At 43.9% G+C, this 252,070-nt stretch overlaps 2 protein-coding genes and 1 long non-coding RNA gene across 5 annotated transcripts; 2 read left to right on the top strand and 1 right to left on the bottom strand.

Moving 5' to 3' along the window:
• Positions 1-11,975: 11,975 nt before the first annotated feature.
• Positions 11,976-171,023, bottom strand: ETV6 (ETS variant transcription factor 6). Of its 2 annotated transcripts, none has more exons than XM_081191044.1 (8): positions 170,452-171,023; positions 113,286-113,415; positions 45,382-45,546; positions 44,138-44,272; positions 34,785-35,330; positions 26,652-26,794; positions 23,897-23,997; positions 11,976-15,337 (listed from the first exon to the last, which is right to left on the bottom strand). In XM_081191044.1, the coding sequence occupies exons 1-8, from the start codon at positions 170,482-170,484 to the stop codon at positions 15,232-15,234; spliced, it is 1,359 nt and encodes a 452-aa protein (XP_081047170.1). In that variant the 5' UTR covers positions 170,485-171,023; the 3' UTR covers positions 11,976-15,231. The 2 variants fall into 2 exon arrangements, with proteins under 2 accessions (XP_081047170.1, XP_081047169.1); XM_081191043.1 differs by having other exon boundaries at positions 113,286-113,418; positions 170,452-171,021.
• Positions 83,848-102,790, top strand: LOC308585422. Its single transcript, XR_014007387.1, has 3 exons — positions 83,848-84,949; positions 99,679-99,849; positions 102,039-102,790. It is a non-coding gene; the product is annotated as an uncharacterized lncRNA (long non-coding RNA).
• Positions 171,024-213,404: 42,381 nt separating the features above from the next.
• Positions 213,405-251,790, top strand: LOC308585395 (protein mono-ADP-ribosyltransferase PARP12-like). Of its 2 annotated transcripts, none has more exons than XM_081191018.1 (13): positions 213,405-213,710; positions 218,331-218,463; positions 222,401-222,653; positions 222,767-222,889; positions 225,093-225,194; positions 228,245-228,368; positions 233,271-233,442; positions 238,242-238,362; positions 238,701-238,794; positions 240,641-240,728; positions 244,387-244,517; positions 245,668-245,819; positions 250,348-251,790. In XM_081191018.1, exons 1-13 carry the CDS (start codon positions 213,430-213,432, stop codon positions 250,863-250,865), a joined length of 2,292 nt encoding a protein of 763 aa, XP_081047144.1. In that variant the 5' UTR covers positions 213,405-213,429; the 3' UTR covers positions 250,866-251,790. The 2 variants fall into 2 exon arrangements, with proteins under 2 accessions (XP_081047144.1, XP_081047143.1); XM_081191017.1 differs by lacking the exon at positions 213,405-213,710 and adding an exon at positions 215,239-215,688.
• The last annotated feature ends 280 nt before the right edge of the window (positions 251,791-252,070 follow it).

Here is a 252,070-nt window from a genome sequence, read left to right as displayed (position 1 = left end):
TGAGCTCCTTTAGTACCATTGGATGCAGCTCATCAGACTCTGCAGATTCGAATTCATTTAAAGCAGCTAGGTGTTCCCTTACTGCCTCTTTTCCCATCTTGGGGTGCAGCTCCCTCCTTATGTCACTTATTCTGTTATCACCAGGTTGGGCATCGCTTTCCTTTTGGGTGAAGACAGAGGCCACGTAGCACCACCTCAGTTTCCTGGGCATCAATGAAGCTCTTATCCCCAGTGCCACCTGCCCGTTTGTCATTCTTTTGTTTTCTGCCTCCCCCTCAAGACCTTGTTTGAAGCTCTCCTGATCAAATTCTCAAGACTCTTGGCAAACACGTTCTTGCCAACCGCTGTGAGGTTGCAGCCCATCTTTCGCCAGAAGTCCTTCCTCAAGGAAGCGGAGACCATGATCCAAGAAGCCAAATCCTTCCTGACAACACCACCTGCGCAGCCAGTGGTTTACTTCCAGTATTTTCCCCATTGTAATACCTTTTAAATTGTTATACCTTTTAAAGCAACAACATCGCCTCTCTCTTTTTGCTCCCAAACAATGAACACAGTGCCTTTGAATCAAACAAGGGTTGGCAGGCTATAGTAATGCAGTCTACCTCCATTCTACTGATACATCGTCAGTGGCCTATGCCGTCCAAAGCCTTTGGAATAGAGATTGTATCAACATTTTGATATATGTTGGATATACAGAATGTCTGGATATTAGGACATCTCTGACACTCCCTTATAAGCTTCACTCTTTAATATTTGAAGAAAAATGCCATTATGATCAACCTGCTAATATCATCACTACCCAGGAATTCCTCAATTGAACCATTATGGGAGATCATGGGAAGGATTGAAAATAGACCCATTTTGAGTGAATTCATACTTCTGTTGATGACTTGGCTGGTGCAAAGAGAGCCCACAGCCACAAATTGTTGCAAGCAATAGATGTCTTTCAGCAGGAGACAGAGGGCTCGTTTAGACAATCTGGACATACAAGCTGTCACCTAGTATGCAGATATCTGTGACCCTTCCTGCACACATTGTTGTGTGGTTCTGGCCAAGCACACCCCTGAGGTGAGTTCTGATTATTACCATGTGAAGGATATTATCAGCAAGGCCAAAAGAAACTAAAGCACAATCCTAACAGTGCAATAGGAAAAGTAAGACATATTGAATTAAATGCTGCTTGCTTCCAGGGAACTTGAGTTAGGATTGTAGTCTAAGAAATGCAATCAACAAATAAAATTTTAATATTTATTTTTAACATTTAGCTATTAACAATGTCTTCTGGGAGGGGCACAATTTTTAAGTAAACGAACAAATAAAAGCAATTTAAAAAATAAACAGTAAGATCAATGCAACTATTTCCATAAAACACACACAAGCTGTAGAAAACCATTCTAAAGCAGTATTAAAGCTCACCTAAAAATAATTTGTTCTCAATACTAGAACGGTTTGGTTTGTATAACCAAAGTGCTAATGACTTTTTAAATAGAAGGCTGGTCAACTTTGTGTTAAGAAACACAACAAATAAAACAGAATAACACAGTGAACCCTCCACATTAATTTGTTCAGGACTTCTGCTAAATCAAAGTCGGCATATCAATCCAAGATAAGCAAGAAGCACTGAATTGTCCTTCACTTTGCCAACAGTTGGTGGCACCTTGTGCTGATTTACTTCTCTTTGCTTTGGCAAGGATGACGGCAGAAAAACAGAATATGAGAGAAGACTTTGCTCCCGGCTATTTTAGCAACAGGCAAGCTGAGCAGCTTTGCTATGAAGAGGGTTAGCCAGCTTGGTCCTTGGTTGTTGGAGGGAGTTGGTTTGGTGGCAGGGGAGGATTTCGCCTTAGAGCACGGATTGTGAGGTGCTGTGGGGAGACGGGATGGAAGGATCTGACTATCTTGGTTCTCTCTCAGCCCCCACCCCCACCTTGCAATCTGAAATTCCGTTCCGCACAACACTTACTTACTTACTTACTATAATCTTTAAGAAAGTTCTTCAGCATTTCACAGTCAGAGACAGTAGTGCTTCTGAATACTCAAAGGGACGAGGGTCTTGTGCTCAGCTGCTGCTTGTCAGCTTTCCACAGCCACCTGATTGGCCAGCATGAGAACAGGATGCTGGAACAAATGGAACATTTGCCTGGTCCAGCAGGATCTGGTGTTATTGGACACTGTGAAGATATGGATGGGAATATACAGCCCTAGAAATGGCACAACTTTTGTGCAAGACTAATTTTGGATCTTGACCCATATGGCTTGACCTTTTATTAATGTTAAAAATAGGTTAAAATTGCCAAAAAGTTCCATAACTGGACCATCTAGGTAAATGATTAGTTTACATTTCCTTAGAACACTGATCTTGATCAAGAAAAGTTGGACAATTCAGCAGAAAATCCTCTCCTTTTTTCAGTTCCAAACAGTGTATGACTTAAGGCTAACATTAAACCCTGAAATTCCTTCTACTCTTGTCATCTGGAATTTTTGTTCTTTGCTTCACAGTAAATTTGAATTCTTCATCAAGATACCTCTTTCCCCCCCCCCTTCCTCAACCCTTGCTCCTGAAAACCATGAAGCTGCAGCTCAAAATCTTGTCAAATGAAGTACTTGATGCAGCAATTATAGTTCCCCGCCTCCAAATGCTCTTGGGTTGTCATAAGGCCATGAAATGCATATTTCCTTGGAGAACCATGGAACTTCTCTTCAAATTTCTGGGTTTCTTAAGCATTGTTCATTGTTTCTTCAAATAACACTTAGTTAATCGTGGCCACAATTCATAAGCTGACTAGGGTTGCAAGCTTGCATTTCTTAAACTGTTAGATTGATCAAGAGGATTGCAACAGGGAACATTTGGTTCTTACCTCAGGGTTCCTATCCAGGGTTTACTTCTCCTTCTGATGAAGAGATCTTCCCAGTCATGGGAACCAACTCCAGGGGGCCCTGGGGCCCTGGGCACCCACAATAATATAATTGTAGGGACTGAGCACCCACAAAGTCAATGAGAAAAGTTGGCAGACAGCAGTGGTGGGGCTTCTGAGAGAGAAGCAGTTCAGCTCTGCCCTCCGTAGCCAGCGGGCAAGGCGCCCTTTTCTGGAGAGGCGCAGGTGCAGCAGCAGAACCTCTCTGCCTCCGAGTCTGAGCCCCTTCCCGTGGAAAAGGGTGCCTCACTGGCTGTGGAGAGAAAGAGGAGCTGTGGCTGCTGGCCGCCACACACATTGTGTGTGTGTGATGTCACATGTCCACGTTGCAGCAGAGGACACCCACAATCCTGAGGGCGAGATGGCCCCCCTGTCCCCGGCCAGGCTGCTTCTAGACCAGCCTGAAATACCTCACAGGGTTGTTTTGGGATTGAATGAGGAAGTGGAGAATTGTGTGTGCCACCTTTAGCTCATTGGTGAAAAATATGGGATATAAATGTAGAAATAATAAATAAATGCCCACTTGCTGTTTCCTCCCCAGGTTGCCTGTAATTGCCATCAATGTAATTGCCATCAGGGAATGTGGCAGAATTCTGAAAAGCTGCTGGTGCAGCGCTTATAGGATGTGAAGTGTGGCTAGAGATCATTCAGCTCCCCCCCCCGCCTGTGCTTTTAATTGTCCCCCCCTCCTCACGCTGTAGGATTCTTATGCCTGCTCTGGTTTTAATATATAGTTATTACATGGAGTCTGAAACCAAGCTGCCATTTGATGACACATGCCTGAGTGCAGGAGTACAGAAGAATCAAATGGATTTTCATACTTTTTTGTACATCAGATGCAGAGCAGAGAAATCCAACAGAACAAGAGAACAACATAATTTAACTTGAATGTTAGCCAATGCAGCTTTTATGTTTTTACCCTGCTTGACTGCTGTAGTTGTGAATCTTGAAGTGCTTGCTTGGCTGGCCTGCTTGCTCTCTACCAGCTCACCTGTATGTTTGTAAGCAGACAGATATGACAAAGTCAGCCCCTGTCTTTGGCAATTTCCCTTTCATTCAAAAGGAAACTGGACCTGCCCTGGAACTATCCTACCATTTGGGGGAAGTAGGAGCAGTAAAACAATGCTCACTTTGTTAGACTCACCTGTCATTCAGCCTCTTCCCTGCCAAACACTGAAAAGGGATTGTTAAAAAACAATGCATACTGAACAGCTTTGGCTGCTAATCAATCACCTCAGGCTAGCAAACTGTCTTTATAAGCCAACTGAAGATCTGCTGGTCTCCTGAACATCTGCCGTTGACCCTGGTAACTGCCATTCTTCCAACGTTTTGAGACACTGGGAGATTCTTATGCACTGGGGTCTGCGGGGTTTTCCCTCACTGCATGTCTTGCAACTAAGTATGGCAGTTATAAAGGCCTGTATTGTGCTTTGTTTTTCTTTGTTAAAAAAGAGATTGTGCTTTGTAAAATAAAAAAGGAAGTATGACCTCCAGCTGCCTCCCCCTTACTGCACATACATTCGGCAGTTCTCTGGACCACAATTTAAGAATGGAAGAGGACACTAAATGGTTTATTCCTTTTGACCCTGCTGTGCATATTTATGTCCAGAGTTGCTGGAATATAGCTCCTAAGGACTGAAGTATGCCTGCCAAGGGCACCCACATTTTTGTGCTCAAGCCTTTCCCATTGAGCATGAGCAGCAGTCTGTGGTGAGCCAGGAGGTCAGGACTGATAGCCTTGACTGAGCTAAAATACTGGGGAGTCAGAACACATGGTTTGTGACTTCATTAAATGTCCCTTACCTTTCCTCTCTCCAGTTTTTAATATTGAAAGCTGTGCATAGGTGATTTTTGCCCTTCCTAATCTTCCTTCTTGAAGCACTGTCAGGGTCAGGAGGGTGAGATGCAGAAGGAGGAATGGTGGAAATCACTCCCGAGGCTGCAGGAGGAGGAGGAGGCAGCAGCAGGGCTTTGAGGGGTCTGAGGAAAGTCACAGCTCAGAGATAGACAGAAGAGTTGGGAAGTGTTAGAAGAAGTGGGGGAAGGGGACTGCGGCAGGGCAGCCAGATGACACATTGTCACTGGAGAGTATTTCTGATCCCCCGTCTCCCAGAATTCGGCATTTGTTAAGAGTGCAGGAACAATGAAATCAGACATATGACCTCGAGCGGACACCGTAAGGGAAGGTGCTATAGCGAGCAAGGAGGGAGGAGGAGCCCAGTTAGGAGCAACACCGTTGTTAAGGCTTGTTGCGTTCTTTTGCCTCTCGCTATTATGACTGAATAAACCGATTAAAAAAGACTATACCTTGTTTATCTACTCTTGCTGCAACTGGGGGAGGAATAGCTTTCCCGAAGCCTCGACAGAAGCTGTGACAGGTACCATGAAACATTTTAAAGAACTGAGTGTGCAGATCCCGCTTAACTTTAGACAGGCCCAGAATCCTTCTGAATAATAGGATTTGTTCATATCTGCCTCCATCGTACTTGCCACCGACAGAGTATATCTGTGAAAAACTATTGCAGCTTCCCATGTCAGGTATGGGTGACTCCCCACTTACATGGGGGTTACATTCTGGGCCCCTGTGCACATAAATAAAATTGCATAAGGTGGTTTGTCTGGTTCTTAATTTTTCCTGTCATCTTTGCCAATTCTACATAGACATACAGACAAACCAAAAGTTTAACAAAGAATGGGATATACAAATAGCAATATCTAATGTTGCTGTTCAAGTTATTGTTCAAACTTCTTCCAGGAAACATCCAAATAGGGAATTTCCCCACTGCAAAGTTTCTGTAATGACTGTCAAATGCATTCATGCCAAGAACTTATTTAATAAGATAAATCACATAATCAGAGTGTCAAGAGATTGAAGTAATGTCATATTAAAAATCAGGGCTTCCATATGTCCCGGTGCTTTGTCCTGGATCTTAGGCAATTCTATCAAAAAATCAGTTTACTTTTTGCAATATGGCAACCCTATAAAAATAGCACTTAGCAGTCAATTGTTTCAGCCAAATCTATTAATTATGGAACAACTTTGAAAGTTAGTCAAAACTATGTTGTCTCCAAAGACAAAAACTTATGAAACACACCAAAGGAAGTTGTTATTGGAACAGCTTTTATTGGATTACTTTACTTCTGTAGTAAAATAGTGGCATTGGAACTGAGGCTTACCCCCTGACAGCTGGGCTAAAAAGCAAGTTTCTTGCTTTGCAAATTTTAATTTATGAAGGCAGACCATCAATGTACCTGGCTTATATTTTCCTCTCACTTCCCCCTGTACTCTGTGACGGTGGGCAACCAAATAAACACTGAAGATCTTAAGTCCATTATTATCACAGTAATGCAAGAAACACTTTTATGAAATCCACCCAAGTCTGCGCTGTTTGGAAATCTCTGGAAATCTGCCAGTGTAAACTCTTTCCTAAAGCAAAATTTAAGTATATACTTCTGTCCCATATTAAAATGAGCAAGCAAGCCTAGATTTGATCATGGTTACCAATATAATTTTGAGCAAAAACTTGTTGAAATATAATATTCAATTCCATTTTCACATCCTGCTGGTTACATTGAAGGAAACAGGACATTATTACCTTTGCTATCACATATTGCTGTCCTCACCAGTAAATTCATCAGGCAGTGTAAAAGGTGAAGACTTGGACAAATGTTTATGTCAAAGGGGGAGGGAATGCAGACTTTTGCTCCCTATGACAAAATTAGTATATCTGTCCATGCAGACAGGGCATGGGCATTATGTTTATGATGTTTGGGAAGGGGTGTTCCTTGAACATGTCTACAGCTGTCTAAATGGTGATGTGGGCGAGAACCTGTCACCGAAATTTTTGTTTAAAGATGAACAAGGAAGAATCCTGGCAATTGAAATACAAACTCAAGAAGAGAAAGTTTTGATATTAGGAATTTATGCACCAAATGAGGGGAAATCGGAATTCTACAAGAAGCTGCATGAGACATTACTGGACTATCTGGACTATTCTAACATCATTATGATGGGAGATATGAATGGGGTGGTCTCTACTTATATGGATAAGTCACAGAATCAAAATCTAACCAAGGATGGCAGACTACCAAAAACTTTTTTTGAACTAACTGACAATATGGACATGATTGATATATGGAGGACAAGAAACCCCTTAGGTAAAGAAGGAACTTTCTTCTCTGAGGCTCACCTGTCATGGACAAGAATCGACCAAATTTGGACAACTAGAGGGCTGGCACCTAAGACTACAAGAGTGGAAATCTGCCCAAAGACCTGCTCCGACCATAACGCTTTGAAAATGGAAGTGAGATTTGTTCCGGCTGGTTCCTTCAGATGGAAAATGAATGACAACCTGTTAAGAGATCAAGAGATTGTAAAGAAGGCCCAAAAAGCCTTAAAGGATTATTTTGAAATTAATTTGAATACTTCGGTGGAAAAAAGAACAATCTGGGACGCAAGTAAAGCTGTAATGAGAGGGTTTCTGATACAACAGAACACGATTAAGAAAAAACTCTGGAATGGAAAAAAGGATAAGATATTAGAGAAGATAAGAGATGGAGAGAAAAAGTTAAGATCTAAACCAAAATCAAAAGAGATTTTAAGAGAAATTAAATTCCACCAGTCACAATATACGAAATTGATAAACCAAGAAGTGGAATGGAAAATTAAGCAAATGAAACAAAGATCCTTTGAATCTGCGAACAAATGTGGAAAGCTGCTAGCATGGCAGTTGAAAAAAAGACAAAAATTGAATTATGTTACCAACCTAGAGGTTGAAGGGAAAAACATTCAGAAACCGGGAGAAATTAGAAAGTGTTTCCAGAAGTATTTCAAAAAATTGTATACCCAAGGACCCGAGGAAGTGCCTGAGATGGATCAGTTTTTGAAAGACAATGGCCTACAGAACTGTCTCAGGAGAAGAGATCAATCTTGAATTACAAAATAACACAACAGGAAATCAAGGATGCCATTCAGAACATGCAGTTAGGCAAATCTCCAGGCCCTGATGGACTTACCTCCAAGTACTATAAGACGCTAAAAGATTATTTGATACAACCACTATTGGAGGTTTGTAACCAGATCATGGAGGGAGGGAGGGCACCAGAAACGTGGAAAGAAGCATTCATCACATTGATACCTAAAGTGGAAACTGAAAAGGCTCAACTTAAGAACTACCGTCCCATCTCACTCCTAAATGTGAATTATAAAATATTTGCAGACATTTTGGCAAGTAGACTTAAAAAGGTACTAAATGAAGTAATTCATAAGGACCAAGCAGGCTTTCTCCCAGGCAGGCATTTGTTTGACAACACTAGGAATATTATCGATATTCTGGAACTTTTACAAACAAATATTAACACTAAAGCAGTGTTAATCTTTATTGATGCAGAGAAGGCCTTTGACAACATTTCTTGGAAATTTATGAAGAAAAACTTGGAAGGGATGGGAGTGGGACGGGGGTTTGAAAATGGAATAGAAGCAATTTATTCAGAACAAAAAGCTAAGTTGATAGTGAACAATGTGGTGACAGAAGAGTTTCATATTGAAAAAGGAACACGGCAGGGGTGCCCCCTTTCCCCTTTATTATTTATCTCAGTCCTGGAGGTGTTGCTGAACATGATTAGGAGGGACCAGCGGGTACAAGGAATACGGGTCGGAGCGAAACAATACAAACTGAAAGCTTTCGCAGATGACCTGGTTTTAACATTACAGGAGCCAGAATCTAGTACAAAAAGAGTTTTAGAACTGATTCAAGAATTTGGTCGGGTGGCGGGATTTAAGCTGAATAAACAAAAAACTAAGGTACTGGGAAAGAATTTAACATCTTTAGAAACAGATGGGTTTCAGAGGGAAACAGAATTGAATGTGGTTAAAAAAGTGAAATACCTGGGGGTCAACTTGTCTTCCAAAAATTTGAATTTATTTAAAGACAACTATGAAAAATGTTGGTCGGAAGTGAAAAAAGACCTAGAAATTTGGTCAAGACTGAAACTTTCCTTGTTAGGCCGAATCGCAGCTATAAAGATGAACGTTTTGCCAAAAATTCTGTTTTTGTTTCAAACCTTACAGATCGTGGACAGAGTGGAATGTTTTGGAAAGTGGCAGAAGGATATTTCAAAGTTTGTTTGGCAGGGCAAAAAGCCCCGAATAAAGTTTAAAATACTAACTGATGCAAAAGAAAGAGGGGGGTTTGCCCTGCCAGACTTAAGGTTATACTACGAAGCTGCAGCCTTCTGCTGGATGAAAGATTGGATTTTGTTAGAGAACACTGATGTCCTAGATCTGGAAGGTTTCAATAATTCGTTAGGATGGCATGCGTTTTTGTGGTATGACAAGGTTAAAACACACAAAATGTTTAAAAACCATATTGTCAGGAAAGCAATATTTATGGTCTGGACAAAATACAAGGACTTACTTGAAAGTAAGACTCCGAGGTGGTTATCACCAGTTGAGGCCAAGGCCCGGAAAAAACCCAATATGGAGGCCGGTTGGCCGAAATATTGGGAAATAATAGAAAATATAGGAGGTAATTGGAGATTGCAGAGCTATGAAAAATTAAAGGATAAGGTGCAAGATTGGTTTCATTATGCCCAAATTAATGAGGTTTTTAAGTTGGATAAAAAAACAGGATTCCAGGTGGAAAAATCGAAACTTGAAACAGAGCTGTTAGAACCAAAGACCAAGGTATTATCGAGAATGTATAACTTGCTGCTTAAATGGAATACCCAGGATGAAACAGTTAAATCAGCCATGATAAAATGGGCTCAAGACATTGGTTACAACATTATGTTTGAAGACTGGGAAAGGTTATGGACCACCGGTATGAAATTTACGGCATGTAATGCCCTGAAAGAAAACATTATGAAAATGATATACAGGTGGTACATGACCCCAGTCAAGCTTGCTAAGATATATCATCTGTCCGATAACAAATGTTGGAAATGTAAGGAGGCTGAAGGGACATTCTTTCACCTTTGGTGGACCTGTCCAAGAGTGAAGGCCTTCTGGGAAATGATCTACAATGAGTTAAAAAAGGTGTTTAAGTACACCTTTCCTAAGAAACCGGAGGCCTTCCTCTTGGGCATTGTCGGCCAAAGGGTGTTAAAGAAGGATAGAACGTTTTTTATGTATGCAACTACAGCAGCAAGAATCCTTATCGCCAAATATTGGAAGACTCAAGATTTGCCCACACTGGAAGAGTGGCAAACGCAATTGATGGACTATATGGAATTGGCCGAGATGACTGCCAGAATCCGAGACTTGGGAGAAGAAACAATTGAGGAGGACTGGGAAAAATTTAAGGACTATTTGCAAAAATTTTATAAGTTATATGAACTATAAAAATTCGCATGATTTGGAAAGGTTAGCTCCAGCAATGAGAGTTGATGACATTGAAATTAGACAACATTAATGAAAGAACCAATGTTTAAATGTTTAAATAAGGATAATATATGTGTTTATAGAGTAATTGGTTAATAAGTAATTTAAACTTAAAAGGCAACTGAAAGTATAAAAGAAACACACGAAACAAGGTTATAATTTGCTGACAAATTTATTGTAAAGATTGCATTGTGCGGGAGATGTGGGGAAGTCCGTTGGAGGATTGAAACAAGCTTTGGAAAAATCAGTTTTTCTTTTTTCTTTCTTTTTCTTTTCTTGTTTTTCTTGTTTTTCTGTACTGATATCTATCTGGAAAAAAGTAATAAAAAATATTATAAAAAAATAAATAAATGGTGATGTGGGAGCCCCTGTTCAGACCTCGGCAGAACACAGCTGTAAGGGGGATTATGTGGGAGTGGGTCCAGCCCCAAACTTCCTCTTATGTGAAGGGTAAACCTCTACAGTATAGACCTACTGAAAGCCCAGATGCAGCAGGAACCAGAGCATATGGGAGAGAGGTTGGTGAAGAGGGAAGCTCCTTTCACGTTCCAAAGATCATCGGTGTGCAAACAGTAAATCCACAGTCACACAATATACCCTCAGAGGTAAAGGACTGGTGCTCCTGTTACATGCTCAGTGGGAGATTTGTGCTATTCTCATGCACTATTTTGAAAATAAAATGCAGGGCCACACTGTGAAGTCAGTTGTGTGCAAGTGTTCAGATAAGAGGGTATGATGGACATGTGCATACCAGTTGCTGATGTAGGAACAGTGAAGGAATGTCCATATCCAGAAGAGCACTATAGAGGTTCATGACAGTGAACCTGCAAACATGCATTGACTGTGGATGAGGCAAGGAATTACCAACATTCAGTGCCAACAAAGACACTAAACAGCATCAATGAATCCATGCTGGTATTAGCAGACAGTGGGGAACTGATGCGCTCTGAATAACATGGGGGAGGGGGAAGGAGGGAAACATTTACTGTGCTCTGGGTGGCGCTGTGGTCTAAACCACAGAGCCTAGGACTTGCCGATCAGAAGGTCTGTGGTTCGAATCCCTGCGACGGGGTGAGCTCCCGTTGCTCAGTCCCAGCTCCTGCCAACCTAGCAGTTCGAAAGCACATCAAAGTGCAACTAGATAAATAGGTACCGCTCTGGCAGGAAGTTAAACGGCGTTTCCGTGCGCTGCTCTGGTTCGACAGAAGCGGCTTAGTCATGCTGGCCACATGACCCGGAAGCTGTATGCCGGCTCCCTCAGCCAATAAAGCGAGATGAGCGCCGCAACCCCAGAGTTGGCCACGACTGGACCTAACGGTCAGGGGTCCCTTTACCTTTAAGGTGCAAATGTGAACATAGTCCACATTAGACCTCTAGAGGGCAACTAGAAATCCTCTAAGTTCTCAAAACAGACAAGACTTTTTCATGGATGTTACAAGTTTATACCATTATACCAGAAGAAATGAGTTTGGAGCACAGAACAGAGCTTCAGACTCAATTACCTTCATCTGCTGTGCATTACAACTTCAGTGTTCAGTGTTCTCTCACATGATTAGTGCGCTGCTAAAGGTGGCTATTAAAAAAGGTGGGTGTGGTGGAGAGAAGGAAGGTAAAGCCTCAAAAACCTTGAGTTCTTACCTGCAGCATATACTTGCTTAAGAAAAAACAACAGAACAACGTTATATATTAAAATTTTTATTGAGATGATGTAATTACAAGCATTTAAAAATTATTTGCAACTCACTGGCCCTGAGAAGAGGCATTCTTGTTTTCTTTGTTACATTCATTCAGTTCAATCACCTTAACCCCCACACCTTGAAGAAACAAAAAGAAGAGCCATCATCAACAGGCTACAATTTACTTAAGATTTTTTAATAAAAAAAACCAAGCAAACCGACAACAGCATTTCATTCTTAATTTGCACGTGGCTGCAGCCATTTAAAGAGAATGTCAAAGAAATCTCTGTCCTTATGTGAACCCAGGCGTCCCTGCAATGTTCATTTTGTATACAGTGGTACTTCGGGTTAAGTACTTAATTCGTTCCGGAGGTCCGTACTTAACCTGAAACTATTCTTAACCTGAAGCACCACTTCAGCTAATGGGGCCTCCCACTGCCACTGCGCCACCGGAGCACGATTTCTGTTCTCATCCTGAGGTAAAGTTCTTAACCCAAAGTACTATTTCTCAGTTAGTGGAGTCTGTAACCTGAAGCATCTGTAACCCGAGGTACCACTGTATAGGTGAGTTTTATGGTAGGGTTCTCCATTCCCCAATAACTTTTAGGCATTCCCCTATTCCTATTTGTTCTACCCATCACTGACTACTGCTGGGGAGACAGGGAAGTGCAGGACATCTTGTGAACAGTTGCAAACCCGGCCCTACAGCTGCCATTTTCAGAAGCAGCCCCTTATTAATTGGTAACGGTTATAGTTTGGCCCCAGAGAAACAAGAAGTGAATATGAAAAGCACACCGTTGCAGCCGCAGTTTTATTTAACAGCCATCCAATGAAATGTCCCGTCCCCCCGCCCACCTAGCTGTTGCTTCTGTGACTGTCTGGGCTGCTTACATGGATGCAAGAACAATGGGACCATAGTGTGAGTGTGGATTCATAAGCTTTTAGAATTGCAGCCTTTGTTGTGACTGAAGGGAAAGTAGGGTTCCCCCTTGTAAGAGTCTGCCATGCATAAAAACATGTTAAGAATCTGCAACAACAAAAATGAACTGCCAAATTCAAACACAATAAATGTAATTTGAGGCCCTTTTCATATAAAACAGACAATGTGAAGCTTCTTAAGTCAACAGTGAGCAGGGTTTGAAGCTCAATAGAAACAATTCCATAAAACATGTTGATCCACCTGCAGCTCTAAATCTGGGATGCAGCTGTTCTGCTGAGACTCCTTTCCATTAACACAGAGTGGATAGTATCTCTTGGCCAAAGTATGCTGCGCTGGCTACGTAACTGGTATGAAAATTAAGGGGCCGGAGGAGCTACCTGTGGGAAACGAAGAGTGATGGACAAATGTGTGAAAATGAATGCTTTAAATGTATGTGCAAGGTTCTTTTATTTTCACATGTTGCATCTTAGATTTAACAATTTTATCCCTTATCAGTAGTATGTTTCATTTCACTATTTAACATTTTCTCGGGGTGGGGGGAAGAGTCCCAGACCAGTTTTTAGTGAATACTGCTGTGAAATTTTTATAGTGAATGACTTTTACTGGAAACTGGTAAGAAACCAGCCAATGACCAGGGCTGTGTGTTTTATATAACCTTACCATGCAAATGCAGAAACATATTGAGTATTTCACTTTAATTTTTCTTTTTAAAGAGCAAGTTTTTAAAGATTCAGAATAAATTTTAGAAGCCAGAAGGTTGGCGGAGCACAATTACCAGTGATGGAGAGGTGGAGAGACATGAGCATAGCCATTCCTTTCCACCTTACCCCACTTATAGACGCAGAACTCATTATGCAAATTAAATCACAGCAAATATGCTTAATTTGAATATCAGGTCCAATTGATACAATTTCAAATTCTGCATTCCTGATACAGAATTGCAAGTCATTATGGCACAGAATACTGATTCCATTAGCATTTAAGATACATACAGCCCTGTGAACAGCTTTCATTGACTGTGGATGCTGCAGCACAGACAGAATTATGTCATTATGTGTACAGATGAACATATGAACTTTATGAAGAGTAAGATATTTTGTTGGTAGAGAACCACAGGGTAGCATACTGCTAACTTCAGAATAATTTAACAACCTTCTTGATGTTTAAAGGGCTAAGACCTCCTACCAACAGAGGTGCATACAAAACTCCCCTCAGCAAAAAAGCTACAGACCAGTCTGGAGCTGCAAGAACCTAAAACATTTAAAATTAACAGGGCATGAATGCTCATCCTTTAAAATGAAATTCCGTATTTATGGGTAAGATAGCCAGAAAACTTCACTTACAACAGAGTGAAACATAACCAATGCAAAGATCAGCCCAGAAATGCAATCTGTGTTTCCCCGCCAGCACATATAGTTGTGATGACAACCCTAGAAATGCAATTTTGCAATTTTAAGGGCCTTAAACCCCTTCCTTCTCTTTTTATGACAAACCTTTCTTCTGTCCTAGAGACTGTTGGCTGGCACAAAAAACAAAAACCCTCTTCAAACTGAAAATACCCTGGTGGTGGCTCAACAAACTCAGTCAAGCAAAAATCCCGTCCTATTAGTATGGTTTTCATTTAAAGCTTCCTTGAGTTGGAAAATTGTGGAGATGCCTACTGACTTTGGCAGAGCTCTTCCATTTATCTCTCCTTGTGGGACTGAGGTGCTTTGCAGACACTTTCAAGTCACAATGCTCACTCAAGATAGGCCACTCGCGGCTCTCAATTTCTTATACCTTTCACCATGGATCACCATCCGGAATCTTTAACCTTTGTGACAAGCGTGAATAAAAATAACTCCAGCCATTTTCTCACTTCTTTTATGGCATTTGTCACCATTTGTTCCTATCTTAGAATCATCTTATGAGACTTTGCACAGAAAACAGTTGTACTACATTTCCATAGGAAAGCCTTCAGAATAAGCAAAAACTTGATGTTTTGCTCTACAAACGTTGCTTTAAAAAGGCCAAGTGGCATATTAATTAGAAAAGAAAATCCTCAACAAACCAACCAACCCAAAAACAAAACTAAACAAAAATATCCCCGGGTGAGGGAGACTCTAAAAGGAGCAGTGCAGTAGTGCTATATTTCCCCTCTCTCTTCCAAGTCTTGCTGCCAACACCTTGCCAATAGATTTGTTTTTTTCTAAGGTCCTCTGGGTTCTTGCACTGTCTCCAAAGTAAATGCTAAGTCCTGGGGTCTCATTTCCCATCTGACTGTGCCTCCACGTAGACTGCTCTTCCACAGACCAAAGTGAAGAAGGGGACTTGGTTTCTTCAGCACTCATCTTCCTGGTATATTTGCTCATCCAGTTCCTGAGATTCAAGATGCTCCAGGCGGTCGGTGCGACCACTCATAATCTCATCTGGAGTCTTCATGAACCTGAAAACACAAGCAACATAGAAATGAATGGGTAAGGTATTTTGTTCTTACTGTACTGGCATCTGAAAAAGTGTGCCCGTTTTATCATAACCTCTTTCATCTGCTCATCCTGTGCATACCATTATAATAAAAAAATTGTACATTTTAGATAGCAATTTACTTCTGCATTCCAACAGTTCAATTTGCAATCTATATTTTTTATCTTCGAATCCTACTTTCTTATCACACAAAAGAACATCATTTACTTGATGATATTGCAAGCAACCTGTAAAAGCACCCTCAATTTGGTCATATGGCTTTAATTTCCAACCTCGGTCAGTTTTCATTAATATCTCTTCATAGGTGGCCCACCTCCTCTCTGGATTCAATTTCTTTACAGTTAATACCTCGACAGGTGATATCCACCATGGTGTTTTCCTTTCCAACAAGTTTTTGTTCCTTTCTCAGAACTCGTATATACCGTATTTTTCGCACCATAGGACGCACTTTTTCCCTCCTAAAAAGCAAGGGAAAATGTGTGTGCGTCCTATGGAGCGAATGCAGGGGGAGGCAGGCGGGAAAAGCCCCCAAGAGCCACACACAAGCTTCATGCGCTCTTGCGGGCTTTTCCCCAGGAGGGAGAAGGGACTGACTGCCTGCATCAGTCCCTTCTCCCACCTCCCAGAAAACCCAGGAGAAGCCGTGCAGCCCCTTTAAAGAACTGGCAGCTTCTGCTGGTTTTGCGGGAGATGGGGAATCCCCCCCACGTCCCAGAAAAGCTAGGAGAAGCCGTGCAGCCCCTTTAAAGAGCTCATGGCTTCTGCGGGCTCTCCGGGAGGTGGGGGAAGCTGCAGCGGATTCCCTCCTCCCCGGCTCCCTTTGAAGTAGCAAAGTGCGAGGGGAGCAGCTTACACTCGTGTAAGCAGCTCCTCTCCCACCTTCGTGCTTCAAAGCAACCACGGAGGAGGGAAAGAAGGGGACCATGGATCCTCCGCTGCTTGTGGCTGCAGCGGATTCCCTCCTCCCTGGCTCCCTTTGAAGCAGCAAAGTGGGAGGGGAGCAGCTTACACTCGTGTAAGCAGCTCCTCTCCCACTTTCCTGCTTCAAAGTGGAGGGAATCCACTGCAGTTAGAATCATAGAATCATAGAATCATAGAGTTGGAAGAGACCACAAGGGCCATCGAGTCCAACCCCCTGCCAAGCAGAGTTGCGAGCAGAGGATCCATGGCTTGGCTTCCTTCCCTTGAAGCAGGGTGCGGGGGTACAGGGGGGGAAAGAGGGCAGGAAATAGATGCCGGGCTGGAAGACACAACCACACTTTGACAACTGGAAAGTCCACCTCAGCCTCCCCAGATTTCCACTGAGACGGCCAGGCTAATCTCGATGGCCATAAGTCAGGCTCAGCAATATTAACTGGACTTAGATAAGCCATGGTTCCCCTTCCTACCCTCCTCTGAGGCTCGATTTAAAGCAGCAAAGTGCAAAGCGGACAGGAGCCGCCCGCTTTGTGCTTTAAATAGTTTAGTGCAACATTTGATTCAGAATATTTTTTTGTGTGTTTTCCTCCTCTAAAAACTAGGTGCACCCTATGGTCAGGTGCGCCCTATGGTGCAAAAAATACGGTAGATCTTCTAGCACATGATTTGTAAAACCTCTATGCACTTTAACTTTATCATACCAAAGATAAGAATGCCAACCAAATCTGTTGTCGTATCCTTCCAAATCTAATAAGTCTTTATTTTCCAGTGTAATCCATTCCTTCAACCAGCAGAGACAGGACGCCTCATAATAAAGTCTGGCACAGAGAATCCACCTTTTTCTTTCTTATCTATTAGTAATTTAAATTTTATCCTTGGTTTTTTCCCTTGCCAGATGAATATTGAAAGTACTTTTTGCCATTCTTTAAATTGTCCAGTCCCCTTGATTATTGGAATTGTTTGAAATAAAAATAACATCTTAGATAATACATTCATTTTTACTGCAGATATTCTACCACAAAATGACAACTTTAATCTATTCCATATCTCTAAGTCTCTCTTAATCTCCTTCCACACCAGTTGGTAATTATCATTAAATAAATTGATATTTTTTGCAGTCAGCCAAATTCCCAGATATTTTACTTCCTTTGCCACCAAGATTCCAGACCTTTGTTGCAATTCATCTATTTTTTCTTTAACCATATTTTTAACCAACATTTTAGTCTTAGTTTTATTCAACCTAAACTCTGCTAGTTGTCGAAATTCTTCAATTTCCTCCAATGCTTCTGGTACACTAGAATGAGGTTCTTCTAACGTTAAAACCAAATCATCTGCAAAGACTTTAAACTTAAATTCCTTTACACCAATTTTTATACCTTTCACTTCTGAGGCTTCTCTTAACCTGTTTGTCAATACCTCCAAGACCGCAATAAATAATAATGGGGACAATTAGTACCTTTTATTATATCAAAGTATTCTGTCAGTATATTATTCACAATCATTTTTGCCTTCTGTTCAGAGTGTATTGCATCTATTCCTCTCAGAAAAGATCCCCCTACTCCCATCATTTCCAAACTTTTTTTCATAAAATGCCAAAAAATATTATCAAAAGCTTTTTTCAAATCTATAAACATTAATGCTGCTTGTTTATCATTCCTGATCTCCAAATATTCTATTATATCCAATATGTCTTACATTCTCTTTTAATTGTCGACCAGGAAGAAAACCTGCTTGATCTTTGTGAATCAACTCGTTAAGAGTTTCTTTTAATCTATTTGCCAAAATATCTGCGAAACGCTTATAGTCATTATTTAATAACAATATTGGTCTATAATTCTTGGCATTCAAACAATCTGTATCTTGCTTAGGGATTAGCGTTATATATGCCTCTTTCCACATGTTCTTGATCTTCCCTTCTTTCAGAATATTATTCATCACCTCCCACAGAACAGGTGTCAATTGTCCATTAAGAGTCTTATAATATTTTGCTGTGAAGCCATCCAGTCCTGGAGCTTGCTTCATACGTTTTATCGTCATTTGAATCTCCTGCATTGTTATTTGTGTATTCAATTGTTTCCTTTTTTCTAATGGGATTTGTTTTACTTTATAAATTTCCAAATATCTCTCTATTCTCTTCATATCTTCCTTCTCCTTCCTGTACAAATCTTTATAAATTTATTTCTTTTGGATCTTTTGTCACCTTATCTCCTATTCTGATCTTATTAATTGTATTTTGACTTTGATGTTTTCTTAACTGCCAAGTTAATAGCTTTCCAGTCTTATTCGCTGATTCAAAATTCTTTTGTCTCATTAATTTTATCTTCCATTCAACCTCCTGATTCACCAGCATGGAGAACTGAGTTTGCAACATTTTAATAGTTTGTTTTATTTGTTCGTCTTTAGGTTTCAATGTTAGCTTTTTCTCATTCTTCATGAGGTGATTCAGGACTTCTTTCTTTTTCTCTTTCTGTCTTTTGGTGGCAAATTTTCTGTATCAAGAAGCCTCTCATTACAGCTTTACTCGCATCCCAAACCACTTCAAGTCCAGTTTCTTTATGTAGATTCCACTAAAAGTAGTCTTTTATTACCTCCTTAGCATTTTCCACTATTGTTCGGTCATCAAATAAACTTTCATTCATCCTCCATCTGAAGGAGGACTGTTCTTTCCCTTTCAATTCCATAAGTGTTGAATTATGGTCTGATAGTATTCCCGGTGTGATCTCATTTTTAATTACTCTTGGTACTAGTTCTTTGGATATCCATATATAAACTATTCTTCCCAAACTGTGGTTCGGTTCGGGGGAAAATGTGAACTGTTTTGTAGCTGGATATTTTAGTGTCCATATATCAACTAGTCCAAGGTTTTCAATCAAGTCAAAGAATGTCTTTGGTAACTTGCCTTCTTTCGTTGCTTTCCTTTTTACTGATCTATCTAGTTCTGGCCGTACCACTCCATTGAGATCCTCCATTAAAATTATCTTCTGATCCATGAATTACAACAGCCTCTCCTCCAATTTTTTTCAGCCTTATTTTCATTTGGTGCATAAACTCCAACAATGATAATTTCCTCCCCCTTGCAGCATCATTTGGGCTACAATCACTCTCCCTTCTTCATCCTTGGAAATCAACTTAGGATCATACTTCTCCTTTATGTACAAGACTACTCCTCTTTTCTTATTTACATCTGAAGTTATAAAGTCTCCCCCCAACCTTTTGTTAATCAAAACATGTCTATGTTTCTTTGCCACATGTGTTTCTTGTAAACAAATTAAATCCAAATTCCGTCTTTTTAAAATATGCTCAATTTTATTTCTTTTAGATTTATTATTAAGACCGTTCACATTCCAAGTTATAAGTTTCAACGTCATTTCTCTGGTCACTACAGTCAATAAAATTTAACTTAAGGTTGGGTAGCTTTATCCTTATCAATATCTTCTTCTTCTCCCTTTTCTTCTTCTTCTCCCTCTTCTTCTTCTTCCTCCTCCTCCTTATTTTCCTCCTTTTTCTTCTTCTTCTTTCCCTCCTTTGAATCCAGAGTGGGTCCAGCAGGTCCAGCGAGACCAGCGTCCACCTTTCCTAATTCTTTCTCATATCTTCTGATGAATTTCTTAACTTCCTGAACATCAGTTAATTAATCTTTTATCTTTGTAATAAAATGAGACCCCTTCTGGAAATTCCCATCTGTGTTGTATTCCATTTTTCTTCAACAATCCCATTAGTTGTTTATATCTATCTCTCTTTTGCAAAAATCTGGTAGGGATCTCCTTAAAAATTATGATTGGTTTCCCATCAATAAATAATTTATTATTATAACAGAACGTATTTCTTTCCAAAGGGTGGAGCTCAGCACGTTAGAGTTCTCCCAACCAAACGACAGAGTCTTCACCAGGGCAAAAAAAAAAATCTCCTCTTTAACTCCCACAAAAAACAAAATTCACTACAACGATAATCCCTGCCTTAGCACTTTATACAAAGTATCTGAGGACTTTCAGTTTAACACTCACACAGCAGGGTTGTTCACTTCTGTCTTTACTCCTGCAACTTTCTTTCCTACACCATCTTCCTCACCACTGTCAGGATGGAGTCCCTTTTTTCACCCCTCAGCTGTCCGGATCTTTCCAAATTTTCTCCAATATTTCAATGGATAGAAACATCCAATTACAGTGGTACCTCGGGTTACATACGCTTCAAGTTACAGACTCCGCTAACCCAGAAATAGTACCTCTGATTAAGAACTTTGTTTCAGGGTGAGAACAGAAATAGTGCTCCGGCGGCACAGCGGCAGCAGGAGGCCCCCATTAGCGCCCCCCGACCCGCGAAAGAGCCTTTTTAAAGGCTCCGGAACGGGGACGGGGTGAGCGGCGCGGTGCTGTGAGTCGACTGCTTCTCCTGTGGAGTGAAGCCGCGGTGCCATGGCCAGAGAGCGCTGACTTCTTCTTTTGATCAATCGGACTTTAGAATAACAACCCGTGAGTAGCATGGAAATTTGGGCTCTAAAGGAAAAAATTGTATGAATCAGGAACGAGCGGGGAAGGGTGTAAAAAGGAAGTCCACCCCCCCTCACTGTAGACAATTTAAAGCAAAGGACCTGCTAGCTAAGGTCGAAATTTTCCTGTTTGTATTTGTAAAAGACTTTAATTTCACGGCTTGATATTACAAGAATTCTTACTGGAGGATAAAAGTTAAATTGGAAAGCTGAAATTATACACCCCCCCGGGGCCCGGGAACGTGAGAGAGCCTGTTGAGGAAATATTGAAGAGCTTGACAGCTGTCAAGTTAGCTGTCAAGTTGGAAAAAGAGAACTTTGTTTCTGTGGTTTCTGCCGGTTATATTTACAATTTGCTGAAAATAAGGAAGGGCTGATACAAAATAACTGGACTTTTGGTCTCCAGAACATTAATGAACTAAAATACCCCTAGAGGGACTTAGTGACATTACAGGAATGGCTGGAGGAGGGAAAATCCAGGCTGAACTGGACAGAGCATTTGTTCTCTTGGGAAAGTTACAAGGCCAATTTGATGTTTTGGCTACAATTGTTTCAACTCGGCGCTCAACAGCAAATAATTTTCCGGAATCGGATTAGGACTTGAAACAAGGAGCCTATTCAATTGGGCAAATAGAAGAATTTGAGAGTTTTGAAAATAAGGAGAGGGAGACATTTGTCGCCCCTGAAGAAAAGGAAGGAGGAGCTGGAATTTTTCAGATGATAAAGGAGAGTTCTACTTTGAGGCCTGACATGATGGCAATAAAGGAAAATAAAAATTTGATGTGGAAAGCTTGGCCTGAATTGGAGATTGAGAAATGGAGAGATCTTCTTTTGTGGAGATCAGAAGACCTAAGGATTACAAATGCGATTAAGGTGGAGGTTAGAGCTTTGGGGACTTTTGGATTTGAAAGGAGCAAGAAACAAGAAATGGAACACCCCATAAGCTTTATCCTTAAGTATGGAGGCCTAGCTGGAAAAAACATGGATTATGTTGGGCTGGAACCTTTTCAAGATTTGGTGGTTAATATCAAGGACTATCAAAAAGACTGGCAGAAAGGAATTGAGAGACGTGAGATCTCCAGGCTGATAATAGATTAAGACTGATGGATACTATTGGGGCTGAAACCGGGAAAGGGGGGTGGAATTTGGGAATCCAAAGGGTTTATAATTACAATATATTTCATTTCGATTTTGTTTGTTATTGGTATGTAAATTGGGAAATCCGTGGAAGGGAATTTTGGTCGACCTTAGAAAAAAATGCTTCAAGAACAGGAACCGATGTATAAGATTGATGTTTAAGTTTGGATAATGTAAAGTTGGTTTATATATATATATATATATATATATATATATATATATATATATATAAAGGAATTATACTAAATGAAAATAAGGTCATCAAAATACAAATTTAGAAGTTTAAAAGTCAAATGGTTTTCAGCAGTAATGTTTAAGTTAAAAGAAAGGGCAAAAACTAAATGAAATTAAGGGAGAGGACTTGCTGAATAAATAATTGGAAACTGGAATACAGAAAGGGGAGGTAGGAGGAGGTCAGCGAACTAAGGTATAAGAAAATAAGGGATTGAAATTATACTTGTTTTTTGTCTGTGTTTTGTTTGTGTGCATATAAAATCTTTGAAAATCTCAATAAATATCTATTAAAAAAAAAAAAAAAAGAACGGACCTCCGGAACGAATTAAGTACGTAACTAGAGGTTATCACTGTATAATCCAAAATCCATTTTTTCTCTTTGGAAGCTTGCTGCTTTCATCAGAAGCCAGAGACTGCACAACACAGGATTAGTGGTGCTTTCCCTTTGCGCCTGCAGCTCAATCCCGTCTCCAGTTCTATTAATAAAACCTGAAGAGCAGGAGAGCATGCAAGGGCGCCACTGGGTGCCACATCCCTTGAGTTTCCGAGGTCTGCAGAGCCTTTGCAGAACGTCTTAAAATCCCCACGTTGCTCGGAATTCCCCGGAGGGGTATTCCACGCTTCTTTCCGATGGCCGCGGCTTGCTGGAAGTCCACCCCACATTTCGGTTTTTAAAAGGGTTTCCCTCTCTACAATCAAGTGGTATATAAATTTTATGAAATAAATAAATAGTTTGGTGAGCCCCAGCCTAGATGGTGCAGTGGTTTGATTCAGTATAAGGCTGATTCATGTGCTCCTTTTTAAATGGAAAAAAAATGGTCCTCTTGTACCTGCAAATGTACTGTTTCAGAATGTTTATTTCAGTGGAGGTGTTTACCATTTCTTCATTTCTTTTATTCCACACTCCTTTTATTCCCTCACCACAGCCCCCTCCCCTTGCCCTTCTCCTTATTCCTTTCTCATTGCCCAAGCCCCACTCCCCAACTCCTCATCAAACCTCTTCAACTCATCTGCACTTTGCTCCGCCTGTGCATCGCCTCCCTTCCTGGACTTCCTTGCCACTGCAAGCTCACCTGCCCACTCCACCTCTGCTCACTCATCCACAGGGCCACATCACCCCTTTTGCTCAAACTACCCACTTCCACACCCTTGAGAGATGCTCAACTCTCACTGGCTGCCCCTCTTGCTTCCCCTTCTGCCACAAGCCGTGCTCACTTGCTGTGCCTACCTGTCATTGATGCTTCCTTCACTCTGGAGCATGTGCCACCTGTCACCAGTGTGACAATGGCCTAGTACAAATATTATAAAGAGCTATATGCAGTCCTGAAAAAGAAAACCCAGTCCCCTGTTTTGGTCTTAATAGCTCTGAATTTTTTGAAAATGCAATTTTTGGCTTCATGCTTACATTAATGCAATATCGCAAATTCACCACTTGCTGAACATAAGTCACAGTTTGATTTGATTAATCCTTCAGGTGCCAAACTGTAAGAGCTGCACATACAGTCTGCACAGTGGCCTCATGGAATACTTCAACACTGATAGATATTGAGATATTGGTTTTAATGCTGTGAACTGGTGAACCCATCCCCAGCCTTCAGATATTCAGAAGTTTGGTTTTTAGTCAGGTTAGCTACATTTCTGGAGGGCGATAACCATTCTATTTTATAGCTTCCTCTAACATTATCCATAAGGAAATTTAGAAAAAGAATTTGCAAACAACAAGGATGAAAAATAAGGAAGTATCACCTGAACAAAAGTCGTTGTCCTGGCTCCTTTCTGATAATATTTAGTTTATAATAGTGGCGCAGAGCTCTAGACATTTTCTCATATGTCATATTTGTTCTGTTCTGTAAAGAAAGAAGAAACGCATGAAGCAATAATTAAATCATAATAATACAAAGAAAAAGGTGGTTGATGTTTCTGTCTTTCCTTTTCTTTTGTTTCCCACATATATTAGTAGACTACAGAATTGGGGAGGGAATCACTTTATCTCACAATATAATAAAAATCTAACAATGTCATCGCACAGCCCCCAATTGCCTCATCCCAGTCCTTGTTATGCAGGATAGAGGAGAGAAAAGGAAGGCAAAGTGCACAACAGCAGTGGTCATGGCTTGGGAGCAAGAAGGGAAGAACGGTGAGAGGGTTTAAAATAATGACAGAAGTTTGAATAAAGCAGCAATGGAGTAAACTAAGAGGAAAACGGTGGTGGTTTGAGTAAAGTATGGACTATTTGTGAACTTCTTGTCCTTTAGCTCTCACACATGAGGCAGCTGAGAACCATAGAATTGGAAGGGACCCCCAGGGTCATCTAGTCCAGCCCCTCCAATGCTGGAATCACAACTCAAGCAGCCCTGACAGATGGCCATCCAACCTCTGCTTAAAAACCTCCAAAGAAGGAAAGTCCACCACCACCTGGAAGAGGCACAAGTACAGCGAGAAGGGAAGAGCACTGAAAAGGAAAGAATGGTTGTTTTAAACAACAGCAAAGTTTGAAGTGGGGATGGAGAAACATTGAGAGGAAAACTGCTGTTTTAAACAACAGCAACAATTTGTGTAAAGCTAGGTGGGAGAAAAACAGAGGAAAACAGTGGTTTTAAACAACAGCAGAGATTTGAGTAAAGCAGGGATGAGTAGAAAACAGTGGCAATCTTAAACACTGCAGAGGTCTGAGTAGAGCTTGCACGGGATAACACTGGGGGGGGGGAGAGAAGTGGTAGTTGAGTACAGTGACAAGGGAGTTTGGAAAGGCTTGGTTATCTTAGCTTTTTGCTGTTCATTTCAAAGTACCCATCTCTGCTATTTCTCCTTGTTAAAACTGTTTTTTGGGGGGGGCAAGGGGAAAGCAACCCTCGATGTATCTCCATGCCTGCTTTACTAAACCCTGGGCTGCTATTTAAAACAGCCACTTTTTCCTGTTCTGTCCCGCTCTCTTCTTGCTGTACTCAAACCTCCCCCGCATCAGGGCTGGAGTCAGGCGTAGGTCAGCACAACACAATGAATCACTTGAGGCCAGTAAAATGAATTATTCAAGGAAACAATCCACAGCTCCGGCATAGTGGTCTCAGAAACTCTTTCTAGGTCTTGCCCTGATGAAGCAGTTGCAAGGACTGAAGGTCCCCAGTGCCCACTAGGACTCATACTCTCCAGGGTCTTTCCTGCGCAGTCTTAGGCTATGTCTGCACACAACCCCCCTCTGCTCTGCCCCTTTCATTTCTCTGTGTGTCCCAGGAGACCGGGGGGGGGGGGGGAGCTAGTCACAGCAGCAGCAGCAGCAGGAGGAGGAGGAGGAGATTCCTGGGCCTCTTCAGCAGCTTGCCTCTCTGTCTTCTGGTCCCCCTTCCCTCCAGCCCTCACTTCCACCTCAGAGTCTGAACGGTGCTCTGCCACAGCCTCTTCCTGTTCACTAAACCCTGCCACCTCTTCTGCTGCTGACACCTCCTCCTCCCAGTCTTCTCCTTCAGACCACTCACTGTTGTCCCACCCCCAGACCCCTGGCTCTGAGCCGTCTTCCCCTGAGGGTTCCCCAGCTGGATCCCCCCCCACACTCCCCTGCTTCTAGCCCGTCCATGACAGCGCTCCTCCATTCCTCAGCTGCCTCATGTGACAGATAAAGGATGTGGAGCCCTCATTCCTGGTACCATTCAACAAGAAGTTCTAGAATCAGTGTAATAACTTAGAATAGATATCTTACTGACAAGCAAATACCCACATATGTACAACATTCATTACTTAACTTAACCTTCTCTAACCGAACAGGATAACTGACAGACTTGCTCTTAAGATTCTACTCATCTTAGAGATACAGTGATATATATCAGCAAGGCATGTGTGCCTAAAGGGGCTGCAGAATAGGAGAGGAGGAGGCCTGCAAATGTGGGTGGTCTGTGTGCAAGGGGCAGTTGAGAAAATTAGGGAGGAGGTATGCAATGGGCTTGAAGATGAAAGCGGGGGAATGAAAATGTATGCAGAAGAGGAGTGGTGGCAGAAGGTGAAAAGGGTGTGGCTGCAAGGTGTGGTAGGAGGAAGGTGCAGGAATTACTATTGTGTGCAAAGGGAATTACTATTGTGTGCACAAAAGGAGGATGCATAGACACAGGAGTGAAGATGAAAACGGATGTAAAGCGGGGCTGCAGAACAGAAGAGTTGTGGCTTCAAAAATGGGGCTTGAAAGGTGAAAAGCTCTATTTGTAGTTGCATGGGTTGACAAGGGAAAGCTCTAGGGATGTGGGGGGCTGGGAGGGAGGTTGGCAAGCAGAGTGAGTAAGGATGCAGCCCCTAGTCTACATAAAAATAAATAAATCCCAGTTATCACAATTCTGTTACACCCAAGCCATGGACAAGAAACAGCAACATGCATGGAGCCAGATTGTGTAGATTCTTAGTAGCCCCTATCTCAGGGACACTGTTGCCTTGAGATCAACACCTCTCCCTTTCTCTGCCCAACATTGCTAGGTTAGGTCAGCAATACTTGGTGTACTAAAGCTAAGCTGCTCTTTACCTTATGGTTTCCCCACAGCCTGGCCAGTCCGTTAGGATCCACTATCCGGAATATTTTGGATTCTCTGTCCTCCCATCGGATGAAGTTTTCGTACCGGCTGTCTGACAGCAGCTGATAGACATAATCCCAAAGGAGCCTGCAGTCTGTGAAGAGGACACAAAGGTTTTGAAAAGACCCATGCCTGGAATGAACTGGGCACCAGGAACGATGCTGACAATTCAGATTTCCACTTAAGAACACCAGGGTTGTCTTGGGAGATCAGATGAGAGGTCTATTCCATCTCCCACCGCCAGAAGCCAGTCAGATGCCTCAGGGAAATTATAAGCAAGATCAGGAAACAGACGGCAGTTCCCTGTTGATTGTCCTCAGAATCTGGTATTCAAAGATATAGTGTTTCTATATATGGCGGCTTTAGCTATCATGCACATTAGCCTTTGATCAACCATGTATTTGTCTAATTGTCTCTATTAAAAAATGATTGCACATTTGAAATAATTTGTTTCCAGAAATTTTGTGTTTTTGTCATGATCCTTGTTTGCTAATGTAACAGAAAATTCCATATGTATGTCCCTTAACACTTTTCTCCAACTCAGCATTTGCATAATTCTGTAAAAGCACTGCAATTACTTCAGAGCTATTAAGTAGTTAAATGCCTTCACTTTTGATAATTGGATTGAAATTTCACCCTGACTAGATCTCTAATTAAAGGTCTAACAGATTATTTAAATTTTGATTACTTCTCCCCTCCTTCTTTCATGCCAGTATTTTTAGACTGGTTAAGCAAAAAGGTTAGTTCTCCCCACTCCCTTCAGCTTCATGCCAGTAAATTTGACACCACAGGCATATTCAGTGAGAAATTTAGACTTCAAAAACTGGTTGCAGACCAAAGCTAAGAAATTGTCACACTTCGAAGACAGCTTTTTTTTCTCTGAAAGGGGAAGGTTGAATTTCACACCCCATGGGATGGCATTCAGCATAGAATGCATTTATTTATTTGAATTTGTTTGTTGTCTCATCACACTAGTTTTCTAGGTGCCCTATAAGTACACTGGTGGACTTACAGCCCTAATTTATTTAAACATTTCTGTACTGCTTTTCTGCTGAACATGGTCTTTAAATAGCTCATGCCAATATGAAAAGATACAGACAACATATCATTTAAAATATTCAAATCTACTTTAAAACAAGCCAGCAAACCATAAACATTAATTGAGAAAGAATATGCACAAATAACAGTCTCAAACCAGCTTACAAAAGTATGGCAGAAAAACACTATCATTTATTTTCTACTGATGGAGCAGATCTGGTAAATTTCCTGCAGGAATGAATTCCAGCAGTGACAATGCTTGATTTATAGCACCAGGAAATTTTACCTCAGACAGAAATGGGAATCAAATTATATATATTTCATTTATTATTATAGGGGAAGAATAGATAATTTGTATTATAAAGAAGAGCATATTGTATATACTCTTGAATGTCTTCCTATATATCATGGAATTCTACTCAATTCTTGTTAGCAGAGTAAAAACTTAAACATGTTGCAGGATTCCCTCCCAAATAGACCAGAGGCAATCAATTGTATTTCATCCAGCAGAGCTTTACTGCTACTGAAGACAAATGAACCTAATGGTCACAAATCCAATACATTCAGGATTGGCACTGTCCATAAGAAATCCAGTTGCAGAAGACTTAACTTACAATAACTTATAATAAGTCTAAACCTTAATGCTAAGCATACTATGTACAGAACATCACACCAGAAGAAAAGAGAGATAAAGTGAAACCCAGGCTCCTTCTGGCCTTACTTTTAGAGTCAGCATGCCCTTGACAGAGAACCAGTTTAAACCAGCTGTACTCAGCTTCTCTGAAGGAATAGCCCAAACATCAGGAACCTTCTGCTTGTTTCTTTCACACAGAGAAACTTCCAGAACCCTACACATCAGATCAATACTTTTTGTACTAAGAAATGCAAACTGACACTGCATGCATAAAAAATGCGAGGCCGTTGTCATGCTGCCGTTCACATGGCATAACTGGCCACATCAACTCCAGGATGGCAAATGGCAGGCAAGCAAGCAGCACTCGGGGCAACCTGCCCAGGAAAGCTATTTTACAGAGGAGGGAGAGGTGATTCACAGAGCGGTTTAGCAAGCCACTTTATGAAGCCCCCACTCCATTATTAGGTGCAAGGGGAATGGGAGGGCCTTGGAGCAAAGGGGTGGGGGAGGTATGGGGGAAGGGAAGATGGCAAAGAAGCTGGAGGGTAGTTGGAGAAGTTGGAGGGTTGGTGAGCAGAGTGAGCAGGGGTGGCAGCCCTAGTACTGCACAAAGTCGCTCAATTAGGATTTGATTAATTCTGATTTATCAAATATTAGATTTAGGTACTGACAAAGTGATACTGACATTAACCCTATCAAGACAAAAGGCTAGAAGAAATTAAACACATGTTGTCTCCCTTAGTAAGGACATTTTCTGGGGTACTTCCATATGGGGGCTGCATTTGCAAACTGGTCACTGAAAGATTGCAAACTGGTAGTTGGCAACAGGTTACTTATTCCATTTCCCTCAGTTAAATGGTGAGGAGTCCAAAGCTGTGTGGATGCTACACAATGTATGCAGGAATAACACCTTTAATAATAAACTAAACCTCAGGAAGAACTTTCTGATGGTGAGAGCTGTTTTGTGTGGTGTAGTGGTTAAGAAGGACAGATGTCCTAGTGCTCACTGGAAGGACAGATCCTGAAGCTGAGGCTCCAATACTTTGGCCAGAGAAGACTCCCTGGAAAAGACCCTGATGTTGGGAAAGATGGAGGGCACAAGGAGAAGGGGACAGCAGAGGACAAGATGGTTGGACAGTGTTTCTCGAAGCTACAAACATGAGTCTGATCAAACTGCGGGAGGCAGTGGAGGACAGGAGTGCCTGGAGTGCTCTGGTCCAGGGGGTCACGAAGAGTCGGACACGACTAAATGACAACAACAACAGTGGTTAAGAGTGGTGGACTCGTAATCTGGGGAACTGGGTTCGCGTCTCCGCTTCTCCACATGCAGCTGCTGGGTGCCCTTGGGCTAGCCACACTTCTCTGAAGTCTCTCAGCCCCACTCACCTCACAGAGTGTTTGTTGTGGGGGAGGAAGAGAAAGGAGATTGTTAGCCACCTTGAGACTCCTTAGGGTAGTGATAACTTCTGAGTGTGTTGAGAATTTCAGCTTGCATCTGCTCAGGGATCATGTCTTAGGTTCAGTCTCTGACTCGTGGTCTGTTGGAAGTCTTTTCAAAGTTTTGGAATGAAGCAAAGGGCTGTATGGTTTACATGATACCTCCTAAATGTTTGCTAATGCATTGTATATCTTGGCCATCTCCAAAGTTTTCTGGGGAACTTGGAGGAATGAAATAGCTGGGGTGAAAGTGAAGGAAACACCAGATCACATGTTAGGGCTTATTCCACAGCAGTGGTGTCAGAAGAGGGCTTCTCTGCTTCTATTGTGTCTATGCAATGTTGGCTGCAGGGTGCTTTTAGGGGCTGGGAAGCATTCTGAATGTTATAATTCATTAATATAATTACCATTCTTGTTAGGGAATGTGAATTATGGGAATACGATGCACCGAACTAATTGCCTAAGTGCATGGCAGAATATAAAAAAGTAGTTTCATAGCTAGGTTGGTTGCATAAGGCTACAGGAATCAGGGAGCCTGGGAACTGAAATTCACGGCCAGGAGGCACCAAAGATGAAAGAGCAAGGCAGATGGAACTAAGTGCTGCCTTGTTCTTTATTTCTTGGCTATGACTAGCACCAAGCAAATATTCATGACTTGCTTGGAACCCTGAAGCCAAAAACAGCAAAGAAGGAGCAGCTTCCCACAGCAAACAGGTATTTCCAGTACAGATGCAAGACTGTTTCTTCTACAAATCCAGGACTGGTCAAAACAGAATTCATAAACGCGGGACACTGAGTCATATCTGATCTTCATATGAAGGGTGGTATATAATAATAATAATAATAATAATAATAATAATAATAATAATAATAGTTCTATATAGTTAGCATTTGAATTTGTTCTAGTAGGGAAAGTAGCCATTGTGTGTGTGTGTAGGGGGTGGAAGTTAATCCCTCCACCTCAGTGCTGTGGCCCAGACCTAATTTCACCCCACCCATGTTTGCTTTTCAAGTAAATTAAAAGAGAGATAAGCAATCGTAAATCTCTCCTGTCTCATCTAGTTGATGAGTTTTTGCGGGATTAATTGTTAAAATAAATGGAGAGGGGGAAACTTGCATGGAAGTTTCTTATGCGTGAAAGGGTGTTTTGCTTTATTATACAGTGATATAGGTTGGTTGTGCTTCTACATTCTTATTTTACACATCAGATAGACCTTTCATTGATATACCTTGGCTGTTTGTCCAGCTAAGCAGACTTCCTAGCAGATTGCATTTCAATCAGACTAACCAGATTAGCCGGAGGAAACCTAAGCAATCCTGCCATTTCCTTCTTGGTTTATCACTTTGCGCGAAGTATTAGAATCCCCTTTTAGTTTCTTTTGAGTGTTGCTTTTTAATTAAAAGTCAGCAAAAAGTGCTTCAGTGTTCAACAATGGAAAAATGTTTCATAGATTTCGTATAAAAATATTTGATGTATGCAAATGAGCAGCAGTCTCTTAAAATGAGACATGGCTTCAGCAAGCGCTGCAAAACTGGTTAGACGATGAAAGCCCTGCCTTTGAGGAATAGTTACGGTTTCTCTGGGCTGCAGGTAGTAAAATGCCACCTGATTAATTCTGTTGATTGGTGGCAGGGAAGAGCAGTGTTAAACAGTAAGCCCTGTCATCAATTTATCAGTTTAATGACCTGCTCCAGGTTTCTGTGGGCTCCTTTCAACCTCCCCCCCCCATGGCTTCAGTAGTGGTCACTGCTTTCAGTCCTCCCTCTTGAGCATGCCAGCACAACAGGTCAGCATTGATAGAAAAAGTCACACTACAATCTCTCCAATGCCTCAGTGATCTCCAATATGCAGTGGGAGATCTCCTCAGCGGTCCTTGCGCTCTGGGGCAAGTTCCCATTTCCCCATTCGAAACAAGGATTGTTCCATGATCCCTTGTCCGTAGTGGCACCTTTGCTGCTCTGGGAATGTTGGAAGGAGCCCTGTGATCCCAGTCACTGACTCACAGTTCAGACTAATGGGACTGTTCTCCTGAGTTCTTACACTTGTGTCAATGGGCGCTATGCAAGTACAAGTAGACACAATAAGGGCCTGCATAAATCATAAATCCTCATCTGCTAGTACAGACCCTGTGCACATCCAGTCACACTGGGCCAGTTCTCGCCTTCCACTGAAGACATGGCAGTCAAGCGATGGCAACAGCCGCTATAAACACTCCCCACTTCCATGCATTTATTCAATATATGGAATGGAAAGTGAGAAGAAGGCTAATGTTCCAAGCTGAAACATTTAGTATTTAGGCGAATTACAATATTTTTCTGTGAAGAAGAAGAAGAAGAAGAAGAAGAAGAAGAAGAAGAAGAAGAAGAAGAAGAGTTTGAATTTGATATCCCGCCTTTCACTCCCCTTCAGGAGTCTCAAAGCGGCTAACATTCTCCTTTCCCTTCCTGCCCCACAACAAACACTCTGTGAGGTGAGTGGGGCTGAGAGACTTCAGAGAAGTGTGACTGGCCCAAGGTCACCCAGCAGCTGCAGGTGGAGGAGCGGAGACGCGAACCCGGTTCCCCAGATTACGAGACTACCGCTCTTAACCACTACAACACACTGGCTCTCAGACTATATATTTTTTGCTTTAAAAATTTTGGCAAAAATTGGGGGTTGTCTTATACATGGATAGTAAATGCAGAGGGAGGCGTGCATGTGATCTGTGGCGGCAAGTGGGCAGGCGATTGCTGTTGGCAAGCAGATGTGTGACTGGTGGCTGTGGCAAGCGTGCATGCGATTGGCAGCGAGCGGGTGGGTGGGTGGGTGATCGGTGGCAAGTGATTGGCAGTGGCAACCTCCCCCACAAAAACTCAACAACTGAAGGGCAATCTCCCCCCCCCCCAATAAATATTGATTTCTTAATTTGGGGTTCAAAAATTAGGGGTAGTCTTATACATGGAAAAATATGGTGATACACACAAATGAGCAACAGTCTTTCCCCCTCTTTTAAAACTGCTTCAAGCCAACAAATGTGCTGAAGAATCTCTCTCTGGCTCAAGGATTTTAAAAGGCCTAGTAAACTTCACTCATCTGGAAGTCAGCCTTGAAAGGAAAGTATCACAGACCTCATTTCTGGTAAAAACTGGTTTGGAGATCTACAGTCGTACCTTGGTTCTTGAACGGAATCCATTCCGGAAGTCTGTTTGACTTCCAAAAATGTTCAAAAACCAAGGTGCAGCTTCCGATTGGCTGCAGGAGCTTCCTGCACTCCAGCGGAAGCCGTGTCGGACATACGGCTTCCAAAAAACGTTCGCAAATTGGAACACTTACTTCCGGGTTTGTGGCGTTTGGGAGCCAAAACATTTTAGTCACAAGGTGTTTTAAACCAAGGTACAACTGTAGCAGTATTGACAGCTTAGTCCCAAAACAGCCACCATTTAATTCTCAATGTTGAGTTCAAGAGAGAAACAAGGAAGCAAGCAAGGAAGCAAGGAAGGAAGCAAACCCGAAACAGCCAGTAAAGCTGTTTTTGCCATAGCTGCAAGCATTGCAACCCCTTGGAGATATAAGACTCTGGATTTCTCTACTCTGGAGGCTCTTTCTAGTGAATAGGTGCACTGCCCTCTCATGCTGCCTTTGAGGAGGGAGGGAGTTTCAAGGAATAGCAGATTATTCGACAGCCTGTCACATTTTTCTTGTTGCTGCTGTAATGCTGCAAGGAAGGAATAGCAATTCAGTAGGCAAGGACCCAACATTATTAAATGCCAATTGGGAAGGCCTGTTTGTTTGATTTGTTTTTGAGTTACTGCTAAGAGCTGCTTGCTTCCATAAAAAACTTTTCACACAAACTGTGCAACGTGGTAACTACCAACTCAGGAGACGTTGCTGCTGCTTCCAAGAACCCAAAAATACAGAATGTTGTTGTTTCTTCAGTTCAGAGATGGAAATGGGCAATTACCTACCAGTTGTTGAATTTCTGCTAGGGTCGCCATATTTCAATAAAGTTCAGTAAGTGACAACAGGGGTTCTCATACATCCAGATTTTCCCAGACATTTTCCCGATTTCTGCCGGGACGCTGCTTCCGATAGCAGTATTCCGTGTATGTTCAGGAAACTCCAGATGTATGGCAACCCTAATTTCTACCTTACATGCACTGCTCACCCAAGTAGACTGCTGATGTGAGCAGGCATCTGTGGAAGTGAGCAACTGCTTGATTAAACTGAGTCTGACTCTCAGATTCATGAAGCAGGTGGTCACAACCCTACGGACTGAGCTTCACATTATAATAAATGCAGAATGGCCCATTTAAAACAGCAGGCTTGCATTGTACAATGTATAACTGTCACAGACCGGGAAGGAAAACCTGTGGGCAGGCCATTTTTTATTGTTTCACAGTGCTTACTAATGTTTAGGTAAATAGTAAAGAAGATTACTAATAACTTATTAGAACCCCTTTATGTTTGCACTGGCAGAAGAGAAATTCAGATCCCTCCTTCCTAGAGCCAATCCAAGCAAATAAGGAATGTGAATCTCTGTTAAATTTAATACAATAGAATTAAGCATTCTCTCACTGGAATCCTTCAAACTTAACAGCAGTTAGATTTACCTGGGCCATGCTCATTCATTTAACCTGTTGCAGTATTAAATTTGTTTGCTGGGAAACCATGACATGTAATAATACATAAAATGAATGTATTTTGAGGAATGATGTTCATGGGAAAACGCAAGGAAGATTAATCAGGAGCTGGTGGTCGTTACTTTGTCAGAAAGACCATCCATAACTTTGGGGATTTGGGTTCTAAGAATAAGATGATGGCAGATCACCATAAAGTAAATGCCTTTATTTACCCATTTGCTTCTATAGTACCTTCAACCTATGGACTTCTGTTTGTCTTCAAATGAAATTAACGAATTTCCCAAGCACCAGCCCTTGGGAAAATGTATGGTAGATACCAAAGAAACATACATGACCTGGAATATATCATACTAACCTGCTATTCTTCCAATTGGCATTGCATGCTCTTCCGGTGGAGAGACGGAGACCATGATGTGATTCATGTATGCTAATTCTTCCCGATGGGACAGGTTGATGGGTTTCACCTCTCTGTGCATCCCATCTTCAGACAACCTGGAGGCTTTGAAATCCACAGAGTGCCTGGGGTTCAGTATCAAGGGGTGCATGATGGGGCTGGGCATCAGCTGAATCACCCTTGTGTTTTCCTGGCGGGGACTGGAAGGCTTCTGAAGCACTTCGGAAGGGGTTGGGCAGTGGTTATTCTCAATAGGGGACACTGAGAGAGGGTAAGACTCTTGGCTATTGTTCTCCTGGTGGTGCCTCATTCCCGAGAGCCGATCAGCTGGTGAGAGGCGACGGATAGTGTTCTCCAAGGGGGATTTCAATGACCGCTGCTCAGGTTCTGGTGAAGGCCTGTGGTTGGCACTAATGGGGGATCTAGAGCGATGCAATAATTCAATGGTAGGTGGGTTGTGATGCATTGTGTCAGCTGATTGTCTTGAAGGTCTCTGGACAAAGTTGTCTGTATAGAAAAAGAAAAAGAAAGAAAAAAGTTGTGTATTCTGCGCACGAATGGCAGGAATGGCCAACTGGGAGTTCATAGGTAACACACAGGGCTTTTTTTCAGCCTGAGCTCACTGGAACTCAGTTCTGGCCCCTCTCAGGTGGGCGCCCATTGCCATTATAAGCGAACAAGGGAGCATTCATGGTGAGTCCTGGCACCTCTTTTTCCTGAAAAATAGCACTGGTGACACATAACTTAAGAGGCAATTTTAACTGGATCCTTTGGTTCCAGCCAAATACTAACTAAGGTGGAGCAAACACCTGCCCATATTTGTTCTCTCAAGGACAAAAACATTGTTTTGAAAAGATGAGACAAATATATTCATACCACGACAGGCTTTAAGATAGAGCATATGGACGGTGTTGACTCCCCATAAAAATGTTAAAATTTTACGCAAAGAAAAGCTGTCTTTTATGACTTGCAACCATGATGCAAATTGTATCACATTTTGCATTAACTATTCTGCAAAATTTACCCTGGTTTTGCTAGACCTGTGGAGACAAGAACACTGGTGTCCTTTCTCCAAACCCTGAAAGCACTGTTCTCTCAGGCTTCTGAGATGTCAGCAGTGTAGCTGTAAGATCTGGAAACTTGCTTTAAAAAAAAAGAAAATGAAAGAAGGTGAAGACTCTCAGAAAGGAGAGCCCACTGTTCCATACTTTTTGTGGTCCTCTGCAATTATGGCATACGCAGAGTCCTATACCACTATACACTTAAGATAAAGTTATGTTGTTCAGTAAAAAAATTCTGTTATACACCCCCAGAACATTGTGGCTCTCATCCAATTAATTTCGATTAAAAACAGATCCATTTATTTCAATTAATGAAATAGTGGAAATTGCATGATGTCTTGATGTGGAAAGTACACTGTTAAAACCATTTATTTAAGCCTTGCTCCACGTTCATCACTTAATAGAAATAATTAAAAATGTACAAAGCAAACATATGGCCACATAAAAAAACCATCCTTAATGGAGCTAAAACAATTTTCAGCCTTTCATGGCACTCCAAATCTGCCACACCTTGAGGTAGGCATCTAGATTAGGTTGTTGTATTTGCTCCTTCTCTTCCTCAGTCTGTGGCTGCCACTGTTGTCTTAAAGGGACTATTCAAAAAGAACAGAGTGGTGCCTTGCTTCTAAAATACAATTGCCATGAGGTGCAAGCAAAAGGCCTCTTTGAAGCCCTGTGAACTCGGCTTCCAAAGTTCTGCTTCCCCCGCACAAGCTCTGTGACCTTAGGCTGACTCCAGGCCCACTCATCAGGCTGCCCACCTCCCAATGGATCTTGCCAGCAACCACCAGTTTCCTTGTTACTGCTCAGGAGGAAGCAACATTGGTGTGGATTTGATGATTCACATGCCCCAAATCATAAACAAGAAAGGTCTGTCTTTGTCTGACTACTCAGGTCAGTAATAACGAAATGGGCACAAGGAAGTGAAACTTCAGAGCCAGGCCATGCCCTGTCTGCGGTGACTGAACAACAATGTCTTAAAACTGGACTTGCAAAGAAATAACCCTTTAAGCATATTTCAGAGCCATGTGTGCCACCAGATTACCTAGTTGATGTGAACACAGCAAGTCGTGATTTTTGTCCATGGAGGAGTCGGGTGCAGCCGACAGAGTGGGGGCTTGAACTGCAAAGTTCCACCCTGAAGCCCATTGGGTGGCTTTGGGTACTGCTTCTCTGCCTAGACTACCAGACAGGGTGGCTGTGAGGGTGAAATGGGAAGCTGCTTTCAGTCCTTAGGGAAATAGTAGGCATATAAATGAGTTAAAAAAACAAAAACAAACAAACCCCAAAATGATGTTGTAATGTGTAGAGCACAGCTGGGCATATAGTTCGCTGGATCTCATTAAGATTTCCAGAAATCTCAATTTTTAAAAAAGTTTCTAGTTCACATGGCAACACAGATACGCTCAGAAAAGCAGCAGAAATTAGGATGAAAGAAACTGACTGTACAGTGGTACCCTGGGTTACAGACACTTCAGGTTACGTGATTTTGGGTTGCGCACCATGCTGAACCCGGAAGTACCAGAACGGGTTACTTCCAGGTTTCGGTGCTCGCACATGCGCAGAAGCACTACATCACGCTTTGCGCATGTGCAGAAGTGCCTAATTGCAACCCACGTGTGTACAGACACGGCGTTGCGGGTTGCAAATGTGCATCCCACACGGATCAGGTTTGCAACCCGAGATTCCACTGTAGTTGTATGAACATACAGAACTCAATGTGAATTACTTTTGAGAATTATTTCTGGGTGGGGTTATAGACTTGCATTGTGTTTCTCTTTCTCTTTATGTATCTGGGTTAAGTTTTTGCATGTCAAGGTCACAATAACCAAGTAAGAAACATTTCACCATATGCAGTATACACGTGCACCCACTACACGTTATTTGCCATATGCATGGAAATAAATGCAAAATACTGATTGATAGGACATCACTTCAATTGATCTCACATCTCCTTAAAACTCTGCCCTTCTGTCAGGAAATGATAGTAAAGTGATGGCAAGATATGGTTCTCTGATGTGCTCTCATAAGGAAGGTATGAGCAGCATCAGAAGAAAAGGTGGTTCACACATCAACCTCTGGAAGCCACTCAAATTTTGCCAAATAAATGTTTCTGGCATGAATGATCAGGCCCTGCAATGAAATTGGTGCCATCTAGAAGGCTTCCTGATCTAGAAGGCTTCCTGGGAGTGCCTGATCACCTCATCTGTCTCCTGAGAAATCTCTATGTGGGACAAGAAGCTACAGTTAGAACTGGATATGGAACAACTGACTGGTTCAAAATTGGGAAAGGAGTATGACAAATCTGTATATTGTCTCCCTGCTTATTTAACTTGTATGCAGAATTCATCATGCGAAAGGCTGGGCTGGATGAATCCCAAGCCGGAATTAAGATCGCCGGAAGAAAAATCAACAACCTCAGATATGCAGATGACACAACCTTGATGGCAGAAAGTGAGGAGGAATTAAAGAACCTTTTATTGGGGGTGAAAGAGGAGAGCGCAAAATATGGTCTGAAGCTCAACATCAAAAAAACAAGATCATGGCCACTGGGCCCATCACCTCCTGGCAAATAGAAAGGGAAGAAATGGAGGCAGTGAGAGATTTTACTTTCTTGGGCTCCATGATCACTGCAGATGGTGACAGCAGTCACGAAATTAAAAGACGCCTGCTCCTTGGGAGAAAGGCAATGGCAAACCTAGACCAATGGAAGCGAAGGCACAGAAAAAACTCAATATGGAGGCTAAATGGCCGAAATATTGGGAAATTCTGGAACAAGATGGAGACAGAATAAAACTGCAGAGCTTTGAAAAATTGAAAAACAAAGTGCGAGATTGGCTCCATTATTACCAAATAATGGAGGCATACAATTTGGACAAAAAAATTGGTTTCCGGGTGGAAAAATCAAAATTGGAAACAGAATTGCTAGATCCAAAAATCAAGAATTTGTCAAGAATGTATAACTTGCTGTTGAAATGGAACACTCAGGATGAAATGGTGAAATCAGCTATGATTAAATGGGCACAAGATGTTGGACATAACATAATGATGGCTGACTGGGAACAGTTATGGACCACAGGTATGAAATTCACGGCATGTAATGCCTTAAGAGAAAATTTAATGAAAATGATTTATAGGTGGTACATGACACCAGTCAAGCTTGCAAAAATTTACCATTTGCCCAACAATAAATGTTGAAAATGTAATGAGACTGAAGGTACATTCTTTCACCTTTGGTGGACATGCCCAAGGATTAAGACATTCTGGGAGATGATTTATAACGAAATGAAAAAGATATTTAAATATACCTTCCTGAAGAAACCAGAGGCCTTTCTCCTGGGTATGGTCGACCAAATGGTGCCAAAGAAGGATAGAACTTTTTTTATGTATGCAACAACAGCAGCAAGAATACTTATTGCAAAGTATTGGAAGACACAAGATTTACCCACCCGGGAAGAATGGCAGATGAAGTTGATGGACTATATGGAACTGGCAGAAATGACTGGCAGAATCCGAGACCAGGGAGAAGAGTCGGTGGAAGAAGACGGGAAAAAGTTTAAAGACTATTTACAGAAAGACTGTAAAATTAATGAATGTTAGAAAAATGTTGGAATTAACTTATATGGCTTTAGTAGAAATGTTATAAGGAACTAAGTATAAATAGATTAATAGAGTATTAAAGGAAAAAATAAGGTTAGAATGTGTCAAGATAATTATAGGATAGAAAACAGAGGAAGATGGAAAGGAATTGCTGAAACAATTAACAGAAGTGGAATACAAAAAGGAAGGTGTGAGGAGGTCGTTGAAATAAGTGAATGAAAGATAAGATATTGAAATTGTTTGATGTGTTTTAAACGGTTTTTGTTTTGTTTTGTTAGTTTAATGTGTTAGTGTTATGTAGTGTCTTTGTATTGTATTGTATTGTATTGTCTTTCTTTTTGTTTGTTTGTTGTGTTTAAATTGTTGGAAAAGTAATAAATTTTTTTTTTTTTTTAAAAAGGTCTGTATAGTTAAAGCCATGGTTTTCCCAGTAGTGATGTATGGAAGTGAGAGCTGGACCATAAAGAAGGCTGATCGCCGAAGAATTGATGCTTTTGAATTATGGTGCTGGAGGAGACTCTTGAGAGTCCCATGGACTGCAAGAAGATCAAACGTATCCATTCTGAAGGAAATAAGCCCTGAGTGCTCACTGGAAGGACAGACCGTGAAGATGAGGCTCCAAGACTTTGGCCACCTCATGAGAAGAGACGACTCCCTGGAAAAGACCCTGATGTTGGGAAAGACTGAGGGCAGAAGGAGAAGGGGACGACAGAGGACGAGATGGCTGGACAGTGTTCTTGAAGCGGCCAGCATGAGTTTGACCAAACTGCAGGAGGCAGTGGAAGACAGGAGTGCCTGGCGTGCTCTGGTCCATGGGGTCACGAAGAGTCGGACACCAATAAACAACAAAAAGAAGGCTTCCCAGGGCTCATGGAGCCCATTCGCTTAGACACTGCACATTGCATGATAAGCCATGGTCATTTGACACAATTCCTGCATGCAGTCCAACAGAGAGACATAACATTAAACATTGTTACACCATTAAGCCAATGCAAGGATTACATTTCAAAAGAATGTGTTTCTTTTTCTGCATTAAAAAAGATCTGAATTAGAGAACACACAGCCTGTGTGTTGCCATCTTCAGTGACACTTGGCAGGAGTGCCAGGGAGGGCCCTGTGGACTGCCAAAGTGCTCACTGAAAACATGGCTGTGCGCCACAGAAATGGAATAGCCTGTGGTCTGTAGGTTCTGCGTAACAGCCTAGGAACTATTTTATCCTCAGTTAAAACTGGATACACTCTTCCATCATAAGCCCAAAATGTATTTTTAAACGCACATGAAAGAGCTATCATTATTATTTATTAAATTTTTCTACTGCCCTTTATCCAAGGATCACAAGGCGGTTTATTACATAAAAACACAAAAAGACACACATAACATAGCAACCGACCAAAACAATACCCCTCCCAGTTAACCCTTCATCTGCAGAAGAGCCCACTTTCTGTATTTCTGCATTGAATCCCTAATCAGAAGTGCCCCTTCTGAGTGGAAAAATTGCAACAGGACATCTCCTTTAAGGGCAAGTAATTTGTCTTCATATTAGGTGTGGCTGGCTCACTGGATCTTTCCAGATACAGAAATTATTCCCCCATCCTCACTGAGGCTGATTGGAAGGAGGCAAGACCAGAACAGTAAATTGTGCAGAGATGCAGCCAGCAGTCTCCTTTGTAGGTGGGCTTTTGGGGCTGTTTGGACATAATGGCAAACCATGCCTAGGAATTAGAAGCACAAAACCCTTGTGGTTTTTCAGCAATTTAGTTCTTCCAGTGCACCAACAGTTCTTTTCTCCTACACACAACACTCAGGAGAGAAACAGAAACCATACTCAAGACTGAATTGTAAAGATCGCCTGGAGAATGCTTGCCAGGCCCTTTCCCTCATATGGCCATTCAAAGTGAGCTGGTTGGAGCAGATACATACCACAGAACCCAATGAAGAATTAAACACAACAACAAACCCAACAGGCAGTGCGGGGCTATATTTAGCTGTGTGAGTTCTTCCACCAACAGGAAAGAGGCAGCACAAGTGACTCAAAGTACACAAGAAGCCCTCATTACCTGCCTGTGAAGTCTTGGCACAAAGGGCTTCCCTCACTGCCCAGAGTCTGTGGCTGGAAGTAATCCATAATTAAAACAAAATGCTCCTCCTCGGCTTTTAATTTCTACCAAGAGGTGCCTTTTTTAAAAAAATATGCATATGCGAAAGCTTTATTTTAGTGGTTGGAAGCAAAGCTGAGGGGAAAGGAGCAAAGAGCAAAAGTATTCATCAAGCACTTGGAGAATACAATAAAACAAGGGTAGAGTGTGGCTATAAGGGACTGGAGGTGAAAAAGACCCCGGACTCCATTGAAGCGGGAGGTGCCATGGCACACCTGATGCTGCAGAACTAGCCAGCACCTCTTGGTCTTGGCATTCCTATCTGACATCACACACTTAGAACAAAAACCAGTCTTCCTTCTTATGGGTTGTGTCCATAGAAGAAGCTGAACAACGTGCAGTTCTTGAAATCCAGCCACCAAATGTTTAGTCAGAGCAGTGGTGGGGAACCTGTGGCTTATGGGAACCACATTTGGCCTGTGAGACTGTGTTGGCTAAGCTGTGCCTATATATGACATCAGGTATGAGAAGGTAAAGACACAACTGGGCTGAGCTTGTGGGGTGCCTACAAGTCTTCTGCAAAGTGTTCTGCATTTGGCATTGCAAACTCCAATGACAGGTGCCTATGATCAGGTGTCCATCAAAGGTGGCAGGCTTCTGTCCACATGTTAAAATCAGGCACTGTGCACCTGGTCTTGCAAGCTCAGGTGATCATCAGGTCTTATGAAGTGTTGTGCATGGAGATACGCAATCTCAAAGATCAGCTTCTTGTGAAGTTGCCTGCACAGTACTTTGCAAAACCAGACAATCTGTTGATCGTTGGTGCTTTTTGTCTTTGCCTGCATGGTTTAATCACAAACTGCATGAGCAAACAGTTACCAATGTCACTGTGATGCCATGTAATTGACTGCCAGTTCCAGTCCTGCATGCTCCAATGTAGCCCATACCCTGAAAGAACAGGGAAGGGGATCAAGATACCAGCTGGTAAGAGAGCCCAAGGGGCATAATAGCTGAAGTACTGAACTTAAACAAGGATGACCTGGCATCACAGTGACATCCTTCCTCAGAAATAGAGCTCTCTTGGGGAGCTTGATCCAGCCTAACGCATCTCACAGAGTTATTGTGAGGATACAATTCAGAAAGGGGGAACCGTGTATGTCCATAGCTCTGTAGGATAAAAAGTAATAAATAAGATGAGGCAGGGAGTTCCCTAATGAATACATCTTGGGATCAGCTGATCATCTCTTCTTTGAACAACTACAGGATGTTCTGTACAGGGCAGCAGTAGAGTGTCCAACCTTTGTGGCACAGAAAGGAGCTCCAAGTTTTCAAGAACTAAGATGGCACAACTTAAAATACAATTTTGAACAACAGAACTTTGGAATAGTTAGTTAGAGAATCAAGCCTTATGGTTCCAATGCAATGTGGCTGTTTGTCATGAGAATGCACCCAAGGAGCCTTGGGTTTGTGTCCTCCTCCTCCCACAGAGATTTGCAACTTCTGTTCCTGGTTTCCTGCAAATCATAGTGGTTTACAATCTTGGCATAAAGGGAAATGTGAAACATGCACTTTGGATGAAACAGCACAACTACATTTTGCTGAAAACCAGGAACAGGAGTTGGTCATTGTAATGCATGAGGGAAACAGGAAGCATGTGAGACGTACGTTTGTGCTTCCAATTCCAAAGTATGATTTGGCATTACGCCCCCAAAGCCCCCATGTTTCCAATTCAATTTTTAGACCGTATATCTAGTTCACAAGATGCACTAGCCAGGCCTGTTGGGGGACTCAGCATCTTAGTACATGAACTAAAAGGTGCTTTGAAATACACCTGAGGTGGTGCATTGCAGAGAAGGATGGATTGTGGTGGGCAAAATCTCTTCTGAATACAGTTGGTATCTTTGGGAAAAAATTTCCACCCTTAATGCTCATCTTATTGCAGTTCTTTCCCAGTCCTGTTACCCCAGGTCCATTTTAACTGGAACTGATTCTACAGAGTTCTGCATGCAGACCATGTGCTTTCCCATGGAGCAATGGGCCACTACCAAAATGATGTTTTGCTTTCTTTAAATAGAAACTTCATGTGAAAGGAAACTGAAGCACAGCGGACACCCAGGATAAAAGGCCAGTTCACACATTATGTAGTGGTTGCCACATACACACTTGTGTTTGATGCAGGTGTACCAGCCTGCCATTTCACATTGTGTAAGTGAAGCAAATAGGTCTACTCTGTAGAGCTAAACACTCTTTTGACAACAAAGTTAGACTCTGGATCTGGCTGTAAGCCTTCTTTGCATATTATGACAAAAATAAAACAAAGTTTACCGTTGTTACTTCAAACTCTGGCCTTCTTTGGTTTCCTTAGTAACATATTTTCTAATTGTATGGAGCAATTCTGAGTTCATTTTTAGAGGAGTGCTCTAAATTTGTAGCCACAACCATGGTCATAATGTAAGGGTTCGCCAAGTATCCCCCCAAGTATCCTATTTCATTCCACACAAAGCCCACAGCTAACACTGGTTGTAAACAAACAAACAAAGAGATATTTGTTGCTACCTTCATCATGGTTTTGATGTAACATGATATCTGGCTGAGCATGGATAGAGTTCCCAGGATGGAAGAAAGGTGAAAACAGCACATGAGAATTCCTTTGCTTCAAGATATGCTGAAGAAGCTCATATAGCACATCACCTAAAAGACAAACAGACCATGCAAGTGAATGAAAGATATATGGCTACCCTATGTTTGGGCCACTTTGGACTGCAACTACACAGGATGAAATGTTTCCCCATACAAAAAAAATTCTGCACCATAGAAAACTATTACATTAGAGCAAGGATGCCATCTCCTTTTGACCTCCCCTGATTATTTTGGGAGGGGCTGCCCCCCCAACATTCAAAGGGAGTGGAGTGTGGAGCTGAGCACAGCACCACTTCAGGGGCCAACTCCTTCTCCTCCTCCCCCACCATGGAAGGAAGGAGATGGTCAAAGCAGCCCCCTGCCAGTGACAGCGGAGGCAGCAGGAGTCACCAGCCACTGAAGCCACACTGCTGCCACATTCGGCTCTGCCCCCTGGCTCCTCCCAATGGCCTGACGTCACGCTCAATGGCCCCCCTCCCCATTGCCACCTCTGCATTAGACAGAAGAACATATTTCCATGACATCTAGCTTTTGAAATGCAGCTCTCATCTGTGAGAAGGCTAAAGCCCTTCAACAGCCTGGGACCAGGGTACTTGAAGGACCACCTTCACCTGCACAAACCTGCCCAGGACTTCAAGACTGATTGCAGGCCCCATGGCTTCCTGCTGCTCTCAGAATTTACTTCAGCCCCCTTGCCCTTATTCCCAGTGGTGTGGTTGCTATGTCCCAAGAAACACAAAACAAATACCCAAAGAGGGCTTTTGTGTACCAGTCCTACGCAATTTGGTAGGCCAAATCCTGGCTAAGCGTGAATGACCTAGTGTGCGGGTACTCACAGCAAAATGCACAGAGGCTTCACTCCTGCCATGCTGCTGTTGTGCTATCCATACCTAAGTCCTGTTTTGGTTTACCAGTAAGTTCAAATCTCACTCTAGACAAACCACAAGCACTAAACCAAGGCTTGGCTATAGCAAAGTCAAAACCATGGCTTAGTTCTGGGTGCCACAACATTAGCAAGTCCAGAGCAGGAACAAAGCAGCTGTGATTTGTGTTAAGAATACCCACATGCTTTCTCGTTCATGCTTACCCATACTTTCGCTTAGCACTACATATGAATGAGGCCACATTATGCATTTCCTTCCTTTTTTCTTAGTACTCACCCGAATGTGGAGACCTGTATCGAAAATCCTCTTTGGTTAAAAGCAAGAGCGCTTTGCCATTCATCTCAAAAGTGTTGCTGTCAATGGGTCTTAATGAGAACTCCTTTTCAGCCCATTTCAGCCAATGGGCTACATCATCTCTGCTCCAGTAAATGGGCTGCAAGCCTACAGAAATGATTGAATAATCATACACTGAAAAACTGAAACCAAAATAAAAATATTCCACAAAATACCAGGGAGAATCTGACACAGGGGTTTCACTATTTGCTGAGCATCATGTTATGGGGGTTATACATATCCCCATACTCCCCCCATTTTTCCGGGGGGACGAATACCCCTAAACCTTTTGTAAATCTTTGTACTTTTGTCCATTTACTGTATTTATTTTTCCCAATTTGAACTATAAAATGGTGATTTTCTTGAGTCAAAATGAGAGCATCCCTAAACCTTTTTTTTTTTAAAGAAAAAAAGCATAGAATCATAGAATTGGAATAGACCACAAGGGCCATCGAGTCCAACCCCCTGCCAAGCAGGAAACACCATCAGAGCACTCCTGACATATGGTTGTCAAGCCTCTGCTTAAAGACCTCCAAAGTAGGAGACTCCACCACACTCCTTGGCAGCAAATTCCACTGTCAAACAGCTCTTACTGTCAGGAAGTTCTTCCTAATGTTTAGGTGGAATCTTCTTTCTTGTAGTTTGGATCCATTGCTCCGTGTCCGCTTCTCTGGAGCAGGAGAAAACAACCTTTCTCCCTCCTCTATGTGACATCCTTTTATATATTTGAACATGGCTATCATATCACCCCTTAACCTCCTCTTCTCCAGGCTAAACATGCCCAGCTCCCTTAGCCGTTCCTCATAAGGCATCGTTTCCAGGCCTTTGACCATTTTGGTTGCCCTCTTCTGGACACATTCCAGTTTGTCAGTTTGTTGTATTACATTTTGTGCCTTCTATGATGGTACAGAAAATATCTTTTCACGAAAAGAAGAAAGCTTCCCCTCCACCAACAACGGCCCAGGAGAAAATAAGACAAGACCTGCAGCATCAGATTGAAGGCCTCCCTAGTCCAGCATTCGGTTTCCCCCAGTGGGGAGCCCCACAAGCAAGACACCAGTGCAATAACACTCCCTCCCCCAGGAATCCATGGGGACTCCTAAAGCTTTTACATCATGATTGAAAAATCAAAACACTATGGAAAACAGTAGTAAATATTGGAATTACAGTATGGGATCAACATAGAGTATATCCAGTGCTTTTTTCTGGGGGTACGCAGGGGTATGCATACCCCTAAACAGTTTGTAAATCTAAGTTTGGCCTCATTGTGGGGCAACATTTCAATATGAGTAGGAAAATGAGAGTACCCCTAAACATTCTTTTTAGAAAAAAGCACTGAGTATATCAGATATGTTGGACGTGAGATATGCTCTGTGTTTATCCCATGTTTTAAGTCCAATATTTACTATATAACTCCATCCCCTATATTATTTCATTCTGATTCTTTTGACCATCCATAATGCATTTAAAATATCTGCTTCAAAATAAAATTCAAAATCAGGACTCCACAGTCCTCCCTTCCAGTGATTCCCTCTCACTATAGCTTTTGATACGCTTACCTTTTTCCCTAGCCACATAAAAGTTGATATTATTTTCTATGCCATTCTTTTACCATTTGTGATGTAAAAACATGGGAATGTTATGCAGAAAACACGTTATTCTTGTTAAAACATTTATCTTAATTAGGCTTATTGCCTCCCCCCCCCCATTTCCCCAGAATTCTACATCTTGTTGGATCTGTTATGCCGGATCTAGCTGGGAGCTACGGTAATTATCTTTGAATAGTTCTGTTAGGTAATCTGTGATTTTGAGACCCGGATATTTTACTACACCAGCTAAATTCTTTTATGCGACTCTCATATTCAATCTCATCATAATATACATTTGCTGGTAATAATTCATGTTTTGTTATAATGATTTTTAATCCAGCCACTTATGATCCTGATTCATTTCCCCAATTTATTTTGGCTGATTCTGTGTAGTGAAATAAGAAAACTCCCATATCATGACAGTGAAAGCTGATTTTATGTTCTATTTCTGCTATTCTTATGCCTTTTATTGTCTTACTTTGTCTTATCAATTGCACTAGAGATGCCTCTGACAGCAGGCACCCTCGTCTTACCACTCTAATAGGATATCACATTGGGAAACCTAAGTCATTAAATCTCACCCCAAACATATTTCTTTATCTATCAGCTTACAGATACATATATATATATATAAACATCTTCATTGAAAGCTAAAAAAAAACATAATTATATGTGCACTAAATACGGTGAGATGTAAATAAAAGAAAGAAAAAGAAAAAGAGAAACAGAACCGGTGTAGAAGGGAAAACAAAGGGGGGAGAGGGAAAACCCCAAAACTGTATACAGTGGTACCTCGGGTTAAGAACTTAATTCGTTCTGGAGGTCCATTCTTAACCTGAAACTGTTCTTAACCTGAAGCACCACTTTAGCTAATGGGGCCTCCTGCTGCCGCTGCACGATTTCTGTTCTCGTCCTGAAGCAAAGTCCTTAACCTGAAGCGCTATTTCTGGGTTAGAGGGGTCTGTAACCTGAAGCGTCTGTAACCCGAGGTACCAATGTATTTTACAAGGTTGTTATTGTGCCTCACCAGATCTTAAGCTATTACAGTATTTGTAAGAATGGATTCCAAATATCATTGAATTTGTCCATGGCAAGTCTGTGTTTATATGCAAGTTGTTCAAACGTTGTGAGTTTGTACAAGTCCCCAATCCAATCGTAGAAGGGAGCCGCATTTTTATTTTCCCCATTCATCAGTATCCGTCTTTTTGCTTTAGTTAAGGGCAGGGAGAGTCCACTCGCATTGTCCTTTTGTAAGGTTCCATGTGCTGGGTATATAATTCAAGAGGATATTTTGCTCTGTAAATGTAAGGTTGTTCCATACAGTTCTGTTGATAGTTTCAGTTACCTTCTGCCAAAAATATTTCATTCTTTCGGCTTACAGAAATTTGTTGGAAATACAATCCTTTCCAAAAAAATAAATAATAATAATTCCTTCATAACCCCCCACTTGAACCTGTCATAAGCTTATTATTCATCCAGAAACCAAGAGATTGCATAATATTTAATACGCTTCTTAAACTCATTATTATAGCTCGTCACTTAATAAAACCTGTTTGATCTTTATGCACACATTTTTCTGTTACCCTATGGAGGTTAAAATTTTACAATCAAAATTCAATAGGGCAGACGGTCTGTACAACATTGAATCTTCATTATTCTCCCCTTTTAATATAATACAGATATGATTTTTATTTTCCATTTCTGGGGCAGATTTCCAGTTTAAATTTAGTTTAAAGCCTCCACTAATGGTGTTTCTATATTGTCAGTATTTTTTAAATATATATTCTGCTATGAATCTATCTGGACCTGGAGATTTTCCACTCTTAGAGTGTTTTATGGCTTTTCTTACCTGTTCTATATTTATGTCCTATTTCTTGTTAATGTTTACTTCTGGTAAATGAACCCATGGCATAAAATCTTTAATGCCTTCTCTTGATAGTTTCTGTGACTTACCAAAAAAAATTGTGAATTTCTCTGTGCTTATTCAGGGCAGTGATCTCCAACCCCCCCCCCCATGGACCATTGGACCAGTGCCAAGGCTCTTGTGGACTACCTAGTCCTACACATCTGTAGGAGGTGTTCCAGAAGGGGCCACATCGCTAAGGTCTGCCGATCGGCTCCGTCTGACACCCCCCCTTCATCGACTCGCAAGTTCAAGTCTTCACTCCAGTCTGCCAAGGGAAGTTGTTTCGCTCTCACCAACTGCCGCTGCCCGTCTGGAACCACGATTGGCCAAACCGACTCGTCTACGCGACGCAAGCTGAACGTCACGGTGCTCATTGAAGGAGCTCCATGTGACATGGAGATCGACACCGGGTCTGCCCTGTCCGTCGTGTCATGGAGCACCATCAAAAGACTGGTACCCAGAGTATCCAAAAGGCAACTCGACTCTCACCGCGTACACCTGAGAGACTACCAGGGAAACGACATTCCCGTGGTAGGCGTTGGCCGGTTCCGGATCGCCTTCAAGGATTTTTTGGGCCTGCTCCAGTTGGTGGTGGTCGAAGGTCAGCGGCCAAGCCTCCTAGGGCTAGACTGGTTTGATGCCCTCGGCCTGGAAGTCACCGGCATCAACTGCATCTCTAACGCAGAGACTGAGGGTCTGGTCAAAGACTTTGCCGAGGTTTTTGACGGCACCTTGGGACAATATACTGGTACGCCCATCTCCTTTAGCCTTGATCCACAAGTCGCCCCCATCAAGCTCAAGCCACGCCGGGTTCCCTTTGCTCTCAAGGCTAAGGTGGACGAACAACTGGACAAACTGATCGCCCAAGGAGTTTTGGAGCCCGTTGACCACGCAAAGTGGGAAACCCCCATCGTCACGCCTGTCAAGCCAGATGGGTCGGTGAGGATCTGCGCTGACTACAAGTGCACAATCAACAAGGCACTTCAGCAGCACGCTTATCCGGTTCCTGTTGTCCAACACCTGCTGCATTCCCTGGGTGAGGGTAAGGTCTTCGCTAAGCTGGACCTTGCCCAAGCCTATCAACAACTGCCAGTCGATGATGCCACTGCTGAAGCCCAGACGATCGTCACCCACCGGGGGGCATTCCGTTGCCGCCGGTTGCAGTTCGGGGTGAGTGTGGCTCCTGGCATCTTCCAAAGCCTTATGGAGCGTCTCCTGCAAGGGCTTCCGGGCGTGGTACCATATTTTGATGACGTCTTGGTGTCTGCAGAATCACACCAGCAGCTGTTCGAGCGCCTCCGTGCCGTGCTGACCAGGTTCCAGGAGGCCGGGCTCAAGGTAAAGAGGGAGAAGTGCCTGATTGCCGTTCCACAGGTAGAGTTCCTGGGCTATCTTATCGATGCCTCCGGCCTTCATCCAACCACATCCAAGATCCGCGCTATCCAGCAGGCCCCCACCCCAAAGGACAAAACGGAGTTGCAGGCATTCCTGGGGCTGCTGAACTTTTATAACATGTTCCTGCCCCACAAAGCCACGGTGGCTGAGCCTCTTCACCGACTCCTTAGCACTAAGACGCCTTGGGCCTGGGGTCATCGAGAGACGGCGGCCTTCAATGCGGTCAAGGCTCTCCTTTCTTCAGACAGTGTGCTGGTACAGTACAGTGAATCCAGGCCGCTGGTCCTTGCCTGCGACGCCTCACCTTTTGGCATCGGTGCTGTCCTTAGTCACCGTTTCCCAGATGGAAGAGAAGCACCGCTCGCCTACTTTTCCAGGACACTATCTCCGACGGAACGGAATTACAGCCAGCTCGACAAGGAGGCATTGGCACTTGTGGCTGGAGTGAAGAGGTTCCATGAATACCTCTATGGCAGGACTTTTGACCTCATCACTGACCACAAGCCACTCCTGGGCCTCCTCGCCGGTGATCGTCCGACTCCACCGGTCCTCTCACCGCGCATGCTGCGATGGACTGTCTTCCTGGCTGCCTACCACTACCGGCTCATCCATCGCCCGGGAAAATCGATGGGCCATGCCGACGCCCTCAGCCGTTGCCCTCTTCCAGCATTTGTGGAAGACCCGGCTCCAGCTTCATCGCTCCTTCTGATTGAGGATCTTCCGGCAGCGCCTGTATCGGCTGCCACTGTGGCCTCCGCGTCTGCCCAGGATCGCACCATCAGCCGGGTGCTCAACTGGGTGTGGAGGGGGTGGCCACAAGGGCCTTTTGCATCGGAGTTCCAGCCCTTCGCAACCAGACAACATGAACTCTCAGCTCATCGCGGCTGTCTGCTGTGGGGAGACCGCGTCGTGATTCCCCAGGGACTCCGTCAGCGCGTCCTGGAGGCTCTGCACGTTGGCCACCAGGGAATTGTCAAAATGAAGGCGTTGGCTCGGTGTTACGTCTGGTGGCCTAATATGGACGATGCCATCACTGCCTGGGTATCCGCCTGTCAAGCGTGCCAAGAGTCGAGGCCTGCACCACCGGCAGCTAAGGGACACACCTGGGAGACGCCAAAGACACCCTGGTCGAGGGTACACATCGATCTGGCTGGCCCTTTTCACGGCCGGACCTTTATGGTAGTGGTGGACGCCTATTCCAAATGGCTGGAGGTCGCCCTGATGCCCTCCACCACTACCGAAGCTGTCATCCGGGTGCTGCGAGGCCTGTTTGCAACGCATGGGTGTCCTGATGTCCTTGTCTCTGACAACGGACCGCAGTTCACGTCAGGCACGTTTGAGCGGTATCTTTTGGGACTGGGCATCCGCCATGCCCTAACGGCACCTTTTCATCCATCCAGCAACGGGCAAGCGGAAAGAATGGTGCGCTCGACAAAAGAGGCACTGGCGCGCCTGGACCGGGGAGACTGGCATGAGCGGGTCGCCGAATACTTGTTCGTGCAGCACATCACTCCTCATGCGGCCACAGGGAGGAGTCCTGCTGAACTGCTTATGGGCCGCCGCCTCAGGTCACCGCTCGACCGGCTACACCCAGACTTTGCCGTGGCTGAACCCCCAGGCTGTGCCAACGCACCACGGTCATTTGTCCCAGGAAACCAGGTCTTTGCCCGGAACTATGTGGGGGACATCCCTTGGGTGCCAGCCACAGTAGTGGGAGTCACTGGACCTCGCTCGTACCAGGTGGCACTCGAAGACGGACGTTTGTGGCGACGGCACATAGACCAGCTTAGGCGCAGGGTTGGCGACTTAGACACTACCGAGGTGCCCCCAACTGCGCTTGCGGCTCCAGAAGAGACACGTACAGATGGCGAGGCCCCACCTACACCTCCCTCGCAAACTGCCAGCGTGGAGCCGAACCAAGCCGTCTCAGAACAGACTCAGACCACTCCACTTGCGGAGGCTCCACCCACAGCAGCGAATACAGGGGAGTTGGTTCCAACGCCACATAGGGTCGCACCACAGCCTCAGCGAGAACTGTGTGGCCCTCCGGACTTGGCTACCAGTCCCCGGCGGTCTGGCAGAGTTTCCAAGCGCCCAACTCATTTAAAGGACTACGTGGTTGGACAGGTATCACTGTTGGTCTAAGTATGGGAAATGTAACCGATATGCTTTTGTGCCTAATTGAACCATTACGCGTAGTGCTGTATATAAGGAAACCATTACGATTGTAACTAACGCCTTATCTCGGTGGGGAGGGGTGTTATGTAGTGTAGTTTCACCCTGGGCCAACAGGGGGATACTGTATATAGTTTTCACTCAGGTCTGTAGATAGTTTTCACTCAGGTCCGCGGCAGTTAGTTTAGGCGGGAACTCTGAGCTGTTGTGTTACAATGTTGACAGCCGGCTGCCTATAAATACAGGCCGGCTGAGCTGTTCGCAGTCAGTTCTATTCCAGCTTATCTTAATAAAGAGCTACTTGAAGAAATCGCTGTGCCGGCTGCTATGTCAACCCACTATCTAACAGAACCTTCTTTTATATATATTATTAACTGATGAGTTAACAATTAAAAATTTTATCCAGCTCTTAAAAATATCTGTCTGACACTTCCCTTTACACTTTCAATATATTGTTAATGCCATTGGGGTTAGTCCATCAAAACCTATTAACATTAGCCCATCTGGAGACACACAATCAAAGCATGGTGATAACAACAACAACAACAACAACAACAACTATTTATACCCTGCCCATCTGGCTGGGTTTACCCAGCCACTCTGAACAGATGGATTTTGTGTACCCAAACACCTGGTATCCAGAGGCATATGGCCTCCTGATCATCTCTAGCATCTCCTCCTGCACCAATTCAGAAGGCTCCAGGGCTTTCTTTCAGTCGGAACTCAGTTCTGGCACCTCTCAGGTGAGTGGCATTGCCATTATAAGAGAACAGGCACTGGCAGGCTCCATTTTATGCTCCTCTTGCATGTTCACACACACCTCCAATTCCTCCTGCTCATGAGCATACATCTCTTACACCTTGACTTCCACAGCAGACTCCCAAGAAGTGGAGAAATCAACCAGCAGCAGCTCCCCAGCTCCAGACAGCTCCCCCTTCTACAAAGCCTTGTCTTCTCCCTTGCCTTCAGCTACCAGCTGCTTCTCTTCGCAGTCCCGGCCCCTCAGCTGCCCATCCACACCCTGGATCTCTTTGGCCACTCTTTCCATCTGGGTGCCTTGCAGCGGGGTTTCTGGGTCACTTTCAACCCCCGTTGAAAGTTTTTCTGTCCACAGAGGCTTCTCAGTCACTCTGCTAGCAGCTGTTCCATTTTATGCAACTGCCGGCGCTGCTGCCGGCTTTCTTGCTGCTTCGTTTTCTTAAATCCCTCAAGGAGTGTTGCTATTCTTCCCTCCATCTTGACTCAGGCACATCTCACTCACAGGCCCTCCTCCAGGAAACACAAATCCCACTTCTAATACCAGTGTTGCTCCCCCACCAATCTCTGAGCAATACAAGATGCCAGCGGTTCCAGGCACTTTACCCAGGGTTCTTCTTTCCTTTGGGGAATGAGGCATAGCGGAGACTGTGTTATCTTTATGATATATGGTTTATTTACACATATATACAACCTGAATTGGGATGTGGGTGGCGCTATGGTCGGCGGTTTGAATCCCCGCGGTGGGGTGAGCTCCCGTCGTTCGGTCCCAGCTCCTGCCCACCTAGCAGTTCGAAAACACCCTTAAGTGCAAGTAGATAAATAGGGACTGCTTTATAGTGGGAAGGTAAACAGCGTTTCCATGTGCTGTGGTGGTGCAGGCTCGCCAGATGCAGCTTGTCACACTGGCCACGTGACCCGGAAGTGTCTTCGGACGGCGCCAGCTCACGGCCTCTTAAGCAAGATGAGCGTGCAACCCTAGAGTCGGACATGACTGGCCCGTACGGGCAGGGGTACCTTTACCTTTACCTTACAACCTGAATCTACAATGGAGGGCTTTGCAGCATTAACACCTCGAAAGGGTCTTGCTTCTCCCATAGCCACAGACTTGGATTCAAACAGAAATCAAACATTGCTCTCAAATGTTTTTCTGACTCTCTTCAGCTTGCTGCTTTACTTCTAGATCACATCAGTGCTAAACTCCGCACTCAACTCTGGCTTTTTCTGTTGATTTTAGATGATAATTTTGTTTTGTTTTTAAATTGGGCTGTGTGCTGAGGATGCTGCCAGTGTCTTCCTTGGAATGAGGGTGGAGGTCACTCTGTACATGCTCTGTACTTTTCCTTGTCACTTCATATCTTATTATTTTTAAAGTAGGGCATGGCCACAGGTGGAATGGGAGAAGGCTAAACGTTCATGGCTACAAGGTGAAGCTTGTGGTTACAATATAAGGAATTCCAATAGTACCTCCAAGAGGATTCCTTCCCCACCACACCACACCCTATACAATTGCTTTGTGGTCTCTTCCAACTCTATGATTCTATGATTCTGTGGTGCAGCAGGACGTCTCCACAGGCTGGAGGAAAAAAGTGATTTAACCGGAACGCTTCTGTGTGAGGGGGTGGCTAGAATGCATTTCTAGTGGGCAGGGGAATGGAAAGCAGCTAAGAAACTAGAATACCCAAAGGCAAGTCCTGCACATCATAAAAAGGGGGTGGGGGTGGGGAGCAACCATCTCTAATTACAGCATCAAGACTCTGTCCAACCACGCAATCCTGGCAAAAACATACCAGCCTTGAAATTAAAGCCGGGAAGAAAGGGCAGGGGGCATTTCAGAACAGAAGATCAGGATAAAGGAAAGTGGGCTGTTTTGCCAGCCACAGATGCTCAAAATTATGAGTCAACCCCCATCCCCAATCAAGAGAAGACATCTTACAGTAAGGGCTTGCTAACAAAATACTGTAAAATGTAAGCTTTGCTATTGTTCTGTGAACTTTCAGGTCTTGCACATCAAAGCTGCATCTCAAAAATTTTACCAGTCATCATGACGACTAGGAAACTTAAAAAATAAATAAATTAAAAAGTAGTAGTTTCATTGGAAGGGATTCCGAAAAATTATGGTTTCAGGCACACAGAATGTATCACACAATCACACAGATTGTTGGTGTATTTCTGAATGTTTATATGTAACTACAAGGAGTTCATTAACTGGTTATATAAGATACTGAGATCTGAAAAACTGATAAAATCCATATTTTTTAGGCTCCACTCTTCGACCACTAGTCTCTAGCAATAAGCTACCAGGTTTCTACATTAGCTCCACTCCAAGTTTCTCCAAGTGTTTCCCATCCCCTCCAGATGCCATTAGATTTTTACAGGCTCCGCCTCTCACTCATCAGGTTCTGCTTTTGTTGTGCTTATCATTCCCAAAACACTACTAAATCTTATGCCAGTCTTTATTATAATTAATTTTTTTTAATCTATGAAATCTCTGAGGCTGACCACCCTCCCTCTACAGTTTTTATTTTCTCCAATTTCTAGGAATAAAGTGGCTTAACTTCCTGATTAGGACCAATTTCCCTTTTCCCACTGGACATTTCACTTCTTTTGATGTCTTAAAAATTTAGCCATGTTGCTTCTCATAGTCACAATGTTGGATAATGTCACAATCAATAAAACTAGCAATAAATAAATCCCCCCCCCCGTTTAAATGGACTCCACTTATAAGATGCGAGAAAAGCGTATTGATTAAAACACTTGAGAAGAATGTTCAGACTCAGAGTCCTTGCTATGAGGAAATAAATCTTCCAACTCTCCAGAAGCAGAGCCAAGTGCTGCTTCCTGGAAGCAGTGACAGCCCCTTTCTGGAACCAGAGTGAAAACCCCATGTTCCATCAGCCCTTCTGACCTGCTGACATAACACACGGCTTGCAGGACTCTAAATTAGCTCACTGGGCAGTGATCGCCTGCAGATTCATGAAAGTTGACTATGTCACCAATTTAAGGAAAAGGAGAGTGGGGTGGCCTGGAAGACAGAAGCTAAATTCCTATCCCTCCTAAACCCCTCCTCACATTAAAGTTGCTCAACAAAGGGAAGGCAGCCCTGTTTAGGGAAGCTTTTAATGTTTGATGTATCATAGTATTTTGGTGTTCTTTTGGAAGCCGCCCAGAGTGGCTGGGGAGACCCGGCCAGATGGGCGGGGTATAAATAAATTATTATTATTATTATTATTATTATTATTATTATTATTATTATTATTATTATTAGTTCTGAAATTAAGCAATTTTTTAAAGGGCCAGGGTCTACAGCTAAGGAACCTACCTGTTCCCAATACTGTAATATATGATCCTATGGGGGAAATACTACAATAGCAAGGACAAAATAGTTACAAATTCCATTAGGCTACTGCAGCAAAGCCAACAGTCTTGTAGTGTATGCTTTTCATGAACTACAGCCCACAATGTTTACACTAAATTATTATTAGACCTAAACAGACCAGAAAAAATCTAGGGATGCATGGAATCCCATCCCCGCAGCTCTCTACCATGAAAGCCCAACATGAAAATGTACTTTCCTCCAAGTGCCTTCACTCCAATTAGCAATGGCAGTTTTTTATTCATTGGAAGCTTCAGGAGCTAAGAGCTAAGAACTTGGATGGTTGTGCATCTAGATGCACTCTCTATTCGCCATGGGCGAGAGGGAAGGAGGCCACAGGTGCATTTTGCCACACAAACTGACTACCCCTTGAAAACAATGGTGCTGTCTAACAGCTGGGGAAGTTATGTACTATGTGCAATATGTCCGGATATTCCTGGATATGTCCTCTTTTTCATTGTTAAAAGTTCATTCCGGCGGATTTTTAAGATTTGGTGACTGAGGGGATGGCAGCCAGCCAGGAGGGCTGAGAGGACATGCAGGCGGGAGTGCGAAGAGGTCCTTGCCTAGTGGTGCGGGGAGATGCACGAGGGCTGCCTGCAGAGGCTTGGAACAATCGGTGCTGCAAAAGGGAAGAGCGTACAGGATGCTGGGTGCTAAGAGCAAGGGGTTGTGCGCAGAGAGGGTCCCTCAGGGCTGGCTAGGAGCATGCCGGGGAGGGTGGCTGGAGGCTGGGGGACTGGAAATGGGGCTGTGGGCCTTCGAGGGCAATGCATGTGGAGCTGGAGGAAATGACTTCTGCTAAGGGATAGAGAATGCGAGAGGACCAGGGGATCTGGAGCAGCAGCGCCAGGTGAGACGGCAGAGAGAAGCTTCTGCACCTTTAGCAGGACGTGCATGCATGGAAAGGGGAATTTCAGCAGGTGTGGTAGAAGTCAGGAATTTTTTCCTCTTTTTTGCTCTTCAAAATACGGCAACCCTAACTAAGGCATAGGGTCAGCATACAAGCCCATATGTTAACAGATTGCACATGTTGCATACGAAGTACAAAAAAGGAACAGCAGCATTAAACTACAGAATATCCGTATTTCTTAGAACCTGAAAATGTCTTTCCTTTTCTTAGGAGTGCAAAGGTGAGTAACATTTTCCCCAGACCTTGATTCAATGTTTTAAGGACTAGTCAAAGTAAAGCAGAGTCATCTTGTGGTCTGCAGGCAGCATTCAGCCTGCAAAGCAATTTTATGGCCCCAATAACTCTAATAAATTTTAATGAAGGTATGGCGAAAAGCTTCCATTTTTGGAAGAAGCGTAGCTTGCCATTTTGTCCATACCTGAAATGCCTACTTCAAACCATGGGTTATATTTTATTAGGCACAGTTTAGGGTTCAGACATAGGGACGCGGGTGGCACTGTGGTCTAAACCACTGAGCCTCTTGGGCTTACTGATCAGAAGGTCAGCGGTTCAAATACCCACAACGGGGTGAGCTCCCGTTGCTCGGTCCCAGCTCCTGCCAACCTAGCAGTTTGAAAGCACGTCAAAGTGCAAGTAGATAATAATAATATAATAATAATAATTTATTATTTATACCCCGCCCATCTGGCTGGGCCTCCCCAGCCACTCTGGGCGGCTTCCATAAAAACCAAAAATACAGTAAAATGTCACACGTTAAAAACTTCCCTGAACAGGGCTGCCTTAAGATGTCTCCTGAATGTCAGATAGTTGTTTATCGCTTTGACATCTGCTGGAAGGGTGTTCCACAGGGCGGGCGCCACTACCGAGAAGGCCCTCTGCCTGGTTCCCTGTAGCTTTGCTTCTCGCAGTGAGGGAACCGCCAGAAGGCCCTCGGCGCTGGACCTCAGCGTCCGGGCAGACTGATGGGGGTGGAGACGCTCCTTCAGGTATACTGGACCGAGGCCGTTTAGGGCTTTAAAGGTCAGCACCAACACTTTGAATTGTGCTCGGAAACGTACTGGGAGCCAATGCAGGTCTTTCAAGACCGGTGTTATATGGTCTCGGCGGCCGCTCCCAGTCACCAGTCTAGCTGCCGCATTCTGGATTAGTTGTAGTTTCCGCGTCACCTTCAAAGGTAGCCCCACGTAGAGCGCATTGCAGTAGTCCAAGCGGGAGATAACCAGAGCATGCACCACTCTGGCGAGACAGTCCGCAGGCAGATAGGGTCTCAGCCTACGTACCAGATGGAGCTGGTAAACAGCTGCCCTGGACACAGATTTGACCTGTGCCTCCATGGACAGCTGTGAGTCCAAAATGACTCCCAGGCTGCGCACCTGGTCCTTCAGGGGCACAGTTACCCCATTCAGGACCAGGGAATCCTCCACACCTGCCCGCCTCCTGTCCCCCAAAAACAGTACTTCTGTCTTCTCAGGATTCAACCTCAATCTGTTAGCCGCCATCCATCCTCCAACCGCCTCCAGACACTCACACAGGACCTTCACCGCCTTCACTGGTTCTGATTTAAAAGAGAGGTAGAGCTGGGTGTCATCCGCATACTGATGAACACCCAGCCCAAACCTCCTGATGATCTCTCCCAGCGGTTTCATATAGATGTTAAAAAGCATGGGGGAGAGGACAGAACCCTGAGGCACCCCACAAGTGAGAGCCCAGGGGTCTGAACACTCATCCCCCACCACCACTTTCTGAACACGGCCCAGGAGGAAGGAGCGGAACCACTGTATAACAGTGCCCCCAGCTCCCAGCCCCTCAAGACGGTCCAGAAGGATGCTATGGTCGATGGTATCAAACGCCGCTGAGAGATCCAGCAGAACTAGGAAACAGCTCTCACCTTTGTCCCTAGCCCGCCGGAGATCATCAACCAGTGCGACCAAGGCAGTTTCAGTCCCATGATGAGGCCTGAATCCCGACTGGAAGGGATCCAAATGGTCCGCTTCTTCCAGGCGTGCCTGGAGTTGTTCAGCAACCACTCGCTCAATCACCTTGCCCAGGAATGGAAGATTTGAGACTGGGCGATAGTTGGCCATCGTGGCCGCATCTAAAGATGGTTTTTTAAGAAGCGGTTTAATAACCGCCTCTTTCAGCGGGTCTGGGAAGGCTCCCTCACGGAGGGAAGCATTCACCACCCCACGAAGCCCATCGCCCAGTCCTTCCCGGCTAGCTTTTATAAGCCAGGATGGGCAAGGATCCAGGAGACAGGTGGTTGGTTTCACTCGTCCAAGCAGCCTGTCCACATCCTCGGAGGTAACAGATTGAAATTGATCCCACTCAACTTGACTAGACAGAACTCTAGCACTCTCCCGCCCCGGCCCTGCTCCCACGGTGGAGTCTACTTCTTCCCGAATCTGGGCGATTTTATCTGCAAAAAACTTTGCAAAATCATTGCAGGAGAACATGTGGCCCGTACTGGGCCCCGATGTTGCAGGTGGTTCCGCTAAATTGTGAACCACCTGAAAAAGTCTCCTGCTGCTGTTTTCTGCAGATGCAATAGAGGCGGTGAAGAAATTCTTCTTCGCCGTCGCTATCGCCACTTGGTAGGCTCGACGTTGAGCTCTAACCTGTGTCCGGTCAGATTCGGAATGAGTTATCCGCCACCGGCGCTCTAGCCGTCTCAACGATTGTTTCATTGCCCTCAGATCCATGGAAAACCACGGGGCTGTCCGGGCTCCATGCAATCGGAGAGGGCGCTTCGGAGCCAAACAGTCAATAGCCCTGGTTAACTCCACATTCCAGCGGGCCACCAGGGAATCGGCTGAAAGGCCATCAACATGGGATAAAGCATCCCCTACCACTCTCTGGAAACCATTTGGATCCATTAAGTGGCGGGGGCGGACCATCCGAGTTGGTCCCACCTCCCTGCAGAGGGGATGGGTCGCAGAGAAGTCCAGTTGCACCAGGAAGTGATCTGACCATGGCACTTCTTTCATTTCTCTTTTACTTAGTGTCAGATCACCAACATCCATAGAGGTAAACACCAGGTCCAAGGCATGTCCACGGCTATGGGTTGGGCCAGACTTATTCAGGGACAGCCCCATGGAGGCCATGCTTTCCACGAAGTCCCGAGCGGCCCCTTGTAAGGTCGTGTCGGCATGGATGTTAAAATCCCCTAGGACGACCAGGCTAGGTGTCTCCAGGAGAACATCCGCCACGACCTGAAGCAGCTCGGGCAGGGAATCCTTGGTGCAGCGGGGAGGTCGGTACACCAAAAGGAATCCTGTACTGCCCCTATTGCCCAACTTCCAGAACATGCACTCAGAAAACTGGGTCTTCCCAATAGGACGCCCGGTGCAAACTAATGACTTCCTAAAAATCACTGCAACCCCCCCTCCCCGCCCACGTGACCTGGGTTGCTGTGCGTAAGAGAAACCTGGTGGACAAGCAGCGGCAAGGACAGGCCCATCTGCTTCATCCAACCAAGTCTCTGTTACACATGCCAGGTCAAATCCTCCATCCATGATCAAGTCATGGATGGCAGTGGTCTTACGAATCATTGACCTGGCATTGCACAGCAGCACCTTCAGGTCACGTGGGTATCCCTTGCTGATTCTAGTATCCATCCGGACAGGACCAGACCCGGAGGCAGGGATAGTCCTCAGACAACGACTAAACCTGCCTCCTCTGTAATGACATGGTCTGGTCTTAGCGTAACTCCTCCTCCTACCCGTGATCACTGAGATCGGTTGTCCCAGTGCATCCCCCCCTGTGGAACATGCCCCAGCCATTTTATGGGCTGGGGCCCACTCCCCGGCAGCCCTGAACCCTCCCCCTAAAAACAAAATAACACCTTAAACAAACAAACAAAACCAATAAAACAATACAAACAAAAAAATGTAAAAATTACAAAAACATCAAAATAAAAAAAATAAAAATTCCCCAAGCCCAACCAAACATCCATCCCACCCCCACCCCCCACATACAAAAAATCCAAAGAAAATTTTTAAAAAACATTTTAAAAACACTCTGTGCCTCTCCGGCAGTAACAACTGTCCTAGTGAGGCCTGTCAGGCCCCGCCCCGGGCCAGGTGGTAAGTGGCAGGGAGGAGCAGGGCCCTCAGGCACTCACTCAGGGGAGTCTTCCTGGGCAGCAGGCCGCAAGCAGCACACAGTCCTTATGAGGCTTCAGGCCCCACCCCAGGCCAGGTGGTAAGTGGCAGGGAGGAGCAGGGCCCTCAAGCACTCACTCAGGGGAGTCCTCCTGGGCAGCAGGCCGCAAGCAGGACACAGTCCTTATGAGGCCCCAGGCCCCGCCCCAAGCCAGATGGTAAGTGGCAAGAGCAGGACCCTCAGGCACTCACTCAGGGAGTCTTCCTGGGCAGCAGGCCGCAAGCAGCAGGCAGTCCTAGTGAGGCCCCAGGCCCCGCCCCAGGCCAGATGGTAAGTGGCAAAAGCAGGGCCCTCAAGCACTCACTCAGGGAGTCTTCCTGGGCAGCAAGCAGCAAGCAGCACGCAGTCCTTATGAGGCCCCAGGCCCCGCCCCAGGCCAGATGGTAAGTGGCAAAAGCAGGGCCCTCAGACACTCACTCAGGGAGTCCTCCTGGGCAGCAGGCCGCAAGCAGCACGCAGTCCTTGTGAGGCCCCAGGCCCCGCCCCAAGCCAGATGGTAAGTGGCAAGAGCAGGGCCCACAAGCACTCACTCAGGGAGTCTTCCTGGGCAGCAGGCAGCAAGCAGCACGCAGTCCTTGTGAGGCCCCAGGCCCCGCCCCAAGCCAGATGGTAAGTGGCAAAAGCAGGGCCCACAAGCACTCACTCAGGGAGTCTTCCTGGGCAGCAGGCCGCAAGCAGCACGCAGTCCTTGTGAGGCTTCAGGCCCCGCCCCAAGCCAGATGGTAAGTGGCAAAAGCAGGGCCCACAAGCACTCACTCAGGGAGTCTTCCTGGGCAGCAGGCCGCAAGCAGCACGCAGTCCTTATGAGGCCCCAGGCCCCGCCCCAGGCCAGATGGTAAGTGGCAAAAGCAGGGCCCACAAGCACTCACTCAGGGGAGTCCTCCTGGGCAGCAGGCCGCAAGCAGCACGCAGTCCTTATGAGGCCCCAGGCCCCGCCCCAAGCCAGATGGTAAGTGGCAAGAGCAGGGCCCACAAGCACTCACTCAGGGAGTCTTCCTGGGATAGATAGGTACCGCTCCGGTGGGAAGGTAAACTGTGTTTCTGTGCGCTGCTCTGGTTTCAGTGTTCCATTGCACCAGAAGAGGCTTAGTCCTGCTGGCCACGTGACCCAGAAAAACTGCCTGCGGACAAACACCGGCTCCCTCGGCCTCTAAAGCGAGATGAGCGCCACAACCCCAGAGTCATCTGCAAATGGATTAAACTGTCAGGGGTCCTTTACCTTTAACTTTTTAGGGTTCAGAGAAAATCACAATGTGCAGCATGTTGGAAGTGAAATTGGAAGTGAAAACTTCCAACTGCCTCCTTATGGCTGTACCAGAGAAGGGGAAGGGCAGGGACAGCCCATGAGCCTAAGGCCTGCTGCAGTTGCCCACAGCGAGAATTGATGCTACATACTTGTTTCTCTTCATAGACTCACTTGCCCAGGATGAGAACCATGTGACCTAATTGAGAATAAAGAAAGCAGGAGGCCTCCTAAACGTGTATGCATGTGTGACTATGCTTCTTGCAGGCTGGGAGAGCAAGGGCCCTGTATTTCCTGCCACTGCTATAAGATGACACCAAGATGCAATGAAAAAGTCAGACACTTCTTGTGCGAGGGTGCTCTTCACAGAAATCTGACATGATCAAGTAATTGGTGGTCAATTGACAGTATCTAACCAGCGGAAGTATAGTGGGTGGGTGGGGGCCTGTTGCCCTGGGTGCAGTTTTTTTTGGGGGGGGTGTTGCACTCCTCACGATGCCCTGTCGCATCATGAGCTGTCGTGTCCTTCTAAGCTCCATTTGGCGGGGGTTGCTCTGGTGGTGAGCCCTGCCACCACAGCACACCCCGTCCTGGGTGCCAGCGGGGAATGCTCCGCCACTGCTGACCAGTCAACTGATGGGCATTTTAAGTCATGTACAGTAATGTGTTTAAGTAGTGAATTTGATAGTGTAGGGTTTTCATCATCATCATCATCATCAACATCATCATCTTATTATTATAGAATAGAATCATAGAATCATAGAATCATAGAGTTGGAAGAGACCACAAGGGCCATCAAGTCCAACCCCCTGCCAAGCAGGAAACACCATCAGAGCACTCCTGACATATGGTTGTCAAGCCTCTGCTTAAAGACCTCCAAAGTAGGAGACTCCACCACACTCCTTGGCAGCAAATTCCACTGTCAAACAGCACTTACTGTCAGGAAGTTCTTCCTAATGTTTAGGTGGAATCTTCTTTCTTGTAGTTTGGATCCATTGCTCCGTGTCCGCTTCTCTGGAACAGCAGAAAACAACCTTTCTCCCTCCTCTATGTGACATCCTTTTATATATTTGAACATGGCTATCATATCACCCCTTAACCTCCTCTTCTCCAGGCTAAACATGCCCAGCTCCCTTAGCCGTTCCTCATAAGGCATCGTTTCCAGGCCTTTGACCATTTTGGTTGCCCTCTTCTGGACACGTTCCAGTTTGTCAGTGTCCTTCTTGAATTGTGGTGCCCAGAACTGGACACAGTACTCCAGGTGAGGTCTGACCAGAGCAGAATACAGTGGCACTATTACTTCCCTTGATCTAGATGCTATACTCCTATTGATGAGGCCCCTAATACTCCTATTATTGGTGGAGGAGGGAAATCAGTTGAAACTGAAGAACTATGAGAATACAGTGGTACCTCTTGTTACGAACGCTTCAGGTTACGAGCTCCGCTAACCTGGAAATAGTTGCTCCTGGTTGCAAACTTTGCCCCAGGATGCGAATGGAAATCGTGTGCTGGAGGTGCACGTGCAGCGGGAGGCCCCATTAGCAAAAGTGTGCCTCAGGATAAGAATGGTTTCAGCTTAAGAACGGACCTCTGGAATGAATTAAGTTCATAACCAGAGGTACCACTGTATAAGGCATTTGTTAACTGGCTCCAATATCATCAGCTAAATGACATTTTTAAAATGGATAAAGGAAAGAACTCTCAAGATTACAAAAAGACTTGTTGGAAAATAACAAAAAGGTTCTGTCAAAATATATAAAATGTTGCTAGAATGAGAGACAAAAGATGAAGAAGTAAAATCTTTAATGACACATTGAGCAAAATATGTGGGTCATAATAGCCAACTTGATTCATGGGGAAAGTTGTGGAATGTGGATTTAAGATTTGCTACTTGCTGTTCATTAAAAGAGAATTATATGAAAATGATGTACCAATGGTATTTAGCAAAAGCCTTCTGGGAAATGATTTATAATGAATTTAAAAAATGTTTAAAATAACTTTTGTTGAAAAACCAGAGGCTTTTCTATTAGGTATAATAGGAGAAGAATTACCAAAGGAGAAAGAGGTTCTATTTATGTATGTGACAACAGCAGCAAGAATGTTGTATGCCCAGGGATGGAAGGAAGAAAGAACCCCATCGAAAGAAGAATGGATATCGAAACTGATGGACTATGCCGAAATGGCGAAATTGTCTGGGAAGACAATTTTCCGGACAATAAATTTAAAAAAGCATGGATTAACTTTATAGAATATATGAAGGAGCACTGCAAATATCTAAACATGTTAGCAGGATTGGACTAGCACAATATAATTTGACAAGGGATATTAAAAAAGAGATTTAATAGTTTGGATAAAGGTATTTAGATGCAGAAAATAGAAGAGATAATTAGTGGAACTAGGCAGAGGGGTGGAGGGAAGTCCGGGGGCTGGAAGAACCCCCCCATAAAGATACTGAGATTGTTTGTGGACTAATGCAAATAATAATGTATGTTAAAACTTTTAAAATATAACAACAACAAACAACAACAATTTATACCCCGCCCATCTGGCTGGGTTTCCCCAGCCACTCTGGGCGGCTTCCAACAAAATATTAAAAATACAATAAAACACCAGACATTAAAAACTTCCCTAAACAGGGCTGCCTTCAGACGTCATCTAAAAGTCAGATAGTTGTTTCTCTCCTTGACATCTGATGGGAGGGTGTTTCACAGAGCAGGTGCCACTGCCGAGAAGGCCCTCTGCCTGGCTCCCTGCAACCTCACTTCTCACAGGGAGGGAACCACCAGAAGGCCCTCGGAGGTGGACTTCAGAACTTTTGGTAATATTATCAGTTTGTGAAAAACCACTCATCCCCATAGTCACTTTTTGGTTCATTAGAGAAAAGTGAATTCATTCCCCCTGCACCAGACTCTGGATTCTTCAAGAGATCATCTGCTTGGAAGGTTCAGAAAAATCTTTTCAAAAGTTCAAAGCACTCAAATCCTAGGAATTAAATGTGTGGTTACTGCCAGTGCAACTCTCCTTAGTATCACAGACACATTTAGCTGTTTAGCACATCCCTAGTTAATAAACATAAAAAGAGAAAAGAAACATGGGAAGTGTGAATACATAATATCAGGATATATGTGTAAGAGAAGTGGGATTTTATGGGAGCCATGAGGCTGGGAAAGGAGGGAGATTTTTAAAAGCTTCGCCCTCCATGTTTACCTGACTACCATGCCCCTGAGGGTGATGGTACTTGCCGTGTGGGACAAATGGTACCTTTAGGGGGAAATTAAACCTGGGAAATGGTGTGCGGCCAGGGCTAACCTTCTCCCCGTAGTTATCTAATCCAGGGTCACTCATGGCTGCTTTTAAGAAGAAAAATAAAAGGAAGACCAGAAGTTCACAGAGTATTGTTTCCATTTGCTAAATCACACTATAGGCATCTTTTACTATCTTTCTTTCCTAATTCTATTTTTCTATGCAAACAATGACTGCAATTAGATTTACTATCTTGTTTAGTGGAATTGAGGCTCAATATTTCCCCATAATAATGTGGCCTAAAGCAGGAGCAAAACTAGGCATTATTTCACCCAGGTCAAAGACCCAGTTTGGCACCTCCCATGCGCATCTGCGTACGTACACACACACACACTGGGAGCCTCAATGGGGCCGCTCTGGAGACTTCACCCGGGGCCAAAAACCTGGCTCGCACCCCTGTAGCTATGGTTCTGCCTAAAGTAGAAAATGTGTGCTCTTTCTCAGTCAAGTGATCAAAGGTTAATGCCAACTGCTACAGTCTCCAGCAGAGAATCCCCTTCCAGATCACTCTCATTATATTTACAGCTCATGTCTCTTTTGCAAAAGTAAAGACCAACAAGGAAGGTGGACTGAGTGCAGAGCAATCCTTTAATAAGGCTGGACGGGGTCCTCTGTGGAAACCAACAGCTGCTACAACCACCCAGAGGCTTCTGACCATGTGGAATCTTGTTTAGGGCTCCTGTGTCAACCAACCCATAGCAAGCCTCAGGAGGCTGTTCACATTTGGAACTACATTGGCTGAATTAAGATGGACTCAACACAGCTTCTTCCACTGGGTGTAATACGATGTTGTGCTCTGGCCTTAGGCTGCAAATGCCTGGATGTCTGAAAAACCATGCAGCAATGGAATCAGTTTTCCAAAGAGAGAAGGCACGTCTGGAAGAGAAGTCAGAACATCTAGCTTCCAACATAACAACTCTTGTTATATGCTCATCTAGATTAGCTAGTTTTTGTTCTTTCCTCCCACAAGTAATTCTGACCCCACCCCCTCCTTAGTTGCTGTGGTCTGAGGTTTAGAATGCTTCTATTATCTGCCCCCTCCAGCATCCTCTCTGACAGGAAGTTTCCCCAGCATTTTCCGTCAAAGGAAATTTCCTGTGGGGAAGTGCTTATCGGGCAAACAAGTTCCACAGTGCAACAAAAACAGCAAGTGAAAAGCTGAAACAGCATTTAAGTTCTTTTGGTAAGGAGGCTGAGGCAGCATTAAATTGTTTTGGAAATGAAGAATTATTGTTTTAATTTATTGGATCAGACCCTGGTCACATGAACGTTTGCTATTCCAGGGACAGCACAGGTAAGGCAGGCATGAAGGGAAGCATCAGTTGTCTTGATAGCTTAGGAAACATAGACTCAATTTATAGCTGTATCTGTATCGCACCAGACTGAACTGGAATTGGAATTATTAACAGATAGCTACTTATTTTTTGTGCTGCAGTGATATTCAGTGGCAGCTGGGCAGGTGCAGTTTGTCCTACGCAGTGCAAAGAAACATTCCCAAAGCAGCTCACGGCACTGGTAAAAAATAAGAAATAAATATTTTACCTTCTGGTAGAAATAACACAATCATATATAAATGTCTACTCAAAAGTAAGTCCCATTGAGCTTAATGGGTCTTACATCCAAGTAAGTGGGTATAGGTTTTCACACTTATTTGGAAGTAAGTCACATTGAACTCAGTAGCTCTCTTCTCCAAGCAGGGTCGTAGCTGGGGGGGGGGCGAAGTGGGGCGCAAAATCAGCAAAAAAATATGTCCATACATATGTCTATAAATAAGAATATTGATTATTGCCTCATAAAAAGGTTTTAAATAGAGGGTGAATTGAAATGGGGGGGTTTGGAGGACAGGCGGAAAGAAGAGCTAATTTGTCCGTGGCTAGGGGGTGCAATCTGGATGGTTCAGGGGCGCAAGATCACCCAGCTACAGCTCTGTCTCCAAGTACAAATGTGCAGGATTGCAGAGTAAATCTATAAAAGGCATAACCAGTTCAGAGAATGCCCACTCTATCCCTGGAAGTTCAAAGGCAGTAATGAAGGTGTACATGTGCAAACTTGCAGGGTTGCCTTATTCTACTTATGCTCACTGGACTGCTTCAATCTGTGGTACCGACACTGTCACAGGTGCTTGTAAGAAATGGATCTGTTAGTTGTGGCAGCACCTGCACACGGGAACTCTGTGTGTACTGAAATCAGGCAAGTGCCTTCATTGTACTATTTTCAGAGCTACTTACATTTGGGGGGGGGGGCAAACTTATCCAGACATGCCGAGTGTTGATATGTGTTTTAATCCCTTTTTGATACTACAGCATTGATCTTAATAACCTTTTGAACATTTCTAAAATACCCATCTTTTACTAATAATTTAATTATTTTAATCATTTTGTAAGCCACTGATAGGTTTTATTACGATCAAGCATGATATAAATGTTGTAGAATAAAAATTTAAAATCCGTGGACCACATGCAGCCCTTTCCCACATCCCGCCATAGGTGTCCTGCTGCTCCATTTTGCTGCCTGGGGGCAGAGAGCATGATTGCAATGTTTGTTTGTAAGGCTCAAACAAAGTCACTGCTGTGTACCCGCCTCTCTGCGTAAATCACATGTGCCTATTCTGCCAACAGTAAGATAGGGGAAGTAGACTATAGTAAAGGTAAAGAGACCCCTGACCATTAGGTCCAGTCGTGACCGAGTCTGGGGTTGTGGTGCCCATCTCGCTTTAGTAGCCTGTAGGAATTAAAGCTTCTGCCGAAGTGCACAACAGACGCAGAATGGTTTGGTTACAGAACAGAGTTTCCTGAGAACCTCATAGAATCATAGAGTTGGAAGAGACCACAAGGGCCATCGAGTCCAACCCCCTGCCAAGCAGGAAACACCATCAGAGCACTCCTGACATATGGTTGTCAAGCCTCTGAATCATAGAATCATAGAATCATAGAATCATAGAGTTGGAAGAGACCACAAGGGCCATCGAGTCCAACCCCCTGCCAAGCAGGAAACACCATCAGAGCACTCCTGACATATGGTTGTCAAGCCTCTGCTTAAAGACCTCCAAAGTAGGAGACTCCACCACACTCCTTGGCAGCAAATTCCACTGTCGAACAGCTCTTACTGTCAGGAAGTTCTTCCTAATGTTTAGGTGGAATCTTCTTTCTTGTAGTTTGGATCCATTGCTCCGTGTCCGCTTCTCTGGAGCAGCAGAAAACAACCTTTCTCCCTCCTCTATGTGACATCCTTTTATATATTTGAACATGGCTATCATATCACCCCTTAACCTCCTCTTCTCCAGGCTAAACATGCCCAGCTCCCTTAGCCGTTCCTCATAAGGCATCGTTTCCAGGCCTTTGACCATTTTGGTTGCCCTCCTCTGGACACGTTCCAGTTTGTCAGTGTCCTTCTTGAACTGTGGTGCCCAGAACTGGACACAGTACTCCAGGTGAGGTCTGACCAGAGCAGAATACAGTGGCACTATTACTTCCCTTGATCTAGATGCTATACTCCTATTGATGCAGCCCAGAATTGCATTGGCTTTTTTAGCTGCCGCGTCACACTGTTGGCTCATGTCAAGTTTGTGGTCAACCAAGACTCCTAGATCCTTTTCACATGTACTGCTCTCAAGCCAGGTGTCACCCATCTTGTATTTGCGCCTCTCATTTTTTTTGCCCAAGTGCAATACTTTACATTTCTCCCTGTTAAAATTCATCTTGTTTGTTTTGCCCAGTTCTCTAATCTGTCAAGGTCGTTTTGAAGTGTGATCCTGTCCTCTGGGGTGTTAGCCACCCCTCCCAACTTGGTGTCATCTGCAAATTTGATCAGGATGCCCTTGAGTCCATTATCCAAGTCGTTGATAAAGATGTTGAATAAGACCGGGCCCAAGACAGAACCCTGTGGCACCCCACTAGTCACTCTTCTCCAGGATGAAGAGGAACCATTGATGAGCACCCTTTGGGTTCGGTCAGTCAGCCAGTTACAAATCCACTGAGTGGTAGCATAGTCAAGTCTGCATTTTACCAGCTTCTTTACAAGAATATCATGGGGCACCTTGTCATTCAAATGGCATTCAAATGGCAACACCAACTCTAGCCGTTATGCATGAAAAATCTCTGAGAAATTACTAAATAAAAGATGCAGGGGCCAAGGCTGCATTCTCCTATTTGCTCCTCCCCTGAGTTTGGATTTGAAGAGTTTGGATTTGATATCCCACCTTTCACTCCCTTTAAGGAGTCTCAAAGCGGCTAACATTCTCCTTTCCCTTCCTCCCCCACAACAAACACTCTGTGAGGTGAGTAAGGTTGAGAGACTCCAGAGAAGTGTGACTGGCCGAAGGGCACCCAGCAACTGCATGTGGAGGGGCAGGGAATCAAACCCAGTTCACCAGATTACGAGTCCACTGCTCTTAACCACTACACCACACCTGAGTAGCAAAACCATTTGTATAATTTATATAGGTTGCAAAATATTATTTCCTTAGCACATAATTTAGATACCATACGCACAGATATATATATTATAAGTGCCTTGCCTTGCTGTGCAAAGGGGACGACAGCACAACCACTGAGGAATGGATAAAGTAGGAATACCCCAGTTCATTTCTTGAGGGCCAGAAGTATGAGGCTGCCTGAAAAGCAGTCTTTGGCAGAAGCCAAACCTTTCCAGCCTTTGGATCTTTCACACGTAGAGAAGAATCCAGCTACAGCTAGGAGCCAGTTTTTCACTTCCTGCATATGAGCAACTTTCACCACAAATCCACAACTTTGATTGAATGCTTGTCCCTGCAACACTGAGAAGGGAAATATATAAAAAAAACACAACCACATAGTTCAAATTCTATTTCTGGATTGTATCATAGCAGACATCTGATAATGATCCTTCCCTCCCGCTTTCTCCTCCAGCCAGTTAACTGCAGCTGTGGTAAAGAGGCTCCTGCCAACAGACCCACAATGCACTCCTCCTCCACAGGAAGTTCCAAAGATCTCTTCCTGCACAGGAAATTTCCTGTGGTCCAACAGACATTCCTCTTAGCTTTTATCACCACCTTACATTTGTTTCGGCGCATATCTACTTAAGTAAGAATAAACAGAGAGCTTGCAAGTGGGTTGCATAACTGGTCTGTCTTTCTTCTCCCATGATGGGCAAACGTTTACTGCAGAGGGAGATTCCAATTGTCCCCTCCATGTCTTTTTAGTTGTTACATGTGAGCACTGTGTTAAGGAAAATTCTGGACTGAGAGGCTACTCAACAGCTCAGCTCGTCGGGGCACAAGTCCCCCGCGGGTCTATGCGGTCAGTAAAAGAAGGAAATTCCAGCCAAGCAATTTGGAGCAAAACAGCAGACAGGAGACTGAGATCCTTTACTGTTGCACAACAGGTTCAACAGCAGCGAGTGAACCCCGAGGATGGGGCGACATTGACTTTTAAAACTTCCCACCGCATCCCAGAATACAGTTCGCACAGCATCATCAATACATCATCTTTACATCACTGACATGTCACAAAAGGGGAGGGGTAGACAGGGATTACACTAGCTTAACCTTGGCAAACATGTCCAGACAAGTCCTTGGTACAAGATTAGCATAAGCAGACATGTCAGGGCAAGACCCAGGTATAAGATGAGCCTAGGCAAACACCTCTGAAGTCCCACCACCCAAAGTACAATAGAACTTCCTTTGCATGTCTGGATCCTGAGGCAAGTCTGGTAATGGGGTTAGGCTTTCCTTGGCCAACAATCAGCTCAGCAATTGTCACCTCTGGGCACTTTCTGGTGTTGTTTTTTCAAGAGCCAAATAGCTTTGGAATGGAGGAAACTGGCAGAGGAGTTGATTTTATATTACAGTAGACGCTTGGGTTGCGAACGTGATGTTCGCAACCCGCAGCATTTGCAACCCGCGTCTGTGCGGGTTTGATTCGGTGCTTCTGCACATGCGCAAAGCGTGATTTAGCACATCTGCGCATGTGTGACTGCTGAATGTGTTCCAGTACTTCCGGGTTTCGGCAGTCTGCAACCCAAAAAAATGCAACCTGAAGCGGCTGTAACCCAAGGTATGACTGTATTTTAAAGCTAGGTAACTTCCCTGAGCTGTCAAGTTGAAAGGATACATTCAGGCACGATATTTGTAACATTTAACAACTTTAAAGATGTGCCCCCCCCCCTGTAATTTCTGTGACAACTGTTTCATGGAATTTACTACATGTTAAAATGGGTGCTAAGCTTTTATTGAACTGAATGAAGGCTAATAAACGGAGGCTTAGTCACTCTTTTGGATGGGGTTTCACTCCCCCTCAAATGTTTGCAGCTAAGACGTGTTCAAATTCAGCCGACTCTTGATGCCAAGGTGGCATGTGTGGTGTGACAAATCTTTCATCACTGTAGTTCACTGCACTATCTGCAGTCCTTCCCAGACAGAGACAGGCTTGCTACAATTATCTATCCATACCATGTACCTTCAGAAGCTTCAACCAGTCGGAACACAGCAGCCAGCCTCTTTACAAGCACTTGCTGGTCTGAACACATTTCAATGGTGTTAAATAAGATCTTAAATGTCTCCTAGTTTCTTTTCATAAACAACCATTCAAGACTGGCTAAAAAGTTTGGGAAGGGAAGCCTTCTGTTCCCCTAACCCCAATATGACCCTGTCCCTCCTAAAGATCGCCTTCAGAGCAGGGCACATGTTTGGGGGCCTGCTGTGCCACCCTTCCCAGCTGTCCCTGGCCTTTCTGTTCCGTTGCGCCAGAAGTGGTTTAGTCCTGCTGGCCACATGACCTGGAAAGGTGTCTGCAGACAAATGCCGGCTGCCTTGGCCTGAAGCGAGATGAGGCCTGCACCCCATTGTCAAATTTGACTGGTCCAGGGGTCCTTTACCTTTACCTTAAAGACACATATTTTGGTGGATGACTTCATTAACATTGATATGTCTGCTAGTGCTTTACGCTGCAGTCATGAAGCCACTTACTCGGGGACAAGTTTATTGTTGTGTTTATTAAAGTTTGCTAATGTTCTTCATCATTCTCTGAATGAAATGTGGTATGCAAATCAGGACTGCATGATTTGATATTGCACTGGAGTCTCCTGTGTTTGTTTTAATAGTTTGACAGCTTCCTTGGAAGTTATTGCTACTGAACGTCAGGATATAACTGTCTTAATGAAGTAAGTACAAATATGGCTGCCACTTTTTGATTGCAAAATTTCTGGTGCAGGGCTACAGCCAGATGGTGGAATCAGGAAGGGGAAGAGCCACAATGCACAGACAGCATTAGCAGCAAACACTTTCTGCTTCTTCCCATGATTGGCGCTTGAAATTAAAAGTGTCTGGACCTGAGCTTGGATTTTAGGGCTCTGGAAGATGGAGCTGTACAGAGGCACGAGTCCATCCAGTTGCTATATTGCTCTGCCACCACCCCATCCTACTGCTTTGGCTTAAGCCAGGGGCGAGTAGGGGGAACTGCTGTGCATTCTATTTTCCCATGAAGCACCACGTGAAACAGTGAGCTAGAACTGAAGTGAATATCCTTAATGGGTTACTCACCACAAGCATATATACTAAATGGAAGTTGTGGGGTAAGGCAGAAAATGTTGTATGCATTATAAAACTTTTAAATGAAAACTTTCAAAAATGATAGGGAATACCTGGCTGCATTACACATAATGATAACCCAGAGTTTCTTTTAACAAGCCACGAGTTGTCTCACAGATTAGTCATGATTTGTTTCTGAAACGTTTGGGTTGTCTTCCAGCTGCTCTTGCCTTGTGCCTTTGTGGTAATAATTACAATTGGAATGCAGAGGACAAAGTCAGGCTTCAGGCTTAAGCAAGTAGTCTGGTATGGAAATTGAGGAAATAATATCCAGGGAGTAGAATGAATGAATGAAGTAGTTGAAGAGGCCAGTTAAGTTTGAAGTGGTATCAATGAGAATATGAAATATCAGGCAAAGAACTAAACTCAGTGCTTACTGATATATGGTACAATTGTGACCTGACCTCATTGAAAAGTGTAACTTCAGATGAAGTGCAAATCAATATAAAATTATTATTATTATTATTATTATTATTATTATTATTATTATTATTATTTCAGATTGCTTTACACTGCCTCAAAAGTTACACTTTTCAATGAGGTCAGGTCACAACATAGACATAGTTCTGCCAGTACCTTGTGCTCTGTTTTGTTCTTCAAAGCTAGCATTAGATCCAGGTGAGTAGGGTTGCAAACTGACCAGGAAAACAACAGCCTGGATTATTTTTTGTCTTTACCTTAGTTGCTTAAAAACCAGAATTTGACTTAGTCAAGTGGGATTTTAACACAAAGCCATGATTTGTGTAGCCTAAGCACAGCCCAGATTGTAATTATTACTGTACCTTCCTTATTAAGTCAAAAGGCAGAATATCAACAACACTCAAGGTAATAGACTTGGAACAGGCCAGGGGACTAATTTGTACACTAGGGTGAGTCCCACACTTGCTTCCAAAAACCTTAGGGCTGTTTTATTTTCCAGCAGGACTTTGTTTACCCCAGTGGCCTCTCTTGGTTCTTAATTCTTTCCATTCTTTTGAGATTTCAGACATTATTTCCTTGCTGGCAATTTGCTATATCTTTCTCTCCCATTCTCAGACAGTGAAGCACAAAGGCACTGAAAATTAAAACACTTATTTGCATCAACCTCACTCTCATGCACCACTTGTCCATTTTACAATGGACACACTTTTGCTTCTCTTAAGACTGCCTGGCTGTGAGGAACATACCTTGTTTTGCTTAATATTTGTCTCCTCAGGCCATGCATACCTGAGGAGACTGGCCAAACACATTTTGGCACCTCAGGAGAGCAACAACATGCCTATAATGACAAGGTCCCCTGGCTAGAACCCCTCTGACATGATTTTATATCTCCTCACAGACACAGATGTGACCTGGCGTGTAGCATTCTTTGCAACTGCCACTAGGAAAATTAGAGCAAATTATATAGCCAACGTAGCCACCAAGTGTAAAGGAGATGAATTTATTTGACCCTATCTACATCAGGCTATAGAGGGACGCGGGTGGCGCTGTGGGTTAAACCACAGAGCCTAGGACTTGCAGATCAGAAGGTCGGTGGTTCGAATCCCCGCAATGGGGTGAGCTCCCATTGTTCGGTCCCAGCTCCTGCCAACCTAGCAGTTTGAAAGCACATCAAAGTGCAAGTAGATAAATAGTAAATAAAGAGGTACTGCTCCGGCGGGAAGGTAAACGGCGTTTCCGTGCGCTGCTCTGGTTCACCAGAAGCGGCTTAGTCATGCTGGCCACATGACCTGGAAGCTGTACGCCGGCTCCCTCGGCCAATAAAGCGAGTTGAGCGGCACAACCCCAGAGTCAGTCACGATTGGACCTAATGGTCAGGGGTCCCTTTACCTTTACCTTACATCAGGCTATGCTCTATCTTTGTCACCAAACTCCAAGTATAATTGCACACTGTATTAATTGACATTGTTTTTTGATATATTAGTGGCCATGTGACGATTTTAGCTTATGAATTTTATTGTTTAATGTCTTGATTTGTATATTGGGTTACTTTTAAAGCTCTGTTTGAGAGTACGTAATGTTTTGATAATATAAATGTTTTAAGTCTTTTGTATCAATCTAGTATATTTTCTTTTAATTGTTGAATGATTCTGTGTACATTGCAGCAGCCTTTGGCTATGTGCAATAAAACTGACTGACTGACTGCCCCCTGCAATTGTGCCTACCTCCACCTGGGCTCCCACATGGGCTGGGCTCTCCCTTTCCTTTCATATCAGCGATTTGTATATAGAGACGAGATCCAACATTATTGATTGAAAAAGAGATTGGGGCAGGCATGGGGGGGAGAGAGAGAGAAATTAGGTCTGGGACTTCTTTCTTGCTAATAAAATAAAACAGCCTTGAGACATCCTAAACGGGGCAGCCTCCCATCGCATTCATATGCCTGCTACTTCGTGGGGCGAAGCAGTTGTTAAAAATGCACAAACTATCCCATATTCCTTCTACTCTTGATTCCATTTACAAGGAAATTCTGCCCCTTAAGGCTGCAGCCCTGGGATACTTTCTTGGGAATAACTCCCCCTGAACTGGTGCAAGGGACTTCTGTCCTCTTCTGTGTGCCCTCAAAGTCCTTTCTGGAGGCTTGGGAACCCTCTGGAGCAGATTTTTTGGGCAGGTGGAAGAAGGGAAGGAAATGGAGATCCCATTGCACCAATGACAGATACAACTCACAGATACAACTTTTGAAATTTGGATTTTCGAACTGTGCGATTAAACATGCTTAACTTTGGGGAACCTGGCTACTGCAGAATAAATTACAGTGGTACCTTGGGTTACATACGCTTCAGGTTACAGAATCCGCTAACCCAGAAATAGTACATTGGGTTAAGAACTTTGCTTCAGGATGAGAACAGAAATCATGCAGCGGCGCGGTGGCAGCAGGAAGCCCCATTAACTAAAGTGGTGTTTCAGGATAAGAACGGTTTCAGGTTAAGAACGGACCTCCAGAGCGAATTAAGTTCTTAACCCGAGGTACCACTGTACAACAGGCAAAAAGGGACTTTCAAAGTGTGTAATTGTAAAGGAAGATACTTGAGCAGCTGTTCTTGGTGAGGATACGGGGTGCCATAAATCCAGAGGATTGTATCTATTTTCATCAGTGAAATGTTGGGTTGTGAAGCTGACTTTGCAACACACTTGCAAGGCAAAGTCTACTGATGCACTAGAAGCATTTTGCAAGTCACTTCAGGTCACATATCATGAAAAAGTGTCTAATAAATGCAGTTTATATAAGAGTAACAACCACCACCACCACCAGCATTCCTTTAGCTTCCAGGAATTACGATTCCCGTATCTGGTGCTAATGTCAACTGTTTCAACATTCAGCAACAACTTTGGCAAAAAAAACAGTTTACATTTTTGTAAAATATGCAAAGCCATACAGGTGATTGATTACCTAGGGCTGCCATAAGTCCAGAATTTCCCGGACATAGCTGGGGTTCGTCCCTCGTAACCAGCATCTGGGTGGAAATCGCTTAAATGTCTGTGAAAATCCGGATGTATGGCAACACATGTTGAAAGTGTAGATTTTGGCAGATTTCTTTCTTTTTGCTCACCAAGTTTTGCGTCCGGATTTTCACTTTTTGATATATGGCACCCCTAGATTACCTAGTTAATATGCAAAGCTCAGAGGCTAAGCAAGTTATTGATTAAAATATTAAATATGCTATAAACTCACACGATGGGGTTAGGCAAACCACTATTCACTTGGACTTTATCCCCTCTCTCCTATGATATGAGATTAATTATGTTTATTTTCCACATTGTAAAGATGGTTTAATAAGAGACATGGTTTAATAAGATGGTTTAATAAGATACATGAAGTGCTTAGAACACTTGAAATGTGCTATATGAATATTTGTGTCATCACCATCATATTAATATTATCAATTCTTAATTTATCAGTGTGAGCAGTTGGTGGGGGCTGTGAAAGAAAGAGTGTCACCTTATGATGGCTTCTGAGCAGGGAAGCAGGAACATCTTCCAGGGAGTGATTCAGTAATGTCAGAATTCTATCCCTCCCTAACACTCTGCTAATGCACATCATTCTTTCTTGATTAAAAAAACAGGGTCCCACCTAAAATCCTACTTAAGCAGAGGTTTAGGTGTTTGATTCCAAAAAGATTCCTAATTCAAAGTATATATTTCCAGCTACAGAGGGAAGCCTTAATTCAATGCTACCCTTCACACAGAAAGAATCTGGTGGTGGTGGTGGAACTAAACGTATATTATTTATTTCTACTGATCTCCAAACCTGAAACATATTCAGCTGGGCAACTAATGTCTTTTAAGAATTAAAATTTATGCTGCCTCCAACACACACAAATCTGATGTGCAGATGAGAAAGATGAATACAACCCCATTATCTTGCAGAGTTCCATTAAATTATTGTATATTATCTGCTCTGAATAATTATGGTTGTTTTTGCTGTTAATTCTACATAGTTGCAAGTAAATAAACTCTTACAGCTATCATTTATATTTCTGTATTATATTATGTTATTACATGAATGGAGTGTTCAGTACTTGCATGGAGTTAAGTTGCTTGAAAGGAATAAAAGGTATTTATACTTCTGCCTTGATACTGATCCCACATGCTATGTTCTCCTTTCTTCACCATCAGAACTTCAGTTTAGAAGATAATTTCTCCTTCCTGAAAGTATGACGTGTTATGGAACAATACTATATCAGTTCTCATAAAAGCAGCGGGGCTTTCACTACCTCCCTCCCTCTCTCGCTTAACAAAAATTGCTTTACTCTGAAAAGAGTTGGAACCAAGATCATCATAATGAAAGTTAAAACAAATCTGACTCAAAAAATAGACCTCCAACTCCAAAGACATCTCCATACCTTGCTGCAAGACAGTTGTAAATTTTATAACACATTATCCAGCATTTCTTCCAAAAAGCTAAAGGTGGTCACATGGTTCTCTCCCAACACCTGCCTATTTTATCTTCACAACAACACTGAATGGGTCCTGAGCCTTCAGTCACCCTGGCTTCCTTCCGCTCGGTCTCATCAGCAAGGCAGGATAAGTAGAAATAAAACGGGACCCTGGAAACAGCAGCTTTCTGTCTGAGTAGCATAATCACAGAAAGCCAAGTATCTATACAAATTCCACACTTTTATGTGTAAGTGTGTTTAGGGAATACGTCTTAAGGTGGCTTGGAAAGGCTGGGAACAAGAGCAGGAACTATTGTCAATAAAACGTTGACACCCATAGGAGCCAACTCCTGGGGGCTGGGGGGGGGCTATTTGAGGGGGTTGGGCCATTCAAATACAGTGGTACCTCGGGTTACAGACGCTTCAGGTTACAGACTCCGCTAACCCAGAAATAGTGCTTCAGGTTAAGAACTGTGCTTCAGGATGAGAACAGAAATCGTGCTCCGGCGGCGCGGCAGCAGCAGGAGGCCCCATTAGCTAAAGTGGTGCTTCAGGTTAAGAACAGTTTCAGGTTAAGACCTCCGGAACGAATTAAGTACTTAACCCAAGGTACCACTGTAGTTAACAGGTGTTGCCATTCAAACTGTGTGTGTGCACCACGTCATGTGATTAAGTGGGGTGGGGCTTACCTGAGCCCCCTCAATGTTTTTGCTAGTTGGCACCTCTGTTAGCACCTCAAAGTGAGTATACAAATTGCCTTCCCATCACAGTACATATGCCTCTGAAAACGAAGGTGGCAAAGGACAAAGTCCTTTTAAACACAGAGAAGGTGTCTTGTTTTGTGAAAGGAACCAGAAGAATGAAACTAGGGACAGGCCATTTCTGAACATGCCCAGAATGCCCAGTGCTCTTTTCTCTGCACAGGCTGTCCTCATCTTTTAGCTCCATTTCATTCTCAGATCTAACTACTTGCACATGTGAGCCAAATGGAAGCTGAAACAAGTTTAGGTTAAGTGTTTGCTAGCATACTAATAAGATTTCTGTCTCGCCTCTGCATCAGAAACGGAACTAGTGTATGATAAAAATAATTATACCATATATCAGCTAAGCAAAAGCCTAGAACATTTTTTTAAATGCCCTTTTGTCACTGAAGTGCTAACACATTTTGATTTTTTTATTGCCACTGTGCCAGGTGAAGACAATTAAGATGTCATCGGGATCCTTAATGCTTGTGGAAAATAAATGTCAGACAAGTTCCCTTTGGCATACCAAACAATTTGTTCACAGAAGATGCTTAATCTCCTAATGGTTATTTACTGAAGTGGCATTTGCTATGCTAGAGAGAGAGGTATGTCAGAGGGTGGTTGGACTCCCTGAAAATGTTTTTGTATTAATATTTTTTACCGACAATCTCAGCTTTTTAACATACATATGGGGGAAACTCTTGAGGTTTCCCACAATACCCAAATATATGAATTGGGCCATTCTCTATGCAACAAGGAACATTGCCCTGCATAAGACGGCAACCTTCAGCCATCTTGCCTCTATAGTAAGCCGCTGCCCCCCATTAATTCTTTTGTTAAACCCAAAAATTTGGGGGGCATTTCTGCCTTCCCCAAAGAGACTTTTCAGCAGAAGAATGATGGTCAAGGGAAGCAGCTGTCACCCTCTGCTTGCCAGCCCCTTTCTTGCAGCAGACTGAACTGTAATAACTGCAATTATGTGGCAGGGACCTTGGTTGCCAGACCCAGTTGTCTGCACAATGTGTGGTTTCTACATATTCCCTGAAAAAGAACTGAATACAGCTTAAAATTGGGGTGGGGGGCTGGACATTTTGCTTTAAACAAACAAAAATGGGAGTAACAAATAGCCACATCCCACACAGGAAATATTGTGTCAGAACACCTCGTCCATGTGTTTCTTGTACCCGCTCTTTGTCATCATCATTCAAAAAAACCTAAATTTACAGTAATCATTCAAATCCAAACATCTGCAAGTTTTTTAAAACATATACACACCTCTTATGCCATCTGTTCAAATGGAACAAGTTACAATTAACCTTTTGCAGAAAGGGTGTTGAAAAGAATTCAACAAACAATGAAGGAAGATGGTAAAATGTGGGTTGAATGAGGTTACTGTTAGGTGGCTTTGTAGCTGGTTGACTGACTGAACCCAAAGAGTACTCCTTAATGGTTCCTCATTGTCCTGGAAAAAAGTGACAAGGGGGGTGCCGCAGGGTTCTGTCCTGGGCCCGTTGTTGTTCAATGTCTTTATAAATGACTTGGATGAAGGAATTGAGGGGATGCTCATCAAATTTGCAGATGACACGAAACTGCAGCTAATGCCGCAGAAGACAGAATCAGAATACAAAATGACCTTAACAGATTGGAGAACTGGGCACAAGCTAACAAAATGAATTTCAATAGGGACCAATGTAAGGTTCTGCGCTTAGGAAAGAAGAACCAGATATACAAATATAGAATGGGGACACCTGGCTTACTAGCAGTACATGTGAAAAGGATCTAGGGGTCTTGGTAAAACACAAGCTTAACATGAGTCAACAGCAGCAGCAAAAAAAGCTAACACTATTCTAGGCTGCATCAACAAAAGTCTAGTGTTCAGATCAAGGGAAGTAATAGTACTATTCTATTTTGCCTTGGTCAGACTACATCTGGAGTACCTTGTCCAATTCTGGGCATCACAATTTAAGGAGGACGTTGAAAAGCTGGAACATGTGCAGAGGAGGGTGACCAGCATGAGACAGGGTCTGGAAACCAAGTGCTAGGAGGAACGGTTAAGGGAGCTGGGTATGTTTAGCCTGGAAAAGAGGAGACTGAGAGGAGATATGACAGCCATCCACAAATATCTGAAGGGCTATCACATGGAGGAGGGAGCATGCTTGTTTTCTCCTGCTCTGGAGGGTAGGACTTGAACCAATGGCTTCAAGTTGCAGAAAGCAGATTCCGACTAAACATTCGAAAAAACTTTCTGACAGTAAGAGCTGTTCAGCAGTGAACAGACTCCCACGAGAGGTGGTGGCCTCTCCTTCCTTGGAGGTTTTTAAAAAGAGGTTGGATGGCCATCTGTCATGGATGCTTTAGCTGAGATTCCTATTTTGCAGGGGGTTGGACAAGATGACCTTTGGGTCCTCTCCAACTCTATGTTTCTATGAATGAAGGCTGAGACACCCAATGCCAGGGGCAGGGATCCTGCCCTTACTGCAACATAGTTTTGCAATTTTCCACAGAGAAATGAACATTAGCTGCCATAGGCAAAAGTCAAGGGATGCACTGAGTGATATCACTGGTGGTAATGGGAAAGTAGAGAATCCCAACCTTTAAAAAACCAACCCTGGAGCTATCAGCATAGCTGTCTCCTGCTTCTTGAACACTGCTCAAGAATGTTGGGGAAAGCCTCTTAGAGTCCCTGATCTAGGCACACAAATGCAATGACGCTGCCCAACCAAGTGCAAGCCTGGTCTCACCTAGAAGCATCTTCTGGATGCTTCTTACTCTTTCCTCTTAGGGAACAATGAAGGTGATAAGGGAAATGGACCACTCCCCTTAAAAATAAAAGCTCAACCGAAGTGTTGCTAATGAGCATGGTCTTTAGACAATTCCATCAGCATGAGCTTTGAACTGTTTAATCTGCCAATCAACAAAACAAGGCCCACAGCACTCCTGCAGAATGCCCACGTAAGAGTTGGGCTCTTTTCTCTCTCTCTCTTGTAAAGTGCTCTGAAATCCATTTACAAAAATCTGAGGTTAAATAAATAAATAACCCGCCCAACTTGCTGGGTTTCCTCTGCCACTCTGGGTAGCTTACAGCATATATCAAACATTAAATATATATCGCATATCAAACATTAAAAAACAAAATATCCTATATGAGAAACAAACAAAGCAATAAATCAATAGAAACCAACAACAACAACAGTTTACAGTTATACCCAAATTAAAATAACCACCAACCCCAACTAAACATTTAACCAATATAGCAGAAATAATGTAAAATTAATGAATGTTAAAATGATGTTGGACTGAAAATAAGTGGTTTTGGCATTAAGGCTAATAAGAATATGTAAATATAGATAGTTAAATGGATTAAAATATATAGTTATAATAGGTTAAGATTATAGAGTAAAGATAAATGAAAGAGGGTAAGGATTTGCTGAAAGGACTTTCTAACCGGGAATACAAAAAGGGGAGGTGTGAGGAGGTCAAGGAAATAAGCAAATGAACTTGAAGATATTGAAAAATGGATTATTTCTTTTTTAGGATATTTTTTCTCTCTCTCCTTTTTTATTTTTTCAACTACCTGTTTTTTTGTATTTTGTATCACACTGTTTTTCTTTTTCTTTCTTTTTTCTTTTTAGGTCTCTTTTTTGGTAACTTCCTTGTTAGCTTTCGGGCTTTTTTTCTTTCTTTCTTTTTGTATGTGTAATTGTTGGTTTAATTATTTTTAATTTTTTAAAAACCTATGTTTAGTGTAAAATATCAATAAATATTTATTTAAAAAAAACATTTAACCAATATAAACCTGACAAAAACAAAACAGAGAAACCAAAACTAGAACCGTTTAAAACATTTTAAAACATTTTAGGCATTTGCCCCAACCCAAGAGTTGTTCCAGTAACGTCCCTCTGGCCTCGAGGACCCTCTTTTAGGAAGGACACTAATCAGTGTGAAGGTAAGTACAAATATGTATCCATGAATACAAGGGAATAATACAAAAATGAAATTAAAACAACAGCGGCAATGTATTATTTTTTTAATGTACTGTGTATTTTGGGACTATGGACCACAATAAAGTTGTGTGTGTGTGTGAAAATAAAAAAACAATACAGTGCCATGCATTCCAAATTCCAGCATAATAGGATTTTTACTCTGGCCCTTGTTGCTAACATAAAAAAGTGAGTGCCAAGTCAAAAAATTATTTGGGTTTTTTAATAGCATGAAGAAATATCATTTTGAGGCTAAATATCACACCTGTGGTCCAATGGCACACATTATAAGTCTCTCCAGTGTTTGGGCAATGTCAATCTGTCTGCAATGAACACATAGTCAATTAATTGTTTAGCTTTTATTTTTTATTTCAATATCCAAGTGTTTTTAGCTTCCTTGCATATGCTTCAGTAAATGGAAAGCCAGATGATGATTCCAGAGAACAAACTTTGTTGAAAAACTTTGAAATGTGATAAATTTAAAGATAGAAAACAAATCTTATATGTATGGGTAACCCTGGAAGATGTTGGGAGAAGGAAAGGCATTGCTTTGCTCCCAACTTTGGTAATCTTCAGGCAACATTTGAAGCTTGATAATCCCCACTGGCAGTCTGGCTCCTTTGTTCTGAAACTAGATCTAAAGAGAAGAACTGAGAGCCTGAACCACTTCCATCATCATCCAGCATTTTACAGGATTTGCAGCTGGATAATTCCCCATTGCACACCAGGGAGTATTACTGCTTGATGCAATGCACCAGCCAATGGTGGAGGCTGCCTCACCATCTCTCCACCCTAATATGGAACTGGGCACTTGCTTGCCTGGGAAGTCCCACAAAAGCCCAGTTCTACCAACAACAGCTTGCTGGTAATGAACTGGATTCAATTCCTGGGAGTTCTGGTACTGCAAGGCATAGAGGTGCTCTGCTGGTTAAGTGTTGCTGAGAGGGGGCTGCCAGAACCCTCCTCCATAGCTTTCGGGATAATGGAAGTTGTGCGGCTGGTAATATTGCTGTGTGTAGATACTTGGGCTGTTTCCCAGCTTGCTGCTTGGACTTCTTCTTCTGTCACAGAGGCTATAAGGAGCTGTAGCTCAGTTCCTAGTCATTATTTTGGAACCAGTCCTCTTTGTTCTGGCTGTTCTGTGCACGCAATCTTCCTCGACTCTGATGCACCTTGCCAATGCCTCCCTGGTCTCATATCTGGGGTACACATTATCTTAAAATGTCTTTTTCAGAAACTCGATGTGGACTTCCTTATAAACGGTCCTTTGCCTCCTTTCTCCTCTAACTTTGGAGTGGCTTCCTTCTTGATTGGTGGTTTTCATCCTGCAAAAACTCTGTTTCTCTCTCTTCTAAGTTGGTTTTCCCTTGAAAATGGAAACTTGTTCGCCCAGGATCACTCTGATGCCTCGATCATTTAGTATACCACTAAATTTGTGACCTGAGCAGTAAGACCATCCAGAGAGAAGCAGCAAAGAGGAAAAAGGATCAAGTAGGGTTAATGGATTACAGCTTCAATGTATGAAGAGCCCTCCACAAGTGTTCCCTGGTGAGTAAGAGAGCTGAAAGTTAACAACAAAACAGTAGTAGATACTGCCCGCCAGAGACATCTTTGGAATGTCTGTCAGGTTAGTGAGAAACAGTGCTGGACCTGAGCGAAGACTTCAGTTCAGAAACCAACCATTCAGTTCTGTTGAGAGCTGACTGGGATGGAAAGAGGAATTTGGCCCTTGATATAAACAGAGAGTTAACTAGACAAAGGGGACATCTTTATTCCTTAGTAACTATACCAAGTTTAAAGTGTGTGGGTGGGGGAGTTATGCATTAATCTGTTCTTGACCTTTTGGGATGAGACAGTCTGCAAATGGAACTATATCAATAACTGGTCATTATCAAATGAACTGTACCAATAAGAGCAGCATACTAATTTAATAAATAATGATGATGAAAACGGAAGGCCATTTTCAAAATATGGCAACCCTATCACATCTCTCGCCAAAACAGTAAAGACGGAAGATGTGGATTCTCCTATCTACCAGTTCTCCAGCCCTGCTGTCCATCCTTGGTCTTTTCTGCCATGGGAAGCAGATCTCCAGGTGCAACACCCAGCAGGTGAGGGAGGGTTGGCTAAAAGGCCTGGGAAGCAAACAGACGGGAGGAGCAGGGGTTGCCTTCTGCTGTGTTGCTCTGGCACATGTCCAGAGTAAGAGATGCCAATCCAGTATTCAAACGTGTTGCTACTTGTATTCATGAACAGAAAGTAATGTGTGTGGATTATGAAATCTTCAACGTGCTGGAGAGGAAGTGTGCCCCTTTCCCCTGCTTAAAGCCCCTTGTATTGATTGAAGTCATAGAAGTCATAGAATCATAGAATCATAGAGTTGGAAGAGACCACAAGGGCCATCGAGTCCAACCCCCTGCCAAGCAGGAAACACCATCAGAGCACTCCTGACATATGGTTGTCAAGCCTCTGCTTAAAGACCTCCAAAGTAGGAGACTCCACCACACTCCTTGGCAGCAAATTCCACTGTCGAACAGCTCTTACTGTCAGGAAGTTCTTCCTAATGTTTAGGTGGAATCTTCTTTCTTGTAGTTTGGATCCATTGCTCCGTGTCCGCTTCTCTGGAGCAGCAGAAAACAACCTTTCTCCCTCCTCTATGTGACATCCTTTTATATATTTGAACATGGCTATCATATCACCCCTTAACCTCCTCTTCTCCAGGCTAAACATGCCCAGCTCCCTTAGCCGTTCCTCATAAGGCATCGTTTCCAGGCCTTTGACCATTTTGGTTGCCCTCCTCTGGACACGTTCCAGTTTGTCACTGTCCTTCTTGAATTGTGGTGCCCAGAACTGGACACAGTACTCCAGGTGTGGTCTGACCAGAGCAGAATACAGTGGCACTATTACTTCCCTTGATCTAGATGCTATACTCCTATTGATGCAGCCCAGAATTGCATTGGCTTTTTTAGCTGCCGCGTCACACTGTTGGCTCATGTCAAGTTTGTGGTCAACCAAGACTCCTAGATCCTTTTCACATGTACTGCTCTCAAGCCAGGTGTCACCCATCTTGTATTTGTGCCTCTCATTTTTTTTTGCCCAAGTGCAATACTTTACATTTCTCCCTGTTAAAATTCATTTTGTTTGTTTTTGCCCAGGTCTCTAATCTGTCAAGGTCGTTTTGAAGTGTGATCCTGTCCTCTGGGGTGTTAGCCACCCCTCCCAGTTTGGTGTCATCTGCAAATTTGATCAGGATGCCCTTGAGTCCATCATCCAAGTCGTTGATAAAGATGTTAAATAAGACCGGGCCCAAGACAGAACCCTGTGGCACCCCACTAGTCACTCTTCTCCAGGATGAAGAGGAACCATTGATGAGCACCCTTTGGGTTCGGTCAGTCAGCCAGTTACAAATCCACTGAGTGGTAGCAGAGTCAAGACCGCATTTTACCAGCTTCTTTACAAGAATATCATGGGGCACCTTGTCAAATGCCTTACTGAAATCAAGGTAGGCTATATCCACTGAGTTCCCTTCATCTACCAGGCTTGTAATTCTGTCAAAAAATGAGATCAGGTTAGTCTGACATGACTTATTTTTCAGAAATCCATGCTGACTATTGGTGATCACAGCATTCCTTTCTAGGTGCTCACAGACTGTTTGCTTAATGATCTGCTCCAGAATCTTCCCTGCTATTGATGTCACACTGACTGGGCGGTAATTATTTGGGTCCTCTCTTTTCCCCTTTTTGAAAATAGGGACAACATTTGCCCTCCTCCAGTCTGCCGGGACTTCGCCTGTTCTCCAGGATTTCTCGAAGATGACTGCCAGTGGTTCTGAGATCACATCTGCCAGTTCTTTTAATACTCTTGGATGCAGTTCATCTGGCCCTGGAGACTTGAATACATCTAAACTAGCCAAATATTCTTGTACTGTCTCCTTAGTTATTCTGGGCTGTGTTTCCTTTGCTGAATCATTTGCTCCAAATTCTTCAGGTCGGGCATTGTTTTCTTTATCGGAGAAGACTGAGGCAAAGAAGGCATTGAGGAGTTCAGCCCTTTCTGTGTCCCCTGTTTGCATTTCACCATCTTCTCCTCTGAGTGACCCCACTGTTTCTTTGTTCTTCCTTTTGCTACGAACATACCCATAAAAGCCTTTTTTGTTGCTTTTAACCTCTCTAGCGAGCCTGAGTTCATTCTGTGCTTTAGCTTTTCTGACTTTGTGTCTACACGTGCTGGCTATTTGTTTGAATTCCTCTTTGGTGGTTTCCCCCCTTTTCCATTTTTTGTACACATCCTTTTTTAATCTTAATTCAGTTAAAAGTTCTTTAGATAGCCACCCTGGCTTCTTTAGGCACCTTCCATGTTTCCGTCTCATTGGTATTGCCTGACGTTGTGCTTTTACTATCTCCCTCTTAACAAACTCCCAGCCATCATGAACTCCCTTTCCTTTTAGTATTACTGTCCATGGGATCTCACCCAGCACTTCCCTAAGTTTTATGAAGTCGGCTTTCTTAAAGTCAAGAAATTGAGTCCTAGTATGCTTGGCTGCTCCTTTCCGCTGTATAGTAAACTTCAGAAGAGCATGATCACTCGCGCCTAATGATCCTTCCACTTCTACCCCACTAACCAGGTCATCAACATTGGTTAGGACCAGATCTAAAATGGCTGTTCCTCTTGTTGCTTCTCCCACTTTCTGGACAATGAAGTTGTCTGCAAGGCCAGTGAGGAATCTGTTTGACCTTATGCTCTTGGCTGAGTTTGACATCCAACAAATATCCGGGTAATTGAAGTCCCCCATTACTACTATCTCCCTTCCTTTTGCATGCTTGGCCATCTGTTCCAGGAAGGCATCATCTATGTCCTCCGTTTGGCTTGGGGATCTATAGTAAACTCCCACAATGAGGTCTCTGTTATTCTTCTCTCCCTTAATTTTGACCCAAATGCTCTCACATTGGCTTTGAGGTTCTAAATCTTGGATCTCTTCACAGGTATACACATCCCTGACATATAACGCCACTCCTCCTCCTTTCTTGTCTGGTCTGTTTCTCTGAAATAGATTGTATCCCCCCATTATTACATTCCAATCGTGGGACTTATCCCACCAGGTTTCAGTGATGCCTATTATGTCATATTTAGTTTGCTGTACCAAGAGCTCAAGCTCATCTTGTTTATTTCCCATGCTTTGCGCATTAGTGTACAGACATTGAAGTCCATTAATCATTCCCCCGTGTCTCTTATTTAAGGATTTTTTCCTCCCACCACTAGGTCCGCGTGCTGTTTGCTCCATTTGGTCTATGACATTTGGATGATCATCTTCATTAATTGATAGACTCCTACCTTCAGGAGCACTGTCTCCCTCCCCCACATTAGTCAGTTTAAAGCCCTCCTGATGAGGTTTCTGAGATTTTTGGCAAAAACATTCCTCCCAACCGTTGTGAGGTGCAGCCCATCACTTGCCAGAAGTCCATCTTCAAGAAACTGCAGTCCGTGATCTAAGAATCCAAACCGTTCCTGTTTACACCATTTGCGAAGCCAGCTGTTCACTTCCACTATTTTCCCCTCTCTCCCTGGGCCACGTCGTTCAACTGGGAGGACAGACGAGATGACAATTGAGGAGGAAGAGAGTTATTTGCTTAGCTTTCTCAACACCTGAAGAAATATGCAGCTATTCAAATGTGTAGCAAAGGATTCAGTTCCTCCATTTGCTCAGATCATTTCTCAGAATTGTGTAATTTAGCCTAGGGAAAGTTCCCAGTTTGCACAACTCTGGTCAGTTGTTATGTATAAAATATGTAGATGGATGGTTTGCAATGGAAAAGAAAGAATCATCTGGTGGATACAGGCAGAAAAATCTAGCATTTTTCTTTTTGCCGATTACAAATGAGACCTTGAAGGTCATGCTTAATTCTAGGAGAGTCTGTTGGGGTCATATTTACACCATGCATTTAAAGCACATTTATACCACTTTAATATATTGAGATCAATATATTGAGATATACAGTCACTTTGACTGTATTCTTTTCTCTGCCTGCTAAAAATGTTCTTGTTTAGATAAGCCTAAACAGATGCTTGAAAGTTGAGGTAATTCTAATCTGATTAGTAGTTTATTAGTAGTTTAAGGTATGGTTGTGAATTTTTCCTGATATTGCTGTTGTTGTTATTAATTTATATACCGTCCTTCATCAAAGGAAATCAGAGCAGCTCACAAGATAAAAATACAAGATAAAAGCACAAATAGTTAAAAAAGAAACATATAACACTGGTCCTGAAAGACCTACATTGGTTTCCAGTACGTTCCTGAGCACAATTCAAAGTGTTGGTGCTGACCTTGAAAGCCCTAAACAGGTTCAGCCCAGTATACCGAAGGAGCGTCTCCACCCCCATCGTCCAGTCTGGACACTGAGGTCCAGCGCCGAGGGCCTCCTGGCAGTTCCCTCCCTGCGAGAAGTGAGGTTACAGGGAACCAGGCAGAGGACCTTCTTGGTAGTGGCACCCACCCTGTGAAACACCCTCCCATCAGATGTCAAGGAAATAAACAACTACAGTGGTACCTCGGGTTACAGATGCTTCAGGTTACAGACTCTGCTAACCCAGAAATAGTACCTTGGGTTAAGAACTTTGCTTCAGGGTGAGAACAGAAATTGCGCAGCAGTGGCGTGGCAGCAGCAGGAGGCCCCATTAGCTAAAGTGGTGCTTCAGGTTAAGAACAGGCCTCCGGAATGAATTAAGTTCTTAACCCGAGGTACCACTGTATCTGACTTTTAGAAGACATCTGAAAACAGCCCTGTTTAGGGAAGTTTTTATTGTTTGAAGTTTTATCACTTGATGATGATGATGATGATGAGAGCTGCCCAGAGTGGCTGGGAAAACCTAGTCTGATGGCTGGGATATAAAGAATAAGGTATTATTATTATTATAACCCTCTCTCCTGTAAACATATTTGGCAGCAGAAGTGGCAGCGGCCTGCGAGTCCTCACAGCGGCAGCGGGAGGTGGTGGCAGTGGCGGTGGCGGCCTGCGAGGACTTGCAGTGGCCACGACACAATCAGTGGGGCTTGCAAGGCCTTAGCCAGGCAGCGAGAAACGGCAGTGACCTGCAAGTCCTCTTGGTGGTGGAAGAAGTTGCAGCAGCCTGTCTCAGCGAGGCCTTGCAGGCCGCCTCCACTTCAGCTGCCACTACCGCAAGGCCTTGCAGGCCACCACTACTGCAGGCGCCATGACAGGGCCTCGAAGGCTGCTGATTATTGTGCCACTTATGGCTGCCACTGCTTCTGCCCCCCCGGCTGTTGTTGATTCTGCCACCGCAAGGCTGCTGCCGCTTCTGCCGCTTGCAGTCTGGCAGTCCCTGATTATTTATATTCACTATAACTCAACACCGTACTTTGGATTGTCCTGAATACCACCATTTGGCAGCCAATCCCAAAACCAAAAATCCTGTTTGGATGCATTTTGGCTTGCCTGCTAACGAAAGTGACCATGAGGTGATTGGTAATATCATCATTTATCAGTTTTAGACCCTTAAGTATTAACAGTTTCCAAGACACTATCCTGTTCACCTCTGTGTAGTTCCTATCCATATATGACAATGTTTAGCTGATATTGAAAACCAGATATCGCCCAGCCCTAGGAGGTACACATAGAGGATGAGCGCAAAGTCTGGTCAGTTTATTATATAGGGAGAGGTGATCCATGAGATGCTGCAATACTGAACCTTTTAAGGCTTTATAAGTCAAAATTGGGCTTGGAAGGTAATTGTCAGCCAGTGCAGCCAGACCAGGATTGGTGTAACATGCACAAACTGTATTGTCCCAGTGAGCAACCTGGCCACTGAATTCGGCACTAATTGAAATTTCTGTCTTCAGAGCCAGCCCTATGTATAATATGGTGCATTAATCCAGCCTTGAGTTTGTGTGTTTGTTTGTTTGTTTGTTTGTTTGTTTACAATCAAGCAGTGTATAAATTTTATGAAATAAATAGCTAAAATAAATAGTAATTGCTTCCTCGAAGAATACAGGGGACTGCAGTTTAGCCCTCACAGAACTACAATTCCCAGCACCCTGAACAAACTAAGGTTCCCAGAGTTCTTTGGGGAATGCCATGTACTGTAAATTTATTGTATGGATGTAACAACCCAGATCCTATGTACAGTGGACCCTCTGGATATGAATGTAATTCGTTCCAGGAGTTCGTATGTACCCCGAAAAATCCGCAAGTAGAGGCATTGCTTCTGCACATGTGTGTGGCGCACAGAGTGCTTCTGTGCATGCATGCGCAGTGAAACCCAGAAGAATACACTTCCGGGTTTTCTGGGTTCACAACCTGAAAGTTACGTTACCCGAAGGTAACATAACCCGGGGGTCCACTGTATTTAACACACCCCTCTTTAGCCATCTCTATAGTATGCTACAAGTTTCATGCCAGATATATTAAAGCAAAGAACATATTATGAAATAAATACCTATGAATAAATACTCTTAATTGAACTGCATTCTGCAATGTTGATACATTACAGACTACAGAAACTATTAATAAACCAGCATCTGAAGCCATGGTTGGCTTGTTTGAAGGCCATTAGGGACAGTTCTCGGTTCTAATATAATGGGAAGCTATGCTTAACTGTAGCATCTTGGATCCTCTTCCTACTTGTGCGACAGGAAGGGCAAAGCAGGAACATGAAGCTTGTTCACATCTGTTTATGAAGCTGAGATATGATCATGTGACCATGGCTAATGTAAAAAAAAAAAAAGACTGTTCACATTTACTGGATTTACTGGAGACATGCAGCCCTAAACCAGCATGCATAATATTGCAATCTCAAAATCTTAGCATGAGCATTCTGCAAAATATATTGGACATATGGATATCTGTCCTGAATTATTAGGCATCTAGAATTTCCAGTCTACTGAAGAGAGGTGGGTTCAGAAGTTTAATCACAGATTACTGTGCTTTTTGTTTTGGTTTCTTCTTCTTCAAAGTATTTCCTGATTTTGACAGTAGCATTTTCCTACTAAACAGGGGGTTTCCTCTGTTTGCATCTTTCTTCACCTCAATGTCATGAAATAATGAAAAGCAAACTTTGTGGAAGTTCTGATACTTTTAGATACAACTGGAACTCAGAATAGAATACCGAGAATGCCAACCTTCTTTTTTGTGTTTTTATATGAAAACATTTCTAGCCCCCAAACCAGCAAAAAATAACTTGGGAGAGACAAGCAAAAGGTTAAAAGAAGCAGAAGGAAAGTAATCAGCTACCTCTCTATTCAGTTTTTCTTTGCTCATATTTTCAGAGTCTACATTTCTGAGATTTTTGAAGGTCTGGCTCACTTTTTCCATAATGGTGGGAACAATACTGGCAGGGTCCTGGCCAGCTTCCTAGCAAGGGCTGGTTCAAGAGACCGCAGCTACACCTCTCCATCAAGAGATGCAATGTCACCTGCTAGTTTCCAGATACAATTCACAGTGCTGGCTTTGACATTTACGGATCTCCATGAACAGGATACCTGTCATAAGTAAAAGTTGTTTTTGCTGGTTAACATGCCTACTCCTCTAGGGTTACCTGTTAAGGCAATTTAGGGGGTCAACTGAGCAGATAAAATTGCTTTATACCGAGTAGGTCTTTCACAGGCCTCATGCCTAAGCTTTTTTAAACTGAGGAGTTCTAGTGGTTGAACCAAAAAAACACCATGCAATGTCCGCTCCATGCCCTTTGGAATGAGAATCGAGAAAGGAGCTGTCTTCAAACAGACAGACTTTGCATTAGTCAATAGTATGTCAACAGCTGCCTTTTCCAGGAAATGTGCAACCAGGGCACTCCCTCTACACACATTAGAGTCTTCTTTCACATTTTTGCATGACTAACTTCCTCAGAAAGGAAATTTCCCTCAAGCAAAACACCAGTTGTTCCTTTGAATAGTTCATCTGGTCGTAACAAGGCAATATGTGTTAAAAGAGAGAGAGAAAAGACCCCATTTCTCATCAGGCCTTTCAGAAATACCTGCAGAAAGCTTTACTAGATGCATTTGAGGCAGACACTAATTTTCAGACATCTAGGGATAGCTTTGCACATTATAGTTTTCATTGAATCATAGAATCATAGAGTTGGAATAGACCACAAGGGCCATCGAGTCCAACCCCCTGCCAAGCAGGAAACCGTGTATTTTCAGAATACACTTTAAGTGTATTTTAAGTGTACACTTCACATATAGTGCAGAATGTGAATACAACACAAATGTATCACAAAGAGAAACTTATCATATAGTTGTTATTGACTGCACTTCCCTGATGAGTTCACACTTGGTGGCAAATGTGGGTTTGCCACTGGGGCATGTGAAATAACATTCAATGCTGTAACAACATTATTCAACTCTAAACCTAATTGCATAATTACAAAATTCAAATTCTAAAGACCAGATAAATTTCCTTACATTTATCTGTCATACATAACTATTTTTGCATTTGAAATGTCCTGTTCTAAATTCTGTATGTGTGCGCTTGTAGACTTCTCTTATGAATCAGTGATTGGTTAAAGAACAGGAAGCAGAGAGTAGGGACTTTTCTCACAATGGAAGGGTGTAAGATGTCCACACCACACCACACATCTAAAGCTTCCCTCAAAGAATCCTGGGAACAGTAGTTTACCCCTCACAGAACTGCAATTCCCAGCACCCTTAACAAACTAGAAAGTAAGGAGCTTTGCATTTACTTCCCCAAAGCCCACTGCTCACAGAACGATAACCAGTAAATATCCTTAGAACACAAGAGCAGTCTGGCTTAACACCTGCGCAGTCTGGCTCATGGGTAGGATTCTAGTGAGAAATTTCTTTTTAATTCAGTGAAATCAAATATTCCAGTATAAAACATTTATTTGGGACTGTAGGACAAGGAGAGAGAGGAGAAAGAAAGGAAGACACAAAATCTCAGGCACAGACTTTAAATGAAAGCTGATGACAGAGTCTTCTATTTCAAAGCAGGTGCAGAATCCCTTGCAGAGAAGATGGCCTGCGACAACATATATAGATTCTTCATCTGATGGTTCTAGGAAGCTAAACATATTTTTATGGGAATTTGGGACGGACTACTGCATCAATAGGAGTATAGCATCTAGATCAAGGGAAGTAATAGTGCCACTGTATTCTGCTCTGGTCAGACCTCACCTGGAGTACTGTGTCCAGTTCTGGGCACCACAGTTCAAGAAGGACACTGACAAACTGGAACGTGTCCAGAGGAGGGCAACCAAAATGGTCAAAGGCCTGGAAACGATGCCTTATGAGGAACGGCTAAGGGAGCTGGGCATGTTTAGCCTGGAGAAGAGGAGGTTAAGGGGTGATATGATAGCCACGTTCAAATATATAAAAGGATGTCACATAGAGGAGGGAGAAAGGTTGTTTTCTGCTGCTCCAGAGAAGCGGACACGGAGCAATGGATCCAAACTACAAGAAAGAAGATTCCACCTAAACATTAGGAAGAACTTCCTGACAGTAAGTGCTGTTTGACAGTGGAATTTGCTGCCAAGGAGTGTGGTGGAGTCTCCTACTTTGGAGGTCTTTAAGCAGAGGCTTGACAACCATATGTCAGGAGTGCTCTGATGGTGTTTCCTGCTTGGCAGGGGGTTGGACTCGATGGCCCTTGTGGTCTCTTCCAACTCTATGATTCTATGATCTTCTATGATCTTATCAAAAGTTGAGATATGAGATTGGGTATCCCTGTAACCAATCAGAAATTGGTCTATAAACAAGGTCTACCTCCTTAATGATCCTGGATTACTTTTTTAAAGGACTAGCCATTTCTGACTAGCAGCATCAGAAAACTTTAACCTCAAAGTTTTCTGGGGAAGAAAAGGTCAGGATAGGTGTATGTTGCTGACTTAAAGTGACCTGGTCTGATTAGAGACAATCTAGGAGGCATGGTTGATCTGTACTGTATCAGAATATAGGGCTAGTCCCAGCTCCTCACAAGTCTTTGCAATGCACAGGAGCCAGGTAGCAAACATACGTGGAAAGGGTTCTAGGGGTATACCACAGCTGTAGTCACTGGTCTTCAATTGGCTGGTCAAGATTTAACCGGTTGGAACATTTTAGAACAACATAAAAGTGTGATTCAGGTAGGTAGCTGTGTTGGTCTGACGCAGTCGAAAAATACATATCTATAAATTAAAAATTGTCTAGTAGCACCTTAGAGACCAACTAAGTTTGTTCTTGGTACAGTGGTACCTTGGGTTACAGTTGCTTCAGGTTACAGACGCTTCAGGTTACAGACTCCGCTAACCCAGAAATACAGTAGTATGTCGGGTTAAGAACGTCAGAGTGAGAACAGAAATCGTGCGACAGCAGCACAGCGGCAGTGGGAGATCCCATTAGCTAAAGTGGGACCTCAGGTTAAGAACAGTTTCAGGTTAAGAACAGACCTCCAGAACGAATTAAGTTCTTAACCTGAGGTACCACTGTATAAGCTTTCGTGTGCATGCACCTTCAGAGGGTGCTACTAGACAATTAAAAAAAATAGAATTATATATATTTCATAAAAGTACGATGACAACAAAAACCTTATACTAGCCTTGGGGACTGACAAACATAGAGATCCATCCCTCCTCCAGGGCTGACAACATTTTTATGCTGGTTGCCCAGGCTGGACTGTGCTCAGTTCCTCCTCTGCCAGCCTGCTCACTTGCCTGCCTGCAGTTCCTTATCACCAATGGTCAACAGATTAGTCCATAAAAAGCAAGTCCTTTTACAGTCAAAAGGGTATATGTGAGGAGAGTGGGGTGTGGAAGTCAGGTATGTCTGGCAATGAACTAGACATGTGCCTCAGGCAGAGCTGGCCATCAATGAGGCAGGGTGAAGCAACTGCCTCAGGTGGTGGAAGTACTAGACGCAGCGCCCCGTTTGCCCACTGCTTCTCTTGGCAAAACGGGAAGGACTGCGCCTGCCTCAGGGTGAAGTTTGGTGTAAGAAGTTTATAAATGCTGGAGTCAAACTGCTGCCCTAGGACTTCTGAGTCACATGGTGCAAATATCCAAACAAATTAAGAACAGTTCTTAAAGGAAACCAGTATTTCTTTGGTAGGGAAAAAGCGAAAGGTTTACCTTGTGCAGATTTGCTTTTATAGAGAAGGTTCTTTCACAAAAGACATTTGCTCTTGATTGAAAATGAGTCAGACAAAGAAGCCATCTTTAACTAGAACCATCAGCAGGTAATTGCTAACAAGGGAGAAAGTGAGATGACAGTCCAGGGGAGTCTGTGGGAAGGATGTGCTTGAAGCCTCAGAGTGAATCCTGTCAGGAGAGAAGCATTTTATTTCCATCCTGCGCGGGAGTGGAATGGCGCATGGGCTGAGCTCATCTGATAGCTGTTTTGAAGGGAATTGGACTGCTATGTCTTTAATTTGTCATTCCATTCTGAACTCTTTCCCCATCCAATAAGCCTTCAAGTCAGGAAGCTATGTCTGCCCACACAGGAAATTCCTTTGCAGCAACTTCCCCAAAAAGGAAATTTCCCTCAGAAGTGTGGCCTTTGAGCGGAGGCTGTTTGAAGAGATTTCTTTTTTCTTTTTCTTTTTTGCAAGCTCAACCTACGCTGCTGCTGGTTCTGCAGCCAGAATTTGGGGATGAACAGGTCCTCTTTCAGGCAGAGCAAGCAGCCCCCCCCCCGTTACCCATGATTGCTTGCCCAGAAACCTCTCCCTTCCTCCACAGACAGCAATTTTTTTAAGTAAGTCCACCTCAAACTCTCTCTCTCTGGAAAAGTCTTTGCACAAGCAGTGTTGGCTGGGATTTTAGGAAAGTGAAAAAGGAGAAATAATAGCAATGACGAAGCAGGGATACGGGGAGAATATCCTACATGCTAATCCCTTGCTTTGAAATCAGGAACAAAGAACCCTTAGCACACTGACAAATTGATTGTAAAACAATTTACGGACAGGCAAATGTGTTTAGGATTGGAGCCAAATTGTTCCATTATATTTCCTAAGATCTGGCAGGACAGCATTTTGGAGTCAGCTTTCGGGGTTTTTGTTTTTTTAATGTGTGTGTGTGTGTGTGTGTGTGTGTCTGTCTGTCTGTCTGTCTGTCTGTAAAGTGCAGTGTGGTTTTATTTTAAATAAACTTTCACATTGAGGAACTTTATTTAAAAAATGGGATTCTTTTGAAAGGGGAGCTAAAAGAGGGGAGCAAACCTATACGAACTGTTCTCACAGACCTCTTGTGAATCTTGTTGAGAGCCAACACTTAATGAATAACAGAAAACATTTTATGAAGCACCTTAGCACAAGGGATATAACCAGCTGCACTGCCAGATTTACAGTAAGTTGCAATTTTCCCATTTCAGGTCAGAAAACAAGTGTCTCTCCCAGCATTCAGTAAATAATACAAAGATAAGGAAACTATTCATAATCTATAGGTTTTTAAATATATATATATACAGTAACTAATTTGCAGTTTTTTGGGGTTTCATTGAAGATTGCAAAACCAGGGGTAGGAGTTATCCTGTATCTTTCACACAATCTACACTGCCCCTTCAGAATTTTCATAGTTTCTATCAATTTCTTCTGCCTTCATTTGCAACATTTCATACAATACACACCGCAGCCATTGTTACGCATTTCATTCACATACACAAACACTTCATCCATTTGTGGAAACATGCCAGTTTTAGAACCCCTTGCGCCTACGGAAATACGATACACTGGCGGCACATGCGCTGAGAATTCTACACTCACAGCTCACAATGCACGCGCGAGAAATGCGTATCCACAATGCCACCTTGTTGCTCTGTTTAAGTGGCGGGGAGAAACACAATTATATCATGCAACAATTACATAATGAAAGGTAATTAACCAATTTTTTGGGAGTGTGGCAATTATGCAGTGAAATATGGTATTCTGTTGATAAAAAAATCTTCTCCCCTTTCATGATCTCATTGCCTCACACTCTTGGCACATTTTTTCTTTGACTAAACCATGGTTTTCTCCTTCCAGTTCTCCAACTCCTTCCACCCACTATATCCCACTCTCACAACCATGGGGACTTCTTCTTTCTTGCACAGCACTCTTGCTAATATGCACTCCATTTGTCATGTTCTCTCTCTCCTTCTAAGATGCTTCTGAACACCTTGTCCCTAATCTCGTCAACTATGGAAAACCAAAAACTAACTCTTTTAATATTTTTGCAGGCTTTCTTTTTTCAAAATGTGCACACCATACCTGATTTTCAGCACATCATACTCATGCATTACAGTGAATACTGGATTGATACCAGGCTTCTTTTTAGCATATACAGTGGTACCTCAGTTTAAGTACTTAATTCGTTCTGGAGGTCCGTTCTTAACCTGAAACTCTTCTTAACCTGAAGCACCACTTTAGCCAATGGGGCCTCCCGCTGTCACTGCATGATTTCTGTTCTCATCCTGAAGCAAAGTTCTTAACCGAAGGTACTATTTCTGGGTTAGCGGAGTCTGTAACCTGAAGTTTATGCAACCTGAAGCATATGTAACCCGAGGTACCACTGTATTTGTATCCATGAAGGCTTTAAACTTGCTTTAAGTAAAATTAAAGCAGAGGCCCTTAGGACTCTGAATTCTGCCTGCAATGCTGTAATCTGGGATATTCTGCACTTGTATGGTAGCACAGCATATATATGGCTTGGATTGCCTTCTCCTCATGAAATGGAATCATAATTACTGTAGTAGAGTCAGTGAGAATAAAACGAAAAGCCTGGGCCCAAACCACAAAAAGGTCGCAGAGATGTTTTTAAAGAAGCTGGATATTAACTCCAGTGCCTTACACAGGAAAAAAGAGGGAACAAGAAGTAACGGCATGAGTGGGGAATTTTGAAAAGATGTCTCTGCCAAGTCATTAGAGGGAAGTGAAAACCAGCAAAAAGTGCAAATACTGAAAGGGGTAGTTGGCTTCGAGGAAATGAAAGAGAGAGAATAAGCTTGGTATTCTTGCAAATCAAAAAATTCATTTACCATCATCAGCAACTGCACCAAGACACATCCAACATGCATTGCCTTTCAGACTTCTCCCTATTCCCATTTTATTTCTGTTGTTGAAGAACCAATGAAGTACTAGGTAGTTGTATTACAAGTAAGGGAAATTATATCCAGAATGATCCGCCAAGCCACTTAATTGTTTAGCTTTTTGTGGCTTAAAAAACAAATTCTCTTAAGGCAAACTTTATATCAAAGTTGGGGTTGAACTTTTAAAATGTATTATTGCAGCAGCTTTCATATTGTTGGATTACAATCATTTTGTGGAATGATTGGAGCTCTAGATCTTCCTTGCTTCCAGAGAGGATCAGAAGGTAGCAAGGACAGAGAAATATACAAGTGACCTTGTGATGGGGAAGTTTATGCTCTAAATGGCTTCTGGCCTTCCTTTCCTGCACCTTGCTCGCATGCAAGGCTGAAACATGCTTTACCCCTATCTGCGTGAGCAGGAAGGAGCCACCATGAGACTGGGGTTCGTATGTTGCCTCTCTTCCCTCCTTCACCAGCATTTGTTTTAATTTTAGTTTATCCTGAAACTTTGTCTAGTCATAAGTTCCAGCAATCATGATTTAAAATTCTGGTCACTCTCAAAGCAAGCCAACTTCAAACCACAGTAATTGAGGACTCAACTGCATTCCTTATAAGGGAGGATGTTATAATAAGGGCTTTTTTCTGCCGGAACTCACAGGAACTCAGCACCTCTCAGGTGGGCACTATTGCCATTACTGTATAAGACAGGGGTCTGCAACCTTTAAGACGAAAAGAGCCACTTGGACCGAAGAAAAAAAAACCGGGAGCCGCAAAACCATTGCGACATTTAAAACAGTGGGGAGTGTCAGGGCACACAATGCGCCTCCTCCCCTCGCTAGTATCCGCCCCGGAGCCGCGGCAAAGGTGTAAAAGAGCCACATGCGGCTCCGGAGCCGCGGGTTGCTGACCCCTGGTATAAGAGAACAAGGGAGATGTTCATGGTGAGTTCCGGCACCTCTTGTGCTAGAAAAATAGCACTGAATAAATATTAATAATATTAATTGTACCATAAGCGTTGAGAAAGCATCTTGACACTCATGGTAGAATTAATATTAAAGAAAAGTGAAATGGGATTTGAAGACAAAGCATCTTTTGGGAAATGTGTGCATTTTTTAAATAACAAGGTAACTGAGTCAAGTTGCTGAACTGCATGTGTTGTTGTAGTGTGTGTGTGTGTGTGTGTTATATTAAATATATATGAACTAAATATCTTCAGTGAATGTACAGTGGTACCTCGGGTTACATACCATTCAGGTTACAGACTCCGCTAACCCAGAAATAGTACCTCGGGTTAAGAACTTTGCTTCAACATGAGAACAGAATTCGTGCTCCAGCAGCACGGCAGCAGCGGGAGGCCCCATTAACTAAAGTGGTGCTTCAGGTTAAGAACAGTTTCAGGTTAAGCACAGACCTCCAGAACAAATTAAGTACTTAACCCAAGGTTTAAGTACTTAAGTTAAGTACCACAGTATATATATAAAAAAAGAAATTAAATTCTGTGGGGGAAGTTGCTCTCCAAGGATTAAAAGAAAGAATATATACTGCTCATATTCTCTTAACAGCATTTATAACCATGGGGAAGAATTGCCCCTTCAGCCTCCTTCCTATTTATATTATTATTATTATTATTATTATTATTATTATTATTATTAGTCGTAATAGTATATTAGTATACTGCCCTATACTCACAGGTCTCAGGGCTGTTCACAACATAATTGCCTGAACAAAATAGTCATTCAGGGGTACACTAGACCCTTTCAAAAGTCATCTATTTGTTTTACAAATGGAAGCTTATGGAAATTGTCCTACTGAGACTCTTGTACATGGGTAGGCAAGCTAAGGCCCGGGGGCCAGATCCAGCCCAATCACCTTCTACATCTGGCCCGCATGTTTTTACATGAGTAGAATGTGTCCTTTTATTTAAAATGCATCTCTGGGTTATTTGTGGGGCACAGGAATTCGCTCATCCCCCCAAAAAAAATATAGTCCTGCCCCCCACAAGGTCTGAGGGACAGTGGACCAGCCCCCTGCTGAAAAAGTTTGCTGACCTCTGCTCTTGTCTCAGGTGTGGGGCACCTGTGGCGCTGCAGGTGCTGTGGAACCCTTTCTCACTTCAGCCCCAGCCAGTACTGGCCAAAGGTCAGGGATGACAGAAGCGTCAGTCCAGTGGCCTCTAGGCAGCCACCAGCTCCCCATCTCTCCTCTGTTTGAAGACTTCAGCAGTTCTTCTATTCTCCAATCCTTTGTTCTGTTGTGCTTTGGAAATTCTCTTCAGGACAGAGTGGTTCTTACTTTCTAAACTTGGTAAGGAGAGGCTGGTTTAAATATCATTCCGCTGCTCTGCTGGCTGGAGCTGACGGAAATGGTCTTTAAAGCTCAGCATCAAAGCATTTGCTTCATAAGCTGGAAAGCCTCACGTCTTGTGCCAGCAACAACCTCTCCCCATAATTAATTAATACTGTATTAATTGTGCATGTTCTGTGGAAATGAAGGAGTAGGGTGGGAAAAGCCCTCTACACAGGTTTGGGGGAGGAAGGCGGACAAAACAAAAAAGGGTTCTCTCAAAAAGGATTGTAGAGGAAGACCTGTCAAGAAGTCCACACAAAGATAGTTAAACTATGCCTTTCTTAGGACCAACCAAAAAGAAAAAAGGAGTGAGCAATTTTACCAGAGCTCTACTTCAGACTGCATGTTTCCTTTAAAAAGGGTGCAGTGAGGAGAAGAAAAATATGGAGATTATGCTGGAACCTGCTCTGTAATGAGCAGAAACACTCCCAGCACATCAGATTTCGAGTTACTCATTCATCCACTTAGCAGGATAAACAACAGAGTAAACAGCTCTACAACAAGGATAACCTGTAAAAGGAAAACCTGTGCTTCTAATCCAAAGCCATTCTCTCTTTAGAGGAACATCAGTAAATAAATCTCCCTTCGTTTTCAAAATTAACACACACACAGAGTTATTTATAGCTGCCTTTACTGGAGCTACTTCCTTATCAGGAAGCATGTAGCTGGGAACTGGTGTCTGCCTTCCTTGAAAATTCTTTCCAGAGACACAGAAACCCAAAAAGGGAAATTTCCCTTCAAATACAGTGGGGGTTTTGTTGCTGTTGGCTTTAAGCAGAGAGGGGTTGGGAGGGGGAGTTTTATACCAGGCTGTATATAATGACCCAAAGCTCAGAGAAAACATTAAAATGTTCTTTTTAAAACTGAGACTGATCCAACTCTCTTGTTTTGAAATTAATTTGGACTTAAAATGCTTCATGTTGGCTCGATTACACCAGCAACAGGCTCCACATCAAGTTTAATTGTACACTACATTTTCAGTGTTTTAAGAACTATTCATGAGAAATCAAATTATCAGCTTAACAGTGGGTGTTTTTGGAATACAGTGGTACCCCGCAAGACGAACGCCTCGCAAGACGGAAAACCCGCTAGACGAAAGGGTTTTCCGTTTTGGAGGCGCTTCGCAAAACGAATTTCCCTATGGGCTTGCTTCGCAAGACGAAAGCCCATAGGGAAATCTCCGGGGACCTCTTTTAAATGCTAGCGGTGGGGAGCAAAGCCTTTCCCTCCCCCCCTCCGGCCTTCAGAAGAGGTCCAGGAAGGCTGGCGGGGCCCGAAAGGCTTTGCTCCCCAGCGCCAGCATTTTAAAAGCAGTCCGGGATAGCAGGGAAGCGCTTCCCGCTATCCCGGACGGCTTTTGAAGGCAGGAAAGATCCGCGAAGCCTGGGCGCGCTGCGTGCAGGCTTCGGCATGCCGGCAAGTCTCCGCCAGCAGCGGCGGCGCTGCCGCTGCTGGCGAAGAGGTCCGCGAAGCCTGGGCGCACTGCGCGCAGGCTTCGGCATGCCGGCAAGTCTCCGCCAGCAGCGGCAGCGCTGCCGCTGCTGGCGGAGAGGTCCACGAAGCCTGGGCGCGCTACGCGCAGGCTTCGGCATGCCGGCAAGTCTCCGCCAGCAGCGGCAGCGCTGCCGCTGCTGGCGGAGAGGTCCGCGAAGCCTGGGCGCACTGATGTCAGCGTGCGCAGGCTTCGGCATGCCGGCAAGTCTCCGCCAGCAGCGGCAGCGCTGCCGCTGCTGGCGGAGAGGTCCGCGAAGCCTGGGCGCGCTGCGCGCAGGCTTCGACATGCCGGCAAGTCTCCGCCAGCAGCGGCAGCGCTGCCGCTGCTGGCGGAGAGGTCCGCGAAGCCTGGGCGCGCTACGCGCAGGCTTCGGCATGCCGGCAAGTCTCCGCCAGCAGCGGCAGCGCTGCCGCTGCTGGCGGAGAGGTCCGCGAAGCCTGGGCGCACTGATGTCAGCGTGCGCAGGCTTCGGCATGCCGGCAAGTCTCCGCCAGCAGCGGCAGCGCTGCCGCTGCTGGCGGAGAGGTCCGCGAAGCCTGGGCGCGCTGCGCGCAGGCTTCGGCATGCCGGCAAGTCTCCGCCAGCAGCGGCAGCGCTGCCGCTGCTGGCGGAGAGGTCCGCGAAGCCTTGGCCGGACAGCTTTTGAAGGCAGGCGGGGGGAGCAAAGACTTTCGCCCCCGCCAGCCTTCAGAAGAGGTCCAGGACCTCTTCTGAAGGCTGGCGGGGGGCAAAAGTCTTTGTCCCCCCTGCCTGCCTTCCCAGGGGCTTTTAAATCGCCCCGACAGCGGAGAAGTCCTCCGCTGTCCCAGGGCGATTTTAAAATGCTGGGGGTGGGAAGAAAAGCCCTTGTCCCCCCCCCAGCCTTCAGAAGAGGTCGGGGGACAGACTGTCCCCGGACCTGGTCTGAAGTTGGTTTCCCTAGGAACGCATTAATTGATTTTCAATGCATTCCTATGGGAAACCGTGCATCGCAAGACGAAAAACTCGCAAGAAGAAAAAACTTGCGGAACGAATTAATTTCGTCTTGCGAGGCACCACTGTAATTCTTTTTTCACTCTTTACAGCATTACTTAACACACACACGTAGGTGCCACCCATCGTGGATATAATCAGCATGCCCTGCAGCCGGGGGCGGAGCAAGCCGCCCATGGGGATGGACCGAGCTGCGCATGGCGGACATTCAGCCGCTGCCCGCCCGTGATTCCCAAGCCCCTCCCAAGCTGTCAAAACAAAGGGGGAAGGGAGGAATGCTGCCAGCAAAGTGGCGCAGTTCCCCCACTTACCCCAACAGCTCTGGGGCAGGCTTGGGAGTCACGGGCATGCCAAATGTCACCCCCCTCAGTGAGGGCAACTGGGGTGGTCCACCCCCCTCCTACGCCCCTGCATGCCAGAAGGACTTCAATCCAGTAGTTAGTACAGAATGTAGAAAAGCAATTCAAATGACACCCAGTGGCAATCCAGAGCATGAAGGTTTCCTCACTGAAAAGTAGATTCAGAAAGGCCTGCAGCATATAAATCTAATAAAACTGAAACAACACAGTGCAGACTCCAGAAAAAAGCCTGAAACAGTATCCAGTTAAGGCATGGAAGCAGGCTTTTGAAATAACCTCTCAGTTAGGTTTGATGGCTACCAAGAGGTCACTGCTCCAGTAAGAATTGTATGATGTACTGCAGACAGGCACTTCTTAAAAATTCCTGCTCATGAATTTTAAAATGGGTGTAGGGGAACAGTTTGGGAAGGGAGTGAACTCTCTCCTTCCCCCTCAGCTTCCAAAATGTTCAACAACTGAGGCGCAGCTTCCTATTGGTTGTAGGAGCTTCCTGCACTCAAGTGGAAGCCACGTCAGACATTCGGCTTCTGAAAAACGTTCGGAAACCGGAGCATTTACTTTTGGGTTTTTGACGTTCGGGAGTTGAAATGTTCCAAAACAGAGGCGTTCAGGAGCCGAGGTTTGACTGTACATGCAACTACCACTGTGTAAGGGAAAGAGCTGGACTGCACTTGCTGATTGTGCAGGAACCTACAATGGGGGGCTAGCAAGAGGAAGCCTCTCTCTTTTCCCCTCATGCAATGGTAACAGGCAATACTGCTTGCCTGGGGTTCTGATCTGCTCCCAGCTGGGCTGGGAGAAAAGTGCCTGAAACATCCCCTTTAGACGCTTTGCTTTAGGCACAGAGAGGGCAGGCAGATGAACAACTGTAGGTGCCTCTGCCACGCCTAGGTTGGCCTTCAGGAGTGCAGCCTCTGGAGACCACAGCAGAGCCCATTCGCTCACAGGGACTTGAGCGGTTTGGCTGCCCCTGCTCCTCAAACACTGCACACACTCTGCTTGGAACAGTTCCTCAACAACCGCACATTTCAGTATGCAGGCAGTAAACTAACACACATGTCAACAAGAAGCAAATCTGCTCTAAGTGCCAACTGAAGTAGGTCTTTGACTTTGGGTCAGCATATCAGTTCATTTCAGATCCAGGAACTCCTCATCACCCATATATGGGGAAACTGAAGCACACTGCACTGGACCAGAACAGCAAGAATTCTTTCCTAGCCACTTTCCACTTCACCAGAATGTTTTGGTTGCTTCTTACTTCCCGAGGGCTTGAGAGTGTGACAGAGGCAGGTCAGCAAGTACAAATTGATACAGCCTACCTCAGAGATATTGGGAATTTGGTTCCAGGCCACTGCAATAAAACAAGTTACACTTTGTTGGTTTTGTTTCTCAGGGCATATAAAAGTTATGTTTATACTGTAGTCTATTTAGCCAGGCCCCACCTGGCTGCAGGGTCGGGAGGAGGAAAACCTAGCTCTAGCCCTAGCCAGCTCCACTCCCATGGCCTGAAGAGGGGCGGGGGGGGGGCTTCCTTCCCCTGGAAGTGGCCAGGCTGCCTGCAGCTGTAAGGAGCAATATCTGTGAAGTGCAATAAAGCAAAGTATAATAAAATGAGGTGTGCCTGCATGTGGTCACATAGAGTCTACTGTTGACTTTTGCTGTGAGAGGTGCATATACGGTAAATGATCTGATGAATGAGTAACTGGATTGGCCACAAGCCTGTCTACTTTATTGCCCCACCTATTTTTATAAAGCACTGGAGCGCCTCAGCTAAAAATATTCAGCCAGAAAACCAATGGAATATTTTTGGCCCAAAAATGGCACCCCATCAAAACTAGACAGGGACACTTCTGGGTTTGGGAGGGATGATCTTCCTGCTGTGAACTCCACTTGCTCAGTGGCTCCCTCCCTTTGGGCAGTGGCAATTGGGCTCCGAAAGCAAATTCATCACTATCACCTAGAAGAAGGAGGTAGCAAGCAAGCAAGCAAGCAAGCGGAGGTAAGTAAGGAAGCAATCTGCAGTGGCAGAAGCTTTGGCAGGGAGGCATGTGAACAAGCCACAGCAGAGCTGTACGGAGCAGCAGTGGCTCTGACCCCCCCCCCCTGCATCTGGGCAGGCACACATGCAGAGGAGGAGGGCCCACCAATCCAAGGGTGCCCAAATCTCCCAGGCAGTCCAGTTGTAATTGATGGTGGCTGGTCCTCAGCAGTGGTTGCCCCAACGGTGTCAACTCTAAGGCCAGGTCCTAAGCACCAATGAATCCCATCCTACTCCCACATTTTATACGTACACACTGCCTGTGACTGCCCTCTTAGCTCTGCCCCACCTCCAATAACAGCTGTAGCTTGAAAGGGCTGCATCTGGCACATGAAGTCCTGGGCTTGTTCACGCTTAGCAGGGTCCCACCAGATTATAGTCAGCAAACACAAAGTGGGGGAGAAGGTGTGTGCCTTTAACTGCTCAAGGGAAAACACCTGGAGCCATGATATGCCACAGTTCCCTGGATGTATGTATGTATGAATCCAGGCTCTATAGAAATAAATGATTATAGGCTATTCCCCATTTGTGCATTCCGAGTCATTGTGTGGGTCGACAGAGTGAACGTAAACCCAGCCCAGCCCCCTTCTGGTGGGGCTGCCCCCTGTATAGACAAATGACCATATGCAGAGTCTTGCAAAACAGCAATAAGAATAAAATATTGGTGCAGCCTCTCAAATAAACCCACAGAGTTACTAGCTAGCAACAGCAAAATAATTACTAGCCCATCTGTCACAGCCCCACAGCCCCAAAAAAGGGTTAGCCATTTTTGCCACAGCTGCAGCCTGGAAGGAAAATTGTCTGCCTTGTCTTCTGGAAGCATTTGCCAACCACAACATGTGATGGGTTGTATGCAAATTGGTACTAGCAGTCATGTCGAGCTCTAATTAATGGTCCTGAAAATTACAACACAAATAGGAAAACCCGTTTTTAATTATACTAATTTTCTTTTTATAAGTGGTGGGAAACAATAGATCAAAACAACTACAACTTTGCAATTAGAAAATTATCAGTGACAGTTAAAATGTATTCCTCTCAATATGCCTGACTTAAGAAGGACTTTAGGCACATCTTTTTACACTTCAGAGAAGTCCAAACCAGGCCTACCTAAACCACTCCTACTACTACCCGAGATCAGTGTTTCCCAAACTGTGGCTTGCGACCCACAAACAAACACCAAATAATAACTACTTTTAATCCTTAACTGAAATGATGAATACCTCTTCCAACTTCTTGTTTTCTTGGCATATTCTTAATGTTGTGTTGATACTTATAACTGAATGTCAGAATGCCACTCCCACTCCAAGTGGCCTTGAGTGGTTTATCCTCAGGGAGGATAAGGAAAGGCAAGTGAGGTTTTCTAGCCCTGTACCGAAAGGCCAGGTGATATGGGCTTTATAATCCAGGCACTGCCCTCAGACCACTCTTCTTCTTCTTCTTCACCGCACCTTCCGCCACAGTGGGCTTTGCTAGTTGCCCTTTGGAGGCCCAGTAGGAATTCCCTGATTGGCCTTTGGAGATCTTACTTTTTGTGTACTTCATGCTGCTGGAAAATACTAATTGGGTTTGCAGCAGCATATACATTAATCTAGGCAGATGAGAGAAAATTTTAAAAACTGGTTGTTAAAAAATAGAAAAACACCTGAGGCATTACTAGGTTAAGGGCACTCTTCAGTCACTTTCTGCTACCTTTGGCTTTGTGGTCCTCCGGGGTGCCCTTTAGGGTTGGCATCATGCACACTTTGGCAAACGTTGGACAGCAGGGAGGGAGCATTTACTTCCAATTCTTTGCCGTGTTTGCAGGTGTAAATCCGCCAAGGAGAAAGAAAGGACCTGGCGCTACCTGATTCTTCATTGCTATACGGACCACTTGTCCTGATGATTTGGTTTAACTGGTTTTTGCAGATCTTCTCATTTTATTATATTACATTGAATAAAATAGAACCATTTTGACACTTAACTTGGCTCTCAAGCTCTTTCAGAGTCTGATGGCAAAGGCTTGAGTCTCACAATTTAACACTGGGGAGTTGCTCTCTGGCGGAAGAACTGTTGACCGTTTACTGCAAGGTGTGTGGACAGAGAGTTGTTTCAAGCAGCTATTACAATTTGTGTCTGATGCATGTAGGATTAGTTAATAGATAAGCTAAGAGTGATTTGAAATTTGCTTAGTCAAAATAATAAATACTATCTTTATCAATAATGATCTGAGCCTATGCCTGACAATCACCAACCCCTGCATAAATGTACTAGTTGCAAAACAGAAGCTCAGTGATCCCACTGACACCTGCCTATACACACACACACAGAGTTTGTATAACCATATGTTTTTAGAGTAGTTTTTGTAGCTTATGAAGCAATATACTGCAATCAAAAGTCTGGTTTTCTTACATTCCCATAAACAAAACTGTGAATAACTTTGTAAGTGCTACAATTGTGTAAACTTTTGCTTGGATGTCTCAAGCAATGGTTGCAAAACAGGCAGTACTGAAATTAAACTGTACAAAACTTTTGGCTACCGGAAGTCTAAAGTCCAAAATTCATGTGCCAGTAAGGCAAGAAGTCACCACACCAAAAAGTCTGGTAACCACTGCCCTAGACAGCTCTTATAGTCTAGGGCTGGTTTCTCCTCCACTCTCACCCAAAAAGCTTGTCCTGCTTTTCTCTCCTCCAAAACCCACAGCCCTCTCCCGCTTGCTCTCACGTTCAGAATCTCTTAGATGTCTTTAACTCCACCATTCACTAGTGGAGAACGGTGTTAGAAAACAAACCCCAGCCTGTAAGCATGTGCCTATGCAATGCCTTAACCCATTAACACAGTTAAGTAATTGATCTTCAGTACATACATTGTTTATGCTATATGGGAACAAAAGAAATAAAAACTCCAATGCTGGGTTACATTTACTGCGAAGGCCATGGAAAAAGAGAGCAAAACAGAATTCTACCCCATCCTTTCCGTCCTCCATGTACTTGTTAAAAATCAATGATTCAAACACACTTGCGATTTGGCACTACATCCAGTGCTTCTAAGGGAAGGATTTTTGCTTACCTGTTTCTGGCAAACACTACAAAGTGCCCTCATATACTCATATACTTTTTGGCCATTTCAAAGAAGAAATTGCCCCAGGGTATTCCACACACCACGTGAGAAAGCACTTAATGATACATGGTAAGACCATCTTGTGCAATAGCACAAAGAAACCAAAATTCTGGCAGCATTTCCCCCCTTGGGCTGATTGAGTGGGGAGAGGAGGCAGTTTCAGGGCATCATTACAGATAATGAGCTCAGATTAAACAAGTTAAAATGGGACGTTGAAAAGGGACAAGAGGAAGTCTGGAAATCCAAATAACCCAACAGATTAAAGCACAGTCCTAAGGGGGCATATTAATATAGCTTCTTCAGTGCAAGTTTTCACTCCTGCAATCTGACCCAAACACATGGTGCCCAACAGATAATGAGGGACTCCCATCAGCCATAAGGAGCAGGGCTAATTTTCAGGAATGATAAGAGTTGTAATCTAAAACATAAGGAGGATACTGGGTTGGGAGTGGCTGCCCTATACTGATTTTAACATGCAAAATTGTCCCCATCGAGTTTCTGAAGCACGTCTGGGGAAAATACTGGGCTAGATGAAGGTAAACAACCAGAATCTTAATCGAGGCAAGACAGAGATTCTGTGCAGAGGGAAACCAATTGCTCTATTCAACTTCTTTTAGGTGGGGTTGTGCTCCCCCCGAAGGACCAAGTTTGAGCTTGTATGACCTCTTGGATCTGGTGCAAACAGAGAAGTCCAAGTGGCAGCAGTAGCAGGAGATAATTTTAATCTGCATGGCTGGTATGGCTGCTGGAATCCCTATCTAGGGAGAAGAAACCTTGCGACAGTCGGCAATGTACTGTGGTACCTTGGTTCTCAAACTTAATCTGTTCTGGAAGTCCGTTCCAAAACCAAAGCGTTCTAAAACCAAGACGTGCTTTCCTATAGAAAGTAATGCAAAATGGACCGATATCCGTTCCAGACTTTTAAAAACAACCCCTAAAATAGCAATTTAACATGAATTTTACTATCTAATGAGACCATTGATCCATAAAATGAAAGCAATAAACAATGTACTGCAGTCACACAATCAATCAATCAAGCTCAACTGGGTTCCACAGAGTCACATAAACAAAACAAAAAAGCCGCAGAAACAAAAACGCAATACAATAGCAAAAACAGATAGACCTCAGCATAACACTCAAAACAGAAGTGTGGCACTCAAAACGGAGCACATTCAGCTTCTGAAAAAAGTTCCCAAACCAGAACAGTTACTTCTGGGTTTGCAGTGTTTGGGTTCCAAGTTGTTTGAGTACCAAGGCGTTTGAGAACCGAGGTACCACTGTATTAGTGAATTCTTGGTGCTGCTTCTGAAGACAGTTCAAAAACCAACTGGTTTAAAATGTGCCCACCCAGCTATTGGTTGGGGGCAGGCAATTAGAACACATTAGACATATTATTGTGTCAGGTACACTGGTTGCCAGTGTGTTCTGGGCCCAATTCAAAGTGTTGGGGCTGACTTTTAAAGCTCTAAATTGTTTGGGATGAGTTTACCTCAAGGGTCACATGCACCTGTATCAACCTGCCATCCCATACTTTAATATCCGTTCTGGGGGAACCTGTGGAAATGCCAGATGTAGCACCAATGAGTTTGGTGAACACATGGAACGCGGCCTTTCCAGGAAGTGTCTGCTCAATTATGGAATTCGTTTCCGAATGGGATCAGGGAAGCCCCATCCCTTGTTAATGTTAAATGGGCCTTACAGGTTTTATCATTATGGCCTTCGGGTACTACTCTAGAATACTGGATGACTTTAGGTGAATTACTTCTTTATCTGGAATGATGCCTATATACTTCTTTTGGATAAAACTGGGCATTTTAAGTGTTTTGAATGGTTTTATTGTTGGATTTTAAGCATATGTATTTGTATATTACTGTAAACAGCTTTGGTAGGCAATTTTGCCTAAAAAGAGGTCTAAAAGCCTATAAAATAGTTAAATAAAATAATCTGAAATACTACCAAACAGTTAAACACAGACCTTACTGGTTGTAGCATGAGCAAAGCAGTACACTACATGGTGCTTTAGTCTTCACACACATCATTTAAATGCATGTGCACTTGAGTCAAGTGCCAGACATGCACACAATGGTAGGAACTCACACTAATCATTTTAAAGTGATCTCCTAAAAAGCAAAATAGAGTAAACATTGGACACTGATTTACCAAGTGCTGGAAAAGTTGAGGTTGTTCATATTAGTAATAATAATAATAATTTATTATTTGTACCCCACCCATCTGGCTGGGTTTCCCTAGCCACTCTGGGCGGCTTCCAACAAAGATGAAAAATACACTAAAATGTCACATATTAAAAACTTCCCTGAACAGGGCTGCCTTCAGATGTCTTCTGAATGTCAGGTAGTTGTTTATCGCTTTGACATCTGATGGGAGGGCGTTCCACAGGGCGGGCGCCACTACCGAGAAGGCCCTCTGCCTGGTTCCCTGTAACTTGGCCTCTCGCAGTGAGGGAACCGCCAGAAGGCCCTCGGAGCTGGACCTCAGTGTCCAGGCAGAACGATGGGGGTGGAGACGCTCCTTCAGATATACTGGACCGAGGCCGTTTAGGGCTTTAAAGGTCAGCACCAACACTTTGAATTGTGCTCGGAAACGTACTGGGAGCCAATGTAGGTCTTTCAAGACCGGTGTTATATGGTCTTGGCGGCCGCTCCCAGTCACCAGTCTAGCTGCCGCATTCTGGATTAGTTGTAGTTTCCAGGTCACCTTCAAAGGTAGCCCCACGTAGAGCGCATTGTAGTAGTCCAAGCGGGAGATAACCAGAGCATGCACCACTCTGGCGAGACAGTCTGCAGGCAGATAGGGTCTCAGCCTACGTACCAAATGGAGCTGGTAAACAGCTGCCCTGGATACAGAATTGACCTGTGCCTCCATGGACAGCTGTGAGTCCAAAATGACTCCCAGGCTGCGCACCTGGTCCTTCAGGGGCACAGTTACCCCATTCAGGACCAGGGAATCCTCCACACCTGCCCGCCTCCTGTCCCCCAAAAACAGTACTTCTGTCTTGTCAGGATTCAACCTCAATCTGTTAGCTGCCATCCATCCTCCAACCGCCTCCAGACACTCACACAGGACCTTCACCGCCTTCACTGCTTCTGATTTAAGAGAGAGGTAGAGCTGGGTATCATCCGCATACTGATGAACACCCAGCCCAAACCTCCTGATGATCTCTCCCAGTGGCTACATGTAAATGTTGAAAAGCATGGGGGAGAGGACAGAACCCTGAGGCACCCCACAGGTGTGCTCTGCCTATGCAGAATAACCTCCAGAGCTCATTGCTAGCAAATGCACCTGAAAACACCATGCGACCAGTTCGGAGCACCCTGTGTCCTGCCAGTAAAGTATTTGGGAAACACAAAGCCCAACATGCACCTTTCTGTCGATGGTGAAATATGTATCACATGACAGTCAAAGAACCAATCCGTGGAAGGAGGAAGGAAGAACAAGTGTCCATGGCATTTGTGAGGAAAGTCCATTGTTCTAAATAAAAGCTACAAATACAACAACAACAAAAGAAAGGCGCCTCCCACCCCAATGATACCAGTATTGGAGGAACACTCACGCAGGTGGGCTGGGAGCCTGATGGCATCTTCCTCCATCCTGATCGCTCGAGGCACTGGGACATGTAATGGTGATGACGAGGAAGTATAAGTTGGTACAGGACTCACTGGAGGGGTGTATGAAATCCTTTCCTGCTGTGATGGATAGGAAAGAACAAATAGAATAATATGAAATTGGGGGCAAAAGATGATGAATTAAAATAAGACATCTTTGAAGAAAGGAACTCTATGGCAGAGAACTGCAGTCAGATAATAAAATTTTAAGTCTACGAATATTGTTGTTTGTATGTATGTATGTATGTATTTATTATTTCTATGCCATCCTTCCTCCAAGGATCACAGAGCAGTTTACAATATAGAAACATAACATAGTAACAAACAATAATAATAACCCCCCTCTCCACACATGCACAGTTTAAAAGGCCACTGTTCATTTATTTAGCCAAAGGCCTCAGAGCAGAGGAATGTTTCTGCCTGGCATCTAAAGATATACAGTATAATCTTGGGGTACAGTGGGGATTCGTTCCAGAGGCCCCACCGCAACCCAAAAATGACACACGTTGAAGCGTGTGTCTGCGCACGCACGGCACGATTTAGCGCTTCTGCGCATGCGTGAGCCGCGAACCCAGAAGTAACCTGTTCTGGTAGTTCCGGGTTTGCCGCAGACGTTTTCTAAAAAATTGTTGCCCCACAAAATAATAACCTGGTAATGTTGTAAATGGATGCCTTCGTGTAAGTGCAATTTATTCAGAACAAAAGGCTAAATTAATTGTAAATAACGTGGTGACGGAGGAATTTAAGATAGAAAAAGGGACACGACAAGGTTGCCCAATCTCCCCATTGCTTTTTATATCGATCCTGGAGGTCTTGCTGAATATGATTAGAAGGGACCAATTGGTTAAAGGTATACAAGTCGGAGCTAAACAGTACAAATTGAGAGCATTTGCAGATGATTTAGTATTGACATTACAGGAGCCAGAATCTAGTACTAAAAGGGTTTTGGAACTGATTCAAGAATTTGGTCAGGTTGCAGGATTTAAACTGAATAAGTTAAAAACAAAGGTCTTAGAGAAAAACTTAACAGTGACTGAGAGAGAGAGGTTTCAGAATGAGACAGGTTTAACAGTGGTTAAGAAAGTGAAATACCTGGGGATTAACATGACAGCTAAAAATGGGAATCTATTTAAAGACAATTATGAAAAATGCTGGGCTGAAGTGAAAAAAGATCTAGAAACCTGGTCAAATTTGAAGCTTTCACTGCTAGGCCATATTGCTGCGATAAAAATGAATATATTGCCTAGAATGTTGTTTCTGTTTCAAACATTGCAAATTTTGGACAAAATGGATTGCTTCAAGAAGTGGCAGAGAGATATCTCTAGATTTGTCTGGCAGGGCAAGAAGCCTAGAATAAAATTTAAAATACTAACGGATGTAAAGGAAAGAGGTGGATTTGCCCTGCCAGACCTTAAACTTTATTATGAATCAGCAGCTTTTTGCTGGCTGAAAGAATGGCTGCTTCTTGAAAACACAGACATTTTGGACTTAGAAGGTTTTAATAATGTATTTGGATGGCATGCATATTTGTGGTATGATAAGGTCAAAGCACATAAAGCATTTAAAAATCATATTGTCAGGAAAGCATTGTTTAATGTCTGGATAAGATATAAGGACCTATTGGAAAACAAAACCCCAAGGTGGCTGTCACCGATGGAAGCGAAAGCTCAGAAAAAGCTCAATATGGAGGCCAAATGGCCGAAATATTGGGAAATTCTGGAACAAGAGGGAGATAGATTGAAACTGCAGAGTTTTGAGAAACTAAAAAACAAAGTGTGAGATTGGCTTCATTATTATCAGATAATGGAGGCAAACAATTTGGACAAGAAAATTGGCTTCCAGGTGGAAAAATCAAAATTAGAAACAGAACTGTTAGAACCCAAAACTAAGACTTTGTCAAAGATGTATAACTTGCTGTTGAAATGGAATACTCAGGATGAAACGGTGAAATCTGCTATGATTAAATGGGCACAAGATGTTGGACATAACATAATGATGGCTGACTGGGAACAGTTATGGACCACAGGTATGAAGTTTACGGCATGTAATGCCTTAAGAGAGAATATTATGAAAATGATATACAGGTGGTACATGACACCAGTCAAGCTTGCAAAAATCTATCATTTGCCCGATAATAAATGTTGGAAATGTAAAGAGACTGAAGGTACATTCTTTCACCTTTGGTAGACATGCCCAAGGATTAAGGCTTTCTGGGAGATGATCTACAGTGGTGCCCCGCAAGACGAATGCCTCGCAAGACGGAAAACTCGCTAGACGAAAGAGTTTTCCGTTTTGGAGGTGCTTCGCAAAACAAATTTCCTATGTGCTTGCTTCGCAAGACAACAATGTCTTGCGAGTTCCTGCTGTTTTTTTCCCTCCCCCCTTTTTCTAAGCCGCTAAGCCGCTTATCAGCTGATCAGATCAGCAGATACACTGACCAGATGTCTGGAAGCTGTGGCTGGATGGTTACGTGGGAGCCGGTTGAAGCTAAATCCTTCGAAGACAGAGGTCCTGTGGCTAGGACGGGGCGATATGGGATTGGGGGGGGGGCAACTCCCATCTCTTGCGAGGGTGCAATTAGTGCCAGCACCGTCCGTTAAGAGTTTGGGTGTAATCTTCGATACCTCCCTCTCTATGGAGGTGCAGATTACAGCTATAACAAAGGCGGCATTTTTCCATCTCCGCCAAGCTAAGCAGTTGGCCCCTTATCTCTCTCGCCCTGACCTAGCCACTGTGATCCACGTGACGGTCACCTCCAGACTGGATTATTGTAACTCGCTCTATGTGGGGCTGCCCTTGAGACTGACCCAGAAACTCCAGCGGGTGCAGAATGCCGCGGCGAGACTCCTTACGGGGTCTTCGCTGCGAGATCACCTTCACCTGGTGCTATACCAGCTGCACTGGCTCCCGGTGGAGTACAGGGTCAGGTTTAAGGTGCTGGTTTTAACCTTCAAAGCCCTATATGGCCTAGGACCCTCGTACCTACAGGACCGCCTCTTCTGGTATGTCCCACAGAGACAGTTACGGTCTTCAAATAAAAACATCTTGAAGGTCCCAGGCCACAGAGAAGTTAGGCTGGCCTCAACTAGAGTCAGGGCTTTTTCGGCTGTGGCTCCGATCTGGTGGAACACTCTGTCACAAGAGACTAGGGCCCTGCGGGACTTGACATCTTTCCGCAGGGCCTGCAAGACAGAGCTGTTCCACCAGGCCTTTGGCCAGGGCACGGCCTGACTCCCTCCCTCGGCAATCTTCGCAGAGCTCTGGCCCAATGGTCGCCAGTGGCTTGATTTGAATTAATTTTATAATGAATGATTTTAGAGTGTTGTTTATGCTGTACTTTTGTACTGTTTTATTGTTGTTAGCCGCCCTGAGCCCGGCTTCGGCTGGGGAGGGCAGGATATAAATAAATTATTATTATTATTATTATTATTATTATTATTATTATTATTATTATTATACAAATAATTCCACACCAGTTGGATATCTTGAGGCAATCATGTGATTTTGAGACAATTCTTGCTGCTTTTACTTAACTCTTCAATCCCAGGGCACAAAGTCTTGAGGTCAAAAAGAGAGAAAATGTATTTACAATTCAACCTGCCCCTTTTGTCAGCCCCCACTCCCCGTCAAGTCTATATCCTTTGGAAAGAAATTGCTGTGTCCACTCTTTTGTTGTTGTTGCAGGTAATAAGTAGTCTTGTGGTCGCAAGGAATTGGGCTGGGGTTTTTTTCTTCATTGGGTCTGCAGTAACACATCTGTAGAAGGGTTATCCTGTAAGGAGGCAGGGTTTTGGGGACTTACAAACATATTTAGAAAGTGTATCTGAAGAAGTGTGCATGCACACGAAAGCTCATACCAAGAACTAACTTAGTTGGTCTTTAAGGTGCTACTGGAAGGAATTTTTTTTATTTTGACTATGGCAGACCAACACGGCTACCTATCTGTATATTTAGAAAGGTAAGGGGTAAAAACCCCAAAAGGGTAGAGAATATCATAAGGGAAGCTGTAAACAATAAGAAAATCTTAGAGTTAAGCATTTTTATCCGTTTGAATATTATTATCACCTTTCCAAATAATTTTTTACGCAAGGGGTACTTCTCACTGCAGTGCCCTCAATGGTTCCAAGTTTTACATTAAGAAATTTGAATAAAGTTTCATGTGCAGAGCGTAGCTTTGTCACCTCTTGGTTTAAACCTCTTTTTTCTTTTCTCTCTCTCTCTCTAAAGCTGACATAGCCTCTGTACATGTACAGAGGTAATGATTCAGCAAATCTATTATACCATTTAACAAGGGTGAAAGAGGAGAGTGCAAAATATGATCTGAAGCTCAACATCAAAAAAACTAAGATCATGGCCACTGGTCCCATCACCTCCTGGCAAATAGAAGGGGAAGAAATGGAGGCAGTGAGAGATTTTACTTTCTTTAGCAAATATTGCCCCCCTTTTGCCCCCCTGTAGCTCAAGACCACCCCTCAGATACATCATACCTACATCACAGAAGAGGCGGTCTACAGCAGAAAACATTTCTGGCAAGTTACCTGAGAATAATAATAATAATAATAAATTTTATTTATATCCCGCCCTCCCCAGCCGAAGCTGATAGCATTATTTGGGCAGTCTGGCGATTCCTTTGTAATGGTAAATACTCAGTTCCTGAGTCCAGCTCACAGGCTCATCCTATTCATATCTTAAATGTGCCCTTAAGACAGGATTTGTGAAAGAGACAATGCGGAGATTTCCCATTTCCTTTGACCTTGTAGGAAGTACCTACGATTTCGGAGTGGTAGGCAAAGATGATGGACTTTGCAGAACAGGCAGGACTGACCTGCAGGATTCGAGACCAGGACAATCAAAAATTTCAAAGGGACTGGAGTAAATTTATTGTATATTTGAATCATAATTGCAAAAATCTGAAGACACTAACAGGACTGAAATAAATCCTACAATGTAGACAATAGATGAAAGAACTAAAATGCAAGACAGGATGTGAAAGCGGAAAACCTATTCAAGGGAAGGAGGGAAGTCGCAAGCTCGGCAGAGCAGAAAGTTTTATGTTTGTTATTGTATTGTTGAAAATATTGTTTAAGGAAGAAAATAATAAAAATATATTTTTAAAAAATTAATAAGTTGAAAATATATTAAATATATTGTATGGAAGTTTATTTAATCTTTTTATTAAATCTACTACTTCCTTACATTTTAAAGTCCTCAACCGCCATGGGGAGGCGCGCCAAGGCCCTCCACCACCGCAGGGAGCTGCGGCAAAGCTCTCCGCCACCCCAGGAAAGTGCAGTGCACCCTACCCCACCGTGGAAAGGCGCGACAGGGCCCTCCGCTGCTGCGGATAGGTGTGGTGGGGCCCTCCTCCATCGCAGGGGTGCCCGGTGAGGCCCTCTACCCTGCAGATAGGTGCAATGAGGCCCTCCTCCGCCACAGGGATGCCCGCGAAGTCCTCTGCTGCTGCGGGGAGGTACAGCAGGGCAGTCCTCTGCCACGGGGATTCCCAGTGAAGCCCATGGCCACCACGGATATGTATCATGATATACTGAGATACAGTGATGTTTAGCTGGTGATATATTGTGATACTGGAAAAAAAATATCGCCCAGCCCTACTAATTGGCAGCCAGTGCAGTTGGATCTGGATTAGTGCTATATCCTCAAACCACCTTGCCCTGGTGAGCAAGGTGGTTGTACCGTCTTCAGAGGTAGTCCCACATATAATGTGTTGCAGTAATCCAACCTAGAGGTTACAGAACCATAGATGACACATTATGCTATCCTCGGGCAGATGGGCCACCAGCTGAAGTTGACGGAAACCAAGGCCACCTCAGAATAGAGTAAAAATTTTTACAATGTGCCTCCACAGTTTTAAGCAAAGCAAAAATCAATAGCACTGAAAGTTATAAATTCATCTAATTGGCTAAGGCCACAAATATTATAGACAGTAACTTGAGCAGACATGCATAGGATTGCATTTTAAGTGATTAATTGGTGGGGTGAATGTCTGCCCCGCACAAGGGGCGCTCTGCTAAAGAGCGCCCCTCGTGCGGGGCAGCAGGCTGCTATCCGCAGCTTGGAGAGCCCTGCGGGGAAGTCCTGCAGGGCTCCCCAAGCTGCAGATGTCTGCCCCGCGCGAGGGGCGCTCTGCTAAAGCGCGCCCCTCGTGCGGGGCAGCAGGCTGCTATCCGCAGCTTGGAGAGCCCTGCGGGGAACTCCTGCAGGGCTCCCCAAGCTGCGAATGTCTGCCCCGCGCGAGGGGTGCTCTGCTTAAGAGCGCCCCTCATGCGGGGCAGCAGGCTGCTATCCGCAGCTTGGAGAGCCCTGCGGGGAAGTCCTGCAGGGCACCCCAAGCTGCAGATGTCTGCCTCGCACCGGGCAGCAGGCTGCTATCCGCAGCCTAGGCAGCCCTCCGGGAACTCTTCTGAAGGCTGGCGGCGGGACAAGGGCTTTTCTTCCCACCGCCAGCCTTCAGAAGGCTGTTCTGAAGGCTGGCGGTGGGGAGAAAAGTCCTTCTTCCCCCGCCAGCCTTCAGAAGAGGTCTGGGGACAGACTGTCCCTGGACCTGGTCTGAAGGCGGTCTCCATAGGAACGCATTAATTGATTTTCAATGCATTCCTATGGGAAACCGTGCTTCGCAAGACGAAAAACTTGAAAGAAGAAAAAACTTGCGGAACGAATTAATTTCGTCTTGCGAGGCACCACTGTACACACTACCTTGAGCTCTCTGGAGGAAAACATCGGATATAAATGCAGTATCAATGAATGAATGAATGAATGAATGCCCATCTACTCCTGGGCAAAGTAGCCAAAATCTAGTAACATTTGCAATACATGATCCTGTAACTGGTTTAGGACAGTGAAAAATACATTGCAGAAGGAACATTCTGGGGGGTGGAGTAAGATTCCAGATTGAACCCTTGTGGATTGTGCAAGCAAATCTCTCTAGAAGGAGAAAGTGCAGAAATACTTGTCTTTGGTCTTCTATCCCCTTGCTGTTTTCTTTAATAGACCTTTGGTCATTCTGGATACTGTTTCTATAGCAATTCACTTCAGGATGTATAGCAGATCCAATTAAAATACTTTTAGCAAATAACGAAAATTAAAAACAACAGCAAAGAATGCAGAATTTTGGAAAGGACCCATATGCAAAGCAGCATTTGGAAAAAGATTAACATCTCATTTCCTGAACACAGGGAGCCAAGATTGTTCTATTGACCAGAGTGATTCCATGGAGTTCATTTCCTCTGCAATCTCCCTTTGAACAGAATTTGAATCTGCAAACACCAGGACAGGAGAGAGACTCTCATATTTCATTCCCTACTTGACCAAATTTACTCAAACAATCTTAAACTATGGAGGTGCTGCAGTTGATCACAAGGAAAGGAAAGAATATGACACCTCAGCTCTCTTATTTCAGTTAAATTAAAATGTTACCAATAGCTATATTAGTGTTGCAAATGTTTAGCTGACTAAGAATACTTTGGTTGAATTCAAAAGTGCCCAAGATTAATCTTACAGCAAACTTATTTCACAGAATCATAGAGTTGGAAGGGACCCCAAGGGCCATCTAGTCCAACCCCCTGCAATGAAGGAGTCTCATCTAAAGCATCCAGGACAGACGGCCATCCAACCTCTGCTTCAAAACCTCCAAGGAAGGAGAGTCCACAACCTGTCAAACAGTTGTTACTGCCAGAAAGTTTTTCTGTATGTTTAGTTGGAATCTCCTTTATTGTAACTTGAAGCCATTGGTTCAAGTCCTACCCTCCAGAGCAGGAGAAAACAAGCTTGTTCGCTCTTCCATGTGAGAGCCCTTCAGATTAAGGGAAGTAATAGTACCGCTCTCTTCTGCCTTGGTCAGACCACACATGGAATACTGTGTCCAGTTCTGGGCACCACAATTCAAGAAGGCTGTTGACAAACTGGAGGGCAACCAAGATGATCAAGGGTCTGGAAACCAAGCCTTACGAGGAGCGCTTGAAGGAGCTGGGTATGTATAGCCTGGAAAAGAGGAGACTGAGAGGAGATAGGATAGCCATCTTCAAATATCTTAAAGGCTGTCACATGGAAGAGGGAGCATGCTTGTTTTCTCCTGCTCTCTAGGGTAGGATTTGAACCAATGGCTTCAAGTTGCAAGAAAGGAGATTCTGACTCAACATCAGGAAGAACTTCCTGACAGTAAGAGCTGTTTGCTAGTGGAATGGTCTCCCCCGGGAGGTTGTGGACTCTCCATTGCAAGGCATTGGGAAGATGACCCTCAATGTCCCTTTCAACTCTACCATTCCATGATTCTATGAACTCAGCTGAGTTCACACTGCAATAGGGAGTTACAAAAATCTCTAGCAGCAGAACTCTGCTGTCGCGATGAAAATGCTGCACCACAAACTTAGGGACAGGCTGGCAGTGGTAGAGGACGTGCTTTGAATGCAGAAGGACAATGATTCAACCCCTGGCACCTCAAGGTAGGGCTGGAAATGTCTCTCTTATGAAACCTTGGGGCGCTACTGCCAGACCATCTCAGGCACAAGATACCGGAGGAGATACCTCCTGAGCCTCCTGGTCATTTCCTTCCATGGCTTGCCATAAAGCCCCTAAATTAGCCTGCTCCCCTCAGGTGCACTGGAGGGCACTATCCCATTTCCAGTGTTGAAGGAAGATTCAACTGCAAGGCTGCTCGGCTTCTGGTACATGACATGGGAAGAGGTGCCATCTTACTATTTGACTATCAAAATGTCTTGAGTCGACATAGCAGAGCATACCAACTTAGACAGACCAGCAAAGGCCTGATTTGGTACAAAGCAGCTTCCTATGCTCCTAACATTTCTCCAGTTAGAAGCCCAATTAGCACACTGGTTACATGATCCGAACAAAGGGAAAGAACAAATTCCGTTGACTCCAGGGACAACACAAAAGCAGCTCTCCCCTTATCTTTGATATGAAGATTCTAAAGAGCCACTTAAAATGCAGCTGGGAATGAAGAATTTGTCCGGCAGAGTGAATAGGCAAGGGGGAAAGCTGAAGGCTGCCGTATTTTTGCTGCATAGTTGGTGTGTTCAGAACAAAAGCAGCTCTAAGAGATTTCAAGCAACCAGTTTAGCTTTGGGATGAACAATGTCAGCTGAGCTCTTGCTTCTGCACCTCCAGCAAAACCTGCTCAGTGTTTTCTCCAGTGTTCTCCCGCCTAATCCTATAGCTAATTTCCCTCCAGAAACTCTTAACCTTCAGGGAGTTGAGGTGCAAGGAAACAAGATTAATAATCTACAAGGTGAGTGCAAGATAGCACGACCCCATCCATTACCCAGAAGTCTGCAACTTTTTAGTGCAAATAAACTATCACAACTTACTCCAAATATTCTGGTCATTTTTGCACTGTTTATCTAATTATTGGGGAAAACTCAATTTCTCAATTCTTTTCCTCCATTTATATTTTATTTTTTAAATAGCACTGTAACCTACTACCACCTCAAGCCTTCGGGGTAGCATAGATTCTTCTAGAACAATGCTCTTCAACCTTTGGTCCTCATATGTTGCAGGGCTAAACCTCCCTTCATTGCGGCTGGAGATGACAGTTCAATCCAACAACATATGGGACCAAAGGTTGAAGAGCGCTGTTCTAGAGTGATGTTCCAGAAATGCCTTTTGGTATTCACCTTCTGAAAGGTTTTGCATGCAGAGATGAAATACTGCTGGTCAGCTGAAATAGAGGAGACAGGAATGGGCTGCATTTCAGGAACTTAGAATTGTTCTCCTGGGAGAGACAGCCTCCCATACATCCGTTTCCCATGGGAACTATAAGGCTTGTGCCACTGTTTTCCTGTTCCTTTCGGGACATCAGTCTCAACCCTCATCTTGAAACTATTTGTATACAGTGGTGCCCCGCAAGACGAATGCCTCGCAAGAAGGAAAACTCGCTAGACGAAAGAGTTTTCCGTTTTGGAGGTGCTTCGCAAAACGAATTTCCTATGGGCTTGTTTCGCAAGACGACAATGTCTTGCAAGTTCCTGCTGGTTTCCCCCCCCCCCTTTTTCTAAGCCACTAAGCCGCTTATCAGCTGATACGATCAGCAGATAAGCCGCTAAAAGCCACTAAAAGCCCTAATAGCACTAATCCGCTAATCCTTCAATGGGCTTGCTTCGCAAGACGAAAAAACCGCTAGACGAAGAGAATCACAGAACGGATTCTTTTCGTCTTGCGAGGCACCACTGTACTTGGCTATCAACACATATTAAGGAACAGTGAAAAGGCTACCATGCTTAGAAGACCAGGAAAGAAAGGCTAAAAAGTAAGTGTGGCCATACATAGATGAACAACAAGAAAGCACCTACTCAGCTATGGCCCACCTTAATGGTCGTGCTTCTGGATGCTTCCCCACAATTTGGTGGGCAATTCACTAGTATAAATATAAACAAACTAAAGAAACAAATGAGATGCTGGCTCCATTTTTCTTCAGTATTAAATAAAACAACACCTCATTTTTAATCAGCAGAAGTCATAATGTTTATTCATGGAAAAAGTCCTGGAGGCTGTGAAACTGGGGTTTAGTGACACGGGGGGAAATTTACAACATGATCTATGGCGAGTTGCCCATGTCACATGCTAGAATGATGACAGCCACCTCCCGTATTTCTGCATGTGCCATGATGAGAATGCAGCACACAGTAGTTTCACTTGGCAGCAATGTGGAATTTTTACTCCAGTGGTTTTTTAGTGCAACTTGTCTCCTACAGAGACAGCGCAGTGGGGAAGCACATGTTTTACAGCAGCCTTTGCCAACCAGCTCTTTTGAACTACAACTTCCATGAGCTCCAACATCACTACCACTATTCCTTATTAGTTTTCAAAGCTTTATCAAAGTTCTTTATAGCTTCTCACCACAAACATTCCAACTCACTATGCCTGAATCCAGACTTAGCATAAAATAAAGGTAAATGACCCCTGGATGGTTAAGTCCAGTCAAAGGTGACTATGGGGTGTGGCACTCATCTCGCTTCAGGCCAAGGGAGCCAGTGTTTGTCCACAGACAGCTTTCCAGGTCGTGTGGCCAGCAGGCCTAAACCACTTCTGGCGCAACGGGACACCATGACGGAAGCCAGAGTCCATGGAAATGCGGTTTATGTTCCCGCTACAGTGATACCTATTTATCTACTTGCACTGGCATGCTTTCAAACTGCTAGGTTGGCAGGAGCAGGGACTGAGCAACCATTGTGCAGATTCAAATGGCCGACCTTCCAATCAGCAAGCCCAAGAGGCTCAGTGGTTTAGACCACAGCGCCACTTGTGTCCGTGTGCTCTGGCTACCGTCACGGTGTTTTGTTGCGGCAGAAGTGGTTTAGTCATGCTGGCCACATGACCCGTGAACCTGTCTGTGGACAAACACTGTCTCCCTCGGCCTGAAATGAGATGAGTGCCGCACCCCACAGTCGCCTTTGACTGGACTTAACTGTCCAGGGGTCCTTTACCTTTTACCTAGTATAAAATGTGTTCCAATTCATTTTGGGGCAGCAAAAACTTTTTCCTTTTCCTTCAGGCATGCTCACAAGCATACAGTTGGAGAACCTGAAGCCATCACTGATTAGATCTTCCTTAGAGACCATTCACAGGTTACTTGGCAGTTGAATTGTGTATGTGTTGTGTGTGTGTGTGTGTGTGTGTGTGCATTTTATGAAATTTTATGAATTTAATAAATAAATGAGTCCAAGTTCTCACTGCATAAAGTTCTCACTTTATATACATAAGCTGCATATGAACGCTTACATGACAGCATGCCCCTCCATACAAAACAAAAACAACCACAACCTTGCTTTCTACAAATTTAGATGACAGGTCAGTGACAGTGGTTCACCCTGACATTCTATGATGTGTAGGAAAAATTTGTTTCACTTCTGGTGAGGAGCTTTCAGTCATGTGAGCAGCCACCCGCAGTCTGACATGACACAGCCTGGACAGAGGTTTACCAACTTGGTGAGAACTGGGCCAGAGTGTTTGGTGACAAAAATAAATGGTTTTCAGTTTAATGAATGGAGCAAGTCACAAGTGTAAAATGGCAAACACAACTACACTGCAGAGTGTAAGCTGACCGTTCTTTGGGAAGTGGAAGTGGAAAATAATTCCCATCTCAGTGGCAATGGACATAGGGAAGGAGTTATGAGAATTATCAAGCAAATATACTTGAGTCTAGTGATATAAAATTTCCAGAAATTTCGAAGCCACGAGGAAAAAACGTCCCCTCCCCTGTCCCCCCCCCCCCGGGGAAAATGGAAATTTTGGAAAAATTGAAAAAAAGTTCAGTGTGGAGTAGTTTTACAAATTGCACGAAACACAGTGTAGATAAAAAGTATTATGCTTGCAATAAAACAGGTATCCACCCCCTTTCCCTCAAAAGTAACAAAAAAACCAAGAATCCATCAACATAAAAAATACTGTAATCAGATTTGCTCCTTAGCACCAACAGCAAAAAAAGTTAAGGTCCACCTCAATATTTAAGCTCCATAGAAGGTCTACTCTTTTTTTAAAAAAATAAGACACAACATATGCATGCAGTTTATTCTATCTCATTTTCTGAACTACTGCTATCATTTTCCATTTCTTCTTCCTCTTCGCCATTTTTCTCATGGACTTCTAAAAAACGGCTTTGGGGAAAAACGGGGGGAGGGGAACGCACAGACACCTGTTCCCCCCTCCCCAATTTTTCTGCTTCCCCCCCCAGGCCTTTCCATCTCGACTTGAAGACAGCCAGTGCAAAGAATAAGGCAATTTTTTTGCATGCCAGGCCCAGAAGTAACCAACATCCAGTTACTGAATAGTATGTTGCACTAAGGCTCAAACTCTGTTTGAAAGGAAAATGAGTGTGTTTTTTAAATTGAATTTGTTATTATATATTATAAAAAGCATGATGGTAAGAGAGCTTCTAAATAGTTTATAAAAATATACAACAGAACATTAAAATGATTGATAAAACACAGTTAAAAGCAGATATTTAAGAGTATTCAAAAGATGATTAAAGTCAGCAGTGGTTAAAAGGAAGTAAATCACATGCAGCTTCTACGTCTTCAGATGGGCTGCCCTAACGAAAATGTTTTGAGCAGTTGCCGGAAAGAGTACAGTGAGAACACCTGCCTGGTGTCAGTTGGCAGGGAGCTCCAAAGGGTGGGTGCTGAAAGGCCGGGGGGGATGGGAAAACTGGGGGGGGACACTTTTTTCAGTTTTCCCCCCAAAGCCAATTTTTAAGGAAAAACCCATGCCCCCTCCTACCAGTAGAAAGGTAGCTATTTAAATGTTTTGTTTGTAAATAGAACATATTATGTTTATTTTTTATAATTTATACAAAATTCCATTACTTAAAATTATAGGAACACAATGAAATATTGTTGAAGCAGAAAAACATAGAATCATGGAGCTGGGAGGGACCCCAAGGGTCATCATTCTAGTGCAGCCCCCTCCAAGGTAGGAAACTCAGCTAAAGCATCCATGACAGATGGCCACCCAACCTCTGCTTAGAATCCTCTAAGGAAGGAGAGTCCAGAAACTCCCAAGGGAGATCCATCTTCCATGTATTATAAAGAGCAAACAACACTTATTTGACTCCAGTTATTTGACACAAAGGGGGAAACCTACAGATAGACTGTATTTTTCACTCTATAAAGACGTACCAGACCATAAGACGCACCTAGTTTTTGGAAGAGGAAAACATGAAAAAAAATATTCTGAATTCTAGAAGCCAGAACAGCAAGAGGGATCTGGCTTCTGGGATAGCCTCTTGCTGTTCTGGCTTCTGGGATACCCAGGCGAAGCCTCTTCCGGGCAGCGGGGTGAAGGCTCCCCCAAGAGCCACACTCCCTGTAAAGAGCTTTTAAAGGGCAGCCCTTCTCCATCCTCGGGGAAAAGCCTCAAAGAGCCGCACACACGCTCCACGCGGCTCTTTAAAGGGAGCATGAACAGAGCCTCCCGCCTGCATTCGCTCCATAAGACGCACACACATTTCCCCTTACTTTTTAGGAGGGGGAAAGTGCGTCTTATAGAGCGAAAAATATGGTAGTCCAAAAGGTGCACAAGGAGTTGTGTGTGTGTGAATTTTTAAAAGCAAGTGTTCCTCACTGACCTGGTGCGACAAGATCTTGTCATCCAAAGGAACCCTGGCTGCCTAGATAAAACACAAAGGCCCACCTGGGAGCAAGGCCAGGGCCGTCTTTACCTGGGGGTGCAATGGGTGCAGGACACCCGGGCACCAAATTCTGGAGGGCATGAAATGTATACCTACTGCTATATGCCGGTCCCTCTCGATCAGTGACAGTGAAAAGCAATGGAGCAAAAGTCCCCACCCCCTCCTCCGTCGCTCTGTTACTCCGTAGTGTTAAATATTCCCAAATAGTCAGGGAACAAAAGCAGTTTCCCCCCACTGCATCATTGTTATGGGTGAGTGATTTCCCCTCCCAACTTTGGCTTCCCCCCTCCGAAAAAAAGCTTAATAAAAGTTCATTTGAGGGTGATTAAAGTAAGTTTGGGGGCGCAGGGCAGATTTTTGCACCCCGGCAGCACGTACGCTAGAGATGGCCCTGAGCAAGGCCCACTGAACTCAGTGAAGTTTTCTTCTGAGTAGACACTTGGTTATTTACTAGATGCAAGTCAGCAACACCAGACGACCCCCGCTTGGCTAGGTGCTGGGGTAAATTGCTACCCACACCTTGCAGAGTCAGACCCACGCTGCCACCGGACCAAGCATTGGCAGCAGCAACAAGCAGCTCTCCCAGCCCTACCCATTGCCACCCCACCACCACACTTACCTGACCTGGGGGTTCTGGGTCGCAGGCCCTACTGGTCAACATGGGAGGCCCAGCAATCGCCCTCTCCCTCCAGAAACAAACCAGGACTGCTCCAAGACAACACAAGTGACAAAAAGGAGCATTAGGCCTTTGTGGGTCACCCCCTTACCCACTTTTGATTGGCCAAGCAGATAACCAGTCAATCAGATTTTTTAAAAAAATTAAAAAATTCTTCACTTCTCCTTTGTAGCCCTCAAGCCTTGTGCTGTGCCCCCCCCCCCTTCACGTGATTTTCACCTGTGGCCCTCTTGGAATATCTGGGGGGGGGGGGCATATGGCCCCAGTTGGAAAACACTGATCCAGTCCAGTCTTACAGTGGCCAGTGAAATGGCCACTGGGATGCAAGCAGGGCCCAAGTGAAGCAAGCAGCCTCTGACAGTGGAGGGAGAAGACAGCTATCATGGCTATCTTCTACCTCACCCTATTCTACCAGCCCAAGCATCCCGGTCATCTAATGCTTTTCCTCCATAGGTCACCATCACCCAGTTACACAGTCTTGGCTGCAGATGTATGCAAATACATAAAATTCCTGTACAGAGAGAATTAGTAGGTCAGGTTCTAGCCTCCTTTTCTCCCTGGCATGCTAATTTCTACACACATGAGCATCCAGTCATGTGAGCTCCCACCGGCAGCCTGAAATGGTGTAGTAAACAAACCAGGCTTATTGACTCAGTATCGGCCACTCCCACCATTTCCACCATGCAGTGCACAGAGAATGGAGCGTGGTGTTTGTCATGTGCCCATATTTGCAGCTAAGGGGCAAGGGTGTGGAACTGACTGATTAGGAGAAAAGACTTGGATGACAACACGCCTGGGGTGGGGTGGGCGAGAAGAGCTGTTCTGGCATGTGAGAGGAGACAAGTTTACCAGCTCCATGAGAACTAGTCCAGAGGCACACAACTGCAACCAGTCCTGCTGCACCAGCCCATTTGCCCTCCTCAAGGCATTGCTTCCTAGCTCTGGGAGCTCCCAGGATATCTCAGTTGGTAGAGCCTGAGACTCTTAATCTCAGGGATGTGGGTTCGAGCATTGCAAGGGGTAGGACTAGACGATCCTTGTGGTCCCTTCCAACTGTACAATTCTATGGTTCTATGAAGAAGAAATGTCACAGGACTAAGAGGGAACCCCAAGCAGCTGGTAAGCAGCCTGTGTTGTGTGCATGACTTTTGCTCTCTCTTAGGTCTTGGAATCAGAGATAACGTACAACATGAAAGCAGTGAACAGTATATTTGAGGGTCCTAAAAAAAACCCTTTCAAAAAATAGGATTGTAGTTAAATTACACAGAAACACCAGACACAAAATAAAAGGCCCAACAACAGCAGCGGCATGACCCATAACATTATTTCCTATTATGGAAGATAACACTCACCTTTATCATATTTATCAGAGGTTTTTATTGCATCATAATTATCAGCTGGTGATTATTGTCCAGGCACTTGAATCAGTAATTATTATTTTTCCCCAAATTGTGGCATATTGGGCTGGAACGTTTTTTTAAAAAAACTATCAATCTTTTTAGAATGAAAAATAAAACTTCTAAATTCTGCATAAAGGTGCCCTGTTTTATTTATCCCTGGATAGTGTAAATTTGATGTGCAAGCTTCCCCACAATGGCAGCCCCCCAAGCAGGTTCCCATTGCTCTTCTGCAGTTGTGTTATCATAAATCTGACTGCGGCTAATGAATCTGTTAATGTCCTTAAATACGACTCCTACAATCCCTCACTGTAAGTCAAGCAGTGAAAGTAGCATTAGGTTTGGGTTTAAGAGTTGTCTGCCCAGTTTGGAAATTGATCTCCTTGATTATCTCATGCTGAAAAGCTTTCAAAAGACAGATAAATCACCTTTTCACCATAATAAGTGGCTTTTTAATCAAAGAGCTGTAACTCTGGTATGACTTAAAAATAACTCCTTAAAATACCCACACCCCTCGAACCATTGTGAATGATGAAGGATATTCAGGTTTAAGATGAACTTCCCTGGCTTCAACAGATGTTGAACACTCCCCCCCCCCCCGCTTAAAAGAAAGAACTAATTGGAACACACTTCTTAGTCACACAACTGTTCCTCTAAGGCAGTGGTTTTCAGACTGTGTTTCTGGGAATCCTGGAGATTTTTTTGCACGCTTAAGGCTTTGTGTATAAAAAGTTCAGTGATGACAGAAACAATCTCAGCTGATGACAGGAAACAGTGTGGTCCAAATGTCATGACCAACATGGAACATGAATGGAGTCTCTGGGCCAGATTCTTGTGGAAGAGGCAAGGGAAGACAGAAAGGTTTATCCAAGTCCAGCCCAACCAGGTAAATCACCTGAGATGCCAAAATTCCAAGGAAATCCACTTCCACTTTGTTGAAGCTTTGGGTGATTCTCTAGTTTGCTCCTGCATGTTCTGGCTTCTTTTCACCCCTACCAATTAATCTTCCAATCTGCCAGATTTCTGAGGCTCAGGGATAGAGCCTGGGGGCTAAAGGGCAGTCAGGAGACGGAGTCTGCTGTGTAAAGGTATAGCCTGGAAGAGGCAGAGGGCGGCACCTGGTGGGTCAAAGAGCAGGGCAACACAGCCTGATGGACACTGGGGCACAGTCAACAGCAGAAGCTCACAGGGAAACAAAATGCCCTGGCCCCTCAATTGTATCCCTCTCACTCTAAAGGTTTTACTCCTTTCTCCTGAAAACAAGATGTCCAGAACTCTGAAGGTTCAGCCCAAGTTCAAGAGATTGCTTTGCCCATGAGCATCCATGTTTCAGCCCTGCTCCTTTCCCAGTTGGACTTCTCACTTCATAGGCCGGCATGCAAGTGAATCTGCTTGCACTGACCATGTTTATCATAGAGTTGGAAGAGACCCCCAAGAGTCCTCTAGTCCAATCCCTGCAGTGCAGGAATCTCAACTAAAGTATTCATTCAAGATGGCCATCCAACTTCTGCTTATGATGGATAAGACAAATCATGCATACACTATGGGCCATTATTCCTGTGCTATATTGCTATTCACTCCTCTGCCCAAGAGAGATAAAACTGCAGTATGACACAGTGGAGTTGACATATAGTGAGACTTGTAGTGGCACCTGTACCTTTATGTTCACAGACTGTGGCTGGAGGATTCATTTAAACACAAACACACACACACACACACACACACACACACACACACTTTAATGTTGGTTGCAAACTGGCAAAGTTCTGTGAATGCTCATCTTGTTTGAGCAATAGTTGTGGAACCAGTTTCATTTATTTTTGGCAGTTCTCTCTCTCAGCTCTCAGACTCTTGTCAAGAACCATGCGCCCTCTCCGATTGCATGGAGCCCGGACAGCCCCGTGGTTTTCTTCGGAGCTGAGGGCGATGAAACAATCGCTGAGACGGCTAGAGCGTCGGTGGCAGAAAACTCACTCTGAATCTGACCGGACACAGGTTAGAGCTCAACGTCGAGCCTACCAAGTGGCGATAGCGATGGCGAAGAAGACTTTCTTCACCGCCTCTATTGCATCTGCAGAAAATAGTAGCAGGAGACTCTTTCAGGTGGTCCGCAATTTAACGGAACCACCTTTACCACCGGGGCCTTGTAAAGACCCCAAGATCTCCTGCAACGATTTTGCAAAGTTTTTTGCAGATAAAATCACTCATATTCGGAAGGAGCTAGACACCACCGTGGGAGCAGGGCTGGGGCGGGAGAGTGCTAGAGTTCTGTCTGGTCAAGTTGCATGGAATCAATTTCAATCCGTTACCCCCGAGGATGTGGACAGGCTGCTTGGACGCGTGAAACCAACCACCTGTCTCCTTGATCCTTGCCCATCCTGGCTAATAAAAGCTAGCCGGGAAGGGCTGGGCGATGGGCTCTGCGGGGTGGTGAATGCTTCCCTCTGTGAGGGAACATTCCCAGATCCGCTGAAAGAGGCGGTCATTAAACCGCTTCTTAAAAAACCATCTTTAGACCCGGTCAGTATGGCCAACTATCGCCCAGTCTCAAATCTGCCATTCTTGGGCAAGGTGACTGAGCCTGTGGTTGCTGAACAACTCCAGGCACGCCTGGAGGATGCGGACCATTTGGATCCCTTCCAATCGGGGTTCAGGCCTCATCATGGGACTGAAACTGCCTTGGTCGCACTGGTTGATGATCTCCGGCAGGCTAGGGACAAAGGTGAGAGTTGTTTCCTAGTTCTGCTGGATCTCTCAGCGGCCTTTGATACAATCGACCATAACATCCTTCTGGACCATCTAGAGGAGTTGGGAGCTGGGGGCACTGTTATACAGACCCTTGGGCCCTCACTTGTGGGGTGCCTCAGGGTTCCGTCCTCTCCCCCATGCTTTTTAATATCTATATGAAGCCGCTGGGAGAGATCATCAGGGGGTTTGGACTGGGTGTCCATCAATATGCAGATGATACCCAGCTCTACCTCTCTTTCAAATCAGAACCAGTGAAGGCGGTGAAGGTCCTGTGTGAGTGCCTGGAGGCGGTTGGAGGATGGATGGCGGCTAATGGATTGAAGTTGAATCCTGACAAGACAGAAGTACTGTTCTTGGGGGACAGGGGGCGGGCTGGTGTGGAGGACTCCCTGGTCCTGAATGGGGTAACTGTGCCCCTGAAGGACCAGGTGCGTAGCCTGGGAGTCATTTTGGACTCACAGCTGTCCATGGAGGCGCAGGTCAATTCTGTATCCAGGGCAGCTGTCTACCAACTCCACCTGGTATGCTAATCCAGAATGCGGCAGCTAGACTGGTGACTGGGGGCGGCCGCCGAGACCACATAACGCCGGTCTTGAAAGACCTACATTGGCTCCCAGTACGTTTCTGAGCACAATTCAAAGTGCTGGTGTTGACCTTTAAAGCCCTAAACGGCCTCGGCCCAGTATACCTGAAGGAGCGTCTCCACCCCCATTGTTCTGCCCAGGCGCTGAGGTCCAGCGCCGAGGGCCTTCTGGCGGTTCCCTCATTGCGAGAAGCAAAGCTACAGGGAACCAGGCAGAGGGCCTTTTCGGTAGTGGCGCCCGCCCTGTGGAACGCCCTCCCATCAGATGTCAAAACGATAAACAACTACCTGACATTCAGAAGACATCTTAAGGCAGCCCTGTTCAGGGAAGTTTTTAATGTATGATATTTTAGTGTGTTTTTTGGTTTTCGTGGAAGCCGCCCAGAGTGGCTGGGGAAGCCCAGCCAGATGGGCGGGGTACAAATAATAAATTATTATTATTATTATTATTATTATTATTATTATTATTATTAACCAGGACAACAGAAAGCAAACAAGCATTAGAATTTCTTAATACTAGTTGAAAAAAGCAAAGCAAGGTTATTGTCTGCAACAAAATGCCAATCATAAACTTCAGCTCAAATATGACTCAGAAGATACACCACTCAGTATAATCCATAAGTTGGGATAAGAATCCAGGTTTAATTATTGTTATAAGATTTACATTAGTTGCTCGGCCCACTTTTGCCGCAACTGTTCTGTGGCCCCCATAAAGTTGCCCAGAGGTTATTATAGTATGCAACCTAAGAACAGAGAAGGGGTAAAGAGGCACACAACTCTTCCCTTGTGAGTGGGTAAAGGAGAAAGTTTGGTAGATAAATTAAAGGCTAACAAATTTATTATGGCAGAAGTTTTCATGAACCTCCTACATCAAATGTATGAACAGTTTTCTTGAGACACACATATTTATTTTATAAATTTATAGCCAGAAGCTACTGATGTAGTGTAAAGGGACCCCTGTTCTATCAACTGAGCTAGCCCTCCATGACATGTTAAAGTAAAAAAGGGGAGCCACTGAATAGTCACGAAATTCAGTTCTTAGAAAAAAATCCTCCAGCTCCACCACAGTCATCAAAAGCAGTTAAGCAACAACAAATCTTCTAGATGTTTTGGTCCACATTTAGGCAAACCTACAACATTGAAGGAATTTCTTAATTAGAGGGCAGTAACCAAACTTTGGCTTACCACTCGTGGCTTGTTTATGAGAAAAAGAATCCACAAGCACCACTTCATAGGTAATGCTAAGGAGGTGCTCTGTGGTTTGTTTCCCCTGACCAGTTAAGTAAGAAGTGGGCAAAACTGAGAGTGTGTCGCAGCACACTGGGCCACTCTGCTCCAGAAAGGAGCCCAGTGAAACAGTCCCAGAAAGCAGCAGGAGGAAGCTGCCCAGAGTGGCTGGGGAAACCCAGCCAGATGGGCGGGGTAGAAATAATCAATACATTATTATTATTATTATTATTCCCACTATTATCTGGTCTAATCCTGATATTTTCCACTAACGAACAACCTGAGGTACCACTTTAGCTAATGGGGCCTCCCACTGCCGCCATGGGATTTCTGTTCTCACCCTGAAGCAAAGTTCTTAACCCGAGGTACTATTTCTGGGTTAGCGGAGTCTGTAACTTGAAGCTTTTGTAACCCAAAGCGTTTGTAACCTGAGGTACCACTGTACATACAACCACTTAGCTCTGCAGGGATCCCCCACCAAGCACAAATTGCCAACATGCCCCCCCCCAATCTACTCTGGAGCGCAACTATGGAAGATTGTGGATTAGGACCCAACTGTGAACCTTCGATATTGTGTTTCAATGTTGTAACACACCCAGGGAATTTAGGGTGACCAGCAGGTAATAAATTCTTAACAACAATAATAGTAGTAGTAGTAGTCCCCACCCCAGGAATTGAAATGTGGGGGGGGGGGAGTTCCCACTGAAGTGAATGGAGATTCCCCCCCCCATGTAAATTGCTAGTGGGGGGCGTCAGATCTGAATTGTGATCAGACCAGGAGCGCAAAGGGACCCCCACGCTAGTTTAACATAGTTAGCCCTCAGTCTAGCCCCGTATCAGTTTCCTATCTTGTCTTCACAATATACCGTATTTTTCGCCCTATAGGACGCACCGGCCCATAGGACGTACCTAGTTTTTTGGGGGGGAAATCAAGGGGAAATTTTTTATTTCCCCCCCAGGTTTGCGCAACCATCCCCAAGCTCGAAGAGGGAGACAGAGCGCTCCGTCTCCCTCTTCTGCCTTCAGGGACAGCTTGCCCCGCTGTCCACCGAGTTTGTGGGGCTGGCAGGGGGAGAAGCAAACTTGCTTCTCCCCCCCCAGCCTCCGGATCAGGTCGGGGAATAGCGGGATGGCGGCGCTCCGCCTCCCCGCTATCCCCCGAGCTCGTGGGGCTGGCGGGGGGGGGGAGGGAAGCAAGCTTGCTTCTCCCCCCCGCCAGCCTCCAGATCAGGTCGGGGAATAGCGGGGTGGCGGCGCTGCGCCTCCCCGCTGTCCCCCAGCTTTTGGGCTGCAGGCTGCTGCCCGCAAGCCTTGCGAGCCCGCGGGACATCCCGTCGGGCTTGCAAGACTTGCGGATAGCTTCCTGAAGCCTGCATTCGCCCCATAGGACGCACACACATTTCCCCTTCATTTTTGGAGGGGAAAAGGTGCGTCCTATAGGGCGAAAAATACGGTAGTCCTCCATTCCACCTGCCCCTGCCTTATTCTAATCCTCAGCCACTCTCTCCCGCACAAGCACACATTGAGACGAATGACTCTCTAAGTTCCTGTTCACACTGGAAAGGAGGAAGAGGGAGGACGGCACAGTCCTCCCCTTACTGAGCAGAGGACAGAGCCCCTCTTCCTGCCCACAACTAGATGAACGAGGTTCACAGCTCTTTGGCCCCTGCTCTTGTCAGCAGAGTCAATGCTGTGTCGCCCTAGCTGCACATGGTGCTTGTTAAAAATTGGTTGTTGATAAGGGCATAAATATTCTCATAAAGGAATATCCTTTTCAGCAAGTAAACTGCATTTATCAAGCCATGCCAGGACTGAAACAGTAAAGACTCTTTACATCAAGGTATTGTTACAAAAAGGTCAGATAAAATCACGGGCCAAAGTTTTAGGCCTGAGCTGTTTCTCAAGAGGTCACTCTGAACTGACACACCTACTTCTCTGGACAGAGTTTTCCTCCAGAATGATTTGGACTTTCCTATCAGAGAAAAAAAAAGACTTAAAATGTCCCACTAAGCCCTGAGTTTAGGAAGGTTTTTCTAGTATTGTTACATGCTTTTTACAAGGAAAAAATTAAGGCACCAGACATGCAACTTTCATTCTAGAATTTAAATTTAAAACATATTGTCTATTAGAAAGCATGTAAAGCTTCACAGATGTGTTAACAGGATTTGGATTCACTTTCCCCAAGGATGTCCCAGTGGCACCTGTGGCAAATCACATTTCATCTTCACAACTATCCTTTCAAGTAGAGCTAAGAGGAGAAAGGGAAGGGGCAATCTGGACTTGCATTTCAGGTCAAGGTTATATATGTTGTATACCATGCAGTCTTTACTTCCTTATTGTTCTTCCCCAAAAGGTTGCCAACCAATCAGGAAAAACATGCCACAACCTGCTCCTGTCCTTTTAACCAGCAGCTTGGTCTACAGAAGCCCATTCTCCAATATGCCCTCAAGCTGTTCGTTTGCACATGCACGTCTGCAAAAAGCAACAACAAAGGGAGGGTTCTGCCCCAATAGTTCTCCATAATTACACCTGACAATCCTGGAAATTAAAGGCCTTGCAAAGCAGGTCAAAACTGGACTCAAATGTCATACAACTGTGTAAACGCTTTAGAATGCACAGTGTTCATTCTGAGTGTTCACACTTTACTACTGCTATATATGCAGTTTCTCCACAGTGCAAAGGCCTCAGATTTTAATGTTTCTTTCTTCAGACTCAGACAACGGGGATCAAACAGGTTGGAATGTCCTTTGCCACAAAACTAGAAGCCCAGTCAATACAGTGAAAGAATGGGATGTACACTTTCTCAGTGGCGTAGTGTGGGTTTCTAGCGCACAGGGCCATGTGGAGGGGGGGTGGGAGGGAGGCAGAAAAACGGACGGAATACGCCTGCGCATTCAACTGCCTAATGACATCCGAGTCACCCAGGAGATCACAGCCACAGAGATAAGAAAAGAAGAGCCATTCTGTTGTCTGGAGAGGTCACTTCCTCGTTCACAAGAAGAAGCTGTTTTCAATGGAGCCCAGCGACAGAAGAACACAGCTGCATTGAGGCAGCACCGGATGTTGAAATTTTGTGCCCCTAACAATTTTGTGACCACTTTGCAAGTTTCCCTTCTGCTACCAAATCAAGAATTACTTTCTCCACCTCTCACTCCTTTTTTTAGTCAAGAACTTTTTGAACTCATTACTTAATTTTTTTGTTGATAGCAGAATTTTATTTTAATTTTGATATTGTTTGTCTTCCAGATTAGTTAAAGGTTTAGGTACCCCTGACCATTAGGTCCATTCGCAGACAACTCTGGGGTTGCGGCGCTCATCTCGCTCTATGGGCTGAGGAGCCGGTGTTTGTCCGCTCACAGCTTCTGGGTCATGTGGCCAGCATGACTAAGCTGCTTCTGGCAAACCAGAGCAGCACACGGAAATGCTGTTTACCTTCCCGCCGGAGTGGTACCTATTCATCTACTTGCACTTTGATGTGCTTTCAAATTGCTAGGTTGGCAGGAGCTGGGACCAAGCAACGGGAGCTCACCCCATGGCAGGGATTCAAACGGCCAACCTTCTGATCGGCAAGTCCTAGGCTCTGTGGTTTAACCCACAGTGCCACCCGCGTCCCATCTGCCAGATTAGTTACCTTGATTGGGGGGAAAAACAACAGGTATCAGCTGATAACTGAACATTTTAAAATGTGGTATACAATGGGTGGGTGAGAACCTAAAAATAATCCCTTTCTCTCATTTACTCTCACTCTTGTTGGACTCCTATCTCCCAGCATGTTCGGTGGCCATCAAGGATGGGAACTGTAGTCCAAACAACAACTTGAGGGCCACAGGTTCCCCATCCCTACCCTGCACACCAAGTGAAGTATGCACAGGAATAATGTGAGATGGGATATAGAAAGCTGCCAGGTTCTCTGTTGCTCTCTGTATACTAGCTTAATGTTCTGAACAAGAGTCCAGTGTAACCTGAAAACAATAAGTAAATTACTGCTTACGGAGCACTAGGGTGAAGGCTTAGGACATCACAGGGTCTGACCTAGCTTACAGAGTGAGTGAGTGAGGAAGTAGCAGCACCGGAAAAGCAGTCATCATCTTTCAGCTTCATAACAACTCTGGTGTTATACAAAGAGGGTGTGTGAGTGGCCCAAGAGCATCATTGCAGCTCACCGGGATTTTGAGGTCTCCCAAGTCCAAATCCAACACACTAGCATTTCTGTTTATAGTTAGATGCGCTTGAGTTCCTTCAGGAGAAAAGGTGGTTGGGAAGAAGAAGAAGAAGAAGAAGAAGAAGAAGAAGAAGAAGAAGAAGAAGAAGACGACATATGTGGTATCTAATCACTTATCCATAGTACTCGACAGTAGGGATGTTTACTAACCAGAAAAAATATGGGCTGTTTGCTACTTTGCTTTGACCAGAAGGTTGATCTGTGAAAGTCAGCAGGTGAAACTTCATAGCATGGAGATGAGCATCATTGTTTGCTTATTTGTACAGATAAAGTTAATGTTAAAGGACAAAACTGTAGAGACCAGGACTTTGTTATGGGGGGCAGAACCTCAGCTTTGTATTGATTTTTACTGATTTAGGAGGGTAGCTGCCCCCCCCTGGCTATGCCCATGGGCCAGAAACATTAGCAGTTCTGTTCCTCAATCCCTAGGGCTGACAGAGCAAGAGCAGTCATGTGATCTTTCCTGTTGATGACAAGAGTTGACAATAGTAAATAAAGAGGCCACCGTAACACAACAGGCAGGGAGGTTTTCATCTCCAAGAACTGATTGGTCCCCGTCCCCCTCGCATTGACTGTAATTATTGGGAAAGACTAGTTGAGGAAGGGTGGGGTGGAATCTAGCTAGAGTTATGGAAACAGTAACAACAATGCAAGATTGCAATATAGAAATTAAAACCAGATCAAATGATACACTAACAACTGTTGCATCCCTGGGGTAAGATAAGGACGCAGCATTGCTTCTAAAGTAGACTTCCCATACTCCTTCAATAAGTATTGCTACTAATATCCTGCCAGTTAATTAAGGGTGTGTCCACCATTTCTTTTCTTTGATCCTTTAACTGATTCGCTAAAGCTGCCAGTAAAATGCAAGAATGGGTAATTCGACTCTGGGTATTTCAGCATCTGGTTTTTGAATCAAAGCCACTTGTTCCAAATACCAGATACTAAATATATTATATTTAGTTCACATTATAGTACAGTACAGTACTCAGTGCATTCAGCTTGAATGAAGTGAATTGGGGGCGCCCACCCCTAGCGTATGTACATTTAAAAATCCCACATACGAAGGTCCTAATATCATGGTTGGTTCCTGGAAATCAATTCAGGCCTATGATAATCAGAATTTACCCACATATTTGCTTTAAAACAGTGTGACCATGCATGGACCTACGGCCTCCAAAGCAAGATAATCATGAAAAAAGGCAGAAATTCATGCTTTCAGGCCCCCTAGAGCATTTTCACATATTATATAGCAGCCACAGCCAATATAACCTCCCCAATTAATCTATGTACAATTCTTGTATATGCATACATTTGTTACACATAAAGTTACTGTATTGGCCAGAATATAAGCCGCACTTTCCCCTCCCCCAAATTCCGACCATGAAAAGTTAAAGTGCGGCTTATATTCGCAACCTTACAATATCGCTACTGAAACAGCTGCCCTAGGTCCTTCCAAGGCTGGAATGGAGAGTGCCCCCCCCCTCCCAGGATGCTGCCATGATGGCTGTCAGGGGTGCAGGACAAGGGCGTCCGTCCCAACCGTGGCTCACAAGCCTCCCCCAAACTGCCAGACAGAAGGGGGAAGGGGGGAAGGCCACCGGCAAAGTGGCACAGCTCACCTCCCCCGGAAGGAGCCCAGGAGCGCGGGGGAATGCTACCCGTAGGATTTTCTCCTACATTTGCCATTTACGGGTGTGAGTGCCTGCAGAATTTTAAGGGAGTGGCTTGTATTCAGGTATTGTCTTTTTCCTCCCCCCCTTGAATTTTAAAGGTGTGGCTTATTTGTGGGTGTGGCTTATACTTGGGCCAATACAGTACATTTTTGGTTTTACCTACACAAATAATTTAATGTATGACATGGTTTTATGATGTTCCAATAGATAATAAGCAAGCACACTCCATTCTCAACATTTATTTGATGACACCTAAGTTTGCCATGTGGAAATCAGAAGTTTCATGGCAAATGCCATGACTGTATGCACAAGGAAAACGACCCTTTCCAAGCAGTTCCTTACTAAAATTAGCTAGTATAAGAATACTATGGGGTAGCTACCCTTCAGATGTTGCTGGATATTCAAAGCCAGGTCGTTGGAGGTTTTTAAGCAGAGGCTGGGTGCTCAGCTGTCACAGAAGCTTTAGCTGAGATTCCTGCACTGCGGGAAGTTGGACTAGATGACCTTCTGTGTCCCTTCCAGCTCTAAAATTGTAGCCTCTGGAATCTTCTCCCTCGGGATGCCCACAAGTTTTCAGAGAAGTTATAATCTCTCTCTTCTGCAAGACTTGTGGGAATTTGCTGGCTGTGTGGAATAACTGTCTTGTGTTAACACAATATACATTCCAGTCTCTCAAGTAAGCCTACTTTGAAAAAGGATTTACCAGCCCCCCCTGCCCACACTAAGATGTGTTAGTAACGTGTGGCCCTAAGAGACACTTTTTGTAAAGCCTGTTCACCCATCATCTGACAGAAGCAACTAAGCAAGAGTCTATTTACAAAGCTGATACAGCCATTAGCCTTTTATTGTTGAACAGCATTTTATAATTTTACAAGTTTAAGTTCTTGATTTAAATGGCAACTACATATTTTACTGTGTTTTAGCTTTATTTACAGTCCTGGAGGCCTCTTTGAGGCAGACAGGTAAAATACAAATGACTGAGACAAATAATCATTGGTCAAATCTATAACACACACAAACAGATACACTGGAAGTAAACCACCTGTCCTGATGTCTGGCAGTTGTCATCCACATTGCCAACAGCAATGCCAGCTTTGTGGATCAACATCTGACCTTGTTTACCTTCCTGTTACCTGGACTCACTGACATTTGTAAAAAAGAAAACTCATCAAATTCTCTCCATGCATAACTGGGTGTTGCCAGCTCCAGAACGTTATGGGTCACAATAAACAAAAAAACATATTATGTTCAGTCAGACAATGCAAAGACCTACTAATAATTAGGTTCCCCACCTCCTGACTGAAGGGACGCTTTTTGTGTCTTCAACAGCTCCATGCCTGGAAGAAGTTTCTTCCCTCATAGCCTATGCAGCCCTCACTGATAAATGATGCCAGCTGTAACAGGGAAGGTGTGAGGTCTACAGTTCTGGGTCACAGATAAGGGTTGGACCAGCTCCCACAGAGAACACAGAAGCCAGACATCCCAGTATTTATTCTAGAAAAACTATTCACAATGTTGGCATAGATAAGGGTTTTAAAGCACACTGCTAGAAACTAAATTGCTATGTGTCCTGTATTCAGATTTTGTTCAGGTTAAGTACTCTTTTGTTCCAAGTATATTTGCTGCTGAGAGCACACCAGAGAATGATATATTACCGAAAGATTATGTTGAGTCTGATATAATCTAAGGCAGGGGACTTCAAACTTTTTCAGCAGGGGGCCGGTTCACTGTCCCTCAAAACTTGTGGGGGGCCAGACTATATTTTGGAAAAAAAATATGAATGAATTCCTATGCACACTGCACATATTGTATTTGTAGTGCACAAAAAACAATGGAGAAGAGTGACTAGTGGGGTGCCACAGGGTTCTGTCTTGGGCCCGGTCTTATTCAACATCTTTATCAACGACTTGGATGATGGACTCAAGGGCATCATGATCAAATTTGCAGATGACACCAAACTGGGAGGGGTGGCTAACACCCCAGAGGACAGGATCACACTTCAAAACGACCTTGACAAATTAGAGAACTGGGCAAAAACAAACAAGATGAATTTTAACAGGCAGAAATGTAAAGTATTGCACTTGGGCAAAAAAAATGAGAGGCACAAATACAAGATGGGGGGCACCTGGCTTGAGAGCAGTACATGTGAAAAGGATCTAGGAGTCTTGGTTGACCACAAACTTGACATGAGCCAACAGTGTGACGCGGCAGAAAATAAAAGCCAATGCAATTCTGGGCTGCATCAATAGGAGTATAGCATCTAGATCAAGGGAAGTAATAGTGCCACTGTATTCTGCTCTGGTCAGACCACACCTGGAGTACTGTGTCCAGTTCTGGGCACCACAGTTCAAGAAAGGCACTGACAAACTGGAATGTGTCCAGAGGAGGGCAACCAAAATGGTCAAAGGCCTGGAAATGATGCCTTATGAGGAACGGCTAAGGGAGCTGGGCATGTTTAGCCTGGAGAAGAGGAGGTTAAGGGGTGATATGATAGCCATGTTCAAATATATAAAAGGATGTCACATAGAGGAGGGAGAAAGGTTGTTTTCTGCTGCTCCAGAGAAGCGGACACGGAGCAATGGATCCAAACTACAAGAAAGAAGATTCCACCTAAACATTAGGAAGAACTTCCTGACAGTAAGTGTTGTTTGACAGTGGAATTTGCTGCCAAGGAGTGTGGTGGAGTCTCCTTCTTTGGAGGTCTTTAAGCAGAGGCTTGACAACCATATGTCAGGAGTGCTCTGATGGTGTTTCCTGCTTGGCAGGGGGTTGGACTCGATGGCCCTTGTGGTCTCTTCCAACTCTATGATTCTATGATTCTATTCTATAAGCCGTCTTGAGTCCCGTCAGGGAAAAAGGCAGGGTATCAATTAATATATAATGAAAATATAATGGTGGTGGTGATTATGATAGGTGCACTCCTATTGCTTCCAGTAGGGACATAAACGCAGCAGAGCCTGGTTCACAGGGGCAAATAGACCACTGTCTGACCAACCTCAGACTGCCTTGAAACAGTCTCCTCCTGCTTGTCTTCTTACTTAAAACCGGTCCAGAGGGTAGCCCTGGATGTCAGCTTCCTTCCTTGTCTCTGAAGAACTCAACAGGGGGCTCATACAGACTTCCACTTGTCTTGCTGCTTTCCCTGAAAAAACCTGATCTTTATCACTGAATCAGAGTACATGTCAATCAGGTTTTCTGTAGACTGACATTTGCTCTGATTTGTTGCCAAAGAATGGGTTTTCCCAGGGAAAGTGGCAGGGCAAACAGAAAACCACTCAGACCCTTCTTTCCAGGCTTGGGATGAGTGGCAGTGTGGACAAGCCCAGGGAGGAGGATGGGGCCCATGGCAGAACTGGTTGCTTTCACCTGCTCTTGGCTCTGGCTCCATCCATTGTCGGCCTTGCTGTTTTCTGCTCTACCAGTCTCAATGTTCACTAGCCATCACTGGTGGGACATGCTTCAGCGTAGACATGCCTAGGAGTGTGCTGTTAATGTGGCTTTAAATGTTATGCTTCAACAAATACAAAACTTTGTTTGAAAATAGAGTATTGGTGAATATTTTAAGACATGACTACAACAGCATACAATTTCCTTAGGCTGTCATTTTCAGGGAGGGGGAAATGACCACTGAAAACTGTTAAAATACTAATGATAACTTGTCCAAATAATTGTGCTTGATACTATGCATGCGTGTTTGTTTGATTATTTATTTATACAAGCACTCTATATGTCTCCTAGGGATACACACCGGGGATGGGGGTGGGGAGTACAACTTTGAAACTGCCCAAGTTGACTGGAAATGTATCAGTTCCTCAAGTTGCTAATTAATTTTATACAATAATGCCTTTTTAGAAATGATTTTTTTCTGCAGAAAATTTACTGTAAACTTTCTATCTTACATCCCTGCTCACTTTAGAGTAGGCTGCCCACTGCAGCTCTAAATGACTTACTGGCTGGCTTTGCCTCTTTCCAAGCAGCCTCCACTGAGGGAGGGCAGTTCTGCTTCCTTTCTGCATCAAGTGCCATTAAAGTGTTCAGGGTGTCCTTGATGCAGAGAAGCAGCAGGATTATCTGCCCTCAGAAAAGGGGCTGCTGCACCACTCCATGAATCGCTGTTCTGTGTTCCGCAAGGGAGCGCACCCAGATCAGTGGCCCTTCACAAAGACACAAAGCGCAGGCTGCTTCAACTATGCATAATCCTCCCATGCTGCAAAAGTAAAGCTTTTCAGGTGTAAAAATGAACTGTGACCAATTTTAATTCAGGGGTGAAAAACGCTTTAGTTTTCTGAAATTTAGAAACACTGAATGAAACAGATCAAATGTACAATTCCCAAACATGTTTTCAGTGACTCCAGTGAATAATTGAAACTCCGGAATCACATCTAGGCAAATGAGGCAAGACTTCTCCCTTGACCTAGAGAGGCTGAATGCATGGCTAAACAGGCTTGGACTGTCTGTCAGCAAAGCGGTCCAGAACTGCATAATTTGCAGCCATAAAAAGGTGGAGATGGCTATGTAGAGTTCTTAGACATTAACAGAAGGTTCAGAATATGCAGTTACCCTTTAATTATATTTAAAGCAAATGCATCTGTATCAAAATCTCAACTTGGAAAACAACAGAGAAATACAGAACACAGGTTGGAAGTATTTGAAAAACATGTAAGGTTGCAATGTTGTATTTGTTCTGTATTGCAAGCACAGTCTTAATCCAGGTGCCAGATGTTTAATCACAATTAGTCCATCATTGGAAAAATAAGACTTTGGAGCCGTCTTGCCCATAAATGGCAACTAAACATTCCGTTTTGGCAACTATATCCTTGGTTTAAAAAGCCATTTGGCTCCTAGCTTATATATCTGAGTTTCTAACACTGGAACACCAGACTGTGTGGCAGGCATGGATCCAGAGATTAATTCTCCATTGGCAAGTATCCCTCTCCCTGTGGGGCCAAGACAGTGGGATGGGCAAATTCAATGTGGTGAGCACACATTTTGGATGATTACTAAGGCTGGTCAAAAACTGTGGACCTGTAGGAGTAGGAGTTCTTATGGATAAACTAAGAGAGTTTGGTTTATTAGCAGGTTTTAAGATTAACTATCAGAAAATGAAAATGTTAACAAAGAATATGACAACAGAAGACCAGAATATTTGGATGGAGAAAATAGTTTCAAGCTGAAAATAATAAGTACTTGGGTATAACCATGACAAATATGAACTGTACATTGTTTCAAAATAATTATGTCAAAACACAGGCTGAAGTTAAACAAGATGTGTCAAGATGGGAGAAGCTAAAATTGTCACTGCTTGGTAGAATTTCAGTGATAAAAATGAATGTCTTGCCTAGAACAATGTTTCTGTTTCAATCAATACCTATTGTGAATAATAGATAGTTATAGTAACTATCACGTTTCTTAAAAGTAAAATGGTTTGAAAACAAATTTGAATTTAATATAGTGAGATGACTTGGTAACCCCTCAGTCCAATAGGGAGACAACAGCTATAAATGAGGATACAGCACATTACTTGAGAAGAATGCTAAATCTCAGAGTCCAGAGACCCCTCTTCCCACCACGCTTCTTTCTCAGATAGAAAAACAGTCTTTAATTAAACAGATGGGCTTGTTATAAGAGATTACCAGTGTATGCTTTAACATGTTTGGGTTACTCATATTCCATTTTAATCCAGAATTCTTTTTCAAGAGAGACTATTAAATTGAACTGAAAAAAGTTTCAATAGTCATATATGTGTATGTGTGTGTGTGTGTGTGTGTGTGTGTGTGTGTATAATTTTTCTCCACCTGACAAACAACAAAAGAACTTCAGCCTAGTAAATATAGTGAATTATCCCAGAGTTTGTGCAATTAAAACAATAGGCCACCACACAATTCAGTTTCAACAAGAAGAGAGGAAGTGAAGAGTTTGGCCACAAGAACCGCCACGTCCTCACAGTGCCCTGGTTTCTACAAATTGCTTTTTTCTCCCTGGGGTGGTTGCCATAAAAACCTGAGGACTGAGATTTCAAATTTCATCTGCCACCCACACTCTAATTAAAAAACATTCACGTAATCTCTTGCCATGGCAAATTACAACTGACAAAACTGCAGAAGAAAGAAAAAGTTCACCATTGTTATTGTTGTGAGGAGTATACCTGAGCCCCCTTCTAAATCCTGGATCCAGAAAGGGTTAAAATTTAAGCAAGGATTCAAATTGTTGAAATAGCCAGACAAGTGTCTTGGGAATGACCCTCCAAGTATGGGCGATTAAGGTAAGAAGGAAGTGACTCTGTGCCAGACAGCAAGTGAGGACTCTCCTCCCTCAGCTCCCTGGTAATTAGAAAGACAAGGACCAGAGATGGAAGTGGAGATTGGTGTGAACTAGAAGCTGGAAGCAAGGCTGCAGGCTGGGCAGCTGGGAGACAGGGCCATGCTTGGTTTCTGCTGGAATTCAAAGCTGTACCTTTGGGAGAAGCAAGACCCTCTTGGTGTGTTAATGCTGTGAAGCCCACCAACGTAGGTTCAGGTTGTAAATATGTGTAAATAAGCCATATATCAGGAAGACATCACAGTCTTTAATGCTCCTCATTCCAAGGAAACTGGAACACCACACTGTGTTCAGGGTAAGCGCCTGAAAGCCCTGGAATCTTGCACCACTATGAGATTGGGGTTGTGTGCAGCATTGTAATACTTCCAGTGTCAAGGATCGTGGCAATCCCCTTTCCAAAAGACAGATTAAAGTTGCTTATAGGAGCGGAGGGTTTTTTACTTAGCTTTTTTGCAAGGATAATAAGGGTTGAAGCCTGGAGAGATTTCCAAGGGCCAGATGGACTTGTGGGAGATACCCCTGGGTCTGATGGTCCATATCTATGCTCAGAAAGGTAGACTTTCCTCTCCATCACAAAGCTTCAGCCAAACCTTCTCACACATTCTTAAAAAGCACAGGAACTCCAACTAGAAGAGAATCTTGCAGCCCGTATTTCCCTACTGATCCGAATGATATTTCTCAAAACACACACAAAGGAAGCCAACACCCACCCACCCTCCAAATTTCAAGCCAAAAAGCTTGCATAAGGCAACTGTCAGGGACAGACACCTCTACCTAGAGGTGTGCACAACAGCTGCTATCAACATGTAAAGGCCCACCTACAATGTTTTTCCAAGGATGTGATTTTACGTTTTGGTAACTTAACCGAAAGACTAAAAAGTAATAGTACACAAACAGTCCTCCTCTGTGAAAAAGAGCTTGTTGGTCATAAAGAAGTATGATTTCTTTCTGGGGAGGAGAAAGGAGGGCTCATGTTTAACCATGGTTTGCAGTAATAATAGTTTAGAACACAACCCTTGATTTGAGCTTTCAAAAACAAAACACAAAAGCCATGGTTCAGAGTTGATGGTTTGCTTCTCTTTTCTCTTCTCTCAGTTTCCCACATCCATCACTTTTATTTTCATGATGCAGCAGTCTCTGGAGGTGGAGCCATGGTCGTAACTATGATTTATCAATTCAGACATCACACCAAACCATAGTTAAGCTCATTTAAAACCAGTATGGCCATAAAGTCCACAATGCGCCTAAGTTTATACAACAAAGCAGTGAGGCCTAATAGCCAGCAACCACAAAAGAGGCGAAGGTAAAGAGGAAGGCTATAATGCCAATTGTAAAATAGGGGTGTATGTGAAAAAACACACAGAAACAAAACACATTTGAATATGTATTTTAATAACGTAAAGCTAAAATCAATGGGTTGTAGCCAATTAAGATATAGTCAGAGCAGACCTACTGAAGGCAATGGAATGGATGGATTTCAATGGGTCTAGTGATAGCTAGCTAAATGGCTCAGTTGGTAGAGAACGAGATTCCTGCATTGCAAGGGGTTGCACTAGATGACCCTCGTGGTCCCAACTCTACAATTCTGATTCTATACTTCAAGTGTGACTTAATTCAATTCTGTGTCCAGGGCAGCTCCATCTGGTACGCCGGCTAAGACCCAACCTGCCTGCAGACTATCTCACCAAAGTGGTACATGCTCTGGTTATCTCCTGCATGGACTACTGCAATGCACTCCACGTGGGGCTACCTTTGAAGGTGACCTGGAAACTACAACTAATTCAGAATGTGGCAGCTAGACTGGTGACTAGGAGCGGCCGCCAAGACCACATAACACTGGTCATAAAGGATCTTCACTGACTTCCAGTACATTTCTGAGCACAATTCAATGTGTTGGTTCTGACCCTAAACCATCTCGACCCAGTATACCTGAAGGAGCGTCTCCACCCCCATTGTTCAGCCCAGACATTGAGATCCAGCTTCAACGTCCTTCTGGCAGTTCCCTCCCTGCGAGAAGTGAGGTCACAGGGAACCAGGCAGAGGGCCTTCTTGGTAGTGGTGCCCACCCTGAGGAATGCCCTCCCATCAGATGTCAAGGAAATAAACAACTATCTGACTTTTAGAAGACCTCTGAAGGCAGCGCTGTATCAGGAAGCTTTTAATGCTTGATTTTTTACTATGTTTTATATATGCTGTAAGCCACCCAGAGTGGCTGGGGAAACCCAGCCAGATAGACAGGGTATATATTATTAAACAAACAAACAAACAAACAAATAATTTGGATAGAACCAGATATCTAAAAAAATAATACCAAAGTTTTGCAAGTGTCACTCTTCTTCAGGGGATCACTTACAACTATTCTGTTGACTTATAAAAGAATGATAACAGAAAACACCTAAGATTAAACCAGCCATGTCTATGGTGGGCTAAGTGGAGAGAGAAAGACATGTAGTAGGGAGATAGAATAGGGTTACCAGACGTCCCCGTTTCCCGGGGACAGTCCCAGGATTTGCGAATAAATCCCCGGACAAATTCCATCCCCAGAATGTCCCCGGATTTCATCTAATGTCCCCAGGAAACGCAGCAGCGGCAGTCTCAGCAGCCCGGAGCAGTTGGCTCTGGCTGGCTTCAGGAGCTGCTTGGAAGTCCCCACGTGATGGTGGTGCAGGGGCTCTAAGACACAGCTTCCGGGCTGCCTCCCCTTCCCTGACCCCAGCAACTAAGCTGTGAAAGAAGGCTTCGTGCTGCCTATCGGACAGTCCCGATCCCAACTCCTACTTTCGTGCAAGCAGGAGTGGGGTGGGGATCTCTCAGCTGTGAAGGGGGGGGCTTCACGCTGCCTATCTGAGCTTGCGTGCAAGCAGGAGGGGGCAGGGATCTCTCAGTTAGGCAATGGGAAGCCTCCCTTCCCAGCTGAGGGATCCCTGCCCCCTCCTGCTTGCACGCAGATAGGAATGGGATTGGGGCTGCTCCAGTGGGAAGGGAGGCATCGCGCTGCCTGAGCCTTGCCACCACCGCTCTCGGCCCTCCTCCTTCGCCTTCCATGCCTGACCCACCGGGCACCGTTTCCCCACCACCACCACCGAAGAACCAACAACTCAGGGGCAGCCCAGGCTCAGGGAGAAAGGAGATATAAGCCTCGGAGGAAGGGGGAACGTGGCGGTTGGGGTCAAGGCAGAGGCCGCCCCTCTGCCACCGCCATTGCTGCAGCATCAATGCCCCGAACGTGTAGCATTTATTTATTTATTTATTTATTTATAGTGTCCCCGGATTCATTGAAAAAAATCTGGTAACCTTAAGATAGAAGGCAGCTGTAAGGTCCATCACAGGTTCCCTTTTTATGGTATATTTTAGGGGTGGCATGACAAGAATTAATGAACACACAGGCAAACGGCAGCATTTGAGGGACATTTGATGAAAATACTGAACAAAAAAAGGGAAGAAAGTGAAGAGAAGCTATAAACAGAAGCAATAAAAATCACACTGATGAACACGGGAATAGATCCACAGTCAAATATTTACTTTGGACATTATTACTCTCCTGTTATTACAGCAGGAAGTATGAAAGAAAGCTTTCCAATAGTAAACACACAGACCTTTCTTCTAAACACAAAAAGCCTCAAGGCAGAATTCTTAAACTTGTGTCTTGTGGACCACTATTCTGGCCACTAATAAGTTAACTCATTTTCTGTAGACTCCCGCATTATGATTACCATTTGCAAATCAACTTCAAATGCTTCCGGATTAAAACTTAACACTCTGTCTACACTCTGAGGAAGTTTTGTGAGTCCGCAGAGTAACAAAAAAGCTTTTTGCTCCATGTGATGCTCCTTTCAAAAAGTATCTGAAAGTTACAATTGGCTGTGAATGGAGCCACGTCCTGGGAGTCAGGAGGCCTCATAAAACAACTACGCTGGCTTCTCTTTTCTTTTTTGTAAGTGTCCGGACCCAACTCAGAGTGAGCTCAAGATATCTGAAGGACATCCTTCTCCCAAAATCTTCCAATGAAGCATCCCCAGAGGTTTATCTAGTTGGGATCCGAGATGGGAATTCTCAGCCATGGGACTCCAAAAGGATGTCTCATCCTTCCCCATGACCAACAGGTTTTGGGCATGCCATGAAAGCCTGTCATTTTTATGAAACCTTTGGGCCATAATTTTTAAAGTCCTGCTAGCTAAATTGTTTTAATTTGCTAGAAGCTGCATTGATGCCATTGGTTTTTAATAGCAATTTTATTTCATTTTTTATTGTTCTGCTGTGCATTATGTGTCATTGTTTTTATTTCTTATGACGGTTGTTTTCAGCTTCATTGCCTTTAGTCACCTTTGCCTCTATTGAGGAGAGATTGGGTGTAAATGATTTAAATAAAAGAAAAAGCTGGGTGTGCACATGTCATTCAGACATTTGTCAGTCGTGCTATTATTTGGGATTTGTATTTCACCCAAAGTGCTCAGTAAAAGCCATATCAAAGTAGAGAAATATTATGTATTGCACAACCCACACCACTGCCGTGAAATAAATTTTGAACAGAAAGAAGCACAGCAAAGAGCACTCTCATTTCACAAGTAGCACCACTCTCTCTCTGGCTCTTGAAGCCCCATTTTGCAAGTTATGGAACCAGTCCCAAGATGTGCTGCCAACTAATTTTCAGGTCAAGGGTTTCAGATTCTGTACCGTTAAGCAATCCCAGTGCATAGAACCAAACAAACCTGGAAACTGCCTATTTACAGCACAGCATTAAATCACGTGATTCTGCTTCAAAGGATCTTTCCGGTACTTTACTTGGCAGACTCCAATGTTTGCATCACTGATGCGATATATTGGCCTCTCTCTAGGCCTCTTAATAAATAGTAGTTATATGCCATCTCTGTTTTGCTCCATTAATGGAAGCCGGTAATAGCTGCCATGATAAGTCTTGAGTTTCCAGTTGATTTAAATTGCTATGTTGCCACATTAAATTAATTTAAACACTGGATGTTTGGCAAAGGCTATGTGCAGATATTTATGGTTTTATGTTTCCCAGCTGGCAGTTCACCTTTTGTTTCAATAGCCTACCATCTGCACTCACAAGGGCAGGAAGAATACAATCAGAGAAAGAAAAAATAATATAGGAAAGCTTCTGCTTCAGGTACTACTCCTGCCCCCCTCCCAATACAAAGTTTCCCACACATTGTTGTTGGCTTAAGTCTGTCCCAAGAGGCAATGGAGTGCACCTCCAGGGGTGAAGTCAAAGGACTGCATTAGCAGCACTTAACATGACCTCCCTGGGACACAAGCTTGGGCAATGTGTCTGGAGGTCCTGGGCTTCCCAGACAACAAGGACCGGCCCCCTAGCCTTGCAGATGTGGTTCAAAGGAAAGCAGAGCAAGACGTTTGGCACTAGCTTGCCTGTAGCAGTTACCAGTAGCTCCATTTGGCATGCCCACGCACAGTCTCCCCAGAGTGGTACATGCTCTAGTTATTTCCCTGAACTCCTCTCTTTCCAGTTGCTTCTGCTGCTCATGGTCTGGGAAAGGCTCCCAAGTCTGGAGGGTGGGATAAGGCATGTGGAAAAGCCATTGCCTGATGGACAGAAAGTCTCTCTCCCCTCACAGTTCTTCCTCTGGAGCAGCTGTCTTACGAGGGCTTCCAGGGCTGGAGGGTGGGACAAGGCAAGCAGAAAAGTCACTGACTGAGGAAAACTTCCTCAGGGCTATAGCTCTCCCCGCCCCCCATCTACCCCAAATAACCTAGCAAAGATCCCAAGCAGAGGTCCTGCTGATTTGTGCTTGACATGTACAGCTAAGGGAAAGGAGGGGCTGGGAGGGCAAGACAAGGAGATATTTGTTTTTTAAGGAACTACAGCTTGTGTTGTTCCCAGCACTCCCCATCTCAGCAGTATTTGAAATTTGCCAGGTGCCCGTAGCATTTTGCACCTGGCTATCGGCCACTTGTGACGTCTCCACCATCTGGAGGTGAGCCCTGGGGATCCTTGGATCTAGACTATTTTCACACCAGCAACAAATGCTGTAGAATTCTATTCCATAAATACCAGACTACATTCCAGTTTTCCTCTCAGCCACAGCACATAATCACCTAAACCTGCCCTGCAATATGAAGACTAAAAGAATGGTTTGCATTTGCAGGCCATGTTTTGATGAGTTGTGGGGGATCGGCTGTATACCTGAGTCACCTCCTAATTCCAACTAAACATCAGAAAGAATTTTGACAGTGGAGGAGTGTCCCACGAGAGGTGGTGGCCTCTCCTCCCTTGGAGGTTTCTAAGCAAAGGTTGGGTGGCCGTCTGTCATGGATGCTTTAGTTCAGGGGTGTCCAAACTTTTTTCAAAGAGGGCCAGATGAAGTTGACATGCCTGAGGGCTGACGAAGGTTGTTGAGGGTTTTTTCTTAGGATTTTAACCCAGGAAATAAACTGCCACAGGGGCAGGATTAAATTGACCGACGGGCCAGATTAGGCCCCCAGGATGGACTTTGGACATACCTGCTTTAGTTGGACTAGACCAGTGGTCCCCAGTTAGGGGTCTGGGGACTCCTGGGGGTCTGCCGAACATACCCAGGGGTCCACAGCACCATCCCCTGCCAGGGACTCACTTAGCTTGTTCATTGCCCAGGGAATGCCTTGTGAGAATGTTGCTGGGTGGCAAGTGAGCTGGGATTGGGTACAAACCCCTGACACAGTTTCTTAGGGTTCATGTGATTGGAGGGGAGGGGGGAGTACAAACAGCTCACCTGCTTATCATTAAAAAAAAAATGTAAGGGATTCCTTCCCCTTACTCTCCACTTTTTAACTGAAAATAACTTCTAACTACTTTCAGGTTTAGAGAACTCGCCCACTGCTTGCAGGGAGGGTTTTCAGTGAATCTTGCCTTATGTGTTTGGGATCCATGTCCCTTCTTGGAAGCCCAACAGGGGAAATAGCTAAGCAAATTTCCACTATGATTGGCACAACAGCTCAACCTCTGATGATTTAGTTTAGTGCTTGGACTGGGCGATACTTTCTTTTCAACATCGTGAAATATCAGCAGCTAAATCCTGGTATATCACAATGACTGGAATTTATCTCAGCTGCTTCTTCCTGCCTTAGGGAGGAAGCAGCAGCTAAGATAATGGCCCAACTCTACACAGGGAGCGAGTGCCAATGCCTCTCAGGCTCACCTGTGAGCCAAGGAGCATTGGGCCTTTGTTGAACTGTTCAACTGGGGGGGGGGGAGAGGCTTCCTGGCCCCCAGCTCAACGAGCCAGCAGGGCTAGGGGCTCCGTTAACTGCTTGGCTGAGGGAAGCGGCAACTGAGGTCCCCCCCCCCCGCTTGCATGAGAAGGTGGCAGGTCAGGGGCTCCTAAAACTGCTTGGCTGGGGCAAGGGCAGTCCCATGCTCCTCAGCCAAGCGCCTCGCCAATCCTGATTGTTTCTCCCTCTGCCAGCATGAGGGCAGAGCGGGATGGTGGCTTCACTCAGCAGTATATCAACCACTGCAGCTCCTGAGTCCCGCTGCTACCAGCGCCAGCTGGAAGGAGCCAAGAGCAACATTCTGCCGAGGGAAGCTGCCATTGCAGTCTGCCCCTCATACCAGTCCTGGGCGATGTCTCAATACATTACCCAGGCCGATTTAGTGCAAAAGGCAGCCTGCGTGGATGCTGTTTTCTTGTTTTCTGCGGGAAGTTCTGTGGCTACATTTGGGGGTGGAAGGAAACCGAAGTCTGGCAGAATCCTAATAAGGTAAAAAGTTCATTGTTCCTATTGGGTAATCAACAAGAATAAAAACCTCACTCCAAATAAGTACTGTATTTAACTAATTACAGTGGTACCTCGGGTTACAGACACTTCAGATTACACACGCTTCAGGTTACAGACTCTGCTAACCCAGAAATAGTACCTCGGGTTAAGAACTTTGCTTCAGGATGAGAACAGAAATTGCGCAGCAATGGTGCGGCAGCAGCAGGAGGCCCCATTAGCTAAAGTGGTGCTTCAGGTTAAGAACAGTTTCAGGTTAAGAACGGACCTCCGGAACAAATTAAGTTCTTAACTTGAGATACCACTGTAATCTCTTTAAGCCAGGGATGAAACTTAGGCACAGGAGGACTAACTAACTAAACTAACTAAATAACTAAATAAATAAAACCAACATTACAAAATTACAGCTGTTTTCTACTCAGTCTTCACCAGTACTTTATCAAGCTGTGACCAAGTCTTCACCTATGTCTTGAAGGTGCAAGATCCCTCAGTTAGAAGAACCATACGCTGCAAAGTTTTGCTAAGATGTACCATATCAGATTACGAGTAAGGAATACTCTCTCATATAAAAAGCTTTCTGCATATAGAATGCCTGCAAGTTAGGGACAAGATTGCTTTTTTAATATTCAGTTGTAGTGGAGCAATGGAGAGAAGTCTGGGGACAGGCAATGTGTGGTAATATCACAATTTTTATGGTCTGTTTTTAGTATATCTGAAATCCTTTGCTTATTAAGGGCTACCCCACATTTTCTTCAAAAAATTGCTTTGCACAGGTAACTACCATAGAGCGATCAAAATTTTCAAAAGGAGGGGGTCTGTGGCTTGGCTTTTGAAAATAGGGGGTCCTCGGTGATTTGCTAATTGTGAACCACTGAATTTGATGGTCCTTGGGGTCCCTTCTAACTCCACATTCTGTGATTCTATGAAATAAATGTCATTTTTCATCCAGAATCAGCCCAAAGGAGGAAAGAGTATGAATTCCTGTCCTTGCTTCTATTGCTTGTTAGAAGAAGACACAGTGATGCCCAATCACATAAATATGCTAAAAACTTAATTTCTCCACTGTTTCTTATGAGTGTCTGTCACCTTGGCAAAGACATGAAAATAAAAACAAAGATAACCAGGGAATCCTGTTTTAGGCAAAGGAATGACCACTCTGCCTGTTGCAGTTGTTCTATGGTTGCCACAAACTGACTCTGCCTGGTTCTGCCACAATAGGCATGGGGAGGGGTAGAGCTAACAACAAAGCTCTCAAGCCAAAAGAAGCCTATACCTTTGCTCCTGACCCCTCACCCTAAGATTTTGCTCCTGCTGCTGGATACCTTGGGTGGAACATGTGTCAGATGACCTCCCTATGCATCAATGAAACATGCAAGGGGTGTCTGAGGTTACACAGATTAGCCGCACCCTACAATGTGAATACACCAGTGACCATGTTTTCTAGGTTCTCATATACATCAATATACATGCATAAGGTTCTCTACGTGAGAAGGGCTCTAGGCCTGCGTATTTTGTACATGCCAAAGTACAAAGCTCCTTTCTGCACATAGGAAGCGGAGGGACACAAAATTCCTGCTGAACACATAGAGAACAGGGAGTCTGGTCACGAGACACGAGAGCAGCAGGGCAGTGCGAGCCTAGACAGCAGCCCAGCCCCCATCATTCCTTGAATGCATAGGGCAGGTGTTGTTTGAACCCTACTCCTGAGAAGGAGACTAAAAGCCTGCAACTTCAGATCAAACTCAGAAGCCCTGGCAGTAGCTAGAGACTGCATTAAAGCAGAGCATTTTTATTTCAACAGCTCTATTTCCAAGCAGATGTGAAGTAATTTCTAATCACAAAGAATACTCTATGGATATTCAAAACACATCAGGAAAAGGTCTTTGGTGATTTGGTACAATGGCCTGGGAGGCTCTGGAGTCCTCTAGAAAACAGTTTTCCTAACTAGTGTAAAATTCTGTGTTCATCATTACTGTTCTGACGAAATAAAAAAATTCCTTCCAGTAGCTCCTTAAAGACCAACTAAGTTAGTTCTTGGTATGAGCTTTCGTGTGCATGCACACTTCTTCAGATACACATGCACACGAAAGCTCATACCAAGAACTAACTTAGTTGGTCTTTAAGGTGCTACTGGAAGGAATTTTTTTATTTTGACTATGGCAGACCAACATGGCTACCTACCTGTAACTGTTCTGACGAAGTAATGCTTTCAGTATTTGACCCTGGTTTTACTAACAGGGCAAACACCAATGCTATGCTCCCACAGGCAGGTGCTGTATACACAACACATTCCTATTTCAATAGTCTAGAGCAGGAAGAAGTCTGTTCCGCTAGCTAACAATTCTACACAATTGTAATCAATGTGTGGTAAAAACCTTACTAACATTTTTACTGGAAAGGAAAAACAAAATGGTTCTCTAAAACCACGCAATGGAGCAAGAAATATACTATACTTAACGTCACAGCTCTTTGGGGGTTTCATGTTCAATAATGCCCCAGGCACACCAGATAACAGTTGCCCAGTAGCCATAGAGCTCTTCCTGAAGACTTGTAAATAGCTACAATTGCCTGTGGCAAGTAAGAATCTCCTCCAGGCAAAAAAAAAAAAAAAAGGTGTCATAAACCGGAAGGGAGCTAGTGCTCTCCATCTTGTCCTAGGTTGCAGAAAAGACACAGGTGACAACACCTGGCCGTCACATATGAAGATGGAGACACTTTGCACATAGACTCATCTGGTCCAGCGCCCTCTTCTCACCATGACCTATGAGATGCCCATGGAAAGCCCACAAAACAGAAACAAGGAGAAGGATGTCAATATGCAAGCATTTACATGCAGGTTCATCACCCCACCTGCAGACATCTAACTTTTAGAGACCAAGGGAGGAAGCTGTAACCTTAACAAAGGCAATCATGTTCACCAATTCTTCAGAAGACATCTCCAAGGACGAAAAAAGAACTAAGAGTTTTCAGTACCGCAAAGCAGGGACGTGTGCTGATCTACCAGTACGGTAGTTCTTTGGTCAGACATGATGCTATTTTTTTCATACTGCTAAGTGTCCTGAAGCTTAGATCCTCGGACACAAAGGGTGCAGATGGGTGGGGAAGGGACTTTAAATCTAAGTAGAAAATGGCTTTGCTACTTGATCCAGACTCCCTGCCCCAAGATTTAACTCCTTCCTCTGGAGACCTGAGAAGGCAGCTCAATTCCTAAAATGTCAGGACAGAAACCCAGTGACTTATCTATGTGGTGCTGGTGTTGTCTACTTTCAAACTTTGCTCACTGGAAAGCAGAGCTGAACCCCGAGGGTGCAAAAGTTGGGTGTCCCCAGTTTAGGGAAACTATGTGTAGCCAGAGTTAACAGTATTCAGAAATCTCAGGTGCCCTAACTGAAGACAGCTGCTATCCAAGACACCTCCACTATTCCTTCAGGATGGGAGGAAGGTTTAGAAAAAGCTGCTCATATGCTGGGAATACAAAGCCCTGAGGAATCTTAATCTCAACAGTATATTCCACATACCATTCAGAGAACATAGGCACATAGATAAACAGTGTTTGGGACATGGGAGTGTACCGCTTATAATTTGTTAAATTGCTCTGAGATAAAAAGAAAAAGAGTTCTATAAAGAACTGAAGGTTTTCATTTAATTGGGATATCCCAGATCAGATTTTTTTTTTTATTAAGTTGCCTCCCAGAAAGCTCTCAAGTGGAACCTGTTGATTTGGTTTCTTAAATCAACTTCATCCAAGAAATACACTTTATCGTTTATATACTACACATGTCAAACATCACACAACACATCAATTAGACATTAGTATTTTAAGTGGTGGAAGAGCTTCACAAACATCATAATTAATAATTCTTACAACAACGCTGAATGGCAAGCCACTATCATTTATCTCCACTTTGAAAATGGAGACAAAAAAGAGTCATTCAATAAATTCATACCAATTTATTTATTTATTAAGAGATTTCTATGCAGGCTTTCAGCAAAACAAAATGTTTTCATAAGTATCATTAAACTGGTTTAACTCATCAGCCTCCATAAGCCTGACAAAAAGGTGAGCTTTTACCCGGTTTCTAAAATAATATAAAGTTGGGGTGAGACTCACTTCAATGGGGAGGCCACTCCACAGATGTGAAGCACACCAGACTTACCAGAGGACCTTGCGGAGGCCTGCTATACTATTTACAGCTGCAATCTTAGGGACAATTTACATATTACTGCACACACACACACACACACACACACACACACGAACAGCAGGGAGAGATGAACCTGCAGCATAATGAACTGCCCTTAAATCTTCAAATGAAAGACAGTATACAAATTTTACCAACAAATATATGGTTCCTAAGAGCAAGTAGCAAAACACACAAAGGATAGTGATGTTTGACAATCCCTTACCACGTGCACTGCCAATTTTGAGGCTGGTGGTGGCAAGGGGGTGCCGAGTTCTGCAAGATTCACACATGTGAGTCCAAACATCAGACCAAGTGGGGTGTTGGCTTCCACACAGGAGCAGCAGGATTTACATGCCCTGAGCAACTGAAATAGATGCCCTGCAGGCAAACAGTTTCAAATTTGCCCTGGTCATATCCTGCTCCTACTGTAATAGCTTAGGAATATGAAGCAGTGATCACCCACAGAACTAGGCCAGTGTCACTTCCAGAAAATGATGTGGTTTTCTTGAAAAACCTGAAAGAATCCCCTAAACAGATTGAGATCATATTGATCATATATAACTTTTAATTTAGTAAACGGTAAGTGTGGCACGTTAATTTTTCATGTTTGTCTGAGCCAAACAATTTCATTAGGAAAAACAGGCAATAAAGCACCCTTAGCATGCTTTAAAAATTATATACTTGAAAATTATATTTATTGGAAAACTTCCAGTAAATAGCATTTAAGCCATACTAAGGGTGCTTTATTGCTTATTTTCCTGATCAAATGTTTTGGTTCAGAAATTTACAACACTTGTAAATATTTTAAGATAATTCAACAGCATGGACTTCCCTTATATTATTTATATTTAAAGCAGGTGAAATATGGAGTCATTAAAAACCATTTAACATATTAATTTTAGTATAACCAAAATGCTATGCGCTAGGTATTTACTAGATACAGTCATCTGAGGTGGGGGGAGAGGGGGCTAATTACAACTTTGAAACTGCCCTGTATGACAGCAGTTTACCGGGTGCATTTGGCACCTAGTTTTTGACCACTTGCGACCAAGTGAAGATGACGGTGCCAGGATGGGGCCTGAAATCTCTACCACCTGGAGGTGCCTGCCTGGGGATCCCTGGATCTGGACGGTTTTCACACACTAATATCCCAGCCTGTAGAATTCTATCAGTTGTATGTTATCTGCACAACTGGAATGAATTTCTGGAAGCAAACTGCTTTCTGTGCAGCCTAAGCAGGAGCAATCTCCAAAAAAGAGGTGGTTGGAATATATGTGGCAGTGTTAGGAACTCAGATACATCAGCTAGGCACCAAATGACTCCTTAAACCAAGGTTACAGTCGCCAAAATGGAATGCCTAGTTGTCATTTTGGAGCCAGACAGCTCGGAAGTCATATTTTTCAATACAAGCTTTTGGTTCCACTCAGAAATTCGTTCTGATTGTGCAGATAAAATATAACAGATAGAATTCTATAGGGTGCGTTGCTAGTGTGTGAAAGCAGTGGTGCCTGGCGCCTGGGCATCTCTGCTTGGTCGCAAGTGGCAAATAGCCAGGTGCAAAATGTGCCTGTCACCTGGGAAATTTTGAAGGCTGATATGTGGACTGTTCCTGGATAAAGTGACTTTTCTTCTTCAAGCTCTTAACCTGCCTCAAGGTTGTCATCTGAACTACCCAGATCTTTAACTGAGAATCAAGTACAGTCAGTCCATCATTCAAAAAATCATAGAATCATAGAGTTGGAAGAGACCACAAGGGCCATCGAGTCCAACCCCCTGCCAAGCAGGAAACACCATCAGAGCACTCCTGACATATGGTTGTCAAGCCTCTGCTTAAAGACCTCCAAAGTAGGAGACTCCACCACACTCCTTGGCAGCAAATTCCACTGTCAAACAGCTCTTACTGTCAGGAAGTTCTTCCTAAGGTTTAGGTGGAATCTTCTTTCTTGTAGTTTGGATCCATTGCTCCGTGTCCGCTTCTCTGGAGCAGCAGAAAACAACCTTTCTCCCTCCTCTATGTGACATCCTTTTATATATTTGAACATGGCTATCATATCACCCCTTAACCTCCTCTTCTCCAGGCTAAACATGCCCAGCTCCCTTAGCCGTTCCTCATAAGGCATCGTTTCCAGGCCTTTGACCATTTTGGTTGCCCTCCTCTGGACACGTTCCAGTTTGTCAGTGTCCTTCTTGAACTGTGGTGCCCAGAACTGGACACAGTACTCCAGGTGAGGTCTGACCAGAGCAGAATACAGTGGCACTATTACTTCCCTTGATCTAGATGCTATACTCCTATTGATGCAGCCCAGAGAGCTGCATCAAAATAAGAGAGCTGTCTTGCCCAGGCAACTAGAAATTCCATTTTGGTGACTGTAACCTTCATATAAGGAGCCATTCTACAGTGTAGAACGCATCCCTGACTCTGCACCCCTCAGAGTGGAGAGGCCCCCCTGTACACAAGCAGAGACATCATTCCAAAGCAAAGAAAATGACACCATAGAATTCCTTGGCACAGGTCAGAAGCCTCATCGCTGCTCAGGATGGCCAAGAGGTGGATGGGATGTCAGGAGCAACTACTGACTGGGTTATCTTGCAGGGCACCCTGAAAGTTGTTGAGCTTTTTTTGTTTTTTAACAGAAATGCCAAAAAGACTTGATTTCTCATTTTACTTGCTGAAGATCCGGTTGCACCTCTGGTTAAGAACTTAACTCATTCTGGAGGTCCGTTCTTAACCTGAAACTGTTCTTAACCTAAAGCACCACTTTAGCTAATGGGACCTCCTGCTGCTGCCATGCAATTTCTGTTCTCATCCTGAAGCAAAGTTCTTAACCCAAGATACTACTTCCAGGTTAGCGGAATGTGTAACCTGAAGCATCTGTAACCCGAGGTACCACTGTACATAAGCTCTAGAGCTCCTCTATTCAACCAAGTCTCCTGTACATGTAAAGTCACCTCTTTTGAAAAAGTGAAGAAATACAGGCAACTCCCCATTTAGACATGCCAAACCTGGAAATGAATTTTAAAAATGCAAAAATGGCCTTAGAAGAGCCCAGAAGGGTTGTCCCCTGTTGCCATTATTGTTTCTTTTAGTATTAGAGACCCTGGCAAAGAACATAAGATCTGATGAAGAAATAAAAGGTGTAACAGTTGGGTGCAAAGCGTACAAACTGAGAGCATTTGCAGATGACCTTCTAGTAACAGTAGAAAACCCGGTGGTGAGTATACCAAGGGTATTAGATAAAATAATCTGAGTTCGGACAGGTAGCAGGATTCAAGTTAAATAAAAAAAGAAAAAGAAAGCATTGGTGAAAAATATGACAGAACAAAAAAATGAGCTACAACCAGCAACACAACTGATAATAGAAAAAAGGTGCAGTACTTGGGAGTATGGTTAACAGCTAAGAATATAAATATTTTTAAGGATAACTATGTAACAACATAGAAAGAGATAAAGAAAAATATGGATGTCTGGGGAAGGATGAACTTATCACTTTGGGGAAGAATTTCAGTTATGAAAATGAATGTATTGCCAAGAATGTTATTTTTATTTCAAACAATACCCATAGTCAGTAGAGCAGGACACTTCAAACAATAGCAAAAATATGTTTCTAAATTTATCTGGCAGGGGAAGAAACCAAGGATTAAATATAAACTACTAACGGATACCAAAGAAAAAGGTGGCTTCTCTCTGCCAGATTTGAAATTATAGTATGAGGTGTCATGTCTCTGCTGGCTACGGGAATGGATAATCTTAAAAAATACAGATATTTTAGACCTTGGGGGTCATGCTAATAGATTTGGTTGGCATGCATATTTATGGTATGAGAATACCTAAGTGAAAAGGGTTTTTGAATCATTTGGTAAGAAAAGCAATTTATGGTATATGGCGAAAATATAAAAACCTGTTAGAGCAGAAGACACCAAGGTGGCTTTCCCCAGTGGAAGTGATATCCTTCAAGATATTACAGATCTTTGAAAGAATGGTTAATACAACCTTTAAAGGAAGTCTGTAATGAAATATTGGAAGGGAAAAGGGCACCAGAGTCGTGGAAGGAAGCGTACATCACACTTATACTGAAAACAGAGACAGAAAAGACACAGCTCAAGAACTACCGCCCCATATCATTGCTTAATGTGGATTATAATTTTTTTGCAGACATTTTGGCTAAAAGATTAAAAAAGGTGTTAGCAGAAGAAATCCATAAAGACCAAGCGGGCTTTCTCCCGGGCAGACATTTGTCTGACAATACGAGGAATATAATTAATATTTTAGAAAAACTACAAGTGAAGATTAATACTAAAGCAGTTTTGATATTTGTGGATGCAGAGAAAGCCTTTGACAATATTTCTTGGAGTTTTATGAAGAAGAATCTACAGGGAATGGGGGTAGGCCAAGGTTTTGAAAACGGTATAGGTGCAATTTACTCAGAACAAAAGGCAAAATTAATTGTGAACAATGTAGTGACAGAAGAGTTTAAGATTGAGAAAGGGACACGACAAGGTTGCCCAATCTCTCCATTGCTTTTTATATCGGTCCTGGAGGTTTTGGCTAAATATGATTAGAAGGGACCAATTGGTAAAAGGCATACAAGTGGGAGCCAAACAGTACAAATTGAAAGCATTTGCTGACGATTTGGTATTAACTTTACAGGAGCCAGAACCTAGTACCAAAAGAGTATTAGAACTGATCCAAGAATTTGGTCAGGTAGCAGGTTTCAAGTTGAATAAGACGAAAACTAAGGTTTTAGAGAAAAATCTAACTGAGATTGAGATAAGATAAGTTTCAGAAGGAGACAGGATTGACACTGGTTAAGAAAGTGAAATATTTAGGGGTCAACATGACTGCTAAGAATGTGAATTTATTTAAGGATAATTACGAAAAATGTTGGGTTGAAGTGAAAAAGGATTTAGAAATATGGTCAAATTTGAAGTTATCGTTGTTAGGCCGAATTGCTGTGATAAAAATGAATGTATTGCCAAGAATGCTGTTTTTGTTTCAAACATTGTGAATTTTGGATAAAATGAACTGTTTCAAGAAGTGGCAGAGAGATATCTCTAGATTTGTCTGGCAGGGCAAGAAACCTCGAATAAAATTTAAGATATTAACAGATGCTAAAGAAAGAGGTGGATTTGCCCTGCCAGACCTTAAACTTTATTATGAATCAGCCGCATTTTGTTGGCTGAGAGAATGGATGCTTCTTGAAAACACGGATGTGTTGGATTTGGAAGGTTTCAATAACGTATTTGGTTGGCATGCATACCTGTTTAAAAACCATATTGTCAGAAAAGCACTGTATAATGTTTGGATAATGTCAGGGAACTGACATCGGAGCTAGAGGCGGAGGGAAGGCTCCCAAATGATGCTGGAGAAGGACCCAGCAGGGAGAGAGGCAGCCCGTCAGCTGGGGAAGGAAATCAGCGCAACACCAGGGATAAAGGTGGAGTCTCCTTCTTTGGAGGTCTTTAAGCAGAGGCTTGACAACCATATGTCAGGAGTGCTCTGATGGTGTTTCCTGCTTGGCAGGGGGTTGGACTCGATGGCCCTTGTGGTCTCTTCCAACTCTATGATTCTATGAAACGGGGGCAGATGGGGGAATCGGCGAGAGGGCACCAGCACGGGTCCTCCGCTACCCACACCCTCCCTGCGCAGAAGACTTCCGCGCAGGGAGAGTAGGAGGAGACTTGGCGTCAAACAGCTTTTATGCTGGAAAAGGTTTAAGAAACGCCCACTGACAGATTCTGCTAGCGACTGAGGCAGCCACGAAGTGAAGGGCTGTCCAGACAGAAAAGTTTAACAAGGCAACATAGCCAGGAGTGGCGGCAACTTACGCATGAGCAACCCCATACTCATTACAGATAAGATATAAGGACTTGTTAGAAAATAAAACCCCAAGATGGTTGTCACCAATGGAAGCAAAGGCTCAGAAAAAACTCAGTATGGAGGCCAAATGGCCGAAGTATTGGGAAATCTTGGAACAAGAGTGAGACAGACTAAAATTGCAGAGCTTTGAAAAATTAAAAAACAGAGTATGAGATTGGCTCCATTATTATCAAATAATGGAGGCATATAATTTGGACAGAAAATTAGGCTTCCAGGTGGAAAAATCAAAATTGGAAACAGAATTGTTAGACCCTAAAGTTAAGAATTTGTCAAGAATGTGTAACTTGCTTTTGAAATGGAATACTCAAGATGAAACGGTGAAATCTGCTATGATTAAATGGGCACAAGATGTTGGACATAATATTATGATGGCTGACTGGGAACAGTTATGGACCACTGGTATGAAGTTTACGGCATGTAATGCCTTAAAAGAGAATTTAATGAAAATGATTTACAGGTGGTACATAACACCAGTCAAGCTTGCAAAAATTTACCATTTGCCCGATAATAAATGTTGGAAATGTAATGAAACTGAAGGTACATTCTTCCACCTTTGATGGATATGCCCAAAGATTAAGGCATTCTGGGAGATGATCTATAATGAAATGAAAAAGGTATTTAAGTATACCTTTCTGAAGAAACCAGAGGCCTTTCTCCTGGGCATGGTCGGCCAATTGGTGCCAAAGAAGGATAGAACTTTCTTTATGTATGCCACAACAGCAGCAAGAATACTCATCGCAAAGCACTGGAAGACACAAGATTTACCCACTAGCGAAGAATGGCAGATGAAGCTGATGGGCTACATGGAACTGGCGGAAATGACTGGCAGAATCCGAGACCAGGGAGAAGAGTCGGTGGAAGAAGATTGGAAAAAATTTAAAGTATATTTACAGAAATATTGTAAAATTAATGAATGTTAGAAGGATGCTGGAACGAAGTTATATGGTTTTAGCAGAAATGTTATAAAGAATTAAGTAAAAATAGATTGTTAATGGACCAAAGTGGAAAATTTAAGGTTAGGGTGTTTTAAGTTAAATTTCAGAACGAAAATTGAGAAAGATGGAAAGGACTTGCTGAAATAGCTATTTGAACTAGAATACAAAAAAGGTGTGAGGAGGTCGATGAAACAAGTATATGAAAGGTAAAGACATGGAAAGGCTGGATGTGTTTTTAAATGTTTTTGTTCTGTTTTTGTTGTTGTTTTATTGTACAGTGGTGCCTCGCAAGACGAAAAGAATCCGTTCTGTGATTCTCTTCGTCTAGCGGTTTTTTCGTCTTGCGAAGCAAGCCCATTGACGGATTAGCGCTATTAGCGCTATTAGCGGCTTTTAGCGGCTTATCAGCTTATCGGATCAGCTGATAAGTGGCTTAGCGGCTTAGAAAAAGGGGGGGGGAACCAGCAGGAACTCGCAAGACATTGTCGTCTTGCGAAGCAAGCCCATAGGAGATTCGTTTTGCGAAGCACCTCCAAAACGGAAAACTCTTTCGTCTAGCGAGTTTTCTGTCTTGCGGGGCACCACTGTATTGTTTTTTCTGTTTTTTCCTTTTCTTTTTTTTTGATGTATTGTAAGGTATTGTTTTGTTTTGTTTAATTTTCTATTGTTCTTTTTCTCTTTCTGTAATCTGCAAACTCCTAATAAATATCTTTTTTTAAAAAATGGAAGTGATATCCTTGAAAAAGGCTAATGCAAAAAGTGAATGGGCAACCTATAAAGAGTTGCTCATGGAAGTAGAACAACAATTGAAAATGAAAAGTTTTGAGGACATAAGACGGTTAGTAACAGATTGGCTGCAATACCATCCATTAAATGAAGTGTTTAAAATAGATTTCAAAAATGGATTTAGTAAAGAATTTTCAAGGTTTGAAAAAGATTTGTGAAAAACAATGTGAAGTTACTTTCTAAAATGTATAAACTGCTGCTAGAATGGCATACCAAAGACGAAGAAGTTAAATCAGTAATGATACAATGGGCACAAGATATTTGGTACAATATCCAATTTTCATCTTGGGAAAAGTTATGGAGGGAGCATTTAAAATTTACAGCGCGCTGTGCATTGAAGGAGAATTATATGAAAATGATGTATCGTGGTACTTAACACCTGTAAAATTAGCAAAGATGTACAGAAATGATTCAAATGTCTGTTCGAAATGCAAGGAGAAAGAAAGCACATTCTACCACATGCGGTGGACGTGCAAGATAACAACAGCATTGTGGGAAATGATCTGCAATGAGTTGAAAAAAATGTTTAAAATAATGTTTGTGAAAAAACCAGAGGCTTTTTTACTTGGTATTTTAGGTGCACAGATTCTGAAGCAGCAGAAATGACTATTTACGTACTTGACGACAGCAGCGCAGATACTACTGGCCCAGAGTTGGAAGGAAGATAAAAGTCCCGACCAGAGACGAATGGCTGATGAAAATGATGGACTAGGCCGAAATGGCAAAATTGACTGAGAAAATCAGAAACCAGGAAGAACTTTAAGAAGGAATAGGAAAAAACTACAATGTACCTAAGAGAACACTGTAAACAACTAAAAACTTTGGCAGGATTTGAATAATGCTTGTAATGTACAAAAAAACTATAGTATAAATGGATGATTAAAAATATATATAGAGAAAATAAGGGAAACAGTTGGAAAGAAAAGGATTGATAATGCTAACCATGGAAGGGCGGAGGGGAATGCTAAATGATTATGTTGATATTTAATGTTTGAACTTAAATTTGTTTTGTATAACACAATAAAAATATATTTTAAAAAAGAAATAGAAGAGCCCAGAAAGGGCAAAAAGGCATAAAAACAGCGCCTAGCAATCCCACAAGCCTTGGCACTGACTGCTGAGTCTTGTGGGGAGTTGGAGTTTGAGCAAGGAGGTTTGGAGGGAGCGACTGTGGTGTGCTTTGGCAGAGTTTGGCATCTGGTAAGTGCTGCTGGTTTTTCAAGGGGTTTCCAAGGGTTTCCCAATGGGTTTAGAGGGGGTTTTCCCCTCTAATGGTTTTTCCAATGGTGTTTCAAATACACGCAATTTCACTGATGTGTGTGGTGCTCAGAACATAACCCCCATGTAAATGGGGAGTTGCCTATACTTCCTTTCTGGAATGGAAACTTGGAAAGCCAATGACCAGCAAACAAGAAGAAAACCCTGTTTTAAACAGTCAGATCCATAAAAAGGTAAAGGGACCCCTGACCGTTAGGTCTAGTCGCGAACAACTCTGGGGTTGCGGCACTCATCTCGCTTTATTGGCCAAGGAGCCAGAGTCTGTCCACAGAAAGTTTTCTAGGTGGGCAGGAGCAGGGACCAAGCAACGGGAGCTCACCCCGTTGTGGGGATTCGAACCACCAACCTTCTGATCGGCAAACCCTAGGCTCTGTGGTTTAACCCACAGCGCCACCCGCGTCCCAGTCAGATCTATAACCCTGCCAAAATGCTTAGTTACAGTTGTACGTACAAAAGAACACATTACTCAAAGAGCAATCCTACACATGTCTACTCAGAACTAAGTCCAACTGAGGTCAGAGGCACTCACAGGTTAGTAGATCTTAGTTTACCACAAACTATGTACTGTGTGCCCCAGAATGGTAAAGGAAAGATAAGGGGAAATATGTACTTAATACAGTTGGAGAACATAAAACAGTTTGAAAGTGAAACTTTCAGCTGCTATGGAATACTGTAAAGAGTCAGCAGCCACCATAAGCAATGTATTCCTCACGCACTGAGCAGCCTTGCTTTCAAGCTTCATTGGTGCTGATCCCCCATCCCTAAAATGCCACATTGCATAGAACCTTAAGTTTATTTGAGTGAACATGTTGAAATGGAAATACTGGGTGTGAAGCAACACAACTTGTCCTGAATAAAAATATAAATCAGGGAAATAAAAAAAGGAACTTTGCTGCCCGTATATGGACCCTTGCAATTATTAGGCATAACTGCAGGGTGAAGCAAGCAGGGTGGGGTTGGGGGGGAGGTGGAAGATTCTCAAGGGCCTGTAGGAGCTACTTAAAGTGAGACATTTCACTACAAGCTTGTTCAACAGACCAAGAAATAACCATCTTCAGAGCGCTCACTGGGATGCAATCCTATACATACCTGCTAGGAGTAAGTCCTACTGAAATCAGTAAGACTTGCTTTTCAATAAATGTAGATAGGATCAGGCTACACAATTAAATTCCCCACGTAATGCTACTACACATGTTCAGAGATAAACAGTAATACTAAGCATTTTTATGGAGCATTTAGAATATTCAGTGCTTTACATTCCATTATTTCCGTAATCTGTTAAAGCCACCCCTCTAAAAGGTAGGAAAGTAGATGTAGCCCAATATTACAGATGAGACAACGGAGGCTGAAAACTATGGCTTGTCTAAGGCCATCTGGGGAAGCTTTGAATTGGCCACTGCAGAAAAACAGCTCTCAAAAGAGAGAAATTGTGCCATTCCTGAAATAAAACTGTGTACAAACTTGTGGTACATATTCAATCTGTATTCATGACCTTGGTGCAACCCTATCAATGTCCCCTGGGAAATGCATCTCACAACAGAGAAAGGACTACTGTATGTTGAAATTGCTGCTTTGCAATTTGAAGCATATGTATTTCCTCAGAGGGAAACCATCCAAGTTATATGGGACCTATTCCCTAATCAGCCTAGCAACTTATATGCTCACTTAGAAGTAAGTCTCACTGGGCTAAGGAGTTCATTGGATCAGCATCAGTAATTCTGAGAGAAATACATTGCTGGATTAAATAAAAAAGTACAGAGAGTTAAAAGTTTTTGAGATGTGACAATACCTTTTCTGGCTAAATGGAAATGCATATTCAAAAATTTTCAAAAGCAAATTTTGGAATTAGCTCACTGAAACCATGCTTCCTTTTTCATAATCTGAATGAATCCCTTGGCCACTAGACACAGAGCAACCTATTTAATTCTATCAAATGTTCCAGAGAACTTTGAAGGAAGTTTGAAGTTTGTCAGAAAGAAATGCAACTTTGCAGCAGAAATATCAAACAACAAAACAGCCCCCTCTATTTATTTTATTTTCTATCTACACACTGTTTGATTGTAAAAAGCCTAAAAGCCATTTACAAAAAGATAAAAAAATAAAACTGAGAAAAGTTCACAGCCCTATTTCAAAACATTAAAAAGTTAAAATACTAAAACAGATTTAAATTACCTGAACTTTCTAAGCATCTGGGTAGGCTTGGCTACACAAGAAAGCCTTTTAGCAGGTGCTGAAGAGAGTCCAGTGAAGGTGCCTGCTTGATCTCACGAGGCAGGCTGTCCCAAAGTGCAGGCGCTGCCATACTAAACAACTGTATTCTTACAAATGTGCAGCAGTGCCAATTCCATCCATTCTAGGCAACCAATAAGTAAATTAATCAAGTAGCAAATGTATGTAGTAATAGCACCACAGTGCTCAATTGACATTTTAAAAATAAGCTGCTGACAAAGGTTGTTTCACATGCCCACCCTCTCCTCTCCCTTCCCTCCTTTGTATAGTGATCTCAAAATAATTTTGACATTAGCCTTTTGGCTGTCAGAATGTCACTCAGACTTAATCACTGATGTTAGTAAGGCAGCCTATAAAACGTGTTAAGCTCAATATTTATAAAACACAGAGCTCCCCTTCCTTATGGGCTGCACATATACATACCTCTACTCTGAAGCAAGCCTCACTGAGTTGAATGGGGCTTACTTCTGAGTAAATAGGAAAAGGATCACATTGCACAGCCACTCAGAAGTAAGGTTACAATTAACTCTGTATGTACTTGGGAGTAAGTGGGACTTACTATCAAGTAAACATGCTCAGGATTGGAACCTGCCATAAACGGCTTTATACTTTGAAAGGGTGGAGAGCGGCATCTCTTTTTAACTGCAGCAGCTTTAGTGAAGAATTCCAGTTGAAAGTGTGGAGGAACTTCTCCTCTGAATACTACAGAAAGTTCAGGCTGACTTCAGAGATCCCTGTGCAAAGCAACATACCAGCTGTGTAACAAGAGTAAACCCACTCCGGGTTTACAGCCAGAACTCCCCTGCAAATAAACAGAAAACAAGCTTGCTTTCTTCCTCCGTTTCTCCCGACGGATCAGGGTCGACCTCCTTTTTAGACGAAGAAACCCAAGGTTATAGGGAAGGGAGTCTCGCCAAAGGCAGAGGAGGAAGAAAATGAAGAGACCCGGGCGCTTATTTCCGCTCTAGGCGACTCCTTAAAGCGACCAAGGATTAAATACACAATTGCATCTTTAGTTTCGGGGGTTGGAACATACATTATCAGCTCTAAGTAGGTTTTAAAACAGGGTTTTTAAAGCGAGCTTTTACCTTGATACAACACTGGCCAGGACCCTCAGACATGTCTCAGAAGAGGAGGAAATAAAGAGACCAGGAAGTTCTCGTCTTTCTTTTTTTTCTCCCCTTTCCTCTTTCCTTTCCTCTTCCTCCAACCCCCGCAGAAATCCTTTCCCAGCCAACCGCAGGCGTTTTAAGAAGTTCCTCCGATCATCTTTCCAGAAAGACAAATCCACAAGGACTGCAGCCGATCTGCCCGGGGAGATGCGCCCTGCATGGCTCACTTGGGCATTCTGGGTTCTCAGCAGATCCAAAAAGAAGAGGACGGGAATTTGATTTTTCTGATTCTTTAAAAAAGACGTGTTTTGTGCTCCCGCAGAGCTGCAGTCCGCCCCGTCCCCCTCCCGCTCTCTCTGCCCCTGAATGTGGGAATTCTCCCTTTCCTGGAAGAGAGAAACTGAAAGGCAGAACTGCGAGAAGCGGCTCTTCTTCGCTCATTGATCTGGAGAGTTTCTGGGTTGCAAAGTGACGCGAGTTCCCAGCACTGAGCTCGGCCTCTTAAAGGAGCCGGATCCACCAGGAAACGGAGAGAGCGGGGGGGGGGGCTGGCTCGGGTTACAGGGAAATAAATAAAAGGGATCTTGTGAGAGCGGAGGAGGAGGAGGATCGGCAGGCACAAAAACAGCTGGAGGGAGCGGCGAGCTTACATTTCCAGACTGGCATGGAAATGGGAGCAAAATGACAAGAAGGCCACTTTCAGGCGAGGAAACGAGAAAAGAGCGCAAGGAGATGCGCGGGGGTTGGTCTGGTCAGTTTGCGGCTGCGAAGCTAGGATAGCAGGTTACCGGGTGCTGCCGCCGCCGTCCTCCTGCGCACTGAACACGGGGCAAGCCTGCGGAACTCCGGGAGACTGACTTCGGAGACAGGCGCGCAGGATTGCGCAGGCACTGCAAGGGGGGCTGCCTCGCGGCAGGCTGAGGGCGCGATCCTAGCTGCCCGACTGGTAGACAGAGCTCCTACTTGGGAGTAAGCCCCGCTGAGTTCGGCGGAGCCTCTGGGCTACTGGGGGGCGGGGCGGGAAGGGGGCAAGCAGAAATTCCTGCCGAGGAAAATGCGCCCGGGCTCAGCCTGGCGGGGGGGGGGGGGCTTCGCACGATCCGCGTTTCCTTTCAAAGGAAGGAGTCGCGGAGCAGCAGCACCACGTGGTTGGCTTCCAACTCGCCGAGCTGCGGGAAGGTGAGGGAAGCGGCACCAGGGCCTTTTGTCTGGCCTTTGCGCTGTGCTGCCTCTTTAAGAGGATCCGACCAGGAAATGAGCGCTTTGGTTGCACAAACGGAGCGGGGGGGGGGGAGCTGCCTTCCCCCGCCCGGGAGACAAAGGCAAGAAGGGGGTCAGAGGAGCCGAGGGAGGAGGGAAGGAGTCCTGGGGAGGGATCTCTAGGATCTTTATGGCTGCTTGAGGCTCCTGGCAGTTGTGAAACGGTGTTTTCTTAGAATGTGTGTTTTTCCATCTTCTTCAATTTAAAGAAGAAAGGGAAAGGTTAAGACCAATTAAGTTAAGACCAATACTATGTCTTGGAGTCCCATTCAGTTCCGTGGACTTACTCTGTTGCGCGGCGGCCAGGGCTCCCCCATCCCCTTTCCTTGCTTTGTTCTACGGCTCAGAAAGTGCAAACAAGGATTTAAATTTGACACAAGGTAGTAAAACTTTTACATGCAGCATTCCATTGCCTTTTTGGACATAGCTTACTACTATCTTTATACATGGAGGGAAACAATTCACAGACTGGGAAAACAAGTTACTGTATCTAACTTGTTGGCTGCTGTTTGAAAGCTGCTTGTTGTTGTTAAGTCGTTTGGTTCCCTTCGTGACCCCATGGACCAGAGAAGGCCAGGCCCTCCTGTCTTCCACTGCCTCCCTCATGCTGGTAGCTTCGAGAACACTGTCCCACCAGTGGCGTAGCGTGGGTTGTCAGCACCCGGGGCAAGGCAAGTAATTTGCGCCCCCTAACCCGTGGATTTGCGCCCCCTAACCCGTGGATTTGTGTCCCCTAAGCCCCAGATGTTGCACCCGGTGCGGCCGGCCCCCCCTGCACCCCCCACGCTACGCCACTGTGTCCCACCATCTTGTCCTCTGTCGCCCCCTTCTCCTTGTGCCCTCCATCTTTCCCAACATCAGGGTCTTTTCCGGGGAGTCTTCTCTTCTCCTGAGGTGGCCAAAGTACTGGAGCCTCAGCTTCACGATCTGTCCTTCCAGTGAGCATTCAGGGCTGGTTTCCTTCAGAATGGAGAGGTTGGATCTTCTTGCAGTCCATGGGCCTCTCAAGAGTCTCCTCCAGCACCAGAATTCAAAAGCATCAATTCTTCAGCGATCAGCCTTCTTTATGGTCCAGCTCTCACTTCCATACATCACTACTGGGAAAACTATAGCTTTAACTATCTTTGTTGGCAAGGTGATGTCTCTGCTTTTTAAGATGCTGTCTAGGTTTGTCATTGCTTTTCTCCCACAAAGCAGGCATCTTTTAATTTCATAACTTCTGTCACCATCTGCAGTGATCATGGAGCCCAAGAAAGTAAAATCTCTCACTGCCTCCATTTCCTCCCCTTCTATTTGCCAGGAGGTGATTGGCCCTGTGGCCATGAGCTTCGTTTTTTTGATGTTGAGCTTCAGACCATATTTTGCGCTCTCCTCTTCCACCCTCATTAAAAGGTTCTTTAATTGCTCCTCACTTTCTGCCATCAAGGTTGTGTCTTCTGCATATCTGAAGTTGCTGATACTTCTTCTGGCAATCTTAAGCTAGTCCTAAATAAATGCAGGAAAATATTATTCTGTCTAGAAGTCGGGCATGTGTGGAGGGAAAGAAGACCCAAGAAAATATCTGTGAGCTTGAGATCAACACCAGGAAAGGTCCTAGAACAGATAATTTGACAGTCGGTCTGTGAGCACTTTGAAAAAGTATGCTATGACTACTAAGACCCCCTCCAAAAAACGTGCCCAGGACAACGGCCCCCTCTATCCCATTCCACTCTACGCCACTGGACCTGCCAACCAGCAACAAATCCACCCAACAGTTCCCATGTTCAGTCCACATTTTACCAGCTTCCTCGCAACAGTATGGGGGACTTTGTCAAAAGCCTTACTGAAATCAAGATACACTATGTCCACAACATTCTCCTGATCCACCCAGCTTGTTACTCCATCAAAAAAAAAGAAACAGAAATGAGGCTCCCCATGATACTCTTGTGGAGAATCGGGTAAAATGTAGGCTGAATTAGATGACTGTTAGGTGGATTTGTTGCTGGTTGACAAGTGGGGTGCTGCAGGGATCTGTCCTGCGCCCCTTGTTGTCCAATGTCATTCTAAATGACTTGGATAAAGGTGTTGAAGGGATGCTCATCCAATTTGCAGATGACACCAAACTGGGAGATGTAGCCAGTCCCGCAGGAGACAGAATCGAGATTCAAGATTACTCATTCATTCAACCTTTATTGGCATAATTTCAATATTACTTTAACAGATTGGAGAACTGGGCCCAAACTAACAGAATGAATTTCAGTAGGGACAAATGAAAGGTTCCACAGTTAGGCAAGAAGGACTAAATTCACAAAGATAAGATGAAGGACACCTAGCTTACTACTTGTACGTGTGAAAAGGATCTAGGGGTCTTAGTAGGCCATATGCTTAACATGAGTCAGCAGTGTGATGCAGCAGCAAAAAATGCTAACACTATTCTAGGCTGCATCAACAGGAGTATAGTGTTCAGATCAAGGGAAGTAATAGTCCCACTCTATTTTGTCTTGGTCAGACTACATCTGGAGTACTGTGTCCAATTCTGGGCATCACAATTTAAGAAGGATGTTGACAAGCTGGAACATGTGCAGAGGAGGAACATGTGACCAGCATGAGACAGGGTCTGGAAACCAAGTGCTAGGAGGAACGGTTGAGGGAGCTGGGTATGTTTAGCCTGGAAAAGAGGAGATTTGACAGCCATCCTCAAATATCTAAAGGTCTGTTACAAGGAGGATGGAGGAAGCTCTGAAGAACAGGGCTTGAAACAGTGAATTCAGGTTACAAGAAATGATATTCTGACTAAACATCAGAGGTGTGTGTGGGGGTGCGCAGCCTGCACTGAGCGTTCCGGTGGGGGGCGTGTTCCAGGGGGGGTGCTGCCCGCACCAAGCACCGTCCTGGGGGGCGGCACGGTGATGTCACTCCCCCCCCCCAGGGATGTCACCTGGGGCAGACCGCACCCACTGCACCCACCTTGCTCCGCCTCTGACAGCAACTAGCCATGATGATGGTGTACTATCTCCAGTGCTGGAGACAGGATGTCTCTGAATACCAGTTGCTGGAAAACGCAAGTTGGGAGAGTGCTATTTTGCTCCTGCCCTGCTTCCCATAGGCACCTGGTTGGCCACTGGGAGAAGAGGATGTTTAATGAGATGGATCTCTGGTCTGGTCTGTGTGGGGCCTGCTTTCGAGGAATAACGAGCCAGGTAAGTAGAGTGGCCTACCCACCTCCCTGCAAGGTGATCCGGGTCCAGGAGGATGCCATGGTCAAGGGCAGTGAAATCCACCAAAAGAATCTCACACTGTCTGTCAACCTAGTAGCAATTTGTGCAGGGAGAAGTTTCTATCACATAATAGAAACTTAGCTTATTTCAAAATCCAGTATTTACCAGTGATGACCCAGCCAAATTTGAGCACTTTTAAGTTCCACTTACTAAAATAGGAGAGAGAGATGTGCTTAACTTACTCACTGAAAGAAAGCAATGATGCTTAAATAGTGAACTCCCTTTACTTGGGAGATATTTTAGAAGAGTGAACAATAAAATAAATAATAAAGGGAATATTATAATGCAAATCAGATAGAAAATAGATATGCATACGCAAACAAATATTGGAATTATATACTTATAAATGGGTAAAACAAACTGCAAAATAAAGAAATTTTGTGAAACTCTTCAACTTTTATAGGAATGAATGTTAAACTATAGGCACAACAGAAAGACTTTTACCAATCTGTTGTGCAAGTTTACTAAGAAAATGTTTGCTAATTTAAAATGCAAAAGCGGGCAGAATTTCTCCAGCTACTGCTAGATTGTCTGACCAGTAAAGGAGATAAACAATATGTTCTCTGTTACAAGCGAACCTGCAGTTAGAGAATTGGATGTTCTACAACTCTGTTTCTACAAGTACAGCCTTCCTTCGTTCTGTACTCTTGCACAGCACCCTTTCGCAACTGCTGTGTGCATCGCCTGGAAATAAGAGGCTTGGTCTGGAAACTGAACTTCCACAAGCATTTGTGGCTGCACTATAATCATTTTTAGCTGCTGGCAATCTAACTTTCATGAGCATTACTATGGTTGTTGATATACTTATCCTCAATTAGCTAATATGTTTTCTAATAATATGCTAGCTAAAAGTTCTTACCAACTATACAGGCTTTGGTGTACATTTGGTCCTGTGTATGGGGGTGGAGAGGAAAGGATTTTCTGGTCCAGTACTTTGTATGTGGATGGGGTTCTCTGACCCACTCACAGAAGAGGATACACATTTACATAAAATTGGCATGTGCAAATTTATGCCCTCTTTGCAGGTGGAGTGGAGGTCCCAAAAATAAATCATTAGCTACACACATAAAAAATGTGAACAAGTGAAGCTTTCCCAATAATTGCATTTCCATACGAGAAATAGCTTAATTTCTGCATGCCACATATCTGATCCCTACCTTCCCCCAATGCCAGTCTTAAACCAAAGTCTAGTCTATAATCCAGTGCCCACCTTCCTGGGAGTGCCCCCATTAGAGACAGATAAACATGCACACCATTGCACTGGAAGTTGGTTGTGCAGTGGATTCTTAATGAGTCTTCAGTTCCTGCACAGCTGAAGACACACTAAGCCTCTCTGCAAAGTTCTCAGTTTTCTTTAACATCCACTCACACTTATTGGTATTCGCAGATATATATATTATATTTGCAGATAATAACTTATATTATATTATTGGTATTTGCAGATAATAACTTATAGGGAGTACCAGATCTCAGACGAACCCACACAGAAAATATGCATCCTGGTTGTTAGGAAAAAAAGGAAGGACAAACTACAGAAATTAAAAGGACTAGAAAATGAGCAGAAGTGCACTAAAGGAGGGGGGTGAACATTAGCTCTTTGGGACCCCATAAATTCCTGTCACCTAGTGTCCAGACAACTCAACTCATCTATCACATCTCTGACTTTACTCATTGGAAAAAAGGACTGAAGGGCTGGCTCATCTCACTGAAATCCTAGAAGGGTACATGCACATTTTGCTTCATGGCTTCCTTTCTAGGAGGGCTAGACACTTGCCTTAAAAAAATGAAGAGGCCCCTGCTGTGTCTGAGGCCCCTGCTGGCCAATGGCCCAACAGCCACTTGCCAACAGCATGGCCAGCAGTACCTACTTGACAGTGGTCCTTCTTGTACATTCCATTCCCAACCATCAGGCAATATCAGTGTGCTATTTTGAGGAAACTGATGCTGCTTTGAAGACAAGGGCTGGACAGAGAGGGATGCCACAAGTTATGCCAGGGAATTTGAGGCAAGGGACCAAGCCAGGAGTCAGAGCTGAAGAACACACTGAAACATGAGAGCAAGGAAAACTGGAGTTGCTCAGGCCAAGTGCCAGCTCAAACAGGAAGCCCTTTATATCCTTTTCTATCCAGGAGGGCTCAATGGCCAACCCAAAGCCTGAGAAAATTTCGCACACCCTTCCCCTGCCGAAGATGCTTCCACTTGCAGTTCTGGTGGTTCACCACATGGGGCAGCTGTGCACAAAGATTAGGGTTCCTGGTTCTAACCCCAGCAGCTCCTGACATTGGTTGCCTACCTGCTGTCTCTCATGCACAACTAGTATTATTTGTTGTTTGTTTCACAAAATTTACACACCACTTGATTGCAGAAAAACCTCAAAGCAGTTTACAAAAAAAATAAAAATAAAATCATCACTAAAAAAAATTACAACCATAATTTAAAACATACAAAAGGTTAAAACTACAATAGAATAGACTAAAACAAATTAAAACTCATACAAACTTTCTAAACATCTGAGTAGGCTTGTTTAAATAAGAATGTTTTTCGCAGGCACCAGAAAGAATACAGTGAAGACCCCTGCCTGATCTCAATAGACAGGGAGTTCCAAAGTACTCGTGCCGCCACACTAATCGACTGAGTTCTTACAAATGCAGTGCAGGTATTATGCGGCACCTGAAAAAGTTCCTGTTCCATCAATCAAAGCTGTTGAATAGGTGCATATTGGGTAATGCAATCTTGAAGATCAACTGGACCCGAGTTGTTAAGGGCTCACATTATGGACTAGTGCATTTCTCCAGAAGCAGATACTACAGGAACAGAATTAAACACCTGACAAGAAAACTTGCTATGACTGCCTTGAAAGCTCTCGCTATTAGGGAAGGATTCATTCCACCCTGAATTTCATTTAAAATAACATTCAACACCACATTTTGTGGTAGCCAATTTCTGGCCATTAGTTTCAAGGTGAATTGGAGAATTTTGAAATACCTTGCAGGGTTTGGGAGAAGATAAAAATGGAGCAGAAGGCGAACCATGTTGGAGCTTCTTGGACAAAAGGTGAAATATAAATGTAGTACATAATAAACTCTGTTTTCCCCTTATTTTTGGTCATAGTTTTCATCAGGACCAAAGCATTGGGCAGGGGTAAAGGCAAAGGACCCCTGGACGGTTAAGTTCAGTCAAAGGTGACTATGGGGTTGCAGTGCTCATATCACTTCAGGCTGAGGGAACCAGTGTTTGTCTGCAGACAACTTTCCGAGTCAAGTGGCCAGCATGACTAAACTGCTGCTGGTGCAACGGGACACCATGATGTAAACCATAGCGCACAGCAATGCTGTTTAGCTTCCAATCAGCAAGCGCAAGAGGTTCAGTGGTTTAGACCACAGTGCTCAACGTTGAGCCTATCAAGTGGTGATAGCGATGGTGAAAAGGACTTTATTCACTGCCTCTATGGCATCTGCAGAAAATAGCAGCTCTAACCTGTGTCCAGTCAGATTCAGAGTGAGTTTTCCACCACCAGTGCTCTAGCCATCTAAGCAATTGTTTCATTGCTCTCAGCTCTGGGGAAAACCATGGGGCTGTCTGGGCTCCATGCATCCGGAGATGGTGCTTCAGAGTCAGACAGTCAATACCTGCAAAATCATTGCAGGAGATCATGTGGCCCGTACTGGGCCCTGATGTAGCAGGTGGTTCCGCTAAATTGCGAACGACCTGAAAGAGTCTCCTGCTACTATTTTCTGCAGATGCAATAGAGGCGGTGAAGAAAGTCTTCTTCGCCGTCGCTATCGCCACTTGGTAGGCTCGACGTTGAGCTCTAACCTGTGTCCGGTCAGATTCGGAGTGAGTTTTCTGCCACCGACACTCTAGCCGTCTCAGCGATTGTTTCATCGCCCTCAGCTCCGTGGAAAACCACGGGGCTGTCCGGGCTCCATGCAATCGGAGAGGGCGCTTCGGAGCCAGACAGTCAATAGCCCTGGTTAACTCTGCATCCCAGCGTGCCACCAGGGAGTCAGCTGAAAGGCCATCAACATGGGATAAAACATCCCCTACCACTCTCTGGAAACCATTTGGATCCATTAAGTGGCGGGGGCGGACCATCTGAATTGGTCCCACCTCCCTGCAGAGGGGATGGGTCGCAGAGAAGTCCAGTTGCACCAGGAAGTGATCTGACCATGGCACTTCTTTCGTTTTGTTTTTACTTAGTGTCAGATCACCAACATCCATAGAGGTAAACACCAGGTCCAAGGCATGTCCACGGCTATGGGTTGGGCCAGACTTATTTAGGGACAGCCCCATGGAGGCCATGCTTTCCACGAAGTCCCGAGTGGCCCCTTGTAAGGTCATGTCGGCATGGATGTTAAAATCCCCTAGGACAACCAAACCAGGTGTCTCCAGGAGAACATCCGCCACGACCTGAAGCAGCTCGGGCAGGGAATCCTTGGTGCAGCGGGGAGGTCGGTACACCAAAAGGAATCCTGTACTGCCCCTATTGCCCAACTTCCAGAACATGCACTCAGAAAACTGGGTCTTCCCAATACCAAAATATTTTCTTTTGGGAATTATAGGGACAGAACTACCTAAACTGTATAGAAACTGATTCATGTATGCCACTACAGCGGCAAGAATGTTGCAAAGAATGTTACAGAAGTCCCAGCAAAGGAAGAATGGATACAAACCTTATGGAAAATGCAGAAATGGCGAAACTTACCAGAAGAATAAGAAATCAATATAACATTCTTTTATAAAAGAATGGAAGTGGTTTACTGAATAGTTACAGATAAATTGTAAGCAGATAAAAACATTGGCAGGATTATTGTAATAACCTGCTGTTTCATAAGAGTATATATTTAAAGAAGATGAATAATTGAGCAAATTAAGTTAATTTGGGTGAGATATGCAGAAGATATTAAAAATAAATTTAAGGAACCACGGAAAGAGGGGGAAGGAAGTCAAGTTTTGACATGTTAAAATGATTGTAAAAATAGTGAAATGTATAAACTTGAAAAATATAAATAAAAAAAAAATTAAAAAGCAATGCAAGCTAGTGACCACCATATAATTTGACAATAAATTCCATAGGGGCCTTATGCCTTGTGCGAGAGAATTTTTTTCCTTTATCTGTGCTGAACCTACTTCCAACTGGTTTTGTTGAATGACACCCGCTCACCCCATCCCAGCAAGCTCCAGTTTTATCAGAGAGAGAACAAATTCCCACCCCTCATACCTTCCACACCATTCATAATTTTACACACCTTTCTCCCTTGTGATGTCAGATCATCCTGTTTCATGGCAGGTCTTGAAAACAAGCAGTAGCTCGCAACTCTTGATTAATCTCACCTAATATTCTTTAACTACTGTTCAATTCAAATTTCATTGAATATTGTTCTTCACTCTCATGACCTCAAAATAGAGTTCATGATGCCTCATTATCTCAGGCAAATATGCCAGTGAGAAAAACGGGAGGGAAGTCTTGTTTGCGATTAATCTTGGATAAGGCCAGAAAAAGAGATCTTATCAGCTGTCCCACTTTCCAGCACTGCCAATTATGAAAAAGACTGAATTGCTCCTGGGGCAATTTGAGCAGAAGACGCAGAGGGAACACCAACTCAGCAAAACAGATCAGTTAACAAAATGGGACTGGTTTGGCTGGGATAAGCTATATATATATATCTTTCTTTAAAAAGTGAAGTGTCTTATCTGCTCTACAAGCATATAATCAGGAATGAGGAAATGCCACAAGTTATTGATAAGTCTGGCCTTTCTTCGGACACTCCGAGTTCATTAGACTTTGAGATGGCATCTCGCTGCATGAAAAGATTGCATTTCTACCTGCCTGCCTGTCTTGCTATGGCAAACTCCCCATTCAGACTCCTCGCAAATATCAAATGAAGACAAGCCTTTACAGCTGTGCGGCTACAGCCTCTGCACTCGGCCATAGTTGAAGGGTGCCTTCGTCAGATCCCTGAAGAAAAGAGAGTTTGCCCATATGGTGATGATGTGCCTGAAGATTTATTTACCCACTACTTACTAGTCTGCCCAAACTGCAAGGACTTAAGACCAGTCTTGTTCAAAGACTTATTATTATTTATTAAATTTGTATACGTAGATCTCAGAACACAAAATTACAATATAAAAAACACAAAAGACATAATGAAAACACAAAGACAACCCAAAAATCTCCTCTTCCACAACACATCTTGAAAGGGTGTCAGATGTCAATCAGCCAAATACCTAATTAAAGAGAAATGATTTCACCTGGCGCCTAAAGGTGTACAATGGAGGTGCCAGGCGGACCTCCCTGGGGAGAGCAGAAATGGCCCGTTCTCATGTTGCCACCCTCTGGACCTCTTTGTGGAGGGGGTACATGAAGAGGAGCCTCAGGAGATGATCTCAGGGTCCATTGGAGAGATTGTCTGGGTATTGATTAAGTTTTTATTAAGGGACAGGTCCCCCTTTATTCTAAAAAAAGTGGCCTGTTTTGCCTTCAGAGCAAAAATTTCAAAGAGAATTCCCTGGATACCAAGAACAAGGTTTGGGGCAAGTAGAGAACCCCAACAGAGATATAAAACAACAATATATGCAGCTAAGTAAAGAGTGGAACTATAAGCTGTTAGAACTTTGGAAGGAACTTAGAATGGCATATTTTAAAGTATCCCTCTTCTCCAGCATAGAAAGACCACCTTTGGCAAGTTAAAAATGGTTTACCTACAAACTTTCCAAAGGTCAGGTTCATGTGCTTTTCCATACAGCATTCAGAAAAAGTTGCACAGGCAATAAAGTGGTATTTAGTTTAGTCACAAAGTGGTGAAAGTTCCAAATTATTGGTACAGGAACTCAAGAATAGCTTGTTAGAGTCATGTGATCTGAGCTTGGAGCAACCAGCTCAGATCTCCTCAGACACTGAGCTTCTCTGGTAGACTGAAGTAAGAGGCTTGAATATCTTCCTCCCAAGGTGAGAGGGAGTGACCTAGGTAAGCCTCACAAGACAGTTTACTCTACGGCATTATCCCCTTCATGCATTAATTAGACTTAAACATGTTGGTTACATGTGGCTGCTTATCCCCCCAAAAAACCCCATTTGCTTCATCATCTATACTATAAACCTTCATATACTGCCGTTGTCTCTTAAGAATCCCTTCTCAAGACAGAAGTGTATCTAACTCCTTCAACCTTTCCTCTCTCCCCATCATTGCTGCCCCGTCCATGCAGCTTCTCCATCCATCCAAGCAAGAGGCCATGCAAAATGACCCTGTACATGCGAAATGACCTTGGCCCAGACACCCCTTTTCAGGGAATGGGGGCATGGATTTGGAGTGGGAGAGGGACGTGCCCACGGGTCCAGCCTCATAAATGCTTGTGCAAGAAGAACTCATGGTGCTCTCTCCCCTGCTGGCTGCTTAAGCAAGGGAATACCCAACTCTTATTGAAGGTAGCGCTCGCTCGCTCCGGGGGGTGTGGGGTGTGGCTGCAGCTCCTCTTTCAAGCACAGTCTGCTGAAGCAACACCTGAGTTCTGCTCTCACGTCGTCCTGCACAAAGCTGTGCAAGGCACTCTGGCCTTGTCTTCTGCTGAGGCTTGCACCCAGAAAACAGAACAGGGTACACTCACAATATTCCAAGCAGAAAGGAAAAAATCAAATAAAATCACTGGGGTTTTTTGCATAAAGTAAGGTCAAGAGGTCAAGCACCGCAAAAGACAACAGCAGGTGTGTCACTCTACATCTAGAGCAGTGTGGGAGTGATCCACTCCCCACAAGCAGCCGCTGGTGATGAATAGGCACAGCAAGATCAATAGCATAAAAACACACCTCAAGAGAGACAATTACTTACGTTAATGAGCTGGCCGCTCCCAGAATGTGTTGAGACCAATCTCCAGAGTGTCAAATAATTCCAATTCAGCAGCTTGCATGTTGCAGTCTCTTTGCGAAATTCTAATTTTCCAAGTGTGGCACTTGAAGGCTTGCTCTAGAAGTCCCTGGGGAAACACTGCTTTCTTAGTGTCGCCCTCTTTTAATGTCTGTGTTGTGTCCATTTATTCTCTCAGACAGAGGCTGACCTGTTTTGACCCGCACAACAAGAGAAGGGCATTGATCGCAAATGTTGGCATATATGACGTTTGAAAATATGCAGGTAAACGTGCGCTGCTTGGTATGGCCAATATGTTTGGTCCCATTAGTGTTGCCTAAAGCGATGGGGGGACGCGGGTGGCGCTGTGGGTAAAAGCCTCAGCGCCTAGGACTTGCCGGTCGAAAGGTCAGCGGTTCGAATCCCCGCGGCGAGGTGCGCTCCCGTCGCTCGGTCCCAGCGCCTGCCAACCTAGCAGTTCGAAAGCACCCCGGGTGCAAGTAGATAAATAGGGACTGCTTACTGGTGGGAAGGTAAATGGCGTTCCGTGTGCTGCTCTGGTGCTGGTTCGCCAGAGCAGCTTCGTCACGCTGGCTACGTGACCCGGAAGTGTCTGCGGACAGCACTGGCCCCCAGCCTCTAGAGTGAGATGAGCGCACAACCCTAGAGTTTGTCAAGACTGGCCCGTACAGGCAGGGGTACCTTTACCTTTACCTTTAAAGCGATGGGGGACAGAACTGCCCTTGGGTTTTGCAGCAGCTTTGAACTCCACAAGAGAAAGGTGGAGATGGCGAAACTACACATGATCTTCATCCCACTGCCTGTTCTCCAGTGCAGGATTTTGCTTTCAAAAATAATCCAGACTGGGGCCTTGATCTCTGTGTGTGAGGCAAAGGGACCTTAACCCTTTGTCTCCTGTTGCAGTCCAAATTGCATCATAGATACCTGCCATTTGCATGGAGGGAGAAAATTCACATTAGTTTCAATGTGAATTGGAGAATTTTGAAAGCTACTTAGGACAGCTACTTAATATCTTCCTAGAGTACAATTGTATTTTCCAAATAGTTGGGAAACTTTGGAAATCTACACCACCAAATATATCATACTAAATAATAGATTTATTTTATCAAGAATGTGTTTGGTGATGATATCATTGGACATTTCACACTTTACAAAAATTCCAAATTCCAAATGGAATACTGAAGAGTGGGTAAAGATTGACAGCCTTTAATTTGAAATAATAATAATCAACAGTACAGTGATGTACTGTACAGTGATGTCTACTAAGTCCTTTTTGAATATTTTATTTATAATTTTCCAACAATACAGTAATTCACACGTTAATAATAAACATCACGTTAACCATTGACTTCCCTTCCACCCTTCCATGGTTTCTTCTAAATACCAATTGCTGCTGCATATTATAATCAATCCATACCTTATTTTTCTCCTTTTATTCTCAAAATCCCTTTTACTGCTGAATTTACTCTAAACCTACTAACAATCTAACCTGTTTACAATACTTCTTCATACAGTCTACAAACATTTTCCAATCCTCCGTAAAAGCTGTTTTGTCTTGGCCTCTAATTCTACTGGTTAGACTTGCTAATTCTGCATATTCCATCAGTTTCAACTGCCACTCCACTTTCGTGAGAACTGCCCCCTCCCACCATTTGTGAGCATATAGAATTTGGGCTGCAGTAGTTGCACATATAGGTCTCCTAAGCCCTATTTAGTTCAACAAGGTTTAATGTTAGTAGTATAAATTTTTATGAATACTAGAGGCTGATAGCCCTGCTTGTTTTGCTTGCCCTCCCCCACCAATCCCTTTCCCGTCCCGGTTTCTGATTTGTGCCTATTTCCATAGGAGCAATGTTGGAGGGTATGTTCTAATTTGCAACCACCCAACTCCCAACTCTGGCCTTTGTCTTTCTAACTGCCAGTGAGTTGAGGGGGGAGGCATTTGTAATCTGGCACAGAGCCACATCCTTTGTTACCTTAATGGCCCATACTTACCTCACAAGGAAGCTAGCCTGGCTGTTCCAGGAATTGAATCCATGCTGTATCCAGGAATTAGAAGGGGCCCTAGCATACAGCCTACTCCCTGCAAAACTGTTCTGTGCCCTAAAAACACCCAATTGATATTCAATGTTAATTTTGGTGGAATAAAATTGTTTTACTTCTTGGCAAACAATGACGTACACAAAAGCTCTGCAGAATGTGCAGCTCTACAAAGCACAGGAAATCCTTGCAAAAGCCAGGCATTAGTCACCCAAGAGACAATATACAGCAGTAATTATGATGCTCTTTATCGTAACAATTTCCAGATGGGTAGTAGCTGTGCTAGTCCATTGCAGCAAAACAACATGCTCATGTCACCTTTATTATGACATAAGATTTTGTGGACTACAGCCCACTTCATCAGATGCACAAAAGCTAATGCCATAAAATTTGCTAATCTTTCAGATCCCACAAGTCTCTTTCTGTAGAAGTTTGTGAGATGTTTTATTGTGTTTTTAATATCCTGTTGGGTGCTGCCCAGAGTCGCAGGGGCAACCCAGTCAGATGGGCGGCATACAAATAATAAAATTACTGTCTATTACTATTGCTATTATTACTTCACCTGTCTCTTGCCTTAGCTAAACAAGCCTAGATGACAGATCCAGACCTTTCAACATTCCTTCATCCCTACAGCTTCTTTGCTAAACCTCTTCCCAAGGACTGGAACATGCTGGAAGAGGAGCCCTTACAGATCATCTGCACTACACCTGCCCAGGATGTCTATGTTGGTGGTCTATATCATTCTGCCAAGTGATTTTACTATACATAGAATCATAGAATCACATAATTGTAGAGTTGGAAGGGACCACGAGGGTCATCTAGTCCAACTCCCTGTGATGCAGGAATATTTTGCCCAAGGTGGGTTCTCACACCCACGACCCTGAGTTAAGACTCTCATGCTCTACCAACTGAGCTACCCCTAATCTGCTACAGATGTTTGGTAAACCCTGAGATTTAGCACTGTGAGGAAGGGAGGAACTGTGCAAAACTTTAGAAACCTGGAGTAAGAAAAGGTCTAGGGGAGACGGTAATGTCATCAACCTCAAGGAACACTTCTTCATCAGATGAGTCCATAGTAATTGGATATGGCAGGCAGAGAAATCTTCAGAACTGGATAACATCCAGTAGCTTTTTGTTCACAGGACTGAGGCAGAGAGGGCCAGTGGTTCTCTTGTCTTTTGCATCAGAAGCTCTGGGGAGGTTCTTTTTCTTCCAGGATTCTTCTGTTCTCTACTGCCTGTGGCACTTGGATGATTCCCTCCTCACAGGCTGAAGCCCTGATGATTGCAACAGTGAGAGGAACTTCAGTCTGTATGGGATAGATGCTTTCACTCTGTATGTCCTGCTTCATAATTTGAGGTGTGTTTGAAGGTAAGGCATTTGCAGTGGTATTATCTACATGTCTACTCAAAGGGATATCCCATCAAGTTCAAAAGGGTTTACTCCCAGGTATTGGAATGCAGCTTAAGTTACTTACTGGCTGGTAAAAAGCAGTGTGCCTATTGTCAGATGCACATTGTTCCTTAATGAATGAGGAGTGAACTTGAGAATGTGACTCTGAACTTCAAACCATCAACAACTCCATTTGGTCCAAATTAATTTTCAATTTATTTTTCCTCATTTATCCCATAACTGATCCAAGACATCAGTTAAGGAGCACACTTGTCACCTGAAGTCTAGGGTTTGTCAAAGTGGGTGCCAATAAGCCTGCCAGTAACTCCTATGGTGGCAACAAAAACCCACAATGTGTGAGAAAGTATTAGTTCCTCTTCTTCAGTCCCTACATGGAACATTCTTACATTTTCTTGGATGCCAGGATTGAACACACTCCTATTCTGAACAGAGGATAAGTGCAAAAATGTTTCTCTCTGTGAGCAAGCATAGTGATGGTGGATGTTTTCCCATTGATGTGGAGAATGTCCACATCATGCTCTTAGATGTGGCAGCCATTATGTGCTACGGCTATACCTCATAAGATTATCTCAAAATTCCAAATGCCCCAAACATTTGGTGACCCATCATCTACATGAATAGGAGAAGCAGAGCTGGGTGCCATACACATATCAGAGACACTGTACCCCAAACCCTTGCAAGCCTCTAGCCAAGTGCTTTGTGTAGATGTTAAATAGCATGGGTTACAGGATGGAATCTTGCTGACAATTGAATAGTTACCAACTTCTGATAGCTATACTCTAGCAAGGACTAGAATCACTGCAAAACAGTAGCTCCTTTTCTGAGGTCAGCAAGGCACTCAAGAACGCTAGCATAGTTGCTGGTATCAAATGCTGAGAGGTCCAGAAGAACCACACTCCACAAAAATTGTGAAAGCAGCCTTCAACGAAAAACCAGGCCACAAAGCAGATTCATTGCTAGAATCATCCAGCAGAGCTCAGAGCTAGATTATCACCACACATTCAGGTACCTAGAAACAGCATGTTAGAAACATAGCAATGTTATGTAGAAAATGAATTTTGTAGACACATGAATCCCACAAACAACACTCTCCCTCTCTCCAAACAACACACACACACACACACACACACACACACACACACACACACACACACCTAGTTACAGGTGCTTTTCCATTGTATTCTGTGGGATAGACATCAAATACAGAAAGGTTATATGAAATCAATTTCATACTATCATCAAATATCTAATATTTTCTCAAAAATGATAAAATATCAAATAGAGGCACCTGGGAGATGTTTTCTGCCAAGGTTGGTTCAGCTGCAGTTCAGCACAGAAACTCAGATGAGCAGTAAGCTTGAATCTTTACTCAGACAGACGGAACCCAAGAGAGAACTCCACGGGCAGGACTAGCCTGATGAAGCAGCGGCCAGAACTGAGGATCTGAGTCTCTCACTTCCTGCAGGCCCAACCGTTGCAAACTCCTTTGAGGAGGGGCTCTCTGTACCTTTTGTTCCGCTACATGTAACACCCTCACCCCCAATTCTTGGGGACAGAGAAGGGAGAAGGAAACCGTGGAACTGGCAGGGGCTGGAGATCTGTCACAGCCTCAACCTTCTCTTCCTCCTCAGTTGCCTCAAGTCTCACTTAAACCTGTTGCTTGCTGTCAGGGCTGCCTCAGGTCTCAGCTCACGAAAGACCAACACCAAATTCTTCTTATATACAAGGACGTTTATTGCAGTTCATAGTAAATTCCACAACCGAGGCGCGCAGCCCCCACGTCTGTTAACCTTACACGGTAGAAGTCCCCTCTGAATCCGTCCCTCCCCTACACCAGTTTAAGAGGCTTACGCTGCTCCACCTCTTTCTCTCTTTCCTTTTCCGCAGGGTCCTTCTGCCCGCTGGGGTTCCGCTTCTTCGGGATTCTCCTGACGCCGAATCCTCAGACTGCTCTCCCCCCCTCCTGCGTGCTTTGGGCCCTGGCTCCTCCCCCGGGCTCCCTGTACTTCCGCGCGCCTCCACATTTGAACTTGGCGCGCACGCCCAACCTCTAACCTTCCTTTTGACAGTTATGCTACTCCCCTCACTGCCCTCCTCCCCTTCTGGGAGAATGGCTTCCTCTGAGCCCTCCTCCTTCTCTGCTGCCGGAGCTGTTTCCCCTGACACACTGGAACCTCCCCCCCTTCGCTGGGCTCTGGTGGGGAAGCCAGCCCTGATTCCCAGCTGCCGCTTTGGGGTCCCCTGCTGGCCCCCCGCTCCTGACACTCTCCCCCTGGGGCTCCCCTTGCCCTGACCACGGGCGCCCCCTTCTGGGAATCCTCTGATTCGCTGGAGAGACTCATGGAATCCCTTGCGTCATCGTCATCCTCTTCCTCGCTGTCCTGGGATTCCTCTCCATCGCTCTCCATCTCCTGCCTTCCCTGTGCCTCTGTCCCTGTACCCCTGACACTTGCTCAGCATCCAACCCGTCTGCACTCCCTCTTACCTGTCTCCTGCATCCCATCACCATCCTCCTGGCTCACAGCCTTTCCACTCTGATGCTTCCCTGGGGGGTTCCCTGGCTGTAGCCTCCCACCATTCCTCCTTGTCTAGCCAGTCCCTGATATCACCCCCCTCCAGGGTCCACCTCCTCCCTCCCACCAGTGATTGTGGCTTGTTCAGGTAGTGTGCATGAATTCCTTCTGAAGCAGTGGAGCATGGATGTCTTCCACATGCTTCCAGGATCTCTTGTCCAGTGCATAGCTTTTCCAGGCAACAAGATATTGCAGCCTTCCCCTCCTTTGCTAGGTGTCCAGGATTTGCTCCACTTCATACTCCTGCTCTCCATCCACAATGATGGGTGGCGGGTGGTGCCTCTCAGGTTGGTAGGGCTGTGCTGGCAAGGATAACAGGGATCTATGGAACACCAGGTGAATCTTCATGGAAGGAGGCAGGCGGAGGCAGAATGTTACTGGATTGATCTGTTCTACCACCTCGAAAAGACTGACATGCTGAGGATCCAACTTTCTGCATCTCCCTTTCCGCAGCTGGTCCCGAGTGGAGAGCCATACTTGATCTTGATTTCTGCTCCAGTTTTTCGGTGCGTGTCCTCCGTCTGCTTTGTAGGCTTCTTTGGCATGTTTGAGCTGCTCCTGCAGCAAGAGTTGCACAGCTGTCAAATCCTCAGCTATTGGCACTGAAAGCATGGTAGCTGAGGTGAGGAGGTTCATGGGTGGAATCCATAACTGGCAAAGAAAAGGGTCTGCTGCAAGGAAGCATGCAGTGCATTGTTGCAAGCAAACTCGGTCAAAGGGAGCAAAACCACCCAGTCATCTTGTTGATAATTGACATAGTAGCGCAGGTACTGCTGCATTGTTGCATTGCTTCTCTTCACCTCTCCTTTTCTCTCCAGATGACTAGCTGAGGAGTTCCCTTCCCAGAAGTTGTATGACCTTTTTACAGAATACATGTTCTACAAAGAGCGGGACTTTCTCTTGGGCTCTTGGAAGTTCCTTACATGGCACAAAGTGCACCATCTTGGTGAACTACCATCCAGATCATGGCAAGTTTGGTAACTCAGTGATGAAGTCCATGGCTATGGTCTCCCAGGATTCTTGAGATGTGGGAAGTGGTTGTAGCAATCTAGCTGGTGCTCCTCATGGCCGCTTGGTGTGCTGGCAGGTCTCACATGTGAGAACGTGCTCCTTGATATCCTTGCACACCCACGGCCACCAGAACTTGTCGCAACAAGTGGTACAGGGTCTTGTGCGAAGTGGCCGGCGGCCAAGCTGTCATGGCACTGAAGCTGTCATGGCTCTTGACACGAAACCCCCCAGCGGGCACATGGAGCGCCTCTCCTTGGTGCAGCAGGCTATCTTTCTCAGAGAATGCCTCCGCCTTGCGGCTTCCCTCCCATAGTGCTGCCAGCTTGTCTTTGGTAAAGGCACCTGCTGGTGTCTGTTGTTGAAAGTCAGTGGCTGCCATGGCAGGCCTCACTGCTAGCTGTAGCTGTGCTGGACACAGTATGTCTTGTGACCTAGGTGACCTTGAGCATTCAGGCAAACACTTCATTATTGACCTATGGCCCAGGTTGTGCCTTTCAGGTACCTGTGTTCTTGAAGGCTAGTGTCAGGGACTGGCTGGATGAGGAAGAGTGGTGGCAGCCAGTGGTCCAGGAAGCACCTGAGGGGTAAGGGGACTTGGAGGTGATTTGCCCTGGAATCTCAAGGGCTTCTTATGCAAGCATCCAGGCAATCAGAACATTGTGCTTCTGACTGCCAGTGACATAGAGCTCAGCCTCCTGTGAGCTTGTTGGCTCTTGTCTCTATCACAGCTTGAGGTGGGGCCTGCTTTCCTGCAATCCAACCTCCCACAGGATTATTCTGGGGTAGCAAATTGTGACTGCTCTACTCCTCTGGGGGTATGTGAAATAGCTAAGTTTGCTAGACTCTGAGAACGCATGTGTTTGTGTGTATATGTGTGTGTATAATATAATTGTTTGATTAATAGTCATTTTCACTCATCAGAAAACTCTTGGAACTATAGTTCTGGGAGGGTGCTAGGAAGTCTCTGGAAGAGAATTCACAGTAACCTTGTCAAACTACAATTCAAAATGTGTGGGAGAGGAGGAAGGGGGTGCCAGCCTGCCTGCCTGCCAGAATATAAAACACACACCAACTTATACAAGTTTTATAGCACAGATATGTTCATAAATGCTATCCTTCTGCATGTCTTCCTTTTGGCTATTCCCTGGTAGAAGAGCAATTCATTCCAAAGAAATTGGAAAACTGGGATTTGCTTCAGTAAATCTGGCTACCCATGGGATTTCTAGAGTAAGCACATGCAAAAGGGGATGAGGCTTCCTGAGTGTTCCACCTTACTAGACAGAAGAGGGAATTTCTGCAGGTGTAGGTGCACATGCTGTAGTTCCCTCTTCTACACAGGCAAGCACCCTGTCCTGTTTTGCATCTGGTCACCGTAAGGATTTTGTTCTCGCCATTGACTAAATCTGATTATCCTAGTTCAACTGGAACCTTCAGTGGTTTCCTCCCTGGGGAAAAGGAGGGGAAGTGCAATGAGAGTTGTGATGTCAACACTTTCCACACATTGTATATTTATATATTCTTTGATGGCACTCCTGATATAATTGATGCCCTCACACAGAAGCCTATGATAGCTTCAGCAAAGCTTGGGCACCAGTTATGAGTCTCCAGTGATGTTTCAATTGTTTCTGAGCCAGTGTGGTGTAGTGGTTAAGAGCGGTAGTCTCGTAATCTCGGGAACCGGGTTCGCGTCTCCGCTCCTCCACATGCAGCTGCTGGGTGACCTTGGGCCAGTCACACTTCTCTGAAGTCTCTCAGCCCCACTCACCTCACAGAGTGTTTGTTGTGGGGCAGGAAGGAAAAGGAGAATGTTAGCCGCTTTGAGACTCCTTCTGTTAGTGATAAAGTGGGATATCAAATCCAAACTCCTCTTCCTCTTCCTCTTCTTCTTCTTCTTCTTCTTCTTCTTCTTCTCCTCCTCCTCCTGACTGAGGTCACATGGAGTATCAATGATAATAAATTCTAGATTAGCCTTGACTCCAAAAGTCCCAAAGATTGTGGCTACAACAGGTGGCGCAAGATTCTTTCCAGTGATTAAGATAAAGCAATAGGAAGGGAAGTCGTGTTCCCAGTTCCCACTACCTGGCCGCTGGGTGTATGCTGCCTCTAAATAGGGAGGTTTCATTCCTTCCCTATCATTATATCTATAGATAAAGCTCCTGCCCCCTCACCAATTGCTTTTGTACACACAGCTCACTCTGGTAGTAGAAGGAGAGAGGGAAATTACAAAAGCTGCTACAAATCCAGTGGTAACTTTATGATCATTAAGTATTCTCAGAATATAACTTGTACTGCAATATGATTCTTTTTAAGAGGTCAGTTTATTTAGAAAAAGAACTATACTTAGCCATTATTTGCAGTTATCTGTCTATGCATATCTAACAGTGGCAGTATTTTCCATCTACATGCTTTATAGCAGTGAACAGAATGTGGTGATTAGCTAACAGTTTTAATTTGCTACCTAGTAAAAACCAGCACCTTTTCCAGCTTTACTCCTGTATGGTTTAAGACTACAATCCTGTTCCCACTTACCTGGAAGCAAGCCCCATTGAATTCAGTAGGACTCACAATTGCTTTGAAAGTTCAGCTGTATTCACACATTCAGAATACTTTGTGGGGGCTTTCAGTTCCATCCTATGTGCATCTACTCCAAAGTTAACTCCCAGGTATGTGGCTATAGGACTGCGGCCTTAAACTGAGGAGGAGTCAGTAGCATGTCCATGACAGCTGAACTTTACAAGCCTCCCTGTGATTGGGGCCCCTGCTCCCAATCATGAGAAGGCTTGTAAGGGTATCTATTCAAACAGGGTCAATCTGCACTGAGGCATTTGCTCAGGTGGCACAACAGGAACAGCGCTGGATTTGAGAACCCTTTCCACCCACCCACCCACTGCCAGCATGCAGGACTCTAGGGGTGCAGCCACAACTTTGCTGCTGTATGTCCTCAGAGCAAGGGATTGTGGGCAAGTTGGCCTTGGATAACGTCTGCACTGCACCGCTATGCTTTGGTGTATCAAATGCTGTTTAAAATTAAGTTTAAGTTTAAGTTTAACATCTTACTACTGTTAAAGTCTACCAGTTTGCTGCTCTTAGAATCATAGAATCACAGAATCATAGAATTGGAAGAGACCACAAGGGCCATCGAGTCCAACCCCCTGCCAAGCAGGAAACACCATCAGAGCACTCCTGACATATGGTTGTCAAGCCTCTGCTTAAAGACCTCCAAAGTAGGAGACTCCACCACACTCCTTGGCAGCAAATTCCACTGTCGAACAGCTCTTACTGTCAGGAAGTTCTTCCTAATGTTTAGGTGGAATCTTCTTTCTTGTAGTTTGGATCCATTGCTCCGTGTCCGCTTCTCTGGAGCAGCAGAAAACAACCTTTCTCCCTCCTCTATGTGACATCCTTTCATATCACTCAATCATGTCACCCCTTAACCTCCTCTTCTCCAGGCTAAACATGCCCAGCTCCCTTGGCCGTTCCTCATAAGGCATCTTAAGCTTTAAATAACAATTGTCCTGGCAGCAGCAAAGCAATGCAGGTGCTTTCTGAGGTCACCTCATCCACAATGGCTCACCTCTCTGGGTTTTATGCCAGGTGGGAGTTTCTGGAATGCCTTTTCACACACAAACTACCCTTGTTGATACAGAAGGAAACACAAAAGGATGAGGAGGGAGGATAATGTCAGGCATGTGAGGGGGGAGGGGCAGCAGCAGTATCTCTTCTTCAGGGGACACAGAATGTCTTGCGCAAACCCTGCTGCTGAATCTGCATATTGTTGGAAAATAACTGGGGAATAACAATTAATCCTGAAATCCCACATGTGTGGTAAATTACAAAAAAACCCCCGACCAATTGCCTGAAATCTGTAGCTCTGTGGTCTTTAACCCTTCCTTTACAAATAGAGATGCATTGCTAGGTTTGACTCAGACTTTTCCACACCTATAAGCCCCCTTAGACTTTCCTGCTTAATGTGGAGATGTTGTGGCTGGAGCAGGCCTGTCCACCTTGACCTCTCCACTTCAAGCCTTCATGCTTACTTTTGACCACATAACTAGAGCTTTTGTCAGACTGGAAATATGTAAAATTTTGGTCAGGAATTTTCAGATAGCTATATCCCCCATTTTTTGTTTTTGGCACCAGTTGTCCTGAGATGACAGGGAAGCAGTTTTCCCATTGCACATTTATACAGTGGTACCTCGGGTTAAGTACTTAATTCGTTCCAGAGGTCCGTTCTTAACCTGAATCTGTTCTTAACCTGAAGCACCACTTTAGCTAATGGGGCCTCCTGCTGCTGCCGTGCCGCTGCTGTGCGATTTCTGTTCTCATCCTGAAGCAAAGTTCTAAACCTGAGATACTATTTCTGGGTTAGCGGAGTCTGTAACCTGAAGTGTATGTAACCCGAGGTACCACTGTACTACGTTTTGTCTTATAGGAGGGATTGGCAGCTGTGAACCCTGGGCCAAACCTAGTCCCATTGAGCACAGCCTTCTAGTTTCCAGGCTGATAGAGGGATTTGGAAGAAGTTGCACCTGTTATAAAACAAAGCAGTAGAAGAGGTTTTGTGGGATGAGGCTTGTGCATTGCTGAGCCAAAACTAGTTTCTGATTAAGATCTTATGGTGTTTTCTCCAGAGGAGCCACATATCAAAACATCTTGACCTGCCATGGCACTGAGCTGAGCTGTAGTATCTTTCTTTTTTTTAATAAATTATTTTTATTAATTTTCCAACATACATTTATAATATCCAATCTAAATTTATCACATATTTTCTCTTTTGGACTTCCTCCAGCCTCTCTAACAATCATCCATTATTCAATTTTTTAATTACACATTTCCTAATTTTTATATTGCATTTTATATACCTTCACCCTCTTATTTTTCTTCAACACAATATTCCTCATTCACAGAGCTTCTTGAAATCCCACTAGCGTTGTTTGCTCCTCACATATACATTTCAAATAATCTGAAAAATTTCCCCAATCTTCGATGAACTTTTGGTCACGTAGATATCTGATCTTCCCCGTTAGTTTATCTAATTCTGCATAGTCCACCAGTTTCATTCTCCATTCTTCTAACGTCGGTAGTTGTTCCTGTTTCCATTTTTGGGCCAGTAGTATTCTCGCTGCAGTTACTGCGTATTGGAAAAGTTTACAGTCCTTTCTATTTATCTCATTTCCTACTATTCCTAAAAGAAAGGCCTCTGGTTTCTTAACAAATGTATATTTCAACATCTTTTTCAACTCATTATATATCAATTCCCAGAAACCCTTCACCTTCTTACAATCCCACCACATATGGTAAAATGTTCCCTCTTTTTCTTTGCATTTCCAACACTTATTACGGTACATGTTTTATACATTTTTGCCAATTTTACGGGTGTAATATATCATCTATAAACCATTTTCATAACATTTTCCTTTAACGCAGTGCATGCTGTAAATTTTATATTTTCATTCCATAATTTTATCCAGTCATTGAACTGTATATTATGACCCGAATCTCTGGCCCAGTGTATCATAACCGATTTAACTTCCTCATCTTTTGTGTACCATTCCAGCAACATTTTATACATTTTAGATAAAATTTTGTACTCATTATTTATTATTTCCTTTTGAAATTTTGATTCTTTTTCATCAAAACCTCTTTCTCCTCCTCTGTAGTATCTTTCAGGGCATTTTGATGGAATCCTAGCAGCTCCATTTCACCCTAGGGCAGCTGTTCGTATTTTTCATGTACTGTCATCCAGCAAGGGCTCCCCTCCCACATATGGATCTAGGACTTAATTAAGCATGCTATTTACTTCTCTTAAGGACTAATTATTGATTCCATGCTCTGTTGTAATACTGCACCTGCAAAGGTAGGATCTACTTCCTAATTATCTTATGTGTGCAATCAAACTATTTCCTCCCATAATGAGAAATGAAGCTGTTCCATTAAAGACACACGCGCTATTGTTCAGGCACAGCAAAGGACTTTAAAGTTCTGTTCATTTCTGTAAGAGAGTTAAGCAGATGTTTTCCGGATAGGACTGAGGGAGTACAATGTAGATTCAGAAAATGTTGCAAGGGAAGAAAGGGGTGGGGGTGTGGACCTCCTGCAGAAGCTAAAGTGAAGAGCAGTAGCTTATGTCAGAGTATCAACTTTTGCTTCTCCTGTGCTAGTTAAGAAAATTAAAGAGATGAGATCGCTATCAAGAACATGTTATCCATTGATTCTGAAATTGAAAATAATTCAATAACTGAGTGGAATAAGTTATTATTGTTCTTAGGATTTATAGTCCTGATTTTAAAAAAATACTTTAAAAAATAAAATTGGTTATTGCTCATCTTCTGCATTCCTTGAAGTTTATTACTGAAGTCTTTTCTTTTTACTTTATTGAGTAATTTGAATAAGGAAAAAATGAAAGATTTAACATATAGAATGAGAGAACAAGAAGAATGTACATTCACAGAAGACTGGAAAATGTTTACTGAATATATGGGTGAAAATTGTGTTCATTTAAAAACACTGGTAGCATTAAGATAAATTCAACAGTGTAAATACGTTTTGATGGATGTAACAATGGATTACTGAATGGGTTCATTCATATATATATATATGAGCTTAACGGTGGTTCAAATAAACAACATAGCCAGATATGTCAAAGAAGGAGAAGACAACTATTTTTTACAAGAGACCCATATTAATTCTCAAAAGGAGTTATACCTTAGGAGTTTAAAAACCCACATCAACACAAAAAGGATAGCTATATACATTAAACCAACCATTGTTCACATTATTAAATGTAAAGAGAAAAATACAGGAGGATATATTATGTTAAAAGGAATATGTTTGATTAAAAAAAGTAACTTTGGTTAATGTGCATGCCCAGAAACACAGGTTTCTCTATAAGAAATTTTTGGATGAGATAATGGCCTTTTATATTGGAGGTGAATTTTCCCTGGCGGCAGACGACAGAACCACGAGACTGATGTAAAAGATTCAAACAAGAGTTTTATTACGACTATACAAACAAGAAACACAAAGCATGTGGGCGTTCTCTTTCTGCAGGCAGTTGCAAACTGCAACTTCTCTCTTTATACACATCACCAGCTATGCCTAATTAGCCGGGAATACCACACCCAGAACTCACAGAAAACGTCCTTAAAGTTATCTGCACCCTTTTCCTGTTTCGTGACGAGTGATACCTAACATTTTATGTATTTGTGATATATGGAGGGGACATTAATAGGATTATAAACCCAAAGTTGAACATGAGACCAGAAATACCAATAATATTCTACCTCAGAGCTACTTTAAGGGAACCAAACTTTATATTTGATTGATGCATGGATATGGAATAATATAAATTTATGAGAGAATTTATTGAGGACTATAGAAATACATTAGATCCACAAAATGTTCATGAGGCAGAAAACATCTTGAATTTTACTCAAAAAAATATTTTGAGAAAGGGAATATACCGTATTTTTCGCTCGATAACACGCACCTGACCATAACACGCACATAATTTTTAGAGGAGGAAAACAAGAAAAAAATATTCTAAATGAAACAGTAGATGTATGATTTTTGTGGTTCATGCTGTGGCCACAGACATGTGATCTGATGGTGAGTTTGGGGTGACCCAGTGCAAAAATCCTGAGGATCCATGTGGATCCGTGCTTTGTAACCACGTTTTAAGTGGGGATGGAAGGAAAAGCACTCAAGGGATAAGGAGCACGCGTGGGGTGGGTGGAGAAGCAGCTTTTCTGTGAGCTGAGCAGGGAGGGAAAGAGCACTGTTGCTTTAAAGGTATACTTAAGGTATTTGCCCTGTGCCTGGGGTTTTTTCCATTTAACAGTTTGCAGCCTTTTTCTTCTGCTCCTTGTTTTGAGGCAGAATAGATTTGAGCAAGTGAGGAGGACTTGGATTGCAGGGGATTTGCCATTAGCTGTGTAAAAGCTCTCCTCCTTGCAGCCTTCTACTTTGTTTGTACAGGTGGCTACTGGTATCAGGTTCAGTTTGAGTGATAAGCAGCCACCAGCAGCAATACAATGGAGCACAAAAAGCAGTAGGGGCACTAGGACCCAGACAATGCTCAAATCTATCCTGCCTGAAAACAGCTGAGAAGCGGGGGGATAGCCTTTTCTTTTACTTCCTGGTTTTCACTGCGCTCCTGGCTCAGAGCTCCAGGTTGGTTTTGGGTTTTTTTGCTGCTGGTTGCTTAAACTTTATCCTTCCTGATCCAAGCCCTCCTGTCCCTCTGCAGCCTCATTGCTCCATTTAGAGAGCGCTGGGACCTTTGCTAGCTGAGGCTGCAGCAGCTGTTGCCGGCTACTTTAAAAGCGCCTGCTGGCTTTGAACTGCCTGCCTTCTCCCGGCTTGCTATGGCTCCCGTCTGTCCCTCCTCGCGTGTAAGCGGCTGCTGCCCGCTTTGCTGGCATGGCTCTCCTTCCCTCCCTCCTCCTCAGCTCCTCCCCCTCCTCCTGGCTGTAAAGCAAGCAAAGCTAGAGCCGTGCAAAGCCCTGCAAGCGGCTCCGCTTTGCTTGACTGACGGCAGCCATGGCTCCGGTCGAGTGCATTCGCTCCGTAACACGCACAGGCATTTTCCCTTACTTTCTAGGAGCAAAAAACTGCGTGTTATGGAGCGAAAATTACGGGTAGCTGATACGGTATTAGCATGGAAACTAACAAGAGAATGTGAAAAAGCCCTGATCCCACATGTATTTTTGAAAGAACAGAATAGAATAACCGAAAATAATGAAGAGAAAATTAATAAATTTGCAATGTTTTTATTAAACCATACCAATTAATACAAATGCAGAATATATATAAAAAACTTTGTCTGGATAAAATTTCACTTCCAGTATATACTGGAGGACAGATAGATTTTGAATGCACCCAAGAAATATATGACATTATATGATCCCTTAAAAATACTAAAATGCCTGATCTGGATATATTTTATAAAACTTTCTCAGATAGGAGCAATAATGTAGAACAACTAAAGCCATACCAGAGTCTTGGGAAACAAACACTAATTTATACGAAAGGAAAAAACTAAACATTACCTGCGACTTACAGACCAGTATTCTTGCTAAATCAAGTTTATAGAATTATTGCCATAATATATACATGAACACTAGATAGAATTATAACTACCAGTAGTTATATCCAACAAGACAGATTTTAGAATTATAACTAGTTATATCCAACCAGACAGAATACTCATAGGCGCCGACTCCATGGGGCTTGAGGGGGCCCGAGCCCCCTCAAAAATTTGTTTGGGGGGGCTCCGCCCCCCAATAATCTCCGGCGCCCCTCCAGCAGAGCGCCATCGCCGCCCCTCCCCCAGCCCAAAATGCACAGGGTTGGGCTGCATGCCTCCTGCCCTCCCTCCCGAGCAAAAGCTCCACCCAATTTCCTTCGGAGCTGATTAATAGGCGCAGCACGCTCTCCCCTATTCGCTCACGAGGAGGCGGCGCCACTTTATTTGCATATTCATGAGCTTATTTATTATTCATGAGCTTTCCCGGGCCCCCCCAATATTTTTTATAAGTCCGCGTCCCTGAGAATACTGCAACACATTATACATAGGTATGCCTCTGAAGACGGTTCAGAAGCTTCAGTTAGTGCAGAATTCAGCGGCCAGGTTGCTCACCGGAGCAAGGCGGTTTGAGCATATTACACCGATCCTGGTCTGATTGCACTGGCTACTAAGTAGTTTCCAGGCCCAATTCAAAATGCTGGTCTTGACCTATAAAGCCTTAAACGGCTCAGGACCGCAATACCTCAAGGACCATCTCTTTCCATATGAACCTATCCAGACCCTGAGATCATCTTTGGAGGCCCTCCTTCGTGTGCCCCCTTCTTGAGAGGTCCAGAGGGTGGCAGCATGAGAACGGGGCCTTCTCTGCAGTGGCTCCCCGTCTGTGGAACGCTCTCCCCAGGGAAGTTCACCAGACACCTTCATTATACATCTTTAGGCGCCAGGCAAAAATGTTCCTTTTAAAGCAGGCCTTTGGTTGATTTGATTGACATCCTGTGCCCTTCTAAAATGTGGGGTTTGGGGGGGGTTATTGGGTTGTTGTTTTTAATTTGATTATGTATTTTGTGATTTTATATTTTAATTTTGTTCTGTGAACCGCCCAGAGACTTCCAGGTATAGGGTGGAATATAAACTCAATCAATCAAATGCCTGAAACTCAGGATTTGCTAAGCATTGCAGCAGAGATCTTGTGCCATAATTCCTATTAGCTGAAGTCACCAAGTAGCAGCTGAGGGCTCGTCCATACTCTGTCTTGTCCCAGGTTTCTTCCACTTGTCCTGCCGCTTTCCTCCAGGAAAACTCACTGCTTACCGTTCAATAGGAACAAACGTCAGTCAGGAGAATTGTGAACTACACTAGCAACTTGGATCCTATTGGCTGAAGCTGCAGAGATCCTATAGGAACCTTTTGCTGGTGCCTGGAGTAGAAATTTGCTACCATTCGCTACTAGCTTCAGTACTGCAGTGCCTCCAGTCTGCTGCTGCCACCTGCTGGAACAGTTGTTCCTAAAAGACCCTAATTCACTTATGGAATCCTTGAACTACTGTATGAGTAAGGGCAAAGAACATAGACTTTTGTTAGCACATCTAGGCCTTGGGAGAAGGGGAAGAGTGTTCTTGAACTTGATGATATCTTTGTGGTTTTGTCTATATAATCTGTTGTTGATGGTGCTGTTTGTCAATTTGAATAATTATGGTTCTTTGGGTTGGGCTCAAGACAGGATTAAATACAAGAGAAGGAAAATAAAGAGTACAAGTCACCTAAAGAAAAGCCAAATTAAGCTCCATCTATTTCAATAGGGGAGTTAAACACATCTCATATGAGAAATCAATAGAATTTAAATGTGTTTAATTCTGACTGTACAGTATTTTGCCATGCTCATTTAGGTATTTCATAGAATCATAGAATCATATAATCATAGAGTTGGAAGAGACCACAAGGGCCATCAAGTCCAACTTCCTGCCAAGCAGGAAACACCATCAGAGCACTCCTGACATATGGTTGTCAAGCCTCTGCTTAAAGACCTCCAAAGTAGGAGACTCCACCACACTCCTTGGCAGCAAATTCCACTGTCAAACAGCTCTTACTGTCAGGAAGTTCTTCCTAATGTTTAGGTGGAATCTTCTTTCTTGTAGTTTGGATCCATTGCTCCGTGTCCGCTTCTCTGGAGCAGCAGAAAACAACCTTTCTCCCTCCTCTATATGACATCCTTTTATATATTTGAACATGGCTATCATATCACCCCTTAACCTCCTCTTCTCCAGGCTAAACATGCCCAGCTCCCTTAGCCGTTCCTCATAAGGCATCGTTTCCAGGCCTTTGACCATTTTGGTTGCCCTCTTCTGGACACGTTCCAGTTTGTCAGTGTCCTTCTTGAACTGTGGTGCCCAGAACTGGACACAGTACTCCAGGTGAGGTCTGACCAGAGCAGAATACAGTGGCACTATTACTTCCCTTGATCTAGATGCTATACTCCTATTGATGCAGCCCAGAATTGCATTGGCTTTTTTAGCTGCCGCATCACACTGTTGGCTCATGTCAAGTTTGTGGTCAACCAAGACTCCTAGATCCTTTTCACATGTACTGCTCTCAAGCCAGGTGTCACACATCTTGTATTTGTGCCTCTCATTTTTTTTGGCCCAAGTGCAATACTTTACATTTCTCCCTGTTAAAATTCATCTTGTTTGTTTTGGCCTAGTTCTCTAATCTGTCAAGGTCGTTTTGAAGTGTGATCCTGTCCTCTGGGGTGTTAGCCACCCCTCCCAGTTTGGTGACATCTGCAAATTTGATCAGGATGCCCTTGAGTCCATCATCCAAGTCGTTGATAAAGATGTTGAATAAGACCGGGCCCAAGACAGAACCCTGTGGCACCCCACTAGTCACTCTTCTCCAGGATGAAGAGGAACCATTGATGAGCACCCTTTGGGTTCGGTCAGTCAGCCAGTTACAAATCCACTGAGTGGTAGCATAGTCAAGACCGCATTTTACCAGCTTCTTTACAAGAATATCATGGGGCACCTTGTCAAATGCCTTGCTGAAATCAAGGTAGGCTACATCCACTGCGTTCCCTTCATCTACCAGGCTTGTAATTCTGTCAAAAAGCGAGATCAGGCTAGTCTGACATGACTTATTTTTCAGAAATCCATGCTGACTATTGGTGATCACACCATTCCTTTCTAGGTGCTCACAGACTGTTTGCTTAATGATCTGCTCCAGAATCTTCCCTGGTATTGAAGTCAGACTGACTGGGCGGTAATTATTTGGGTCCTCTCTTTTCCCCTTTTTGAAAATAGGGACAACATTTGCCCTCCTCCAGTCTGCCGGGACTTCACCTGTTCTCCAGGAATTCTCAAAGATGACTGCCAGTGGTTCTGAGATCACCTCTGCCAGTTCTTTTAATACTCTTGGATGCAGTTCATGTGGCCCTGGAGACTTGAATACATCTAAACTAGCCAAGTATTCTTGTACTATCTCCTTAGTTATTCTGGGCTGTGTTTCCTCTGCTGAATCATTTGCTCCAAATTCTTCAGGTCGGGCATTGTTTTCTTTATCGGAGAAGACTGAGGCAAAGAAGGCATTGAGGAGTTCAGCCCTTTCTGTGTCCCCTGTTTGCATTTCACCATCTTCTCCTCTGAGTTTGAACAGCTTCTCAAGAAGACAATACCATTATACAAACTGATATTTGTAAAGTCACTCACATACTCCGTGAATGATCTTCCAATGATATTACATGCATCATTTTAGCAGAATAAAGTTTATTTCCATAGTTACTGACATGTTGGACACCATAGCACCCTTTGATTCAATTCATTGCAGCTGGAAAAGTGGAAGCCAAAATGATTTGCTATACAGTAGCACCTTGTTTTGCAACCGGGATTCATTCTGGAGCCCTGGTCACTAGCTGAAAAGGACGCAGGGCAAAGAGCCACGTCTGCGCACACTCGCGGAGCGGATTGCACTTCTGCGCACGCGTGAGCAGCAAACCAGGAAGTAACAATACTAGTGCTCGCTTCGGTAGCATATATACTTGTTGTTGTTGTTTAGTCGTTTAGTCGTGTCCGACTCTTCGTGACCCCATGGACCAGAGTACGCCAGGCACTTCTGTCCTCCACTGCCTCCCGCAGTTTGATCAAACTCATGCTGGTAGCTTCAAGAACACCATCCAACCATCTCATTCTCTGTCGTCCCCTTCTCCTTGTGCCCTCCATCTTTCCCAACATCAGGGTCTTTTCCAGGGAGTCTTCTCTTCTCATGAGGTGGCCAAAGTATTGGAGCCTCAGCTTCACGATCTGTCCTTCCAGTGAGCGCTCAGGGCTGATTTCCTTCAGAATGGAGAGGTTTGATCTTCTTGCAGTCCATGGTACTCTCAAGAGTCTCCTCCAGCACCATAATTCAAAAGCATCAATTCTTCGGCGATCAGCCTTCTTTATGGTCCAGCTCTCACTTCCATACATCACTACTGGGAAAACCATGGCTTTTACTATACGGACCTTTGTTGGCAAGGTGATGTCTCTGCTTTTTAAGATGTTGTCTAGGTTTGCCATCACCTTTCTCCCAAGGAGCAGGCGTCTTTTAATTTCGTGACTGCTGTCACCATCTTCACTGATCATGGAGCCCAAGAAAGTAAAATCTCTCACTGCCTCCATTTCTTCCCCTTCTATTTGCCAGGAGGTGATGGGCCCAGTGGCCATGATCTTCGTTTTTTTGAGGTTGAGCTTCAGACCATATTTTGCGCTCTCCTCTTTCACCCTCATTAAAAAGGTTCTTTAATTCCTCTTCACTTTCTGCCATCAAGGTTGTGTCATCTGCATATCTGAGGTTGTTGATATTTCTTCCGGCAATCTTAATTCCGGTTTGGGATTCATCCAGCCCAGCCTTTCGCATGATGAATTCTGCATATAAGTTAAATAAGCAGGGAGACAATATACAGCCTTGCCGTACTCCTTTCCCAATTTGGAACCAATCAGTTGTTCCATATCCAGTTCTAACTGTAGCTTCTTGTCCCACATAGAGATTTCTCAGGAGACAGATGAGGTGATCAGGCACTCCCATTTCTTTAAGAACTTGCCATAGTTTGCTGTGGTCAACACAGTCAAAGGCTTTTGCATAGTCAATGAAGCAGAAGTAGATGTCTTTCTGGAACTCTCTAGCTTTCTCCATTATCCAGCGCATGTTTGCAATTTGGTCTCTGGTTCCTCTGCCTCTTCTAAATCCAGCTTGCACTTCTGGGAGTTCTCGGTCCACATACTGCTTGAGCCTTCCTTGTAGAATTTTAAGCATAATCTTGCTAGCGTGTGAAATGAGTGCAATTGTGCGGTAGTTGGAGCATTCTTTGGCACTGCCTTTCTTTGGGATTGGGATGTAGACTGATCTTCTCCAATCCTCTGGCCACTGCTGAGTTTTCCAAACTTGCTGGCATATTGAGTGTAGCACCTTAACAGCATCATCTTTTAAAATTAACAATACTAACGTATACCAACTAATACAAAATACACTCCCCAACAAAAGCCCCTAAACAACCCCCCAGCCCACAAATACAACTATAAATAAATAAATATGCAAACAAAAATAAATATAAAGACAAAAAATCCAAATTAACGTATAACAAATCCAAAAATCCAAATTAACATACAGTGGTACCTCGGGTTACATACGCTTCAGGTTACAGACACTTCAGGTTACAGACTCCGCTAACCCAGAAATATTACCTCGGGTTAAGAACTTTGCTTCAGGATGAGAACAGAAATCATGCTCCTGTGGCGGAGCGGCAGTGGAAGGCGCCATTAGCTAAAGTGGTGCTTCAGGTTAAGAACAGTTTCAGGTTAAGTACGGATCTCCGGAACGAATTAAATACTTAACCCGAGGTACCACTGTATAACAATTTAAAACAACTCCACCCAAGTTAAAACTCCACCCTCTGTTAAAACCCTGACGTGCCAAGCCCAAAAAGACAACTTCCTTTGGTGTCATCCGCTTTTGGGGCAGCCCCGCCCCTCAGGTAGGCAGGCTTTATAGCAACTGCTGCACACCTAGCGGGGGCAGCAGGTGTTTCCCATGCTGCCTGCCTGCCCGGGGTCCTGCTCCCTGCAGTACTTGCACAGCTGAAGGCAGGTCCTGGTCTGGAAGTCCCTCAAGAAGCCACAGGTTCAGCAGGTGGGGGAGATGGAGATTCCCCTAGGTAGCAGCTGAAGGCAGGTCCAAAGTTTGCTCTTTGTGAAATAAAAATTGGCAAGAGGTTTGGTGCATGTGATAATTCATAGCAGCTTGGTATCTGGCTCGAAAAGCATAATTTCTGGGTGATCGGTAGGTAGTAGGGCCCTAAATTTAGGGTAGTAGGGCCCTAAAATATCTGGCAACCCTGCCTGCTTGATCACCAGTGGGTCCCAAGAGAACTGCCATACTTGGCGGACTTCCGGGGTGGTGCCTCCGGTGATGGCGGACTCCCTCTGAACTGGAGGGACAAGCTCCGCACGAAACGGGTCTTTTCCGCTGCGGCGTAGTGGGGACCCTTCTGAAAATCACAGGTGGATGAAGCCTGTGACCGTGGGACTCGGCGGGCACCTTTAGTCCAGAAACGGGCTCCGAAGTGAAGAGGGGGAAGTGGCGCGGTGCTGTGAGTCGATTGCTTTTTCTGTGGAGCGAAGCCGCACAGCCGTTGCCGGAGAGCGCTGCCTTTTTCCTGGGACAATTTGGCATCGAAAAAAACTAACCGTGAGTACTGGAACGCTAAATACCTGGATTTCAAACAAGAATTGGTGAAATAAAAGGAACTTGGACTCTAAAATTTACTCTAATTTGGTACTGAAACGGAAAGGGCTAAACAGGAAGTCACCCTTCCGTTCTCTTGTAGTTATAACAAAGCAAAGACAACGTAAACTAGAGCCTTAAAAATTACTTTTAAAGGATCGTCTCTCATCATTCAAAATTGTGGAACCCCCCTTTGGAAGCAGGAGAAGAAGGGGGACGTTTACTGAGTTGTTTAAACCTGCGGAAATAAAGTTAAAGTAAAGTAATTTTCCACTGTCCTGACCCTGGAGTGGGGTGTCAGATTTGGCGTATGAAGCTCATTGACCAGAAACAAATGCTTTGACAGATAGTCAAAAGGAGGGAAATATTGTGATTCCATTGTTTCCTTTCGTCTTTCAAAAGAACAAATATGGACAAAATATCTTAAAGAAGAAACTCTGTTGCTATTGTTTCTAAGGAAAAGGACAATCTGAAGTTTTTTCCCCTAGAGGGGAACTATGAAATTGTAACTAAATCCTGGGAACTTGTGGCTGTTACTGATTACAACTGTGGGAAAGAATTCTGTGACCTTGCAGGACAATGCCTTCAGAAGCACTGTTGGGTGCTTTCTGTAAAATAAGTGCCCTATTGGATCAGTTAAGTCAGAAGATGGACTTTATGACTAATGCGGCCAGAACCTTTGAACAGGTAGTGGGAAATCATATGGAGCCCACCGAGGAACCAAAACAGGAGTGTGCCATGACAGAACAACTGAAAGAAGAGGACCTTGCTGAATCTGGGACGCCAGGGATGGAGGGACTTTTGGCCCAGCAGGAAAATGTGCCTTTGGATCTTATAAATGAACTTGGAAAAAACCAGATTTGGAAAGATAAAGTTTGGATTGAACTTGATATGGGGGGTTGGACTGACCCCCCTTTGCAGGGATGGTTGGACTTTCCGAGTCTGGTAATGGGCCATCAGAGGTTTGGAGTTGTTGGGACTTTTAATTTTGGAGGGAATTTGAAATATGTTTTTAAACATCACATGGAGCTTAGTCTGGACTGTGAGAAAAGGGCTGATTTGCTGAAAAGGGTCAAAAACACTATTAAGCTGGAGTTCCCGCGAGTGAAAGGAAAATATGAAGAAGAGCTGCGAAAGGAACATGGAAGAGATTTGAAGGCCTCGGATATAAGATCACCAGGTTAATGTGCCAGACTAATGGGATAAAAAGGACTGACAATCCTGGGACCGGGGGGAGGGGACGCTGGAAGAAGATTGGATTGCTTTTATTTTATTGTATCTTTTTATATTATTACTACTAGAAATGTTTTATGAATTTTGGGAAAATGTTGAGATGAAATTACTTGGCTCTTGTAAAAATGTCTAAAGAATCTGGCAAAAAGGTAATGGTTATGAGAAGTTGGCAAAAAAGATTTAAGTTTTAAGCTCTAAGGTCGTTTTTATAAGACAAGATGATAATAGAGTAAGGTAACGTAATGATAAAATATTATGAATTATGGAAAGGATTTGCTGTGACAATTATTAATTAAGATACAAGAGATGGGAGGAGGAGGAGGTCATGGAAAGAAGGTAACGGAAATTGGAGAATTTGAAAGTGATGGTTTTATTTTCTCTTTTTCTTTTTGTTTCTGTCTTTTTTCTCTTTTTTGTAATGTTGTCTTTTTTCTGTGTAATTTTAAATTTTTTTGTGTTTCAATAAATATTATTTAAAAAAAAGAACTGCCATACTTGATTTGATTCAAAATGAGTTGGCACTCTGGATTTCAGTGCTATGTGTGTTTACATGGTTGTCATGACAATATGGCTTTGAGTCAGCTCAATTTGTTGTGAAGGCTTCGGGTTCCAATATTGTTCATTGACTTTTTGCGCTGTGCTGTTGGAAAGCTTCTTCCCAGCTCTGGGATCTAAAATCCTTTCATAAACATAGATGCCTTTGAGCAGCCATGGTTTTGCATAAAAGTTGGGTGGGATTTTGGCAGGTCCTTCTGGTCAGGGCAGAGACCTGCAGGGGCACCTGCCAAAACCCTTTCTTCTACACAAATATTAAAGCTACCAGAAGCTCCATCAGTCACCCTATACAAAATGTAATAGTCAGTTGTGTGGGTTAGTTACGTCGAAGGACATTATGGGAGATGGTGATTACCCTTGTGGCCTTCTTCCAGGCTTCCTGGAGCATCACTTTTGGAAACTGGATGGTGGGCTAAAGGGAAAAGAATCTGAAAGTGCTGTGTGCTTTGGACCACACCAGATACACCCTCCCCTTAAAGAAAGGAGTATGCCTTAGATGCACTAGCGTTATAACTGGCCTAAAGTTCCATTTTTGTGCAACACACATTACTATGTGATAGGGTTGCCATATGTCTGGGAATTCCTGGACATGTCCGCTTTTGGGGTCCTCCATCCCCATCTGGGGGGAATTTTACATTTTTAAGCAAATATTCTGGATTTGGGTTCTTTTAAAAAATGTGGGGGTGGCTCTGGTTCAGGCTCTGGCGCAGGTGACCTGGGCCTCTGGCTCTGGCGTGGGCAGCTCGGGCTCAGTGGCGATGGAGGGGCTATCAGGCAATTTCCCTAAAAAAAACAGTACACAACTTTTTGTGTCCAGATTTTTACCACTTGAAATATGGCAACCCTAGTATGTAATCCCCCCAAGTGAATACTTAGGAATAAGGAAGTAGGAGATGGGCCTAGGCACAAACTAAGCTCTGGGGTTCCCAGCTGCTACTGGAGGACTAATCATTACAAGATGCATCAGGGCTGTATTTTGCCCAAAGTTTGCTTTTCGTGCATTTACATTGGCATGTGGGCAGCACTGAGACAGGGCACAGCTTCTAGGTGGTGCAACTGTGTAATTTGGGGTGACCCAAAACTTATTTTTTTGGGTGGTGTCAAATCCATGGTTCCTTGTTTATAAGCATGGTAAGCTTGCTGTACAAGGGGATACTAGGTGATGGTGACATGTACGATTACTCAGTGTTAATGTGAGGTATGTAAATTGAGTTTTCCCTCTGCAGGTTGCTCATGCAGCTCTTTTGTCTAGACATGCTGTCAAGATATTTTGTTAAGAAATTGCACAGCTTGTTATAATGGTTAATTGTTCACAACTCTTTCTGCTAGAGCATCACTCCACATGGGCGTAGCTGCCCCACCATATCAAGTAAATAAGTAAAAATTCTTAACTAAATGTAGAAATAATCAGAATAACTGAAATTGAAATGCTTGCTGAGGTCACTTGGATGATGGAAAAAGAGGAGACTGAGATTAGTCATCTTCAAAGAGCTTAAGGGCTGTCCCATGGAAGAAGAAGCGTGCTTGTTTTTTCCTGCTCTGAAGGGTAGGACTCGAGCTAAGCAGAGGCTGGATGGCCAACTGTCATGGATGCAGAGGGTTGGACCAGATGACCTTTGGGTCCCTTCTGACTCTTAAGATTGAATGGTTCTATGTTGTGGTGCATTCTAGCAAGGCAACTGGAAACCCGACAGAGTGATAGGCGTGGCTTCTGCGAACTGACCAGTCGTCTCACAGATAGCTCGGTTCTGTGTTGCTTTGGAGAATTGAGACACATCATAGAATCTTAAGAGTTGGAAGTGACCCAATGGCCTTCAGCCGGCCTGCCCAAGATGGATCCCAGTCTTCCTTCCTTCTTCCCAGTAACCCTTGCTCAAGCCTCTCTTTTCCTGTCACCTCACACCCAGTTACCATGGCAACCTTCAAAATGCCCAGTCTCGACCAGGCAGGATTTCTTCCAGGGAGACAAATGAAGGATAACATAAGAAATATTATAGATGTTCTAGAATACCTGGAAGTGAAAAAGCAAGCCGCATTGATGTTTATAGATGCGGAGAAATCCTTTGATAATGTCTCTTGGGAATTTGTGAAAAATGTATTTGAAGAAATGAATTTTGGAGATAATTTTAGAAAAGGAATTCAAGCTATTTATTCTGATCAAAAAGCAAAATTAATTGTTAGGTGGTAACAGGTGGTAACAGTTGAACTTAAAATACTGAAAGGAACAAGGCAAGGATGTCAGTTATCACTTTATTACAGTATTTATTTTGGTTCTAGAAGTCCTGACAAGAAATATAAGGGCAGATGAAAGGATTACAGGAATCAAAGTAGGGAAAAAGTCATATAAATTGAAAGCATATGCCAACAATCTGGTAATTACAGTTGAAGATCCAAAAAATTCTCTTCCGATAGTGTTAGAAAAAATGCAGGAGTTTGGGCAAGTTGCAGGTTTTAAATTAAATAAAAATAAGACAAAGTTATTAGTCAAAAACCTAACAGCAGTAGATAAAAAGGAATTATCTCATGCTACAGGAATAGAGATTCATAAAAAAGTGAAATATTTAGGAATATGGCTCACAACTAGAAATATCAATATTTATAAAGATAACTATGAAAAATGTTGGAATGATGTTAATTCCATGGGGAAGAATGAATTTATATATGGGGAAGAATGAATTTATCTCTATTAGAAAGAATTGCAGCAATTAAAAAGAACACATTGCCAAAAACATTATTTTTATTCCACACAATACCGGTAATAAGTAACATGGTATGCTTCAAGAAATGGCAAAAATATATTTCTAAATTTATCTGGAAAGGGAAGAAACTAAGGATAAAATACAAAATACTTACAGATAATAAAAAGAGAGGAGGATTCTCCCTGCCAGATTTCAAACTTTACTATAAAGCAGCTCGTGTTACTTGGATCCGGAATTGGATCAAACTAGAAAACGGGGGACGCAGGTGGCGCTGTGGGTTAAACCACAGAGCCTAGGACTTGCCGATCAGAAGGTCAGCGGTTCGAATCCCCGTGACGGGGTGTGCTCCCGTTGCTCAGTCCCAGCGCCTGCCAACCTAGCAGTTCGAAAGCACCCCTGGGTGCAAGTAGATAAATAGGGACCGCTTACTGGTGGGAAGGTAAACGGCGTTCCGTGTGCTGCGCTGGCTCGCCAGATGCAGCTTGTCATGCTGGCCACGTGACCCAGAAGTGTCTCCGGACAGCGCTGGTTCCCGGCCTATAGAGTGAGATGAGCGCACAACCCTAGAGTCTGTCAAGACTGGCCTGTACGGGCAGGGGTACCTTTACCTTTACCTTTAGAAAACATATATTTGTTAGATCTGGAAGGCCATGGCAACAGATTTGGATGGCATGCGTATTTATGGTATAATAAAGTCAGGCATAGGCAAACTTGGCCCTCCAGATGTTTTTGGGACTACAACTCCCATCATCCCTAGCTAACAGGACCAGTGGTCAGGGATGATGGGAGTTGTAGTCCCAAAACATCTGGAGGGCCAAGTTTGCCTATGCCTGTAATAAAGGGAAGGTACATAAAGGATTCCATAATCATATAATTAGGAAATCATTGGTAAAAGTATGGGGAAAATATAAAGATTTATTAGAACAAAAAACGCCATGGTGGATATCCCCAGCAGAAGCAATTTCAGTTAAAAGGAATAAATATGGAAGGAAGATGGCCTACATATAGAGAGCTGTTGATAGAGAGAAGAAAAGCTAAAGCTTAAGGATTTGGATGAGATAAGAGAATATGTTTATGACTGGCTACAACATTGTCAATTAAATGAGGTTTTTAAAGAAAGGATTTAGCTATACCATATCTAGATTCCAAAGAGAAATAATAGATGATAACACTAAACTTCTGAAGAAAGTGTTTAATATATTATTAGAACGGGAAACTAAAGTTGAAGAGGTCAAAGGGTAATGATCGAGTGGGCACAAGATTTGGGACATAATATTTAATGGAAGATGGAAAAATTATGGAAAGTAAATTTAAAATTTACCGATTGTATATTGTTAAAGAGAGAATTACATGAAGATGATGTATCAATGGTATGTTACACCTGCTAAAATTGCAAAAGTGTATAGAACAGGCTCCAATAAGTGTTGGAAGTGTAAAGAAAAAGAAGGCATGTTCTTCCATATGTGGTGGAATTGTAAAATAATTAAAAAGTATTGGGAAATGATTTATAATGAAATGAAAAGAATGTTTAAGATAACTTTTGTTAAAAGACCAGAAGCCTTTTTATTAGGCATTTCAGGTCAAGATATGCCAAAAGAGAAGAAAAAACTGTTTATGTATGCTACAACAGTGGCTTGGATTTTACTAGCCCAAAGATGGAAAAATTATGAAATACTAACTAAAGAACAATGGCAAGAAAAACTGATGGAATATGCTGAAATGGCGAAGTTAACTGAAGACAAAGACAACAGAGATTTCAGAGAAGATTGGGATTCCGTACGGAATCAATGTAAAGAAATGGATTCACTAGCAGGGTTTGAGTAAACGCTTACAATTAACAATACAAACATAGAAGCTATAAAGATGAGGTTAAAATGATAAGCATATAACAACATTTACGGTAATTTAAGGATGTAATACTGAAGTATAGTATTGCAAGCAGGACAAGTTCTTACGTAAAAAACCAGACGGGGAAGTTGAGGGAAGTCATGGGGGGAGTGGGGAACTCAAGTTGTTACTGTTTGGTATGATGTAATTGTGATAATAATAAAAGAATTAAAATTCAATAAAATCATTTTTTAAAAACCAAAAAAACCACAAAATGCCCTGTCTCTGTTCACACTTCCAGGCCGGGGGGGGGGGGGGGAGGACATTTCTCTTGCATTGCCAATGACTCTCAATGGCCCTGTCTTGTTGCTTCATGACCCCGGCTTGACCTTTGGCAGAGGCTAGCCCAGGAATTCCTCTGCAGCTTCTCTTCTCCCTGCTACCATTTATTTCTAGGGTTTAGACCCACCCCCATCGGTAAGAATATTTTAAAGTAGTTTGGTTCTATGTTATAAATCAAGTATCATCAATCAATCATTTATTGTATTTGACTAAAAGCCGTTACAAATCCAGTTACAGGTACTGCAAGTCGAATAAAAGCTATTAAAATAAATCCAGAAATATACCTCTATTTACAAGAAAATCAAATTAATGAATCCCCTGCACAATCTACAGCATTGTCTTTTATGTAGCTAACACAAATACTTTTAGCGGTTTTTTGCAAATAAGGCTGTTTTATATGTGACAAGCAGGTCGCGGTCAGTTAACAGCCAACCTATTTTCACTTCAGGGTTGTGTTTTTGTAGCGGTGCCAACATCTGTTCCAAAAATCTCTTTCTGGGGTTTTGACAGAGCCTACAACTGAGTATCAGTTACAGATAGGTAGCCGTGTTGGTCTGCCATAGTCAAAATAAAAAAATTCCTTCCAGTAGCACCTTAAAGACCAACTAAGTTAGTTCTTGGTATGAGATTTCGTGTGTATCTGAAAAAGTGTGCATGCACACGAAAGCTCATACCAAGAACTAACTTAGTTGGTCTTTAAGGTGCTACTGGAAGGAATTTTTTTATTATTACAACTGAGTCTGTAACGGGAAAGATCTTCTCCTTCGCCTCCGCCACCCATGCAAAATCTTCAATGCCTCGGAGCAGCCCCGGAGAGCGGCGGCGCCACGGCCAGCCCTTGCTTCTTCTGCTTCCCAATGTCTTTCTTCTCAGTGAAGAAGGCGGGCCCGGCCCTCGCAAGCGGGGATGGCGAGACTGTGGCCCCGAGGGAAGAGTTTGAGAAGCGCCGCGCTGGCCCGTTGGCCTTCTGGGAGCAGCTGGAGGACCCGCCCGAGCGCAGCCCGCCCCGGCCCGCCTTCTCTCGCGGGTCTCCGCCTCCCCGCCCGGCAAGCTGCCTTCGCTTTCGTTTCCTCGCGGAGCGCGGCGGCGGCGTCTGCGCGGGCGAGCATGTCGGACCCGGCCGTGTCGGGCTTCCTGGCCAAGCTGCTGTGCGCGCACGGGGGCCGCCTGGAGCGAGGCGCGCTGGGGCAGCAGCTGGAGCTCCCCGAGGAGCAGCTGCGCCAGATCCTGGAGGCGGCCGGCCCGGAGAGGTTTCTGCTGCGCGCCGAAGGACCCGCCACTTGGGTGCTGGCCGTCTCCCCGCTGCGCCTCTGCGTGCGCAAGGAGTGTCCCGGCTGCCCGCAGCTCCACCTCTGCAAGCTCAACCTCCAGGGCCGCTGCCGAGCCAGGTGAGGGGGCTCCGGGGGGCGGGGGGGCGCTTCAGGTATCCCGACCAGGACGCCCGAGAAAGTTCTCTTGGGGCGGGGCTGGCACGGCCCTGCGCCAGACCCGGGGAAGGGAAAGGGGCCCTGAGATGGGAGGTTGGAGGGAGCAGCCTGGCAGGCGGAGGAGCCCACACAACACAAAACGCTCTTGCTGGATGGAGGTTTTGTTTTGTTTTATATCTTATATTTTGGAAATGCACATCCAGGCCCCCCATAAGTTCTTTGGGGCCCCCCAAGAGAGTGGAACCCTAAGCTATAGCTTGTTTAGCATATGCATAAATCCGGCCCTGGCCATGCCAGGTGCCTGATGGGTCTCTTGCTTTATTTAAAACGCTTATTGTCTTAGCAATAAGTAAAGGTGGTTTGGGGTAGGACTTGGGAGGCCAGATCCCCACCCAGCTGTGCGGCTCAGCCTCACCTGATGTTATTATTAAAATTTATATGCCCCCCCCCTTCACCCAACGATCACAGGGCGGTGAGGAGGAGGCAGAGGACCAAGCGCAATCATCTGAAACTCCTTGGAGGAAAAGGTGGGGGGATGGGCGTAGCCAGGGGGGCGCAGGGGGACAGAATCAAATCTGAGGTTCCGCCTGCCTAACAAAAGCCTCCCCCCCAAAAAAAATCCTGGCTATGCCCCTGGTGGGATGTAAATGCAGTAAATGATTAAATCCAAGTGCTTTGGATTCCACTGTTACTAAGAGTTAATCCTGTACTTAAATCTCAGAAAGTTAAAAGTGCTTAACTCCCCCCCCCCCATGGTGTTCTCCTTTCTAACCATTTATGTTTCTTTAAAATATTAAATATCTTCTGTAGATAATGAGAGCCAACAGTGCTATAATGATGAGATCAAGCCACCCACAAGTTAAGGGATTTTAGCATCTTACTGAAATCCAAGGGATTTGAAAGTGCTTCCAGTAAATGTCTTTCTGGAACTAGATTAAAATGGGGGTCAAATGCTCTTGACAATAGTTGAGAGTTGCAACTTGTAATGTTTATCCATGCCCACTCAGAAACAATCCTCTATCCTGAAAAATAATGCCATGCTGAACATGTACAGTGGTACCTCGGGTTACAGACGCTTCAGATTACAGACTCCGCTAACCCAGAAATAGTACCTCGGGTTAAGAACTTTGCTTCAGGATGAGAACAGAAATTGCGCGGCGGCAGCAGGAGGCCCCATTATCTAAAGTGGTGCTTCAGGTTAAGAACAGTTTCAGGTTAAGAACGGACCTCCGGAACGAATTAAGTACTTAACCCGAGATACCACTGTACTCTGCTTTGGCACTCCTGCATATAATACTTGACCCTTCATTTAACATTCAAAATTATGTTTATAAAATGGCTGCCTTCATCTGAATGGAAACTTGGTGAGGAACCACCCATGTAGCTTCTGTGAGGGTCTGATGATTCATCATTGGTGAATCCTGCTGCCCCCAAGTCACATGAGAAGCGAAACTGAAGGCAAGCAGAACTAGCAGGAAGGAACAGAAGGGCAGAGTCTACAGGTGTTGAGTTGCTAGGGAGCTGCTGCGTTTGGCTTAAGTTTCGATTCTCATGTGAGCTGGGCTGGGAAAGGTGGAGCCTAATCTGTGCTGGAAACTCAACAAGCCTTTTAAGTACAAAGGAAGGCAGATCAGAGAAGGAACATGTCCGACGCCGTTGTGTGCAGTTTCATCACGAAGATCCTTTGCTCTAAAGGAGGGGGCTTGAGCTTCAGTGAGCTCTCCTCGCTCTCGGGGCTGCCTGAGCACCAGCTAGAGGAGATCCTGCAGGATGCAGGGAAGGAAAAGTTTCTGGCTGTCCCCCGGGACTCCTTGCGCCAGGTGCTGGCGGTGTCCCCAGTGCGGCTCTGCCTGAGGAACAGCTGTGGGGGGTGCGAAAACCTCCATATCTGCAAGAACTACATCAAGGGCAGGTGCTTCAGGCCGGCTTGTGGCAGATGGTGAGTGCGAAGGAATGAGAGAATCTGTTGTTATGGCACAATGATAAACTGAATAGCAGGGAAATCAGCATTTTACAAAGGGAAAGCTTGTGGCTTGGTCTGTCAGGCCCCCTCCTGGCTCACCGCAAACACAAATGTGCCTAGGCAAACTGATTTGTGACAAGGAAATCCTCCAACTTTGAGGATACACCAAGTTGCTGACTTTTTTTTACTGAGTGAACTCTGGCTTCTCAGATTTCAGCAGACATTGTGCCCACCAGTGTTTATCAAGCTTGAGTCTCCAGCTGTTGTTTGACTACAACTCCCATCATCCCTAGCTAGCAGGACCTGTGATCAGGGATAATGGGTGTACAGCTGGCGACCCAATTTTGAGAAACACTGGCCTACACGCTTCCTTCAAGAGTATCTAAACGACTCTAAAGTGCTGAACACCTGAGTTTTGTGAGGGTTTTGAGAGAAGAAATGCAAAGTGAAGTTCTCAGAGAACTGAATTCTTTGCCCACTACCACATTCTATACTTTTATGTACACCTGCAGAATTGCAACATATAAGAACCCTGCATATGCCACAGTAGAAGTACTACTTGTAAATTCTTTATGAATTGTATTTAGATAATTTTGCCCTGAAGCAGAAAGGGATGTCTAGTCCTTCGGCACCAGTGTCAGATTTTTTTTCCTTTTTCTTTTTTCTTTCTTTTTATTTGAAAACAATTAATTTTATACAGTCTTAACATCAGAAGGTTTTACAATGATAATAACCGAAACACAGTCAAGAGCATATCTCATATGTTTTCAGTAGGTAATGGCGAGGGAGGAATTGGGGTGCATCTGGAAAACTGTTAAGGATATATATGTGACTTAAGAGGTTAAAATGATGGAGTCTAAAGAAGGAGAATAATATAAATGAAGAGCAAAACAAAGGATTATTTGAAGAATTTGGTACTACTGAAAACGGTGTCAGATTTTCTAGTGTCAGCATTGCATGGGATTCCAAATACAGTTTCAAATTCCTCTGTGCTTCCAGCAACAGATGTTTAGCTGTCTGGGTGACTACTACGTGACAACTACTTTCCCCCCCACTTGTATTTTTTCATGAGTGCAACTCAAAGGCACAAACTACACAAGCCCTTGTAGTCAGCGTTAATGAATTTTTCCTCATTTTTTCTGAGGTGGAGATTTTGTGTGACTCATAATATTGTTGATCCAGGGTTGATTTGCTTTGTACAAAAGCCTTTTCAAATTTTTTTACCTATATAACCAGTCCTGCAAGGAAGATTTCATGAGTCTCCCTCTGCTGATCCATCCAAGCAATGTTATACATTCTATTGTCCTAAAGAAGCACTCTGAAATCCTCCCCACTTCCTTAATTTAAGACTAGAATGAGAAAAACACAACATAGCCTGAGGGGTTGAAAGACAAAGCAGAGAGATCATGCAGTTAACCCATGGCTGGTGAACCTGTGACCCAGATGTTGTTGGACTCCAAGTCCCATCAGCCCCAGCAAGCTTGGTCAATAGTCAGGGATGGTAGGAACTGGAGTCTTAACAACATTCTGTAAAAGCACAGGCTTCCCATACCTGATCTAAACAGTCGGGTTGTAGCAATTCTAAAACAAGTCGTCCCTTGATACAGAATGAAGAAGGTGGTTTTTTAAAGTCTGAGCTGTTTGCTTGTGCTTTTAAATACCATCGTCGCTAATCTCTTTGGTTGTTCTTGTAAAGTATCCTGTCAGTCAGACTTTGACCTCGGTTCCTCAGAATAAACACTGAGCAGAATTTGTTTCTAGGAGCAAAAATTCAGCTCCTGGATTGTTTGGGCCTTGAATCAGATTCCAAAAGGAGAACCAAGAGTAGACTCAATGGATTGGAATCTGCCAGAAATAATGCATTAGGTGCAGACACTGAAATGGTACCTTAAGCTGAAATCTCACAGCATGAGAATTGGGTGGAAGGTATTCAGTGCGATTACTAATTTACCAGCCTTATCAGTGTGGCGACTGATGTGTGTATCTAGGAGGAGGATTTGCATTTTGGAGCAACCTTGTGCAGTGCTGTGCAATGCTGACCACACAGTGGTGGAGAGCAGGCTCTTCCCTCCCCGCAGCAATAGACCCCCCAGGCAGTGCTTTGCCTTCAGCTGCAAGAGTGAGTGGCAACTATTCACGTAAACGAGGCACTCAAGGACACGGTTGTGGCACAAGCTAAGCATTCTCTCTGCCATTATTGATGTTTGCCATGCTGAGGATCTTCAAATGTTTTACCTCACCTTGGTATTTTGTTTCTTGGTCACTTAAAAGTAGGGAATCTATGGCCTTTAAGATGCCTTTTTACACAGCTCCCATCGTTCCTGACTATTGGTCAAGCTTCCTGGGGCTGTTGGGAGTCCAAAAATATCTACAGGCCAAAATTTCCCCATCCTTGGTGTAGAGTATGCAAGAATTTGGAAAATGTGTTCAATAGAACAGAATAGATAATACATTTTTTTTAATAGTACATTATTTCAAGGAACTCAGGTTATTGTACAAATTCAGGATTTGTAGCCTACAAAAAAGTGAAGGAATATGTAGGCTCTCACTCCACTTGTGTATTCCCAGGTATTTCTGATACCTTGATTATGTTTTTTCTCCTTTTACTTTTATCCCAGGGCATGCAAGTATTCTCATGAAGTTTTTTCAGAGGCTAACCGAAAAGTCCTGAAGGCTCATGAACTTTCTGGGCTCAATGAGAATGAACTGCGTGTTCTCCTCCTCCAAAATGATCATTTTCTCTGGCCTGATGTAAGTTGTGAAAATACTGTAGCATCACCTAGATGTTTGTTTGCCCTCTTCTATAGGTTGCCTTTTTAACTGGTTAAGGTGAGGAAACAGAATGGATGATGACAAGAAAATTGTAGTAGAGTTTCTGCATTATGAAGTTAGATGAGACAGGGTTAGCCACATTTGTTTAATCGCGTTTCTGTCCTACTCATGTGTCAAGAACCTTCACTACAAAATATGTGCATGTGTAACATGGTCAAAATTCATTGACACGGGTGACACATTACTTATTTCAAGCATCAGAAGAGCCTTCTAGATCAGGCCATCTAGTCCACCATCCTGTTTTCACAGCGGCCAAGCAGATGCTTATGGGAAACCCGAAAGAAGGACTTCAGCCAAACAGCATTCTCCTCACTTGCGATTCTCAGCATCTGGAGGAATGCTGCCCCTGACAGGAGAGGCAAAGCAGAGCTATTGTGGCTCGTGGCTCTTGCTCACCTCATCCTCCGTGAATCTGTCTAATCCTCTCTTAAAGTTATGCCACTCCCAGGCTTGTTTTTGTTTGTTACCATGGTGTGTATTATTATATTATAGCCACATTTATAGCCACATAACACATTGTGGTCTTGGTTGACCACAAACTTGACATGAGCCAACAGTGTGACGCGGCAGCTAAAAAAGCCAATGCAATTCTGGGCTGCATCAATAGGAGTATAGCATCTAGATCAAGGGAAGTAATAGTGCCACTGTATTCTGCTCTGGTCAGACCTCACCTGGAGTACTGTGTCCAGTTCTGGGCACCACAGTTCAAGAAGGACACTGACAAACTGGAACATGTCCAGAGGAGGGCAACCAAAATGGTCAAAGGCCTGGAAACAATGCCTTATGAGGAATGGCTAAGGGAGCTGGGCATGTTTAGCCTGGAGAAGAGGAGGTTAAGGGGAGATATGATAGCCATGTTCAAATATATCAAAGGATGTCACATAGAGGAGGGAGAAAGGTTGTTTTCTGCTGCTCCAGAGAAGCGGACACGGAGCAATGGATCCAAACTACAAGAAAGAAGATTCCACCTAAACATTAGGAAGAACTTCCTGACAGTAAGAGCTGTTTGACAGTGGAATTTGCTGCCAAGGAGTGTGGTGGAGTCTCCTACTTTGGAGGTCTTTAAGCAGAGGCTTGACAACCATACGTCAGGAGTGCTCTGATGGTGTTTCCTGCTTGGCAGGGGGTTGGACTCGATGGCCCTTGTGGTCTCTTCCAACTCTATGACTCTATGATTCTATATTGAAAACCACTGTGTGATCCTCAGAAGGACAGTGTAGAAATTTAAATTTAAAAGTAAGTAAAAGCCTTCCAAGTTGCTGGCCTCACTGCTTCTTGTAGGACCAAATTCCCCTGTTAACTATATCCTCCACTATCTTTTGTTTGTCCAAAATCTTCGAACACTCAGAGTTTTGGGGCGTTCATGAGTTTTAGTGTTATGAGAGAAGGAGAAAAGCCTCTCTGTCCTCTGTCCATACCAGGCAACGTTTTATGCACCTCTGTTGTGTCTCCTCTTTACTCTCCTTTACACTGAAAAGGCCCAAGTGGAGTCTCTACATCTTGTTGATCATTTTAATTGTCCTTTTCTGAAACTTTGCCTGGTTTATTTTTTGTGACTCAGCAAGATCATAACATTTCTTTCAGGGAAAAAATCAGATGGCCCAAATATCCAAACATAGAATATTTTGCCATAATTCGTGGAAATAACTAACTAACAGCATGTTCACAGCAAACAGTAAAAATCTCCACTGTCTTCAGTGCCTCTTGAAGAGGGTGCTCTCTGTAGGCACCTGTATGCCCACACAAAGAGAGGGGAAGGCCGGGTCCTCAGCCACAAGGTGTATTCTCTCCCTCCGGAATTTTGAAGAGGCATCCTCTTGCTGCTACTACAGTTTGCATTTGTAATCAAATTGCAGACTAATCTGTCAGTATAACCCCTGCCACATGCCTTCTTCCTTATGTGGAGTTTCTGTTGCCTGATTAATTGCTTGAACACTTTTTCCATAGGAAAAAGGGAACTCCAAATGCAAAATTGGCATGTTGAAGAGAAGAGTTCAGCTGATCTGCAATTATGCTTGCTGTGTTTTTCAAATATCACCCTGTGCTCTCCCTGCTATATATTCTATAATATCACTGGATGCTACCTACTAGGGCTGGGTGATATATCAATATATCGCCCCAAACCAGTTTGAAGTTCATATCACCATACTGGTTTCAGAATTTTCGACCTGGCAGTTCATCGCAAATCATGGCGTGTAGGTGTGCTATGCAAAAACCATGTCGCGGGAAAAGCTGAAGCCAGCCAGTGCCTCTACATAACTCCATCGTGATATATCAGTATAGCACAATGTTACCTAGTGATATATCATGTATGTCTGGGTATATCGCCCAGGAGTGGACCACAGTGTCAGCTTCACTCAGCGGTATATCGCTGGTGAAACCACCACTGCTCCCGAGTCCCTTTGCTAGCGACTTGCTCCAGCGAGTGTTGCTAGCAGAGGGACTCGTGAGAATCATAGAATCATAGAGTTGGAAGAGACCACAAGGGCCATCGAGTCCAACCCCCTGCCAAGCAGGAAACACCATCAGAACACTCCTGACATATGGTTGTCAAGCCTCTGCTTAAAGACCTCCAAAGTAGGAGACTCCACCACAATCCTTGGCAGCAAATTCCACTGTCAAACAGCTCTTACTGTCAGGAAGTTCTTCCTAATGTTTAGGTGGAATCTTCTTTCTTGTAGTTTGGATCCGTTGCTCCGTGTCCGCTTCTCTGGAGCAGTAGAAAACAACCTTTCTCCCTCCTCTATGTGACATCCTTTTATATATTTGAACATGGCTATCATATCACCCCTTAACCTCCTCTTCTCCAGGCTAAACATGCCCAGCTCCCTTAGCCGTTCCTCATAAGGCATCGTTTCCAGGCCTTTGACCATTTTGGTTGCCCTCCTCTGGACACGTTCCAGTTTGTCAGTGTCCTTCTTGAATTGTGGTGTCCAGAACTGGACACAGTACTCCAGGTGAGGTCTGACCAGAGCAGAATACAGTGGCACTATTACTTCCCTTGATCTAGACGCTACACTCCTATTGATGAGGCCCAGAATTGCATTGGCTTTTTTAGCTGCCGCGTCACAGGTGGCGGTTTTACAAGCAATATATCACTGAGTGAAACTGCCATCCCACTCTGCCCTCATACCATGCAGAGGGAGAAAAAAGCTGCACCGGTGAGGCGCCAATACAGCTTGTTCCTCCCTCTGCATCTTTAATCTGCTCGGCTGAGGAGAGTGTGGTTGCTGCTTCCCTCAGCCGAACAATTAAAGGCTCACCGAGCCCAGCACTGCCTCCCGCACAAGTGGGGGGAGTAGCAGGGATGGCTCTGCTGGGGATACAGAGCCCTCCCCGTCCCTGGCAGAGCCGCAAAAAGGAGCCCTGTTGCTCTCCCCACAAGGAGGGGGAGCACAGGGGCTGACTCAGCTGGGGGTCAGGAGCCCTCCCATGCCGTACAAACAAGCTGTGTTGTCCCACAGCCCACTAGGCACTGAGGTCAAACAGCCTTGGCTCCTGCGGTGAGGGCTGTGGCAATTTCACCCAGCGCCTTGCAGGCTGAGGCCAAGGCAGCTTGTTTTTTCAACATTGCGGCATATCGTCAGACCACAATGTTTGGCTGGCGTTGAAAAGCTGAAATTGCCCAGCCCTAATACTGTGATGCTGACAACCAGATATCTCCCGGCCCTACTGTCTACACATTTCTAAAATATATCTTTGCAACATAAGTAGGAAGTCTTCAGCTTCTGTATGTGATACAGCTGCTAAGGATATTACCAAAACCGGTGTATTTGTGCACATCACCTGCAATTCAGACCAGTGCAGTATTAATTGAAATTCTTGTGTGTTTCTTACTTTCACTTCCTGTTTCCAGGTATGCAATTTCTACAATAAAGGGGATGGGAATTGTGCCCAGCAAGATAATTGCACAAAGCTTCACATTTGCCGGTATTTCCTGAGAGGGGAATGTAGGTTTCCTAAGTGCAAGAGGTCTCACAACCTTTTGCAACCAAATGCTCTGAAGCTGTTGCTCGAAGGAGGAGTGGATGATCAAGTGGCCTGGAACATCCAGACAATCTGCGAACACAAAACTGCTGTACTGTCCAGAGAACTGGGTCCTCGCAAGGGTGAGTGATTTATAGGAAGGGGCTTGTGGGCATCATGTACTGCTTGCATCACTCTGGCGTGTGAAAGGACCTCATTTCTCATCATCATTTGAAGCCCTTTCCCATTCTTTTAGGTAATTTTGCAAGACCTGCATCAAGTGGAGAAAAATCAAGTGCAGGAAATCCGAGAGAAGCCAGACTTGAGCAAGCATCTAGTATACCTAATCTCATGGACCTCAACCTCGGCCCTGACCAAGGTGAACCAATCTACTTTCTTAGCAAAGGATCCAAGTTGATTGAATTAGGCCTATGATAGAATATCTGCATTCTCATGGCAAGATACAGGGATGAGCTTTAGCCCCAATATGCAGTATGAGTCCCCTTTTAAACTTACATTGATCATTTACCAATTACATTTTTCAGCAGTTGCCAGAAATTTGGGTAACACTGATGTTTTCATAGGTATGTGCCAATAAACTCAGATAAATTTGGGGAATGGCAGAATATACAGTGGTACCTCAATTTTTGAGTGTCTCGGAAGCCAAACGTTTCAGTTTTTGAATGCCAAAAACCCAGAAGTACAGCCGTACCTCGGAAGTCGAACGGAATTCATACCGGAAGTCCGTTCGACTTCCAAAATGTTTGGAAACCAAGGTGCAGTTTCTGATTGGCTGCAGGAAGCTCCTGCAGTCAGTCGGAATCTACGGAAGCGGCATTGGACATTCGGGTTCCAAAGAATGTTTGCAAACTGGAACACTCACTTCCGGGTTTGTGGCATTCAGGAGCCAAAACGTTCGAGATCCAAGGTATGACTATAATGGCTTCCATTTTCGAACGCACCTCGGAAGTCAAATGGTCTTCCAGAACAGATTACATTCGACAACCGAGGTACAGTGGTACCTCGGGTTAAGAACTTAATTCATTCTGGAGGTCTGTTCTTAACCTGAAACTGTTTTTAACCTGAAGCACCACTTTAGCTAATGGTGCCTCCCGCTGCCGCCGCACGATTTCCGTTCTCATCCTGAAGCAAAGTTCTTAATCCGAGGTAATATTTCTGTGTTAGCAGAGTCTGTAACCTGAAGCATATGTAACCCGAGGTACCACTGTACCACTGTAATATATCCCACAAACAGCGTAGATTGCATACACAAACTGCCACAGTATGTTACAGTGCAGAGTGCTACTGCTCCAATTTTGTCACAGCCATTGTAATGGGTTTGGCTGCACAAATAAATAATATTTGACAGCCATGTTTTGCTCTACTTCAATCTTTTCCACCAACCCCATCCAGCATTCTATGAGTCCTCAGTTCTCCCCCGCACAATGGTGGTCGTGGTGGGTTCTCAAAGCCTGCCGATGTGTCCCTGTTACATGTGGATGGTACTATTCTGGACTGGTAAGCAGTTACATATGACTACTGCTGCCACCACATATTTGGTATATATCTTTCTCTCACACACAATGAACAACTTCTGTTGCATGTGAACTGACCCAGACCCTGCAACCCTCCTTGGCGAGAGATCTGGAGGGCAGCAATATGAGACGGGCCTCCTTGTGGAATGCCTGGCCTGGCACCTTCGTTGCATATCTTTAGGCGCCAGGCAAAAACACTCCTCTTCTCCTGACCTTTGGCTAATTAAACAAGCCATGGGTTTTAAACTCTCTGTGTGGCGAGGGGTGGGTATTGTTTTTGTTTGCTATTATGCTTTGTATTTTTGTGTTTTTGTAAACTGCTCTGTGATCTTTGGGTGAAGGGCAGTATAGAATTTTAAAATTTATTAATAATACCAACTTATCAGTTTTATAACAATGTAGCTGTTGTTGCCTCTCAAAGAATTATTTAAACTAGTTTGATGCTGATTTAATTCTATTTGGGATCCCTCACTCACCCAACCCTAACACAGTTCCCGGGGGGGGGGGGGAGAAAGGTGCCCCTGGTGCCATGCCCACTTCAGGTAAGATTGTGGTGGATCACACTCTGTCAGTCTTAAAATTAGGAACAATGCATTGTGCCTTGTAGCATAATTTAGGGTTGATTCCCTGTACTCCTAATTTGCATTAGCCTTATCCTGAACTGACAGTGTTGCTGGCTGCTCTTTGTCGGTGTTTGGATATGGATTTGATACCCCGCCTTTCACTCCCTTTAAGGAGTCTCAAAGCGGCTAACATTCTCCTTTCCCATCCTCCCCCACAACAACCACTCTGTGAGGTGAGTGGGGCTGGGAGACTTCAGAGAAGTGCGTGGCTTTTTCAAAAAATGAATTTTTTATTCAGAATTTTTATAAAATACATATAACAATAAACTAAGAAATCCAAACAAGGTATAGTGGTGAGCATAGTTGCCTTCCAAGCAAGGCACATATTTGATACCTCTTTGCATGTTTTATCACATGATTCTTCTTAAGCAAGGTTTACTAAAGATTATGTTCCTTTATTTCTCCCCCCGTCCATCTTTTACAGGTGTCAAAGCCACTCCTTGTACTAAACCACCTCAGAACGCAGAGAAGGAGAAAAGTGATGAGATATGTCTTTTCTATGTCTGGCGGTTCTGCAAAAATAAAAGTAAGTCCCAACAGACAAGTCCAAGGCCAGGTTTCCATTTAGGCCTTCCCCAGGAGTAATAATGCTTTAATTTGCTTTGCCAACTTTGCTTACATTGATTCCACCTGCCCCATTTGCCCACTCAAGAAATGGCCTTGGGTGCAGCAACAGGATCCAGTGTTTCAGAACGAGGGGTGAGGGTGTCAAAGAAACTGGAATGCTGGGACGGAGAGGGGGGCTGGAGCTCTCTGCTCCCCCAACCATCACATTTGATAGTCATATTATTTGTCTGATGAAAGGATATGCCAGGTATTGATTTGTAAATGTTGTTGGCATCCGTCTGCCTCAAGGCTCAATGGAGTGTGTGCCGGGGGGGGGTGTGTTAAGTCACACCGCTGTGTTACACTCCTGGGGTGTAAGCCTGGGCTGCCCACCCTATTTTTTATTTTTATCTTAATTGAGTAGTGATGCTGCCATTGAACGAGTGACCGGGTGCTGTTACGGGCTATTCAGTGGAAGCTTAACCTGAGCTGACCTAACTGCTGGTGGCAGGCTGCCTTGGGAATGAGGAGTCCGTGTTTTTGCTTGTCATGGATGAGATCAGCCTCCTGAAGCAGCTGCTTCCTGGCCCTGTCTTGCTGCCTGATCTTCACTGGCAGCGGGGACTAGGAGCACCTCTTTACCAGCTCTGCTTGTAGTGCATCTTCTCAGATAAGAATCTGTCTAACTACCATCCTTGGAATCCTCCAGCTAGATTACTGTGATCAGTGTGAGATGGAAGGAATGTTTGCTGTTGAGTCTTGACTCAAGTCTTTCTTCCAGTTCAGGGCAGTGGTGCCTTGTCATTCAGACCATGAATGTTCTTTGACTCTGCTCTGATACTCTGCCCTGTTCCCTGAGAAAGGGGGGGGGGGAGAGGCTCTGCTTGATGTTCTGTATTTCCTCAAATAAAACGGTACGAGTTTCTATATAGTGGCATCCACACTGTGGCATTTCCTACAAAAATAAACAAGGGTTGGATCTGTGTCCAGACCTTCGGCTCTGCATCCGTTCACGTGCTCATTTGTAAGTTGCTGTCCTGTTTCCACATCGATGTCAAAAATAAGAAGACATATAAATTCACTTTTTTTACAAAATATGTTTTGTATACATTTACTAAAAAATAAATATATATGCATCTTAACCTATAATACACATTATGATACTTTTTTCATAATACATTACAATCAAAAATGGTTTGTTTGTTTATGCTAAACAAAAGCATTAAAAAGAAAGTGAAAATACAATGTCCTCTTTTGCAGATAAATCTTAACTTGTCCCCCACAGAGAAAGGTGAACCCTCCCAGCTCTCGCCTGGGAACTTCCCTTGCTTCTTCCCTCCTCCCCCCCAGGGAGAGCTTCTCTTCTCTGCTTCTGCCACAGGTCCTTCATCAACTTTCCATCTCCTTCATTTGTGTGTGCCGCGTATTGTGATCGATTATGTGGGGTAGGGCATACTTGGATAAAATACCCAGTATTTTACAGTGGTACCCCGCAAGACGAACGCCTCGCGAGACGAAAAACTCGCAAAACGAAAGGTTTTTTCGTTTTCGAGTTGCCTCGCAAGACGAATTTCCCTATGGGCTTGCTTCGCAAAACGAAGCTTGCCCCGGGGACAGCGGGTCTTCTCTTTTGAAGCAAGGGGCGGCGGGGAGAAGCGATCTTCTCCCCGCAGCCCCAGGTCCGGGGACAGCGGGAAGCGCTTCCCGCTGCCCCCGGACCTCTTTTGAAGCAAGGGGCTGCGGGGAGATCGCTTCTCCCCATCGCCCCTTGCTTCAAAAGAGGTCCTGGGACAGCGGGAAGCGCTTCCTGCTGCCCCCGGACCTCTTTTGAAGCAAGGGTTTGCGGGGAGATCGCTTCTCCCTGCAGCCCCTTGCTTCAAAAGAGGTCCGGGAGCAGCGCGAAGCGCAGCGCTTCTTCCCCGCTGCCCCCGGACCTCTTTTGAAGCAAGGGGCTGCGGGGAGATCGCTTCTCCCGGTGCTCCGAAGCGGGGCAGGGGGGCGGGAACACCTTCCCCCACCGCCCCGCTTCTCCCGGTGCTCCAAAGCGGGGCGGGGGGGTGGGAACACCTTCCCCCACCGCCCCGCTTCTCCCGGCGCTCCGAAGCGGGGCAGGGGGGTGGGAACACCTTCCCCCACCGCCCCGCTTCGGAACGGTGCTCCGAAGCGGGGCGGGGGGGTGGGAACACCTTCCCCCACCGCCCCGCTTCGGAACGGTGCTCCGAAGCGGGGCGGGGGGTGGGAACACCTTCCCCCACCGCCCCGCTTCGGAACGGTGCTCCGAAGCGGGACGGGGGGGGTGGGAACACCTATCCCCACCGCCCCGCTTTGGAACGGTGCTCCGAAGCGGGGCGGGGGGGCGGGAACACCTTCTGAAGGTTGGCGGGGGGCAAAAGTCTTTGTCCCCCCTGCCTGCCTTCCCAGGGGCTTTTAAATCGCCCCGGACAGCGGAGAAGTCCTCCGCTGTCCCGGGGCGATTTTAAAATGCCGCCCGCCAGCATTTTAAGATCGCCTGGACAGCGGAGAAGTCCTCCGCTGTCCCGGGGTTTTTTAAAATGCTGGGGGTGGGAAGAAAAGCCCTTGTCCCCCCCCCAGCCTTCAGAAGAGGTCCGGGGACAGACTGTCCCCGGACCTGGTCTGAAGGCGGTTTCCATAGGAACGCATTAATTGATTTTCAATGCATTCCTATGGGAAACCGTGCATCGCAAGACGAAAAACTCGCAAGACGAAGAGACTTGCGGAACGAATTAATTTCGTCTTGCGAGGCACCACTGTATTCAGTTTGTCACCCGTGCTCTTGGGTATACATTTGCTGATTCTGCTTGTTTGCTCATATGTTTGTGTTTTCTCTTTTTAGCATAATTTGGCTTTTTATGGCTTTTAATAGGAGCTGTGTTAGCCACTTTCAGCATTTTGTTAAGGAAGATTTAAAACATACAATGTTTTACAGACATGCAGAAGTTGGACTCTGATTAGTTTTGTTTTATCACCTTGCAGCAACCTGCGACTCACTTTTGCTTGTTCTCTTTGCAGCTAACTGTAACATGATTCATTACGATATGCCTTATCGATGGCAGGTACAGACTGCAAATGGTTGGAAGGATTTGCCCCGAAGAGAGGAAATAGAAAAAGCTTATTCTGACCCGAGTATTACCAGGTATAAAGCTGGTTTTGGTATTCCACAGATATGTGCAGACCTCTGCCAGTCAGCTGGTCCCACAGACATGCTTAAGCTGAGTGGGCAGTTGCTACAATGGAGGAGGAGTGGTGGGAGGGCTTGCCTGGAAACACTCCCTGCCCACCCCCAAAAGGGGGAGGGGTGGGATGAAGGGGAAAAGAGTCTCTCGCTGAGGGTGAGTGGCTTGGAAGGAAGCTATCTACAGTGAGGGGGGGGGAAGTATTTGATCCCCTGCTAAATTTGCCCGTTTGCCCTCTGACGAAGAAATGACCAGTCCATAATTTTAATGGTAGGTTTACTGTAGCTGTGAGAGACAGAATAACAACAGGAAAACCCCCAGAAACCCAGAAGACAAAAGTCAGAGATTGATGTGCATTATAATGAGCGAAATAAGTATTTGATCCCTTTGCAAAAGATGACTTAGTACTTGATGCCAAAACCCTTGTTGGCAATTACAGAGGTCAGACGTTTCTTTTCTTTTTTTAAAATAATTTTTATTAAGTTTCCATATTACCAAATTAAACACATCAAACCAATTAATCCAAATTATAACAATACACATCATATAATCCAATTGTTTTCCAAATTATAAATTTTTGTGGGGTGTACCCATGCTTCTTGATCGGCAGGAGTCCGATCCTCCAATATTTCTGCTGCTTTCATATTTACAATGATATTTTCAGTCCCCTCTTCTCAGTCCTTGTCGTTACTCATTTTCCTTTTCATTCACCTCCGAATTACTCCTCAAGTGGGTTGAAAAAAACAGTCTTATTTGTGTTACTGTGTGGGCTTTGTACTGCTCTTTTGTAAATCACTCTCATCCAATAATCCAGGCATTTCCGCTTGAGCAAGCAATCGCCATCTTGCCATTCCGATGAAATACAGTCTAAAAGCCCGCTTGTTAACTTTCCCGACCTGTTGCATCGTAAATTAATCTTTTCCAGGAGGGCTGCCCCTTCCAGTTCACAATCCCATCCAGATAACAAATCTTCAGCTCGTCCTCCCCAAGACCAAACCCCCTGCAACAAAGGTCTGTTCTTCCATATCGTATCTCAATTCTTGCTGCGTCACAAAGAGAGCCTTTCTTCTTTCCAAATCCTTGACAGAGTAAAACCTTTAAATTCATATTATTCCCACACAGTTCATTTTTAATCCCATTTGCCAATTAGTTGTTGCGACGGATCTTCTGAGGGGGAGGGTTGTTAGGTAATCACATGAAACAAAAAATAAAAAGTCATTCCCCCCCCCTTTCCGTTCCGTTACATTCCACATACCAGCATGTCTGTAGTACTTTGATGTAATCTTCCGTCTCAATCTTCTTCATCTCGGTGGTAAAATTATTAGCAGATAAAAACCTCCTGCCTCTCTTGACGCATGTGCGTTAACTTTCTCCAATTTTTTTCCTTTTAAGGAAAGCAATTAGTTTCGCTCCTGGAAGCAGCTTCGGAGGAGTTCCGAGACCCACCGAGGGTTATGCACCCAGTGCCTCTCACCCCCTCCTTCTTCCGAACTCGGGGGTGATTTATGGCAACAGCGGGTGAAAATTGCATCTTTCCCTTCCCTGGAAAGATGAGGGAGACTGATTTACTCCCCATAATCAGTCTCTAATTACCTCGTGCGAGCTGGATAGATGTTATTATCCGCCATCTTCCAGGGCGCCCCTAGCGGCCCCCGAGGTCAGACGTTTCTTGTAGGTGGCCACCAGGTCTTCACACATCTCAGGAGGTATTTTGTCCCATTCCTCTTTGCAGATCCTCTCCAAGTCAGTAAGATTTTGAGGCTGATGTAGCTACTTGTGTAGCTACTTGAACCTTCAGCTCCCTCTACAGATGTAGCTACTTGAACCTTCAGCTCCCCTCTACAGATTTTTGATGGGATTAAGGTCTGGAGACTGGCTACGCCACTCCAGGACCTTAATGTGCTGCTTCTTGAGCCACTCCTTTAAGGGTGCCTTGGCCTTTGTGTGTTTTGGGTCACTGTCATGCTGGAATACCCATCCTTGACCCATTTTCAATGCCCTGGCTGAGGGAAGGAGGTGCTCACCCAAGATTTGATGATACATGGTCCTGTCCATCGTACCTTTGATGCGGTGAAGGTGCCCTGTCCCCTTAGCAGAAAAACACCCCAAAGCGTAATATGTCCCCTTCCATGTTTGATGGAGTTCTCTCCATTGTTTGATGATGGTGTTCTTGGCGTCGGAGGCAGCATTCCTCCTCCTCCAAACACAGAGAGTTGAGTTGATGACAAAGAGCTCGATTTTGGTCTCATCTGACCGCAACACTTTCACCCAGTTCTCCTCTGGGTCATTCAGATGTACATTGGCAAACTGTAGACAGGCCTGTACATGTGCTGTCTTGAGCAAGGGGACCTTGCGGGCTCTGCAAGATCTCAGTCCTTCGTGGCATAGTGTGTTACCAGCTGTTTTCATGGTGAATATGGTCCCAGCTGCCCTGAGATCATTGACAAGTTCCCCCCATGTAGTTCTGGGCTGCTTCATCACCGTTCTCTTGATCATTGCAACTCCACGAGATGAGATCTTGCATGGAGCCCCAGACCAAGGGAGGTTGACAGTTATTTTGTGTTTCTTCCATTTGGGAATTATTGCACCACATTCTCACCAAGCTGCTTGGCAATAGTCTTGTAGCCCAGTCCAGCCTTGTGCAGTTCTACAGTCTTGTCTCTGACATCGTTGGACAGCTCTTTGGTCTTGGTCATGATGGCTACTTTGGAATCTGCTGGATTGATTGCTTCTGTCAACAGGTGTGTTTTGTACAGGTACTATAACGAGCTGGGATTACAGCTAAGATCTCTGCCTTACAGCAGGTGCTTCTAATCTCAGCTCTTTACATACAGTGAAGATACCAGGTAGCCTGACATCTGGCTGGTTGATAGGGGTTCAAATACTTATTTCACTCACTATAATGCACATCAATCTCTGACTTTTGTCGTCTGGGTTTCTGGGGGGTTTTCCTCTTGTTATTCTGTCTCTCAGCTACAATAAACCTACCATTAAAATTATGGACTCTTTCCCCTCCCCAGTTCATGAACAGATGGAATGAAGCCTTGGGGAAATGTTCGTCATTTCTTGCTTGATAAAACATGTTGGGAGGGTGTGACCAAGAGTGGGAAATGTGAGCGCTGACTACTATGTACAGGTTGAGTCCCCGTTAAGAATCCTGGTGTAGGAGAATAAGAGGAAGCATCCTCTGTAGTGTCACTGCACGAGGCTGCAGAGCTTGTAGGAGAGAATCTGGTTATTTTGAGAAAAGGCACTTTTTGCTTTAAGAAACCACGGGGGTCCAGTGACAGGGCAAAGTTGGAAGACCAGCTACTTGCCCTGGGGTACATTGTTACAGTATGTGCTATGAACCCACATACCATATTTTTTGCTCTATAAGACGCACCAGACCACAAGACGCACCTAGTTTTTGGAGGAGGAAAACAAGAAAAAAAATATTCTGGATCTCAGAAGCCAGAACAGCAAGAGGGATCGCTGCGCAGTGAAAGCAACAATCCCTCTTGCTGTTTTGGCTTCTGGGATAGCTGCGCAGCCTGCATTCGCTCCATAAGACGCACACACATTTCCCCTTACTTTTTAGGAGGGAAAAAGTGAGTCTTATAGAGCAAAAAATACAGTACTACAAAGAAGTTTAGGAACTTTTGCTGGAATTGCGGCGTGTTTGTTATGAATATGTGTTAACCCATAACCTTAATGCCCACAAGAACATCTCACACCAAAGGAATAAAGAAAGCTTGATTTATTATATGAAATAGCAGTGACAGACTATATAAATGCTGCTAAAGACCAAAAAATTACAATTTAAGCAGGCAGCAACTCCTACAATACACGCCCACCCACCCCTTGTTATGAAAAGTGAAAGATTATTTTAAAAAGCCTACAGAAACGTAGGTGTGACGGTTTTGCTAGCAGGACCCATACTAAGAGCAAGAAATGGAAAGGGAAGAATATACCTATCCTTAAGGCAGAGTGGGTGTGTGCTGTTCTTGAGAGTACTGAGAAGAAGAGAGTTCCTTTCTTTGGAGCTGGAATAGGAGCTAAAATAGCTACTGGCTACAGGAAAGTTTTAGTAATATTTTTAGCTAATGCCTTTTAATAGGGAAGGGCGGGGCTTTCACATGAGTAAATTCTGCTCATTTTTCACCTTGTCCATCTTCATCTTGCAAATTAAGAGTTTGGAAGAACTCTTAATTTCTTAAGGAGAAAATGACTAAAACTGGCCATCTTGTTTGCTTCCCACTCTGGTGTTTTGCTTTAACGGTGAAAAACTGTGATCTTAGTAAATGATTAACTGAGCCTTGTCATCTTTTTGTCTGTCCTTTCCTTTGTCTTGATAGCCTCCTATTCAAGTGGGAGGTTGTACTTGGGAACTTAATTTGTATGGCATGAGGCATTTCCTGAGTATTGTGAACTGTCCTGAGATCTATGAGTATAGGGCGGTACACAAACTTAATAAATAATATAATGCCTTTAGGATAGTTTTGAGAACAGGCTGGTACCAGGGTTCAAAAATGGTTCAACGTGGAGGGTCTCCTGTCTTAGAATTAATGTCAACGGTCTCGTTTTGCCATGGCCTAATAAACCACAGAAATAAGTTCAGATTCACACCTTCTTGTTCACAAAATAACTTATTCAGAACATTTCCAGTCCTAATGATCAGGAAATAAAGAGCATATCCCCATGGGCTTACCTTCATCTTCTCCATGCCAGTTCCATCATGGCAGAAAACTTGGGTGTTAGAAGGTATGATGATAATATATATTGGAAGATCATTAATTGTCTAATTAGAATGTGCAGTATTGTATCTGTAAAGTTGGTACCCATTTACAATTAGACATGTTCCCTCTTTCACATTTGCATAGTATTTCAGATCCAGAATACATTGATTTCAGCACCATGACCACTTCTATGTCCCGTGTTCGACGTCTGTCCACCCCATCGTCTGTCACCAAACCTCCTAAGTTTGTAATGACAACAAAGTGGCTTTGGTACTGGAAGAATGACCTGGGACAGTGGACTGAATATGGGGGACAGGTCAGTATGGATTCTGTTTGTCTCTGGTATTGTGCAGAATGCCTGCTGCCAGGGTCTCTGGACTTCTTCAGACGTTACTTCTTGGAGAGAAATCTCAAGCCCATTAAGAGACTCCAGTTTTTGCAAACAATGAAGACAAAGTAACATTTGATCCAGGCTCCTATTTGTTTGGTATCGTAAGTGACCCCCCCCCCAACTTATGCAAAAATGCTCCTTTGCACTATAATCCTATGTCCCACTGTGCTTAACGGTTTCCTTCCCAACAATAATGTTTAGAATTATACAGCTGGGCTGTCAGTATATTCCATTTGTTGTTGCAAGATATCTTTTATTTGAGGATTTCACTATAAAAAGCCCTGTGTGCATCTAGGGCAGTTGTATTTAAATGATCCCTATTTTCATTTTAACAACACAGTAGATTCTTTTCATTGAAGATAAGGTTCAATTTATAAATTTATTTTACACACGCACACACCCCTCTCTCTCTGGGAGGCTTCATAATCAAAGGTAAACATGCAGGAGTGAGGTATGAGGTTTATGGAAAACCCATACCATTTACAAGCTGTTCTGGAAAGGAGGGAATTTTGACATTCCTGCACTTAGACCATGGTAAGAATTGCCAACATTTGACACTCCTGAGCCCAAACCCCTTTCTCCGATTATTGCTGTTTCCCATTTCCTGATCTGCCAAAATTGTGTCGCTTAAGAACATAAGAGTCTTTTGGAAAATATACTTTTTATGGGTGGCTGGAAAAAGCAAAGCTCTTGTGGTGTAAATCGTCTTTTGCCTGCTATCCAGCTGCATCTGTGTTAATGGATGGGAGGCAGAGGCCTGAGGGCTGAATGTGCTCCTCCTGGCCTCTTCTTCTTGGGACTCTGCCCAGGCCTCACTGGTCTTGCTTTGCACATTCCTTGAGTGTCTTTGAATTCTGATAATCTTCCTTGCATTCCTTGATGGAGGGTGGAGGGGTGGGGTACGTGTAGAAACTATTCTACTGTACAAAGGTAAAATTGAATCCTCCTGTTTGCTCACTCTTGCCTCTGACTCTCATCCACAAGTGGCACATAATGCCCAGAAAGAAATGCAGTTCTCTGGCTGAAACAGGTTCTCTACTCCTGATGTATTATAGAAATCATAGAATTGCAGAGTTGGAAAGGGATGCTGAGAGTCATCTTGTCCAACCCCCTGCAATGCAGGAATCTCAGCTGAAGCATCCAGGACAGATGGCCACTCAACCTCTGCTTAGAAACCTCCAAGGAAGGAGAGTCCACCATCTCTCCTGGGAGTCTGTTCCACTGCTGAACAGCTCTTACTATCAGAAGGTTCTTCCTGATGTTGAGTCAGTATCTCCTTTTTTGTAATTTGAATGCATTGGTTTGAGTCCTACTCTGCAGAGAAGGTCAAAACAAGCATTCTCCCTCCTCCATGGGACAGCCCTTTAGATATTTGAAGATGACTACCATATCTCCTCCCAGTCTCCTCTTTTCCAGGCTAAACATACCCAACTCCCTCAGCCGTTCCTCATAAGGCTTGGTTTCCAAGTTCTATTTTTTTTTTTTTATAAAATTTTTTATTGCGTTTCTTTCCATAAGTTAACAGACCAATTTACATAGCAACATACAAGAAACATTTTTTTTATATATATGAAGAAAAGTAGAAAAAAGAAAACAAAAGTTAAATATCATCAAATTCACTTTCTTTTGGACCTCCTCACATCCTCTCAACATTGCTTTCATTATTCTAGCCAGTTCAGCAATTTATTATCTTGTTTCACATCTCACTGTACCTTTAAGTTTATTATGTTACCAATTTCAAAAGTTTGTAATTTGTTTTCAAGACTTTAAATAAACATAATATTTTGTTTCTAATTTATCTCGTTTTTTTTTCATCATTACTTACTTTATCATTTACTTAGATAATTTGCAGAAGCGTGACGTTTCTTAATCGTGCAAATCTTAACATTCAAACAACTTATAGTATTTTTGCAAATAGTCCTTAAATTTTTTCCAGTCTTCCTCCATTGTTTCTTCGCTCAGATCTCGGATTCTGCCAGTCATTTCTGCCAACTCCATGTAGTCCATCAGCTGCGTCTGCCAGTCCTCCAGTGTGGGTAAATCTGGTGTCTTCCAGAGCTTTGCAATAAGGATCCTTGCTGCTGTGGTTGCATACATAAACAAGGTTCTGTCCTTCTTTGGCACCTTCCGGTCCACCATGCCCAGAAGAAAGGCCTCTGGTTTCTTAGAAAAGGTATATCTGAATACCTTTTTCAGCTCATTATGTATCATTTCCCAAAAGGCCTTTACTTTCGGGCAGGTCCACCAGAGGTGAAAGAATGTCCCTTCTGCCTCCTTGCATTTCCAACACTTATTATCAGAAAGATGATATATTTTAGCCAACTTGACTGGGGTCATGTACCACCGGTATACCATTTTCATAATGTTCTCTTTCAAGGCACTACATGCCGTGAATTTCATACCGGTGTTCCATAACCTTTCCCAGTCCTCAGACATAATGTTGTGTCCTACATCCTGTGCCCATTTTATCATAGCAGATTTAACTGTCTCATCCTGTGTGTTCCATTTAAGCAGCAAGTCATACATCCTCGAAAGTACCTTAGTCTTTGGTTCTAGTAACTCCGTCTCCAGTTTCGATTTCTCCAACTGAAAACCCACTTTTTTATCCATTTTAAATACCTCTTGAATTTGAGCATAATGTAACCAATCTCGCACCTTATTTTTTAGTTTGTCCTGGCTTTGGAGCTTCCAATTATCTCCAACTCTTTCAATCAATTCCCAATATTTTGGCCAGTAGGCCTCCATATTGGGCCTTTTTTTAGAAATCTTGGCTTCCACTGGTGATAACCACCTCGGGGTCTTACTTTCTAATAAGTCCTTGTACTTCATCCAGACGGCAAAAATTGATTTTCTGACAATATGGTTTTTAAACAGTTTATGAACCTTCGCCTTGTCATACCACAAGTATGCATGCCAACCATACACATTATCAAACCCTTCCAGATCTAGGACATCGGTGTTTTCCAACAGAAACCAATCCTTCAACCAGCAGAAGGCTGCAGCTTCGTAGTACAACCTTAAATCCGGCAGGGCAAACCCCCCTCTTTCTTTTGAGTCAGTTAGTATTTTAAATTTTATTCGGGGCTTTTTGCCCTGCCAGACAAACTTAGAGATATCCTTCTGCCATTTTCCAAAACATTCCATTCTGTCCACGACCTGAAGGGCTTGAAATAAGAATAACATTTTTGGCAAAACACACATCTTTATAGCTGCAATTCGGCCTGACAAGGTAAGTTTCAATCTTGACCAAATATCCAAGTCTTTTTTAATTTCCAACCAACATTTTTCATAATTATCTTTGAAAAGGTTTAAATTTTTAGTGGACAAGGATACCCCCAGGTATTTCACTTTTTTAACCACACTTAGCTCTGTCTCTTTCTGGTACCCCTCTATCTCTGTAGGTGTCAGATTTTTGACCAAAACCTTAGTTTTTTGTTTGTTTAGCTTAAATCCCGCCACCCGACCAAACTCCAAGATAAGTTCCAGAACTCTTTTTGTACTAGATTCTGGCTCCTGTACTGTCAAGACTAAGTCATCTGCGAAAGCTTTCAGTTTGTATTGTTTCGCTCCGACCACTATACCTTGCACCAACTGGTCCTCCCTGATCATATTCAGCAATACCTCCAGAACAGAAATAAATAGCAGAGGGGATAGAGGGCACCCCTGTCGTGTCCCTTTTTCAATTTGGAGTTCCTCCGATACCACATTGTTCACTATCAGCTTAGCTTTTTGCTCTGAATAAATTGCTTCTAGTCCATTTTCAAACCCCCGTCCCACTCCCATCCCTTTCAAGTTTTTCTTCATAAACATCCAAGAAATGTTGTCAAATGCTTTCTCCGCATCAATAAAGATTAAGGCTGCCCTTGTGTTTCTAATTCGCAACAGCTCCAATATATCAATAATGTTCCTAGTGTTGTCAGACATGTGTCTACCAGGGAGAAAGCCTGCTTGGTCCTTGTGAATTACTTCCTTTAATACATTTTTAAGTCTATTCGCTAAAATGTCTGCAAATATTTTGTAATCCACATTCAGGAGTGAGATGGGACGGTAATTCTTAAGCTGGGTCTTTTCCCTTTCTGATTTGGGTATCAATGTGATGAATGCTTCTTTCCACGTTTCCGGTGCCCTCCTCCCCTCCATAATCTGGTTACAAACCTCCAACAACGGTTGTATCAAGAAGTCCTTCAAAGTCTTATAATATTTGGAGGTGAGTCCATCCGGGCCTGGAGATTTGCCAAGTTGCATATTTTGGATGGCACCTTCAATTTCCTGTTGAGTTATTTTGCTGTTGAGAGTTGATCTTTTGTCTTGACTTATTTTGGATAGTCCATTTGTCCTCAAAAATTGGTCTATTTCCGATTCTTTCTGAGGCCCCTGTGCATAAAGCTCTTTGAAATATCTGTGGAAGCACTTTCTTATTTCTTCTGGTTTCTGAACTATTTTTCCTTGAATCTCCAAGTTTGTAACCGTGTTTAACTTTTGTCTTTTTTTCAACTGCCAAGCTAACAACTTTGGTTTCCAAGTTCTAAAGTCAGTTTCAGTACTTTGATTAATTTTCATTTGCACTAATGTGCATCCAGTAAGCTGTTTTAGCAGTGTTTGTATTTGCATGCCAGTGGTATTCCATAAGCATTTCATTTTAAATTGGGGAAACACTTGGCTGTGCTGATCCTAATGACTTTCCTGTGGCTTTACTTGCCACATTTCACATTTTTCCTTTACAGGGTGGACAACTCCAGGAATCCAGTCTAGGTTCTGATGACCTGGAGAATTCATTTCTAGCAGTTCCAGAGGGCATTGTCCAGTTCAAAGCTGGCTCCCAGCAATACGAGATCAGCTTTAAAGGTACTGTAACTACAATGGCCTGCAGTATAGTCAAAGTTTCCCAGAATTCCATAGCATCTTAGAGACTAACTCCACCTTTGTATTCCATCGTAACATTTAATGCTGACTATGAAAATACCCACTTAAAGCTTAGAAATGATACACAAAGGACAAATTGCAAGGGTGCATAGAGAATCTGCCATTCTGCTCTCAAATTCCCTTGGAGGGGTAAGACTTTTTAGTTGGCTTTTGGTGGCCAAAGAACAGCTGCTCTGCTTCACCCTTTCCTGTTAGAAAAACAGAAAGTTGGCTTGTGTTCTCTGACTTGCTGAATTAAAACATGTGTCCTCTTTTTCAAGATATGAAACAGAGAAACCTGCAGTATCAAACCCAGAGAGAGGTTCGGAGACGCCCCAAGTTTGTTTCCTCTGAAGATGTAAAGACAAAGAAGGGGTATAAAGTCAACATTTTTATCATCTTTTGCTTTAAAAAGCAGACTATCCAGCGTATGAAATTATATCTATCCATGCTTATACCCCAGAGAGACTGAATAATTTCATTACACACTTTGGGAAAATGTGCTGTCTTGTTTTAGTCCCCTTATGCTACCATAGAGTGTTTGGCTTATGTGGTGCCAGACGATGATTAGAGCCTAGTTTCTCAAACTAGGATTTGGTAAGATGTCCCTGGAATGAGACATGTGAGAATGGTGGATACGTAGTTCCAGTGAGGTAAATAAAGAACCCTGGATGAGACAGGCTGTCCCGACACGATCACAAATCCTTGTGTGTTAGCATTGCACCTTTCTCTCTCTCTCTCTCTCTCTCTCTCTCTCTCTCTCTCTCTCTCTCTCTGTCTCTCTCTGTCTCTCTTTTTCTCTCGCTTTTCTTTCTTCCTCCCTCCCTCCCTCCCTCAACTGCTTGACATACAACACAACATTCAGTATAGGAAATTTCCTATATACAGTGGTGCCTCGCAATACGAAATTAATTGGTTCCGCAAGTTTTTTCTTCTTGCGAGTTTTTCGTCTTGCGAAGCACGGTTTCCCATAGGAATGCATTGAAAATCAATTAATGTGTTCCTATGGAAACCGATTGCCAGGCTGGCGGTGCGGAGAAGGGCTTTTCTCCCCACCGCAAGCCTTCAGGACAGGTAGGGGAACAGAGGGGAAGGGGCGCAGCGCTTCTCCTCTGTTCCCGGGGCTTGCGGTGGGAGGAGGGTTTTTCCTCCCCACTGCCAACATTCAGAACAGCATTCTGAATGTTGGCGGTGGGAAGGTAAACCCTCCTTCCACCCCAAGTCTTCAGGACAGCCATCCGAAGGCTGGCGCGGGGAGAAGGTCTTTCCGCCCCACCGCCAGCCTTCGGAGCAGCCTTCCGAAGCCTGGCAGTGGGGCGGAGAGCCCTCCTCCCACCGCCAGCCTTCGGAGGAGGTCCGAGGACAGTGGGGAAGATGCGCTACGCTTCCCCGCTGTCCCGGAGATTTCCCTATGGGCTTTCGTCTTGCGAAGGAAGCCCATAGGGAAATTCGTTTTGCGAAGCGCCTCCAAAACGGAAAACCCTTTCGTCTAGCGGGTTTTCCGTCTTGCGAGTCGTTCGTCTTGCGGGGCACCACTGTACAGTGGTACCTCTGGATGCGAATGGGATCCGTTCTGGAGCCCCATTCGCATCCTGAAGCAAACGCACCCAGCGTCTGCACGTGCGTGATTTGGCGCTTCCGCGCATGCACGTGACATTTTGAGTGCGCATGCGTGAGCGGCAAAACCCAGAAGTAAGCGTTCCGTTACTTCCGGGTCACGGCGGAGCGTAACCTGAAACACTCAACCTGAAGCTACTTCAACCTGAGGTATGACTGTACATGTATTGATGAGCAGGGGAATCACCTGCAGCTAAAGACAAAATGTATTACTTGTGATAAGTGAGTACAGTGGTACCTCTGGATACGCACACCTCTGGTTGCGTATCCTTCAGGATGTGAACGCGGCAAACCTGGAAGTATTTTTCCGGTCTCACCCCGCACGCATGCGCAGAAGTGCTCTACCGCTCCACACGCTTGCACAGAACAGGTACCTCGGGTTGCGAATTCCTCGGGATCCGACCGGAGCTCCGGAATGGATCCTGTGCGCAACTGGAGGTACCACTGTATTGTGAAAAAGAGCAATATACAAATCAAACATAACGTCAGCTGTCATGTTTACAGGTAAACCAGTTTCTTATTGCAGGCGGCAGCAGCCCTGAGGAGCTGCTGCATTTAGAGAAAAAGAAGCTGCAGTCAAATATGTTCTCTCTCTTCCCTCCAGCCACACAAATCAGGCTCCAGCGTCCACTCCATTCACAGACTATCCAAACACCTGGGATAAATCAGCACTACCTGCAATTGGGTACAAGGTAACTGATTTACTGCAGGAAAGGATATAATTTTTCTAGGCTGACACTTGTACATGTCATTAATGCTGTCTGTGTCTAGAAAGAAGATAGTTATATTTTTCTTTAGTAAAATGACAAATGCAAACATACACACTTGCGGGATCTGAACTAACAGTGACTGACAAGGAGCAAGACCTTCAGGGTGTAGAGGATTTCTTAGTGAAGATTTCTGTGGTTTGCCAAGATATTCAGCACTTGTCAGCTGATTGGTGGGTGGGAGACTGGGAACCACTGATATATTAAATGATATTGTGTATCACATTGTTGTTGTTTAGTCGTTTAGTCGTGTCCGACTCTTCGTGACCCCATGGACCAGAACACGCCAGGCACCCCTGTCCTCCACTACCTCCCGCAGTTTGGTCAAACCCATGCTGGTAACCTCGAAAACACTATCCAACCATCTTGTCCTCTGTCGCCCCCTTCTCCTTGTGCCCTCCATCTTTCCCAGCATCAGTGTCTTCTCCAGGGAGTCTTCTCTTCTCATGAGGTGGCCAAAGTACTGGAGCCTCAGCTTCACGATCTGTCCTTCCAGTGAGCACTCAGGGCTGATTTCCTTAAGAATGGATGCGTTTGATCTTCTTGCAGTCCATGGGACTCTCAAGAGTCTTCTCCAGCACCATAATTCAAAAGCATCAATTCTTCGGCGATCAGCCTTCTTTATGGTCCAGCTCTCACTTCCATACATCACTACTGGGAAAACCATGGCTTTAACTATACGGACCTTTGTTGGCAAGGTGACATCTCTACTTCTCAAGATGCTGTCTAGGCCTGTCATTGCCCTTCTCCCAAGAAGCAGGCGTCTTTTAATTTCGTGGCTGCTGTCACCATCTGCAGTGATCATGGAGCCCAAGAAAGTAAAATCTCTCACTACCTCCATTTCTTCCCCTTCTATTTGCCAGGAGGTGATGGGACCAGTGGCCATGATCTTCGTTTTTTTGATGTTGAGCTTCAGACCATATTTTGCGCTCTCCTCTTTCACCCTCATTAAAAGGTTCTTTAATTCCTCCTCACTTTCTGCCATCAAGGTTGTGTCATCTGCATATCTGAGGTTGTTGATATTTCTTCCAGCAATCTTAATTCCAGCTTGGGATGCATCCAGCCCAGCCTCTCGCATTATGTATTCTGCATATAAATTAAATAAGCAGGGAGACAAAATACAGCCTTGTCGTACTCCTTTCCCAATTTTGAACCAATCAGTTGTTCCATATCCAGTTCTAACTGTAGCTTCTTGTCCCACATAGAGATTTCTCAGGAGACAGATGAGGTGATCAGGCACTCCCATTTCTTTAAGAACTTGCCATAGTTTGCTGTGGTCGACACAGTCAAAGGCTTTTGCATAGTCAATGAAGCAGAAGTAGATGTCTTTCTGGAACTCTCTAGCTTTCTCCATAATCCAGCGCATGTTTGCAATTTGGTCTCTGGTTCCTCTGCCTCTTCTAAATCCAGCTTGCACTTCTGGGAGTTCTCGATCCACATACTGCTTGAGCCTTCCTTGTAGAATTTTAAGCATAACCTTGCTAGCGTGTGAAATGAGTGCAATTGTGCGGTAGTTGGAGCATTCTTTGGCACTGCCCTTCTTTGGGATTGGGATGTAGACTGATCTTCTCCAATCTTCTGGCCACTGCTGAGTTTTCCAAATTTGCTGGCATATTGAGTGTAGCACCTTAACAGCATCATCTTTTAAAATTTTAAATAGTTCAGCTGGAATACCATCACTTCCACTGGCCTTGTTATTTGCAGTGCTTTCTAAGGCCCATTTGACTTCACTTTCCAGGATGTCTGGCTCAAGGTCAGCAACCACACTACCTGGGGTGTACGAGACATCCATATCTTCCTGGTATAATTCCTCTGTGTATTCTTGCCACCTCTTCTTGATGTCTTCTGCTTCTGTTAGGTCCTTACCACTTTTGTCCTTTATTATGGTAATCTTTGTACGAAATGTTCCTTTCATATCTCCAATTTTCTTGAACAGATCTCTGGTTTTTCCCATTCTATTGTTTTCCTCTATTTCTTTGCATTGCTCGTTTAAGAAGGCCTTCTTGTCTTTCCTTGCTATTCTTTGGAAATCTGCATTCAATTTCCTGTATCTTTCACTATCTCCCTCGCATTTTGCGTGCCTTCTCTCCTCCGCTATTTGTAAGGCCTCGTTGGACAGCCACTTTGCTTTCTTGCATTTCCTTTTCATTGGGATGGTTTTCGTTGCTGCCTCCTGTACAATGTTACGAGCCTCCATCCATAGTTCTTCAGGCACTCTGTCCACCAAATCTAAATCCTTAAACCTGTTCCTCACTTCCACTGTGTATTCATAAGGGATTTGACTTAGATTGTATCTTACCGGCCCAGTGGTTTTTCCTACTTTCTTCAGTTTAAGCTTGAATTTTGCTATAAGAAGCTGATGATCTGAGCCACAGTCAGCTCCAGGTCTTGTTTTTGCTGACTGCATAGAGCTTCTCCATCTTTGGCTGCAGAGAATATAATCAATCTGATTTCGATGCTGCCCATCTGGTGATGTCCATGTGTAGAGTCGTCTTTTGTGTTGTTGGAAAAGCGTGTTTGTGATGACCAGCTTGTTCTCTTGACAGAACTCTATTAGCCTTTGCCCTGCTTCGTTTTGATTTCCAAGGCCAAACTTGCCAGTTGTTCCTTTTATCTCTTGCCTCCCTATTTTAGCATTCCAATCCCCTATAATGAGAAGAACATCCTTCTTTGGTGTCACTTCTATAAGGTGTTGTAAGTCTTCATAGAATTGGTCAATTTCAGTTTCTTCAGCACCAGTGGTTGGTGCATACACTTGGATTACTGTGATGTTAAAAGGTCTGCCTTGGATTCGTATCGAGATCATTCTATCATTTTTGAGATTGCATCCCAGTACAGCTTTCGCCACTCTTTTGTTGACTATGAGGGCCACTCCATTTCTTTTACAGGTTTCTTGCCCACAGTAGTAGATGTGATGGTCATCCGAACTGAATTCACCCATTCCCGTCCATTTTAGTTCACTGATGCCCAGGATGTCAATATTTATTCTTGCCATCTCATTTTTGACCACCTCCAACTTACCCAAGGTTCATGGTTCTTACATTCCAGGTTCCTATGCAATATTTTTCTTTACAGCATTGGACTTTCCTTTCGCTTCCAGGCATATCCGCAACTGAGCGTCCTTTCGGCTTTGGCCCAGCCGCTTCATCAGCTCTGGATCTACTTGTACTTGCCCTCCGCTCTTCCCCAGTAGCATGTTGGACGCCTTCCGACCTGAGGGGCTCATCTTCCAGCGTCATAACTTTTATATGCCTGTTGTATTTGTCCATGTTGTTTTCTTGGCAAGGATACTGGAGTGGTTTGCCGGTTCCTCCTCCAGGTGGATCACGTTTGGTCCAAACTCTCCACTATGACCTGTTCATCTTGTGTGCCCTGCTTGGCGTAGTTCATAGCTTCTCTGAGTTCTTCAAGCCCCTTCGCCACGGCAAGGCAGTGATCCATGAAGGGGTATCATGTATCACATTAGGATTTTGTATATTATATAACTGTTTAATAATATAACAATTTTTAAAAACTGAAGGCAGTCAGTTTTCTCTGGGGCCATGGGAATACATTCAACACATTATGATACCTTTTATTTTAGGCTGTTGAAGTCATCAAGACGACTCCTGAATATACTAAGATTGAGACTCTTTTTCAAAAGACAATGAGCAATTATGCCATCGATAAACTAAAAAGAATTCAGAATCCGTCCCTTTGGCAAATCTTCCAATGGTTTGTTTCCATTTTCTCACATTATCCTAGTCAACAGTGCAAACCAGATGTTTGATTATTTACTGAAAAGCAGCATATGATCAGGAGTTTTAAAGTATTCAACAATTTCTCTCCCGCGTTGCTCTTTCAAAATCTTCGTCTCTCAACTTGGGAAATTAAATTTTGAATGGCAAACAGCAGAGGGGCGAAGATTAAAACTTTAACTGCTTCTGTTCTTTTTAACTACAACAGTCCAACTATACTCAGGTTGTTCATGCACCTCATGTGTACAACCTCGTTTTTGCTGATAACTTTGCCTGCATCATATGAAGTTTGGCATGGACTCTTAAATCTTAGCACCTTCAGCTTCTTGGGTACAAAGGACAAAACTGGATAACTCACTAATCCTGGTTTTAGACATGGGCACACTGTAAACAACAAAACGTAAGTCACTTGCTTTAGAGTAAATGTAGTTCCAGTGCTGTGATTCCCTAGAAGCAAGAAAAGCACAGAATATGGCATAGAATTCAGAATCTGTTTCCACAAACATTTGCCATTTCATTTCACACAGTTTGACATCAGTGCATCCATCATGTGAGGTTATTAACACAATGCCTATCAAGGACGTCTCTGGGCTGACACTTTCCTAAGTCATGATGGGGATAATAAGGCAGATGATAATAACAGCGCAGGGTGAGGGGTTGTAAACTGTACCATAAATGCTAATCTTTTCATATTGCTGGCAGAATGAAACACATATGTGAAAGTGTCATTGTATTACAGTCAAGAATTTATGGGGGAGACATTTGTTGTGTAAAAAATAAATGAACAAAGTACTGTCTACTCTCATTGTGATAGCTCAGTACTGAGCTCTTATCTATGCTCAGCTGGACTTCCTTGGCGATTTCCATTTGTTCTGGTTATCTCCCCTACTGAACTGGTGAAGATGGCCCTGAGGAGTGATTACTGCTTGACTCATCTACCTTTCACAGAGAGACCAGGGCATTGATAGAAACTGGCCAGCTGGAAACTCCCAGAGTGTTTAGGAATCCTTCAAATCTCATTTGATCCAAATTCATGGGGCAGATTTGGCCCATCACTCCAGCAGAGGGCAATGGTTGCTGCCTGCCTAAACTTCAACAGGAAGTGAGAAACGTTTGTTTCATTCTAGGCAAAAAGAACAGATGAAGAAGAAAAATGGGGGAAAGACAGTGGATGAGAGACTTCTGTTCCATGGGACTAATCCTTCTAGCTTGGAGGCCATCTGCAGTGACAACTTTGATTGGAGAATCTGTGGAACCAATGGAACAGCCTATGGAAAAGGTATGTAGAGTGTTAAATAAGATACCAGCAAGCTCACTGTAGAAGCCATCGCCCCTGCTAAAAACTGAAATTAAAAAGCTTCAGGAGTTTCCAGGGAAGAGAGAGATAAACAAGGGTATTTCCCATTTGAAAGGATGTTTTTTAGATCAATGATTATTTCCCTTAGGAATCTGTTCCTGTCTGTGATGTGAAAGTTGAGGAAATTAAAATCTAAAAGAGCAGATTTTGGAGTTGTGATGGCCAGGTATGATTAAAAACCTGTCAACGTACAGTTCACCCTCCACCCCAAAAACAAAGAGGAGAGTGATGTGAGTGCTGACTTCACCTCTCTTCCAATTTAACTCCCTTTCATCAGTGGTGGCTGGGAGCCTGTGACCTGTTCAGGTGGCATGGCAAAGCAGGTGGCTAAGCCATCCCTCTCCTGAGCCCTGGGCAATGATCAGGAATGTTAGGACTTGTAGCTGAGCAACATCTGGCGCCACCTGGTGTGAAGTCCCATTGGTTTCAGGGGCACCTAGCACACACCAGTCTTTCTCACTGAAACAAGTGGGTTTTAAAAGTGCTTAAATTATGAGTTCAATGTGCCCTATTGTTGGTTTTAAAATATGATATGATAGGATATATTATTACATTACATTACATTACATTACATTACATTATAATTTATACCCCACCTTTTCCCCTGACAGGGATTCTTAGTGGCTTACAGATAAAAATAAGAACAGCTAAAAGCCTAGGGAGGGAAACAATTAAGCACTGAAAGATTTCTCTCCCCCCCCCCATCTATTAAAACTATACAAGTAATTACTATAAAAACAGCATAGCACCAGCCCTTCCTAGAAGAAGATTCAAATCCTGTAAGCGCTTACATAGGAGTAAGTTGCTCTGAGAAGACGTGTAGAGTTGCACAAGACAGGTCCCTGCCCAGAGACGTTTACACTCTAAAATGCAACAAGAGACACGTTGAGGGTTGTACTGTTCATCTTCTTTCCATCCAGCATGCATGTTTCAGCCTTGGCCCAGTCATTGTTTGTCTGCCTCACCTCCTTGAGAGAGAGCTTCCTGTTTTGGCATACTCAATTCCTTGTGGAAAGGACAGCATACTGATGTGATAAGTCACACTTTGTGATAAGCTGCCATTGTGGTGGAGAGAGATTGGTTCTTATCTCTGTTCAACCATGAGACGGATGAGCGGCCCTTGGGACAGCCATTGTTTAGTCTCCTGGCTGGTGGTGTGTGGTGCCTTGAAACAAATGCAGGATTTAAACAAGAGAGTCACCTCATTTTTATATAGTTTGATTTTACTATTTTTCATAGTTTGATCTCATCCTCTATAAAATAAAATCAGTCAGATGCAGAACTAGAATAGTGGTCTGCACGTGAGGCAAATCAGTTAATGGACTGTTCGCACTTAGTATTCCAATGGATACTTCTGGGAACTGTATGTTGGAAAGTGCCGCCTATCAATCAGACGTGGGTTTCATAGCTTTTATGTGAAAAAAAACCATAGTCTGTTCAAGGCTCTGACTGACACAGACTTGTTCTACCACCTCATGCTCCATCTTATGGTAAAGAAGGGATTCTTTTTAAATGTCCCCTAGTGAGTTGATTGGTAATCACAGTCCCCAACAGTGGTGTAAAGGAAGATTCCAGGATTTCTTTAACAAGCTCATCGTTGCACTTCACAATGCCTTTCAAAAATACTTTTTTAGTATCCTATCCTCCTTCCAAGAAGCCAGGTGGTTGTACATTTTTTAAAAAATAAAATTTATATACCGCTTGATTGTAAAAAGCCTGAAAATGTTTTACTAAAAATAAAACTGTAAAATCAAGAAAAAATCACAACCATACTATAAAATATGCAAAAGTTAAAATACTAGAACAGATTTAAATTACCTGAACTTTCTAAGCAATTGGGTAGGTTTGTCTAAACAAGAAAGCTTTTTAGCAGGCCCTGAAAAAAGTGCCCAATAGGCAACCATGCTCTTATCAGTGCAGAATGACCACTATGTGGCACCCGCAGTAATGCCAGTTTCACCTCTAGAAGCCATTGAGTGGGCACGTATGGGGTGAGGCAAGCTCATAGGTAGTCTAGTCCCAAGTTGTTGAGGGCTTTTTTTATTTAAAAAAAAAATTATTAACAGGCCAGTCACATCACATTATCCATATCACATTAGTTCCAAATTATACAGCCAAATTTTAAATTTTGTTGGGGGTGCCCATACATCAAGCTCAGCTCGAGTCCAAAACAGCATCACTTATCTTACTGCATTAATTAGACAGTTCTGTCCAGTTTGATCCGGATAGTCCTTTATTACTTCCTTTCTCTTCTTGTTGTTATCGTAAATTCCTTTCTTTGCGATCTCTGATGAGTTTCACAAGCAGGTTGAAAGCTGGCATTCTATGTGGGTTTTGTACTCTTCCAAAAATCATATCGGTCAGGGACAGCCTCTGTACAACGCTTCCATAAACAAAATTAATCTCCTGTCTGTCCTTTATTTTTCTCAGGCTTACCAAATAAATCAAATGAGTCTGGGGGCTCTGTCAGGTCAAACTTGCATTCCAACATTCCTTCTCATTCGAACAATCCTGATTCTCCTCCCCCAGTCCTTCTTTCTCCGGCAAGCCTGTCTTGGAGAGATGCCATTTTTTAACTGCGTCATAAAATTTTTCCTCTTTTCTCACCGTTCACCAGTCTTCTCTCCTGTTGTATCCATCCCACATAGTTCTTAAAATCCTGCCTATGATTCATGAAAACGCGACGATCTTGTTTCTATCTGGGGTGAAGGGTTATTAATATCACATCGTGCAAAGAAAAAAAAGAGTTTTTTCCTCCACCCCCCCCCTTCGTTCCAAACATACAGTCTCCTTGTAGTGATTCATCAGAAGATTTACTTATCCATCCATCACTCCTGGTCGCAGAGATCCATTAATCAGCAGTCTTATCTGTCGAGCTTTACTTGATGTATGTGCTTTCAGCTTCATTTCCAATCATACATTTCCAATTATAATTCCGAGCTGAAGCAACCAGCACGCGCTGATTGGAATCGGCGTCAGGAAGATCTGACTTCACCGAGGGCCTGTGCCAAGTGTTCGGCACCCCCATATCTAGGATCAGGGGGTGCATTGTGAACACCGCTGGCAGGACAGTGCCCCCCATATCCGGGGGGGGGGGGTTTAGGAAGGCTGCATACTTCCCATAGCAGCCCCTTAGTACCTCGTATGGGTCAGAGAGATGTTATTGTCAGCCATCTTCCAACGCGCCACCTGGTGGCCCCCTAAGTTGTTAAGGGCTTTATATACTAAGAGCAACACCTTGAACGTGGCCCAGTAGCAAAGTGGCCAGCAGCACAGATCTCTGAGCACAGGGCTTAGATGCTGACAAGGTCTCCTCCTACCAGCAGTTGTGCTGCTGCTTCTGCATCACGTCCAGGGCATTTCAGCCATCTAGTCTTGAAGTAACCAGTGAGCTACTGTGGCAGGTACATGGCTGTTAACCATTTGGATCCTCGCTACAACCGTGGAGTAAGTGTGACTGGCCGACCCCTGGTCCTTGAGTGAGCTTCCTGGATGAGTGAGAATTTCAACCTAGGCCAGCACAAAATCTGCTCATTCAGCCGCAGGATTGGGTTGGATCTGTCAGTATATTGAGTTATGGAAGGGACTCACTCAGCACTTCATGCAATGATTTCCCTCATATTAAAATATAGCACATAATGCTCTCAGATATTTTACTGTACAGTTGCCATTGACCATGGACTGGCCCAGCTGACTAATTTCAACTAGTATTTTTATTCACTTTATTTAAAATGGGTGATAATCTAACATTAGTTGTACTTGGAATAGACCCATGGAAACCAAAAAGGAATCAAATAACTTCATTGTTTTCATTCTTTGAGACAGAGCCATAGCTAGGTGAACTTGCGCCCCTGGCAGAACCATCCAGATTGCGCCCCCAGCCAGGGACAAATTAGCTCTTCTTTCTGCCTCTCCTCCATCCCCCCCCCCATTCAATTCATCCTCTATATAAAACCTTTTCCTATCAGGCAATAATAAATATTTTTATTTATGGACATATTTTTGGCCGATTTTGCACCTCCGTCCCTGGCGGCAACCCACCTCAAACACCCTAGCTATGGCCCTGACTGGGAATGGATCTACTCTGAGTATGGCTTGTTTAGATATCACCTTATTTTATATACCATCTCAAACCATATCAAGGCAGCTTACAAATCTATTAATTCAATGTTAAAATAGTCATTAAAATCTGGGGACTATTACTGCATGGAGTACCAAGTACTTCTAGTTGTCTTTGTTTTTAATTCCTCCATACAAGGAAAGCTTTCATCTATAATTTCCTTTTGGTTTTAACTTTTTCCCAAAGACTTAGCAAAAACGCTTGTGGTTTGAAATGTCTTCAGCTGCATAAAGTGTCAGCTGTCCAAACCTGTGTCAGCTCCATTAACAGCACTCAACTGTATGTGTATGGACTTAACGTTTTGAATCCCTGCCCCTTGCTTCTTCCTAGGAAGCTACTTTGCCAGAGATGCATCCTATTCCCACCACTACTGTCCACGGGATACAACGGTGAAGGCAATGTTTGTGGCTCAGGTTCTGGTTGGTGATTTTGTTGTGGGGAATGCAGCGTATACTCGTCCCCCAGAAAAATCCAGTGGCATGATCAACTGTTATGACAGCTGCGTGAATGATGTGGCAGACCCATCAATTTTTGTCATATTTGAGAAGCCTCAGATTTATCCTGCATATCTGATCTGTTATCGTGAAGACAGACCGTCAGGTTATGTAACCATAGCAAGAGCAACGACCTCCGGGAGGAGCAACACCCGGGTGCATCTGCAGCAGCAACACCAGTGGGTGCCTTCACCTCTGCCAGCTGCAACAAATTATGTCCCTCCTGTATCGGTTTCCACAGCCACAGCCACAGCACGCGCTGCAACTTCCACTTTCACTCCCACCTACCTCCCGAGACAGATGGCTGCCAACAACAACAACAAAGAAGAAGAAAAGAAATGTGTTATATCATAGATGGCATTTTCATTGCTGTTATGTATAATGTACGTTCTGAAGTCTTGTTTTGTAATGAATCAGATTTTGGGGAATCAATAGGTCTCTTCGGATAAGTAAGAAATGTTGAATCATTGCTGTAGGAAGACAGAATCAGATACTCAGTTTGTATCAAGTAGCAGTGTTAAAATACACTGCATGAAGGTTTTACGGGAAGCAATAGATCTCTTCAGATAAGAAATGCTGAATCATTGCTCTTGAGGAAGATAGGAATTGGATATTCAGTTTTTATCAGTTGGCAGTGCTAAAGGACACTGCATGGAGAAAAATGGATAACTGAATAGTCCATTATAGACGAAGCTGTAAAATTGCAGCATTTTTAATGTATCTTACTGGTTTCATATGTTAAATAAAAATAAGTTTAAAGCCATTGGAATGCTTAGATTTCAATGTCTTACGATCTTTTATGGATAAGGTTTCATATGTCAAATGTGGTAGGACACACTGATACATTATTTTCTGTCCTACTAGATTGATATTAATCTGCGTTGTACCAGGGATATATTCCGAATGGTTGTATCAAAAGATATTCCTGTGCACTACGGCACAGTACAACTTCCTGTCAAGCATAAGACTTGGCTGGTTGCGATACTCTTTATTTCATTGGCCTAGCATATGCTGCTGAAAATTAATAAGCGGTGTTGGATGGCAAAAGGTTTCTTCCCTTTAGTATTTTAGCTGAGCAATATTATTACGTGCCTTTGATTGATACACATAATTATACATGAAAAATAGTTTCCTATTAATTAGCAGAGCAGAAGACTTTTGACATGAAACTTCTTGTCCAAAGGTGCTCAGCAACTTAGCTTCAGTGCAGAACCCTGATAGGATGCATAAAAAAGACTATACTTGGTTTTTGATTTTAATAAAGTTACTTGAAATTTTATTGGTTTGTTACTCTGTTCTGTTCCCAGCACATCTGTGAGTGGTATAAATCTGTTTGCGGTTAGTGCCGAAAAGCCCCAACCTAGTAGTAACTGAGGCAGTGGGGTGGTGACAAAGAAAAGAATGGAACACTGAATAAGATATAGTCCTGTTTTGAATTTCCATTCCACTCTTTCTCTACTTTTTAAAAAAGGTGAGGATCTTAAGATTTAGGTTGGCCAGAACCAATGCTACATGAATAAGCTTTAGTCAATGCCTCCCCATGACTATCTTTTCCATAT

Source organism: Podarcis bocagei (genome assembly GCF_964188305.1).
Source record: "Podarcis bocagei genome assembly, chromosome: 4".
Taxonomy (NCBI): domain Eukaryota; kingdom Metazoa; phylum Chordata; class Lepidosauria; order Squamata; family Lacertidae; genus Podarcis; species Podarcis bocagei.
This window is presented reverse-complemented; position numbering and strand designations above follow the sequence as displayed.

Bases quoted from the DNA above. Each gene is read 5' to 3' on its own strand.
- LOC308585395 (XM_081191017.1), top strand. From the start codon at position 215,393: ATGTCCGACGCCGTTGTGTGCAGTTTCATCACGAAGATCCTTTGCTCT. The intron at 238,795-240,640 runs GTATAAAGTCAA...TCTTCCCTCCAG, and splicing joins GATGTAAAGACAAAGAAGGG to CCACACAAATCAGGCTCCAG. The intron at 244,518-245,667 runs GTTTGTTTCCAT...GTTTCATTCTAG, and splicing joins CTTTGGCAAATCTTCCAATG to GCAAAAAGAACAGATGAAGA.
- ETV6 (XM_081191043.1), bottom strand. From the start codon at position 170,484: ATGTCTGAGGGTCCTGGCCAGTGTTGTATCAAG. The intron at 44,273-45,381 runs GTGAGTACTAAG...TTTGTCTTTTAG, and splicing joins ATACAGGTCTCCACATTCGG to GTGATGTGCTATATGAGCTT. The intron at 23,998-26,651 runs GTAAAGAGCAGC...CTTTCTTTACAG, and splicing joins GGCTGTGGGGAAACCATAAG to AACAGAACAAATATGACATA.